Source organism: Gnatocerus cornutus, chromosome 5 (genome assembly GCF_029298725.1).
Source record: "Gnatocerus cornutus isolate USDA-ARS CGAHR chromosome 5, icGnaCorn1.1, whole genome shotgun sequence".
Classification (NCBI taxonomy): Eukaryota; Metazoa; Arthropoda; class Insecta; order Coleoptera; family Tenebrionidae; genus Gnatocerus; species Gnatocerus cornutus.
The window spans coordinates 17234965-17518765 of NC_142237.1; the positions used below are offsets into that span (position 1 = coordinate 17234965).

Sequence of the window (283801 nt, forward strand, 5' to 3'; positions counted from 1 at the left end):
AAAGCCCAAAATTCGATAGTCGATTTTTCGCGAAAAAAAATTGCGACTCAAACGATGAAAATTTTTCATTTTTTTTAATTTTTGGCCATAACTCGCAAACTATTTGTCCTATAGATCTGAAATTTGGCCAGTAGATAGATTATAAGCTCCTCTTTCGACTGATGTATAATTCAATGTTATTAAACGTCATTTTTATTTTGAAAACATTGATTGAAAATCACCCTAAAATGATGTTTTCAAAACAGTTTTTTTTTAATACCTCATTTATTTATTAAGCAAACTCAACAAATTTGGGTCTCATTTTACGCAGAATTTCACGCTGAATCCAAAAATATGATAATTTTTTAAAATTTGTCAATAAATAACCGAGTTATGGCCGTTTGAAATTTTGGGTTGTCGCCAGAGGGTCAAATTTTGGAAGGTTCGAAACAATTCATGCTCGATATCTCGGAAACTATTCCAGATATTGGAATGCGGTTTGCGGCATCGTTTTTCTCGCGATTTTTTACATAAGAAATCGTTTTTAGATTTTCCAATGGTCGAAATTTGCAAATTTTCGCAAGAATTCATGACTAAAACTGTGGCCAAATTTCTCATATCGATATCTCGCTTATTTTTTGGAGTAAACTTGAGTTATTATACATCAGTGAACGCAGAATTTTACGCAGATTCCAAATCTGGGATTTAAATTTAGATCCGACAACAAATAACTGAGTTATGGCCGATCAAAGTTTCGGATAGTTGATTTTCATTTTTTTCTCATTTTTCCCAATTTTCAAAGTTAAATATCTCGGAAACTATTAGAGATATTGAGATGCGGTTTGCGCCATCGTTTTTTTCGGCTCATTTTACGTTAGAAAAAGTACTTAAAAGCCCCAAATTCGATAGTCGATTTTTCGCGAAAAAAAATTGCGACTCAAACGATGAAAATTTTTAATTTTTTTTAATTTTTGGCCATAACTCGCAAACTATTTGTCCTATAGATCTGAAATTTGGCCAGTAGATAGATTTTAAGCTCCTCTTTCGATTGATGTATAATTCAATGCTATTAAACGTCATTTTTATTTTGAAAACATGATTGAAAATCACCCTAAAATGATGTTTTCAAAACAGTTTTTTTTTAATACCTCATTTATTTATTAAGCAAACTCAACAAATTTGGGTCTCATTTTACGCAGAATTTCACGCTGAATCCAAAAATATGATAATTTTTTAAAATTTGTCAATAAATAACCGAGTTATGGCCGTTTGAAATTTTGGGTTGGCGCCAGAGGGTCAAATTTTGGAAGGTTCGAAACAATTCATGCTCGATATCTCGGAAACTATTCCAGATATTGGAATGCGGTTTGCGGCATCGTTTTTCTCGCAATTTTTTACATAAGAAATCGTTTTTAGATTTTCCAATAGTCGAAATTTGCAAATTTTCGCGAAAATTCATGACTAAAACTATGGCCAAATTTCTCATATCGATATCTCGCTTATTTTTTGGAGTAAACTTGAGTTATTATACATCAGTGAACGCAGAATTTTACGCAGATTCCAAATCTGGGATTTAAATTCAGATCCGACAACAAATAACTGAGTTATGGCCGATCAAAGTTTCGGATAGTTGATTTTCATTTTTTCTCATTTTTCCCAATTTTCAAAGTTAAATATCTCGGAAACTATTAGAGATATTGAGATGCGGTTTGCGCCATCGTTTTTCTCGGCTTATTTTACGTTAGAAAAAGTACTTAAAAGCCCAAAATTCGATAGTCGATTTTTCGCGAAAAAAAATTGCGACTCAAACGATGAAAATTTTTAATTTTTTTTAATTTTTGGCCATAACTCGCAAACTATTTGTCCTATAGATCTGAAATTTGGCCAGTAGATAGATTTTAAGCTCCTCTTTCGATTGATGTATAATTCAATGCTATTAAACGTCATTTTTATTTTGAAAACATTGATTGAAAATCACCCTAAAATGATGTTTTCAAAACAGTTTTTTTTTAATACCTCATTTATTTATTAAGCAAACTCAACAAATTTGGGTCTCATTTTACGCAGAATTTCAAGCTGAATCCAAAAATATGATAATTTTTTAAAATTTGTCAATAAATAACCGAGTTATGGCCGTTTGAAATTTTGGGTTGGCGCCAGAGGGTCAAATTTTGGAAGGTTCGAAACAATTCATGCTCGATATCTCGGAAACTATTCCAGATATTGGAATGCGGTTTGCGGCATCGTTTTTCTAGCGATTTTTTACATAAGAAATCGTTTTTAGATTTTCCAATAGTCGAAATTTGCAAATTTTCGCGAAAATTCATGACTAAAACTATGGCCAAATTTCTCATATCGATATCTCGCTTATTTTTTGGAGTAAACTTGAGTTATTATACATCAGTGAACGCAGAATTTTACGCAGATTCCAAATCTGGGATTTAAATTTAGATCCGACAACAAATAACTGAGTTATGGCCGATCAAAGTTTCGGATAGTTGATTTTCATTTTTTTCTCATTTTTCCCAATTTTCAAAGTTAAATATCTCGGAAACTATTGGAGATATTGAGATGCGGTTTGCGCCATCGTTTTTCTCGGCTCATTTTACGTTAGAAAAAGTGCTTAAAAGCCCAAAATTCGATAGTCGATTTTTCGCGAAAAAAAATTGCGACTCAAACGATGAAAATTTTTCATTTTTTTTAATTTTTGGCCATAACTCGCAAACTATTTGTCCTATAGATCTGAAATTTGGCCAGTAGATAGATTATAAGCTCCTCTTTCGACTGATGTATAATTCAATGTTATTAAACGTCATTTTTATTTTGAAAACATTGATTGAAAATCACCCTAAAATGATGTTTTCAAAACAGTTTTTTTTTAATACCTCATTTATTTATTAAGCAAACTCAACAAATTTGGGTCTCATTTTACGCAGAATTTCACGCTGAATCCAAAAATATGATAATTTTTTAAAATTTGTCAATAAATAACCGAGTTATGGCCGTTTGAAATTTTGGGTTGTCGCCAGAGGGTCAAATTTTGGAAGGTTCGAAACAATTCATGCTCGATATCTCGGAAACTATTCCAGATATTGGAATGCGGTTTGCGGCATCGTTTTTCTCGCGATTTTTTACATAAGAAATCGTTTTTAGATTTTCCAATGGTCGAAATTTGCAAATTTTCGCAAGAATTCATGACTAAAACTATGGCCAAATTTCTCATATCGATATCTCGCTTATTTTTTGGAGTAAACTTGAGTTATTTACATCAGTGAACGCAGAATTTTACGCAGATTCCAAATCTGGGATTTAAATTTAGATCCGACAACAAATAACTGAGTTATGGCCGATCAAAATTTCGGATAGTTGATTTTCATTTTTTTCTCATTTTTCCCAATTTTCAAAGTTAAATATCTCGGAAACTATTAGAGATATTGAGATGCGGTTTGCGCCATCGTTTTTCTCGGCTCATTTTACGTTAGAAAAAGTACTTAAAAGCCCAAAATTCGATAGTCGATTTTTCGCGAAAAAAAATTGCGACTCAAACGATGAAAATTTTTAATTTTTTTTAATTTTTGGCCATAACTCGCAAACTATTTGTCCTATAGATCTGAAATTTGGCCAGTAGATAGATTTTAAGCTCCTCTTTCGATTGATGTATAATTCAATGCTATTAAACGTCATTTTTATTTTGAAAACATTGATTGAAAATCACCCTAAAATGATGTTTTCAAAACAGTTTTTTTTTAATACCTCATTTATTTATTAAGCAAACTCAACAAATTTGGGTCTCATTTTACGCAGAATTTCAAGCTGAATCCAAAAATATGATAATTTTTTAAAATTTGTCAATAAATAACCGAGTTATGGCCGTTTGAAATTTTGGGTTGGCGCCAGAGGGTCAAATTTTGGAAGGTTCGAAACAATTCATGCTCGATATCTCGGAAACTATTCCAGATATTGGAATGCGGTTTGCGGCATCGTTTTTCTAGCGATTTTTTACATAAGAAATCGTTTTTAGATTTTCCAATAGTCGAAATTTGCAAATTTTCGCGAAAATTCATGACTAAAACTATGGCCAAATTTCTCATATCGATATCTCGCTTATTTTTTGGAGTAAACTTGAGTTATTATACATCAGTGAACGCAGAATTTTACGCAGATTCCAAATCTGGGATTTAAATTTAGATCCGACAACAAATAACTGAGTTATGGCCGATCAAAGTTTCGGATAGTTGATTTTCATTTTTTTCTCATTTTTCCCAATTTTCAAAGTTAAATATCTCGGAAACTATTGGAGATATTGAGATGCGGTTTGCGCCATCGTTTTTCTCGGCTCATTTTACGTTAGAAAAAGTGCTTAAAAGCCCAAAATTCGATAGTCGATTTTTCGCGAAAAAAAATTGCGACTCAAACGATGAAAATTTTTCATTTTTTTTAATTTTTGGCCATAACTCGCAAACTATTTGTCCTATAGATCTGAAATTTGGCCAGTAGATAGATTATAAGCTCCTCTTTCGACTGATGTATAATTCAATGTTATTAAACGTCATTTTTATTTTGAAAACATTGATTGAAAATCACCCTAAAATGATGTTTTCAAAACAGTTTTTTTTTAATACCTCATTTATTTATTAAGCAAACTCAACAAATTTGGGTCTCATTTTACGCAGAATTTCACGCTGAATCCAAAAATATGATAATTTTTTAAAATTTGTCAATAAATAACCGAGTTATGGCCGTTTGAAATTTTGGGTTGTCGCCAGAGGGTCAAATTTTGGAAGGTTCGAAACAATTCATGCTCGATATCTCGGAAACTATTCCAGATATTGGAATGCGGTTTGCGGCATCGTTTTTCTCGCGATTTTTTACATAAGAAATCGTTTTTAGATTTTCCAATGGTCGAAATTTGCAAATTTTCGCAAGAATTCATGACTAAAACTATGGCCAAATTTCTCATATCGATATCTCGCTTATTTTTTGGAGTAAACTTGAGTTATTTACATCAGTGAACGCAGAATTTTACGCAGATTCCAAATCTGGGATTTAAATTTAGATCCGACAACAAATAACTGAGTTATGGCCGATCAAAATTTCGGATAGTTGATTTTCATTTTTTTCTCATTTTTCCCAATTTTCAAAGTTAAATATCTCGGAAACTATTAGAGATATTGAGATGCGGTTTGCGCCATCGTTTTTCTCGGCTCATTTTACGTTAGAAAAAGTACTTAAAAGCCCAAAATTCGATAGTCGATTTTTCGCGAAAAAAAAATGCGACTCAAACGATGAAAATTTTTCATTTTTTTATTTTTGGCCATAACTCGCGAACTATTTGTCCCGTGGATCTCAAATTTGGCCAGTAGATAGATTTTGAGCTCCTCTTTCGACTGATGTATAATTCAATGCTATTAAACGTCATTTTCATTTTGAAAACATTGATTGAAAATCACCCTAAAATGATGTTTTCAAAACAGTTTTTGGCCAATACCTCGTTTATTTATTAAGCAAACTCAACAAATTTGGCTCTCATTTTACGCAGAATTTCACGCTGAATCCAAACACGTGATAATTTTTTAATATTTGTTAATAAATAACCGAGTTATGGCCGTTTGAAATTTTGGGTTGTCGCCAGAGGGTTAAATTTTCGAAGGTTCGAAACAATTCATGCTCGATATCTCGGAAACTATTTCAGATATTGAAATGCGGTTTGCGCCATTGTTTTGCCCGCGATTTTTTACATTGATTTTGATTTTTCTACAGTTGAAATTTGCAAATTTTCGCAAAAATTCACGACTAAAACTATGGCGGATTTCTGATATCGATATCTCGCTTATTTTTTCGAACACTTTGTGCGTTCCTAGCGTGGTATTTATGAACGCTCAAAGTCGAGTGACAGAAAGCATTGCGCATCTTTATGAACGCTTTTGTGTCACATTTTACACAGAGTGATTTTTATGAACGCAGCCCAGCAGTTGTGCAGTTGTGAACGTGCCCTAATTTTGTTTTGGGGACACGAAACCGCCGGTAAATAAATATAAAAAAATTTGTATCAAATCAACGAACCACCGGTAATGCCACTTGGCATTGGTTACACAGAAAAATTACTTCTGATACATGGTGAGAGTTTTTACTAAATTTGCTACTTTTCATTTATAACAGACATTTGTTTATAGCTGAAGAAAGGTAAGGACGTCATTGACACGCTATTGATATAACAAACAGCGACGTCTTTGCCTACGTAATAGACAATTGACGATGCCACCAAAGAAGAAGCGTGGGGGGCAAAATCAAGGTGGTGCTAAAGCAAACAAAATGTCAACTAGATCTGGTAAGAAACCTGGTGGTGAACAAAATACAGAAGCCCCCACAGTGGTCCCAGTGGAAAAAACTGTTATGAAACCTCCGACAAAAAAGACAAAAGCCCCGAAAGCGAGAGGTAAGAAGAATGCACCTAAAAAAAAGAAAAATGAGGTTAAGTCGGCAGTTTTGGGAAACGACGCCGATATTGAGGAGTTGTTATCAGAATTGGAAAGAGATGACGATGAAACGCCAAAAACTGAGCCGATTGAGCAAGTTTTTCTTAAAATGGATGATGAATACATGGAGACCACAGAAGGGGATAATGGAGAGACCGAGACTTGTGAGATCAGAGAGCAACTTGAGAATTTGAATGTGGAAGAGCCTTTGCCTGAGATTGAAACGACTGTGAATGAAGCTAACACAGAGAACTTGGAGGTACAAGAAGTGGAAATTGACGGTTGTGAAGAATTCGCTGTTGAATACATTGCTGAAGAGTTGGTTCCTGTTGAGAACACTGAAGTTGTTATAGATGACGAAAGTCAAACTAGTCTCGCCCTAGACAAGGAAAAAACCGACGAAAAAGAAGAACCAGAGGAATTAAAAGCAGCCCTAGAACCTGAAGTTGCTGAAGTAAAAGGAGAAATAGACAACAAAGTACCAGAAGAAACAGAACCCAAAATAGAAACCACAAATGAAATCAAACCAGAAGAACCTCAAGAACCTGAACCGCCTGAAGAACCAGACCCTCCACTGGAAGTTAAACCAGAAACTCCAAAAGGCAAAAAGAAACCAACAAAAAAAGAACCCAAAAAGAACCCTGTTAAGAAAAAACAACCAAAGCCCAAACCTCCCAAGAAAGAACCCAACAATAAAACAGAAGAAGTCCGTCGCTCCAGCAGAATTAAATCAATTAGTGACTCAAAACAACGCTCAAAAGGTCACGGTTTAGTGAAAACTGTAAAAATTGTACCAGAACCTGAAATAATAGAAACCAACTTATCAAATCCTGATAACGAAAAATCTTCAGACTCTGTGATGGTTCCTCCAATGGAAACTGAAAACAAACCTGTTAAGGTGAAGTCACGATGGAGACGCTCGTGCGAGTTGGAAATGAACGTGTTAACACCGGCGGCGGTGGTTATGGAAACCTGTGGAGACAGCGAGAAAATCGCTGAAGCTAACAACTTGTTGGAAAATAAGAAAAAAGATGACCAAGAAGTGGAGTCCAGATTGAAGCAGTTTGTGCATTTGAAAGAAAATTTGTACTTAACTGATCGCATGGCGTGTAAAGAAGCAAAGAAGATGACCTGCGACTGCTTTCTCACATCTGAAGACCTAGAAAAGGGCGAATGGGGTTGTGGAGAAGATTGTTTAAATCGCCTTTTGATGATAGAATGGTAAAATATTCTTCAATGCTGACCTGTTGTAACGTTTTTATTGTAGTGGTGCTTTGTGTCCTATTGGTGACAGATGTACCAATAAAAAGTTCCAGAAGACTCAGTTCGCCCCAGTCGAAGTCTTCAAGACTGAGAAGAAAGGATTGGGGTTGAGAGCCGCCGCCAACATACCTTAGTAAGTCTCCTCTAATGTTCGATAAACAACAATAACGCACAATTTCCAGCGGCGAATTCATATTGGAATATGTTGGAGAAGTTTTGGACCATGAAGAATTCGATTCTCGAGTCGACGACTACTCCAACGACAAAAACAGACATTATTATTTTATGTCTTTACGCGCTGACGCCATAATCGACGCCACCAGAAAAGGAAACATCTCGCGATTCATCAACCACTCCTGCGATCCAAACGCAGAAACCCAGAAATGGACAGTCAATGGAGAACTGAGAATAGGTTTCTTCAGTACTAGAACCATTCTAGCTGGTGAAGAGATAACATTTGATTATAGATTCCAGCGCTATGGGTAAAATCGTTTTGTTCAATATCTTGTTTATTTGATCTTTTTAAATTTAGTAAGGAAGCTCAGAAGTGTTACTGCGAAGCTTCGACTTGTCGTGGCTGGTTAGGTGAAGAACCAGACGATGAGGATGACGAAGACGAAGAAGAAGATGAGGAAGAAACTGAAGAAATAGAACCGAAAGAAGCAGTTCCTGAAAAGCCCGAAGCCTCTGAAAAAATGGAGACTGAGATTGAAGAATCTAAAGAAGTGACTGAAGTCCAGAAGCCTCCCGAAAAAGAAAAGAAGAAGCGATCACCACGGAAGAAACCAAGAAAGGACTTATTTGAAGATTTGGATGTTTGTTTATTTTATTTTGTAATGTTATTTTTACCTCACGTTTTCTATTGTAGCAACTGGACGAAGAAATTGACATGTTAATAACGACAGGCTTGAAGAACCAAGCACACACTCTCAAGTTGAGCAGATTGATGGTGAGAGCAAAGGAACCGGCTCAAAGGGCGAAGTTATTGCGGGTTTTGAGACGAGGAGAACTTCCTTGTAGAAGATTATTTCTGGATTACCATGGTTTAAGATTGATGCATGGATACATGACGGATGCACAGGATTTGGCCAAAACTGACAAAAAATACGAATCTTTACCTCTTGAACTGTTGCAAACGTTAGCTACTTTGCCAATTCCCAACAAAACGATGTTGCAAGACAGCAAAGTTTTGCCCACCGTCGAAAAATGGTCGGTTAAATGTGTCGATGTAGACTCTGACAGCTCTTCTCCGCAACCGGAACAAGAAGTACCACCCACAGAGGAAGAAAAGAAAGAAGAAAAAGATACACCTATGGAAACTGAAGTTAAGGTAGAAGAACCCGAAAAAACGGAAGATAGTTCAGAAATCAGAAAATCCACTGGAATGAATCACCAGGGTGATGTTGCCAACAGTGGATTTTCAAACACCCACGGCAAAGAGCTGGCGGATGAGATCTCAGCGACATTCCAAGATGATGAAGGTTCTTCGACTCCAGACACAAAACCAGTGAAGCCCACAGATGCAAAATCTGAAGAAATGAATTACGAGGAAGAAATTACGGCGCTAGCTCTCAAACTCTTGGAAGAATGGTCTAATTTGAAGGAAGTTTTTAAAATCCCCAAAAAAGAAAGGATAGAACAGATGAAAGAACACGAACGCGAGGCCGATCGCGGATATATCGCTGGTTTGGGTTTGGAACAAGACTTGGACAAAAAGAGCGAAAGTCGTTATCGTATTCTCAAACGTTACAGGTCCATTGAAAAAACTGATACTTCCACAAGAAAAACGATAAAACTCGAAGACCGAACTATTGCGAATTTTCCGAAACTTGGAAAATTGGAACGGAGGAAGATGTTTGCTTTGCAAGTTGAACAACGCGAAGAAGAACGACGAAGGAAACAACGAGAAATGTGGAGGCAACACGAACAGCATTGTATTCTTCTAGGAACTGATCCGAGATTAACAGCTCCGTTTGATCCAAATCGGGGCTATCAGTGCATATGGAATCCCCAAATGGGGCAATGGCAGAATTATCCCATTCAGAACCCAAATGTCATTTACAATGCTCAGAATCCCCCCATTTTGAACGTGCAACCTCCAAATAATCCCAATTATCCGTATTTGCAACCGAATTTACACGCTCCTGGGATGATCCCCAATAGCGTTAACTCCATGCATCCGTTACCAACACTGCCATATCAAGAGGAACTGAAGAAAGAAGAGGATTATTCTCAAGTGAAGTTCATGGGACCGATACCACCGCCAGTGAAATTACCACCAAAGTGGAAAACCGCCAAAGATAAATATGGGAGACCTTATTACTACCATATTAAGGTTCGGAAGAGTCAGTGGGAGCCTCCGCTTTTATCGCAGCCTCAAGAGGAAATGGATGACAGTAAGTTCGTTTAGAGACGAGGCTTTCGTTTATTTATTTTTTTTTAGCGAGTGAAACGACATCCAGTTCGGACACCAGCAGTTTGAGCTCCGATTCTAGCTCAGACGAATCCGACAGTGATGACGATGTGGATGACTCCAAACTACTCCAAGAAGTCCGAAAACAGATGGAGAAGCAAGTCAAAATTTCGTTCCCAAAAACAGTGCCACCTCCTGTTAAGGTTGAAGAGCCTGAGCCGAGCCCGGTAGTGGAAGAGACTGAAGAGAAAGATGATAAACTAGAGACAGACAGTCAAGAATGTGAAGTTGATGAATTAATCCCTTCAGTTGACGCAAGACTGAAAGATATCTTAAAAGAAGACAAGGACCAATCGCCCCCTAATAAGAAAAGACGTGCTGGATTAGTCCACGAAATTATAATTAGTGTAAGTTTTGATTAGTCTAATTTGTTTTTACGACATTTATTCCCATTTTAGCCGCGAACGGAAGAGGACAGGTTACAATTCAGAGAGGATTTAAAACGGTATAAATTGAATAAAGAGAAATTGAAAAAAGAAAAGGAGCTGTTGCAACAAGGAAAGAAACATCCTAAAGAAAAACGCCATAAGAGTACAATAAAACTGAAAATGAAAGAAATGGCGGATTCGAATAGTGAACATGCTAAGAAAATCAAAGAATCTTTCAGGTCTAACATGGCGACTGTGGTCGTCAGTGTTCTCAACGCCTACCGAAAACCGGACTGCAAAGAAGGGAGGATTACAAACACGGACGACTTCAAACATTTAGCGAGAAAAGTACAGTCAAATTTTTGGATGATTATCGTCTAACTTTGTTCTTTTAGTTGACTCATTTCGTGATGTTGAAAGAAATGAAACACATTGAAAAAATTGAAGACTTGGTATGCACAGATAACGTCAAAGCTAAAGCCAGGGAATATATCAGGAAGTACATGAGTAAGTTTGGCGAAAATTATCAAAAACGAAACGATGAACCGGACTTTTAATCGTTTTTTTTACAATATTTGTCTGTGATAAGCTGATACGTCATTTGCGATCCATATGTCTCACGATGAAATTTATTTTGTTTGTGTAATGTGTCGTAGTATAATTTATTTAATTTCTTTATAGTTATGTAAGACTTTATTTCTGTTGACTTGTGAGCAACATGGTATACTTTTTATATTGATTTTGTTACGATTCGTACTTGTATATAATGTATTTGTTTTCCAACCAGAAGAAAAAAACCTTTTCTAAAATGTGCTAAACCTCCAGTTCAACTTTATGAAACTTGTGTTCGAAGAAATAAAGAGTATGATGTTTATTTATTAAAATCTGTTGTATTTTAAACCAATACAAGTAATAAGTTACAGTATCAGCCTTCGTCTTTTTTTTAGTGAACGGGGCGATCATCTTCAAGGCACCTCAATTGAAAGAAAACTCATAAAACATGCAACAAGCTAGTTTTTATTTATTAAAATACGCTTTTCTTTTACAATAATAAGTTACACAATTAATAACAAACATAATTAGAGATTAAAACTTACAGTTTTTTGACTATGATTTTTATTCACGTTATGAAGTACCGCCGCTTCGAAGGCTTGTAACGACTTATTAACCCTAGCAAACAACAAATTTAAATTATTATCATTTTCGGGCGGTTGTAAAGCATTCAGCGCCTGATAAATTTGATCCAAAGACGAAAGAACTTCGTTTTTGCTCAGTTTACGGTTATTTTTATGGATCTCTGTCCACGTCAAACTCCGTAGAAAATCGCCGATGCGTTCAAAATTACATAATTTTTTTACGTCCTTTAAAAGTAGAAAAGTTTGTTTTTTATTTACTGCGTCAACTATGGTAATGGTTGACGGTGAACACCGACACTGTAGCTCATTCTGTGAGCACCACTGTAAAATCTTATCAACCGAGTCCTGTTCCCCTTCTTCAGTTAACACGTCTTCTAATTCTTCCAAGAAGTTTGTTTTATACAACGAAATATCAATGTTGGGATCGACGTATTTCATTATTCTGACTTCCGATTCTAATTCCTCTCTGCGCTTCTCAGATTCTGCTAGTTCTTTCAACTGCAACTCTGTGCTTTCTATGAATTTACGCTTCCAGTTGTTCTCTGCTGCGAGGAGTTTGTCTTCTGCGTGCACCAACTTGTTTCTCAACTCATCCAGTTCTTCGTTATTGCTGACGTTCATGGCTGTGGCAGACGAGTTGAGTAATGAGTGCCGTTCGTAGTCTTGTTTTAGAGCTTTGAGTCTTTGGACCTCTGATTTGAGCTCTCTTATTAAGCGGTCGTGAGGGTTTTCGTTGATTCGGGCTCGATTCACGATGGTCCTCGCTTGGCATGCGTATCTTAGTGTGGCCAAAGTCTCGTCCAGATTCGTGTTGGCGGGGGTAATCGTGGCCAACATGCACGTTAAAGAGTTACCCCCCAAACTTTCCTGCAAATTAAACTGTTAGTTACGTGGCTAGGAGTGTTAATTTGGTTTTACCTTCAGTAACCATGTTAAGACAGAGTCTCTGTAAGGGACAAATTGGTTCTTCTTTTGATCTGCTAGTGAAGAAATAACTTTTCCTAAAGTTAGAAGAGATTTGTTGATGCTCACTCCTTGGCGGATTTTTTCGTCACTGTTATGTGAGCTTCCCAATCTCTCGCTTCCTGCTAGATCTACCAAGCTAACTTTGCTTCTTCTACTGGAGTCACTTTCAGTCAACCCATCGGTAAGGCTCAATTCTATTGAGAAAATGCTGTGGGATCTTGAAGACTTGTCATTCATAGTAGTTGCAGCAGTTGCTCTGTTTTTGTTGCCTAGAATTAACCAGTTTCGTAGTTCTTTGTAGGACTTTACAGTGTGCACGCTTAAATCAACGACATAGGGGCCCCATTCAGGGTGCTCTCTTACTTTCAATGGCAGTTTGTTCATAGAGTTTGAGGTGGCAAGCAAATCGTGGATTTTTTCATTGTAAATTTCAAAATAGCTAACTTCTACTGAGACCGTGCATTTGGGGTTTAGGCACGATATTCTGTCAAAGAGGTCCCTACAAAATCGTGGCGTAATTCCAGAAAAGTCCGCAGAGTCTATGTCAGTTATCTCACAACTGCTGGGTCCCATCATACTGAAACTTTTTCCAGAGCCTGTTTGTCCATAGGCGAAAAGACAAGCGTTGTACCCCCGAAACGCACTGTTTAATAAAGGCTTTCCTATGGCTTCAAAGACATCTCTTTGGCTTGAATATAAAGTATTCACCTCGTCACACGACCAAAAAATATGATCGTACTGAAACACATGATTGAGGCTCATCGACGAATTTCCCAAGGGATTTGAACGAATGATCAACTCTTGATTCTGAACAGTTACAACATCAGCTGCCCCCACACAAGCAAGTTCCCTCGCATTCATCGGCCGAATCCGTACAGCAACTGTTAAATTGCTAACTTCGTCAAACTTGTCTTTGCTGCTTCTTCGTTTAGCCAGCAAATTATTGGGAGTTTCAAACGTGACTGTTGTGAAACATTCCGGGGTGCTCACCACGTTTGTTTTGCATAATTTTGGGGTGGCAAAGTGGTTTCTTGGAGGCGTGGGGGACACAAAATGATCGGGATTTTCACCACGAAGAGTTCGAATTCTTTTAGGTGTTATAAAGTTGGTTTTTGGGGTGGTGGGCAGCGGTAATGCCATTTTTGCACTTCACTATTTCTCACAACATTTCCAAGTAATGTTTGAATTTCAAATAAACCGTTTTAAAAAATGACATATAAATGACGGATGACAGATGGGAGGGGAGGCGACCAATGGGAGCAAGAAAAACCAACGTAACCGTAACGTAACGCAACATCAATCAGCGGTGGGGATTGCGGTCATAACCTCAAAACTCATGTAGTTTTTGAAAAAGAAATGGCAAATTTATCTATAACTCTGACGAAGAATTCGGTTAAGTTTTTAGAAGACAGATTATTGGCTCTCACGTAAGTACTTGGCACCACTTTGTAGTTAATACAGGGCTGTCTTGTAGGATCTCTTACTGCCCCTCAAGAAATAAATGGAATTTTCGTTCTAATAAACCAAAACTGCGAAATCCTACTTGGTTTACTCAAAAGCAACGAACTGTAAGACAAAAAATCCTCAATATTTGCTAAAGCGCTAAAATTTCCTTTGTAGTCTGTTGATGACAATGTAACAGTAGATAACAAGACTTTTCTTAAGGAAGTAGTTGAAGATCGGTACATGAATGTTAAACCTGTGACTCCAACTATTTCAACCGATGTTGTGTGGCGTCCCGGCCTTCAAAGAACGGGTGTCATGGCCAGAAAAATCGGAATCTACCCCATGTGGCTAAAAACAGGCAAAAAGATATCAACCACTCTTTTACAAGTTCTTGATAATCACGTTATCAAATATTACCCCCCTGAAACTCATAACCCGCGAATACAACAAGTTGAAAAAATCTACAACAAGAAAGGTTGCCTTCTGTTAGGGGCAGAGGGCGCAGATCCCTCTACCTTCACCAAAGAATATTGTGGACTCTTTAAAGACTCAGGAGTTATTCCTAAGAGACACCTCGCTCGATTTTTCATCAGTCCAGACGCCGTTTTACCCACAGGAACTTTAATAACGGCAAATCATTTTCAAGTCGGCAATTTTGTAGATGTCAGAGGCTTAACGTAGGTCTTTAAAATCAAATAACAACTCTTTGATGACCTCTTTTCAGAATTGACCGCGGTTTTCAAGGTGTGATGAAACGCCACGGATTCAAGGGAATGCCGGCGTCTCATGGAGCCACAAAAACTCATCGTCGTGGTGGTAATATCGGTGGTGGAGGCGAAAAAGGACGGGTATGGCCTGGAACAAAAATGCCCGGTCATATGGGGAATCGGTATCGAGTACTAAGAGGACTTAAGATTTGGAGAATCAACACTAAGTATAATGTTCTTTATGTATCTGGGCAGAATATTGCAGGGGGAACTAATTCTATTGTGTACGTTTATGATACAAAGTTGCCTCTGAGGCAGCCTGCAAATCCTGTTCCGTTTCCTACGTACTTAGAGACTGAGGAGGAACTTCCTGAGAACATTTTTGATAGTGGAATTCATGAATTCAGTGAGCCTAGTATCATGTATAGTGACAAAAACTAAACTGCAATAAAATAGTCTAGCAATAGTTTTGGTCTTTTGAATTATGCTCAAGACAATTTAATATAATTCTAATTTTTAATTATTGATTTGTTTTTCTTTTAAATGAAATTCGACTTAAATAATAACTTTGCTAAAAATGGTGGATGCGCCAGGTCAAAATCTTGCATAGATCTTTTTTATTATTTAGCTGTATTTTGGTTTATCTTATTAGGAACTTGATAAACTTAGAAAACTCAAGAAATCCAAAGACCTCCGAGAATACTAGAAAATCGTAGAGATTCTCAGATAATGCAAGATTTATTAAAGAATTAACGCTTGCCTTTAAAGGAAGTTTGATATTTGAAACAAATATTTATTGAAAACATGTTTATAAAAATAATAATCAGTAACAGTCACTATTAAAAGTAATAATTTACTTATGCTAATACGCAAGACTAAATAGAAACAATCTAACAACCTATCTCGGATGTTTTTTGTTCCCAACTAAAAGTTGAACACATATTATCTAACATTTTATGCGAACAGGAAGGCATTCAATTTATTTCTAATTTTCATCATATTTTGGTTTTCTACATAGGTACAACGACGTTACACTCAGTGGCGGATTTCGACTTTTAAACGTTGCGACTTATTCGATTTAACTCAAGATTTCAATGTAAATCCGCCACTGTACATTTCTTCATTACATCTACTCGATGACTACAGCCTCTACGTAAATACATCACAGGTCGGGTAGCTGAACAGGATCAGCCATTAGTTATCTAAACTTAATAAGCTTTTGCAATAACAGTACAATTTTAAATGAAAATCAGTAATACAAGCACTTTGTTTCCCGTACAAATTTAGTCTGCTAATTGTGCCCATAACTTCGAATTTTGTGGTTTTATTAGCGCCCACAGTGTCTCTCAATGTGACCTCAAACAGCGCATTTCCAGGTACAGTCTCTAAATTAATCATGTAATCCTTTACATCATGTTCATTTAAGATCTCTTCATGATGCGTCATTACTCTAGCAATGGTGATGTTAGCGAGCGACAAAACAGAACATTGTGCGTATCCTTCTAGTTGTTGGTTCATGTGTTCTACCGCGAAATGTGCAGCTTCGATCACCGCACTGTTATTACTTTCTATTTCAACACTTTGTTGGCACGTACACCAATGACTTGCGATACCTGCATCTGTGCAAGTTCGTTCAGGGGCGATTTCATTAAATAAACTATAACCACGCGAACTGTTCTTTGGTCTGGATGTTAAAGCGTCGTCTGCGATCGAGGAAGGGTTCAAGAGGTCCTTCAAAGTCTCGTGTAAGTCGTAAGGTGTGGTAAGACGTCTTGTGTTTTTCACAAGGTTTCTGTAAGCTTGGGGATATTGTCCTTTGAACCATTCTGGTAGCACCATATAAACGAAAGGAAGTCTTTCTTCTAATCGACCCTGGAAGGTCTGTCTAAATTCCCCCCATCTTATTCCGTGGTCGCTCATGAAGATCATCACAGTGTTGTTCAATCTACCGTATTTCACTAATTTGTTGAAAAAATTGAGGTACGCGTTGTCTCCAAAATGAGGAGTGTTTAAATTGTCATGACTTAGACTAGCTCCCCAGAAGAAACCAAAATAGGGGAGTTTTTCCCAGTCCATTTTTAAAGCGAAATTCCTGATGTAGTCCAATAGGACTTGATAGACGAATCTTGCGCCAATGCACTGAGCTTTGACGTTGAGTCCATTGTCGCAGTTCCCGATGTTGTTCTCCGCCTCTTTATCAAAAGGCCCCCACATGTAATGCGTCGGTTGCTTCACAAACCCTTTTCTCATGTAATTGAAAATTCCCATCCAAGTGGCGTCTTCACCAAACGCGGTAGCAAAACCTCGAGCTTTAAAGTCGTTCCAAATAAAAGGACAAGTGTCGAAACGCTCTTGGGTGTTTTCATTCCAACAGCGCTCTTTCAACTGGTCTTCTGATAGACCTGTCAACACTGGCATTAAATTGGGAAAGGTATTGTCACCGACTTTGTTGTAACCCAACAGTTCTATCGCGGAGATGTTCTGCAGATACTCGGCGGTCTTCGGCATCTGTCTGTGAAAGTTAACTCTAGAGACTGCGTCTAAACCAACAATCAACACATTAATTGGTTTAGTCTCTCTGTCGAGTTTTTCGGTATTCTTCCGTGGTATAAACGAAAAATAGTCTATATAAACCACGTCTGTATCTACATGGCACATCACTTTAATAAACTCGTCTGTGATTCTTGCACTAACATTGAACGGAATGCACTTTTTTGTATACTCTACTTTATTGTCATGGTCGTCATTTTGGGGTTCGACTCTATGAAAGCTTATGTAACAGCATCGCAAAGCATTTATACTTTGATTGGTGTATTTAGACACAACAGATTTTCTAAGGTTGATTGAAGTAAGATTAGAAACGAATAAAGCAGGGATGCCTTGGTTACAAACTGGTTTCTCTCCGTATTTAAAATATTTTTTTGCATTCTCTTCAAATGGATCCATCTCTGGTATTCGACATCCTTGGGTTTTTATTAAAAAGCCTCTGAGAGTATCTTGGTCGAAGATTGGTTCTTCGCTCTGAAGTTGCATACGGTTAATGTTATACGTGATAATCATGTTGTAGCAAAATGTGAGAATGGCAAGGAAGATGAGGAACAAAAGAAATGAGACTTTCCATGGACGTTTTCTCTGGATTTCCATGCCATTCGATAATCTGCAAGAATAATAGTTTCGTTAATTGTGGTACCAAAATGGCATCAATTTGACAAAATGTTCGATATTTAAACAGTCTGCCAATGTCATATTTTCCCTAAGCAATTAACTATTGCATATGGAAGGGATTAAATGCTCCTACTATGGACAACCTATTTTTTATCTCTAATCTAATCTTGAGCAAAAATATTATATTTTTGAAATATTTTTATCTTTTCATAACTGAAGAGGTCAAATGAAGTCAAGAGGATGGTGAAAAAAAATACATATGGATTTTCCTATACTGATAACTTTGTGAAAAATACAAGGTTCCATCAACAAACCGCACGATCTTATCAAACCTCATAAATTATAAGACATTTTGATAATTGCCTTTAAGACTGCTAAGACTTTAAGACTTTAAACGATGTGTACTTTGTCAATAAGATTGGATTTGCGAAATTACAGAGAAGTTAAGTGTGTTTGTGCCAAAGTTTTGTAATTTTTATTTATTTTTACACTGTTTCGCAATTTCAGCTGATGTGTTATTTAACTCAAAGCTCCACAAAATTAAAAATTAAGAAAGTTCACTATAATGTAGATATATTAAATTTCAATATTCACGTGTTAAGTTTTTTTAGGCTGATTCATTTTTTTTAATTGCAACAGAGCAGAATAAAAAAATTGTGTTAAATTGCTCTGCTTTTTAAAACTTGAGATGAAAAAATCTAGTATCGTGGCATCAAGGTACCGAAATCGTAACTTTTATAAATATTTTGTCAAAAAGAAATGTGTAAGCTTTTTCATGATTTATGGCTTATGGAAAAATACACTGCTTGATAAAGATGCGCGACGGATGAATTCTAACAAAAAATTCCGGGTAAATTCGTGAATAAAATCAATATAATATGTTTAATGTTTATATTGCGAAATTGTTTAGCAACATTTAGCTTAGCCAAGAAGATTTTCCTATTTACTTTCCTATTTATAAAAATTTGAATTGGGTAATCGACTTTAATTTTTTTGTTTAAATCCATTTAAATTAAAAATGCAGTTTTTATACTTTACCGAATTAATTGAATGCATGTGGTGTACAAAATCCTCACTTTCTTCAAACTTTAAACGAGATACTTATATTGTAATATCTAGAAAAATTTACATAAAACAGGTGAATTTTGACAGCTCGCTTTGAGGGATGGTTCGATAAGGCGTCGCGACGACAAGTCGGTAGCACACGCGCGAAATTTAAATATCAACTTGCACTGAGCAAATTGTAAATCATTTTATTTTTATAACAAGCGCATCTTTGTTTTTTTGGTTTATATATACAAGATAAACAAAAGATATTGATTGCATTGTTTAAATGATAAGCAAATTTCTCAGTAATTACCATTCCACCAGAAATATTAATTTAGCAATTGTTTACTGCTTTAATAAATTACGCTTAATTTGCAGAAAATAATATTAAGTCTTTTGTTTGACCATTATATCAACTTATATCTAGTGGAAACGTCCTTAACTTTGACGAATCAACTGATTCGGTATTGATTGGTTTTTAAATAAATTTAATCGAACTTCATGAATAATGTCCATGTGTCATTGCTTTAGGATAAATAAAATAATTACCTTGTATTTGATTTAGAATGAACAGTAATATAGTGTTAAGCCTAAGTTAAATCTGTGTAATTTATTAATTTAGTAAGAAGCTTACCTGAAATTCTGCGATAAAAAACGTGTTTAATCGGCACCAGTATTTGTCGCACTGATCAAGGGATCGTGTGATTTTATCGATATGTTATAATTAATAGGAGAGCCTTTTCAGAACACCTAGGTATGAACGAAAGATAAGATTATAATTGAAATTTTATCCAATGTTCTATACAAACTTCTCTATGATCTTTTTCAACATTTTTTATTTCTCTCTTTGGGTTTTGGTTGTGATTTTTGCATTATTAAATAATTCCTTTCTATAATCTTTTAAGATGATAAGGAATGAACCTAATTCATTAGCTGGCAATGGAATCACTTTTATTTTTTAATACAAATAGACGAAGTGTTTTGAAATTTAGCTAAGTCTCATGAACCGAAGGCGAATTTTTACATTTTTAATTGAATGTATAAAAACAGTGGAAAGTCATTAAAATATTTGTTTTTTAAATATACCTTAAAATAGAATAAAATTATTAAAATATTTGCTTTTCAAATATACTTTTCAAAACAGGGCAAAATCCTTAAGAAAGTGTATAGAACATTAGATAAAATCTCAATTATAATCTTATCTTTTGTACATACAACAGACTTGGGTGTTAACAAAAATTTCCATTTATAGAAATAATTAAGTTCAATTAAACTCATTTTCTAAATATGTGATTTTTTTGTGCTTGAGCCATTCAACTAAGATTTCACAAATGGTGGATGCGCCAGGGTAAAATTTTTGATTTCAATTTTATTTACATTTTATAGCGATTTTAATAAAAGATAGTTAGTGTCTATTCAAGTTTTTTTGTTCTTCGTACTTGTAGACTGATATACTTGATTTTCACCAGTATTACAAAAAATTCAACCAATTTCTAGGTCTATAAAAAAATAGCTCTATTATTAGTAGCAGCCAAAGTTAATTTTTTTTGTAAGTTGATATCTTTCAAAATCCGTTTACGCTTATTGGAACAATGTAAGGTGTAAAAAGTAACTTGTTTTTCGCTTTAAGAATCATAGACATACAGGTACGAAAAGTGCTCACCTGAATATTACCCTCTCTTTGACCACTTATCCCCAAAATTTGCGCAACACTAACGCTTGTTGAAATCAGCTAAACAAGTGCACATAAACTAAAGCTTTGCAATATGATAACATATTCATGATACTCCCACACATTGACCATATCCTTTACTTTCTTTATCGCCATTCAAATAAATACACTCTATTATAAGTAGCGTGTAGCGCTATTATAGTGTTAATAAAAACTCGTTTGTGTGCAGGACGTGTCCCATAATATTTATAACGTAATAAAAGACGACTGTAACAATTTATTACAAAATCATGCGAGGAACAAGTCGCAAAGAAAAGTTAGTACTGCGGGAACGAAGTGCGTTTTGCTTCAACACAAAAGACAGAATAACTCTTACCACACTTTCACACTTTTGCTTTTGAACTTAAAAACTTGTGATTGCTTTGAAAATGGTGCCAATTCATAGGTTACTAATTCCAGCTGAAATTTTGGATTAAAATTGGTGGATGCGCCAGGTCAAATTATGTTTCAAACTAGGCGTAAACAGTGTTAAATAAAGTAACAAAAAAGGTAAATACAATATATTACAAAATTCTCCTAAACACTTCATAAGTAACTTAACGGAAAATTGTAAATGGCGTACAAAAGAAATGTTAACTTTGGATTTTGTACACCAACTAAAAATGGATAATAAATTACATAATGTCACAAAAACACTCAAGCACACTTCCACATTTTAGTCTTTGTAATTTATATACAAGAATTTGCCTTTAAATTAGTAACCTCTAAGTCCGTTATATACTTTGTTTTTTGAGCTTTGATTTAAAATCTTCTTGATGGCTACAAAAAAAATATTAGTGTTAGCTGTGACAATCATTCAAAGTTACCTTCTTTATCAGACTCTGACAGCTCTTGTTCAGGGAAATGTACATCAAAGGTGATGTACAGTGTCCCATGAAGATTGTTATTGTCATAGTTAGGCATGCCTTCGCCTTTCTTCTGGATTCTAGATTTAGGTCTCGTGATTTTATCTCTTCTTATTGGAACCATGTGGCCATCTAGGTGTTGTAGCTCCATTGAAAACCCTATTAGAGCATCCTAGAAATGAATTTTAAAACAAAACAGCTATTTTTGATACTGTTTAAATTACCTGTAAGCTAATTGTAATGTTGGTATACAAATCATCCCCTTTGCGTTCAAAAACAGGATGTGGTTGTGTCTTAATCTTAAGTATTAGGTCCCCAGGATCCCCGTCAAGATGTGGTTCTCCTTCAGCAGTAAATCTAGTTTCTTGTCCATCAACCATCCCAGGCTCAACTTCCATCTCCAGCGTGCGCTCTTCATTGACTAGTTTAACATTAGGACACTCATCACAAACTGTCTGTTGCATCATTTGGAACCTTCCAGGTCCCAAATTTCTTGTTATCATCTCCTGCCTACAATTGCATTTTCTTGTTCCTTTAGCTGCTTTCATCACTGGTTTATTTCTAGTAATTTCAATAAAAGTGCCCGTGTACAAGTCTTCCAACGTCACTGCCACGTCCATAACCAAGTCAGCACCTCTTGGAGTCTCATGCTTTTGTTCTCCACCCCCAAAGTGAAACCCAAAATCCCCGAAAAAACTAGCAAAAGGATCCATGCTCCCGTCCATCATCCCATCGCGTTGAAGACAATCTTCACCGCATCTGTCGTACTTTTTTCGTTTTTCGTCATCTGAAAGGACTTCATAGGCGGCACCCAAGTCTTGGAATTTCTGTGACGCTTCCTCGTCGTCTTTGTTCTTATCAGGATGTAGTTCTTTAGCTAGTCTACGATATGCCTTTTTGATCTCGTGCAAACTTGCAGATTTTGAAACACCTAAGATTTTATAAAAGTCTCTTCCTGCTAGAACCGTCGTCACCACAATTAAGGACAGGAGGATCAAAATTGGCCAACAATGCACTCTCATTTTTCTGTCAACTCACTTCACATATTACACGGAATTAATAAAATTATAATTTTCTTTTATTGTGAAGCTTGGAAATCCACACGGCCTTCTCAAAACATGTGGATTGCTACGATTGGTTCGATCCACACCAATGGTGGTTACGTAAAATAGGCAACCAACATTACAAAATAAAAAAGATTGTGTAATCTTGTCGTAATCACGCGTTTATTTGCATCGCTATTTTTTTCATTCTGTTTTATAACTAAATGACTTCTTTATTAACACTCTGTTTAGTCATTTGGGGTTGTAATTGGAACATTTAGAGATGATTTTACCCCTCCACGTTGGCTAGCCTTCCGTTGACATAACAGACATCTGTCACCTATCTGTCAGTTGAGTAATCAAAACCTAACTTCACGCTATGATTGTTGACAGTCCTGGCACAAACTAAACAAGTTTTTTAAACGAAATAGCGAAAATGTTTTGTTGTTTGTGCGACGGCGAGATCATGACAGCAGATTTTGATCTGCAAAAAACCTTCACTTCGACATCGAACACGTCTTTATGGATGCTCCTCCAGGGCTGCGTTTCAGAAGACTGTTTTATAACAAACTACTTAATTTGTAAGCTTTGTTACCTTTTATTGAACGAACTGGACAGTATTAAAGTACGAGTAAAAACGATAGAAGATAAATTAAGAAGTTATCTTGTTAAGTATGAACAAAAATATGAGGAATGTACAGTGTGTCTTAAAAAAATCGACAGTAAAAGTTTCAAGTCACACTTAAAAACGCACGAATTAAATGATTTACAGCCAAACTTTGATTTTGATGAGGTTCATTCAATATCGGAAATAAATCCTTCACTGCAATACATAAATTTGGGCGAAGAAAGTGAAAGGAAAAGCGAAAGTGATGAGAAAAAGAAGACGAAAGACAACGCAAATAATGTAAAACCGTATAGCTGTACAATGTGTCCAAAAACGTGGAAAACCGAAGCTGAGCTTAAAAATCACATGTCTGCTCACAGTAATGTGAGGCCTTTTATCTGTGAGATTTGTGGACAATCATATAAGCGTCAACAAGCGTTGACAATACATGTTGGGATGCATAAAGGCATCAACCCATACACGTGTGTTTACTGTAATAAGTCGTTCACACAGAAAGGGGCTCTGGTCAGGCACACTCCCATACACACAGGTAAAATTTACTTGGAATAACAAATATCACAGTTGCTTTGTTGTAGGTGAACTGCCCTTTCAGTGTGATCTATGTGGAAAAAGATTTGTACACCACACTTCTTTTAACATCCATAAATTGAGCCACACTGGTGAAAAATCCCACAAGTGTGAAGTTTGTGGGTTGTTACTGATTTCTGGATCTCATCTTAAAAGACACATGAGGGTGCATACTGGCGAAAAACGATTCACTTGCGGCACTTGTGGCAAGAAATTCGCGGAGAGATACAACTTGGTAGTGCATGAGAAATTACACCTTGGAGTTTCCAAGAGAAAAAAATATCAGTAAGTTTCTTAGGCAAACTTTTTTTGTGTGTACTCCTTATATCTTTTAGGTGCCACATTTGCGATGGATTATACAGCGGGCAGATAAAACTGGAAGAGCACCTATTAAACGTCCACCAAAAAGTACAGAATCCCAACCCACCGGAAATAATGAAATAAAACTTTTTAAGAAAACATTTTATTCAAAGCAGTCTCATTTAGCCTGAACAACTGCCAGTTTTCCGAAACCGTTAAATTTTCCGCGCCTAAACTATTATAGAAATCACTAGCGGGATTCCACGACAGGACATGGAAATCGAGTCTTTTGCTGGGGGCTTCGTGTGCAATCTTCGCGACTGCCATAAAAAGCTGTTTTCCGACACCATTTCGCCGGTATGCCGGTTGGATGTAGATGTCTTCCAAAAATATAGATTTTCCTAGCCACGTCGAATAGCACGTGTAGTACAAAGCATATCCCATGATGTGACCATCAGACAGTTCTGCAACTAGACAGGTAAATGCTGGATTCTCTGTATCAAAACCGTCTTCCATCAGCACAGAGGCGTCTATTTTAACTTGATGCTCGAGTTTTTCGAATTCTGCAAGGTCCTACAAAGGAAGCCGTTTGATTTTCTTAAAAACATACTCAATGAAAAGTTATTTTTACAAGCAACGTCCCCCAAAAAAATTCAGTCGTGACTCTATTTTTGTACATTTTTTCGAATGTTTTGAGTACAAGGACCGTTTTGTCACTTGATATTGTTTGTATCATTATTTTTTTGTTTTGTTTTACCTTTATCAATTTAAAAACTTGGACCATGTCCTCCCTTTTGGCTTTTCTGATGGTGACGTTAATTTCCGAGCACTTTAACATTGTTCTGGAGAATAATGACTACTTTTCAAGGACACAACGATTGTGGGTTTTTAAAAATAAATCACAGTTTCACAACCACCGCATCTAACTGATAAGATATGATAATCTCACAATTATTAAAACATGATGCTGCTTGTCAAGTGACGGTACAATTATAAATTGTAAGTACCTACATCATAGTTAATTTTGGGTGTTATACTTGTCTATGTTATTAACGCGACTGCATGTCGCTCAAAATGACAAAGTTAATTAACAAGATGGGGCCCACCTTGACGAGGATTTTAAAACGATAAAAAGACACAAAAACTAGTCGGAGTTCTTGACCAAAGGTCAACGATTCATCGAACTTTGAACAATACGTCGTAACATTAGTTAAGGGTATAAATTTGAGTGTTTGAATTATCTAATTATTAAGGTTAACAAGTTGTTGACAATTGTGACGTTTGTTTAAAGTTTAATCTCGTAGTACCAAAATAACCCAAACAAAAGCACTAGACTACTAATTTTTCCGCCCGTCTCTTGTCATTTGTCAACTTCTTGTGCGAACGTTTCGGGACAATGGCCACAATGTTGAGGAGTGTTGTTTTAGCAGAAAACATTCTTCTGAAGAATGGAGCAAAGGCAAGTACCTTAAAAGTAGAAACGTAAAGATTACCTCTTTTGCCCTTGAAAGTCATGACACTTTATTTTTAGCAATTAATGTCAACCTAGTTGAAATTATTTATAAATTAAATCATCTGTTATGTAAGCAAATTTAATTCTAGATTTTGGGCTCCGCGACGAGTTGGCAACCACAGAAACAACAACAAAGGAACCTGAATGTCCATGAACACATCAGTTATACTCTTTTGAGGGATGCAGGCATCCAAGTTCCCAAATTTGGGGTTGCAAAGACAAAACAAGAAGCAAAGAAAATTGCGCAAGAGTTGAACACCAAAGATATCGTACTTAAAGCTCAGGTTTTAGCTGGAGGCCGGGGCAAAGGTCATTTTAAGAATGGTCTTAAGGGAGGAGTCAGAATGGTTTATTCGTGAGTACCCCCTTCTGTTTTTCTATGATTAATTGTAATTGTAGCCCCGAGGAAGCTGAAGATATTGCTGGCCAGATGCTTGGGCAATACTTGGTCACCAAACAAACTGGGGAAAAGGGGCGAATTTGTAACGCTGTCATGGTCACTGAAAGGAAGTTCCCCAGGAAGGAGTTTTATTTTGCCATCATGATGGAGCGCGCGTTCTCTGTACGTCTCTTTAAATCCATTGCTTAAAACTAACGTTCTTGTGTAGGGCCCTGTAATAATCGCGTCTTCCCAAGGCGGCGTTAACATTGAAGAAGTCGCCGCAGAAAACCCAGACGCGATCTTGTATGAACCAATTGACATCAGCAAAGGTTTGAGCAAAGAACAAGCAGAGAAAGTAGCTGTTAAAGTCGGGCTCAGCTCCCAGAAAGACAAAACTGCAGACATGCTCCTAAGAATGTATGATCTTTTCTGTAAGAAAGACGCCCTTCTTATTGAAATCAATCCATACGCGGAGGACGCCGGAGAGACTTGTAAGTCCTCACCTTACCAACCCCACAATTTTATTTAAAAGTTTCCAGACTTTTCTCTTGACGCCAAATTCCGTTTTGACGACAACGCCGGTTTCCGGCAGAAAGAGATCTTCAACTTGCGCGATTGGACCCAGGAAGACGAAAAGGAAGTCGCCGCCGCCAAATTTGACCTCAACTATATCGCTTTGGATGGCAATATTGGTTGTCTTGTAAACGGTGCAGGTTTGGCGATGGCCACGATGGACATCATCTCCCTTCATGGAGGTTCCCCAGCGAATTTCCTGGATGTTGGAGGCGGCGCAACCTCTCAAGCTGTTAAAGAAGCCTTCAAAATCATTACAGCGGATCCTAAAGTATTATCAATCCTTGTAAACATTTTCGGAGGTATTATGAGATGCGATGTGATAGCTGAGGGTATTATCGCAGCGGCCAAGGAGTTAAACCTGAAAATGCCCATTATCTGTCGCCTCCAGGGTACAAATGTCGATGATGCTAAAGTCTTGATCGCTAGTTCAGGCTTGAAAATTTTACCTGTGGATAATCTAGACGAAGCTGCACGTCTAGCTGTTAAATTATCTAATATTGTAAGTTTGGCGCGTGATGCTAAATTAGACATTAATTTCGAAATGCCATTGTAAATCACGTAATAAATTCCAAGCTTTTTCTCTTATGCTAGCAAAAGTGTTTAGATGCACTCATCCATGTTTAAAATTGCAGTTCACTGTATATTGTTGTAATATTTATTTATACAATTGTTAATAAATTATTCCATGCTGCATAAATTATTTGAACTGTCCAGGTGATGGGCCAAAGATGCTGTTACCTTGCTTAGACGCGGCTCTTGAGGGGGCAAAACCCAACAACTTTTGAATGTTTTGTCTGATTGACATGGTGCACAAAATATACAAAAATATGAACGAACAGTCGTAATAATCATCACCCGGTAAATTCCGGTGACTCAAACCTTGAATCCACGTTAAAGGCAGAAACGGGAGACGCGCCACTACTCTTCCATCAAAACTAAAAGAAAGTGTGACCATTCATCAAAGTACACGTTTGGCAACTTACATGCTATTAAACATGCTCAATAGGGCAGTAAAGGCAAAACCGATTGCGAACATCGATTTCATTTTCACCAATGAAAGATCGCGGTTATTATTTTTCAATCGCTCTTCCTCCCTTTCAATTTTCTTTTTGTGTTGTTTATCCAAAGAGTCGCCATGGGCTTCCTTGCGCTTTTCGACTACAACACAATCAGTTTTTGTCACAAAAATAACAAGAACTTACGCTTTTTGCTCTGTCTTTCCACTTCCGTTTTTAGTTTTTGGTATTTTTCTGTGCGGTATACCATCAGCCATGTTAGGCCCTCGCCCAAAAGAGCGGTACATATAGAAATGAAGACGATAAGAAGAGTGTCGGCCCACATTGTACTAATTCATGTGAAATTCCTCTTTTCTTTTTTGAGGTTATCTTTAGATCTTGGAAATTTGACACATGACGTGACAACTTTTTAATGCCAACTCTACAGAGTAATACCCACAAACTTCGGTTTTTGGCTCAACACCAAAAAACCTTGCCCAACATTTAATTTTAGTCACCACAATTATACAACGCTGAATTTTAAACAAATGTCCCATCTCCTTGCAAATGAATCCGCTCTTTTTTTTAAATAAATTTCAGATCTGGTTAATTTATATTGGTTGGGTTGGTACCTCGCTTGTATCCTGTATTGACAGCGAAATCAGCTGCTAAAGAATCTCAAACAATGCTGTTATGACGTTTTTAAAATTTGAATAGAAGTTTTATAAAATAATTCACAATGTTACGTATGTCTCGACTCCATTTCGCGTTACTAGTACTTCTCAGTATTTTAAACGTACCTAGTAATGCGGGTGTAATGCACAGCCATTCTAACGATCTGCACAAAGAAAGGGAATCTGATGGGGCGTATAGCCCTCGCGACCATTCTCATTTTTCCGATAGTGGTGAACATCACAATGAGTTTGATCATGAAGCTATCTTAGGCAGCCACAAAGAAGCAGACGAGTATGATCATCTTCCACCAGAAGAGGCAAAGAGGCGTTTGAGGATTCTTTTGAAGAAGATGGACTTGGATGGTGATGAGAAGATTGATAAGAAGGAGCTCAAAGCGTGGATCTTGCGGTCTTTTAAGTGGGTATTTGGCCGGTTTCACGTTCTATTGTTACAACTAAATTCACTGTAGAATGTTATCTGAGGAAGAAGCTAATGAAAGATTGGAAGATGCAGATGAAGACAACAACGGCGTCGTAACGTGGCAAGAATACTTATCTGACGCTTACGGCTTGGACGATGAAGAGAATCTCTCAATTGGGGATGAAAATGAACAAGTTTGTGCAAGTTCACCTTGATGCTCTTGTTTATTTATTTTTTCCAGTTGATAAAAGATGATAAGGAAATGTGGAAAGCAGCAGACGCTAATAATGACGGTGTTCTAGATAAAAAGGAGTGGACTGCATTTTCACACCCTGAAGAACATCCTTCAATGCTGCCAATTATTTTAGAGCAAACTTTAAGAGAGAAAGATACTGATGGTGATAAATTTATTACTTTTCAAGAATATGTAGGTGACAGAGGGTATGAACATGACAAGGAATGGCTACAAGTTGAAAAAGATAAATTTGATCATGATTTAGATAAAGATGGTGATGGCAAACTTTCCAGTAATGAAATTTTATCATGGATTGTCCCTAGCAATGAGTAAATTTATCTGATAAATTCGATTATCAGGAGTGCTATTCGCATTTTTTAGGGAAATCGCAGATGAAGAGGTCCAACACTTGTTTGGCTCCAGTGACGACGATCATGACGATGTACTTAGTTTTGATGAAGTAGTAGAGCATCATGACACTTTTGTAGGTAGTGAAGCCACTGATTATGGAGATCATTTGCATAATATTCATCATTTTGAAGATGAATTGTGATACCTTACCAATATTATAGTAATCTGTGTAAAATTAGTCCTAGAATGTATATGTTTTGGAATTTCATCAATTTTCATAGTAAATTTTATTTATTTGTGAATTATTTTTATATTGTTAACTCATTTAATTCATCTCATATTTATGTGCCATAATTACCAATAAAACTTAAAAATGAAACTTTTTATTAATAATATTCAAGATTACAAAAAATAGAACTCTGGAGAATGGAAAATGAACTAAGGCTGTGGAGTCTTCCTTATGTAATTTTTACCTGATGGTAAAGCAACAATTGTGAGAAGTGGGAATAAAGTCTTGACTTCTTCATCAGAGACAGAGGGCTGCACCATGACATGTTCATTGGGCTTTAAAACAACAATTTAGTACGTATAATTCTCTTAAATGAAAAATTACCTTCCAATCTACAGGAGTAGCGACTCTGTGCTTGTCAGTCAACTGAAGAGAATCAATCACTCTTAAAATTTCACTACAAAGACAAATTACTAAAAAGAACGATCATTAAAACAAGCTTACTCAAAATTCCTGCCTGTTGTGGCGGGATACAAAATAGACAGCCTCATTCTTTTCTTAGAATCAATAATAAACACAGCCCTTGCTGTTAAAGGAATCCCATTAGCATCCTTCTCATCAGGATCAATCATTTGCAACAAAGTAGCCAACTTCCGCTGTTCATCCGCTATAATCGGATACGGAAAACCTTCAGCGGCGCATCCAGCATACACTTTAATATCATTCAACCATTTTTTATGACTCTCCACTGAATCACAAGACAAGGCAATAACTTTGACTCCTCGCTTTTGAAACTCGGAGTGTAAATTCACAACACGGGCCAATTCCGTTGTACAAACTGGGGTAAAATCAGCGGGGTGTGAAAACAGGATGCCCCAACTGGAAAAAGGAGTTGTAAAAATGGAATGTGGATGCGTTGACTTACGAGTCTCCCAACCACTCGTGGAATTTAATGGGGCCCACAGTGGTTTCCGCTTCAAAATTCGGGAAAGTATCACCTAAATTAACCATTTTGAAGCCAAACAAAAAAACGTTAGTTTAGAGGTTATGAAAAAAAAAACACCGGCGTGATGCGTTCAAGTTCCACGTGAGTTATTGACGGCCACATTGACGACAAAGTAACTCTCTGGGGTGTGTTCATAAAATGAGACGTCTGTTGGAGCGTGTGACGTCAGAGTGATGTGAGATTCGCCAGAGTGTTGTTGCGTTTATGAACTGTTTCCGTGGTTATTTAAATGTTCGACAAATAGGTACATCACCTACATACAAAACGCAAAATTCATGACAAAAACTATACCAAACTTCTGATATCGACTTCTCGCTTATTTTTTCGAGTAAACTTAAGTTATTATACATCAGTATTACGCAAATGTATAAAACTATACTTATATTTGGCCAATGCCTCGTTTATTTATTAAGCAAACTTAACAAATTTCGGTCTCATTTTACGCAGAATGTTACGCTGCATTCAAAAACATGAGACTTTGCCATTTTCGTCAACAAATAACTGAGTTATTTTTGGGTTGTCGCCAGAGGGTCAAATTTTTGAAGGTTTGAAACAATTCGTGCTCGATATTTCGGAAACTATTTCAGATATTGAGATGCGGTTTACGCCATCGTTTTTCTCGCAGTTTTTTACATAAGAAATCGTTCTTTGATTTTTCTACAGTCGAAATTTGCATTTTTTCGCAAAAATTCATGACTAAAACTGTGCCAAATTTCTGATATCTCGCTTATTTTTTAGAGTAAACTTAAGTTATTATACATCAGTGTACGCAGAATTTTCGTCAACAAATAACTGAGTTATGGTCGTTTGAATTTTTGCTGAAAAGGACTACTACTAGGAGATATGGCAGTCCTGGCAAAGTTTTCTCAACCCAACAAAGGAAGAATCAGACCTTAGATAGAGAGTTTCCTGATTCAGAAAAAATTGTTTTGTGCCAATTTACTCCAACACATAGGCCATCAACAATACATCATATGTCACCCGGAATCAGCTGTTATGTGTCAAACTTTCAAACTTCAATTGTGCTTTAATAATTAAAATAAAACTCCGAACAAATGCAATAAACTTTTAAAGTCAACGCTTAAGAATACTGCCGGCTTGAAACTTTGTGTCAAAAGCAATAATTATTTACACAATATAAAAATAGTGCTATTATAATTACGATTGTATTAAGATATTATACCCCAAAAAAGAAAAAAAAGTTTACCATTATTGTTGTTATAATTACATAATAATTGTTCATCGCCACACCGTTTACTAAAGGTAAGCACGTCTACTTTCACTTTCTTTGCAATTCTTAACATTAATGCGTTCACCTTGGCCCTGTGCCCTGTCCACTCTCACTAATCAGTGTGATAATGGTGATTCACGTTGACAGGTATTTGATTTCAATTTTCTTTCTCACAAAATAAATAATCCACTTCTTGTTTTACAGACAAATAAAATATCCTCAAGATAACATGTTACCAAGGACCAGAATTGTAAGTAAATTAATCATGCCATGTTCAAAGTCCATATGGTGATAACTTCCAGTTAGCGTCCTATAGAAACTCTATTGAAAAATACCACAAACTCGACCTTCCACGTCTCACAATGGCCACTGCAGCAGCCCCAACAAAGCAGACTTTGCCACAGTTGCCTGTTCCTAAATTAAGCCAAACTTTAGAGAAATACTTGCAATCAGTCCAACCGTTTTTAAATGAGACTGAACTAAACCATACAAAGAAACTACTCGCTCAATTTCAGTCAGAAAGTGGGCTTGGACCTAAACTACAGAAGCTCCTGGTGGAAAAGGCACAAGGAACTGATAACTGGTTAGCTGATTGGTGGCTCAGTGTTGCTTATTTAGGGTACAGAGATCCAGTGGTTGTTTATTCAAGTCCTGGACTTGTTTTTCCTTTTGAGAAATTTGGGAGTGATGCTGAGATGCTTGATTATGCCGCTAAGATGATTGCTGGGGCTCTTAGTTATAAAGCAATGATTGACAGGTTGGTATAAATGGGTTTGGATGAGAGTAAAATTCGGATTTTAGAGAACAAATGCCTGTTGATATGATGGGGAAAGAGGCTTTGGATATGAATCAGTACAAAAAAATTTTTGGTACTTGCAGAATCCCGGGGATTAAGCACGATAACTTGGAGTTCAATCCACAGTCTAAACATGTGGTGATTGTCAGGAATAATAATGTAAACTAACACAAGTCATTATTTCGTCAATTTTAAGTCCTTTTTCCAGTATTTTAAGCTTCAAGTAATCAATGAAAACGGGCAAATGATGAGCATTAAAGAAATTAATTGCGCGTTGTCTGAAATCGTAAACGAATCCAAAGTCCCCGGTCCTCCCATCGGTATTTTAACCACAGAGAACAGAAATAACTGGGGAAAAGCATATCAAGATCTTACTTCAGGTGATTTTTTTCAACGTTACAGCCTTAAAGCTCATATTTTCGTTGTAGATTTTACAAATTTGAAGTCTGTGAGAGAAATCCAGACTTCCCTCTTCTTGCTTTGCTTAGATAACGTCATTGACAGTGGCGAAACTATGCAAAATATTGCGAGTAAGCAACTGATACACGGTGGAGGAAGTACCGCAAATGCGGCAAACCGATGGTACGACAAAACTGTCCAGGTACTAATCAAAATGAGTTCAAGATCCATTCTAAGCGCTGTTTTTTAGTTTATTGTTTCTCGGAATGGAGTTGTAGGCTTAACTTACGAACATTCACCCGCTGAAGGCCAACCAATTGCTGTTATGACCGATTATGTAGTCAATTACATGTAAGATACAACCTGAAATCGTCTCAATTACTAGAAATATTTTTAGCCATCGCAATGGAACAAGTCAAGAAGACTCTAATTTAAGTACAACGGCAATAAAATTATGTTTCAACGTCGACGATGAGCTTAGAAAAGCTCTTGATTGTGCTGCTGTTAACGTTGACAAGTAAGAATAAGATTAGTTAACGATACTCTCGTAACAACAGAATTTCAGACTTGCGGCTAATTTAGATATGGCATCTTTTAAGTTTGATTCCTATGGGAAAGAATTTGTAAAGTCCCAGAAAATGAGCCCAGACAGTTTTCTTCAAATTGCAATGCAATATGCCTTCTACAGGTAAAACTACGTTATTTTAAGATTCTAGTTAAACGTGGAAGTTTCCAGAGTACATGGAGTCCCAGGCGCTCATTACGAATCCGCGGCGACACGAAAATACATCCATGGTCGAACTGAAACAATCAGATCGTGCTCAAACGAATCAATCGCGTTCGCTAAAACAATGTTGGACCGTTCTAAATCGGACATTGAGCGAGTTTCTGCGTTACAACAGGCGGTGAATGCTCACAAGAAGTACTCAATTGAGGTGAAAGGAGTACTGTCTATATAAACTTTCTTATCTACCTTATTTTAGGCTGTAAATGGGTTTGGTGTAGACCGACACCTTCTAGGACTGAAATTAACAGCAATAGAAAACCAACTTCCGGTACCGGAATTGTTTTCTGACCCTTCCTGGACAAGAAGTACTCATATGAGATTATCAACGAGTCAAGTTGCGACGAACTGTGATGGTTTCATGTGTTATGCGCCGTTGGTATCTGATGGTTATGGGTGTTGTTACAATCCCAGGAAAAACGATATTAATTTTGCAGTATCTGCTTTTACTGACCATCCAGAGACAACTGCGTTAAAGTTTCAGACGGCTTTGGCTGACAGTTTGAAAGACATGCACGATATTTTAGCCAAGACTCAAAAAGCAAAGTTGTAACATGGTTTTGGATATTTTTTAATAAATTCATAATTTTATAAATTAACGCTTTATTTAAGTTTGATTATAATTACGACTTTATAAAAAAAATTGTTACTGTGGAACTATAAATTAAGCGCGTCGTGTGTCTGAAAGAACTCTAACAATGCATCCTACACCTCCAACATTATATACTTTCTCATGCCAAATTAACAAGTGCCCACTGCTTCCTTCTGAAGGATATTCAAAACCTCGATAAATGTATTTCATTAGAACGTCTATCAATTCAGGGGGTAAAGAATTGACAGCTTCTTCAATCTGGGAAGGTTTGATGGATAACAAAACCCTCAAAGTCAAGTTTACCGCATTTTCCTGGAAATAAAGGATTGACGTTGAACGAGACATATGTCCCTTACCTTAATTTGCGGGCTCTTGCTTCCTAAGGGTGCGTTACTTAATACCGATTTCAAAGCGTCTATGTATTTTCCTGTATGTATAATTAAGGAAAAACTGATAAAGCAGGTAAATCGTTAGGTTTTTTTTTCAATAAAAGGATATTTTTGTAGTAGATTGTTGACTTCGCCCTCGTCCGGTCCACCGGGACCGCCCTGATCCACCTCATCCTCTTTAAAATTGTCTTCACAGTACTGATCTACGTCTATTTTTCGGAAAGCTGAGCTTGATGTGTTCTTTGCCATTTTCTCTTGAATTTATAATAAATCACAAAAGACACTTATTCATACAAGAACTTCCTCAAAAACACCGCCCGTGGAAATTGATAAACAGAGTTTACCAAGAGTTGACAGATTTGACAGTTGAGGTTAGTCACAGTTTAGGGACTTTAAATTTTTACTGTCGTTACGCGCTACCAACTTAAAAGCACAAAAATTCTTTCAGTTTGTGTTAGCATAAGTGACTATGGTAGGTTTTTAAAACAAGAATTTTCCGAAAATTGGTGCACCATCGGTTGAATTTTCCGTTGTAATTCCAAGCCTTTATTTCTTTGGTGTCGGGTGCTGACATTATTTTTCACCAATATGTTGCATTGGGCTGAAAATTCGAATTTGTGACATTTTAAGGTTAGGTTCTCACACTGTGTTTTTTAGGGGAAGGTAAAGTGCTCCGAGCTGAGGCTCCGTGACAAGAAAGAGCTCACCAAGCAGCTCGATGAGCTCAAAACTGAGCTCACTAGTCTCAGAGTAGCGAAAGTTACCGGAGGGGCTCCCTCGAAACTTTCCAAGATGTGAGTACCCCAATTTGCAATTTCCGATGTTTATATTGTTTTTGCAGTCGTGTCGTGCGTAAAGCTATCGCGCGTGTGTACATTGTGATGCACCAAAAGCAAAAAGAAAATTTGAGGAAGTACTACAAGGATAAGAAGTACAAGCCTTTGGATTTGAGGCCAAAGAAGACGAGGGCTATTCGTCGTGCTCTAACGAAACACGAACAGCGCATTAGGACGCCCAAGGAGCTACACAAGAAATCAGTGTATCCTCAAAGGAAGTTTGCTTTGAAGGCGTAATTTGTATGGTGAAATAAATAAGTTTCATAAAAGTAAACGAGTTTAATTCTGAGTTTCGTCAGGTACAAAAATACTGGGGTCCTCTGAGTTTGGTGATCTTTTTAAGACAAACATATAGACCACATACAACCCTTTAGGGAAGTTTCTTTGTTTGACTTGTCTGTAACAATCTAGCCCCGCCTTTGCGAAAATTGCGCGGTACAGAGACAAGGGTCTTGTGACTGAAGAGTCTTGCTCATCTTTGTCTATATCATCAGAGGAGGAGATATTTTCTTTTATCACAATCACACCATTTGGCTTTAGACCAAATCTGCAATTATAACTTAATTTTAAGCAAACAAATGGGAAGTACTTACTGACAAGATTTTAAAAAATCAATCAGATCTTCATCAGTTAAGTGCCCTAAAACCCACTGGCTCCAAATTAAATCATACTTGTTAGCTTCAGGTTTAAAGTGTTGTAACCCTACAGGAAAACACTCCCCGATTTTGTCCTCCAATTTTGGTCCTACATATTTCCTAACTTGACTTAAGAACTTTGGGTTTTGTTCAACAAGATCAACTTTACTAAAAAACTCTAGAAGAAGGTGCTTTGTTATTCTACCAATTCCAGCTCCACAATCTAGGACATAGTCTCTTCCAGGCGGTTTCTTCGAGTTAAATAACTGTTTAAGTAGTGCTTTCGAATCTCGAATATCTGTCTGTGATATAAAACCGAAACCCCCAAGCATTCCATCGATAGTAGCGGGAATTTCGGACCAATACTGAACGGCATTCGCGTAGAATTTGTCATCGTTTTCAACGTTTTCAATGACTGGTGCCTTGACTTCCATTGTGAGAATTATTTCTACAAATTGTCTTTCAAATTGCTGCAAAAATAAAAATATCCTTACAGTCAAGTCACATGCTGTTAAAAACAATTTTAAACCTAACCTCACCAACGTGCAATTTGACAGATGCATAGATGACTCTGACAGATATTTGACAGGTGACAATAACCAAAGGGATTAGTGTTATCAATTTGTGAATAAAAATTGTGCAAATATAAACAAATCAGTGGCGGTTTTATCAAAATGGAATTTTTCCCGTGGTATTGGCAGCTATTTAATTGAGACACATCCCGTCGGACTACATGTACCTGAATCTTCGCAGATAAAAATATTTAGAAAGCAATAAATCACTTGTAACATTATTATCAGCGTTATCAATAATGTTCGCACCGATAAATGGTTCGTTTAAAAGTAAACATATCACAGAAACTCCGACTGCCTAAGCAGCTAGAAAATAGGGGGTGTGTCAGTATAAATAGCAGTAAAAATGCGGATACTGGTTAGTACAATGAAAGTGAAAAAATTGCTTCTTCTTGCGACTTGTTCTATCTTCTTTATCTTCATACTCTTCACTGTGTCTCGCAATTCACCCATAAATGACGTGGATAGAAAATTCCGACTGTAAGTATGAACTTTTGTCGCCTTCTCATACTACCTTTCTGTGAACGCAGTGAAAAAATCGACGAACTGATACACTCACAAGCGAGCTCTTTAGCTTGCAAACAACCAAAGCTTCCAGTTTTCTCCCCAGAAATGATGAAGTTTGTACATGAACAGCCCCCAATTGACTGTTCTGCTGCTGGTAAAGACTGGGTCAAGTGTGAAGTATATTTGTCCTTTTTTAAAATATTTTTATTAACTGGAAGTACCCCAGGGGAACGAGTGTAGAATTCAGGAGGAAATCAAGGACAGATATGGAAACGTTAAATGTTCTTTTACTGATATAATTAGAGTGAATGACTTTGAGTCAACTCATGGGGAGACTACTGAGTCTGATTCTTACTACAAATTAGAAGCCAGCGATGTCGTAAGTGGGCGCGGGTTATTCTTTTTATTTGCTTATTTTCATCTTTTAATTTTTTTATTTTCATACTTTTTTAATACAGTAATTGATGAATAGAATTTTTATTTGAAGTTTAACCCGCGAGAACGATTTTAGGTGGGCGTCTCTTGTCACGCAGGCAGCAATCAGTGGTCCGCAACTCTGACTGGAATTCGCTTAGACCCCAATGTTTGGAGAAAATCGAACTGGGACAATCTACCCTCAGGCGCTACAAAATTCAACGTCCTAATGTTCGGTTTCGATTCAATTTCCCGAAACTCTTTCATCAGAAAGTTGCCTAAAAGCTACGATTATTTAACGAAGATTTTGCAAGCTGACATTCTCCAAGGGTAGTATTACTTTCCCTTATAACAGTCATGGACACTGTAATTTTAGCTATAATATCATAGGAGACGGCACCCCCCAAGCTTTAATTCCTATACTAACAGGTCAGACCGAGCTGGAACTTCCCGATACTAGAAAACGGTTCGCCAACACGAAATTTGTGAATTCGTACCCGTTTATTTGGAACGACTATAAAAATGCTGGATACGTCACTGGGTTTTTCGAAGATGTTCCCGAGTTGGGCACTTTTACATATCGTCTCAACGGTTTCAATGTACACAGAACAAAAATAAAATTTCTCGTTGAAGAAAAAATGTTGTAGGAAACACCAACGGATCATTACATGCGACCGTACTATTTACACTCTCTGGGAGAGCGACTAAGGTGGCCGAAATGGTGCACCGGTGAAATTCCCCGCCACCAAGTGATGTTCAATCAGATCACCAATGTGAGTCGTTGAAAAATTTGATCTTACTTAATCTGAGTAGTTTTTCACTGTTTATAAGCAAAAACCGAAATTTTTGTTTGGATTCCACGGAGAGTTGTCTCATGACGATTACAATCTTGTGGGGGCGGCTGATGAAGATATGTACAAGTTCTTACAAAATTTAAATGATTCAGGGTTTCTAGACGATACGATTTTGATAATCATGGCAGATCATGGACACAGGTATTTGCGAGGTCTTGAGAACCCCCGATAACTCTTCATTTAAGGTTTGCGGAAATTCGAAACACGTTACAAGGGAAGCAAGAGGAAAGACTCCCGTTCTTTTCATTTACTTTTCCAGCAACTTTTAAGACTCATTTTAAAGAAGCGTACGAGAATTTTCAGAATAATATCGAGAGATTGGCGACCCCGTTTGATATCCACGCAACCCTGAAGAGTATCCTGAATTTAGATGATGTTGGGGAAGCCGATATCAATTACAGAGCAGCGTCGTTATTTACTAAGGTGAATACAAAATGTGAAGACGTTTTTTTAGTAAAGTTTTTTAGATCCCAAGTGAGAGAAGCTGCGCCCACGCCTACATTGAGCCCCATTGGTGCGCTTGTCTCGAGTGGGAAAAAATCCCAATCGATGCTCCAGTCACGCAACGAATAGCAAACACTTTAATCTCAACTTTAAATAATTACACCGACTCACACCGTCACTTATGCGACGTGCTCCACCTATCTCGAGTTGAATGGGTCATGAAAATGATGCCCAATGAAAATTTAATCAAGTACAACAAAAACGCCGATTTAGACGGTTTTGTCGCTGATTTGTCAGCGAAAATGACGATAAAATCGGATTTATACCAAATTAAAGTGGTTCTAATTCCAGGGAATTCCGTCTTTGAGGCTAGTGTCACGTATTTAACCGATCAAGATAAGTTTACCGTTAAAATGAGTGATATTAGTAGAGTAAATATGTATGGAAAACAAGCGAGATGTGTCGAAAATGACTACCCTCATCTTAGAAAATACTGTTATTGTAGGGATTAGTTGAAGTTGAATTTCAAACGTAAATCGAATTCGTTTTAAAAATTGAAAGACTGATTATACGGCCGCAAATTATTTGAACTGAGTTATATTAGTTAATGTATCATCACGTCCGATCATATGTGTTATGTATTTTTTGTCTTTATGAAACACTTTGTGATTATAAGCAACTAGGTTTGGATTTGTTTAATTTGCTCACTGTAAATTTTTAATTAGGCGAAAACTATTGTTTTGCTAATAATATTGTTTATTTTCGTTTTAAGCCGTTGTTGGAATATATCTATTTTTGAACAATAAATACGTTTATTGTACGCAATTTTAATTTTTAGATCAAATTTTCATATTTTTTAAATTTTAGTTGTTCAGGCAACCAACAATACAACATTATTTTTGAATGGTGCGTGCTCTACTTTACCAACAGTTGTTTTGACAACTATTTTATTCCGAAATTTCCAAAATCCTTTAAATTATTGTGTCTCATCATTTCTAAGGACGATAGAACCAAAACACCCAAAAAATGTCTCGAGCTTCGACACGCTTCGACACAAAAAAAGTGGTACGTTTTCCTTCGTTCCCCATTTTGAGGTTATCAAAAATATTTACAGAATTCCGAACTGGTGACCTTAACTTACGGGGCGTTAGTTGCTCAAATGATAAAAGATTTGGATAACACTGAGGATGTGAGTAAACAACTGGAGAGATTAGGCTACAACATGGGAATTAGATTGATTGAAGACTTTCTTGCAAAAACAAGTACTGGACGTTGTTTGGATTTGAAAGACACCGCCGATAAAATTCAGAGCGCTTTTCGAATGTATTTGGGGGTTCAACCGAATGTAGCTAACTGGAGTGCAGCTGGGGACGAGTTTTCGTTTATTTTAGACACCAATCCATTGACTGATTTAGTGGAGTTGCCTGATGAATTGAAAAATTTAAAGTATTGCAATATCATCTGTGGCGTGATAAGGGGGGCTCTAGAAATGGTACAGTTGGATGTCCAGAGTTGGATTGTGCAGGTAAGACTTCAGTCTTCAAAGTGTTGATTTTCTTACTCTTTTTGTAGGATCAATTGAAAGGAGATCAAAACACTGAAATTCGTGTCAAGTTTATACGGCGATTGGAAGATGCCATGCCGGCAGGAGAAGACTAAACTATTATATTTCTATTTATTTTAAATTTCAGTGCAATGTTTAAATTGTACAGCATTTTCTATATACTTTCCCAAGGCTAAAAGCGTTGGTTCACTCAAGTTTCTACCCATGATTTGTAAGCTTATAGGCATTCCTTTATTAGATAATTTGATAGGTAAAGTGATTGCAGGAACACCTGTAATAATTATGTAAATTAAACGTTCTTCAAAAATATTAATTTCACTAACCAGCCATGTTTGCAGGTTGGGTACAATAGTCTTGTAATGCACACTGGTCTCTGTTAGTTTTTTGTACAAAGTCTTTGTAAGAAGGAGCAGTTGTTAGTGTTGTTGGGGTAAGAAGCACTTGAACTTGCTCCCAGACATTATCAAAGTCCTGCATAATCAAGCGACGGACTTTCAGGGCTTGATTAAAATATTTATCATAGTTTCTGTAATACTATTTTCAGGATACGAAATTTTTCATAAAAAGTATACCTTGTGAGAAGGAAGTAGTTTCCTGTCAAAATTCGATTCCTTACAACTTCGTTAAAACCTAGACTTCTGCTCGTTGCGAATAATTTTTCGGTGGAAGTACTTTCATCGGCGCGGAAGCCAAATTCAATTCCATCATATCTGGCCATGTTACTCGCTACCTCACACTGATTTAGTACAGAGTAGCAGACAATACTGTACTCTGTATGTGGCATTGATACCTACAAACCAACCCTTAGCTTAAACTGAGTCAAACTGGATTAAGCTAAATTAGATGTGACTTGACTAGACTAGCACCTGTTTGATTCTAGCTCCACTGTTTTCCAACAAATTCGCGATTTCGTTCCACACCTCTAAAACTTCGCTACTTAAGTGTTCACAGTGATACTCATGAGGAATCCCAATTTTCAGTTTTTTAATGCTCAATTTACTAGCATCTGGTATTCTAAAAAACAAGTTTAGACGACGTACTTCGTTTTTCTCTCCCCAAATACCTGATTTTTTTGTACGGTTTCGTAAGCGACGTTGAATCCTTCTCATCAAACCCAGCAATGCAATTTAACATAGAAACACAATCATCAACACTCCTCGTCAGAATCCCTGGGACATCCATGGAATTAACCAAAGGAATCAACCCATAACGGGAGACCAACCCATATGTTGGTTTCAACCCAACGAGACCACAATACGACGCTGGGTTTCTTGTACTCCCGCCTGTATCAGACCCAATACCACTATTCAACACTCGGTATAATTCTAATATAATTAACTCACGCGAAACATGTCCCTGTAGCGACTGAAATCGCGCTCCCGCCGCTGCTACCACCAGAGATATAAAAATCGTCGTCTTGATAGCCCCAGTGGTTTTTTGCGGGGCCGAAAATTGAATCAACAGTTCCTGAGCCCATTGCAAATTGATCTAAGTTTGTTTTTCCAATGAGTATAGCCCCAGAATTGAGTAAACGGTCGTAAATTGTCGCGTTGTAAGTTGGGGTGAAAGTTTTTAACATGTTGGAAGCACATGTTGTTTTAATATTAGAAGTGCAAAAGTTGTCTTTGATGGCTATAGGGATGCCGTCAAGCTCTGAAAGGGACTTTTTCTGGGCGTAACGATCGGCGGATTCAAGGGCTTTTTCAGAGGCTTGTTTTTCGGTTAGGGTGATAAAAGCGTTGAATTTTTTTAGACGGTGAGCTTTTTCTAAAGACTGTTTTACCAGATCAGGGACTGTTATTTTACCTTCCAGTAGCAACTGAGAGACCTGAAGCCAAAAGGATTTAGCCAAAATAATAGGACAACAAATGTTTAATACCGTTCTAATATTAGAAGACAACATGCTTCAGCCTGATTGTAATTGTTACCGGGCTAAAAATCTGAACTAAATTACATTTTCAAGTAAAATAACAACAAAATTAAACTTAAAAGTCTCAGTATTTATGGGTTAGAATTCATAACCTCTGATAACCTTAAAAAGTCACACGGAGTTGCAAAATTCCACTGAAGATGCGGACAGGCTCCTAATTCCACTGGACTTCCAGTTCTGAGCTCATGCTATTGGTCCACATTTAAAATTTAAAATAGTGGCGCGTAATGCAAGATTTTATACACTATAAAATACATTGATTTGTGCTGAAAGGCCCTTAACACATAGAGTTTTGAGAAGGCGTATCAGTTTTTTTAAAATTCCTGTTAAACTGAAGCACAACCAGTTCGTACGTCACCACAGCACTAGCAATCTACAAAGAAACTAGAAATCGGTCCAAACTCAGCACAGAATTACCTTTAGAATCAAACTTCGTGTGATTCTGAAAAATTTTTTCCCAGTAAGACCAACGTTTATGTATCGTAAACTGTCAATAAAGCGTTCAAACTAAAAGAAATGTGGTTGTTTTTTCACTTTTTTATTTTTCAAATTACCTCTTTATTGGAAATCTTGAAGGAAACAGAGAAAACTATCCCCAACGGTTTTTTACTTTCTTCGTGAATCCAACTTCCAAACAGACACACAGAAGTTAACCGAATCAACAGTAGAGAAAATGAAATAAAAAAATAAACAACCTCCAATGTTGTTGCTCTGTGTAAAGCCACCGTTCCAGACACATGGAAAATAATATAATAAACATTAGTACAGAATGAAAGAAGTATCAATAATGACATCTTTTCATCGAGAAAAGCGCATAAGCAACACAAGCGATTATAATCTGCGCTCACAGCGGCCCAACTTCGTTCAGACTGATCCTTAAACAAACATTATAATTGTTATTAAAAAAAATTGAACACTTTCATGTCTTTTAGAAATCGGAGCTTCCAGTTAACTTGTTGGAATCTCGATGCTAAAGCGCAACTAATTAAAATAATGAAGACATCAATAAAGGTCCAAGAAAACGCCATTCTAGTGTTAACAAACTGAAGATAAATACCCAACCAGGGACTGTAATATGGTTTTATGACTCTGAAAATTTGTGGGAACGACATGTTCACCGAGAAGTGTTCAAAGCCTTTGGAGATGGATCCTCGACATTGTACGGCTACTATTAGTTTGTTAGCTTGAATTGAAATGTGCTCGGCTGAAAGAAACGTTTAAAAACAGAAGTTAGAGTGAAAAACAACCAGCTTCCAGTAGCAAGAAGATCGTTGCTATGGTTTTTAGTTTGCGATTCAAGTCTTTGGGCCATCCGTACGAAGCCATAGCTCTGTCTACTTCCTCCCATTTCAAAACAATGTTTCGCCAGTCTTTGGCTAATTTCATGAAGAAGATGCATGAGAGTGATCCACAAGTGTAGAACATTACACCATCTTAAAGAGACATTAGAAGACGCGTTTGTTAATGGTACAATGGTACAACTCACTCATTTCAAATTGATCGTATCCTGCAACAATCAGTTTGCGGATGTGGCCCAGCGTCACCAACATTCCCGTTAAATAAGTAAGGGTACCCGACAAAACTCCAAAAGAAAACCATGAAAACCCTAAATTCTCTGGATTTGTGGTCAATACTCCTCGGACTGGGAAAAATCCGAAGACCTGAGCGATCACAAGAATAAAGCGCAGCGACTTGTGAATGTTTTCAGTCTCAAACATTTGTTTTTTTAACTTCCAACGAGGGCAGCTTTTAGTCTTCATGACTATAACTATACCGTGTTAATTTAGATAATGCCTTGATTGAACTACGCCAATATGTTTACGCAAGTAGTGCGGAGGATTTTATTAAACGATAAAATGAATGATCGCCCGACAAAAACACTTGTTTTGGAAGTTCATGGTACAAGTTTTTTCGGTTAAAGTAAACATCCTTTGTACAACATGACAAGGTATTTCTTTTCAAAATAAATAGGTGCATATTAAAGAATGTGCAGAGCCGCCGATTTAAAAATGTGATGGATAATTCATTTGTGTTTTGATAAGAGGTTCAATAATAAATAAGAATTTCAATAGAAATTTCTTGGCTAAATGGATGTTTTAATGGACTGCTAACTGCGGTACACAATTCCTCGTATCATACATATAAATAATTGCGTTTGGGTTACCACCACAGGACAAGACCATGACTAAAAAAACAGTGAAGTTCATTGGTACCAGTAGCGTCTTTATTGTGATGCACATAAATCAATGATCAAACTTCACACAAGTAATATTAACAGTCTATAAAAAAAATGATAAAAGTGTACCTTATTCCCATTATGTATCACAAAAATCTTCAACTAATTATCTCTAAGTCGACAATCAAAGGCATGTGATCTGATGGATATACTTCGCTCGGTAGTCCATCGAATTTCGCCAATTCTTCTTCAGTAGGAAACGGCACCATGCTCTCAACCCTCATCTTGTCTTTCTCAATAAAAATATAATCCAAACAGTTTTTGAAATCATCGGTATAATTTGTGTACTTTGGAGTACCACAGGCACTTTCAAACTGAAATCTATGGAACAGTTCAGGCTGATTGCTTGCTAAAAAAGAACACTAAAAACCAAAAAAATTACTACAAGACCTTACTATTTGCAAAAACACTGTGTTTCTTGCTGATGGTTCCTTCCGACAAGTATTCAAACACAGCACTAGTTGGTATACTGTTAAAATCGCCACAAAGGATGACTTTCGCCTCATTATTCTAAAAACAACAGTTGTAACAGAGAAAAAAAACCGCAAGTGATCACCTCAGAGTACTTCTTCTTCAAGGACTCCAGATACGTGGTGGCCATGTTAATTTGTACAATTCTAACTAATTCATGGTCAGGGTGATAAAACAGGTGCGTGTTCCCGATTATAATGCAGTGGTTGTTTTTTGAAGTCTTAAGTTTTAAAACAGTGACATGCAATGAGGTCATTTGTCTCATAAAACACTCTTTCAGGTCAGGATTGTGCTTCAGAAAGTTTGCTAAATACGTAAATAATCTGTCTTTAATCACGTTGCTATAAACAATTTGGTGGTCATCAACTTTCCTATAAAACATTTGTAGTCTTATTACAAAGAAATGTAATTACCTACTTATTTGTAAATCGTGATTTATCGAAAAAACATGCCAAACCTTCAGAGATTTTACCACCTTTCTTGTGGTAAAAACTTATGAAACCTTCTTTTTTGAAGACGTCTCGATAATAATTAATGTACACATTCTGATCAACTTCTTGAAGACAGATTACATCAGCGTGGTAACCTGGTGATAACTAATTAATTCAATGATGTTAATAAAAAATAAAAAGCACCTTTAAGTTCTTTTGATATCAGCTGCTTCCTGTAGTCTATTGACAACGCTTCAGGTGGACAATAAGTGAAGGCATCACCACCCTCAGTGTATCTACTAGATAAAACATTGTAGGAAACCATTCTAAAACTACAAACAATCAGTTAATGAAATTGAATTTTTAACCTACTGACTAGTGTTCTTTAAGTTTTGCAGTTGTAAATTTCTGTCTGTCTTCAAATGGACAAACTGGTAACTCCCCCATTACTACAACCATATTTTCAGAAATTACTTCGGCAGGGACTCCTGTCAAAGTACTGTTACAAGGTACACAGACAAGTTTCAAATAATGTCCAATGTCCTCTTCTAGCAATTTGTATCTAAAACTTTTCGAAATCGGCGTCCACTCCTCTTTATCTTTGGATTTAAACCAAGAAAACTGAGAAACTGAGTGGTCACTAAACAAACAATATACCTTTGGTTGTATAACCGAGTCTGCATATAAAATCAGTGGTATTTTCATCTCCACTACTACTGGTGCATTAATCACGACAAAGTACTCTTGATTAAAAATCTCAAACTCAACATCTCTCATGTTAGACTTGAAAAAATTCTTTAGGATCATTTTTGGGTCGACAGACTTTCGTGTTGAACTGTTTCTTAAAGCTACTTTAATTTCCACGTCATGATTCTCACCAGACTTGTCTTGGAGCACCTTTTTAATCTTGTTTACAATGTGTTGTAGCAATGATTCTACATTGTCTGTGACTCCGCGAACAGCGCGGATTTCCTGGTTAATTAGTCCTACTTGTTCTACTTCTGTCTTTAAAACAAACAACAACTCACATTGGTTAGACTTTTCTAGTTCTCTCAGATATGCTGTTTTCTTGATTGAATCCATGGTCTGCAAGAGGTTATGTTTGAAGAGCATTTACTAAAGAATAATTCAGTCACGCGTCTTACCTTTTCGTGGGCATATTATTTAATTTTATCAATAACTAATAAGTGATAAGGTTTTTTAAAAAAAATCATGGGAATTCCATTTTTCTTTCACAATAACTATGACACACTTTTGACACATGACGTTTGAAGAAATGACAAGTGACAAGACAAGTGTATTTTGTATGGAGAATTTTCACGAGATTACCGACAAGGAGTTGGTAATAAATGGTCGTTAGTTTGGTAGCGTGGCGTCACATTTTGTATTGAAGAGAAATTAATGAAAATTCATTTGTAACTAACGTGATTTGTCATGATCCTAAATACAATGTCCATGTAAAAAGGAGACTAAAAATTTAAATACTAAATCTAGGTCTAACAAGAGGCAACACAGTAACAACACAAGATGTAACAGTAGCATACTATTCTGGTTGTTAGTTATTGAATATTTTTATCTTGATCAAACTTTTCTGAAAAGAACCCAAAAATAAAATTACATACCTTTGAAATTTTAACTTTACTACGTGAATTCTGGTAACAAACTGATATGTATTCTGAAATTGGATAGCGACAGACAAAATAAAAACAATTATATAACACTTTCTTTACATTGTCAGCGATTTTATTGAATAATTGTGTAATTAATTAATTAATCTACTAATATCAACTATTAACTTTTAATGTTTCATTGTATAACAATTATTATCGTTGTACCATGCGTAATATTTAAATTTTTTTTAGTACCTATCTATATAATATATTAGTACTTCATTTCTGAAAATTTCAAATCATATTTTCACAGAATTTTCATCATTTTACCAATGGCACAAAAGCACAGAACAGCTTTCTCAAACTGTCTCCAGCCGCATAGAAACTTAACAATGTTGATGAATAACTTCTATGGCAACAAAGCTCTCAGAAATCAATTTATTCCGTTCAAGAGTTTCCATTTCATCAATCGATCGTTCCTTTGAATTTTATTACATTACAGTTCATTACCGCGTCAACTCTAAATTGTATGCAAAAACCACTCACTGTATATTCAACTCTTCTTAACTGTTTTTGGCTGTTTTTGTCGTTTCCTTTGTGTAATTCGTGTATCTCGTGTCTGGTCTAAATGGGTAGATATTATTACTGGTCATTAACTTGCGACAATTTCCCCAACTACGTCTAATTTCAATGACAGGACCGTACTAAGGTTGATCTAGGTTTCATTATTTTAATACCCACTTATACTAAAAAGTTGTTTTTTTATGTGTTCTGTGGCCGACACTTTAAGGTTTAAATCTCAACGCTTTGTGAATTATTGCAATTTATTTCAATAAATTGCCTCGGGAAAAATGTGGAGTTCTTCTCTGCGTACCTACCAACTGAATAGTTAGTTTTTCGTAAGTTACAAGGCACGTGCACAGTTTTGAATGATTTGCAGATGAAGAGACCTAAAGTCGTAATTTTTGTCGTATTATTTAGTTGAGTCTACTCACTCCCAAATTAATTAATTTCGTCTTTGCGCTCCCATGTTCTTGCAGCTTCTAAAAGAAAGCAATATTAAATTTCTTAAACAGAAAACTTCCATCAAAAGATACATAAAGTAAGATTATCTTTCGTTAAGTGCATCCTGGCCTATCAACCATAAAACTTTCTCTTTTCTCTAACCCTGACTCCAATCGTCTCCAATCAACCCTAAAGCTACATCCATCCACTAACAGGCGACCTTCATATTTTCGGTCTAATTGACCCAAATATCCCGACCCTGTCCCTACAAGAATCCAACTTTTAATCACCTGAAACAAAGTAAGGTGTGTCAAGGTTACAACTCTTCCCGGCATTATTAATTCTGAAATTGGGACACGCATTTTTCCAGGACAAATATTTAATTTGGTCGCAGATTTCCTGTTTTCGATGTAAATATTCAATCCGGGAGCATGTGAGTTGTCATAAACCGGAGCCGAGTTGAATTCTATAAATATTAAAATGAGATGTGTCAGTGATTTATCTATAATTTGAAATATGTTCGTGGCATTTACGCGAACTAGGTTGAGGTTTGTCTGTAGTAATTTCTGCAGTATTTATAGAGAAGTGATACTTTATAAGCACTCATCAATCATTGTAATCCATATAATGAAAACTTTATAGTTTCGAAATTTATTTCAAATACAATGGATCAAATCATAGTTTAAATAAACAAGGTTAGCCCAGTTTCTTGAGTTTTAATGCGAAGTTTAGTAGGATTTTTTTTCTCAGGTTTGTTCACCTTTTGGAACAATAGAGAGGCTGCAGGTTATGAGATAATCTGATTTTGCTTGTTTATTTCCCGAGTATCCAAACAACCGGAAGTCCTACACGTAATAACAAACAAGCAATGCAGTTTATTTCCCTTGTTCGAGTCATAAATGATTTTTATGACAAATTTTTAGCTTGTTGAAAGTCCTGCTTCCAAGGTGATGGTAAAAAACTAATTTCTTTCACTCTCTAAACGTATTCTTAGCCTGTAAATGCAAACAGACGCCCTAGAAAAGCTCCGAATCAAACCTGAAAACTGAACAATTCCCAAGATACAAAAGATCTTATCAACAACACTTCTTCGAATAAGTAAGTAATAATCACACTTGAATTCCCTTCCTTCATAAATGGGCCATCCATCTGTTTGTTATGCGATACATTTCACCAGATTTATCTTTATTGGAATGATCATTTTCAGGGAACATCAGCGGGCGCAGTCTGGAACCAATTTAGGTCAGTCGACTTTTATTGCGTAAATTTGTGACACTGGTAATTGAAACAAGAAACGCGATCATCCATTAAATTAATCGTTAAGGTTCTAAAAAGCAGCTTCCTACGAAAATTTTTAGGAAAAGCGGTTTATTAGCCGCTTATTGCGTGTTATCGTTCTAAACAAACAGCGATTAATCAAATAAAGCATTTTTATCGATTGGCATTTTCAAGAAAACCGTCGATATCATATTCTCCAGTGCAAAGAGGTCAAACTCATTCCGATAATGTGTGAAGTAATTTTCTGATGAGTACTGAAAAATTATTTACGTTTGACGCCCATGGTGGACTGTCCGTGAGGTTTTATGATTAGCACTGTAATTATTGTTATTACGGGAAGAAGATCAAAGAAAAAGCCTTCATGAAGACCCTATTACTTGACAACGGTAAACATGGGAATCCTTGCCATAAAAACGTCTTCTTGGAGTGATTAATTTCGCTAATCGACACGGTTTTCGACGTCTGTATACAACGAGGCATGAACACCTAATTTCCAGAATTACAGATTTTTTGCATCACTTTAGATGATGATGAATGAGGACATGTCTGTGTTTACGTACTTAAACTTTACAAGGAAATACAATCGATTTGGCGCATCCACCATTTTTAAAGCGTCTTTCATTTCATTTTTTGCATACTTAAAAGACAAATAAATTTAAGAATTTGTTGTTATTTAACATTTCAACACTAAAAATGTCTTTTAAAGCACAAGAAATTCTTTTTTTATTAATTGAATGATAAATTATTTTCCGAATATGCCTACTTGCCCCCTTTAGAGATTTTATATTTTTAGCTAAATAGTCTGTGCAGTTTCCACGACTTCTAATTTTAAGAGGCTAAAATATGATCATTAGATTTCACCCCGCATATTTCGTCCATTATTCACCGAGACCTTAAAATTTTCATCGACATATTTGCTTTGTATACATTGAAATAAACAAATACTTCGCCAGAACTCATTATTCTGAAAAAACCACCTCATTAATAAAATAAGGCGTGCCGCAAATAACTCATTCGGAATTATGAAACGTGTAATTTCTTGGCAATAGATCGACTGTACAGAAAAACTATATCAAATTTATAATAGATGGGCTGATATTAAGAGGATTTCAGTCTAATTTTGGTTCTGGGAATTTGCAATGTAACGTTATAACGTATCTCGAAAACTCAAAAAGTTATTGGTGATTTTATGCGGAATTTTACAAATAATCCAAAATTGTAATTTTTTTTTCGGTACGTGAAGAAATAACTGAATTAAAAGTGATAGAAATCTCGGGTAAGCCCCGGAATTTTCGGTTTCCATATCTCCGGAACTGCAACAGAGGTAGACCATTTAGTTGCTTAAAATCCGATCTTACATATACCGAACTTAAAAATTTAATATTCCACTCGTACATACGTGGCAAAAGTCAGAGATAATGAACAATCCTTCTCCTGTTCATATCTGCATACTTATTTAAAATACCCAAAACCTACCCAAGAAATCCTTTAAATTTGTAAAACTTAGAAACCTTCTGAAAATGCAATTTGTGTTTTTGTTTTTATTGTTGTCACTCATAAGTTGGTCTTATTGGGCCGATGGGTTGTTATAATTTTTATGCCGCAGTTGATCATGCTACCGTGTTGTTTTCAATTTTCCGATTATTTTTCGAACGAAATCCTGTCTACGCAGTTTTCTCAATTTATTATTAATCTCATGTCCGACAATGTTAGGCTCGAAAGAAATAAATGGAAAAAATCCTGGAGAGCCGTCACTTTCCTTCGGTCATGACACAAATTTATGATAATCTACCATGTTTTCTAAAGTAACATAATGCATTGACACTGGGAGTCAATAACATTACCTGGTATTGACAGGGCCATCGAAGTCCAGGCCGTTGACTTGTGCACCCCCAAAATACGATTTCGATGATTTATTTATGTAACGAAAGACGTTGGAAAGCTGAATTTAATAAAAGCCAATTTCGTCGAATTTATAGCTTCTAAGCGTAAGAAGGTAAGATTTTTAGAAGAATTGTCCTGAAATAACATTTGTGGCTAATTTTGGCCCGTAGTTTTTTGTTCATAGTGGGAACTCCTGTTGGAATAATATTTGTGGCCAGATTTAAAGACCAAAAGTGCCAATAATAATACGCACATCTGGCACCGACCAAAACACCATAAATATTAATAATAGGAAAATTTGAAGTGACGTTCGCCCATTTTGTGGTTCGTTTTATTTGGTGGAACTCTTTTCTAAAACTATTGTAAAAGCGATATACCTATTTATACAACTTCACTTTGTACATGCCAAACATTTTTTGTCAAGGTTTTTTGAAATGAAAATAAGTTCTCTCATTAATTTGGTTTTATTTCTGTCCAACTTCCGTTTCTTTAGTCAACTCAAGACATGTAAATATCCCCAACTATTTAACTTTGATATTTAGGTTAATTAAATACGTTTTACTGACCTGAAAGCGGAACAAATCTGAAGAAAAAATATTTTGATTCAATGCGAAGTTGGAACTAGGTCTAAATATAATATCATCAAAACTTCGAGATAAATATTTAAATGAAAGGGAGAGTTTGGCCCATTTCTACTACTTAGTCACTGAAAAAATATAGGTTAATACATTTTTGCATCATTTGCAGCTAGTAAAGAATACACTTCAAACGGTTTAATATTGGCATTATTGTTTATACAACGAAAGATTCCAACAATACCAGGTCAAGATCGTTTCTGTCAATACGAAAAAAAAAATTTGCCAAAATTTCGCGACTCGTCAGCTATTTCATCCGGCGCCAAAAATTCGCGTCTCTATTAAAAAATTGAACTATAATTTTTCTACGTCATTTCGACTTGATGAAAATTTTATTCGAAACGTAACTGTTTATTTACTTCTGGGCTCCAGACAAACTCAGATAACTCACAAAATGAAAATCCGACTTGCAATTATTATTGATGCAGTTCATCGAAGTGATTCGAGTAATTTTAAACACACTGGCAACACCCAATAATATTAAGATAGGTCCACGGCTATTTTTAAAAACATCCTGCGGAAAGAAAACGGTTTATTTTGGGTTCCGGTGAATTTTTTCACTCAATCATTAACTTATATGCTGTGTCAACACGATTTGAACGCTGTTTTGATCGGAGGATTCGAAGCACAAGGGGATTGGGGTTGTTTTTTAATAAATCAGAAAAGTTGAGAACATTGACCTACGAATTTGGGAGTGTTGAGTGAAAGATTTACTTGGGAAGTTGCGAGGAGAAAATTACGTAGTTGGAGGAGTCGCGTCTAACTGAAACTCACAGCTTAGTCTCTTAGCCTTACTATTTTTAGAAGACACTGTTGCTGATAATAAAATATTTCGCAAATTATACATGCATTGATGTGTTATAAACATGCATTTTTGGTTAAATTTAGGCGTGCCATACATTCTCCAACTAAATAACCCCAAATTTGTCTCGATATTTTTCCCATCAATATCAGATGTTAGGACGTCTTTCATAAAGTAAATTAGAACGTTTCTAAAACATTTTCATTCTGTATACACATTAAAAAGTGTCCAAGGTTAGAAGAAAAGTAGAATAGCGTAAACTTGTACACGCTTTAATCTCACTTTCTGACAAAAATGTTTAAACTGTGTTGAAACACTGGATCTCTCTACTCCCTCCCACAACTTCCTTTCTAGACAAGATTATTTGGAGGAAAGTCAAAAGTGTACCCGCGTACACATTGCGTCAACTGTTGTTATTTTAGTGCAGCGACCATTTTGAAATCAATTGTAAATACGCCAAGTGGATTAATTAAATTGTTCTTGATAAAGTAACATGCTACACTTAATCACATGAGTGGCTTTTGTTCAGAAACTTTCCCTCCAGACAGTTTGTGGCTGCTTATTCATATCTCCATTAAACTTAATTGCAGTAGAACTAAAATTAAATTGGGAGTTTCTGCACTGGTCGAACTCCCAAAGAAGTGATTTTCCAACCACAAAATGAACAACAAGAAGACGCAATTAACTGAATCCATCCGTAAATTTAAATGGATGTTTAAAATGTCATCAGCAATAACACCACCAATTACCATATTAAGTAATCAAATCCAGAAGTAAATGACGTCGGTAACACTACTGCTCGATATTATTTACGTATTACCTGAAAAACTCCGTCCAATTTAGAAAACAGAAACGATGCGTAAATTCTTCGCAATTGCTGTTAAACTCGATAATTGTTGGAGCGTTTGTCGCCTGAAGAGCCACTGACCTGCAATCAAAGCAACACAACATTTTCGAAAGAAATGTGTATCAATAAATGTATGAAAGTTCAATGCTTTAAAGTTTTCTCCGTTTTGTTGCGCAAATAATGAGGTGTTATTGAACTTGGACGCTTATAAATAAGGGCTCATTTAATTGGAAATAACTTTTATACAACACAAAACAGAGATTTTAAATTGCTTCTGTCTCTGCCGATATCGTGCGCTGATGCCAGCAAGACAAGTTAATTTACAAGAAAATTCGAGTTTTATTACTTTAATCTTGTTTTATCCCGGTCTCGAACACATGACGCATGACGGTCAATATTTCAGATATTTTTTAGGAGTCTCAAATTTATTACAAATTAGTTTCATGCAGATTTTGTACCGAATTTTTGAATTAATTGCATTTCTGTGGAGTCTGTAAAAATAATAAGAAATGAACAATAAATCAAGGATTAAAAATTGGCGGATGCGCCGGTCTCATTTTTCAAGAAAATATAATTTTTGAAAACTTTAAAATGATTAGATTGTTTGTAGAAAAATAAGGAAATTAAAATGAAATTGGCTGCTTGAAACGCTTCAAAGGTAATAGAAAAAAATCTTTCATCTCCACCCTGAGCCGTCAGTCAACATTTTTATGAAGTGCTTGATAAATGTTATAAAGCTCAGGCAAAGTAAACAGATGGTACAAGTTTCCCGGAATTCGCTCTTTAATAAAAACCGTATATGTATCTCACGTAATGGATCTCCCATCTCGGACAATAAAGCCCCAATCTCTCCAGAGACGTTTATCGAAGGTGATGAGACCTACAACTTTTTTATAGCACTTCCGCGTTGCGAAAAGAAGTGAAACGGAAAGGAAAATCAACCCCGGAAATCGGGAGATCAACAGAGTTCAAGAACCTTCCGTTGCATCGGAGATTAAATCCAACTAATGAAATTTCGACATCTTATTATATATTTTCGCTATATAAAACGCCAGGAACATTGTCCCGTTTCTTAATAAAATACCACAAAAGGTGAGTTTATTAACACCCTAAATCACTCATCTTAAAGGGTCAATAACATTGTCGCCAAAATTGAAGTTGAATGATTCCCGAAAGAGAACGTCGATGAAAAATGAATGGACCTAAGAAAGATATTATTTAGGTCTCATTCTTTATACTTTCGACAAGTGGGACTCCGATGTGTGAAATTATTAAAGAGAGTAAATCTGGAAAGAGGTTAATGTTTCTTCGGTTATTAATTGATCCCATTTTACAGCCAAGGATTTTCTGAATTTACATACAAATAATGACTGAAAATTTTCCTATCGACAGTGTTGATGAAAACGTGGAGCCATCAATTATAAAAAGAAAATGTTTCCACTGAAATTCAAATACCTACTTTTCATCATTAATGGATTCAATTATATAACCAATTCTGTAGATTACGTCGTCTACATTTTCCATGTAACGCTAAACCAAACACGTGGACAATAAAACTGACACAGATTTACGACAAAACCTTGCTGGGTAACACGATAATTTAATATCTGGAAATTAGTCCAGAGATAAATTTTGATGAGACAAGTTTTTCCGCGTTTTTACTATTAGACCAACGACCTGCAATTCCCAAAACTCCTATGAAAAGAAAGCAAAAACTCTAATTGTCCTCGTGTCTCTTCTAAAACGCACTGAATTATCATTATCAAATTACAGCATAGCGTGGGCACATTCTCGGGGTGTTTAAATTCCAGTGTCTTATTGGGAAGTTCATTGTACTTAAACCGCACCGAGAAAATCTCCAGAGGGATCAAATAGCAGCGCAATAATAGCCAAAGTACAAAACAGTCATTTTAATTTTACCAGGTACTGTAGATCATAATAAAGAAACTTTAAAAAAGTTATTTGATGGGGATGAGATACAAATCCCTATAAAAACCTCAGGGTGAACGCACTCGGGATAGAAACATGGAAATGGGGGATTTTCTGCTGCGATGCTTTTCGCAAAATGGGGGAAATTTTCCTAGTGAAGGTCGGAAGTAAAATTAAAGTGGTAGTTGTATAATTTATGATAAAAGGTTTAATGGATGATGATTATCCTTCTCGTGTTAATAAACGGGGTCAAGCGTTTAATAAAATCTGGATGTGGGACAAGAAAAAAATTAATTGCTGATCACGTTTTAGCCAGTTAATATTTTATTGCTTTGTCCGACGAGTAAAAAACACGCTTAGTTTTGTAACATGAAGCGAGTTAAAAAAATTTGCACAGAGATTTTTTTTGTAAATTTTTTCCAGTTTTTCTACACTTTCGATTATTTTTAAGACATGTGTTCAGGCTTAAATTGTTTCATAAATAGACAGTTTACGAATTTTTAAGAATTAAAAAAGTTCTGATAAATATAAGTTAAAAAATTGGTGGATGGGCCAGAATGTACATACTAGCATTTTTTAATTGTAATAACCTTACTTCACAAGATGTGTGGATTATTTTTACAACTATAAATTTAATTACACTATTAACTCAAGTTTGAAATAAAAATCAAAGAATCTAAAGTCTGCAAATGTACCAATGTAATTTTTTTAAAATCTTTTTTAAAAAATTTGAGGACTAAATGCCCTTAAGAATTGAGAATGTAAATATTTTAAAAGTAGGAAAAAATTCAAAAAAGATAGAATGATCTGAAAATAAAAATTTGTGAACCTGTATAATAATACACAATCTGAATACCGGAGAACTTGAAAACCTAAAAGATATTAAAAACCCCAGGAGTTTAAACCGAAATTATAAATAAAGAAATCCAACGATTTAAAAATTAAAACACAAAAAAACTAATTGTAAGTGGTTGGAAATCGTTCGATCCTGGAAATTCTGACATTTACATACATACAAAGAAATCTTTGCATATTGTTTAGATGTTCCTATTTTAAGTTAATTTAAATTTCTTTGTTACTCTACTATGAAATAATGGAGCGCAGATTCCATCTTAAGTTTACATCGACGAATAAATTTGTTTAAATCCCGTAGGTTCAATAAACATTTCTATTTACTGCTTAAATTTCAAACTCCAATCGAAAATACGGAATATTTATATTAACTTGAATAATTTTTATAAATTGTATAAAACTGTTAATGAAGCAATGTTATATTGCAAACAAAAGGGAGACTGTTAAAAATAAGATTGTTTTAAATATTCGAATTTCCCAATTTCTTGTCTCTGTTCACACAATTATTCTCCAAATAAGCATAATTTCGTGGTAAATCAGAAGTACTTGTCTTAATGATGATTAAAGAAATACGTGGGGGCGCACTTACGTATAGCAACGTCATTCTATCAGCTATTTTCGCTTATGTAACCACTAATACTATTTTCCCCTTGGAAGTACCCTAAATTGTCGCAATTTCTAATCCAGTTTTAAAATAATAAATCAGATTGCCAACGTCGCAGTTTTGTTCACTGGCTGACTCCTACATGATTTCTTTTCAAAATTTAAACAAAACAGTACGCTTTACAAAAAAATCTGGATTATCTGGAGTTGGATCATTCCCACATCTTGATTTGTTAGTTAGTAAAGCGAATTTTCATAAGACTCAGTGTTGTGTATTATAATTTATAAGATTCTTTTCTTCTACAATCCGCCAATAATCCCCGAAATGTGTCATTTGATTACGCATAACGTTAGCGTCTTTTCCAGAATATTTCTTGATCGATGATGTAATAGACGATTAGACTCTCCCCTAAGGAATTAGGTCAGAATATGTTGAGAGTCAATCAAATGATAAAAATTTAATGTTACCCAACTGAGCTTAAGAGTGAGTTATGATAATCCAAATGAATGTCGAGCTTAAGATTAATGTTTTGCAGTGTTCTTGTTCCCATTAATAATTTTTTAAATCCGAGTGATTCACTAATTTTGGCAAAGAATAGTGGCGGGTACCCCAAAATTGCAACGATATTTCTGTAGATCACGCTGAAAATAGATCCATCACATTGCAGAGGTGCTCGCTCTTGATTCTCTTTATTTATAAATTCTTACCTGTGATGTTATAGGAATGTGAAGTTCCACAGTTTGGTCTGCGGGGCTTCTTTAACATACGCAATTTCTTCGCTTCATTGTTCGGTGTATTTCGATACGATGAAACAAGGTCATATTAGTAACAGAGTGACATGTATTTGTACAAGATGTAGACACGGAGTAAACATCCCCTTAAAAACGATAAGAGTAGGATTACGCCCTGATTTTCAGGTTGATCCACCCTTAAAAAATGCCCTACTTTCTAAGTAGGTTTATTAAAACATTATAACTTTATTAATTTTTCTGGGATATCAAGTAGCGACCTACTAAGAAATTTTCACGTCGTTACCGGCATTTTACACCACCAATTATTACCAGGATCGACTGACAACCTCAAATGTCGGAGGGTTAGGTATATTTATTTTAATTATTTAGTATAACGTGCCGCCCACGACAGGATCATTTTGCATACATTCAGCAGCAGGTATCCTGTCCTACTTTAGATAATTTTATAAGTAGGACACGTCTTAAAACGTATTGAAAAAAAGCGATTGATTTATTAATGAAAACGACGTATTTATGAGCGAAAAATTAACATTCGGCGAAACACAACTTTGCTGCTGGTTTTATTAAATGCTTTCTGGTGTGTTTACTAATAAATGTAGCCGGTAGTAAAAGTGGAGCTTCCCGAGAGCACTACATATTTTTAATTAAAAAGGTGGAAGGTACTCTGCCCACGGCTTTTATGTTTGAATTTCTTTCAATTTTGTACACCGAATTTGAAGAATTTTTAGAGCAACTGAAAATTTTAATTTTCAATTTTATCCAGATTCATGTTTTATTTTACATTGGTTGTAATAATTACGTGGTTCAGATGCATGGTGCATTAGATAAAGGAGCTTTTATATGTTAAAGAATTGAAAATCAAGGAATTTGGGATTTTCAATCTCGAAATATAAAATTAAAATAAACTGAAGGAAACGTTAGAGTCTAAAGGGTTAAAGAAAGTCTTTATTTGAACGAATTAATTTTTTTAAAAACTGTCTGAATTATTTACAATTAAACAACTGAAAAACTATCAACTTAACCAGCCTCGTTGATTCAACAAACTTCATTCTTGACTGCGACATCCTGCCCCAAGTCGTTAGGGCTCATTTCAATATAAAAATCTGAAACTGTAAAATTAAAATTAAAACTTTTAAAACTCAATTTAAGTTAAAGATCTAAAAAAAACTGTTGCCCTCAAAATCTGAGGACAAAATTAATGGATCTTTAGAATCTAAGCATCAAAGTTTAAATTTTTTAAAAATTTTAGTAACCTAAGAAGAATCTAAGATCTCATAGAGACCCTGAGAACATGGAAACCGAAAATCTAGTTCAGGAATATCCTAAAACTTCTGAAATTTTGCTTATTTAATTACATACACTTGTTTTATCGCGGTCATTTCTCGCAGACTGAGATGTCTTCCGCCCCAGCTAAGCTAATTTTATAAATAGGCCACCCCTTATAAATTATTGAAAAAATGTGATTGATTTATTAACCCAAACGACATATTTATGGGTGAAAAATTAGAATTCGCTGAAACACAGCATCGTTGCAGTTTAATTCGGCTAAAAATAATTCGCATCCGTGCAAGTGTGAGTTATGTAAAGAACCGTTAATTGGAAGTAGGGTGGCAATATAGCTTTTTTAAGGTTTTGTTGAGGTTGGATAATGTGTATTGTGCACCAATTGTTGTGAAATGCTTTAAAGGTCAACTCATAATGTCGTTGCGTAAATCTTTCACCCTGTAACGTTTATCTCACAAAATCTTCGAGACGTTGGATAAGCGAGTTTTATCGACAGAATAATTCGCAGTTAATTACAGTTACATTTTTCCAATATTATAACAAAAAGTCAATAATCAGTCTGTTATCAAATAATCACAACTGGATAATCTGCATTTTCGTAAACAATGAGAAGCTCTGGTATCTGAGTGATACCCAATAACAGTTGCGTAAATTGTCAGTTTCAGCAACTACCTATTGATCTACAAATATTGAGATAAGACAGACATAACAATCAAAACTAAGGTCAGGGTTGTTGCCAATGCGGACAGACACATGTAACCAACGGCAAAAAATCAGACGTTAGAATCTACTATTTTTCTCAAGAGAAATCAAACGGATCAATATTTTAATAAGACACGTGAAATTTCTTGCACGTGCTGTTTTTGATGGGATGCATTTACGGAAATAGCAATTTTCCTGATGACCTAAAACTGCTCCTTATTATGACAAGGTAAATAATCACTTGAAAAATATTTTTTCTACGTTTCGCGTCTTTGATCGTTATTATTTTTAAATTATCGATGCTGATGAACTTTGCACAATAAGTGAACGTTAATGTAAGGATTCCAAATTCATTCGTATCAATTTGCGTGACATTGAAAATTCGCGTGTTAAAAGTTTGAAGCCGGTGAAACTTTTAAGAAGCTCGAAAAGGCCACTGGTTAAAGGGAGCGAAAATAAGGATTTACATGGAAAAAGTTAATATTGAGATTTATTGGAAATTGTTGTAGACATTGTACGTAGTCCAAATTCGGAAAGCTGAGAAGGATGTGTGCTCTTGTTTGTAAATGCCAAAGGTTAAAACCCTGGTATGCTGAAAATTCGGGGGACTGGCTTTTTATTTTTAGTCACGGAAGGTATTTGCGCCTAATGATAAATCAATGAATAAAGTTTCATATTAATTTTTCAGTTTTTATTACGTTTTGTTATAATTCAATGAACTTTAGACTTCATTTCGGCAGCGGAAATCTGAAACAGAAACGATCTGTTAATATGGAAACGAACAGGTTTTGTCCCTTGAACCCCAGTGTCGCTGTCGGGGTCAAAAAATTTCTTGATTTGTGATGCGGAGATTCGGTTTCTCTAAGATAAATCCGATGAAATATTTCCGCTAATTTTAAAACGCCACTGGATTTATGGTGGCTTAATTTTGCTGGAAATCAAAAAAATGGATTTTTGAGCCCTGAAAAAATAGGAACTCATAAATTAGTAAAAGGAAAAAATTAAAATTGCATTGTCAAATAAATATGAATTCGCATAAAAGTGACAATTTTACTACAATTTTTAACTTACGGTTGTTAAAAAATGTGGTCAAGAATGCAATAAAAATTAGCATGTTGGCAAAACACCAAACTGAGGCGCTTGCAAATAATCCCGCTTGCGCCGAAAACAAGGAAATTTGTGATGTCTTTCAGTAAAATCAAACTTTTTTGAATCCCCTGGCTTCTAACATTTTGGTTTCCACAATAATATTTTCCATGATTACTTCTGCGAAAATTCAAATTTAATAATCTGACCGGATGCGGTGAATGAATAACCCGAAAAAAATTGAAAACAATTCTCAGCGTCCAGCTGAAATTCGCAATAAGCGATTCACCTCTGAGTCGACATTGCAGCTGAAATGATCAATCTGTTTATCTCCAAGTGCTGAAAACATTCATTTGCAATGTATAAGGATGTGCATTCCACGAGTTAATCCTTTGAATACCATCGAAAGAGGTGGATCTTGGGCATATGTAGAATCCTTGGCACATGCCGACGGCGCGGGACGCTGCACGTTGTCATGACTACCCACAGTTAATATATACGAGCGCGTCGCGACGCCGGTTCATTCAGTGAACGCGACTCGAAGCGTCAAACTGTTTAGAGCTAGTGCAAGTGCGAGACTCTAAGTGAATAAAAAAACTTTTTGAAAATTCTGCTGTGTGCAATTTCGTGGGGCTACGTGTCCGAGCTTATTCAGGTGAGTTTTTGAGAATAAAAAAAAAATAAAAAAGTGTAGCCACAACTTTGCCAAAAGTAAATAAACAAACTTTGGGAAGGTGTGCAAAAGGACAAACTGAAGAAAGGAAAGAGTGTTTATAGTCACAGCTGCAAAAAATAACTATTTTTTTAATTACTTAGGAATTTGTGGTTTTAACTCCCGCAATAATAAATCCACGACTGCATAACCCGAATTAACCACACTGCGTAAGAGTCAAAATTAATTGTCATTGTTTGTCTTAAGACCAAAAAAAATTGTTTGACCCAATTTTCCAATCAAAGCTGCTAATTAAAAATTAAATCTCCAATTACGGTCGACACAGTTTCTCGAATAAAAACAAATATTTAAAAATTCTCTCACTAACGCAATTTAAGCAGAAAAATCCTCGGCATTGTTCTACTAGCAGGAATATTTTCAGAACTCGTGTTTATTTACCGATCATTTCTGTGAGAACGCACGTCGTTGTAATTCTTTATTGATTAATTGCGGTATTACAACTGATCGTTCCCACCTACAAAATGAGCTGTTGTAAATGTTAGAAAAGCATTGTTCAGACCAAATGTCAAAAGTGTTGACCTATAACTTTTACCGCCCACTTGTTTGAGCGGAGTTTCATCCATTTGTCTGTTGGGGTGGAAATATTAGGAATAATTTAAGGAAAAAAACTTGCGGGATATTTTTTTGATGTTGCCGCAACGGTTTGTTTTTACAATTTTTATAATCAAATATTTATATGTTTATAATTATTTGCGTTGAAAGTTTTATTTAGACTGTCTAAAAATAGAGTAAATAGTATCGAAATTTCGAACGGGGCACAAAAGGTGCATTTTGTTGCAAACATTCAAAACCTCATCTAAAAATAAGCCTTGCTCTAGACAGTGAATTTGGTTACATAATTGTTGCATCCATGACAAACAGCAACCTTTGACTTGCAAACTCCCTAAATTGCTAAACTCTGCCATCAACTGCCTTTTGAGGCCTTCTGCTAAAGTGGTAAATAATTAAATTTGGTGGCTGGCAAAGGCACCCTCCGGTTAATCACCCCGTCTGCTTTCCCACGAGCCGTAACGAGTAAATTGGAGCCCTTCATGAAAATTGGTGGATTCGCTTCCGCATCGCCTCCACTTATTTATGTATCACTAGTTTGTTTTCATAGCAAATGGCTTAATCACATATGGAAGCGCTTCCAAGCAGTGGTTTTCTTTTTGCTTGGTCCATGTAACGTGTGATATAGCATCTAGGAATGAAGTGTTGGAATTCCAGTCCGGTTATTTCTGAGCTAAACCGACGGCAGGCGCCGAATGTGGGCGACACGACGCACGACGGTTTGTCGCCCAAAAGATTTACTTTCGGGCATTTTTCACTAGTAATGACAAATGTGGCGATTTTTTCATGCAACACGTGCACTTCTGGAAACTTTTTCGCATCGAGTGTCAATCAAATTGTTAATTAGTTGCAAACAGATTGCGATCGCATAATTGATATGGCTCCGGATAACAAAAAATGACGCAGGGAGATTCCTAGCACCATTTTTGGATCATCAGGGACTCGCAGCGTGATAAATAATCACAGTGCGTGATAAATAATGATAAATATTTACGCGAAAAACCTTTGCTTTGCATTCATTGGCAGTCAAATCCACAAACAAATTCCGGAGGTTATTATTTTGTCACCCAAAATAAAATTTGTTGTCTTTTTTTACAGAAAATGAAAACTGAAGATAAGAACGCTGTGCCGAAAGTCCGATTAGCCGTCATCGGAAAGGCGAACGTTGGGAAATCCGGTAAGTTGTGCCCTGAATTACTCAAAATGGAGTTTTCCAAAACATGAATCAAATTCCGGACTTGTTTGTTTGACGCGGCCAAAAATAACATCGTTAACTCCTTTAACGATCAGTGTTATTGGACGCGAGATAATAATGTCCAGTCGATTCATACTTTGTTGAGTTCAGGAAACTCAAAATTGTCTTGTTTCAGCTCTCACTGTTCGATATTTAACCAGGAGATACATTGGAGAATACAGAAGCAACACAGGTATGTACCTCAGTTATAATTTTAGGTGACAGAGTACCTGCAGTAAAAATAAATTTGCAAAACTCGTAAAGTCTGCTTGTGCAAATAAATGGGAAGTTACATAATCAAGTTTCATAGTGACTTTACAGAAACAATCCTTGTCATACTTTTCATTGATTAGCTTTGAGCGAGTTTATTACGTTATTTTTAGAGGCGGAACAACACCTTGCCTAATAGGAATTTGGAGGTGGAAATTGTAAATGATTGTTTACAAAAATTGTAATAACCGCGCTATTTTAAAATAATGGCAAAAGTCCTCCGTTTGCTAAAGAGAATTATTAAAACCGCTAATATGTCAATGTCGGAACTTAAAAGTTTTAACCATGAAACAGCAGCAAGGATGCTGTATCCTTGACGATCATAATAAAGGTCAAATCAAAGACTGTTCAAATCGTTTATTTATGTTGGAATTTTGTGGCAATAAATCATGTTTTGGCAGACATGTCGACCAAACTTAGTAAATATTTGGCATCCATTTATGGCTAGTTACTAGTATTTAGATTCTAGAACAAGTGTCTATTCACGTCACGCTGACGCAGTCCGAAACAACAGTTATTCACCCATCAGTGATTCCAAACGTCGGCATTACCGAATCGCACATATTTAGCACAAAACAAATCATCCGACTGTTTGCAATTCACTCCATCGTGATCTACCTAATTTTTCAGAATCTATTTCTGGTTTTTGCGAGCAAAAATAGGATTTTTGTACGTATCGAAACAATGTAATTGAAGAGATATTTACCTCAGTTAATAGCGAGCAGTGTGCAAAAATTTTGGCAGTCTAAAAATGACTGACGTTCGTCGGTATAATTATAAAATTTTGTTATTTCAAATGCGTTTTTTCTCAGATCTTTACAACCGCGAGTTTCTTTGCCGCGAGATTAAAGGAGCTTTAATTGCGCCGAGTATGTAATAGCCACGGATTTTGATTTTCTTGAAAATTCGCGATTTGTGGATATCCTTGGCAGCTCAACTAAAAATTTGCGGCCCAGGTTTGAATAAATTTAGATTCAGTCAAAATATATAAATTTGCAACGACGCCAGGTTGGGACAATGTATAATATCGCTCGAAAAGTGTCAGCATCTTCCCCAGAATTTAGGGTCAAGTTAATGAATGTCAGACCGCGTCGCAAATCTAAGTTGAAGTCAACATCTGTGTTACATACCTAAGTCAATTTGGTTCCTTACATAATTCCTGCTCGTCCCACTAACCCAGTCCACTTATCCCATTAAAACGCTCCCTTTCTTCCTGGAAGGCAATCTTGTCAACTCCCTCGTGATTACAAGAAACCACCACAATTAAATCGGAGCTTTCCATGATTGCATCACCTTCCTGACTTGTACGTCCATAAATTCATCTCATGTTGATAATAAAGCCCAAGGCTTTTCCCCTCTCACCTTGATACAGTTTGCGAAAAAGTTCGATGCTTTCCATTACCTGTCATCCGAAATAACCGTGAATCACGCTTCCAATGGTTTATTGTTGAATCAAAGCTCCCCGAAAGAAAGACCTAACTGTAGTTCTGGCATGTAGCAGCTCGGGCTTAAATTAGAGCATTCCATCGCGATGCTACAACAGTTGATTGCTCTCATTATCCAAAGAACTAAATTAGGGCGATGGAAACGCGGAAATTAGCGGATTCATACGGCCTTTCTCCTGAAGGACCACAACCTACACACTTAGTCACCCAGTTCATTGCTTGGACTCGTCCTTTGGCAGGTTCTTGCGATCAGCTGCAATGATGCAACGGTGTGTTTAGACAGAGACGCCAGCGACGCCTTGTCTAAAATATCATTAGGTATTCAGACAGCAGCGTCTGCATAGCTGAGGATCATGTCCCTGGTCTAAAAGATGAACTATTAATAGCGGAGACGAGCAGATTGTCGAAACGATGTTAAATGCCACTTCAACAAACTGTTATAGTTCCGGGTGCCACTACAATGCGGGAAGAAAATCCCACGCCATATTATATAGAACGTCTTTTAATTTAACCTGTTGAACTCTCAATTTCTGCCGTTACCACCACCATTTCCAATCATACTCATCTCATTATCACGAAACTGTAATTAAATTAGACCGGAAGAGATTGACGTGCGTTATAAGGGTACCTTTCCATTTATAGCAGACTTCCCTCGAAACAAAGCGAATCAACCCCCACGAAACCTTGAAAGTTTTCAGGTTCATTGTCCCTATAACTTCTAATTTTTTCCAGATTTACTTTATCGGCAAACTTTAACGGTGAACAACTCAGCTTTGGAAGTGGAAATTGTGGATGTTTGCAGTTGCGATTTGTCTTTATTTCCTGAAGAAGCCATTTATTGGGCCGATGCGTGTGTTGTGGTTTACGATATAACGAATCGATCTTCGATGGCGCATGCTTCGGATCTTCTTCAGCGAGTCCTTCAACTGAGGAGTCAAATGCCTATTGTCCTGCTGGGAAACAAATCAGATCTGGAACATCTTCGACAGGTGAGGCTTTTATTGTAATGAGAACAAGAGAGTAAATCATGTTAATACAACTCGGGCTTATTTATAAAGTGACATTGCTGTCGCAACGTAGATAAGTGTTGTAAACTGTTTTTTGCTGAGAGAGTTATGAGAGTGTTTATGCAGGCGTAATCAGCACGATTGTAGCAAAAACTTTTTGAGACAGTTCACACTTGTGTCCTTAAGGTTAAAACCGTCTAATTTTAGCCGGAAACATTCTCCCATTAATGAACTAGAATGTTTACAAATTGCCAACTTCTGATTGACATCTCAGTGAACGTGCTGTCCTTGATTGCTCAAAATTAGCGCATGACCCCAACACAAACATCCCGCATTCTTCTCCTTTATTTATAGTCGGGTTTGTTTTCAGGTGGACGAAGTGGAAGGCCGCACTTTGGCCATCCAACACAACTCCCAATTCCACGAAGTTTCCGTAGCAGAAAACAGCCCCGCGATTTACACCGCTATAGACGCAGTCCTCAATGAATGTCGCTCTGTGCAAAACACGCAAAAAACCCGTAAATTCTCCGTGTCTAAGATGATCGGGACGTTAATTGGTAACGCGAACGGGAAGGTCGTCCCCAACCCCAACCAAGGAGGAACCGTGGTGGTGTGCCACAAATCTGATTTGTACAAGTCGAGGGTGTTGAGACGAAGACAGAATTTTACAGCGACGGCGTCCCTCTGACTATCGGATAAGGAGGAGCAGGTCGGGACTGCTCGTTGATCAAATTTTCGCTCCATATTTCTCAGTTTTATGAGAAGGGACACGTGCTGTGCAATTGGGATGATCCTTGAGCTAAATGAGTAATAAACTGAAAGGGAAGATCCATTCAAGAAGAAGTGTGCAATAATTTATCTTGGCAGAAAGACTTCCGACAGGGTCAATGCTTGTTCATATCAAGAGGTGCGAAGAGAATTTCGTCAGCTGTGGCGCAAGTTATTTGTGGATTCGGAAGAAGTTATTTTAATAAGTAGACGTAATTTTTATACCCTTTCTTATATTCATGTTGCCAATGCGAAGATATATTCAACTTTCATTACTGCCTATTTTTCAGTCTAATTGTGATTTTTGTTGTGTGTGAGATCGAGAGTTGACTATTTGTTCGCTGTTTATTATAAAACCCCGATGTTTAGGTAATAGAGACCAAATATAATAAGATTGTGTGTGCTATAACGGCTGTGATATTCAATGTCTTTTTGTAATTTAACTAGACATTATTCAAATTCATGTGAATGCATAGATATATTTATGCTAATAAATTTGTACAAACTTTTTCGTCTTCTATCTATTCATAAAAACCATCACCATAACCCTAAATCCTCTATTTATTTGAACACGAATTTATGGAGATGCCACTTTATCATTTAGCGAGAGATCAATTATTTATTTTACGATCAAACAATTGGAGAAGTTACGTAACAATGAAAATTGTCGACAGGAAGGTTAGTATAAAGTTAAGAACTTTGTTTGTAATAAACGCAAAATTATTCAGATTTGATTTAAAGGCTTGAAATAAACTGGAAACTGGAAGATATTAGCCGATGAAAACGGGATTTCAGTCTTGTTTCGTTTTGGGAATTGTAATGTAAAGTTCTAACAAAATATCTCGAGAGGATTTTTTTAAAAGAAAGCTGAAAAAATTCTAGAGGTACAAGAGCCCAATTTTCCAGATTTTCGGTTTTATATCTCCCGAATTAAAAATTTTACTTTTTGGTATTTTGATCGCCACTTGTAAACTATTTGACCTACCGATCTGAGAGTTTACCAGTTCATAGATCTCGAGCTACTCTTTCAATTGATGTATAACAAAAGCATACAATGTCGTTCTGTCCCGAAAATGCTCATTGAAAATGAAAATTTCGGTCAATATATCAAGCAATAACTGAAACAAAAGTTATGTCATAGGTGCTTATTAAACGCAGAATCCAAAACTAAACTAATTTTTCAGGTACGTCAACAAATAATAATAACAAATAATGAATTAGAAGCGATTGAAATTTCGGGTTGTAAATCTATTTTGGCAAATATTTTGCTTATTTGCGGAGCAAACATAAGTTATTGTCCACAAATAACAGAATAAATTAGAAACGATTGAAGTTTTGATTTTTATTTTCGAAATTTTCAATGTTCAATATCTCCGAAACTATGACAGATAGAAAAATGCTGTCTTTAGATTCCGGTCTCATATATCTAAAAAAAAAAACGACTCAAACGATGCAAAAAAATTGAATTGGTGTTTATCTCGAAAACTTGAAAGCAATCGAATTCCAAAAATGTATACACAAGTTAAAAAATTACAAATATACACGCTCGTTTAAATGATCACGTGAAACCAAATCTTCAGGTTTTTAACACAAATTTTAATAGCCTCTTTAGCACTTTTCCAGAATTATACTTTATGTGCCTGAACCACTTTTTCGTGTAAATAAATACAAATTTGTCGTAAATTTAATTGGTGCAAAACTCTTAATATACGCCAAGATTGTTTTTAAGAGAGACGCAATTATTATTCTTTTCGTTATTAGTAAATTGGGCTTGATAAATCCACGGACTCTCAAAACAAATTGATTCACCTTCGGCTAAAAATTGAATAAATAGGATCAACAGTCAATAAAGTTATATAGTTTAAAATCTGTAAACTTGTCGACCTTTATAACTAATAAATTTATTTTATGGATTATAGTGTGTCGAATTCAGAGGTGTTCAAATTTAACCACCGTTGATGTTTTTCAGACAGTTTATGTCTGCCATAAAAATAAGCACAATGCGGCGCAATGAATATTAGTTGTTTTCACATTGGCACAAAGCTTTAATGCATTTCCTCACGATGCGATGTGGTATTTTTGACGCGTTGACTGAGTTTCAAAAACACGCAAACACTCGCTTTGTTTTCTATGAAAGTCATAGCAGAAAATTCAGAATAGAAGAAAATCAAACCATTTTTTTAAATTTATTTTGTTCTCATAAGCACTGGACGTTTTCGGTAGCTTCTTCGAAATCGAAAATTTTTAATTTGAAAGCAGATTTTGCCTTCCATGCGTGTCCATTTTCTTTATTTTTCAACAACGCGAAGTTTTCCAAATAAATATCCAACAATTTTACAAGAGACGTGTACTATATAATTTATCAAAAAACGGATGCAATTACATACCTGTGACATAAGAGCAAAGGTTTGTAAACTCAACGTATTCCCAATGAGACAAACAAATTATTTTCTCACGTTTCCCAACTAATCAGAAAAAAGCTCCGTTTCTAACAACATTTTGTAATACGTGATCTTCTAATTCGCACATTAATGCCATGGAAAATTCAAGCAATTAATTTCATTAGCTAGAGCGCCGTGACGCCATTGAAAATAATATTTTTTGACAGGGGCCACGTGAAGCCTAAATACGATTCCTAATTCGTCTCAAAATTTTAAACTTGTCCCGTGTAGTCCAGTCATCGCCCTTTTGTGGAAACTACTGATTAACTTGTTATTTTACGTAAAATAGCGAGTAGTAAACATAACAATTAGCCAGCACGTGCGACGTTTGTAATACCTTCACCCGCTACAGAAATACAGCGAAACACGTGTTGGAGAGTCTTTCTCAAAACGTTATTACATGATGTTCGATCACATTGCTAATCAGATATGCAAAAGTGTGCACTTGCAGGTGCCAATGTACCTGAATAGTGTCGTCAGTTGTTGAAAATTAATTACGTTGATTTTGTTATCACCACCACTGATAACCTATTAGGAAAAGTCCCTTTCGTTTTTATTGTATGCAATCAGAGCAAGTTATCGATGTCAGTGCCGTTTTTAATAACAGCAAATGTTTGGGAAAATTTTTGCTGTGCTCTAGTAACTCTAGACAGCGGCAGGTCCAGAAAATTATTAGACGTTGACGTAAAGCTTAATATCAGTGTAACTAACATCTGCTTTTTTTTTTTAGTTGGGAGTTTTTGGCACGCCACTAGTGCAAAATTTGAAGGGTTATTAATGTCTAAATAAACGCAATTTGTTATGAGAGGAAGCTGTTTAACTTCAGGAAGTGCTTGTTTAGTGTTTTAATAAATTAGCAGGTTAATCTGATGTATTAATTAATTAATTCCAAGACCGGCGTCAAGTAAAAACAGAAGTTTGAATTTAAAATTAGGATTTTAGGAAAACTACGACTTAGTTTTTAAGGAATCAGATCTAATCATAATACGAACAATTTTATAAATATTAAAAGTTAATGAATTAAAAATTGAAAAAGTTATTTGGGCTTTAGAATTCTACAAATTCACTACAACTTTGTATTTCTAAAGAATGGCTCAATTTTTTGCTAAATTTTATTTGTTGAAACAGAAAACGAAGAGCTTCACAAACGTTCACACAATTTATAAAAATATGAAAAAATGGTGGATGCGCTACTTCTAAGATTTCAAACAAATTTAAATCATTTTATTTTAAGACCTTTTATTTTACAAATTATAGAGTAAAGACAATAAAGACAAAATGTTCATAGTTTTGTAGAATAACGAAAAATTGTGATTTTTGGTGATGTAAAATTCAAACAATTTATTGAATTCGCAAAATGGTTTATTTGATCTTCTTAAATACAAAAACAAGAAATCCTTCAAATATTCACAGAATTTGTGAAATACCTACTAATTCTCCAGTCAATTTTCTATGTCCTGAATCATGAATTTTTCACGAAATACGTAAATTTGGAAAATCGTTCCAAACGGCCATTGACTTGTAAAATGTGCGCGCATTTTAATTTTTTGGCAGAAAATAGGAGCTTTTTTACAATAATATTTTTAATTTTCATTGAAGGTTGCAATATCATAAACTGTGATTTATCCTGTCCAATTCATCTGTCTAGACCAGACACAAAGAACTTTCCAAATATTTACACAATTAATACAAAATAAAATTTTCAAATATATTCAGAAATTAAGAAAAATGCAAATTTCGGATTTCAAAATCACAAACTAAGCATTTCGAGTGTTTACTCCTCCGATAATTTTAACTGTTGCACAACAAGCATAAACACCGATTCTTGAATGTCACCCGTAAACAACGCAATCTTTACTTATGATTGTCACCTGCTAAAATTAATTTTTCGTCTCCACCATTTCTTCCAACAGTTCCAACTTAAAATTAGACAACGACGTCTTAGTAAATCATTCGTTGGTCGCCACAATAAACTATATATTCCTTAATTTTTATGCTTTTAACCTAATTTGTTGGCTCGTGTTAAGTTTCGCACCTACAATTTTATAGTCACTTCATTTTGATTAATGGTGCTTGAGGAGAAATTAGTACAGCTTGTTATTTCAGGAAATAAAAGTCTATTTTGATGATAGACAAACTGGGGTGCTCGGAAGAAGTTTTAACTATTGATCGAAGTGTTTCTTTTCGCGCTTTCGCAAAATATTTACGCTATTCTGGTAGATTTCAAATTTTTAATTATTTTATCAGTGTTTTGTGTACAACTTCACGCTCGTGTTATATTTGATCAGACATTAATATTTCACACGTGAGTGTCAAGGAAGAATGCGCTTTTAAAATAGCGCCTTGATTTTCTCAATTCGCGTTTCAGGAAGCGACAATTCGAATTAATTGGGAACATCTGTCGTAAAATCCAAGTCATTGTTTTTCGATTTTCTTAAAAATAAACCGAATGAAGCAAAAAGTATGGCTGGATTTAGCAAGACGAATTTTATTAGCAAGCACATGTGTGAAATTGCGGCTTAAACCACCTTGAACTTCCACTTTATAGGAGCTTTTAAATTTTCTAGTGCCATAAATATGATTTTTTTTATTTCCATGTTAACAACCCGCGTCTGGTCACTGTTCACGGGAAATGATGCGAATCTCAACTGATTTACAAAGTATTAAATATTTGGCGGAAAGATTTGCGTCATGATAAATAAAAGAACGACGTAACTGTGGATCATTTATTTTGATTCTGGTTGGATCAAACCTACACTTACGGCAATTCGTGACCTAGATAATGTCTCAAGAGACTCCTTTTACTTACATAATTTACTCTGCAAATGTGCGCTCGCGAGCTTTCGTTTAATAAAGATTTAGAAGCAATTAGCAAACACCTGCGTTCTGAGAGTGGTATGCAAAAGTTTAAATACAGACGCCCACATAAACTTACCTTGATTGTAATTAAAATCGGAGCAAATAATTAAAAAAATGTGAAAGATGATCTTAGTTTATGCAATGAATTGAGTTTTCTTGCCATTTTCTTTCATTAGTTTGCTTAGGTTGACCTAGAAAGTGAAGGGTGAAAATTAGGCAATTTTCGCCAGTTTGTGTAACCTCAATTTTATGCAAAGAGGATCCTAATTCGAAATTTCGTGACCAAAGTTCACGTTTTCTAAAAATATCTAAATATGACTTTACATTCAGTTTGTTTTATGATTATCCTGATTTCGCAGATTCATAAGTTTCTTCCATATTTTTTGTCCCCTTAAAAAATTTATTTTAACTTATATCTTTTCTCACATCGAATAGTTTATCGAAAGTTATAGCCACATGGCGCCTAGTTTATTTTCATCCATGGGGTCTTCAAATAATTTTGGCTTCTGTTCTGCCATTTGGCCTTTGAAAAAAATTTAAAGTTACATAAGAGAAAACAGGAATTAGAGTGGTATAAATGGAATTAAAATTATAATGAATTTATACATGGAAATGAGTATTACCACCTTAAAATCGCTAAATCTGACGAGCAACCGCTAAGACTACAAAAAACGTAGGAGCTATTTATTGATTTCTACAAAAAATTTTAATAGTTTTTATTTTTATAAATGATGTTGTTTCATACTCCTATGTTCTAATTACAGGTACCTAACTTTACAACGTAGTTGGAAAACTCTCATTATTTTCTTATTATCTAACAATCTATAACCAAGCGTCTTCAATTTTAATTAAAATGAAGACTTATATAACCCCAAACTTGGTTTAATTTAGCAGTTCTGAAACCCGACAACTTCAATATTTCACTGTAACAAGGAGCAAATTATAAAAACAAAGAGAAACCATAAAATCCTGAGCTTATCATAAAGCTCTCAATAAAATGAGGTTATCAATCAACTCTGAATTGAAGTAAATTTCCACGTGCTTCAGTTCGTTTACACTTTCAGATTAAGGGAAAACGTGGAAAACTCAATAATAGCGGTAAATTACACGTTAGATGCGAAAATGTTTTGTATCTATGAATTATGGTTAATGGTCTGAGACTAAACAGAAAATTTCCTGGAAGTACATAAATTTAAGTGGTGCCACAAAATCTACTGTTAGTAAACTTTTCCTGTCAATGACTTGTTGCTCGCAGTTTCCTCTTGGAACTGGAGCAGTTATAAATGGGTGTCAAGGTGAATTTTCCGCTATTTTGTCGTTTTTGGATCAGTTTGATGGGAAAATAAGGCGCCGAACTCATATTTCTAGGGATTGTGATTTGCTCTTTATTGTTTATTATTAAACACAAAGTGGTGATGGATAAAACTTATTATTTATATCCACGTTTCGTCTTGAAGCTAAAATAATAAATAAGTAGGAAAAGCGGACTTCCGTGATACCGAAAATGCTTTGGACCAGGAAGTCAACACAATATTCCATAGAAGTCGCAGTAAAATTCGTGGAAAACAGAAAGGAATCAGAAAAAAACCTTGAAAAAAATAGTTTATCTATTTAAAATGCATTAATTCAGCGCTTCGAAAATAAATAGATTCGATCGTGATTAATCCACCAAAGCATTTAACCAAAAATAACCGGTAAAGAATGAGTCGATGATTAAGGAGCGAAAAATTCTCTGATGATTTCTGTTATCCCAACCAAAATTTAATTCGAAAAAATGTAATAACTCGAGTGGCAACTTTCAAGAAATGATGTGCGAAAAAGTGTTATGATTACTTAGTCAGTTCATCAAACCAAATTGCATAAACGAAGTTGAATTGTGTGATGACGCAGAAATTGGTTGAAATAACGAAGTGGCTATGTAAGAACTTCGAAAAATCGATTTTATGTTGTGCTAAAATAAAAAAAAATGTGCAAAGACGTTTTTGCGCCAATGAACCTGAGTTCGATCGATTTTAGTTTTTATGGATCCATCAATGAAACGTTTTATTTACGTAAGATACATTAAAGTAGGTCCTTTCAATGTAAAATTTACAAAGAATTAAATCGTTTGAATTTACTAACAAAAAGTAATAAAACAGTGAGAAGTAAAATACGGGTTATTTTGGTTGTTATTACCGGCAATGTTTTGAATTTTTGCCAAAGTGTTATAAACACTTTAAATTTTAACCAACAGTGACATCTACAGCACGATTTCGCGATTCGCTGAAATGAAACCTGTAAGATGAGATAAGAGATAAATTATCTTCGTCCAAATTGTTACAAAACTTGTGATCAATATTGGCGTAAAACGGCCCAATAATAAGGCAGAACGTCGCAAAACGATGTTTACGAATACAATTGATAAGATAACGGTAAATAAACTCACAGAAGAAGTGTGAATGTTATTCACAACTTACTTAAACAAACTTTATTTTATACATCGCATTTACAGTGATTTTTAAATTTAAACATAACTTAACTAAACACTATGAAAAACTATTCACATCAGACTCATACAGCAGTCTAAACAAAAAAGTTTGAATACATCCAACGACTTATGTGCAATTGTCAAATAAAAACATCAAGATGACATGGAATAGAAAAGCGTAAAAAAATAGAATTTAAAACAAATAAACACACAAATTTTATTTTAAAAAAAGAACTCAAAGTCTAAAGTACAAGAAGAGTGGAATTTGCCAGCAATATACGCAACAAAAATCAAACTTTATTGACTCAAAAAAAGGCAATTTGGTATCTGTAGAAATGAATACTATCACGCTTGATATGTTGGAAGCACTAAGACTTAACTTTGCTTGCAATGGCCATACCTACACCAACAATAGCTCCAACAGCTAGGACAACACCACCAGCCATTGCCATTCCAACTAGGCCTTCTTTTTCCATTTTCTTCTTGATGGTTTCTTGTAAACTGATGACTTGTTGATTACCTAAAACCTCCTTTAAACTTTATGCGTCATTTGACCTAAACTAACCTGGCTCAATCAACAGAAATGACCTCACATAATTCAAAGCTTTTGAATATTCCTTCAGTCTCGCACTTCCAATAGCTAAATAATACAAATAGTCCCTCTGTCCTTCCTCATGAGACTTGTACAGATCCTCCAAAAGTATTATCCCTTTGTGAATATCCCCAGGATACTTACTCCTTACAAGACACCAAGCATACTCAAACTGAGCTCTCGGTGTCACGTCGTTCTTGTACAACTGTTCGTGGTAAATCTTCTCGAATTTCTAGAAGTTAGTTTTAATGACTCATCAATCAAATTAGATAAATACAATGATATAGGGATTTTGGACTTACCTTTAGATCAGCCGGCTCCACAGTCTCTGTTAAAATTCCTGCCATCACAATTTGAATCACTTACAGATTTTCACAGAGAAAAACAAAGTGACGTTCAGTGTTCAATGAAAAGCGCATTTAATGACAACGGGAAAACTTCAATATTTACGGTCGCCGCTGTAGCGACCTCTTACGGATTTATCACAAAGTACGTCAACTGTCGAGATAGAAATCTGCATACTTGTCAAACTTGAAACAAAAAAAGAGATTCCTCGAAATTTAGTTAAATATAAAATCTGCGGGTTTTTATTTCATTTTTATATGTGAACAGCGTAAAGTTTAGTAACTTTGAAATGCTATGTAAATGCTGAGTTTAGTTGACAACATTCGGGGTAGATGGCGCATGTCAAGGTCATTTTGTTCAAATTTTTGAGAAAGTTTTGAAAAATTAAACAATCAAAATAATGAAAATAATATTCCAACGGTGTGGTTTTTGAGTTTCCGTTTATTAAAATTTAAAATTTGAAATTTAATTTCGATACATAAAGCACGAAAAGTTGGCAGTCCCATTGCGGACAACGTTAATAAAATTGCTTGATTGAATATTTTTGAGCTCGTGATTTTTGCAGAAATTCCGATGGGTTTCGCACCCTCGTCACAGCCGCAATTTTTTACAGTCACATTCATACATTTCGCTCGCCATCAACTAATTTATTGTGGTGCTCGAGCTGTGCCACATTGTCAAACTGATATCGAAAATTAATGGACATAGTGATAAACGATGTTCTGTTTTATCAGATGTAAAATTCCCTCAGGATTAGTCAAACAATGTTAGAAATGTAATTTCAGACAGAAATGATCTTATTGGAAAGTTTTGATCTCTAGATATAAACTTGCAGCTAGAGGGCTTCAAATCTATTCGCATTATTTTTATACTCACCAAAATTTAAATTTTGCTGCATCCACTTTTCCACATTCACGGATTAAATAGCACACTAATGAACCCAACGAAGAACAATTTCCAACTAAACTATTCACAGTAGGTAACAGTTTTTGTCAACCTTATTTATTAGATTTTCATAGCTATTTTTTATTTATGCAATTAATTTGAAGTAGGTTACTTAATCAGTGACATTCATATGTTTTTTCTCAAACCTTCGTCATAAATTGAACATATCGCCGACTTAAGTCATAAAGTTGCCAAGTCCATTTTGAATTTTTTCAACCGAAATCGAGAAATCTTTATTTTTAACAGATTTCTCAACAAATCTGAGATTTGAAAATTTGGGGAAAGAAAATAAAATGTTTCCTAATTTTGAAATTATAACATATAAAAACATCCAACTCTGTACCTTTCAGTTACCGTTTTTATACAATTGAAAACGCATTTTGTTCAAAAATCAACTTTGCAACTTAACTTAAGCCGACGATATTACTTTAAATTGTTTTGCGACACAGCAAATCAATACTACTTTACGTCACAATTTCCCCAATGACTCGAAAGAAATAATTGACGGAGATGAGCGTGTCACCTTCAAAACAATTAACTACAAATGCGAATTAGCGACTTCCTTAATAAGTACTGACGTAAAACGGTCGTAAAATTGCTACGAAATATGGAAATATCGCTCCGAAAATGGTCAAGCAATATTCACAATCAACATAATTAGTTTCCCAGAAGCGATTGCAGTTGAATATTTTACTGTCTATGAACAATGCAAAAGGTCAATGATTGTAACTCTCGAAGATATTTCTGCGTGCCTCTTTGCGTAGAAGACGTTCTATTTTAACCCTACTTGGTCCTGTTTGTTTTACAAATAACAAGTAGATTCTAATTTTTGAACTAAACAGTTTTAGTTAAGGAACTTCATTTAATTCACATCACGTTCATGTGATTACGGTGCATAACAAAATTACTAAATAGGCCTCGACATTATAACATTAGCAATTAGAATGGAGGTGATAATTTAGCAAGCAAATGTAATAATCTAAAGCCGGCAGCAATGTTTAATAACAATAATTTCGCATGACCAACACAATGATTTTTTCTTAATAGAATTCATACTTTAGAGTTTCCCTCTTTTGTAATCCTCTCCAGGCCAAGAATGTCTGAACAGAGATGAGCTCCGTTAAATATTTATCAGACTATTCAAAAGTATAAATATGAATCTCGAACTAAATATGAAGTTTTAAACAAGTTGGAATAACTCTCATGGGACGGGTTGAAAAGTAATCAGAATGTTCTTAAACGAGTTGGAGAAAAATTTGGGGTAAAGATCTGAAATAGTTTATTTATTGTAAATATTGATAGTTAAGGTTAGAGTCAATATGTACAAAACACTATGTTTATTTACAATATAAAATGCACTTTGTTTTTACACACAAAATTACAAAAAACATTCACTCTCTGTCTAGGTTTAATAATTTAACTATGACTAGTTCAAGAATTGTGTTCAGCACTACACAATTTTGTATACAAAACCTGGAAATGTACGTTAAGAGAATTGGAAATTACTGGTTTTAACACAAACGGTCACAATCACTCAAAATAATTCTCTTGGAATGCAATATTTCTGTTCCGTAATCGATCACCCAATAAAAAATTAATAAATACTCTCCTACGTTCTAAAAATTTAGAATATATACAAAATATATAGAAATATTGCATGGTACATCTATGTACATCGACTTAAATATTTTCAAGTAAGTTGAAAATATCAAATCTACGTGTTATTTCTATGACCGCAACATTTGTCAAAGTTGAGAACGTGCTGGAAATGTAGTGGTCTTGAACACAATAAAGGAATTAAAATCTACCACCGAGTTCTCCCTTCGGCGAAAACGTTAGCAGTCATCAAATATCACATTTTCTTTTAGATTTGTATAATATGATAAACATCACTCTCTTGGTTTCATCATAATTCACGTGTCCAGACACTGGGATAACTTCGCACACTGGAATTACAATGTGAATGTAGCGGATGGACATACAAATATTGAACACGACAACTGGTCACCTCGTAATTGATTTGTATGTCCATGGATGTGGTATAAACCTGCTTTATGAGTCCTCCAAATCTGCAACGTTATGGTCCCTCGTAAAACAGGTTGCGACATGTCAGACATCGAGAAAAATATACTTAAAACCTACTGTACAGTCTATGTATTTCGTAAATCACATTTTGGAATGGATTCATTTATTGCTGAAAAATTGTAAAAACACGCTCGGCTAATGTTGGTAGACGTCCCGGTGACATCGTGGGAATCCGTTCCTGTCAGAATTCAGGGTTCTCAAAGTATGAGCCCTGCACGAGTCGCCGGTTATGTAAGTAAAACCAGTGACGGGAAGAGTGCCCCCCGGTCCACGTGGAGCTCTAGCACGCCTGCCTTCGTCCAAACAAAATACCCCCGAGGGCGGCGCGCTCAGCTCTAGCTACAACTCCGTCACCGGAATCGGCTTAATCCCCTGCTGAGCTGATCGGACGATGTAATCGTCATCAGAGAAGGTTTTCTGGTATTCGTGCTCTTTCCTGCTGATGGCGCGTTTGTTCCATTTGTAGTCTTTTAGGGCTTCGCGCACTCTTTGGCGGTATCTAAAGAGCAACAAGCCCAAACCGCCTAATAACACAACGGCACTTACACATAGTGTCACGAGGATGGCTTGTTGGCGAGGATCGCGGAAAGAACACCCTAAATCGTCGGGACTAAGAGTCCTCAAAGGTCGCTCGCGCAAATCTGGAGGCATTGAACACTGCACGTTACTTAGATTCTTCACAGTCATGAGGTTACTCAACCAGAGTAAGTGGCAGTCGCAGACAATGGGGTTGTCAGTCATTTCCAGGGATCTTAGCTCGTTCCACGAGACCATGGACTCGGAGAGCGCTTTAAAGGAATTGTCCTTCAGCACCAAGTGCTTTAAGTTGGGTAAACCCACTAAAGCACCTTCCTCTAGATCGACCAACTTCTTGTTGCTGGCCAACACGATAGACTCTAGGTTTAAGTTGTCACTAAAAGCACCCTTTTCTATTTTTTGTAAATTAGGAGCGCCAGTTATGTCTAGTTTCCTCAAGTTACTCAATCCTTTGAAAGAGTTTTTTTCCACGGCCGTGAAATCGTTCTGACCAAGAGATAGTTCCTCCAACCGTGAAAGATGACTCAACTGAGCCGTCGGAATACGCTGCAGTTTGTTATCGACCAAATTCAGATTCCTTAAGCCTGTCAACCCTTTAAAAGCGTGTGAGCTGATGTTAGAAAGTCCAGCACTGCTTAAGTCCAACACTGATAGCTTCCCGAGTCCTTTAAAAGCATCGTCTGGTAAGAAAGAAAAGGCATTGAGCCCCACGTGTAGCTCCGCCAGACTTCCCAGCACCGAAAACGACGGCGTTGGCACCGCACTTAACACGTTATCATCTAGATAAAGAACACGCAGCGCCATTAAGCCATCGAACGCCAATGTATCGATCTTGGATATTCTATTTTGGCCAAGATTCAGTTCCTCCAATTTCGGCATTATAGAGAAAAGCCCCTGTGGCAAATCTTCCAAGAAATTCTCTCGTAAATTCAACACCGTCAGCGACTTCAATCCTTGAAACGTCTTATTGTTAATCGACGACAACTTGTTCTTGTTCAAATGGAGTTCCTGCAGTTTCTCTTGATAGATAAAACTCTTCGTCGGAATATTCACCAAATGATTATTGGACAAGTCGACGTATTGCAAGTCTTTGTAGAACTGGAATGCGGCGTCCACTGTTTTGATTTTATTGTTCCTCAACACGAGTCTTTGGATGGCTGGATTTAATGTGATTGGGAGAACATCGAGTTTATTCCTTTCGCAGAGGACGACGTAGGTTTCGTCGTTGCAGACGCATCCCAGAGGACACCCAACGCTCATTGCGGTAATTGGTGTTACGAGGAGCCCCAAGACCAGTAGGTGGAAAACCAAAAGCTGCAAACAAAGAAGAAAATTAATTTGTGAAAGACAGTTTGACGATTATTTTTTTCGGAGACGTAGCATGCGTTTAATGACGCTTTGAAATTTCGGAAGCAAAATAAACGCTAAATTATTAAAGGACACGCCAAGGAAATTGTGCAACAATTTTCTCAAGTTTTATATGCACGCGCACGCCATGTTTTCTGTTGAGACAGCAAGAAACGGAAGGAAACAAGAATTTTTCAGCGAGAAAAAATTCTTACATGTGGCACCAAAATCTAAAACCAAAAATTCAAACAAAAAATGCTTTGGAAAGTTAAAGGTAGAAATGAAAATTCCCGAACTGTTTTTAAGATGGGTAGAAATCAAAGCAAAGCATTCCACTTCTGTCAAGCGTAATCGATCAAACATTCCTCGTGTTAAGACATGTAAATCAACAAAGATCATTTATTGTCTTGACGGTAATAATTTCATTGCCTTAACGACAAGATTAATTATTTCTTTGGAACAATAACTAAAACTGACAGATGATTTGTAAATAATGATGGGAGTAAAATTCAATTGTCGTTAATAAATCTTGTTGAAAGAAATGCCCTAGTTTGTGGACAGCTATTGGGCGTTGAACCGATGTACACCACAACCCGATCAATGTTCGTGATTGTTTCCTCTATTATTTTTAATTCCAAAAGCGGTTCTAATTTATATTCCTGTTTTAACCAACAAGAAACTCGAGCTGGTAACTTATACTGTACAAATTGTGTGGGATTTGGGCAAAAAAAGCAAAATCCGCAACAAAACTCCTTGCATGTCCACATTTCCAATAATAAATTCCATTAGGGAAAGACCGCAGTCGCATTTTTGCAGATTAACGAATGTCGGTGATTCTGAGGCATGTCTCGTTTCGTTCCGGCCTCCCCTAATTGCGTGCTTTGTGGCTGGTGCTCCTTTTATTATTGTTATTATAAACAATATAAAAATTCCTGCAGCGCTTTATGAAATACCGCAGGAGCATTTATCAGTCGTGGACTCTTCGCAATGGTTTTCTCTCGCTGTTATTGTTCTGTTTTTCGTATGTATTTATACAAGGACTACGCCGGATCGGTTTTTAGCCACTTGCAAAGAGATATATGAAGTCTTTTTGTGTACACCACCTCACTTCCATCTGAATTTATATCTCAGCTTTATTTTTCATATTACTTGTATTTTTCGTGGCTTTAAGCGTACACAGAATACGTTATATCCTGCCGAGTAAATTGTGTGTTACAAATACTGATTAGATGCGCTCCCGAAGCCTACGAGGAAAAAAGCCTAATCTAAACGGTCTTCAAGAATCATTACGTCGTCGTCAGACGAGAACGGCGATAAGATCTCTTTTGTAGGTGGCACAGTATTGCCCCTATCCCTCGACATGTTTCCTTTTATTTATGACTGTCTGGTCAGGGAATTAATTTCGCCTCCGATTATTTTTTCCATCGGCGTCTCACACATGTTCTTCGTGTTACTGACTGCAATTAGTGCAATTAACAGAACGCCGCTGTCAGGCCAGACTGCTTTAATTCAATTTTCCAATTTACACTGTCATGATGCCATACAAGCGGACGTTTTGAGGCGAAACATTCTAAAGCCGGACTCGCCGATAAGATCCATCCCGATAATTTAAACACCCGTATCTCCAATTATATTCGTTATTTCCAATTGTTACTAACGAGCCATTTGTACCTCGCGACCATTTTGGATATCTGATCTAAAATTTGAATAATTTGCGACAAATCGCGCCGACACCGTTTGGTCGAGCGAAAACCGCAAATGTGTCCGCGTGGTGGCGAGATTCTTCAAGATGCGGGTGAAATTAAAACGAAATTCACACCTACGGAGTTTCGTCGCTGATTAGATTTGTTTTCGTCTTTGCCGTTGGCACCACTGAATAAACTGTCCTCAAAGTGCCGCCCATGTTGACATAGAGGAATAGAGTGCTTCTCGAAATTCATTTAGAGTCCAGAGTTGGCCTCGGGGAGCGGCTCATGCAAATGTCACCACGGACCGTTTGTAAAAGTAAAAATATAGGTCTGTATCATGGGAAATCTAGAACAGCCCCCGGATGTATGAATACGTTATGGAGGCGTCAAGGATCACGTTTAAGTGCAGATTTTTTATGGTCTGGTTGAGTTTCGGAGAAGAAAAATTGTCGTTATGCCATAGTGCGTACAATAAAAAATCATTGTAATGGTGCAAACACGTCTCGTATTGTGTTATCAGACCAAAATGTGAGCTGAATTTCACTGTACGAACTGTGCTGGCTTCATTTTTATTCAGAAATTGTACATCCTCGAAAAGAGGAACACCGACATTTACATTTTGGTCGATAACTTCTTAACCGCTATACAAATCTCGATTTACCAACAAACGCAACGTGGTAATCTCGGTGTAGAAAATAAAAAGCGTGGGTCGTCTCACTTTTAGCGTCATTTACATTTTTTAATAACGGATTTGTATTTCGCTGTTCATTCTTGGGGGGCTTTCACGTAACCGAGCTCTACCCTCAAGAAATTAAAATTATTATGGCAGGTTTTGCCCGGCCGTAAATTATTTCGAATCCCTTTTAATGTAGTGTATTGTTTCGTCCGCAAAATAATTCATGAATATAAATTAGGATAATTTTTAAAATTAAATTCGTTTATCAAAATTCACGTTTCATTTACCGTCCAGTCGCTCGGAAATCACAAAATAAAGTTACCTAGCCATGCATTCGAGCGAAGTGAAACCGTGAATTATTCAATTTAGCAAACAAAATCAAAAATTTAATTAAATTATATAAGGTCATTGCGGTATTGTTGCCTGGAATCAGTCAACTTTCAATGACATGTCGACATATCTCACTGTTTACCTAGCTCTCACTTAAGTGATTATGATTTATTCGATAATCAAAATACATAATGTATTACGAAGCCAGAGGCGGCACCAGAATAAATGTTGCTTGATTCATATGGATGACGTGATGATTTCACAGCGAATGTCGAAACGTAACACATCAAACATCAAATTTCAGGTGGTCACAAAACCCATAAAAATTATGTAAATCATGGTTGAGAAAACATGATTTGATTATTTGATCAGAACTGAAATAATTTCCATTTAACTGATTCTTTGTGAATTAGACTCAGGAAAAAATGCATGGAAATGTGAGGATCATCCCTGCAGACTAAAGATTCCCAAACTCAACACTTAATTCAATTCCAGAAACACACTCACGTTCGCGGAATTAGAAATAAAGTAAACGATTTCTAAATGAGTTCCTGCTTCGTTCAAAGCTCTCCTCAGGAAATAACGGATTCTCAAGTGATTTACATTATCAAAATGTGAGGTTGTTACGATCTTGGAATCGTTATGGAGTCGTTACTTCGAATATATAAATGTTTCTAATGTATATCTTTCATAGTAACGCCAACGAATTTCCGCTTTTCTCAGTTAATTAATGAATAGCAGAGTTGACGAACGAGGTCTTATTTATCTTCGGGGAACAATAACGGACATCCTGAAAGAAATCCGGCTAACAATAACTATCCTGTCACTCTTCCAGGAGCTTTTCTGCCTCAAAGATGAAATTCCGGATTAAAGTCTGGTTGCCCGGAGCGCTAATTTCTGAACGCTACATGGTCTTTCGTGTTCCACAAATGGAAAGAAATACTCCTTGAAGAGCGATTGCTTTATTTTTGCCCGCATTTAAATTCCGCACGATATTGGCACTTGGAAGTTGCAAACCGCCCCAAGGTTATAAACTCGAAGTTTTAACGGAAACGGCCTCGGGGTGGTTTTTACAAAGAGTTAAAACACAATCATGGCGGATTTTTCCGATAAGACCTGCTCCCATGCGACACGATAACGTTTTGCAACACCCCTGTCCACGGGTCTTCAAAGTTTGAGCATCTTTATCAGAGACAATTAATACAGAATTTTATCATTGAGGCAAAACAAACTTTCAACAGTGGCAAAAACTTTCCCAACAGGGGACACATTCAAATAGCACTAAACGCTCGAGGATGGAGGAGAAAAATAATAGTGGAGATGTGCGGCGGTCCCGGGCCAATCATCGTGGTGGCGGCGGCGTAAGCTGCTTACCGTCCCATTGGGGGACATTACACAGATTGCTGGCAGACACGCACCGCGAACGTAAAGGAAAACGCGAATTATAATGATTTTTAGGAGGTAAGAATTGGACGTCGTTAAAACGACGCCTCGACCGAATAACGGATATTTATGATAATCCTAATTATCTTGGTCCTCCCACAGAATCCGATTATTTCCCACATTTTTTGCGACGCTTTCACCACCAAATGCGGAGAGGTGGACTTTGGAAAACTTACAGTTATGCAATTACGACGCCCAGAAAGCGCTAAATAAATAATAAATCAGGCGCTGAAGTGGATACAGGTGGAATTTTATTAGGTGTAAAATTTTTATGAGTTTACCTAATGGATTTATGATAATATAGGATAGTAAATGATAGTTTGATGGCATTCATGATTGAAGCTCCGCCGTTCTACCAATTTGTGTTAATTTTCGTTAATTTTATGGCTCGGCCTCTGCACACGCTGCAGTTTACTACATTTCATGTTTGATTTGTATCGACTGGTTCAAACAAATTGGATTTTGCTCTGATTTGCCATTGAGCCGCGGCCGAATTTTGGTCATTTCGGCTCTATGTTTGAACGCTGTTTTTTCTATTTAGGGTTCCCTTAATGAGCTGCGGTTAAAGCTGCAAATTTCCAAAAAAAAAATTTTGTTTGCTTTGAAAAACCACCGAAACCAACGCCACAGTGGCGTCTGCAGCGAAGCCGAAAACAGTCAAAGTGCTTAGCTCGGTCGAAAGATTAACGACGCGAGACATTCGCTTAGGTTGGCACTACCTCATCCCGTTTGTTGACTTTGTTGCTTGCAACATCCCCAAAAATTTGTTTATGCTGGTAAAAGTATTGTTACATCATTAATTGACTCCGAAGCCGAATACAATGTAAATATCACTTTGGCATGTCAACAACTTCCTATTTTTCGAAGCGGGTGAAAAACAAATTTTTAATAAACAAACCCCTTCAAAAAAAAAGAGTTTCCCGAAGACGCATTCCCACGTAATTAATCACCGCGTCGTAAATATCGGTGCTTCCGTACCAGGAGCTTTCCCGTCTATTTATCACGATCTGCAAAGTTTGTTGGTCGATATTTAGGATATTATTATCTATGTGTACATTATATTTGCCACGAAAGCTGTGCCAAACATCGAAACTTTAGCGAGGAAAGTTTATGGGGAGCTTCACTTATCATTAACCCAAAAATTGAATCTTTTGGAGAGGCTAGTCACATTTTTGCTTATTGAGTTAGTGCATCTAAAGTACGTGGTTTTATGAAGATTGCTGAGGAAATGTAGTCTAAATTTAACTTTACTGCCTGTTTCATTTTAGATGGAACTAACAGACGCATAAAACCGTCGGAAAAGTCACATTTGTGTAAAATTTCTTATGACCGGTTGTAAAATCTGAAGGCTAAAAATCACGTCGAATATTTCCTTTGATTCTTTACGTTTCGCTTATCCAGGGCCGGCTCGAGACAGGAAGTCGTGTGGAGTTGCTTCGGGGCGCTAGATCAAAGATTCTGGGAACTTCAGTTATGATAAAACTACACAAATATAAGAAATAATTAGCTGAAATCCTGCTGCATAAATCGTCCAAAGAGGTGCAGGTTTTGAATTATTGAATGAACTGTTGTGGACTTTATGTTATGACTATTTTTGATCTGAAAGTCGACGGATATGACAGTGCAAGATCTCGTAAAAGCCACCCTTTGTTTTCCAACATTAGCATACTACAAACGATTTATTTACGATCTCGGACTATGCGGTTTAATTCTGTAAGCGCTTTATAATAATACATAATAAATTATGCATCACCGTCTTTACTGTAATGTAGGAAGCAACGTCTACAAATGTTTATACATGCGGCAAATTACATGGGCTTCGCCTACGGCCAAAAGCTATTCAAGTCGTACCAACTACTTCATTACAATTACAATTTCAGTCTAGCTAACATCCTGAACACTACACTTGACATATTTCAGTGATCGCTAATTACTCCACAACAGATTCGCACCCGTTCGCTAAAATGGAAGCGTTGCTTAAAAGCTTTCGAGTGCTCTTGCGGCAAAAATGGAAACTGTTCAATCTATTTAATGCATTGGATTAAAACTAGCGGAAAATATAGTTGGAAATTTTTGAGAGTCGGTTGAAGGTTCGCATAAAAACAAACAATGTGGGCGAAGAGACAGGTTTTTATTATCTAATTGTTGCTGACTCAATTCCAGAAAGGTTAGACGCGACTTCTTTTTAGTCTGATCTGTGGGAAAGTATTTCCTGCGGTTTCTCCCTCCATAAATCGCAAAACCGAACAATAAATCCTGTTAGTTGTAACCGCTCGTTACGAGGAATCAAATGCTTATAAATTGCACTTTGCACATAACTCTTTGATCATCTCGGCCTTGGTTCGGCATACCTGCTGCTATGTGTTCTGCGTGGCAACACAGCTTTTCCTTTAGCTCTAGGTTATTAGGGGAAACTTTACAAAAATTAGACGGAGGAGTTTCCCCTCACATAAAACCCCAACACTCATCTCCTTCAAATGGAGCTAATTTATATTTCATGCAAAACAAAATCAAAGGTTTTCAAGCATTTGCATTAGTTATTCATATCTGTATGTGGTCTGAGTTAGTTTTCCGGTGCAAATTTATTCAAATTCTCCAATAAAAATACGCATTATGAATGCATGCGACTTTGAAGTCATGTTTATAAATAGCCCAGGTACACGTAGGTGCACCTGCGGATTCCGGGGGAACGAGGAGAGTAGTACAATACGGAAGGCACTAAGCAATTACAATTATCGCTAGTTACGGTCACGCAGATCTCGTTGTTATCGGCAGTTCGCGACATTGCACGACGGTTTCCAACGCAATAAAACCACTGTTGCTCCAAGTGTTCGAGTTATTGTGAATGATCTCAGGACCCTCGCAATTATCCTTGACAATGGAACAAGCCCGGAATTGCTCCGGTGATGTCTTCGGCGCAGGATGCGAGTTATGCCAGATGGGAGGGAAAATAGTTGCCACTTTTCATCGGTATTTGGCTCGGAGACTTTATAAAAATTCACCAAGTCGTGGGGTTCTTTTCCAAACCCATTTTACCTCCTTTGTAACGAAAATTCGCTGATAACAAGTTTCATACTTCGAAAGATCAATTTATGAAAGTTTGAACTTGCAAGAAATGCACATCTAAAAGTGAAACTCGTGTTTGAAAAGTTTTATCAATGAGCGCCAATGAAATATTACAGTGAACTCAACCATTTCTGATATTTTTCATGACTTTAGACCCCGCTGATGTAAAGTTCAAATTTTAAAAGGTAACAGATTAACCCCGATATGTTCCTTCATAATGAAGTGCTCAAGTCGTAAAAGTTTTATTCGCCTTATTATCTCAAGACGTTGCAGAAGTGGCACACGCTAATGGAGCGTATCTCAATATGTGTAATTCCACTGTCCTGACCCCTGATAATGTTATGCTTTTACACTTAAAATGTAATTATTTCTGTAATGAAATTCAAGCACATCTTGGAATATGTGGTGTAATTTACTCCTTCCTGTCAAGAACAATGATACAGTGTCAACGGCTATTAACCGCCTTAAAAAGACATTAATTTCAATCCTCGCCGTTGGGAGGTAAAAAACTCCGTTTCTGGAATATGCGGGATAACAGCGCGTTCGATCAAAAATGCGCTCTAGCTACCGTTTACGTGCCGGTAAATCGAGATCATGCAAGATAAGGCGTTAATTTCGGTGGGATTAATGAACTTACTCACCCAGCCATGTTTCCTATTTACGTATTCCAACTAATTCTATTTAAATCAGCGTGATACCGATGTATCTACATAAAAAAATGATTTGTAATTTAGCTGCGCGTTGGAAATGTAACGCATCCAATCTGGAAGTCATCTTCAGCTCAAGATGATACCATGCTTGGAATAAATACGCTTCAACTCGGTTTATGCATGAAAATTTTCTTGTTGCGCCTTCGCTAAAAATTCCTTTCAGGTCATACATTTTTCATGTGGAATAAATCAAGCCGCCAAAAGCGAGCGCCGCTCTTACCTCATACGTGGTTTGTTTTAATTGTTTATTATCTTCAATTTAATTAAATTATCACGCCTCACTCGTTCTTTCGTATTCTCACAGCGTCGGAGTTCTTGAACTGATGAGCAGAAAAAGTGCTCCAAAAACCTTGAGCTGGCCAATTAATTTTTCCGTGTACAAAACTGATCTGCATGCTCAAAAATAACCCGCCGTGGTTCCGTTAAATTGGCTGATCTAATTCGAAAGCATGTAAACGTGACGTGGTGTTTGAAAGACCGTTTTTGTCCATGTGTTTACCTGTGTTATCACAAACATGGGGTGTATGTAGTCGACCGGTTGATAAACTGGATGACGTAAGCCGACCGTGAGCCGCTTTCGTAAACACTGCAAAGCTCTGTGTTGGTCACATTAGCACATGTCAGATTCATATATTCCAGGCTTTTCCGTTTTTCATTCACGCTGCAAAAGTTATGGAAATTGACGCCACTGAATGAAAGCCAGACTCAAAAATGTTGGTTATGCTCGATTGACTTTTTCGTTTAAGTGGAACGGTGGTAACTGACACCAAGAGCGAACCAGTCTCTTAGAAAACTCATATTAATTTATTGGATGTAATTGAAAACTCGCAGTACTAGTCATGACTACAAGTTCATGTTGCTTGGATTGATTAGTTACGTTATCCTTTCTTGGAGCCAAGGCCACGAAGCGGAATCATAAAGCAAGAAAAATTTTACTTTCCTACGTTTTTGCGGTGCGAATAAAAAGGTCAGTGTAGGAAGGAAAACGTTATGTCTCCAAGATTCTTCGATAAACTTCAAGAGGTGTAGCACGTGGGCTGTCATTGCGATAACAAGTGTTAACAATAAATGAACTAGAATCACTCACAATGGATCTCATGACCGTCTCGCTTCGTTGAATTGCAGGCTGGTTCCTTTCTTAGGAAGTTGAAAGAGTGTGGAATTGTAACTGTCTAGTAGAAAAATTTAAAACCACTAATAACCGCCGCGCTGGAATCTGCTTTCAGTATGTGATATCTCCACATCAGATACAATGTCAAAAGTCAATGTAGAAATCGCGGCGAAGAGAAACGAAAACAAGTAGTGCAAGTAGTGCCAAGTTTCATTCAACCAACTTTCAAAACTAAGTCGTAATTAAACTAATTTAATCAATAACTTTACTGATACTGCGGATAAAAACAATTAATTACAACAAGTAATAAAACTAATGGCACAGTTTTTCGTTGATAAACATTGAGGTCATCAACGATCATTAGTGGAAGCAACAGAATTTCGCATAATTCGTCTTTGGTTAGAACCTACCAAATTACAAACTCTACTGATGCTAAATTAATTCCACTGCATCGAATCAATAACTGAGTTGCTTTCAAAACAATTAGCGATGGACAGGCAATTTTAAAGTTGATATTTAGTTTACTGGTAGTGGGGAGTAACTAACTTCTGGTGGAGATGTTGGTGTAATTGGAATTCGCTGTATTGGAGCCTGTGGATCCCAGCTAATTTATATTGCAGAGCCGAAATAGCCATGGTTCAATTATAGACGAGATTTTGACGAGACAAAAATGTTAATTTTTCCACAAATTTCTTCGATAAATTAAAGCAGATCTTGTCTCGCCATCGCTTAGCTAACTTTTTCCATTTTGAAAGTTGGGTCTAAGTGGTATCTTGTTGCGAATGTTAAGCATCCCACGCACTAAAATTGTTGCTCAGTAGCAAAACGTTCCATGGTTTCAGATTAAACAGATAACTTGAACATGAATGTTTATATTTAAATTATGTGAAAGGTGAAGATACGTAATTTCAACACACAGCCTCTATTAACGCGGACTTCAATAACACTGTAATTGAATATACACAGGTAAACATAACATTACATCCTTTGATAAAAAATCCCTCATGTCGGAGCTGCCGGGTTTCCATTTGATCGACCACTTTTCGTTGCAACTCCCAATATAACGGTGGCATAATCCGTGAAATTATCCAACAGACGCACTCCTTGCCGTCGATAATACATCAAACTAATTGAATTTTTCCATTAATCACGACCCTGTCATTCATTATAGTAACACCGCCGTGTTTTAAAAGGAGCTTTATGGTGTAAAAACTCGAGAAGAGAGCTGCGTTAACGCTCCATTAGCTCACAAGGGCGTCGCCCGGCAATTTGCTTATTAAATCAAACGTAAAAACTCCCCATTCGCGAGACAACTAACTGAAAAATCGCCATTAAGGCTCGGTCACACCGGCGTGCGTGACATTGCCACGCGTTTTCTTAAGCACGCACGTGTGCTTATGTCGAGGGTGAGTCGAACGAAAGCCGAATTAATGTGACAAGTAATTTCCTGCACTATTTTTCGTCGGACCTATAAAGGCGGATTTTTCGGACGAGCTTTTCTCTTTCAATTAGGGCGGACTTCCAGGATTATAACGGGCCGTGAGAGTTGCGGAAGCTGAAGGAAAATTTCTGAGCCGGCACCGTAATCCCGTCGAGCACATTACAATTTTTGCAGTTTGGTTAATATTCCCAGCAAAAAGCTTCCTCTTAAATTTCTAAAGCATGTGCGCAAAGTTGTTTTAAATGTGCTTCCACTTCCACATGTTTTTGCAGATGTTAAAATCATATGCAGTGCTGCACAAATTGTCGGCTGCCGGTAGTGTAAAATGAAATTACATGAGCTAATTGCAAAACGTGGTATGGAAAAGAGTCATCTTTTAAAGACTTAAAAGCGATGTGGATTTTTTTTTCTGTTTATTACGTAGTTTGAATATGAAATAGAGCGGAAAGAAGTCTGGAACTGCTCCTGTGGCAAAAAGTAGTTTTCATCGTGGTTAGGAAAACATCAATATGTAAATATTCCGGGAATCGGGAATAAAAAACTTCAGGCAAAACATACATCCTGTTTATTTCGAAAATGAGCGCCTGAAGTAAATCCTGCTAATCAGTGGGTTTGCTGGGAAAGATAGACGGTAGCTTTGAGACTTCGTCTCTTTTGAATAGTACCTTTTCAGCTACTTTTTAAGAAAGATAAGTAAACATGCTAATGAGCTTAGCGCTGTAATCTTTTAACAGGATTAGTTGTAATAGCTTTATTTAAAGGCATAGAAATCGGTTTGTTTTAGGTATAGAAAACGCTTTGCTGCATGTGATGAGGCGTAAAGGTTTTCTTTATGACTTGAAGTGGCTCGGAAAGAATTAATCAGGCATGATGATGGCGGCATTTTCGTCTACAACAAGAAAAATTAAATGGAGTAATTTAACTCCGGTTTTATCGCACGTCTCGTTAAACGTCGGCATTGTAGTAATAAAGTGGAAGCAACAAAAAGGACGATAAAAATAAAATGCATTCCTCGCGAATCAAGCCCGATAGTAGCGATGTTCTCGGACAATGGTCTTCGGACACTATAAATTCCTTGCGTGGATATTCCATCCAGGAGAATTCTCGGACCCTTGAAGCAGGCCGAATATACATAAACCTGTGTCCCGTTCGGCAGTTTCGGGAGTTTACGGTCACTTAATCCAAAATAAAATTGTCTTAAGTCGTAAACTTGCTGTAATATGGTCGTACGTCATAATAAAATGAACAGTTTGTTGTGTCAACATGCGGAATCCACCCTCCGATGGTACTTAACATATCCGTAATGCATGCCACTAAAAAAATGTATCGCCTATTTAAGGGTCATTATTCGACGAAATTACCCGCATAACGGACGATACCGTGATTATACCGAGTAAGTGAGCCGTTTATCGTCGCCTTGGAATGTGCCCAACAGACAATTCAATTTATTTACCGAAAACCGAATGCCATCAATCCATATTTACCTAATCTTCAAAAACGGCGATAAGATGCGTTATAAATCCACGGCGTTTATGCCGAATGTCGAGAGCAAATCGATTTATTTGTGTCGTTTATTTTATTTATAGTTTCTGTACACTCCCATTTGCAGTTACGTCTACACCCATCCCTGTCAGGATGGAACTATCCAAAGCTCAAACTGTATCCGCTATAAATAACAAAAAGAATCGACGGTCACAATAATTACATTGCTTGGGGGAAGCTACGAAGGGGCTAATAGAAGTGGTGTGGGGGCACAATAGCCCCTTTCCTAGGGGTGTTGTTAGTGCAGATGGTTATCGGAGCTGCGTGCTACAAGACCTAGGAAATGACTCCATATTTTACCGTTAATCTCGGCGAGCAGAATGTGTAAACACTCGGGAAGTCGCACAGGCGATGGCGACGCGGCGACAATTAACCGCGACGATTTTTCCACCGTACAAAGTCCGATAGCTTCCTCGCAAAAAATTGAGATCCCGACTAGTTTATTTGTTGATTGATTGAGAGTAAAATGGTCAAACGCTCCCGTATAAAACGACTGACATACATCTACAACTTGTCTCTGTCACTCGATACACAACAGCTTCAAGAAAGCTTGAAGAATCTCCAATAAATGGTTATTTGAAACTTGCAGCGATAAGATAGATTGTGAAATGCAAAAGAAAAAGTTGAGCGCATTTCAACGTTTTCCGCCTTTCAACCAATTTTCGTGTTATACCGACATATACCACGAAAGCGCGACTCATTAATGGCATAATTACGTTAATTGTTTGATTATTCGTCACACACTCCTTCCGGTTAAGCAATCCTGACATTATAGAATTTAACTGTCATAACATAAACCAGGGATTATCGGTGAGGAATCCGGAAACCTCACTCAGCGCATTTACCGTTATCAAATAATCATAATAATGCGTTTTTATTACGTTGCTTCTCCTGCGGTGTCATCTTTATTTAACTGGAAATCTAAGCAAATATGCACCACTGAAATTAGCGGACTTTTGGAGCGATAAAGGCGCGCTGCCGCTTGCCAAGGCAGAATAACATAATTCGTTCCGGGCGGACGGCCAGTGAACTTTGCCAGAAAATGCAACACATCGGTAAAGGTGGAATCGCTTTTTCCGGGGATTTCGGCGTAGCATTTCACAAGTCGTTTGCAATGATAAAAATACAGGTCAGCAGTTTTAAGCTTGGCATCATGCAAATGCTAAACAGCTCCGTGAACTTAGCTTATGTTGGTTTATCCAATAAATGTCGCGTACAGTATTCCCGTCACGACGTGCCACAATGAATCTATTGTTCTTATTCAAATTGGCTCATTCCCTCCACAATCGAAAAGGGATGCTGGAGTTTGTCTAGGCTTTCCGTATTATTGCACTTGTATTATTGCGTTTATGAATATACATAAGGTGTCACGCTGCGAAACACGCAAAAACGCCGCAGATCCGATGTTAGCTTGCAGGAATGAATAACCCCAAGGTTTAAAAACCAAGCAGGTTCGACGGTGGTGAGAGCTTAGTGAAATTTTATACATTATCGTGTCGCGTCGTTTTGAAATTTTACTGGCTCGTCCTGCTCGCAAAATATGGCCAATAACCATCATCTCTTGGTGCAATAACCGCTAAATTAAAAATGCAAATCTCGCTCTTGCATTCCGAAGAGCATCTTCGATCCTTCCACTCTCGCTCCAGCCTGCCAAGTCCCTTGAACTTGAGCACTTATGATGAATCACTCTACCGAAGAGATTTGCTCTAGGAAGTAACAATTCGGCACGCGATCTCAACTTTTCAACGCTCTAGAAAGCGAAAATTGGAGGTCGTGTTCGCGGTGTGGGTTCGCAGGAAAAAGAACTGGCCTTCTAGTAGGAGTGTTATGTGCGGTTGCAGACTACCCACGGTCTCAGTCACCTGCGTGGTCGATTACTCAACATCGGTCAGTCACAATGTCGCAACAAAATGAGAATGTAAGATGCACGCTCGACTGAGGAAGCTCTCATTGCATGATTTATCACGGTAATTAACCTTTACACTGCTCGGCCCGGAAAAATCCGCAAAATAATAATTCGCTCAAACTGCTCCGAGCGGATATATTCGCATTGATTAACAAGTGGTCAACTGCTCAAAACGTAATTTTTTGAAGACGCAAGTATGGTTATCTACCTCAGAGGAATACATAGTCACAATGGCTTTAATTTTTTTAAATACATTTTTTTTACCGTTCCCTGCTCAGAGCGTATATATCCGTCTACGACTAAAATTCATTTGAAATCTATTCCATGCATCTTTTTATCCACGCAGTTTAAAAGTAGATACGAACTAAGGGCCAGGTAATATTACCATAATAATCAGCTCTCATCTCAATGTTACCTTGTTTAATATATTGACGTTATGGAAAATTAAAATCTCTATGAACATTTGTAAAACTAGTTAATCGGCCAAGTGCTCAAGACGTTAATATGCGCTAAGGCAGATCACCGATCAACTGCTCGGAACGTATATTGTCGCAGGAGCTAACAAACCGCGCAGAGTTACAAAATTTTCCAAAAAACATTGCGCAGTGAAAAGGTTAAAGTATCAAGGCACAGGATGTTGTTAATAACCTTGGATTTTTAACTCACCATTTTGTCCAAGTTTTGGCGAATGTTTCTCATGGTGTGAACGTTCGGAGTGTGGGGAAAAGTCGTCTGGAACAAGAAAATGCAAGTTTGTAATTCGTAATTTAATAACGTGGTCTCGTTGGGCGTCATTTCCTGCAATAATACAAACATTGCTTATCCGGAGAATGAATCACGGCTATTGTGCATAAATAGTCGTTACCCGTTATGGATCAGCATTTTAAAAATGTCTGCTGGAAAAATCAGACAAATCCCACGTACTGAATTGATCCAGATATCGCAGTTTCTGCAAACATCGAATGTTTGTAAGATATTCCATTATCGTACATACAATCATTCTCAGAACTGGAATATTTATTTTAAACATCAGAGCTCCCTAAATAATCCAATTTCTTCAGACACGAAGCGCATTTCCAGATAAAACCTCCGCTCAATCAGTTGAAATCCGACATTACTCCTCGTGTATGTCGTAATCCTGCTCCGGACAGTGGCTTCATTTCCAAAGCCAGAATGTCACCTGCGATCATTTCACACCGGATAGAACACAGCGCAGTGCACAACAATGGAAACAATGACTAAGTAACCCGTTAAGCTGCACGAAAACGAGGCATTAAAGCCATCATGATAAGGCAAAGTTTTTCCTGCCCTTTGGGGGGAGATAAATCACGTGGCTGTAACACACGTAAAGCGGTCATGCATAGCACAACCGTATACTTAAGTGAAGGTACAGAAGATTTATTAAAAAGATTATGAATTGCTTGTTGCATACCGAGAGAATTGAGTTGTATCGTGAAATATGAAACGTGCTGTAACACCTAATTGTATAATTCCCGAGGGGTCAAAAATCTTGGCTTTCTTGGCTCGTGTTAAACGAAGAAACAATATTGACATGGCTTTGTCATCGCCAAACTTCACTGTTGTTCTAACGAATGACCTTTAAGTTTTATTTGGTAACTTGACGCTAACTCGAGTTTTCCTTTGGAAAAATAATATTTGGGCTGCCACTTAGACCGTTTCCTCAAATTCGGAGAGGAAATTTCTCCAAGACGTGAGCGCTGGATGTGTTAATTGGTTCGTCAATAGGCAGTCGACCAAGGAGAGGCTCGTAAACTTTATGGTGCCGTTGTTGATAAAAATACGTCATTAACTTGCAAGAGTTCCCAGCCAATCAAGATATGCTAATAATAAAGAAATTAAAGAATTACGAAAAATCAGTATTGTCGGCACCATCCCTCCGGCACTCGTCGATGCTATCGCTGAAAATAGAGGGGTATAAAATACATATTAATCATATTTTAGTCATGGTGGATTACTGGGCGAATGACGCGATAAGATACGGCTTTTCTAAGTTGGCCGTGGGGGAGTAAAAGCTTGTAAGCTTGGGGGAGATTGAAAGTGGCATACGCTTGATCGATGTCCGCATGTTCCAAACTACTCCCAAGCTCATGTTACAATCTCCTGCAATGATCGTTATCGAATTACCCGAATTACTCTTCCGATTCCTACAAAACAACAGTGATGGGATACATTTTTCCTTGTACCGCCACGAATTAATTACCTCGCCAATTCAGATTTAGGGGAATACAAATCGAGAGTGGGTCGATATTTATAGTTCCAGTAAATCAATGGCTATTGAAATTAATTCATAGTGACCCAAACCTGTGAAAAGGTGAGGCAATACATGGGCGGACCGGCCTGAAATCTCGTCCTCGATTAAACCGTTTCTACTTAACAAATTAAATTTTTATCGGGTTGTGGTAGCTGATTTTTTTGTAATTAGTCTTCGCAGCTAGGCGCTCTGTGAACAAACCGACGAGGCTCGGAGATTTTGAAATTTTTAAACGGGCGGTGCAGTAATTTAGAGCCGGTTCTCGATACCTATAATTAAGGAGTATCGGGAAGACGATTGTACGAAAATTGGGGACAGCAACTGAATTATAATACACGGAAAAATAGCCGAAATTAGCATAACATGCTTGTAACAAAAATTGTTTTCTTCGTACTAGAAGGTGCTAAAAACGGCAGAAAAATTTATGCAAGATATGACATACAATAAAAGTAGTAGTTCTTGTAAATTACATAACCAGTTTTACTTTCAAATCCTAAAAAATCCGCACTTTACTGCTCAAATCTTCGCTCTACGCTAATTAAAAAGATAATCACCAACTACCAATTAACCACTTGAAGAACACACTACGGCCATTAGAAGATGCTTAGATATTTATTATAATTAACATAACGATGTCCCACGAATTAGCAGGCCATAAACACAATCTGCGTTTACACAACTGATGAGCTAATTGAGTCTATCAGTTTATAATATCTCAAAAGTCGAAGAACGTTAACCTCGTCAGCGGTGGCTCTGATAAAGGCCCGATTTGCTTACTATTGATCGTGTGAAAACTGAGCTTTTCCCTATCACTGTCATAATGATTATCTAAATATAAACAAAGGGAGTGTTTGAACCGAAGGATAATAAACAATCGACCAACGTGACGATCTTGACGTTGGCATACGGCTTCTTTGCTTGTAATGAGGATAAAATTACCCGGCGCTATCCATCTACTTCTGTTTCGAAAGGGTAAAAGCGGTCAACGTAATTGGACTTTGACTGTAGACGTTCTCATCATGGACAAATGTGCTTTTAGTCCCTCTTAAATTTTGTTGGGTATTAACGATTGTACTGTTGTAAAAAATTAATTGAACTGTTTGTAACGGTTAAGCATAAATGGGAGTTTAACTGCAAGTCCTCCAATTTTTCTTCAGTTACGGAAATTTATTACAAGCATATTTCATTGTTTGTCGTTGGATAATAATAATGCTTGGAGTCGTTCGTGATTTACTTTTTCCACTATAGCTTTTTAATGATAGTTTACGTCCAAGCCTATTCGTGCTGTTTTTCATTCTCGGTTCCTCAATGGATTCTTCATGTCTACAAAAATGCGCGAACAATTCCAAGGTGCGACTAACGTTATTTGGTACGCACAAGCTCGTCACCACCTTGCTGTGTAACTTCTTAACGTGTCAGAAAGCACTTCCCAAAGCTTAAAAGTAATTTCGTTCATTTCGTCACATAAATTTCTGATGGTACTTTTCGTGATGCCGACGTCACACGCGCTATTATTCGATTTGAATTATAGAAGCTCAGACCGAAATGGTTTAAGTTTCCAGAAACTTGTTACCCAACTTTGATTAGTTTTATCATCTACATGTCTAGGTACGTGACGATAAAATAAGAAAAACTCGACACCAATTAAAGAGGAATTAATCTTGACGAAATAAATACTGATCTGAACCCGACCCTTCCGAGATAAGCCTTGATTCATAAAATAATCGCCTTACGTACCAATAAATTGTTCTCATTTACAGCCCAGTAGACAAATAAGACACTTGACGTTTCGGTCTGCCTCAATGGGAGTTTTGTGAGTCTAAATTAAAATTCGAGACTGCTAACCGGGGCCAAGTTGTAAAACAATGGTTATTCTTGTTCGAATGAAATGTTGATGGATTGTTATGGCTGCTAAAAACAACGGAGGAAACTCATTGTTTAATCTAATGGGTTGACTCGAATTTCTTCGTGAGTAATGAGAAAAGCGACCGGTGGCCGCCACAATAACGGCCCACGACAAGATTTACGACGAATTTATTACATTTTATTGATCCAGTGTTGACGATTTGAGTTCTTACTATAACAAGATAAAATTCCGTGCACTTGCACAAGTGTCTCGTCGGAAAATAAATTGTTCAACTCTAGCTGCCCATTTTTCATGTCGAAATCACGGATTTAGTAATCATAATAATTATTGTCATTAACCTCTGAACTTTCCACGATATTTATTGCCAATTTTATGGTTGTTACCTCATTCCAGTTGTCTGTCAGGACACCCGCGTTTAATCCATCAATGGCTCTGTTTATGACACTTTTATCTCTACATGTGTCAGTCATATTATTATCAACGTTTTAAGAGAAAACTCATGTAAATTATAGTGTTAGTACCCATCATTTCAAAGTTCGATCCGACATCTCAAAAACGGTAATCTCCTTAATCGAGGTGAATCAACCCCAACTTTCACCGGCATCGGTTCTGTTATGATCCCACCGATGATTCATGGACCCATCACTGATCATTATGGCTAATTATGTATGCTTTGCATGACGAAGGTCCATGGGTCTAAGTGATAACAGAACCTATATAATTGTACCCCCAACAGTATTCAAAATCATTCAGTATTCAGCATTCCATATTCCATATTCAGTAATCAGTAGTTAGTAGTTAGTCGATCACGAAGTTAGTCTGTAGAATTAAAGAATATATATATATACCATCTAAAGTTTGTGTCAATCCTCTTCAAAAATTCGACCGGCCCAAAAAGGAGATAAAAAGAACCATCACAAACTGGCGCAGTCGTTAAGGATTTCCAACCGGGAGCAGAAAAACTTGTGAAAAAGGGAAGATACGGTCAACTTTGTTGAAAATCCGCAACCTGATTTCAAGTCTACTGGTCGAAAACGAAAAGGAAGAAACAAACTTCTAGATCCGAGTCATCTTCACGGTAAGTGGAATTATTCTTTTGACCACGAATTTCTAACTTATCTATACGATGGTCGATACACGATCCAACCAAAACCAAAACCAAAATCAAAATCAAAACCAAAATCAAAATCAAAATCAAAATCAAAATCAAAATCCAAATGAAAGTTCTGTCCAAACTTTCAATCTATCTGATATAAGAGCAATCATTTCTGACGACTTTGATGGAAATCGAGAAAAACTCTATGATTTTGTTCAAGATTGTACACAAGCTTGGTCATTATGCAATGATCAACAGAAGCAATTACTACTTCCTTACATTGAATCGAAACTAAAAGGTTCAGCTCGTGCTCAAACAAGAAACAGACGATTCAAAGACTTGCAAGAATTAAATCTCTATTTACTTCAATTATTCGGTGATCGTCGCGATTTATCACAAATTTTAGAAGAACTAAATTTAATTAAACAAAATAAAAATGAGTCAGTTCAAAATTATTTTAATCGTATTGAAAATCTACAAACTATCGCCCTAAACACATCAGCTTTACAGGATGCAATCCAAAATCCAGGTAGAACAGCTATGATAATGGAAATTGCACTTCAACGATTTATTTTACATTCAAATGATGCTATTTCGAATTGTTTACGTAGATCAAAACCGCAAACACTAAATGATGCGTTACGCGAAGCATTATCAGAAGAAAAATATCTCTTAGCCCGAAATCCACATTGCAACGGTAACACTTCTACATTATTTTGTTCCTACTGTAAGAAAAAAGGTCATAAAACTCAAGAATGTCGAAACCCTTCTCGTGATCAATCTAAGTTCCATTATTCAAACTCACAAAGACAAACTAACTCTAATTCTAACTCTAATTCTCATAGTACGACTAACTCTAATCGCCAAAATCAAAATACAAATCAAAACTCAAAATTCTGCAACTATTGCAAACATAAAGGACATATGATTTCAGAATGTCGAAAACGACAATATAATAATAACAAAAATCAATCAAGTTCACACAATTTACCTTCCACATCATCCTCATCAAATTCGGTAAATTTAAACGCCAAAATGTCCGCAATCAGTGTCGCGTTGTTGGACATCCCACATTACTAAAAAGCGATACGCATTCAAGAAATCATAATTTCAAAAAATCAAATCAAATTCATATGCAGAATATCGACAAAGAATTTTTAAATAAACAATCCTCTTATCATATTGATTTATCCAAGTCAAATCTTACATTTGTAAATCTTCCTCATTTCAACAATCAAAAACAAATAATCAATTTCAAATTTCTTGTTGACACTGGTGCAAATGTCTCTCTGATAAAAACCGATAAGTTGAAGACAACATCATTAAATTATAATCCTAACGATACCACCATGATAACTGGTATTGACTCTAATAATGCAATTTTAACTGCAGGCAGTGTTTCCTTAGAACCTCATTTCGAGAATCACGATTTAAAGATCAAATTCCAAATTGTCCAAGGTGATAACGCTATTCCTTACGATGGTATTATCGGTAACGATTTCCTAACCGAACAAGAAGCAGTAATTGATTTGAGTAATTCTGAATTAAAATTAAAATCTTTGCCATTCCCACTAAAACTGTATCCGCATTGTTCCTATTCGATCAACTCTTCCGTACCAACAATTTTAAAACCGCGTTCTGAAACTGTTATTGAAGTCAATATAGTTAACGAAGGAAATTTAAATGTTGGACTCTCACCGGAAATTAAAGTTCACGATGGTGTTTTTTTGGCAAAAGCTATCCTATTTGTAAACAAAGACAAGAAAGCTTTAACAACAATAGTTAACACTACAGACAAATTTGTAAAAATAAATCATATAAATTTACTTCTGGAAGAATTCAGTGAGGACCGCAGTAACATTTTTCTTAACACATCCGAGTCAAATATCACGAATCAAAAACAATACATTAAAACAAGATTGGAAACTCTTGATGCCAATCTTCGACTTGACCACTTAAACGGCGATGAAAAACAATCTGTAATTAGAATTTGTCGCAACTATAACGATATTTTTCAACTACCAGGAGATCATTTAACGCACACAGATGCAATTCGTCATAAAATCATTACAACAAATTCAGAACCAATCAGTTCAAAAATCTATCGCTTTCCAAAAGTACATCAAGTAGAATTATCTAACCAAATTGATAAAATGCTCGATCAAAAGATTATAGAACCCTCAACTTCACCATTCAACGCACCACTATGGATCGTCCCCAAAAAAGTTGATAGCTCTGGTAAACCAAAGTGGCGCATTGTTGTGGATTATCGCAAATTAAATTCAGTTACAGTCGGTGATTCATTTCCAATTCCTAACATCGAAGAAATTTTGGATCAATTAGGTCATTCATGTTATTTTTCAACTCTTGATTTAGCTAATGGGTTTCATCAGATCAAAATGGATGAAAACGATGCCTATAAGACAGCATTCTCGACACACACTGGACATTATCAATTCACTCGTATGCCATTCGGTTTGAAAAATGCTCCATCAACATTCCAAAGAATGATGAATACAGTTTTAACCGGATTACAAGGCTCACAGTGTTTTGTGTACCTTGATGATATTGTCATTTATGCTTCATCAATTGAACAGCACGAACAAAAACTAAAGGCTATATTCAAGAGACTTCGCGAAAATAATTTAAAGCTTCAACCCGACAAATGCGAGTTCATGAAAAAAGAAATAACATATCTAGGACATATTATATCTGCAGAAGGTGTGAAACCTGACCCTATGAAAATTCAAGCTGTTACTAAATTTCCCATTCCGACCAAAGTTCAAAATGTTAAACAATTTCTGGGCCTAGCAGGTTATTATCGGAAATTTATTAAAAATTTCGCAAAAATTGCTAAACCACTCACAAACCTTTTAAAGAAAAATCATCCATTTGAATGGAAAGAAGAACAACAAAAATCATTCGATCAATTGAAACAAATACTAACAACAGAACCCATACTTCAGTATCCAGACTTTGAGAAAACTTTCATCGTAACAACCGACAGTTCAAATTTTGCAATTGGTGCTATTTTATCTCAAGGCGAAATAGGCAAAGACTTAGCTATCTCTTATGCTTCACGCACATTGAATCAATCAGAAATCAACTATTCAACAACTGAAAAAGAACTTCTCGCTATTTTATTTGCTGTCAAGCGATATCGTCCGTACTTATATGGTCAAAAATTCAGAATAATCACAGACCACCGTCCTCTCCAATGGTTATTCAATTGTTCAGATCAATCATCTAGACTTTTAAGATGGAAATTAAAACTCAGTGAATTTGATTATGAAATTGTGTACAAGCCTGGTCGTCTAAACGCAAATGCTGACGCACTGTCACGAAATCCAGTTTTACCCATAACCACTGACGACAGACAGTATTCGAAATTTCTCGAATATCACTACAAAAACGACAAAACAATTGAATTTTCCTCAATAAAAGAAAATATCTTTAACGTAAGTCCTAATGTCTTATTTATAGCCAAAGATCTACATCCAGACAACAAAAATTACGAAACTCTAAATGAAAAATACGATCTAAATGTATTGAATGCAGATAATATTAATCTTCACGATGTTATTGTTTTACAAAACAACAGTTCTAAAACTTACATATTAATCACACATTTAAATCATTTTGATCAACCCACCTACCAAGACATTTACTATTCTCTTATCAACCTCTACGATAAAGCTAATTTAGAAAAGGAAAGGCAACTCTTCATCAAAGATCCTTCCTACTACAATACAAAAATTAAAATGACAAACTTTAACAGCATGCTCTCGTTCATCTTTAGCGATGTAGTCAAAATTACGATAATTCAATCCGAAAAACTAACGCCAACATCTGAAAACGAGAAAATCAAAATTTTAACCGAAAACCACTCAACTTCAATTTCAGGACATACCGGGTTTAGCAAAACTTACAAACGAATAAAAGAACACTACAAGTGGAACGGTATGAAACACGACATCAAAAAATTCATAAAAAATTGCAGAAATTGCCAGATAAACAAAATTAATAGACATCCCACTAAAGCCCCAATGCAAATTACTACGACTTCATCCAGACCATTCGAAAAGCTATTTCTGGATATAGTAGGACCTTTACCAATAACGGAAAACGGAAATAAATTTATTCTCACCTTACAAGATGATTTAACAAAATTTTCTTATGCATACCCATTACCGAACCATGAATCTAAAACAATCGCGGATAAATTTTGTGAATTTATACTAATATTTGGAACACCCGAGAGTATAGTAACCGACAATGGAACCGAATTCACATCAAATTTAATTAAAGAGATCAATAAACTTTTCAAAATAAAACATATTACGACAAGTCCTTACCATCCTCAAAGTAACGGTGCCTTAGAAAGATCACACGCTACTCTTAAAGACTACCTCAAACATTTCGTCAACAAAGAACAGAATAACTGGGATCAATTCATACAAACAGCTATGTTTTCATACAATTGTCAAATTCATTCAACTACACATTTTTCTCCTTACGAATTGTTATTCGGACACAAACCACTACTACCAAATTCAATCACCCGTACACCAGAATTTCGTTACACATATGAAGACTACCATAAACAATTACAACTGAGACTCAACAAATCATTCGAGACCGCTAAATTAAATGCAAATCACTCTAAAGAAACATCTAAAATCCGTTATGACAAAAGAACAAACGACTATAAATTCAAAATCGGTGACTATGCTTACTTAAAAAGCAAATCAACAACTCCAGGAACTTCTCAAAAACTCTCACCACATTATAAAGGACCATTTAAAATAATCAGAGTAAACGCTAACGAAACCGTAGTCCTAAAAATCAAAAATAGAGAACAAACGTACCACAAAAATTTATTAAAACCAACCATTGTTTCAGATGATACGAATCCAAATAATACTACTCCTTGCACTCGCAAAGACATCACCGTCTCTTCCGACGAATAACTTCGAAATAACGCCGATAGAACAAAAGTCAGGACTTTTTTATCAAGATTTAGGCCAAATTCGCATAAGCAACGACCATTTCACTCTTCTCACTTTCAAAAACATTTCGTTTCTCTCTAACAAACTCGCTTATATCCATTTAATTTTTAACAACTCTCAAAATCTATGCGAAACAATCACATCGATCAAATTCCCTTCAGCTTACTGTGTTAACTCAATTCGAATTATGAAAAATCAAATCAAACATTTGCTAGAAAAATCAGATACAATCAGACATCTAGTCGGACACACTCTAACGAATAAATTTAATAGACAACGCCGTGGATTAATTAACGGAGCATCAACAGTTTTAAAATTTCTTTTTGGTACCCCCGATGCAACGGATGCTCAAAGATATGATAATGCTATAAAGTCACTAGCAAACAACGAAAAACAAACAGCGATTCTCATGCAACAACAAATTCGAATCATGTCTTCCACAATCGACAATTATAATAAATCAGTTACTACCCTCAAAGCAAACGAAGAAAACATTAATAATAATTTTAGAAAATTTCAACAATTTTCAAATAATGTCTTAGATCGAGTTACTCAGTTAGAACAACTAGACTCTATCACAAAACATTTCGATCTCTTAAACGAAATCATAGTAGAACTTAGTAATGAGTACGATTCCCTCATAACGTCAATAATGTTTGCTAAACTAAACATCATATACCCAAAGGTAATCAATCCTCAAGACCTATGGTCAGAACTTTCAACTATAAAAATTAGTACAGATTTTATTTTTCCAGTCACTTTGAATGACTATAGTGATATCTACAAACTATATTCACTGTGTAAACTTAATGCAATTTATAACAACGAATTATTAATCTTTTCTCTCAAAATTCCATTAGTTGATCATAAAAATTATAATCTTTTTAAAGTCATCCCTCTACCTATTCAACATTACAACTCTAACATATATTCCTTTATAACGCCTTCCTATCCTTACTTGACTATCAGCATAGATAAAGACGAATTCGCTGGATTGAAAGATCTTTCCAACTGCCAACCACTGGAAGAAAGGATAACACTATGTTCTGATGTTATGACATACGCCACTACCTCAAATCCAAGTTGTGAAGTTACACCTAAAGTAGAACATTCGAATGAAGTACCAACAAATTGTCATCTCAACGTAATTAAAGCACAGTTCGAAGTTTATCACAAAATTGGACCCAACGAATGGTTGTATATTGTTTCGAAGCCAACGAGCCTCACCATCAATTGCAAATTCGATAAACAGGACTCTACGGACAAAACCATAGAAAACGTCGGAATCATTCGATTAAGCACAGGTTGTGTGGGTCGCACTATGTCTTCATCCCTTAAACCAAGTTATAACCAAACCGTCATCGTTCATCACTACATCCCTAATTTCGACATAACGAGAAATGTCAAATACCCAGGGAAAATCAAGGAGTTAAGCAGGATGGAAACCAAACCCGTGATGTTCCGAACCGTCGATTTAGACCAACTCCATGATGCCAAACATCAACTCCAGATGTTTTCAGATGTACTACAGGACCAAATCAACAAACCTATCCTAGGAACTTACGTCGACCACTCCGTGATAATATTTTCGTCGCTCATTTTCGTAATCTTTGGTGCCATGATCACTTTCATCTACAGAAACAAATTGGTGCCGAAGTGTTCAAAACGCAAAAGTGAAGTGTCAAGTTTGCAGAATACCCAAACTGTGCAGCAGACTGTTCCACAAAGTGAATTTTTGATTGAAATACCTCAACAAACTAGTAACGAAACTCATAATGTAAATTTCAGAAGCATTTATTAAGTAGTTCTCCCCTTTTTATATCTCCATGTTATCTTTATTGTTTTTTTTACGTTTTTATATATTTGTATTCACACATATATCAAAAAACTTAGGAGGGAGGAGAAGTGTTATGATCCCACCGATGATTCATGGACCCATCACTGATCATTATGGCTAATTATGTATGCTTTGCATGACGAAGGTCCATGGGTCTAAGTGATAACAGAACCTATATAATTGTACCCCCAACAGTATTCAAAATCATTCAGTATTCAGCATTCCATATTCCATATTCAGTAATCAGTAGTTAGTAGTTAGTCGATCACGAAGTTAGTCTGTAGAATTAAAGAATATATATATATACCATCTAAAGTTTGTGTCAATCCTCTTCAAAAATTCGACCGGCCCAAAAAGGAGATAAAAAGAACCATCACAGTTCTTTAAAGTGTAGCTTTACATCGCGTGTGCTTACTTTGAAAATAAACTGAAAAGATGTGCTCTGAACTTGAAGCTTTACATCGTTATACTTTACTCCAACTTCGTACGATTTTTCGTCGACTGGAACTGTCATTTTTCCTCAACAAATATTAATTTACACCACGAAATTCTCGTCCGGTCTTTTATTAAGTTTTAATAATAGGACGATGAAAAGCAGCAAAGAGAGCGAACGCTCGTCCATCACTGTGAGGTAATTAAGTTCAAATATCAGCCCCGATTTATTGGGCTGTAATCTAATAATAACGTCATGTCCAAGACCAAGACGCGGCCTTTGAAAAGATTTTTTCCTGTTTGTTGACGTTCGACCAGTCTTGCTATAAAAGAGTGCAAATGATTTTCCATTATGCCCACACGGAATGGGCGCAAATTGCGAATCCTGATAGCAACAATTAAACTTGTTTTAGTGTCCAGTTTAGGTTACACTTTTAATTAATAACATTAGATGGTCGTTAGATTGCTTAAAAGGGATTAATTGAGGCGGAAGACACGTTTTATGCATTGATCAGACGAGCTGCGTCATGAGGGTAATCGGCTTCACAGATGTCGTAGGCAAAAATCCGCACTGTCTACTTCCAGAATTGAATTGAATTCAATATAGTTATTCATTTTCGGCTTTCTATGTGGCATTTTAATATCCGAACAGCTCCACCTGCCTCGCCAACAACCGTATTATTTTAATACACCATACATTTAGAGTGTTATAATACCATCATAATTCATCGAGATTTATAGCCTCACAGTTTCAAAAATACTGTTACATAAAGTCAAAACAACACCACTAATTTGGAAACCTATAAATCCCGGTCATGCTAATCAAGAATTTCTAAAAAAAAAAGAAACGAGTGGGTGAAATTAGATTCGTTGGAACTAAAAAATCTTTGGTTTATACTGTTTTTTTGGAACTATTACGACAAATTCCTCCATAAATTCCGATCACGATTGAAATTCTTTGAATCTTTGATATGTACTGTTTTAAAGTTAACGAAGACCGATTTGAGTGCTTAGAGTGTTCAATTAGGAGGTCTATAATTGAATTTTAGTACGCGAATCTCGTACTATTTTGCCCATTCTTAGAACCGAAGAGTAAGTAGTCTAATTACACAGCATCTGCTCCCGAATCATTTCGATTTATTCTCTTCATGTGCTGGAAGAAATTTCCATTTACCGCTGAAAATATTTATAGAAACCATTAACACGTCTTTATCACTGGCGAAGGTTAAAACCGAGGCGTCATTAAAGAAACACTGGCATCATTGCAAGCGAATATAATCCTTAGAATTTCGATCTTGTACAGCATAAGGAAACCATTAAATTTCATGATTGCACGTTACTTAACGTCATTAAACAAGATAAGGTGGAATTTTTGCGACCTGGTTTGCAGAATGCATAAAATTTTGTCGGACTCTTTCAATTACGACAAACAAAACCTTGTGCAATCCAACTCAAAGGTGTTTGCTTTTCAAAAGGGGAAAGACTAGTGAATAATCGTAAAATCTCAACAATCAGCCTGCAAACAAAGCTGCCAGACATGTTTCCTCCACATACACATGGCGAGTGTTGAAAGCTTGCAGCAGGAGAACGCATACATTTCTCGGGGGTCACGACGTCGTTTTCTTTCTTCTTCGTGTGCGTATTAACAGTCACGTTTTATCATGAAGAACAAATATTGTAGCTATCGAGGTCGACGAGCGATAACACTTTATCACAAACTCTTTACATGGTGTCTTTCAGGTAATGACACACCGCTCAAAAATTTATAGCGCGGTTATAGTTTTGTCGTGCAGCTGTTGGCACCCTCGGTATCGATCATGATTAACTGTGCAATTTCCAGGACCAATTACGCAAACACCAATTTCCAATGCTCATGGATAATTCATTGGCGCAACAATAAAAAGCACCGCTCATTGCAGCCTTGAAGACTCAATTAGTCCTAAATAATTCTCTTCAGAAAATATTCATACTTGACATTTCGATGTAATAGTAAAGCTGTTTAATAAATAAAGGGGTTTTTCACCCTTCAATAATCGAAACGGATTGCTCACTATTGATTTCGCTGAATTCCGTGAAAGCTATGGATTTTCGTGTTAATTCAATTAAGGCCGATTCCAATAAACAAATCAATTATAGATTAATAACGACAAACATCACAGCAAATGAAACGTAGATTATCGTAAAACAACACTGTGAAGTCCAAGGTCCCACAGAGAAAACATTTCTATAGTTTCGTCGAAAGAGGTGAGTGCTTGCAAGGTGTGCGAGTTCTATTAATAAATCGATTACTTAAACGGGAATTTTTCAACACTTCGCTCTTAATCATGGATTCAGCTCACACTTTGCTGTCGGTTAAATCTACATCCATCATGAAATCAACTGTCAAAATGTAGTTAAACGCCGTTGAAAAAACGAGATTAAGTCATCTCGGTTTCACAAGTGTCAGGTTTCCTTGACTTGAAGCCATTTCTTGGACCAACTTGGAGCGCACAAATAGGTACAGGAAATTTAAATTTTAAATTAAATCGCAATTAAAATCGTATGGGAAGGTCGTCGGAATAATTTGTGAAGAATGTAGATGTAGGTTGTCTAAAAATATTCGTGGATGCTTTGTTGAACTTACCAAAGTTAATAGACTCTAAAAATTTTGTTTGTTTATGTCGGATTTTTGTTGCTAAATCTTCCGAGATTTTTCATCCTTGAAATGGAAAATGTAGCGTTATCGAACTCGCAGTCATAAATTTAGTTCTTGTTTTTCCAGTCAAATCCAAGTCTTAATTCCGGGATTAGAAAACGTGATTTTTCCGTTCTTTGCTCCGACTAAACAGACATTTCAATTCCAAACAATGGTTCTGGAATTCCATCAAGATTTTCATTAGGAAAGGTAATAATACAGATAGCTTGAAGTTTGTAACATTTGCTTCTTGTTTTATTCCCGGCATGACCAAGTGCATGACCAAATATCGTGGCTACTTAAGCATTCTCCTCTTGTTTATAAATTAATCAAAATGAGGAGCATGTTGGTCTACGAAGACTCCAGGTATGTCTAAATGCAGGTGCTCACCTTTGTGACCTCCACCTGAATGGAAGAGAAGCAATACGCGACTCCCCCGTCATAGTTCGACAATAAAACGTTTATTTTATTGTAAACTAAGTATTCTTCTACTCATAAATGTCGTGTAAAATAACTTGAGATATGAAACATAGTTGTGACGGCATTGATATTCAATAGATTGTTTTTATTGGTCACCTCTTCTCGCTTTGTTTGCAGACATATAAAGAGCAGCTACTAAACACTGCTTAAATACAAAATTATTTACACTGTCCTCGATGTATTCCCCAGTCAGCTCTCTTTAATCCATCGTCAAACAACAGCTGCTACTTGTTCATGATTAAAGATGCTTAAAATTGATAAACATTATGTAGATTCTCGCTTATAAATAATGAAGTTGTAGTCACCTGAGATTAGTGAAAATGTAATGTGCTCTTTTGAATGTTTAAACTCTTTAAACTCATTAACTGATTGCATTAGCTCGAAGTTGTAGGAAAGTCGGGATAATTATCACGTTCGTGCCCCTTTTTTCCACAAATGGTAAACACGGAAAGTTAATTTTTATGTCGATAAATATTCAACAATAGCGTGTAGAGTTAATTAATGACGGTGTCCACAAAAATGGGCGTGATTGCAATGTGATATGTGTGCTTTTTTGAAATGTAACTACGGCAATTCTTCCCATTGCAGATGCATTCGGGAATGCAGTCCGGTATACTCCGGATATCATATCTAAATGAGCGCGATCGAAGAAATTCCAGACGTGTCTGATGCACTTTCCGAAGGTAACCTGAATATCAGGTCAACTGTAAAACCAAAAAATCGCACCACGTAGCTGTTACAAATAATAATGAAACGACTTTTCGCCATCTGATACGGTTAAAAATCTACTTACTTTGCTGTTTCCCGATTTTCTGCGAATCTTGTATAGAAGCAATCCGTTTGTATCCATTGTAGCGTTCACAGAAATTAAACGTTAACACCGAAATCAAAAACAAAGCGGAAAAACTGCACACAACGCTAACGTTAAATCATTTTTCACAGGTTTTGATGTTGGCAAAGAACGAATTCGAGCGCAGTCTCTACACAAACGCATATGAACTAGACGAGCGCTGGAAACGAACTGAAGTCTGAAATTCACGAACTGATCAACGGAATTGCTTGCTGTTGCGCGAGACGCCACCACGGTTAAGAACGGAACTAAAACACGAAGGGGAATTTACCCTCGTTTCTATTCAATGCTTCAAGTTTGGGGATGCAATTTCGAAACCTGACTGAACTGCCGGACGATTGTTGGAATGGGAGCAAGACGTTCTTCAAGTTTGACGGGCAAGGAAAAAATGAAGGGGCCGCGAGCTTTCCGGGCTCGGGGGCAAAGCACTCCAATATACTGATTTAGTTCAATAACCGCATACACCGGGTGTTTCATTATTATTATTTTGACATACATTTTCTCTCCTCTTGTTCACATTCCGATCAACCCTCGATAAGTTTGTTTTGCGGCCACGTATACCCAGAAGAGCAATTTCGCGACAGAAATAGAACGACAGAAATGCCATAAATAGCCATTTCGTTATAGCAAGCGATCACTAAGTTTTACGAATGCCCATAGGCCATTAGCACCCAAAGTAACCTCACAGCTATTTTTATGTTTCAAACTTTTGCTTTCATTTTATATTCATAATTAATTCATGATTGAAAGTGGAAATGCCGGTACAAAGTAAAATATTGACAGGATAAAATCGTAACAAATCGATAATTGCACAACATGGTAATCGTAGTGTCGGAGGACCTTTATGGTGTAATCCGAGCATAATCTACAAAGATTGAATTCTTTAAGATACGTCCACATAGGTCACGGACTTGCAGCGTACCCCACATCGATAATTCCGCAGATTCATGAATTATGTAATCCGAAAATACCAACAAATGTCAAATGTTGGTGATATCGATCATCTTGTTAATTTTCAAAGGTATTTTGAACACTCGCTTCTTTTACTAAAAATATATTTATATTTATAGGTCAGAATTCAGACTTTGCCACGAGGGTTACAATTACATAAATAGCTCGTAATTGCTAGGTGCAGGTGTTCAAGTACGTTTTATTTTAACTCAACTGTAAGTACTAAACGCACTCCGTTACGATAATATTCTTAATACGATTTGCAAAATGATGCAACCATTCGATAATGACACCTGTGACATCGTTTTGACGATCAATAACGACGTGTACACTGTCTGAAAATGAACTCACGGCGAGCACTTACGTGGAAATTCTGTATGTGTTAAGTCAACGTTTACTATTATTAGTTGGATGCGAAAAACTCTTTGATGGGGTATAAACGTACCCTAAAATAAAGCTAGACATAAAACGCAGCATAAAGGTTAAAACGGAAAAGTGCACCTGATCGGAAACGAAAAAAACGTTAGATTTCAGGCCGAAAGCTCCCCCTAGAAACCAAAGCTTTTACCTTATGACTGAAATAAATTTTTCAAAGAATTTTTTAATATGCAGAATGAGCTTTTGATAAGAACGTTACAACAGAAAGTCTAGGCGTTGTCAGGGGCATAAAAAGCGAATAAAACACCTAAAACTTTACATAAATATCGGTGTTTGTTAAAGGAAAAGTGGTAAATATCAAACCCTAGCGGCGGCAGTGTAAATGTATGCATTACTTTATTCCCTCAAGCACTCTTAATTAAAACAGAAATGTGAAATCACATTAAAGGTTAATGCCACGTCTTTTATTATATCAAAAGTTTCATTTTTCCGTGTTCTACGCTATTATAATTTTATGGACGTGATTGTTAAGAGCTTAGCAATAAATAAAGTCCGCAATTGTTCAGGTCATGTTCACATGTTATAAAGCCTCAGTAATATTTTCAACCACACCTTTTCAACTGATTTACGATGGTATCAACTCTTTTGCTATAAAGCTTTAGTAATGTTTTTTTCTAAGACGGTGAGATATGACTTGTGGTGAAATTTATTTATGAGTTAGAATATAAAAACACTAGACTGGGGGTCATGAATTATTAAAGATTCTGCACGGATCTTGCAATTCGGAAACAAATTTTGACGGGCTTTTTATGCACGGTCATGAAATTACGATTTGATGAAAGTATTGTTGATTCGGTTGATTAATTATGCAAGGAAAATATGGATCCATCAGTGATGTATCGACGTGTTCTGTAAAATTTATGCGAAATATTTATTTAGCGCTAGCGATAACAAAAAGGTTTTGAACGTTTTGCGAGCTTAAAAAGCTCCATTGTGAGGGAAGGATGAAAGGAAAGAAGTAGAGCTGCACCACCTCTAGTCGGCACCTTTCATACGTTTAATTCGATATCGACCCTGTAAATTGAGCCTTCAAAATCATTCGCCAAAAATGCCACAGAGCTTCAGCTCGAAACCGAAAGAAGGAACCGAATTACGGAATGCCACTGATGAAATTCTATTGTTTGTAAATAAACAAAATGATTAGCGTGCCACCAAAGTTGAACTTCGCAAACTGTTCACCTGCAACGGAGCTCTCCCTAGCCGCAGGGCCGTATTTAGTATGAATTGTACGTTCTACTTGCGGAGGAAGGGTTATAACAGACAAAGTCTGATAAAGGGTGCGAGCGCCCCATTGGAAATACATTACAACTATGTGGAGGTTCCGTATAACCCCATATCGGATACATTTTACACCCTCGGGAATGTGATATTGACTAGACTGCGGCAAATACAAATCGCGTTATACAACTACTCCTGATGGAAACTGATGTTTGTCTACTTCAATGTTGTAATCAGTTATGTTTGATATTCCTTTGTTGCATGTGGTGGCGACTCCTAGCCGATTGTTTTACAAGGGGAGCATGCACGATGGTGGTAGGTACGCGTTTATTAATTCTTCATACGACAGATGGCAGAAAAGGGGAAAGGATGATTGAAAAACAACATGTTTGTATGCTCGTTCGGGCGAAATTTTGGAAACGACAAATTGCCCCAACACTTCAGGGAACTATTTATAATTCACGCTTTAAAACCAAAAATTTGTTGACACAATTTAATCATGCATGCTAGGAAATCGCGTAAACAGATGAGGCACCAAACGAGAATAATTAAAGAAATTTTAACCTTTTAAATGGCTCAACGGAAGAAACTTTCAAACGATTTTTCTCATGCAACACTTTTCAAACAGTCGCAATTAGACGGCTATTTCAATCCCCGTCTTTCCATTTCCATGAATAACGTAAAGCATAATAACAGCGAGACTCTATGTTATCGCAATTATTATGGATAATACAACGACGGAGACAGGTTATTTATACTGGTTATCCTTAATTCCGCATTGTTTCTCCTTTGAAATATTCAATGGAATGTCTGGAGAATCAGAGAAATACATCGACGTCGTAGTTTAGAATCTAATTATATCTTCTTCCGGTAATAGTCGGTGAAAAAGATAGTTTACCGAATGGAAACCCGCTAATGTCACACCTACGGCTAGAAGATGTGCAGACTTTTCTCGATCGATAAACCAATTTTCTAGTTACGATGACATTATTTTATTGGAACCTTTGGCAAATTGGTCATAAAGATTACGATTTATTTAATAGGTATGACAGCATTTCGGTTTCCTTTTAATAAAATTAGCTCCGTTGTGGAGGTATCATATGGACACCATTTTTCTACCATCATGGATTAAAACTACCTCCGTAATGAGAATTCAGGATAATTCAATAATTTCCTGAGCAAAGCTCGTTTTCTCTGTGATAATCCGAATTGTAAAGAGCCATCGAGCCGTGCATGCCTCGTCGCATCTTTCCTACCTGAGGGGCACGTTTTTTATGTTTTTTTTATGGTCCTAATCGTGCCAGGATAAATATTTATGGGTTAACGTAGGGTAGTTGGGAACATTTTTAGTGGTTTATTGTAGCAAATAAAATTTATTGTGGTGTTTGGGTTAAGATTTAGCCGCGCGATGTCGATAATGCTAACAAATGTAAAAAATTAGCACTTGAGCAAAATGGTGGGGTTCGAAGCAAACCACACCTGAGTTCTAGTAATAGCATTTCCTGGCTATAAAACAAGCAGCATGCATCTAATTAGACAGCACCATTTAAGAGCTCGCGGTACTAAATCAGTTTTGAACTAGTCTGAAGGCGCCAACAGAGCGAAAGGGAAGAGTTTTAGTTGTTGCGGTGATTTGTAACTTTATGGCTCGAGTTTTTTGTATTGTGGGCTATAAAAATGGGTATTTTTTGGTGTTAATTCTCAGAAGTTGCACGCCCGTCACAGAAATTAAGATTTCAAAGGGCCACCTGGAAGTGTCATCCCATTTATGACCGAAAGCAGGTATAAGCAAGGTGTTTGCATCAGCGAGGGGGTGCGATAATTCTCTGTGGGAATGGGAAATAAATCACCGACGGTCTGGCTGCGAGTTCTTGCAGAAGTGTGATTTCCGACGCTTTTCCAGGTGTTTGGATTACTTTATGGTGGGATCATAAAACTGCAGTTTACATAACGGATTACCTCCGATTTTCTCCCGTGTTTACGTTACAAACGACCTATTTCCCAATAATTCAATGAAGTCGTGAAAATTCATTGACAAAGTTTATCTCGGCGCCCATCAACAATGGATGATCCACCACGTGGATTCTTGGGTCTCCAAAGGTGGATTTACCACACAATGGAATCGGGGTTTGACAAACCGCATATAATTTTTCTTTGCAGGGATCAAGTTTCCGATGAACTGTAAAAATTCTGTTTTGTCCCTTTTGGTTCATTTGAAACACATTAAAAACCACTGAAACCGGCGTTCTTTTTGTGTCATTCCTTCAGCTTTTGTTGCGTATTCCCTCTGACATAAATTTGAGAGGAACAATAGGGGTTGTAATGATTCTGCGTTATCGGTTTAAGAGAAGCAGTGGCCGTCGATAATTCGCAAACAAATCAGTTTTGCCAACCCTCACGACACAGGAAGAATCGGAGAGCAATTACAAGAAGAAAGAAGTGTTGCAGTTGACAAAGACGAGTCTGGAAGGTCCGACGACGGTCACGACCTCGTCATTTTAGATATCGGGGTCGGACGTAAATTACAGTAACTATAATTTATTGACCAGGGCTTTTCAAACTATTTCAACGATATAATAACACATTCGTTACAACCCCTATGTGTAATCATGAACTAGGAACCTCTCTATAATCAATAAGCAATATCTGATAATAGAGAAAAATTACATCTTTGGGTACCAATTTGACTGGGAAAAAGAATGTTTGTTCATTGCGCCAGAGCAGTTTGAAAAATATCTCACATTTTTTAGTCCCCTTATAAATATTTTACAACCTCTATAAAGGATGAACTAACCGCTCCTCCACAATCTAAATTTGGTAGCAACAAGTTACACATTTTATGTAGGTAGTTATAAAACTGTAGAGGCTACCATCATGTAAATATACTGCAAACTAAGTTAAGTTGATAGTGAGGAAGCGCTTCCACAACGTTTTAAATTTAAATTACGACCATGTGTGACAATTATGTCACAAAATGTAAAATCCGCTTTACTTATTTACCTGTACGCCCTTCATTGTCTGCTTTCATTATCTTTGTTCCTTTGTTATTTCATTACCCTCGTAGCGCTTATTTGTTTTCAGACAATTTGATTTAATGTTAATTTCGCAGTTGATATTGAATTCCAAAGGAATAAAATGATAAAAAATACTTCGATGGGAAACCACGTCTGTGGCTGGATCTAACGCATAAATAACGACTTTATGCACCAGATGATCTAATAAATCTTAAATGATGGTCGATTCTGGAAGTTTTAAGTACTTTGGTGATTGACTGCAGTACATCAGATATCACAAATGTGGCATTAAAACAGAGCAATAAAAATTGTGGGAATTTATTTCAAACCACATCGCGGGTTTCAAATAGGTAGTTTTTATATTAGTGTTTATTTAAAAGTGTTCACGGTGATTGTTTATACATTTTTTGCCCGGTTTCAATTTCAGTTAATATGAGTATTGTTGTGTCAGTTATCAAAGTGATGAAATGGAGTCTAGAGGTTCGATGTACTCAAATTAATGCGTCAGAATGATTGCAGTTTAAACCTCTATAATTAATTCACAATATACATCACATTTTGCGAGGCTTCTCGTTCATCACAATATTAATTAAGAGCAAAATGTGGAAAGTTGGAGAACTAAAATAGGATTAAGTTAAATATATATTCAGATGCCTTTAGGCAAATACATTAAAACACGTGAAAGAGTAGAATTTTAGTGGGCAGAGAAAAAGTAAGAATTGCATTATGAACATTCTCATAAATAATAAACATTAATGTTAAAGTGGAACTAAACAAATATACGAGTTCAAACATTGTTCTTATCTGCTGAGGATTTCAGCCGGATTTTGCTTTTATGGAAATTACATTGCAAAGCTATAACAAAATATATCCAGAACCAAGTGGAGTTATTTTTGTAAATAAAATCTGTAAATATGTATCTAAGTAAATGTTTCAGATTTTGTCTTTTTTGTTATTATTTTTATAGAATTTTCGATTTTCTAGAAAACTGGGTCTCTGTAGAGTATTTTAAGCAAACTGCATTTATACAGAATATCATTTTTTCATTTTATTTAAAAATTGGGAACCTAACAAAGTTTAGACGAAAATTTTAAACTAAATAAACGATACTATTTTCTCAATAATCCTCAATAATATTAATCATCGTTTTTTTTTGCATTTTTGTTGTTAGGAATCAAATAACTGAATTAGAAACGACTAATGCTTCGGATAATCTTAATTTTTCAGTTTCAATTTTTTTTATTTTTTTTTGTATATCTTCAAAACTACAACAGATTGAAAAATACGGATTTTGCGATTGCTTTTCTCAAGCGTTTTCTGATAAGAATCTTACGTATTCCGGATTAAAAAATTCTTCAATGTTTATCAGTTTGTAAATTAGAACATCACAAAGTACGGCGCGATCTTTTGCAAACTTTGTGTGAATTTAGAAGCCCCGTAAAATTCCTAATTATAACATTATTTTCCTACGTGCTTGTAATAAACGTTTTCCGGTTACTTACCAGAACTTCATTACCACACACGTTACAACACAAAAATGGCAATTTATCCTCATTTTTATTCCATTCCACTCAACCGCAGTAAAACCTCCATTAAAATTTATCGATATTACAAGTTTAATTGCACACACTGTTCTAACTCAACTATAATGTATGCAATTTTCTCCGCCCAAACATCGACTTTTTTCCTTTAATTATGATTTTCAATTATAAAACAGCCCATCTCGTAATTAATACATGACTCTGATTGATTAAATACTCAAACTACCCAATAATTGGATCTAAATAGCAAGCTGGCTCGGCTCGTTCAGGAAGCGGAATAATTTATGAAGATTTTCTTCAAATTCTCTTCCTGGGAGTCATTAATTAATTACACGTTCCTTTGATTGCGATTGGAATTAAAATAGTCAGTATTTTATTGCTGCTGGAGGTACATAATCAGAAACTAATTTCAATGAGTTATAGTTGGGACAAGCCGCAGACCAGCCCATATTATTTAAAAGACCTTGAAACTAGGTTCAGGTAAGCAGGTGGTACTTTCGATGTGGACATTTCCCCTTCTAAAATCACCCCTGTAGATCGAAAAAAAACTAATCCAGAACATGTAACATTTCCGTTCTCCAGTTGTTAGGTGACGTGACATTTATATTACGAAATTAAGTCTTAAAAGTCATTCTCTTAATTAGCAGGAAATTAATTAATCAATGATTAAGTTGGGGTACGTGGCGTGACGATAAAATTACGTCCATCATAGCTGCAATTCTAGTAAAGATGCTTGGAAAAATTAAGGGCGGTAAACAATTGTGTCAGATATGAATTTTGTACAACGATTGCCTTCATTATAACTACGCATTGGTTAAAGTCGACTCCATCATTTATTAATAAACTGGAACAGGAAATGTGAAGTAAATTCGTTGAATTTGATGGTATTATTAAAAGAATAATCATCAATAAAGTAAGGTACTGAACATTAAATCGAAATTATCATCATTACGGTCGATGTGTATCTATTATTAAAGCTCTGCCAACTCCTACCGTTTAATGTAAATCATTCGCGATGAATATTGGAAAATACGTCATTAAACTCTCCGTTATACATGAGTGGTTTAGAACCTTTTTTGCGATCGAAGTGGGCAGGTGTCCCTGGACTGAAAGCTCGAGACGTCCGTTTTAGACCACAAAGGAAGGAGGGCCCCAAACAATCAAATTGTAAAGCAAGACGTGCGAGTAATGCTTTTGGGATTGCTTTTACATAGTAGACGCTTCATCTATCATTTACATCGACAATACGAGCAACGGGGCTTAAGGTGACCACCATTTCGCTATTGAGAGGACAATAGCCAATTTTAGAAGTATTTACTTCGCCAATGTCAGTCGTTATGGCAGTGAAAAATTGAAAGAGGCCTAGAACATGTTTATTTCCGTGAAGGCGGCGCGTAGAGGAGAGTGGGAAAAGATAATAATCAGTACAACAAATCAAAAGAAAAATTGTGCATAGAACTCGACCATCAACTGAAATATTTTTTCGTCGAGCCTGCCGAATTGGAAAAAGTTAAATCGCTTTAGTTTTTCCCAAAGTTCTTTGAAATTGGAAACTTAACGTTGAAAAAAGTATAATAGACATTGTATCAAGCGAGGATAAAAATAGGACTACATCTATCGCTGGTGAATTATGGCGGCTATTAATCAATCTCCAAACATTGACGTTTACTCATCCTATAACAATTCATCATGTTTCTGAAACAATGTGAACCACTCACATACGACGACACAAACGCTAAATAAATCGAATCGTGATAAAGCCCTTATCTCTACTAAAAAATGCAGGCAAATCTACCTGTTGTAGAAATCCCTGGACCTTCCGCTAATCGAGTTGTGGTGTACTTTGTATGAATCTCCTCATAACCATAACCGCTTGTGTTTACTCTGGAATGTTTATGGATAACATGTTAATCAGTTTTGCCGTTTACAAATTAAACAAAGCCTAGTTCTAATTTTAAAACAAACAGTCGGTCTGCTGCATGACGAAATTAGAATAATTGCATAATTTTTGTAATTGCTTTTGGCCAAACTCGATTATTTTGATTCAAATGCAAATGTGTAATTGCAAAACTTGTTAATTTTCCTGTGTCCGTTACAGTGAGTTTACATGGACGAAGCGCAAAAAAATTCATAAACGAGTTTCGCCTCGAAAGGTCCAATCACTGTTTTTTCTCCAATATCGTCGCAAATTCACTTATTATACTTTCAATATTGTTCCGCGGAATAATGGCATTTAATAAATCTGACGATAGTGGCTCTGTGAATAATTTCGCCGTTCATCATATGAGGGCCAAGTAGAACATAAGTTTACCACCATAACCGTAAAAAATATGTATGGTAATCTCCCAGCTTCTCCGGGATCCCGTAAATCTTAATAATTAATAAAAAATATGCGGTTCAAGTAAACCACATTCCGTATTATCAGAGAATTATCACTATAGTTCGACTATATTTTTAATCCAATTTTCAAGATACTGAAAGCATTCTCCTGGCAATTAAAATTTAAATTAAATCCCACCAGATCTTCTGAATAATTCATTAATAACTCTCTTGTAAAAAATCACAAAGAACTTCAAAAACCCACATTTCTTTGTTATTAAAACATAATATTTCTCTTTTAAAACCGTCGCAAAGTCGGGGACGAAAAGACAAATTATTTGAGTCCGGCCAAGAGTATTTTATTGTTACGGTCGACTAACCAAATCTCACTCATCATTGTCGGAACCTCGCTCCATCAGATTATTACCTGTTTAAGAACCATTTTAAAGACGTTCACAGAATCCATTTGTTTCGGGTTATGGCGTGGAAGGCGAAAAAAAAATCGAAAGAAGTTTTCCGTTTTTGAAATTGGGAGTAATGTAGTCTGATCCGCAAAGTTGTAAGGGCATGCAGCAAAGGAAATTTAATAAATTTGCGTTGTTTGCTCTTTGAATTTGATAAAACCGCCGTTTTTTCACTAGTTTGTTGGCAACAGTGCGATTTTAATTACATTCCGTCTGTGGCGAGGTGACTTTGTCGTGGAACTGTTATTGTCGGAAGCTAGAGAATCATAAAAATATTTAATTAGCAAAGACGCGTAAACACATTCTCTAGAACGATATTACGCGAATTAACTTTTATTCCTGTTATACCGCAGCACACAAATTCGCATTCCCGAATTACTTTATTAGCTATCCTGTGGGAGATTTTAGCGACTTTCCTGGAGGTTTTTAGCAGAAATTAATGAATCTCCTCTTTGAAAAGGCATTTTCGATGTGGCATTGATAAACCGTTGGCACAAAGCCAGAGCGCGATAAAATGCAACAAAATGAAAATTAAATAACTCTTCTAGAATCCGACGTAAATGAATAATACAAAAACTAATGAATTATATTCGCGATAACAAGTGGAGCACAATAGCCTGTCAAACGCTGTTATTTACACAATAAAACGTAATTTCGTTATTTATAATGGTTACGTTTCACAAAAACAAAAAGCTCGCCCTGCAACAAAATCATATCACTGTCAAAATTGGCCGAGTATCAATATCCATCAATCCCGCCAACATTTTTGGACGAACAAAAAAGTGATTTGTCACGTCCTAATTTCAAACAAGTCTCCATTCATGGGAATGATTGATAGAAGATTTAAGGATGCAGACAAGAGGAGATTTTTTTACCGCCATCACCGCGTGAACACCTTACACAGAAAGACACTAAAGTCTGGAGAAGTAAAATTTATGGACCATTGTTAGACACTCGACTGATTTCCAACGAAATTAAGTTGTAACATTCACCTGCTTAGGTAAAAAATACAAACTCTGGCCCGATTTAACGACTTGGACATAATTTAGCCACAACGAGAACCGAAGACTTTCATGGGGTGCATGAATAAAAGACCTAATAACCGATGCGGTGGTGGGAACGTATTCAAAGACCACAAAAATTCACCAGGTTATAATTTCAAATCATCTGACAAATTAACGAGTTTTTTCCAACGAGAGGTTTCGTTAACAGAGCAATTTCAAAGTTTATATTTACCAAAGTCCGGAAAATACTTTTAAATTGGTGGCTACACAACAGAAAAAGCCTTTCAAAAGTGGATTTTATCCGCAGTAATCCCACAAAATGTTCTCATCTTTAATTATTGCTGAATCAATAAATGGGTAAAAAGACAGCGCTGAAAGTTTGTATCGATTTCATCGGTTTACATATTCTGGGAAAAATTGCACTGGAGAAGCAGGATTTAGAGAATTTTCTGCATAAAAATTTCCTCGTGTATATTAACTCCATCTCCGCGGCGAAGTGTGTTTACCCTAGGGAATTAGACACCATGTAATTCTGTTAGCAAAATTCTTCAAACACCATGAGACAAGAGAGATAACGTTTGGAGAAAGGTTAAGTTGTCAAATATCACAAAAGGCGTCCATTGTAGGCCTACGTTCCCGGAGTTAGTAAATAGCGTTAACTAAAAGACATTTGACAGAGATAAGTTGGTTGTAAACCCAGCATGAAATACCAACGTAATCATACATACAAATACAAGTTGGTTGGAAGTTTTACTAAATTTGCATATTTGCTTATAGTAATCCTGTAGCGCTTGGAGGAACCTCTCTGTGTTTTCACTTTGGCAAGCGTTTAGCACCAGAAAAATTTAATTAAAGCTGGTAATATTCCGTTTAGACCCCGACAATTTTAAAACGATTACAAACATCAAACAACTTAATCAATACCCGGTTCTGTTCTCCGGTAATTTTCACATTATAGACGAGACCTGCAAGTAAGTGGCAATTATTCAAAACTTAATTTGTTCTCTTTCCGCTGCCCACAGAGAGTAAATTAGGTCGTTTTACTGCCCTTTACATCGCCATTGTCCTCAAACTATCATTAAATAAACCAAGTAGGTGTGAAATCAGGTGCCTTGAACTCTAAAACGTACTCTGATTGGATCGATCATCTATTACATGCCTTGCTCGTTTTAAATGTAATTTTGTTAATGTTAATGCACTAGGATTAGTGTTCCAAAGATGGGATTAATGGAGTTCGGTCCATTAAATGGCTTAATTATACGTTTTCTCCTATTGCCGAAGTTTTGGGTATATAACATTGAGATCGAAGAGTGATATGACCAATAACGATTTAGATTAAGACTCGATTGTGTGTATGGGCCACGCTGTAGGGTTGTTTGGGAATTCGTGCAACTGCGAAATAGTCGCATTAATAATGCACAACCCGCAACACAGGATTACAAAAACGCATTTTTCCCACGGAAGTTGGGGTGGATTTACACATGAAACGAAAAGCGGGACTCCCCGTTTCTTTTTTATTGCCTTAGTAAATTCATGGATGTTAACAACTTATAGCCGTAAGCTTCAAACAGTTGTTTGGATATAGTTGCATTTACTGAAATGACTAAAGCACACTCGAAAGTTCCCTGAAAAGTTCTGTTCAATGGAAGCTTTAGCGAAAAGTTTAGTGCATTTAAAGGTAACGAAACTAGCTTAATGGATTAAATACTAATTTTCCATTTGCTACTTGTTTATTGTCGGAGTAATTATCTCCATTAAATAAGCGAGAAACATAAAGGATCTGAGACCCACCTACTTGTTTGCAAATTGATTTTCTAAAAATACTCACTTCACCATCAAATGCTGTGTATTTTTCTCAGGGCACGAAAGAAAATGAAAAAACGAACGTAAATAAATAACTAAATTATTTCAGTATTACCGGAGGTAATTTTTTTATCGATTCCTTATTTTTTTCTCCGCATTATCGCCCACAGCGACAGACCAAATACCAGAGTGGAGACCCCAAAATTGTTCATCAAAGTCAACATTTATTAAAAAACTGGTTATATTCCCCTTTTTATAACTGCAACCCAAGCTGGTATATTACTCATCATTGTCGGCGCAGGTGTGATTAAATTCCTCCCGAATAGAAGCCAAATTACATTAGCCTAAGGTCAAAGATTATTTTGATACTGAGAAAAAACATTCGTTTGTGATGGTAGGCATTATGGAAATTGCCAGGCGTGTGCGAAAATTTTAATACACAATCGCACGCCATTTAAGGTAAACATTTTTTAATATTCTTTTACTGTAGAATTGAAATAAAACAAGAAGCAAGAACCTAAAATAATTTAACCGAGAATCTGAATTTATTTCGTATTGCAATAATCCCATGTTGGTACGCAAATACAAATTAATAACAACCACGTTAGTGTGTTTGAGATTTTTTCTCTTTAAGCTTTTTCAGTCCCTGAAAAATTCAATTTTCTTTATTTGCGGATCAAAGGAGATTACGGTGTTCGGAGAATGTTTGTTAAAAGAAAATTTCCATTAATTTAAAAAAGTTATTTATTTTAAAGCACGTCTTCACCGGAGATGATTTGTAATTATTCCTTTCAGAGCTGTAGGCTCATTACGGCATAATGGCTACATTTTGATTCTTAAGCTCTGACACCTTTTTATATTGAAATTTTCTTGTTAACGAATTGGTCTTTACGTCACTTTGTTTAGAGTTTCACCATTATTGTAACTTCAACAGCTCCACACATACATAATCAGTTTTAGTGGTTATCGATTCAACTTTCCCTGCTGATAGCCACGGTAAATAATAGATCCGTTCTCTTTGTTATTACTAATGAAAGCAGGTATTGCCGGTATCTCACATGTCAAAAATTCATAAACCCGTTTAGGAAACTAATCACAAATTTATCTCGCTAAATACATAAAGTGGAATCTACATTAATTCAAGATTTTTTCATTTTCCTCATATTGAAACAGAATTCCAGGGTAGCCAGGCTTGATTTCAAGCTTTATCCCAATTTCGTGCGTAAAATTCCATATTCTTCTGCACCTTTCGACTAATAATGTTAAATTTTGACATGAGGCAGCTGCAACAGCCCCGCATTCGCCTAACTATGACGTCTCAGTGTGAAGAGAACTCCCCGCAGCCATTATTATGGCCCATTGTATTCAGTTAGACCCATTACACATAAAATACCTATTTAATTACTGCCATTTCGTGTAGCGCTAGACAAAATGAGGGTGAAATTGGAGAATTTCAACAATTCCGATGTTCGCTTCCATGTGACTCACATCGGCCTTTTACATCTCTACTATTATTTCGATTTCCTTCATTCCCCTTAATGCAAAGAGACATTGAAATTGACGCACAATGAACCCATAGAACTCCCTTAATGTGTAATGTTGTTAATTTTTTTTAATTGGGGCTTGGGGGTAAGCTAGCACCCTTTGTCAGAAAATCCAATTTGGAAATTTGTACAGTTGTTCAAAATTATGAAAAACCTAGTTTGCTGTGTTAGCGTCCATCGAAGTTCGGCATTTTAAATATTCAGCAATAAACTGTAGATGGACTTTTGTTGTACCAAAACAGGATCATCGAATTTGACAGCTTTATCAAAATTTGTAACAATGAGAATTATGTAATAATCCATTTATTATTTCAGTGTTTTATTTATGCGCGAACGAACCAACAAGCATAATTTGATTCTGACGACAAAGGACTTAATTTAATGACTACCACATGTTGAATAACAAAGCAACTTTACAAGAACAACTCTGAAGTGATGAAAAGTACATCTTGACATGCAGAAAGGTCACGTGTGAAACAATTAAAAGCTAATTTCGAAAAATCCCGACCTACTCGAAGTTACCTTGTAAAATGCAAGTTCGTGTGACATAAAAAGCATACAATTGCAGGTGTGTCATGCAAAAACAACAGTCATCAGGCTACACCTAAATAATTATGTAAAAATAAGCGGATGAAGACACACCAAGACAAGGCCACGCAGGGAATTTTCTCGTTATGGAAACTGGCTTCGTAGACAAGTAATAAATCCATAAATCAAAGAGCATTGTGTATTTTTAACTCACGTCCTCTACAAGAAGATTTGGATTGGTGCCTATAAATCTGGGCTTTTGTAACTAGTGGGTTTGATATTAAATATCGTGAAGCAATGGAATGGACAGCTAATACAAGATTTTGTGTGGTCGAATTTTATTTGGACAGAGTTGAAATTCGAGCTACAGAAATAAATACAAATTAGTTATTGTAGCAGATATTATACTACACAAACACGACTCGGAAGTTGTGTTTATACCGACGTACAGGGAGTTGTAAATTATCACGTGGAGAAAAACTTCATATTAAGATAACAATAAAAATGAATATCTCGTTGTAATTTAAGAAAGTTCCATTCCCCATCGACAACTTTATGAACCTTGTTGAAAACTTTCCATCATGATATGTAGAAAATAAACTTTTTCCCTTCGGTAAATGTTTTCTCCTCAAGCATTTTATGCACCCCACAGCTCTCAAATTGGTTCCTTAATAATTTCGGCGAAATTTCCAGACCACTTGAAACCCCAAAGCCAATTTTTTAACTGATTATCCTTGGAAGTGACACTAGAGTACAACCATCTGTAACCTCGTTCCGAAATCGTAAAAACTAAACGAAAAGAAGAGGGTTTCTGTATAATAATGTTGACTATCCATAAAACGCCCGTCGAAAATAGGAAGTGGAAGCAACAAAATATGAGAAACTTCCCCATTTCAATTTTAAGATATCATTTTCGTCCATTACGGAGTAAACATTACTTTGGTTACGCTGAATTTAAGAAGTTTCGATGTTCCGTGGTGGCCACATTTGGTCAGTCAATAACAATTTGGCCGCTGACCAAGTCTGTCCAATGAAAATGAAACGGCAACCGACTTACGACATGAAAATGTTTGATGAGCAAATATAAATAGAACAAAGCTTCGAGGTCACGGGTTAATTTTAAGAAAATGGATTTTAAGGCAGGGCCCTTTATTGAATTGACGTCGCTCCCAAGGTGTTATGAGAATGGAGTTCTTGTTCTACCATTAGTCTATTCTTCGGCAAATGGAGTGACATGCACGGTAAATTAATTACACGAGGCATCATTACGGGGAGAAAAATAGACGAAGAAGTGAGGCACCCAAAAACCCTAATGGAATAGGGGAGTTTTCGATATTAGACGACTATTTATTAGTGTCAATTGGACGCAGGTGGTGACAATGATAGGTCACCATGATTTCTCCCCTCAACTAGGAGTGATCAGATTAAGAATTACCATTTTTCAGCTGCGGAGAAAGAGCCTTTAATTAAATGTATAAATCGCAATTATACCTTGTTAAGTTTCTCCATAATAGTAGACACCTCATTATTTGATGCAAGTTATGAAGAAAGCTCAGAATTATTATTACATCCCAAGTATAGTCAGCACGAAGGTCGTATTAAGACGTAAATAATAAATCCTAAGAAGTGCAACTGGGATTAGCATGCGATGGTCGCATCTCCGTCCACAGACTTGGCTTCTGCCAACGAAATCACTCCAGAGGGAGAGAATAATGCAACGAGTCTGATAGGGGTGCATTTTTTATTTCTCTCATAAAAAGACGGGTAAATATTGTTTCAGTGGAGTGCATTTTTCACTTTAGTGGTTACTCGCATGCTGAATTAAGAAGATCCATTCGTGGAAACTTAATTTTGCGGACTCCCCAAACGCAATATTTTTATTTGTTCTTCTAATGGCAGATAACTTTTCTCAGAAAAAGGCAGAAAGGAGGAATTATATAAAAGTACCATTTATACGAACGTCAAAGAAGCATCAACACAGTCATGGAATGGAGGGAACAGCAATAAAAAAGAATATTGCACACGGGGAGAGGGTGTTGCCAGTTAAATTACATCATCACGGTATTTTAGTGGGCAACAACACTAAACTGATCAAAACATTTTTTCTCGCTGAATTTACATAGTGACTAATACTAACTTCAACCCTACAAACTGCTCCTAAGTGATAAAACAAGGTAGTTGTCAAGTTTCGCGTGTTTTTTACTTTTAATTAAGCTCCTGTAATCAACGCCACAACTTTATGCAAAAAAGCACTGATAACAAGCCAGTCATGCAATATGTGTATTAACTCGACTCATGTATAAAATAGACTCCCTTTGTAGCCGATAAAACGGAAGATTTCATTTCGATAAACTTTTTGTGAGTCAGATTGATTGAAACTGAGTTCTAGTTTGAGTTGTAATAAATCACAAATGCTTGGTGCAACAGAAGTTTTATATAATGACACTTGTGATGAGGGTTTGAAAAATGAGCACTTATTTAGGTAAAGTGGAAATTTTCTCAAAGAATCTTAATCGTTGTACCGGCGGCTTTGGCTTACATAACATCATTAAATTTTGTTGTTGAAACCGTACAAAAGCCGCAGCTATTTTCTAGCAAATTAATTAATGAAAGTTATCACACAAAGTTGTTCGAAAACTTGTGGAAGCTCTAATGCCAGTATAATGAAATCTATTAGAAACTACGATTTTAGCTCGAAACTACATTTTATAGTCCATATTTCTATAGAGATCAATATGTTGCTAAATTCAAACATTCGAATTTGTAATTTTGAACTTGAAAATAAATCTTTTCTCTTCAGTGAGGTACGTAAAAAATTGCAACTGTTGCTGCTTCTCTTGCGATTTTATAATCTAAAAGAATTTCTGCTTGAACAATAGATTTATATTTAAAATTAAGTACTTGACGTTTTCTTTCTGAATCGCTGAACCGTGAAAGAATTTATAGATTTTTTTGCTCATGTATGAGATTTATGAGTTTCAGATAAGTTGCTTGTTTCCCGTGCTCCATTAAAGTTGGCGAAGAGGAAATTGTTGTTATTAAGATTATTGAACAGCGAGTTTGTTGTATGGTGAAAATGTCAATACCAGAACAATGTCAATAGTAGTTTGAATCCTGGAGCAATAACATTGCACGACAATCGCATAACAAATACACGAGAAAACCATTGAGATCGTCGTCCATCCAATAATTTAAAAGGAAATAAACAGTTTGGAAAGCGAATCGACAATAAAAGGAGTTATAGCATCCGAACTTTACAACAATTCGTACGTTTAGTGGCACCGTTTCTATTGAAATATGCATCCAAGTCAGTTTATAAAATGCTTTGACAGTTCCAACGTGCATGCTATAAACTACTATAATTTCCTTGGTGGGTGAAGGCGAATATGAAATTTTCTCCTTCCCCTTGACAAGAGGATTTCCTTTATGGTTAGCGTCAGATTAATTTTTCTATGACGGGGGTGAAATCAATACCAGGGGTGATGCGCCTTCAAGCCACGAACTTTTATTGCGTTAATAAATAAACAATTCCGTTGAACGGAAACTTTATAGTTCAGGGGTGACTTAGTATGAAATTTGAATTCTTGGCTTGACAGCTTCATTTCCTCACAATCACGAATAAAGTTTTTTTGTTCAGATGCCGAACGCTTTAAGGCGGCGATTTACCCAGAGCATTCTAGGTTTGCTGTGTCGTTTCTCTGCTGTAATCTTATAGTGTTACACACACATCCATCCCTTCGACGAAATTCAAGGACAGGGTGATGCTTTCGGACACACCGGCAGTACACTAACCATTTCAGACTCGGCAAACGAAGCGTTTTTAGCATAGCATTTTATTAGTTGAACTACAGCTCAGAAAGAGTAGACATTGAAGACAGCGATATAGCAAAAATAATGATAAAACATAATGCATAATATAAAAATAAAAACAAAAAATATAAAAGCAACAACAAACCAATTATTTAATAAAACAAAAAACAAACAAACATAAAATTAGCCGAAATTATTAAAACCAAGGCATTCCTTTGTCGCAACGCGAATTCACAAGCTCGGGTACCAAATTTGTTCAAATTTGATGCAAACTACAGTGAAACCTGTATAAAAAGGAATTGCAATCCGATGTTTACGATGTTTATATAACCTAAAACCTCAGCTGAAGTACAATACGAGGTAAACAATATAAACAAGACAGTCGGCGTGTAACTTGTTTTCTAAACAATTCCCAATTGTTTCTAAGAAAATTTAAAAGAGTAAACAAAAAATTTCACTTTTAAATATGCAATAGTCCGTTTTTTGGCTTCCGTGTTTGCGTAAATTCTGCTGTTTTTTTAAAGGTTTCAGGTCTTTAAAATAGTCAATTTTGTAAAAATCCAAACAGTTTTAGAATAAATATTTAAAATTCTAAAATTAAGTTATAGTAAATACAGACTTAACATAGAGACCGATCTAAGAGCCAAAAATTTGAAAAATTAGATAATGTAATAAATTAATTCTAAATAATATCGTCCATATTTGATAAAAAAAACTTTCAATCCTTTAATAAATTAAAATTGCAAGGCAAGAAATATGTTACGAATACCGGAAAGAAGGTAAAAGAAGAAAAACTAAGTGGAATGTGCGATGTATTTGTCAAGAGCTGTATGCCTTCGTTCTAAAGAATCCAATCTGTAAATAAAAATTTGCTTCTTATCTAACTGGACTGTGAATGAACCGAACAACAAACAGAAAAACTTGATGTTGTCTAAATTCGTAGTAAATCATAAATAAAGCCAAGACACAAATCATTTTTGTTGTTCCTGACACTATGGCCAATGGTCAACCTTCAACAAAGACATTTTTAGTAAGTAATCTCTTCAAATTTTAACACAACGTGAAAGTTATCCTATCACATCTGTTTTAATTTATTCTAATTGTTAAAAGTGTTATAGGTGTATTGTAAATGTGCGCTAGCATTAGCACAATTGAATATAAACAACCAATAAAAATGCAAGCAAAATAACAATCTTCAGCAGATTTTACCATTTATTAAACCTGCCAACAAAGAGTTTTATAAATAAACTTTTAAAAAATTAGTTATTATTTTTACGTTTTTTTAATAAAATTTAATAAAATCATTGACTAATTTGTATTGGTGAATATCTCATTATTTTTAATTAATATCATGGCGCTTAGAACAGTTTTTGAATTTCAACGTCAATAATTTTTTTCTCATTTGTCAAGACGACAATATTTAAGAACTCTCAATATCAAATTGCAAGTTTATTAACAAAGCTTAATAATATAGTTTTTGCAGTCAGGTTAATGTGACAATGTCTACTCGTAGTTTAAATAATTTCTCAAAATATGTGACTTGCCGCTGAGCCCGTTATTTAGGTATGTCAAGTCTTTAAATTTGAATGGACATCGAGTCGATTTCGAGACGAAATGGGCAAAGAAAAGAAAGTTAGTCGTTTATTATCGTACAATTTCGTTCAGCTCACTTCTCGGACACATGTTATTTTTTCCCTCACCATCATGGTCACAGAGGGTTGGTTTCAACCTAAGATGTACGCAATTTATCCACAATTTGGGCGATGCAGGCTTCATGTAAATTTGATCCTACATGATTATAAAAGAATTAACAGTGGAACGAACATGATATTCTTCTTGTCAAAGAATGGTTCTGTGTCGGGACGAAGAGCTTTTTACAAAAAGAATGTTATTTCCTGAGATATTTAGTTCTAAACTTGGCCAAATTTAACGATTTTCAACATTTTTTTTATCATACTGTCATTACTTTTTTTCAAAAAAACTCAACGTCCCGACATTAATTACTATCTTAACTGCAGTTTCACAAAATTTGAACTGATTTTTTTCACAGACAACGGAGTAATATCGAATTTTGTGAGGCCTGAAAACATACATTTTTCTGGAGGTAAATCGCCGCCTTAAATGGTTTCTACCATATTATAGAATTCCTAACTGCTTAGCACAAAAGGCACATGCGAGTCAATACTACCCGGACATAAAACACGAATGGAAAAGTGCCGCTGAAAGAATAAAAGCACTTTTAAATGCATTCGAAGCGGATGCAACCAGAAAAACCAACGGAAATGGGTGAAGCGTCAAAGGTACTTTGTTTAATCTATTTCTGACGAAAATGTAGATTATCCTGAATAAAGAGGAACTCTCAAGGAGGTGTTTTTGCTATATTCATTTCAATCAGACTTTGGTTGATACTTTATTATTCTCCAGCCAAATGGACGATGTTCCCAAGGAACACTTTTCTGACTTTTCTGAAGGCAATTTAAATGCCTATAATACCGATAAATCATGCCCTCGCTCGCAGCGCGTATTTCCATAGAAAAATTTCCAACTTCTATCCCTAGCCAATTGTATGACGTTTAAATGAAGCGGAACCGGAAGATCATGGTCTAGTCAGCACGAAAAGACACGAGCACTCTTTCAGCCGGCTTCCAAAACTTCAAATATATGAGATTACTTTTAAAAATCTGAACTTTAACAAACTCCTCAATTAAGTGATTTTTTCCCAATATTTCATCCTTCCGGGGAAAAATTAACAGATGGTCCATTAAACCCGTCGAAATTTTCACCCGGAAATGTGATTAGTTCATATGAAAATGTCCACTCTCGGAATGGACGTGTTATATTCAAGTCTTGGGGGCGCGAAAACGGCGACGTCTTGCAAGCACGTAATAGACAGGGAGGGAATAATCAATATTTCAAGAAGGGCCCCAGGCTTGCTTCGCCCCTGTCTCCAGAGACCACTGCGTTTGGAATACCGAACACTTTTTAATATTGATATAATGTATCCAGTTTCTATCACGTGCTGCAGTTTTAAGAAAAATAACGAATTTAGCGCCGCGTCATTCACTGGGTGGTGCTCTTTTACAGCGGTGTTAATAATTAATCTCTAAAGGCTTTACGCAACCACCGCTTTTATCAAATGGGTTATCTAAATTAAAAGCGACGGATTAAAACACAATGCCATTACAAAACGAATGTAATGTTGAGGAGTTTAGACGCCGTTGAAGAGGTTTGACCCCGTTTTTGTCTAAGTATTAATAATGACCACAACGCCTCTTCAGTAAACAAAAATTCAGCCATGCTTTCAAATTAGAAGTGCTTTGCTAGACATACGACTGATCTAGAGAACCGCAAAGGCTAACCCATTAAAACTGCATTTGCGCTAATTGCAAAACATATTTGAGCGTTTGATGTTTAAGGAAATTCCGTCTTGACGTTTGACATCCTGAAGCAATTTTTAATATACAGAAGCTTTTCCGCTTTGTTTGTAATCTTGGTTTCTTAAAGACGTCACTCCGGAATTCCTTAAAAACAAATGGACGTGTTCCAGCATGTTGTAAGAGCAACGGTGAAGCCGGTAATCTTCGAGATGCAAAACTTGTAATGAAACTGCGAAAAATTCCGGAAGATGGATAGGCCAATCTTTAGACGCCACGTCAGAAGCGGAGGCGGTACAGTCGGTCATACATCATACCACACATATAAGAACCAGAGCATTTCCTCAATATAAGTTATTTATATCTGCAAGTTAAGAAGACTGGGTCGGCATGTGTTCGTGATGGTTCCGCAATTCGCATTCTTTCGCTCACCACTAATTACTTATTCATCCTTGTTTCCGCAAACTGTTTAATTTTTCCGTGAGCCCTTAATGAAGTCATCAAGTCTGCGAAATGGGGTGTTAATCAGCCACCGCGAATACCGGGGAGGCATGGACCATATATTTGTGTACCTGGTGGTGGCACACATGTGCCATCCCAACAAGGTAGGGCACTGTCGTAATTGAATAATTGTGGCCTAGCCATAATTCACAGTTAATAGGAACGGGGGCATGAAATATGCATGTGCGGAATATGTTGGGGCGACACCCTTCACCGAAAGGGTAGGAAGTGACAATGTTTTATACATCTGGTGAGAGCTTACGCATCTAGGACGCCTTTAATCAGATGCGACGCGTGAAATTTGTCTGAAAAACTAAGCACAAAATTTTCGTTTTTCTATTATAAATTCTGTTCATCTTGACGTGTATAAATAATTGTAAGCTCTGATCCCCGTACTAATTCATAAGCTTTTACGAATCCTCGACTTAAATAAATATGTGCGAAACTTCCACTGAAAGCTCGAGCTTTGCCTGCATTTCCATGAGCTCCGTTTGATAGAAACTCATAAAAAATTGTTGCCCATATACTAAGTCGTTACAATTCTAGCCGATAGGAGCATTGTTCGGAAACGTTAATTTTTTATAAGGCGCTTTTTAGCGTTGTCTTTTATCCCATCCGGAGCTTAATTTATGTATGTTGACGTTAGTACGAGTAGCTTTGACAGGATCTCGTTCATCATATTTATCATTTCTTGAGCACTTTTTGTTGATATAAATAGTTGAAACAAATGTATTTCTTTAGTTTCAAGAGAAAATACCTGTCATATTTCAACAGAGATATTTTCATTAAATTCTAGACATTTCTAAGATTTATAAATGCAACGGGGCAAAAGTTACAAAGCGTTTTTACTGAAACAACGCTGAAAAACAAATAAAAATTTCTCTTTGCTCAACTAACTGTTAGATGAAAGAACATGTACCTGATACACTTTGTTACATTATTGAGGAAATAATTACTTGGTCATATTTGACTCACTGGATTTTTAGAGAAACTGTACTTCTAGTTTGAGATGAGTGCAGTTAAAGCTGTCTGAAGCTCCGATGTATGAGTAAAATATATTATAGAGGGGAAGCAGAGAAAAAATAATTTATAGCAGCCACAGCTAAACGAATTAGCTTGTGTCAAAACTGGTATACTGCGTGCGTTGACAAGGTAATCAAACAGAATATTAAGCTCTACATGAATTAAAAGCTTTTTAAAAGTTAACTCGTGTTTGCGCGAACCCTTTTAAAAACGCTATCTTGTGCTCGCACAATACATATGGTCCCCTCAGTCAATCCCCATCTGTCTGAGACGCTCCAGAGTGCAGACAGACACGAACCCCCTTTTAACTTCTTTGTGACATGAGATCTGATAATTAAAAAACGCCGGGAAAGCGAGAGGTATTCATTCAAAATTTAACAAATAAGGGAAGGCAGCGTCGAATGCCTAAAGCACTTCACCAAAACGAGAAAAAATGAAATAATTGTATACTCACATTCATGATGGCGTGCTCAAAGCTGTATCATCCCAGGATCTGGAAAAGAGAAATTTCATTTAAACTCTGAATTATATGGTGCTACAAAAGACGGTTTCAACCTGGACCAGACCTCACGCCTTTTGTGTGGAAACTTGGAAATTACATGCTACGACCAAACGGACCATTATTCGGAACTTCCAGATATGTATTTAATAGACGACCATACGAGTTTTTGTGACGCCATCTGTCGAGGGCCGACGCATTTACATAATGTCCAAATGCCATGCCAAGTTTAGTTTGCCTGGATTATGCACGACACTTGATGCTGATTGAGATTGTATTACGCTACATTTAAATAACATGCGGGACAGAAGCTACGCTATGCCTAGTTCTGAATATTTAAATTAGACCGACATATAAATTAGCTTTTGTTAGATTCGAAAGTGATAAGGAAACTTTGGTAACATGGGGATTTTTACATAATATCTTGTACATCCGTCATCTGACTGCACCAGAACTGTTTTCACTAAAAATACGCTTAAGGCGGCGATTTACCTCCAGAAAAATGTATGTTTTCACACCTCACAAAATTCGATATTACTCCGTTGTCTGTGAAAAAAATCAGTTCAAATTTTGGGAAACTGCAGTTAAGATAGTATGAAAAAAAAATGTTGAAAATGGTTAAATTTGGCCAAGTTTAGAACTAAATATCTCAGGAAATAACATTCCTTTTGTAAAAAGCTCTTCGTCCTGACACAGAACCATTCTTTAACAAAAAGAATATCATGTTCGTTCCACTGTTAATTCTTTTATAATCATGTAGGATCTAATTTACATGAAGCCTGCATCGCCCACATTGTGGATAAATTGCGTACATCTTAGGTTGAAACCAACCCTCTGTGACCATGATGGTGGGGAAAAAAAAACATGTGTCCGAGAAGTGAGAAATTGTACGATAATAAACGACTAACTTTCTTTTCTTTGCCCATTTGGTCTCGAGATCGACTCGATGTCCATTCAAATTTAAAGAGTTGACATACCTAAATAACGGGCTCAGCAAGTCACATATTTTGAGAAATTATTTAAACTAGACATTGTCACATTAACCTGACTGCAAAAACTATATTATTAAGCTTTGTTAATAAACTTGCAGTTTGATATTGAGAGCTCTTAAATATTGTCTTTTTGACAAATGAGAAAAAAATTATTGACGTTGAAATTCAAAAATCGTTCTAAGCGCCATGATATTAATTATAAATAATGAGATATTCACCAATACAAATTAATCAATAATTTTATTAAATTTTATTAAAAAATCGTAAAAATAATAACTAATTTTTTAAAAGTTTATTTATAAAACTCTTTGTTGGCGAGTTTAAAAAATGGTAAAATCTGCTGAAGATTGTTATTTTGCTTGCATTTTTATTGGTTGTTCATATTCAATTGTGCCAATGCTAGCGCACATTTACAGTACACCTATAACACTTTTATCAATTATAATAAATTAAAATAGATGTGACAGGATAACTTTCACGTTGTGTCAAAATTTGAAGAGATTACTTGATGTAAAAATGTCTTTGTTGAAGGTTGACCATTGGCCAAAGTGTCAGGAACAACAAAAACGATTTGTGTCTTGGCTTTATTTATGATTTACTATGAATTTAGACAACATCAAGTTTTTCTGTTTGTTGTTCGGTTCATTCACAGTCCAGTTAGATAAGAAGCAAATTTTTATTTACAGATTGGATTCTTTAGAACGAAGGCATACAGCACTTGACAAATACATCGCACATTCCACTTAGTTTTTCTTCTTTTACCTTCTTTCGGGTCTTCGTTACATATTTCTTGCCTTGCAATTTTAATTTATTAAGGGATTTAAAGTTTTTTTATCAAATATGAGCAATATTATTTAGAATTATTTTATTACATTATCTAATATTTCAAATTTTTGGCTCTTAGATCGGTTTCTATGTTAAGTCTGTATTTACTATAACTTATTTTATAATTTTAAATATTTATTGTAAAAACTGTTTGGATTTTTACAAAATTGACTATTTTAAAGACCTAAAACCTTTAAAAAAACAGCAAAATTTACGCAAACACGGAAGCCAAAAAACGGACTATTGCATATTTAAAAGGGAAATTTTTTGTTTAGGTACTCTTTTAAATTTTCTTAGAAACAATTTGGGAATTGTTTAGAAAACAAGTCACACGCCGACTGTCTTGTTTATATTGTTTACCTTGTATTGGACTTCAGCTGAGGTTTTAGGTTATATTTTTTTTTATTATATAGCTAACAAGAATTTTACTTCCAAATAAAAATTTACATATTGAGAATTCAGGGCAATGAATGGATGGACGAAAAACATGTTCACTTTAAAAGAATAAATAGAGTTACACCGAGTTCAAGAATGTGATAAAGAAAGTGTTTAACAATTAATAACTCAATTTAAATATGAAAAAAAAAATAAAAATTAGTTTAACGAAAAATTATTTCGGAAAATTTGTGTTACCAAGAACGAAGAAGTAATTAAACTAGTTATATGTATCAGGTCTACTTTTATAATCGCAAACCAAATGTATCGCCGAACGTTTTGAACATCAAAATTTGAAAGCTTCAAATTGTTGGCTGGAAATTTTTTGCGGAAGACATGTCAATGCTTTCAAAAAAAATTGTATAAAAAGGAAAACTGCTTAAATGTAAACATCGGATTGCAATTCCTTTTTATACAGGTTTCACTGTAATTTGGAACATTACTTGAACAAATTTGGTACCCGAGCTTGTAAATTCGCATTGCGACAAAGGAATGCCTTGGTTTTAATAATTTTGGTTAATTTTATGTTTGTTTGTTTTTTGTTTTATTAAATAATTGGTTTGTTGTTGCTTTTATATTTTTTGTTTTTATTTTTATATTATTATTTTTTCTATATCGCTGTCTCCAATGTCTACTCTTTCTGAGCTGTAGTCCAACTAATAAAATGCTATGCTAAAAACGCTTCGTTTGCCGAGTCTGAAATGGTTAGTGTACTGCCGATGTGTCCGAAAGCATCACTCTGTCCTTGAATATCGTGGAAGGGATGGATGTGTGTGTAACACTATAAGATTACAGCAGAGAAACGACACAGCAAACCTAGAATGCTCTGGGTAAATCGCCGCCTTAAAAAAGTAGCTTATCTCACTTTGGCTTGCTGATGTCGTAAATTAAAGTTAATACAATTTTTACGATTTTTAACATAACTCCCTTAAAAAATATTACAATTTTGTAATGAAGTTGGGGTGCTTTTATCTGAAGGAACAGCAAGAGGTCTTAATATTGGGGCATAAATTCTGGGGTCATAAATGGAACAGGTTTCATCGAATGTAATATAGCTAAATATAAAGGGAGGATTTTATGAAAAAAGCATATACGTTAACTTTTGTATATCTATCAGTCTCTTTATTTTACATTTTTTGGATCTTATTCTTTACATTCTTCCATCTTCCGCTCTTTGTATGTAAGTGCCTCATATTTGAAAAGAAAGAACTCTCATTTTTTTATTAGAACATCTCATAAATTTAAGTCTCGCTTTAATTTTACTGTTATTGCAACTGGTGTTAAAACTCCGTCGCAACTATGCACCCCGAAAGAAATAATCAAAAATTTTATCAAGCTTGTAGAGCCCGATTACTTTGGAAACAAACGAAAATGAGCCTTTTAACTGCGATTTTATTGTGCCGTTCCCGTTGAACACGAGTGTATTTCGCAGCAAATTGCATCTTAAAATTCCATATCAGCTCACTTTGCATATGTCGGCAAATATATATATGCAATTGAGTGTACTAAGACCCTCGGCGTAACCGCAACCTTATGTTATTTCAGACTCAATCTCCGAGTCGCCGTTAATTTATACGAAAAATTTATCGACTTTGTGCAAAAGCTTTGAAGTTGGCTACAAAGACGAGAGGTCCGCATCAATTTTCCGTCACTCTATTGTCATTCGCCGAAGAAATTGTTTTGGTGAAACGAGCGAGCAATTTCAAGACCTGGGTTTGAGAGATGATCCTTTCTAAGCAAAAGCGGAAATCTGCATACATCCGTGTTCTAATTTGTAGAAAGTGCACACAATGTGACACAGTCTGGCCAAATCGACCGAGTTGCACACAACGTCACGTTAGTCCTGCTAATTTTCCTGGGAAGGAAAGCTCTTATACCATAAAAGTAAATTGAAGCTCACACAGTATGCGAGTAGTAGCTGAAATCTGGAAAGCTGTAATCCGAAAGAGATTTTAATTTAGGAAAGTCGCCGTGAAAGATAATAAAATCTACTTACATAGCCATAGCGGGGGTTATAAAATGAGGATGTCATAACAAAAACGGCCATTTCAATTTCGACGAATAAAGAAGACTATGGGTGGGAAGATCGTTAGCAACAATTTCGGAGGTTGCTAAGAATATTTTGGAAGTTTCTACATGCATTAATAATTACTTTGTGCGATAATGAAAGACACCACTTCTCCTCAAGTCTTTTGTTATCTTACCAGTAACTTTTGTCACACAAAAGAAATCACCACAAAGAATTTTCATTGGAGTGAAAGTTGTTTTTTGTGCTCATTGAAATATTTTTATCTCTACTCAAATCAAAACTGTACATATTTCACACTCACTCTATATTTTCATTGAACGTCATAATAATTTATGGAAACTGCTTTGAGAATCTAGAGAACAGCTTCAACCCAAACGTTGGCAGCAGCTATCTAATATACCAAGGATATTTAAGCTTTAATAGGAATAATTAATCGTTGCTGTCTTCCGTATTAATACGAACTGGGAAATGTCATTTACAACACATTACCTGAAGGGAGAACTTTCCGCTTTCATTATACGCACTTTTACACGAGATTTACTAGAAACGTGGCTGCACTAATGCACTTTTCGTGTAGACATAATCTCATTAGCGATTTAGTGTAGGTAACTTATGTGGTGTTGAAAGAAAATTACTTTTTAAGCGGAGTCAATAATAAACTAGGTACAAGAGTTCTTGAGCTAGACAATTAGCTTTGTTGATAGGTGCAATATAAATAAATTGATCGCGATTTTTTAAGCCGCTCCTCGACAACACCTCAAGGAATTTCATCTAAGCGTGTTAAAGAATTGAAACAATACAATAACAGCTCAACAGGTTGTGTTGTTTAAACAAAAAATAGAAGCAGAAATAAAAATTTTAATTTACGAGAAAGCGCATCCACCATTTTTGCATGTCTAATTTTTACAAGATCTAAAAAATCTAACAAACTCGAAGAATTTAAAAAGCTCAAATAATTGACAATAAACTTTAAGTATTAGCGAATAATTGAAGAATTTAAAGAACTGAAAATGAAAATCTGTTGCCGAAAGTTCTAAAGAATTGAGTGGAATTTTGAAAAATGGAACAAATATGAAAACAATTTGAGTGGCTCACAGAAGGCAAAGAATCCCATAAAAACCTCTTGCAATAGTTTGCTGCATATTTGTAAGTAAGATTGACGGCCCTAATCGATATTTCATTTCATAATTCCGTATTTTGTTCGAGGGTATTATTGGTGATCTACAATTTCAATTACTTGGCCTGGAGCTTTCAGACAATCTACGAAGTTGAAAGTTCAATCGAGCTACAACAAGAGCATCGATTTTCTGTTGTAAAAGTGCACAATCCCTATATTTAAGTTCCAATGAAGTAACATTATTATCAACGTTGATAACGATGTTATTGTTTCTGAAATAGACGTTTCCATCACGGAAATGCCAAGGTAGACCGAAATGTCATAGTTGGATGTCGGAAATAAATTGCATCGAGCAAAACAGATTACATCATTAATTCCGGAGTACAATGCAATTTAGCGGCTACACATTACAGAGCACATCTAGGCGTAGGCAGAGCCTTTTACCACGTTCGTTAATTATAACCGAAAGAATGTCAACTCGCTCCCATCTCAAGACGAAACTATCCCAAAAGTGAATTATACAACAAGTTAAATTATCGACAGCACCTGAAAGTTCGACTAACTCGATTATGGAAAGTCACATATAATTAAAGCGGTGTGTGTCTTCACGACGTTACATTGTTTAGTGGGATGAGTCGTAAGGGGTATACTCGGTATACCGAGCTAAATTAGGACTGGACTGTTGTTTGAAACGGGGTAACAAGGCAAGCACTGTTGCGAAACTTGGGCTGTGCTGTGTTCTAATTGCGATGCTTATACATACGGCGTTAGCTCATGCATAAACAAAGAGATAAGTGGGAGACGGTGCTGCGATGGGGTTTCCATTAGGCCTAATCAGGGTTGGACACATTCAGATGCCAAATATAAATTTCGTGCTTTTCTAGAATCTGGAACGACCAAATAAATCCAACTTTTTTTTAACCATCGATTTTCGAGTGCAACTACATTACTCGGATTAAAAACCAGTTTTTGGTTTTCATTTTCTGCATCGGCAAATCAGATCAAGCTGGGCTCGTTCGGAGGCTTTCATTATCTAGATTTGATAAATTAAAGAGATACTGGGAGGAGAACCATAAAACAAATGTTGCAACGCTTTAAAGAATAAAAATGATAAAAATCACATTCAGCAAATTTGCATTTCGGTGAAATATGCAGAAGTGAATTTGCATTTAGAAAGAGTCAGGTTTATTGACAGCGGTCACTGGAGAGTACATACAACTTAAATTAGATTACACAATCATACATAGATATAAGATAAAGCAAACTAGGTCAGGAAAAACATTATGTCACAATGTATTCTTCGTGACTTTTTTTCTTAAATTAGTCGAAGGGTCACACAATGATTCTTGATTTTCTCAGAGTTATAAATACTTGCAACTTTATTATCATTGTTATAAATAGCCGCCTCTTCTTAGTATCACAAATCTTAATAAACTCCTTCTTTACTAGCGTCAAGTTTATAGACACCCGAGCTTGAAAGTCATCAACTGTTTGCTAGTAAAATGAGCTAACTTAATAATCACTTTTTATCCTCAGATTCATCAAAAATAAAACATAAAGTTAACAAACTAATTCGTTTCCTTTTGACGAGGCGTCGAAAATTAAAGGAGTAACGTTCCATCGACTTGAAAGAATAATGACTTCCCATAAAACACGTCGTACTATGAAAAATAATTATGAAAATGAATCATGTGAAGTACACACAACACGTACATTATATGGTTTTCTATCTTGCTGGGCGGAATGGTCTAGTTTATGGCACAAAAATAGAATAACATAAAAGTGCTAGTTTTCTGTAATATGCAAAAACATAGAGTGCTATTTATATTCCCTTTGTGGCGCAAGAGTAAACGAAATTATAGTTTGTATAAAATATCCACAACAAAGTGTGCCCATTTTTCTCTGCCCAAAGCTGAAAATGCACATAAAATTTGCATTCGTGTCGAAAACTGAGATCAAAATTGTGCTCAAAAATGCACTTGTTCCGATGGTCGTTAAAAGTGCAGCGCGAACTGTTTATTCTTGTCTTTTCCTATTATTTGGCACGACATAATTTAAAGCAAATGAAAAATGTCTGAGGGATTTATTAGTTTATCTTTCTTTTGTATTACGCCTTTTCGTAATGGACTCATTCATAACGACTTATTCTTTTCTTTCATCCATTCACGAGATATTAAATGAAATTTCGATTGGTATAGGAAACTTTTCGAGTTATCGAAAGCTACGTGAACGAGAAAATGCGAACTGGAACGCTGCTGCCATTAAACACAGTGTGATGTTTAAATAGCGGAACTGCAGAATACACAATAAATATTATCCAAGAACAATAGCTAATAAATATGGCCTTAGTCTGCAAATTATGACCGGGTAAACGTTGCACAAGGGAAGATCGCGAAATTTAAATAAGTGTTCGTTATCGTAAAATAAATTTGAAGTAATTTTATGGGAAGTTTCGATTTGGCGTTAAGACGCCGGATAAATTGGGGTAATTTTTTCCCGACAAGTATGACGATATCATTTTTTTCTGGTACGGCTCTGAGATTAAACTTTTTGCTTTCTGCAAGTTCCGGTGATTGATGACAGGATCTGTTGAGGATCCATCTCACTAACTTATGTTTCACTTCGATATGTGGCGGTGATTTTAGCAATTGATGGCTCTAGACATTAACTGTTGAGATTTCATCTGGAAACTAATAAAAATTGAATTTGTCCCGGCGCGAATAAATATCCATTTAAAAGTGTCTAGAGTGCCGCTTTAAATATGATTAATGCCGGAAAGTAGTGAAGACTCGACCAAGACATAGATCTTCATTTAAACTTTACATTTAAATAGGAAACCCCGTGCGCTCTGGATAATCGGGCGATATACACCTTCACAGTTTTAATGCATTTCTCCGCGGGGTGCAGCCATATTTTATAAAGTCCGCCAGTAATTTAAAGTTTGGCAGGAGAAAATTTTAAAAATTTATAATAAAGTTCATAAAGTTTGAATTTTATTAGGGACGTACGAAGACCGGAATCAATATAAAAGGCTTGGGTGAAATTTACGGTCACGGGCCTGTTTAATTATTCCAAATTTCAATAAGAAAGTACCCTAATCATTCAAAAATGTCTCCCAACATCTTCCGGCAGCGAGCTGACTAATTGTAATGGCAACCCTTACACAACTTTACATAGAGGAAGTTGTCGTTTTTGTTTCATGACGAGAATAGCTTCCAGCTTTTTACACGTCTCCTGAGAATTCAGAAGCAATCAAAATCATTGTTTTAGAACTTTCAGAAGTTACTGCAGAGCTGGGGTAGAATAATTTACTTTAAATCTGCTAAATACCACGAGGATTGTCTGGAAAATCTTCAGTGGCATAGATTAAAGATTACATCGGAAAAAAATCCACGAATAATACCTTCATGTGGCTCTAAATTTCAGTTGCAGAAATTTTCCCTAAACTTCGAGTCCGCAATCCCCGTGACCGCCACCCGGTAATTATTTAGACGAATCCGGGTATTTTATGTGCAAGTTCGCTCTGGTTGTTGCACAATTACTCTCCTTTGTCTAAGTTAGCAATGACAGTTTAACAGACTCGCTACAAGAGGAAACCGTTAAAGTAATCAAATAGTAATGAACGGACTCGCAAACAGCAACAAATACAGACCATTGCAAATGACGGGCCAAGGGAACTTAATGTGGTTTTAGGTCGAAGTTTCAGCACGGCTATGTATTGTACTTTAACGTTCGCAAAATTCTGTCTTTCACGACTCGTCTTCGCCACCAGCAGTATTAACTTCGAACTTAATCTAGACACGACGGACACGTACTTAGATGCATTCTGACGCCGCCGCAATCTTAATTTATGCAAAGCAAACACCGGAAATTCTTCAGCTACATACTCACGAACACGGTGATAAGTGGTAAGCTTTGCGAAATACTTTCGCGTTATGGAGACGGTGTACCAGACATGCTAATATCCTTGCGGATGATGCAGGAAATTTGGTATTTTATGGCCATGCGAAACTCATCTAAAATGCATTTTTCGTAAATTCTTCAACGACGGATTTATCGCCCGCAAACTCGCAAGACAATTTTGATAACAGAGACGCGTCGTAAATTTGGGAGAAAACTAATTGGAGTCCAAGAATTTCAAGAATCAAAGGTTGCGAAATAAATCAAACAGATACTTACACGCAGATTATTTATTACCATTCAAATCTAATAATAATAATTATGATTAAGTACCCATACAAACGCATCCTTGGCAGATGTTTTCCGTCTAGCGAGCAATTCATACTGAGAGCTCTTGCAGTGTGGAACATTTGTAAAACTCTCTGTAACATATTTTGCAGATACATACTTAATTAAATTTCCGAGAATTACTCATCTAGTTGATAGAGCTTTCGCTGTAGGCAGATTCAAAGCTTGTTCCACATTCAAAGTTCTGCATCCGAAACATGTCTGCACTGTAATATTTTTAACGAGTACGTAATTAAAGCCATGGTTGTGACAATTAACTGGAATTACTAATTACTCGTCTATTTGGTAGCGTGATTAACCCAAAACCCGATTATTGTTGCAAATCCTATTAATAACGTTACTTGATGCACACTCTGCATCGCTAATAAAGTGAACTGAATTATCAACTTGATACTGGACGCTGGGAGTTCATGTTAATGATTTTCATCGTTTTTGCAAATGGTTTCAAAGGCGGCCGCTTTCTTTCGGAAAAAATCAATAAGGGACGTCACACCCCAATTATTTTGTTCCACCCTTGGCGCCTGTTGTTACCAATAAGGTCATCATATGGGAGTATCGGATATCGACCTACACGGTCGGTTTCTTGAAGTACATCCAAAACGAGATAAATTTTTCGAACTGGGGTGGTAAATAGTAGGTTATTATTATAATGAAATGGCTCGAGCGTTGTTCTTTTAGAGAACCAGTCATTAGGAAAAACCAGCCCTTAAGGTGCTCTACCTGGTACAGCCCTAATGGGGACACAACTAGTGTTTAGTTCAAATATCCGAGGACTGCTTTTGTCATCTTGGAATTTGGAAGAGAGATAATAAGTAGGCCGTTGATACCTGAAGAAATAATTTATATTTAGCTGTGGAGACCTGTAATATTGGGCGATTTTATAAATGTTAAGAAAAATAAAGTGGAGGGAAAAAAGACGTTGCTCTTTAGATTCTTTTACATATTTTTCGTTATAATTCTTGGGCGAACATGTTTTAAACTCGTATAAAAATGTTGCATTTTCAAATGCGATCTTATTTGCATTTCCGCAAAATTTCGCCCATAACTCTCCCAACTTCTCTTGGGGGGCTCATCCAGCGCGGTCCTTGCACTCCCCAAAATTCAGATGACGACTTGAGGGATTATTTCAGTCGATTGAGTAGGAGTGGGTCTTTTTTCGAAGTCGCTGTTCCAAGCTACATGCTTCAGCTTTTAACGTGTCACCGCAATTTTTCGCTGTTATAAAAGAACAAAATAGACTTTCTCCCTCTGGCAAGTTGTTAACATTGGGATTTAACTCGATTACTCGGCACTGTAGCGAGTGCTTATCTTTTGTCTTTGGATTAAGGAAATTGCTGGCCTGGGATGCCCCCGGTAACATCTTCGGGCAGGTGCGTGTGTGGCAGGTGCACCTTCGCGCGTCCCATTGATTAAGCCACTTATTTTTTACTCTAGAGGATTGAATTACGGGTTCGGAGATCTCTATCTATATTTATACCATCGTTCACGAACGAGGTATTTTGCCCTAGGCGCCTACACCAATTACATGTTTTGGGTACACGAAAATAAGAGACATGCTGGGAAATTATGTGTGGCTGAGGGCAGATACACGAACATAAAAATAAAAATTTGAAAAATTTTACGGTGGAGGAAACGTTGTAAACATTTACACATAACTGACACTTAATTAATTCTTTTCAGACGTTACTACTTTTTCTTGTAATTACAACTGCCACTTTACTGGAGATATTTTTTACGACTAATCCTAAGTAGTTTTTCTTGAAAGCCTTTTAAAATTTTCAACCAGGAGTTATGACAAAGATACGCCTCTAATAATAAAATTAATTAAAATTTTTTAACGTACCATTACTGGGAGCATAAAAATGTCCAAGTACAAGAGAAAGTAAATCTTAATTACCGGTTTTGTTTTATAGTTGGTTCTATAGCTGATACGTGACTTTGTTGTTGAAATATTATTTATCACATCTGTAAAGAGACACGAAAAATGTAAAAAATTTTAAGGCCTTGTTAGTTTTCTGGGTATGAGTAATATCCAAGCTTTGGTAATTAATTTATGTAGTGAAGCAATCCTAGTTTTAAAAAGTCCCGGTTCATTACCCATAATAATAATTCTTACCAAAGAATCTGAAACCAAAAAAAACACGATTGAATTGACAGCTCCTAGACAATAATTGCCGATGTCGCATTCTTTTGATGTTTGCGTATGTACGTTGTAATAGAAAACTGTGTTTGTTTTACCTAAAGAAAAATAACTAACAAACAAATAACAGTTCATAAAGATGTTCCGTTATCTGACGCCGTCGTTGTAAGTACTCGCCCACAAAAGCGCCATTGTTCCATTGTTTGAAAATGTTTGATTAGTGCTTCCAATATTGTAATCAATCACCCACATTTGTTAATTAATTAATCGAAGTAGAAAATAATTATCGCATCCCCGGTAAATGCACTTTTAATTAGTTTACGATAAAATTCACGATGCATGGTTTCTGAAAAATGTCACTAATTTTAAAATTTCCGTGTTGAAAGCCACGAGTCGTTCAGGCTTGGTCGGCACTACAGAAATTCTGAGAATTTTCAACTTTCCGATTTGGTGTTTTAAAGCTTGAGTAATGTTGACTGATCATATTCGTGCTTGTTTGACAATCGTCTTTATTTGATCAAAATAATGAAAGTAAACACGTTTTTGAAATTAGAGACGTGATTTAGCCGAAGGTGGTTTTACCTTCCCTATTTTTCTATTGTATGTACATACATCTCGTAGGATGACCCCATTCAAGGGAATCAAGAGATAAGTTTACTTCCCCTTCTAATCATTTCATTGCTTATCGCTGAAATTGTAAACATAAGGGTAGCATCCTGAAATTTAAGTTTAAGGTGAAATGTTTCCTTTAAACTTTCAGAATCTCATTCCGAAACTGCGTTCATATCTAGTCTTGAAATAAATGCTCGAAACGCTGAAAGGGATTACGTTCTTATCAAGAAATATTGCGTGTGTGATAATAATAACATTTACAGTGTTTGGTGAAGACAAATATTACACATTACCCGTATCAACGTCAACATATTAATTATTAGGTCGAGTACAATGGCAGGATAACTTTGCATAACGACATTAGTCTTGTAACTAAAAAATTTATTTCTAACACAATGAACATCGCAGTGGTTTTTATGAATACATTTCCACTTTTGTTGTGTTCCTCGTTGTAAACTTTTCCTTGATATAGTGCGAGGGGAATGAAGCGTAAAATAAGTAATTAAATTAAAAGTTTCCCAGACACGTTAGGCTGTTTTCCCTATACAGTTGCAAGTGCTAACTGAATTATCAGGAGACGTTGCACCTCACACATCCCACGTGTCTGTCACAGGCTTCATTAGCGAATTTCCGTTTGTTTTTTTACATAGAAATTATAAGTTTGCTAGGTGGTTTTATCTGTCTGAAATTCTCTTTCTGAAAAGTTAGGCTGAAAGGAATCGTGCAAAACATTTAGCCGAATAATGAATGTCCGGGAACATGTGACAGGCCGGCAAGTGGCAGCAGATGTCGCTACCGGAATTCTGAGATATTCCAGCGTCGGAATGTGCCGGATACCGGAGGAAGCTCCGGGATACCGGAGACGCCCCACGTCGCTGAAAGCCCAGATAACTGGCATCGTTTTTGTTAAGCCAAATCAAAAACGTCACACTTTTCAATTACGCCCTCCAAAATATATAAATTTAACGTCACAACAATCCGATTATCGTCTTGCGCTACCGAATTATTTCTCGCTCTCCGGAATGAAACCGCAGGAAATGAAACGCTCCTGCTAGTACCGGAAATGACCTCAAAACTCGCTGTTTCGACCTTTATCATTTTGTCTTCCATTTTTCCGCGATAGGTTTTGTTGGCTTTTTATGTTTCGACTTAATTAATGGTTGCGCCCGCAGGAAATTCGCTACAATTCGCGACGTCAAAGTTAATGCTTAATCCCACAAAGGTGAAGCTAAAATTTTAAATAAGTTTTAGGCGACTTTAAAGTTAAATAGCTGTGTGTAAACTCTAATATGATTTGTGAGTAGAATGGCGGACTGCGTCGCCATACTGGCGAAGTGTAAATCTAAAAAAGTCTAGCGTCGAGACGCCTTCATATAACCCCGGGTCGGGTGAATGCGGTTGTCTGCGATACTTACGTCAATCTACTATGAGCTTTATGCTTTTTTGCTTCCAGCTGTAATGTTATTACGGTTTTTGTGCATTCAGTTGCGAATTCACATGCGTGACGCGTCGATAGGCCAAATACCCCAAGAAATTTCATTACTGTTAATAAACAGATCCAATATATTTCACCTAATACCACTTTGCTATAGATTCTGCACTAACTCTGCGCAGCCATTAAATTACATCCCTATAGATTAGGTCGGCAACATTATCATAAAAAAAGAAACAACTGCGCTTGTTCTCTGCTATGCCATTACCTTCGTCAAGTCTCCTTTTCGCTAGTGTCATTTTTCGGCCCAGATATTTTTGGTTTCCGTGTTTGTCTGTCACTTTTTTCGACTTCCACCGCCTTTCAGCTGTTGTTTACACTACGCCAAAGCTAACAGTGTGGTTGAAAACTTTCGAGACTGCAAAGTAATTACAAAGGCCGGGCTAGCTTATTTTCGAGCCTTTGTATCAAAACAGTGGAGTGACTTTTCGTCGCATTACAATATTTTGTAACTTTCCAGATAAACAGGACGTAGTTTTTAATTTTTGTTTTATAAATGTTCCAGGTAGATGAAATATATCCGAAGCTTTTATGCGTCGGTAAATCATTGTGAAGCAGGAAAAATTGACCCAGTTTCTGAAAGTTGTCTATTTTTTCATAAATGAAAACGCGCCTTTTTATGCGGGTTGTTTTCGCCAATACCCCGAAAAAGAACGGAATCGAAGGTAATATAATGTTTCTTCCATTGTGGGAAGATATAAAAGGCGCTGCTGTCTGAATTAAAACTACTTCCGCCTATTTATTATTTTTCAGGAAGCTTGAGGAGGGCGGATGCGTCGTTTCGCATGGAAATGGCGTGAAATAAAAACTACCATTTGTATATTTCTCTGAATTTATTATGTCTAGACCATTTGCAGCTACTTTATTATCAATTAGCGCGGGCGTTAAAATTTTCAATTTAGCATTTAGTAAGGGCATCCCTTTATTAACGCAGCGGCTTTGGTCTAATTTCGCAATTAAAATGTTTATAGCATCCAGGTAATCCCCAATTAAAATTCGCAACCGGCGAATTAATTGAATTAACCTTTATAATAATCTCTTTCATCTCGCGATATTCGAAGCATCCGAATTAATTACGTTTGATTCGTTTTAGGTTCGATCAAGTTGTAACGTCGAATCGCTCTTTTCTTTCGTTCTTTTGAAGTTTATGGGTGACGCGGCACCTTTCAAAGGTCTGTGAGGTTATTGTTATTTACTCAGCTTCACGCACCGGAAACCCGGACTCTGACGTATCGACCGGAGCGCTAGTTCTGCTTTCGTTCGTCGACAATTTGTTATACGTGCCTTATCGATACGGCCTACATATACTTAGTTTGGAACGACGCAGCTAACCGGGAACGGAACGCCAATCGGACATTATTTACCGGAGGAACGCTTTCAGTTCCTGCTATTTTTCTCGCAAGGAAACGCATGCCGAACGAAAATACAAGAGCCGCAGAAAGAATACAGAGGCAAACCCATATTTTCCTTCATCCCTCACTGTATTATATTATAATATACAACTCGCACACGCAGTGCCTGTTGATCTCCCGATTTTTCTGACCATATTTCCGGAAAGAAAATGCAAGAAAAAAATCAGCCCCATATTAGACTGCTAACTTTGATTTAACACCGAATTCGAAATGAATGAATGACACAAATTGATATATTCTAATGAAGACTTGCCGGTAATGACATGTTCGTTCAAATTTGAAATCCTAGCTGACATGATTTTAATTATGAATTAACGTGATGAACAGTAAATAACATTATTCGGATGAAATTTTCCAAAAATCTGCACAGAGGTATCGTAAAGCACTGATTTGCCTGAAGACGCGATGTGCTTATAAATTGGTGAAGAATTTTATCGTGTTAACTTTATATGATAATCCTTTTTTATATTCATATCAAATTTTGACTTGTACAGAATTTATTATTAAGCTGGGGATGGGAAATGCAAATTTATAGGCCAAAAATGTGAATGGCAAAGATTGCGAATTACAATATAAATACTTTCGCAATAGTTTAAAATTAAAAACGAAATAATTCAGATCGTTAAACCCAATTAACAATTCCTGTATTAATTTTAAATGACCATCAAAAAACAGTCTAGACAATTCTGAATTCTCGTACCATTTTATCTTTTATTGTACCAGTTCACGCCTGATAATGTAGTTTGTCTGGATTTTTTTTCAAAACTTCTACACCACACGTGTTAAATGAACAAATCGCAGTCATAAATTCCAATCTAAAGTGTTCACAACTATCGCAACTGACCTGAACTTCCCAATATTATGCGACCTATAATTACAGTTCATATTGGTTTGAATTGGCCATTAAATGTAAACGATTTCCTCCCATTGCTATCGTTTGCATTCGCCCGTTTAGTTCCTAAACTCCGTATTTTGTATTGAACAACAATTTCTTGTGTCGCGCTGATTATAAAATCGATGCTCTTTTTTGGTCATCCTTCCAAGTCGTTTGGATTATCTTTTTGAACGTAATGTTGTGCACATTTCCTGTTCTTTCTGCACCGTCCGCCTTCCTAATGATAAATTACGGTTTACCTTTCAAAAGGTGGCGCAAAAGGAATTCCAGCTGTGAATTCTAAAAGTCGTCTAAACTGTTTATAATACATCCGTTGTGCAATTCACAAAGCGGTCGAGTTTGTACGCTTGGACGCGTCCATCCTCGTACTTCCTGACAATTATCGCTTCATTTTTGTGTGTAATTAACACTGAAACGACAAGCGTTCGATAACTTTTAGTTAATGGATATATTTTTAATAGGTACTGGTGGTTGTTGTGGAAGTGACAGCAGGTTGAGTAAATATGGAAATTCAATTAAACGTTTATTGACAAACGACATTATTTTAAACAACAAACAAAATTTATTACTTTCAATTATGCATTTTAATTGTGAAAGCAAATCGTTCACTTTATATGCTAATGCAATTTGGTGGAGGTGGTTTAATTAATTTTTTACGTATTACCTATTTCTAAATTGCTCTTCTGTTGACGCTTTTTCCCGATCTAACTGCAAAGTAAATTCTAGCACGAACAGGTGCGCTAACCAATTTTTTAATTTAAAACAAACCATTTCATGGAGATAGAGCGCAAATTTACTTTGTGGTTGGTACAGCGAAGAACTGCAGTACGGACGTATTTACTCTAATGAAAAATTGTGCTCCAAACCGGAGAATTTCAATTTATAGGACACGGTGCAATCAACTTTACAAACAATTAGTTTACAAATAAATAATAGCCACATTACATAATGCAGCTTTGAGGCAGGAAATGTAGTGTTAACTGAAAACATATTCATGCACAGATTTGTTAATTGTACATTTACCTCCTGCAGGTAATTTAGAGCTTGAAGCGTTGCTTTATTTGTCTATTGAGAACGCTAACAATTTGCTAGTTTGAGGTTATTGCTCGAAGTCAATTTACATTTGCAATTGCATTTTTATTTCTTTTCACAGGTGATTATCTCTAATGAAGATAGCTCAATGACGGTTTATAAAATTTACAGTCATTTTTAATTTAAATTGCCAATTATACGTCGACAATGCATTTAATTATAATTACAACTGCTCCATCTCCTGTTCAGTAAAATCTTCCTGCATAAATAATTAATTATCCCGCCTTTTGTGGCGCGACATAAATTGAACCATTTTCATGACACGTTTGCCAAGAAATTGTCGGCCAGAGAAGGATCACCTCGTTAAAAATGTCTGGACAAATTAAAATTCAATCTCCATTTCTCTGTTGCTCTTTACTCAGGCACATAAATCACACAATTTTTACGTCCTTATTGTAACAACCTTTTGAAAGTTAAAGTGCAGGAGCAATAACTCAAACAAACCAACAGTATATTGATGTAGAAGAAAATGGTGCTACTGTAACCGTCAATTTATTTCGACACATATGAAAATTTATATTTATGACGATACCGTGTAATGTGCGTTCTCGAATTTCTGATTTGAATTTCAGTTCGTGTTTTGGTGGAGCGAAATGTTTTGGTCCATTTTGGGGCACATTTAGTGGACTGTCTTGATTTCCTCGTTCGTGTCAAAACTCTTTAAAAAACGAGCAAAAAACTGCCGCGTTGGCATCCAGCTCGTTGGCTTTAGTGGACTGTTTTGCTGGCAAATCGGATTGTTCGTAAACAAATAGTTCTCTGCGGACGAGTGAATTTGTGATCAACATCGCTTTTAATTATTCGAAACAATCCCAGCGTCCATAAATTCAAAATCAATCGGCGAGTGAAGCATCAGTTTCACAATTAACGGTATTATAGTGATATTAAGATTGATTGCAGCTTACCAAGTTTGAGCGGCTCTAACGCTGTCGAAATTAATTTGAATCAGTAAGTGTTAATTCCGACATTTATACCAATTTTAATTCCAAATAAGTTATGATTGCCCTAAATTCGGATTCGGTACTGGATTTATTGCGCCGATTCCCAGCGATGATTTCTCATGTTTCAAAGGCGCTTAAATACTTAAGCTGTGGAATGATAAATACTTCCACGTCGCATTGAATGGTCAGGAACATGTGTTTCCAAGCTGACACTTTATAAATATATGGGAATGCACTACCGTTTCCCCTTGCAATCGGAAACCTGTGGAATTTCACCCGAGCTTTTTCGAGGGATAAAATTGCACCAATTTAAATAGTTGGGGATTGGCTGCTTCAGAGCTCGGATCGTCATGCAAAACGAATGTTTCCAAAACGATCCTCTGTTTAGATGTGTGGTTGCATAAAAATGTTGCATGCATACAACGGGAGCTTTTGCCATAACCTTGTGGCGTTTGTCTGAAAGATTATCTTCCGACTTGTTGTCACCCGAAGACGAACCGACGTCTCAGTTATGTTAATTACGACGTTCTTGAATCAGACACTTTGAAATATGATGTCCTTCAATCCTTCAATCTAATTAGGAAAATACCAGGGTGTTAATTGACTGCAATGGAAACTTTTAATTGAGTTAGCGACTTTTTAAGTCTGAAACCAGATGAAAAATCTTGTAAACAAGACAAGCAGAGGTGCGTATCAATTGGTAATTTAAATCAAAACATTTCATTTAAATTTGGAGTAAATTCACCGGAATCGGGGCGTATAGATTATATATAAATTTCAGCCACTCCCGCATTCGAATTTATCACCGGTTTTAATAACACGTGTGGCTTTTTATGAATACGTGAAAACCAATAAAATGTTTTACGATCAATTCGAGTGTGTCTACATCGGTATTAACTCCTTTGATCACATGCAGAAACTGTTGGTGAATTGAACACAATTTCAAACCCAGTTATCGATTGTGGTCGTTTCTGGGTTATCTAATTACTGTTTTCGTATAATTGTGCGGCATTTACGGTTATTACGACTCAAGACCGCGAGGACAACAAAAGAAGAAAATTTACTTTGGTTAACAAACAAAAATTACCAGTGCGCTTCTCCCGGTCTATAATTTTATTGAGTCGTACTTGTATTGAAACATAATAAGATGTAATTTCGTTTCAATTATCTGTTTGCGCTGTTTTCATAACGACATTTCTTGGGTTTTTTTACTCTGTAATTCTCCGGTGACTATTGTGTTTATTATTCCGTTTAATCAGAGACGATCGATTTCTAGTTAGTGCAATTTGCTGAAATTGGACAATCGGAGACAGTCCAAGCTTTGAAGCCGCGATATAACACAGTTGTCTGTAATTCCCTACAATGGATACATTTTTGTTGCACGAACGTAGATTACCACCCAGAAGTGTAATTTACACGCTTAATCCATCTGTTTTGTTAATGTAAACACCATTCGTGCAACTTAAAATAATCCCCAATTAATGAACGGAATCCGAGCGTGCCGTCGAATTTAAAAGCTTTAGATTACGTTACATATCGACATTTCTATTTGAAGCAAAAAATTGTGTTAACAGTCCCCGGCGCGGTCTTGCATTTTTAACGAGCTCGATGCAGCATTTCTATTTTAATCAAGCAATGTGTACCTTTGGCTAAATTAAAATAAAACGCGCAGCCGGTAATAAAAGCGTAAGGATTGAAATTGACCCGTGCCCCAAGGTTTACTTTATGTCTAATAAAATGTTTAGTATCCGGCATCTTGCATCAGCAGCAGGAATGTTTACGACGCCAAAAGATATTCCCATTCATCCCGTGATGTTTTCTACTCATCTAGGTGCTTCCGAATAATAAGACTTATCGCCAGTTCGGTGTTTATGTGGACGGACCCATCGAACTGATTCAGTATAGAATTTTTAGTTTGGTCGACTTTATCGCCGTTTCACCCGCATCTGGTCTGTTTTTCCGCAAAGTTGATCAAGTTGGTGCGAAATGCTCTGGTCCGAGCAAGTTTGGAAACAGGGCAATTTGCAGGATTACACACAGGAGGCGACATAAATCAACTGGGCCATTCTACACCAAAACCAACACTTTAGAATTGGGTGCTGATTCTCTATTATGTGTGAGTCAACATAATATCTTCTAATAGCCTGTAGAACAGCCACTATCAGCAATTAAGGCCATCTTTCATGAGCCCTCGCAAAATTGCCCTGCAACCCACGCGCCGATTAACAACTCATTTAATTTGACAGTGATTACGAATTATAACCCCATAAAACACGACGGGATCTCGCAAATTCGCGCATAAACTTTTATCCGAGTCGAACGTCCGGAAATATTACGAATATTTATAAACAAAGTTGAGAACAAACAAGCTGACGCCCTGGAAAGCGAAGATGCACAGATGTTTCGATTAAAAAGTAAACAGAGCATTACGGAAAACATGTTAACACATCGAAGACGGTTGTTTATTCGAATATAAAGTTTTAACAAGACTGTCTCCACCGTTTTGCGAAATTGGGGCAGAATTTCCCGTTGAGAGAAACTGGGACAATCAGCATATACTATCACTGTTGAAAATTCGATTACGTGAAATCAAAGAAGTTTTCTTTAAGACATGTTTACCATCTGAGACTCCCCTCGGTTTAAAATCTCTTCAAATGAAATTTATAAGCAATCTGAATACTCCTTAATACACAGCGAGCAATAAAATCCGCATGAATTTTTCCTTTTCCTTTTCGTTCCAACTTGTTGTTGGGCAAGATTGAGCAAGGGCGCTTTTGACGCAAAATTAGTTTAGGGGAGAGCTAATGACTTGCCAAGGAGTCATTCGAACCTGTCTCGTCTTAGCACGAAGTGAAATTATCCAATGGAGGGTTGACGGTTTCCGATGCACAACAACAAGGAAAAAATTCATTTAGTTTTGATAGGAATGTCACCTAGTCACTTCCGGTACGACGCATTCTGATTGGACAAAGCTCATCCGCCAGTAAAATTGCCAACACGACGTATCGGCCCAAGCGATGCAATGAGAAAATCCAATTTCAAATTGCATCCTGAAATCTATTTCACGATCTCTTACGTTGCAGCCGCCGACGGGTAACGAAGAACTTTTTATGGCCACCAGCGACATGCACGTATGCAAAAAGCTGACAATTGCATTAGAACGGGGTGACACATGGAACGGCGGTAAATGAGTCGTAAAGCGCGTTAAATGCACTGAAAATGGGGTTGCATAAAATTGGAATGGTTTCGGCGCGGATTATAAAAGGGGAAGAAATAGTGCGATGATCTAAAAACCTGTTTATGTAAATGCAACTTTGGCCGTGATGGGTCTCTGATCTCGGCATGAATAGAAAATAGCAGCTTGTTGTAATGGGGGCAATAGAACAGAGGTAAACCCGAATTAGTTAAACTGGCATACTGGGAGAAAACGAGGAGAAAGCATTATAATAATCAACTAGGGAATTTGAAGCATTAAAGGTCGGTATCCATTATTATACCAAACACGGGCATTTATCCATTTGCTTTAGACTAGCAATTTCGTCTTTTACTACCAAAGTGGTCTAATTTACGATAGTGATGGAGCTTCAATTATTTAAGGTCAAAGCAAGAGAAACTTAAAAAATTTCAACTATTTATCTCAGTTCTGAGAACCAGATGTTTACTTCCAACCTTACACTGTTAATGAGCATCGCGGCGAATAAAAGACACCCGATAAAATTTTATTAACACCCTCCGTCCAAGTCATGTGTGAAACAGTTAACACATCGCTCGTTCTTGATCATTACTTCGGTTTTATGTGTGTGTATTTAAGAGGTAAAGGCGTTAACAGCGCGTTTAAGCCATCCGACCGCCATCACTGTTAATTTCCTTTTATTTAAACACCGCTCAAAGTGTGAAAAATTTCTTGTGCACTTCCCTCGTATCCGTCAATGTTCCTGACAGTTTTCACTTCATTAATGGATTTAGTGAGTGTACGCCGCATTTCAAAGGAGGGTTGAACAAGAACAAGTGACCACTAATGATGCAAGTTGCGAGTTTTAATTCGTAAAATCAGACAGTGCCATGTCTCCCGAAGAATTACCGCCGCGGTTGTTCTCTATTTAACCAGAAATTTATAGCAGAAAATTAAATGTGTGTTGTGTTGAATTCGGACCGAATTCAATGGCATGCTGCAGGATAATTTACGAGCTTGCGCCAGCGATGGTCGAAAAAATAAATAGTCGATACCGAAATTAAAAAGCTCCGGGGTAATGTCCCCGGAATATTTTATCGAGGTTACACTTGTCCAATCTACCATTAATCCTCCTTGAATTATTCACCCACAGTTGGAACGGTTAATAATGATTCCTCCCTCGGCTAAAGACGTTTTTGTTAAGCACGAGATAACGAAGTGTAATAATCATGTCTATTTAAAGAGAAAAATCTTGGGAAAGCGAAACAAGCTCGGAATGGGTATTGTAAGGCGCTCGGGAACATTGTGTACTTTTACCTTTGATCCTTTTTGTAGCCGATTATAATCTCTTCTCCACCTTTAGAAAACTTGAAAACATCAAAGATTCTCTTAACAACAACTCTGTTTCAACACTCAATGACTGGCGATGACGGCGCACGATTTAAGTTTAATTTATCAGGATTTGTTGAAAATTGAACGCCCTGTGTATGCAACATTTTTGTTGATACAGGCAGGGCGACATTTGGCAATTTATCACGCTATGTAGGTTACATTTTCGAGTACAAATTTTTCTACTCGGAGGAACATGTCGCGAAACTGTGGCATGATTTATTAGATTCGTCGACAAAACTGAACATGCGGGACCTTTTTAATTCGGGCTGGGTTAAAGAGGATAAATTCCTAAAGGTCAGTCCCTGCCGTGTCTCGCGTAAACCCTCAAGTTTATGAAAATTCCCTCGATGTAGAATTTCTTGCATAAAACTTTTTATGGTGACACAAAACAAATTTTAATAAAAGACGTTTTCCCAGAAGCCGCAATAATAATATAAAATATCCCTGAGGTCTTTGTCGCAAACTTCTAGGGCTCCGATGTATACGTTCTTGATTAATATACTGCCCCTTCGTTCAGGAAATCCAAAGGGCCAGATGTCCGTACGATTTATGGGATCCCCGGAGCGATCCCAGGACCGGAGTCAAGATTTTCGGCCGCCGTTAAACCGCTTTAATCCTAAATTAATTACGATAAACTAACCTTCGCTATCCACTTATTTATCTCACTAATAGAGGCGCATCAATTCCGACGGCCAAGGACAAAAATCGTTCGCTTTTAATCGCTAAATTGCCTGGATATCTCATCCATCAGAGCTTTCATTATCGCTAATGTGCACTAAAATTGAATGATAGTAAAACTGGGATTTACTATTTGAACAGTAAACAGAATTTGAGGCCGTTTTGCTCGCATGATTTTATTACTCACTTTAATGGCGCCACATTGAATCTTTTTCTTTGCCGATGCCGTATCGGTTTTATATTCCAATCTGTACGTCACATTCGTCAAAAACTTGTTCAGATCCTCTGGCGTTCATATATTCGAAGGATCATTTGATTAAATTTTGAATATCATAACACGAGAGTCCTTTCACATTTTTTCATAACAGCCTGTCAGATAAGCAAAGAAACGAGGCTCTGCGAAGGGCGCATCCACCATTTTTTAACACGCTAGCTAAGTTATTTCTCTTTACAAATTTATTTAACTTATTCTTGTTTTATCCCGGATTAGAAATTATCGACCCGGCGCATCCACCATTTCTCGTTTTTTGTTGTTGGATTTTTCATTTAAAGTTTATCCACGCGCGGTGACAAAAATTTGCGAGTTGATATTCGATTTGGGTAGAACAATGTCGAAATTAATTTATCGTGGTCGTAACTATTCCGATAAATTCCGGTCAAGTCTTTAACTATTCAGCAAATATTAATGTCCCCCATAATCACACCCAAACAACGTTTTCCTCCAAACTTTAAAGTAATTGCTTTTGAACCCATCAAAACTTTAATATGGCAACTTGAAAACAAGCCTTTAAGTAACACTATGTAATTTAAAGCTTATTAAAAGCATTTATTTCCTTCAAACAAAGCATATTGTCAGCACTTCTCCTTTCAGAAGTGCTCATTAAACATGTTGCATCAAACCACGAAAGTAAAATTGTAATTAAATGTGTCCACACTTCGTTATGCACTTTGTACGAAATCTGTGAACCATTCAAAAACGAACGTATCTCATTAAGATTTTAATTGGTATTATTACTGTTATTGCTCATTCGTGTTATTAACTTCAACAAAGTATATGTTTTGTATATCAGTTTGTGTAAAGAGACGTTAATTAATTTATGTCGCAAACACATCTTTGTACAACCACAGAGATGTGAAGCGTGGATAATGTTCGTAATTGTTCATATAAATGTGTTTTCAGGTAAGAAAAGTTAGAACAACTGTAAAATGTGTGCTTATATTCGTTAAATGATGCTGTTCTGCCTCGTAAATGAAATTAAAATTGGAGAGAAGAGGAATAAAAAGCGCTATTAAACTGAAATCTTGGAATTGTTTCGAATGGGTGAAATCTAGAGGAAATTATGTGCAAGAGCATTCTGTCACGTTCTATTATGAAAACTTTTGGAACATCTTCCATTCTGAAGGTGTAGAGGATTTCAAAGATTTTCCGTGTGTTTGAAGTGGCAATTTATCTAAAACTTTAATTTTAAATAAGTCTGTTAACATCGCAACAATAAAACTCAAATGTCTTTTATTTGGATTCAGGAACATCACGAACAAACGGTAAATATCTTCAACATTTTCCCTGAAGAAACATCTCGACTTGTTATTATTGTGAGTGAAATAGTTGCTCAACTATGATTGGATAAGCTTTCATTCCCGTCGATATCTTGGCGGCAACGTCATATTATGTTTGCGGATCATGTCGAAATTATTTTAACATCTGACCAAGGATCGATCCCCACTCGGCTGAAAGATATTTCCGATATGAGCACCCTCCTAATGCGAAATTCCGCCGCAGAAAAACCGGCCTCGGGTCAAATGATACATTTGGAGTTTCGCCGAGTTTATTCTTTTTGAGGATTTTACTTCGGGCTTTAATATTCATAAAGAGTTCAAAATAAACGTTTATTTTCTGCCAACATGTATCTAATTTGTCGACTTTGGTCTCCGGCACGTGCTATTTTTTTTTTATTCAATCACTCGCAACAAGAATTAGTTAGTCGGAGTTTTTAGATGTGCTCGGGATTTATGTTTTGAAAAGTTTCATCGAGCGACGGTTACTTCTTTAACTCTTCGAAACAAGAAGCGCAGCAAAAACTCACATTAAAGGTCTTTGAAGAATTGAATATAGTCCTACTTTTCAGCCATAGACAATGCTCTCTGACAACTTTTAAACCGCTGGAGTAAACTCGTTTAAAGTTGTTGTAACATTTTCCCAGTTACAGATAAATGCTCTCTGCGACTAACCACTACGGAGTTAATACTGTTCCAATTAAAAGGAGCATTTACAGCTCAACCGATGTTGCAATGGAAGGTAAAAAACAAATCATGTTTTTTTCAGTTTTATGCGGGTTTAACGAGGATGTACTGCGAGTAAATACCGAAATAAGTGATACGAAATTCAAGTTCTTTAACTTGAAAGTTGGTAGTGCTTTGGAACTTTTCATCTAACTGCAATTTTAACGGAAACTTTTAATATGAAATTATTACCAATTAGAACTCTGTGTGGCAGTTTTAAAATTTTTTGTTTGCTCGTTTTCCGTGCCAAACTCACCACGTTCCGCCAAGATTATCTCAGTTGGTAAAAACAGGAGTCTTCTTGTGGTAATATTTCACAGCCATTCAAAGACAAAAGGAGATATACAGTGCGGAGCTTAATCTAATTTACGTAATTACTTTGTGAATGATTAATAATGTTCGACTGTCCATTCCGGAAGTGGCCGCTTTTCCGATTTCCGTATGTCATCGTGTGGGGTGTGCGCAATTTAAAAATGATTCATGTCCTGACCCTCTTAAATGGAGTTGGCATTAAAATTCTACAACCCCGTTAGGGTTGGCGTGTTTATTCATTTTTGGCAGCAAGAGGGTGCAGTTTGCCGTCGATATTACAATATTTTCCGGTAATTAAACTTTAAAACTGTTTGATCTGGATATCCAAATATTGATTTTAACAAAGAAGGCAGATGCAAGAAGCTGAATAATGTCAGGTCGTATTAGGTTCGATGTTGAACGGCTCAATGGGGACTGAGGGTCTTACCTGAGGAGCGAAACAATAAGACCGCGGAATAAGAAAGCAAACAGTCTATTCTTGCTTTTATATTTGCGTTCAACCGCACCTGGTGTGGCTGTTTCGGCTGTTTTATAGATGTGTAATGATCGAGCTAACGTGCTGTGGATAGCACCCGCTGCTGGAATTGATGAAATTGCAATTATATCCTCAGAAATTTCAGAGAAGGTGATGAGCACGTTTCCTCGTTCAAAATTTATTTGCGCTAACGCGCTTTGTGCCAACTTTTTCGGAAAATGATGGAGGTTGACTGTAAAACGTAAAAATTATTCATAATTGGAAAAGTTTGTAATATTTTGATGGCTTTTAAAAGAAAGCTCTAAGAAGCTCATTGGGAGCTTATTCGACGGATCATTGAAAGTTCTTTCTTTCTCAGCGGGCTTAAACGCCGATTTAAATAAAACTCCAAGATTACGATGACGAGGATTACGAGTTCGATCGGTCGATATTTGCAGAAGCGCATTTTTACTGGCTAGAAACACATTGGAAATTGGAAAAGGAAACTTCGCGTTGCTTTCAATTTGTTCTTTTTCTTAGGAACGGGTTTTAACATTATCAACTTTTTTTTAAATACTTTTAACGACACGTCCTGTTATCTGGGGCAAAATTCAGTTTTGGACCCCACTGAAGGCGTTCATACTGCCGCACTGTTCAACAAGACATAAAATACCGCGTCTCTTCATATATTCTAACTTTTATGTGTAGTTTTTCACTTTATTGCAGAGAAAGCGTCATTTGCTCTTCAGGGAGTTCTGAAACACGACTGTTATCTATTGTTATAGCTCCCAGACAGATGTATACAATTGTAGTTTTTATAGACGCATTCTTCATTCATTTAAAAACCACTACAATCAGAGAATTTAACCATTTTCTTTATGCACCGTGTTCGAGAATAAAAATAAAGCTCCATGCTGTAGTAAGTGAGATTCGTATGCAAAACATCTCGCCTTGCAATATCTGTCGAGAAGAAGCGAACACACATTATTTGTATCCGGAACACAATCATGTAGGCAGGTACAAACTCGACTGTGTTCACAGTGCAAGATTTGTCTGTTTGTATGTCAAAACTGTCGGTATTGTGGATATGATCGGCAATTTCCTGTGCCATTGTGTGACAGTAAAAACAGCATAATGCAATATTTCTGTGCATTGAAATTCGGTGCATCTGTATGAAAGCGCTGTGACATTCTATTTTTTACACGTTTAAGAACCATGTAGTGGCTTGTTAGAGTAAATGTTTCCCTCGGCAGATTTGTGCAAAGATGCTTTCAATGTAAATAAATTTTCATAATTAAATATCTAGCCAAATTTACGAAAATGTGACCGTATTTACATTGGAACGAATTTATAAGGATTGGGAAATGATTTAAATCCGCTTCCTCCTTCAGGAGTAATCTAAAAAATTCCCAGTTTTTTTTAATAAAATTTTATTGCCGAAAGCACTTACAACCAATCAAGCCGTGAATTTGCTCTCTGAGAAAGACCTTGAAACATCCAAGGGCGTACAATAAAATACTTCGGTCCATTAGACGGTAGAAGAATTGAGATAAATCAATGGATAAAACGTAACAAAAGAGAAAGGGGTGGATCATTGTTTTGGCCATCAAGACAGTCAAACAATGAAACTTTTAATAATTCTTTCGATGAGTTATCTTAACGAAACCTACGCTCGGTTTAATTTAAATCCCAACAATAGAGAAAACTGTTTTTAGCAGAATTTTTAATAAAATATCAGGGAGTCTGAACTCCGCCTGAACTTGACAGAATGAAGCCAATATTAACGACAGACGCTTCCCACAAAGTATTTACGTAGCGAGTGTATAGATGAGCGTTGCAGTATTTATTTCATTGTTCTGTGGAAACCTTTAAGATAGTGTAAAGCTCTTTCGTGACGGAAAAAATACAGAGCGCGATGCGTTATGAATGGAAGCTCTTCATTTATGTTACTTATTTGAATATCAACATCGAGCATCTAGCCATAAATCCACTCTTATTGTCTCAGTTTCCACTGCAATCTCTTTGAAGCGAAAGCTCCTGCTGCTTTTAAGCCTCAAACTCAACACATATCAAACTGGAAATAACTGTTCTCATGCATTTACGTTTATTTATTGCCGAGATATTACTGTAATTGCATTTTGTAAATTTACAACACACAAGGCGAGCCATCCATCAAACGCTTATTGCACAAAGGACCAGCGCCTGCAATGTTCTTGTTAACATTATGGCTCTAATTAAATTTCAACATCGATATCGAACGAAATGTAATTGACGCCCAAACAAACCTGAAAGCTCTGAAAAATGAGATTTAATATTTGTAAAAAAATCTCATTGCACTTTCTAGAGTCGACTGCGATTCCAACAGAGTAAAGCGTCCGATTTTCCGGATTTTTCCGGCAAAACATCCTAGTCCTCTTGTTCGTCGGTGCGATAAGCGGCTTAAGGAAGGATGACAACGCTGTCATCACGTGTAACGCAATTTGGAATGTCACTGAACTTAAATAAATCAACAGCTCGTTACTTATAGTAACATAACGCTTCCTCAGTGTGAATTCTGTCAGTCAATCCAGCACGCTCCTCAACAATTCAATTATCCTTCGACCTTCTTTTGTTGGTCCCGACGGCGCGCGCGATGACGTCACTAATGGCGAATGCGTCACGACGCTGCAATTCCGCGAGCAACTATAACATAATTCACAAATCGCAAGGGACCGCCCGAAATTCAGTCAGCCATGTCCTGAAAGAATCAATTTAGCTTTACGCAGCCATGGACAAGGGCAGTCGAAGAAAATTCCTGCCAAGATACGCTATTCGACGCCACGAAACAATAACGGAATCACTTTACAGGATAACGCATCAATCAGGATAACGCAAATTTAATATTAGTCAAATGTAGAGACGATTAGGGAAAAGCGCGCGAGAGAAAATACAATAAAAAGCTTGACGAGCGGGAACTCGTTACATAAATCTAGTGGAATTAACAATTTTACACTAGTGCGAGCACGGTTTAATGAAAATTTTTTTGTTCAGATTGCTGCTAGCGACATTTTGCTTTGCGAATTATGGCTTGTTAAACATTTCGAGTGGTTTTTTACGGTCTTTCGTGCGCATTTTATCTTTTTGGATTTACGTTATCCGCTAAAATTAAAAACTTTGTATTGTCAAGTTCCAAACACTGCGGAAGATAAAATATCAGCAAAAACAGTTTTCTTGGCAAACTTGACAAATTGTAAACTAATTAAAATGACGCCACATCCTAAGTTATAATAATTAAATAAAACGTGGCTTCCGACACAATATTTCATAAACTTTAATTAAAATTGGCGGGCACGTATAAACTTATTAAAGCCAAAACTAACGAGGTTTATTAATTCTTGTTGCAAATAACAAGACAATGTAAATTTTTATTAAAATAATTTCGTCGTACCTTATTTTTTAAATAAAAAGCAAACATTGCAAGAGATGGAATTTAATAACACAAGCCGCGTTTTTTGTTTTCAAATAAATTTATTCTTTTATTCTGTTGCTAGTTCTGAAGGCACCAAAAGGGGAAAGTTTGAAAAGAAGTAAAATACTGCCAGGATTGTTTACGTTTATGCCCCGCAACCGTTGGAAATTCTCACTATTTGTCTCTTCCCGTGTTTCATCATTTTCCATCTAAACTTTAATAATCGCAATAACGCTGTCTCGCATAAATCCAAAACTATTTGCAACCCTGGCGACATTTCTACCGGAAGTCGGCCATGTTTGTGTTGAGTTATAAGAGTTGGGCCTCGGCAATCATTCTTTGAAAGGTCGTGAAAGTTTTATTAAGAATAAGTTGCATGAAATATAGAAAAACCCACTCATGTCCGGAAGTTTTTTATATTCTTCAGGCACTTTAAAATATATGCGCGCAGGTAAAAGCTCTTAGAGATTGCTTCAACGATAAACGCAAGTTATTAAAGCTCCTGTTTTAAGCTTCAGGATATGAGGCTTTTCAGGCAACTAATTTCAGACACGTCACGTGTACAGTAGGCTGCAAATCAAATGAGAACGAAATCGCCTCGCCATCTTCATTATCACTTTCATTATTATTCATAGAATATTCCGATTCGGACGTGCACAAAATTTGGAAAACCGCTTAAAAATTGACACTTCGTTTAATCATACTGTACACACGTATTTCGTGAAAATTAGTTTGAGCTAATGACTCTTATCGGTGCAACCGAAGCACGCACCTTCATCGTAAAACACGGAAATTAGGTAAATACAATCGAAGGATTACTTCCGCATTTGCTTAATTCAAAACTCGACCCTATTTAAAGGGTTTTACCCGATAAATAATGCATTTCGTTAATAAAGCTTCGGCCACACAACAAACGCAAATCAGGGATAACATTTAAAGCTGTCAACACTGAAAATTAGGATCGAAAATCACTCACCTGGGGTTTGGTGCGATGTGACAAGGGAGATCAAAGACCGGCTCAACTGGTCCACTATAGGGTAACCTGTCAGACAAACCACAGTGTCAGATTCACATCAAATTCAGATTTACGGAAATAAACACTTTGCTATTTACGGGAAGGCTAATGGGTTCGATTAATTTTACCCCGTAACAACAATATTGATACAAGCATGATTCAAAATTTTATGCAGAAGCAATTTGAATATTAAAAAGGCAACAATCAACAAAATCTACTGAAGCGAAAGCGAAATAATAAACTCCCAATTTTAAAGGTCAAAACAATAACTAAAAGTTCTAAAATTGAAGAACATAAATAGCCCATTTAGTTTTTGAATCGATGCACGTTTTTGTATCGGCTGAATAAAAACGCAATTTGCAAGGTGAATTTCGCGTTCGCCTCAGTAGAGCCATTTTCTCAACAAGTGCACACTTCTGGCGAACACCGAAGAAAGAACTGATTTAAAACTGTCTAGTTTTTCATCCATTGTTATTAAATAAGTGTGAAGCGGAGTGAAAATAATCGGAACAGTCTGTTCTAACTTCTAAAAAATAAAACTTCAGAAAGTGTCTGCTAACTGCATCGTTTAATAGGAAAATTTAAATAAGTTGGTGCACTAGATGCTTCTGATATTTGACTTGATCACGAGTTGTAAAGAAACGGCGTTCGTGCTCTGACGATTTAAAAGAATACGGAGCTTGCCAAATTTTTAATTCGTTGAGACGCCGTCAGCGCCACTGTTCCGGAAACTCCAGCATCTGCTGTTCGGTTGGCTGCCCTGATACAATCATCACCGCAACTTGTACCAACTTAGATATTTCCTTCGTGTTAAATTCGAAAGTTGAAATAAAAAGAATTCATTCTTCTTTGTGCCAAATTAAGTCCACCCCACGTTGAAATCGGTAATTTTTGATGAAATCTGGGGAGCAGCGCCCCGCATAATAATTATATTAGACGCGTCTACATAATCTGGTAAACACTTTGAAAGATGCAAATACCCCCTGTTATAAACGAGCCGTCATTTTTCCTCCCCAACGTATTATGGACGAGTATTAGTTAGAAAATTGCAGCGCTGATGGATTTGGCTCGGTTTAATTAAATTCTACCACTTCCGCCTTTCAAAAAACTTTCCGAAGGTGGTGGCAACACTGCGGAACTCATTATGGAAATAACTCGCGGTGAACCGAGCGAGAAAAAAAGATGCGCGAAAACACGGAGGTCCTCATTAGGTCGTATTAAAAGCGAGTTATGGTGACTTTTTGCCACCGGTTTGTGAATCCACGTTCATCCGAGATCATTGCGGAATTTGAACGGATTTTTTAATGAGTGACATCCTTCAATTATTGAGGGGATGCTTGGAACGAATTTTATGAGAGATGTATTCCGCTCCGGCAAATTATTAGAAGCGGTAATAACTTTTTAATCGTTTTAAATAAATTTACTGACGGACTTTTATTGCTAATCATTTATGCAGTCGGGTTTAAACAGTTTTGTTGGCTTGTAGCGGAAAATCATGTGCTTTTAGCAAAACCATTTATTTGAGTAGAGTGAGGACGTAAAATGGTTTATTCCCTCTTTTAAGCGGAAATATTTCCTTTAAAATAGGGAGATTATTACAATTTAACTGATAAACGCTTAAAATATTGAAATTGTTACACGAGGCGCATCCACCAATTTTAGTTGGTTCAGTTAAAATGTATTTACGCTTTTATTTCATTCTTATAATAACAAATGTGCAATCTAAAAATCTCTTTTATAAATTAAAGATTTAAAAATCCACCAGTAAAGTATCAAGCACTTCAGGAACCTGAAAAGCCTGAAAGACCTGAATCTATAAAATATAAGGTTTGCAGATTCTAAAAAATTATTATGATTTAAAGTTTTTTGAGAATATGACTAGAAAATTTGAAAAGATAAACTTAGCGCATTCACTAATTTTATTTGTTTGAGAACTAGACGATATTAACAGAAGGTTGCATTTTCATATTTCAAATTGAGCAAAATTGTTAGAGAGCATAAGGTATTAAAAGTTTTGTATAATTTAGCTGTAAAATTCTTGCAAACCTGCTTGTACTCGAAGGAAATAAAATTCTGAAAAATGGAGCAGTTTAAGTGTAACTTTGTACTTAATTTAACTACTGCTGAAGACATTTATTTTAATTTGTATTAGAACTGAAAGCTGCGTAAAAAGCTTGGAACGCTTGTTGCGCCTCGTCGGACCACGACAGGTTTCTTTATTGATTATGATTGATCGCATTTAATTAGTCGGCTTCGTATTTTATTACATTACAGAAATTTGTTTTCGTTTCTGGGCAATTCGTTATAATTAAGTTCACTAGCGTTGGAATTTTTAATTAGAGATTATTATGAAAGCGGAAACTGTTTAAATAGACGATTTAGGAAACCTGCAAGAGGACTAACTAACGTAAGAGTTGAATTACAACGCGAGCTTGTTTAAAGTCGATTTACATCGACGTAATACACATGTCGAAGTCCGGATATCTTTGTAATAACATTTATCAAAGTTGAGATGGGAAAAGTGCAAAAACTAGTCTAGCAGTGCCGGCAACCTTCGGAGTTGAGATGGCAAAACAATCACAACCAGGTGGTCATGAAATATAAGGATCGCCGTCGCACGTGTGACACACACAAAAAAACTGAATAAACTTTGTTTTACTGCCGGGAAAGTCGGTTAAAATTTACCCAAGTAAGGAAAAGTTTTATGTTGTGGTACGATGGGTCGCATTTTTTGGGTTTATAGTAGCCTTTCATAAATTTCCGCATCGAACCGTCAATATTATAACACGGTTTCTCACATGGGAAAAGCTCTGCAGGTACGTCCTGAATTTGTGACAAAAGACAGACAAAAAACGACTCCTCCTTCGTAGTTACATTCAAAGCTTTTAGCCAGAGGATTAATGCACAGCTTTTCTGCAGATACGCAAAACGTCTTAATCTAAAATAACCGCATTAAATAATTTATAATGGCAGGTAACGTGCTCCTCGTGATATCCCGGGAAAATTCGCACGAAGGATTTATAGTCGGATAGATTAATTTTAATAGCGGTGCTTCCCAAATTCCTTCTCCTAATTTTTATGAGTTACTGCGGATTCTCGAGCCACCTACAAAATATTATAAATTAAATATGCCGGATCTTCGAACTAGGAAAGTTAAAACGAAAACGCGGTAAGGCAGTTTCCTTTGCGAGCTTTCAATTTATCGCGAGATTCCAAGCTTTCAGCGGAAAAATCACACTATATTGTTTCCCATTTCCTATCGAATATTTTCTAAGAAAATATATTAAACATCTCAGTTTTGTATAGATCTGAAACTAGTTCAAATTTGCTGCCACTTTTTCACAAAACGACAAAACTGTGCATTTATCTTTCGTAATTTTTTTAAAGTTATGCGTTCTTGTATCAGTTTAAGTTGGTAACATTGTTTAGGATGATTACTCCAGTGTTGTATTTCTGCTCTTGAACGTGTTTCTCTGCTATTATTAGAAATTCTTGGAAGTAAACTAGGAACTCGCTCGCTGTAAATAATTTTGCAAGAATTTTTCAAGCGGATTCGTGTTTTACTAAAAAAAATCGGACAGATTAAAACGGGGTTTTAAAATTAAGTCAAAGTTGTAAAATTATATGGTCCTTTTTATTTTGGCAATTCAAACTAAAAATGTTTGTAAAAAAGCGTGGAAGTGTTTCTAAAAAAAAAATGGCAAGATAACATAATAAGCAGCTTATTTTTAAGAAATTACCACAAATTGTAACTCATTATTTCATTTCTATAAAAAACAACGTTACAAATTTCTACTAAGTAAGTATGTAATATGGGAATAAAAAAACCTCACATGTTGAAATATTCAGTAAGAAAATGATATCTTGGATAGTACTTGACGTTAGGAATTATGAGTATTGATTCATTGTAAAATTATTATAAATCCGCTGCTTGATTACACCTTACAAGCGGTCGGCATCTGTAATTTTCGATCGAAAGAAATCTCCAGTTTCCTTGACATAAAATAACAATTTCACGAATATCAAATCAAACATAGCCGATAAAGTCAACGAGCTTGGAATTAATTTCACCTATGCGTGTTTATAAGAACATTGTAACAGCACTACTTAGATTTACGGTGTTATTTGTACAGTCGTCGCGTCTTTATGTTGTCGTAAATTAAGACACGAAGTCGTGTAATGTTAACTGTTATTGTCAATAAATAAGGCCACAAAGTACAAACTTGTTTATTCAACGTCGACAGTATTGATGCGGATTTGAAAACGAAACTGTCATCCAAAACGCATTAACGATCCAGCTTTGTAAGCTCTCCAAATCTGAGCAATTTAATCTGGACTATTTCCGATTGTCGCCGCCTACTTTACACAACATTCATTTTTATTCTAATCCAGTAAAATCCGGTAACTCGTTCCAGATCTGTCTTATCCTGACACTAACCTAATGGCGTTGCCTCTATATGCAATTATATTGATTTTGTATTAACTGAAAACGTGTGGAAACGACACCAATGCAGTTGCGCTTGGGAATTTGCAACGGAGACGTTCGTGCGGATTTTATTGCAAGACATCCGCATTTTTCTTTGAAAGAAAGAAACGTAATTTGGAATTTTACAAGGGTTTTAATTACTTTTGATTCATTATATCAAAGAAATAAAATTACCCCTATAGCTTACAGCCAATAAAAAAGGCCGCCCCTTCTCGGATTAATCCGGATTACTTAATTATGAATGGCGTTTCTTTTGTTATCCTGTTTTCTTTTAGGTGTTTAAAGTGGGGTTATCAAAGTCGCCTTTACAACACGTTTAACATTATTAACAATTTCATTTTATAAATGAAAATTTATTGAAATTACAATTACAGGCTGTTGGCAGAACTCGACAAAAAATTAAATTTCATCAAGTTTCCAGCCGCCAATAACTTTTCATAAAAGCCATAATGAAATTGAATATTTCCCATCAGTAAATTACCCTAGGGCATTTCGCCGTCGAAGGAAAAAATTCAGCATCCTGATGTATCAATTAACTCTTTCTGTTCTGTTATACCCGCTTTTGTTCTCGACGTTATAGAAAAATTCGTGCCCATGACAAATTTCCCTTGGTATTTGAATACATTAAATACAAATTTTATGCGTTCATTTCACCATACGAAACGCCAAATTATCAGTAACAATGGGGGTAAAACAGTATTTTCATTTTTTTTGTTCTTTTAAACGACCCATTAAACCCATGCGGCGTTTGTATTAAAAACGACTTTCTCCCTTTTGGTGACGATACTGCCTTGTTTTAAAGACATATTTTAAAAGTACCTGACATTAAAAAGGGTGTGTTTTTTAAATTGTTGTAAAATGTGAGTAATCCTCTTTGCAATAAAGCGCTGCGAGAGGAAATCGCTTCAACCAAAACGTGTCTTATTTTTTGCAAAAACTAGCACGACTTATCAGAAAAAGAAAAACCGGATTAACTCTAACATAACTAGTCGAAAATTGCGGCGTTTGAGCTACGCAGATATTTAATATTCTCTTTCTGCGTTCTTTGATTCGCACAAAACCAAGTTTTTAGAAGCACCAAAGAGATTTTATAATTTAAAACTTGATTTCATTTTGTTGTAAAGTTGCGGTTATGTCCTGTTTGCACATTTAGAGTAATGAACGAAATAATTCATTAAAAATGTAAAGTTAAAACTCTTTAAGCCAATATTCAAAACATGCAATTCACATTTGCAATTGCAAAGTTCAGATATTATATGAAAGCTGCCGTGGTTATTGCAAAAGGTGATATCAATTTTCTCCAGACTCTCATAACAATTCGTAATCGGGCTAATGGAATGCTGGCATCCACTTTAAAAGTCGCCAATTGATCTGAGTGGTGACGCTTGTCGCCAGTCATGGGCGACCTGGTATACTACTCTGGATTAATTCTGAGCACCCTTAGCGGCGCTGAGTATCATTTCCTGAGGTCTCGGTTACAAACTATCGAGAAAATCGATGGGATAATGTGGTGTTGTTGTACCTAATGATGCATATTTTACATTAAATTTGCGTATTTTAAGCATCTCAAAATGTGGATTTATAAAAATTAATTAAGTTTACTTTACATTATCAAATAAAATTGACGTTTCGGAAAAGATTTGCAGGCGATAAAAAAATTAAAGAAAATGTTAAAAATGGTGGATGCGCCGGGGGTTAATATTTATTTTTAGTTTACATTTTGAAGAGACATCTAAAATCTGCTTTTACATACTAACAATTTAAGACGTACAATTCCTTAATAAGTAGCGTTATTTTTACAAAACTGTGACAGCGGGAGTCTTTCGAGTAAAACATGAAAATTGTCCTTATATGTATCAATTAGTGTTTAAAAACAAATACAATAAAATTCATACTGTAATCCAAATATGACATAACTGCGTGCAATAAATTAATAAATTTTATACAGTTATTGTCTCTAACAATAGCCGCACCACAAATTATAAATCTATTATGAATAAATTTATGAACATATATTTCTACATTAGACTCGCAGGCATAGCAAATTGCAACGAACTATTAATAATATGATTTGTTATTTTAGCCACAAACTCAACAAATTCAGATCAAAATACTATACCAAACACTCGATTTAATTAAACTGCAACCGCTAAAGTAATTATCGTCAGTTGAAAACGTCAGCGATGCAATCCTGATTCCACCATGAAGCGTTCCAATTTTAAGAATTTAATTACATTACAACTAAGCCTTTTCGTTCGATAGCGTGAAATAGTGCTGTACTTTTGAAAAATCCCTTGTTTTCAACACGTAATTAAGTGTCCCCGAGCCTGAGTAGGTTATAAATCTGTCCCAGTGACTTCATTAAACAAAGAGTGTGCTTGAGGAAACTTCATTACGGCGTTGTCGGCTTGAGGTTTCAATTAATATCGATTCGCAGTCGTCGAGATGCGGATTGTTTAGACGTCAGAAAACTAGCTTAAACTGAAGTAACACAGGATGTTGCACGTTACACAGTGTTTTGTGATTACAAAACAATCTACTTGCAAGTTTTTGGCATTACAAGCGGAATTACAAGTAGTTTTAAGTCGGTTTTGAACAATAAAATTTATTTTTGAAATTTTAATCACTACTTTGAACGTGTTATGTGAGAAAAAGGCCATAAAACGGTTTAATCAGAGCTTGCAAACGTTCATAAATATTCAGAGTTATTAACTATTTATGACCAAATGCTCGTGTTGCTGTGTTTATGCAATATAATTAGTGCAATCATCAGTTATTTTCATTCCAAACGTATTTCTGTTGGTGCGATTGGTGTATTTAAGCGTTGGAACAAAATTGGATCGAGTAATGAGAATTGTCGAAATGACTCGTCAATCGCTTGGTCCCAAGAGACAACTTTTGCTTGTTAAAGGACAGTAAAACAAATGCGTGGGCTCAAAATGCACCGACTCTATTTTTAAGTTACAAAAGCTCTGTAGATTTGTAGATATATCTCTAAATTATTGAACTTCAGTGATTCCAAATCGTATGATATTTCACTGCACAGGGAAGTGCATTTATGCATGTAAAATGCTGCAGACGTTCTCGCTATATTTTATTTGTTTATTTATTTATTTATTTCTTAAGTGGATTATTATCCATATAATTTTCATCAAACCATCATAGAAAATTTTACATTTAATTAATTTTATTTGCACGTTTGTTATTATAGGCGTCTATTTAAATGATAAAGGTAACTAACAAAATCTGATACGTAGCAACAATAAAATTATTTAAAATATTGACAATTTAAAACAATTTATTGGATAAAATGGTTTAATTTATTTAATCTGCGCTCTGTTTCATCAAACAAACTATTTTAATTTAAATGTTGAGGCGTAGTTCTGTTGAAATCTTTTTGACTGAACGTATTAAGAGTTAATTCTTCTGTTTGCTTTGGGTCTTTTATAATTCCGCCGGCCAAAGATCAGCCACGTAATTCTGCACCATCAGTGTCCATTAAAAGCTTTGTTTTGGCACCACACTAAACATGTGCACTTAGCAGAACCTATAAATTGGAGCTGCTGTTTGATTTCCTAATGAAACAAACATACCCGGAATACTTCCGGTCGGTAGTTTGGTAGCAGAACAGCGTTTTGCTGGCACTGTTTACAAGTTCCTCTTCGTGTGCTAAAGTTAAGATTGCAGTAACGACTGATCTTGATTGCACGGCAGTTGTAACGAGACAAGTTGGAATTATAAGATACTGTTTATTTCTCGGCGGTTTCTGATTACGCGATTTACGGTAAATTAAGTTTGGAGTTGATTGCTGCATAACAAGTGACGAAAAAGTTTTTACACTTAAGCCAAATTGTGATTATTTAGCTTCGTTTTATGTCCGAGGGTCGGTCTTAAACGTAAAGTTTATTGAAATTTTTATGAGCGTGCCTATCTATCTGACAAATATAACGATCAAGTGAATTCGGTAATTAGCCGCGACCCTCACAAGCTTCCGACTTACAGATGCAATAAGTGCGAAAGGAAATTTAGAGGTAATAAAAATTTTACGATCAATTCGAGACCTCCTCGAATTAATGTTGTGTGGAGTGTAATATTGAGAAATCCCACTTGAAGGCGTCCCTTCAAATTGACTTTTTGCGACCATCTCGCTTTATAATTACCATAACAATATCTGTAGCGCGCGAAATCCAGGGACGGGTTATTTGCAACACTGCTGGAACATGTTTACAATTAATCACACCCCTAGCACGCGTTATCTGTGCGTCCTGGCTGTGTTTCAGAGATATCACATGCGACCTTATTCATCTACTAACGTACACCGTTAAGCCCCTGTAACAAGCGGCGGCGGCTCGACCCATATTCGCGACTAATTACAACCAAGCACATTTGCATCTGTGCAGTGGTGGATAGTTATGGGACTTATGGGACAACAAAGAAATTAAAAATGTTAATAAACAACGCAAAGCGCTCGTGGAGAAAAGAATCACCCGGCGCCTCCACCATTTTTATCCAACACCAAACCTTTTTTGTTTATGTAAAATTTTGAACTTCTAACATTACTACTGTCTGGGATTTATTTCTGTCGTCGTTTTTGCTACTTTAGATATCAAAATGTAACGTATCAACCAGAATTTAAAGTGGCACATTGTCTCTTTGATGGTGGCGTGGGTCTACACGGACTCGACACGTCAAAACACAGCTTGTCACATTTAAATTTTATTTTAAAAGAGATTTGATTTAGAGAGAAGATTGTTAAGCTTAAGGATGCATAAACAGGTCGAGAGAACAAATTGGACTGACATTTTATTCAATTTATTCCTTTGATTTGTTGTCAAAGTTCAACATTTGCTAAATAATCCATGAATACATATTAACTGTCTAAACTGAAATTTACATTGCAAAGGTGGTCAAAATGTTTATTTCTGTCAAAAATACATACTGGTTGACGCAAAATCGGAGCTATAAACATATTTGAAATCGTACAAGTAGCTGTTTGAATAAAAATTTCTAATATCGATTAAAATGTAATAAACATAAACTAGTTCTCTTTATGCATTATTCGAATATTGCAAAACATTGTTTATTAATTATAAGCAGACATTAGCTCAATATGTAATCACATCTAATCAATATTACATATTTGTTATTATTAAATATTTATGGTAGATTACATGGACTTCCATATGATATTATAAAGTGCAGAAATGGAAGCAATACACTAACAAGAGAATTAGAAAAACAGACTTTTTAATCTCGGGAAAAACAAGAAGATGGCAAATATTTACCTCCTACGACCGCGTAGGTGTGACAAACATTCAATCCATTCGCCTGTGAAGTTCACTCGTTTTTAATGAAGAAATTCGACACTAAGTACAAGTTTTAATGGAATGAAAGACCGGAAAATGTGTGGGCGACTTAATTCCGCACGGGTAGTCAGTCAGATTAATTCACCTTAGGTCACCGACTTTTCATTAACAAACAAGAATAAGGCTCTTTCGGAAAGCGGTCGTAAATCTACCGAAAATGAAACCAGAAGCCCTTCTGTACGTTCTAGTTCCACGGGCGATAAATTTTATTGCCTTATGATAGTTGTATCTGATTTTTATGGGGCAAAAACTTGCGATCACAACAATCCATTATCGATGGAATTAATTCTTCTTTGTGATGACTAAGGGTGAATACAACGACCCCACACAGGATAATAAAATTCAGATCGCCACTAAACATATCAATAAATCACCTGATAAAAACAGTATATAACCACGGAGGCAAAGACAGTTTAGTGTCATCGTTCAGCTAAACTCTTGCTGAACCGTCATAACAGTTTACCGTCATGATTGATGATTGTTCGCGTCGTCTGATACCGTTCCATCGAGCTTTCTGTGTCAAAACGACGTCGCCTGTCTCTCTCCGACGACTTGTTATCGTGGTTTCAGGAGCGCGTTTAACGTTCATTTAATCTGCAAACCATTATATCGACTCTAGGATATTGTACTTACGCATCGGTTACGATAATAATACTGGCGCGACAGTTATTGTCATGCTAAATAACTGTGAATTATGTGTGAATGGTTTTATGTGACTGTTGCGTATTTCATGCAAAGACAGGAAATTAACGGCCCACGCTTAAATGAGGGTTAGAACGATCACTCAATCAAAAAGAGTTTGGGTTAATAAAGTGACGAGGTTCGTGACCGGAATGCAAAGTTTCTCGTCAAAGTGGTAAAAAAAGACAGTTTGTTTATTTTCAAAAATAGCTATTAGTCGTAATCGGTGGATGCTTTCAGGCAATGTACGAACGGAACTTTTCAAAGTTTAAATAAGCAATGGGCTATAAAATTTTAGCTTCAAGTAGCAATAAATCCTCCAGACGACAGTAATTTATGTATTAAACATTGATGCGAAACGGAAATATTATTTCAAATTCAAGTTTATAGACCGACCACGTACAGTTGTGTTCATAAGAATCGGTCACTTAAATATAAAGTTCCATAAAGTTGGTATCTTGAGGTCATGATACTTCAAGTACCTAAGCAACAAACTCATTCGAATAAATTAACACTGCTGCTTCCATTTAATTCTCGTCCCGCTTTATTAGACATTCTGGTGCCAAGTGAGACGAAAATGACAATGAGTGGAAAACAATGAAACCAAACCCCATTGAATTTCTCTTTCTTCGTAACATCTCTAAATATGAAACTTAAATGAACAAAAACAGACAAAGTCGTTGCCATTGTCGACAGTACACCGAATCCTCCTGAATGCTGCATCAGTTCGTCTTTTCTCAACTTCTAACCAATTCGCTCCAAAGGACTCCGCACAAATAACAAAGCGAGCCTCATAATCATAATGTATTTCACAAGTGTAAAATCCAGGCGTCTGTAAGCTCTTACAACCATTACCGAGTCATTACCAAGCGACAAAACACTACCACGGTGTGATGACGCACAAGCGTCATTAGCAGACTTGCACGAGTGGGGGTGTGGAGGCGGCGCCCTGTAATGAGACTCATCTATGAGTGACACTTTTATATCTTGTTTCTTTGCGGAGGAAACTAGCCAGTCTAATTACTGGTGAGCCCTTGGGGAAAGCGTGTTCAATATTTCCAGACGCTTTTTCATTTAGTCATAAAAACGCACTTTGATCATCCTCTATTTCTTGTCAAGAAAAACTTTACAGCCATGAGCATTTATCCTTGCTAATAATACCAAATGTAGGGCACGCATGCACTAAAAAAATGAAGCTTTGCCAACAAAACTCAACGATTGATTAAAAAACGCTTTGACAAAGAAACAAGTAAAGTTCTGCTCTCAGTCCCTAGATTAAAGCCCTCTCGGGTGCTTTACCACTGCACGTAAACCCTCGGTAACACATAGCAAGAATCTCTTTCGATCGCCCAGTCAGCGAGTCTTCAGCTGAGATACCGAGGAGTCATGAGCCGTGTACATTAGCTTTATCCTTTCGAGTTACGATTTCCCGGTGAACTTGCACTTAGTTAAGCAGCCCAGTGATTTCTTCCTCCGATCATCCTAAGTATCCCTGATGTTTTACGGCGCCATTCCTTTTGATGACTGTAGTTGGAACTAAACGTCGGTCATTTAACCCCTCTGGCGTGAATTAGAGGAACTAAATCGCTGTTTGGATGCGAACGCGTACGTTGCTTGTCCTAATCTTTCGAAATCGGCTGAAGGCCCGAGAAAGATAGCGAAATAATTACTGTAGTGGCCTACAAGAACATATAAACTCACGCCTAGTAAAATACCGTTTTTATTGCTTCGGTCTGGCACAAATTGCCCAATTTCATTATAAGCTTTTTATCCGGGGAAAGCGGTGGTTTTTCAACCGACGAACGTTCTGCCAAATTATACCTCACGGTGACGGTTGAAGATGTTGAAGCAGAAACGCGAGCGTCTAATATCAATTCTATTGAAACATTTATATGGTGGTCGTTACAGATTTGACCACAGTGGCAAAACGCCAAGAAAAGCAACTTATTTTTCTAGAACTACTCTGCACCAAACTCCTTCAGTATATAAAGGGTTACACTTAATTTGGTTACAACTCCCCTACAACAGGCTCTATTGTAAGACATCGTAAGGCTTTCAATTATCCCCGACTTTCTAAATAAAAGAAAGAAATTGCGAAGAGCGCCGCAAAAAGTCTTTCCTTGCTAAGCAGACAATTTAAATTTTATCGCAAGCTGCCATCGCCGCTTACGAATAACCATAACATTTGTAATTACTCCCTTGGTCAGGAAGTGGACAGAATGATTGTCCGACCAGTGTTAAATTAAATCCGGACCTATATTGCGATTGGGGATTAGAAAAGTTGAAATGAACATTAAATGCAACAGAGTAAAGGGAATCCGAGGCTGTATAAATTTACAATTTAGACGAATAGAGTTCGGTTGTAGCGAGATAATGTAATTAGCCGTATCCTCCGTAACACATCCCCAGTTGTTAAGTTAACGGAGTACAGGGTCCGGGAGGGTAATGAGCCCGGACCGCAGTGGCGGCCCGGTCCTCTGAGGACAAGAGCGTGAAGACCTAGCTGAGAGCAATTAGCATACAATACCTAGAGACCTTCTACAGGGCACAGTCACAGATATGGCGAAGGGACGCGATACTAATTGAGTTACGTGTTGTTGCTCATTCTGGGAAAGTCCCGAAGCAATCTTAATATTGAGCACATGTTCAGCCTTACTCCGGGCTCAATTCAAAGCAGAGGGAATTTGTTTAATTGGGGTCACATTTTGCAGGAAATAAAAAATATGTGCTGGATGATTTGCAATCTAAATACATTCTTCGACGTATGCGCTCTCGCTTTTGATTGAAACTTTCTAAATCTTTTGAAAAGAGTCCAACCTTGAAGCGTATCAATTTCGGCGTGGAAATGCGATAAAGAGACGTTATGTTTGTTCTGTATAAAACCGATCGTAGTTCGGAGAACCTCTGGATTTATTTCTATAATAAAACCGAGTTTACTAAAAAGACATGCTCCACCGAAACCGTCATAGATCACCGTGAATCTCATGTGAAGAGCCCATAAATTATAGAAGTAATATGAGTTTTATTTGTGGAGGAGAGAGTAAGATATTCGGGGGCGGCATCACACCTCACAGAGATTGATATGACGTCACGGCATGCACGGCACACTCAGATCAATCAAGCACACGGCCAGGAGCGTGTTCGGAAAGCACAACTTTGTGCGTGTCTTCGGTTCGTGATGGCCAACTCTGCTTAGCGTGCCATCGGACTTTTAATCCTTCTTACTTATAAACTACATTAGCACCAGCGAGGGAACTTGCTTGAAAATGGCTATGTAATTGATTTAATTGCATGGGTTTTTTGGGGTTTTTCGAGCGGTCGCGTGTGCCATCCTGCTGAGATTGGCAGGAAATCATTTTTCAGACTTCCCCGAAAGCTCATTTATATTAAGGATTTGTGCGTATCTTTCAGCGGTTGCACGTAAATTGCTTTTTTGGATTCTTATTGCGTTCAGGTGATTAATTACCAATGAGATTTTACACGCTTTAACGGCTCCTGTGTGACTCATCCTTTCATTGTATAATTTTACATTTTAAAATCGTTACTCTTCTCAGACTCTCTAAATCCGTGTCTTTGGTGTTATATTAGAATTTAAAATCTAACCAAACTGCAGCTTGGTTGATATCAGATTTTCTCATCATGTTTGAGTTTTTTTAACGCGGTTTTCTTTGCATCACATTGTACTATTCACTGTCCCGCTCTAGCTGGCTACAAGAGCAATAAATTTCTCGTGATTTGTGGTTTTATTTCGTGTCCAGACATGCGACCTTTTATATTCGTACTTTTTTCTTTGCGGCGTTCATTCAATTTTTCTCTAGACTCTTCACCACACACAAGTTTGACAAAGTCTTATTTATTCTATCAATACACACGTCTTGGATGCATCCATCAATTGTAGAAAATATTCCGACTTCAAGTTCAGGCTAGGTAAGCTGAGACCGAAAATAAAACGTATAATGGCAAAATAAACCCAAAGTGTCTGGAACAAAGTTTAGAAAAGATCGCATTGTTGTTTATTTAAAAGAGGATCAGCATCGATTTACGTAAAACTCGTGCCGGCGCAAATGCGGTAAACAAAGTGAATCATGAAGTCTGAAATCCAACAATAAGATATTTGAGTTAGAGACAGTGTCGATAATAAAGATTTGCGCTAAGCGAGGGTGGATTCGATTCCCTTTGGGCGCCTGATCGGAATTTACGGCTGAATCGTACTCGAAATATGGTCCTACCTAGTTTGAATCTTTAAAATAAAATTGCTACGGTCGGTTTCAGATCGAGGTTATTGGCTGCATAATGTAGTTCGCCGAGCTTACCTTGCAAATTTTTCGGCTTTAAAAGGGATCCAGAGAAGTTTTAATTTTATTGCAATTTCCAGAGAAATTTATAGTCTTCATTACGCAGGGGATTTCCCGAACTTTTTTAATCATGCGGCGATAAGGGCACAATCAAAACAACAATAGGGCAGATAATTGAATGTACCTCAATTAAAACAACAAGAAATGGCGTGTTCTTAGATAGTGATTGGACGGAGATGGCAGCAGTCTTCAACATTTCTTTCGACGTGTTTTGTACCTTTTAAAGTGAGCTGTCACTACCTCTCCAAAATGTGATAAATGATGCCAAAATTTAGTTACCATACAATGAGCTCCTCCCTTGTTTATAGAGTGAAGTTTATAATCCAGTTCGTCCATCGGCAAAGTTGTTTGGAACCGCTGCGTGCCCTGTCGTAAGGGCGTTGTTTCAATTAACTCAGATAAACCACCACACTTCTCCACCCGCTGAATCTGGGTTGAGCTTCCTGAAGTCAGCTTAAAGCTTTTCTTCCGGTTTCTTATCAGCATCGCTGCTTGCTCCGTATTTAATCAAAAAATGACACAACATGATTTTAGATAAAACATGTTTCAGGTCATTTACTAAAGTTTTACAGCGACTCGAAGTTAACGATGCAATCAAAATTGTAAATAGTTTGAAACGTCTGCTGCTGATTTTCCTGCGATTTATAACAACGAACCGGAGTCGTATCCAATTAGAAAGATCTTGGGAAAATTTTTGTTTATGACGACTTGAGCGCCGGCCGTAATTGATGTAAGGAAAAGCGTTTCCTTCCACGGCAGGAATTTATTTCCATTTATTTAAGGTTTTTCTCAGTTGGAGTAATCGCGGGATTATAATCACTAGGTTTAAAGGAGGAAGGATAAAATGATTTATGGGGGGCTTTAGTTGCAATTGCCCTAATTATACGCGGAGGAAATTAAAGAGGATAACACATGATACGTTCTAAATCATCAAAGATTCTTCCATTTGCAAAGGGCGCCAAGTCGTCCCATTATTTTCAATCAAAGTCCGTCTGAATTCTGAAATAAACAGATTGCACGCGTATATTGAAATAGATGTCTTTCAAGGCCAAAGTCGAGGGGATTTCAAAGTTTCAATTAGAAGTAAATCTACTGCATTCACCTGAAGTCTGAAAGGAAACGCCTCAGGCCATTCGAGAAAATCATGGACAGGTCGCGTGCTGATTAGTTGAGCTGTCGCACACAAGATGGATTACCAGGATAACGTATACTTGCTTATCATTACCAACGAAGGAACGACCATGTAATTATCGTCGGTGAAGCAGAAAAATTAGAGCAAAAAGTCTGAGCGGCAGGCGGATTATCTGATTGAAAAGTAAAATTCTCCTCTTATCTCACGACTCACCTATAGCGAGCACCACGAATAATTGCGTGAGCCAATTTACACAAGAATGGAATTGGTTTCAGTATAATCATATTCACACCTACCAATTTAAATTACTTCATCATTCCTTTTCACTGATTCACCCTCGTTTATATTGTATAGCGCGGAAGATCACTGCTCCCTTAATGTATCTTTGGCGTGTTTTCATTTACCGATTATGATAATACTTGCTTTTACCGACTCGACAACAGGTTAAATAAAACTAATAACGGGGGTGGAAAAGCTCTTCGCCAACGTACGCAAGATTTTACCTCTCGTGCTTGAAAAATCATTGAGACTTATTATTAATAAATAAAGGTCCCAGAGGCAGCGAAAAGCCTAAAAGCCCTCCCAACGCCACTTCTCATCTAATTAAATTCCTTCGGTGCTTCAGTTCGATTGTCCGAACTTCATATCCTCCAAATCAAACAATAATGGCCATCACTTATTTGATTACCAACCGCATTTCACATTACGCACTTCAATGGGCGTACATCAGCACAAGACTCGTTAACCTCGATGAGCAATTCCATCAGTGGTCTGCATAGTTGCTGCACCTGGCGGATTCATCAATGACTCTCTGCAGGGTCTAGACGAAGGTAACAAGTTCAGAACTTCTTGTTTTGATTTGAGCAGGTGAAAGAATGACTGGTCCAGTGGATCGGACAGGTGAATCACGAGAGTGATACAAGCACCTGCTTTAATCACGGCAAAGACGATGCTGGAGTTAATGATGACTGCGGTGTTTCACCTGCTCGCTCGAATTCTTCCAAGAGGAAAAAAAGGCGAGTTGGTCCAGCGGTTGGAGATTTCACCTGCTAGGAGCGGCGAACAAGTGATCCGGTTCGGAAATACTGAAATTATTTCGGAATTTCGTCGGTAAACCGTCGTGTCGCCTGTATGGAAATTAATTTATTGTGCCTAGAGTGATAACCTCCAGGGGTTTATTGTTATGAGCGACTTTACGACCCATCGGTAAATAATGTAATAATTTCGGGTACCATAACTATATTTCCGGAGGTAAGACATCGCAGCCTATAAATTTAACAGTATCTAAAGTAGTAAAACCCTCCACAAACTGAGTCATTATCATTATCTCTTTGCTGTAAACATGTAAACTATGTCAAAAATAAACGAAAAGCGAGTCCCAAAATAATTTTATTCAAACGAGCGGTTATTTCAGTTCGTATCCCATCCCCTGTAACAAGAAAACAAAAATACCGCAATGCAAACCAAAGTGAGAAATGTCAGAAGCCAAACAACAATTTGTCATCTTTAAGAAACAACAACAAACCTATGTTTATTTTCAATTTTGCAAATGAAATGTATATTCCTTGCACCGACCGAGCTGTTTGTATTGAAGGTTTCATCCTGGGGCGTCGCCTTTGAAATGAGATAACACGATGTATTCGACTTGGGAATGCTTTCTATTTTCGTATCCAAAAATTGAAATATCTCGAACCTTGTTATTTTAGTGCTTATTTCTTATTTTCTTATTTTTGCTCTCGATACGTACGTTCGGGATATCAGTGCAAACAGGAGTAAGTAACGGAGTAAGCAACATTATCTACAGACGCTCAACTGAAAAATATTCCAACTCAATTCGACGAAATTTGCATACTTATGACAAGACCGCAGCAAATTGGTTTTTTACACCACTGCCACCACTTGCCAAAAAAATAATCTTCTAATTTAAATAATGTGATGGGGAATAATTAATTTAGATGCGCTGTGTTTCTGGAAATCTACCACAAAATGCAGCAGCTTCAAGGGTTTTTGCTGACATGCAACGGCAGTCCTAAAATTTCTATTTTACTATGAAACGTGAGGGTATTTTTAGCATCTTGCCCTCTTGCTTTATGGAGTAAATGCCAAACTTGCCGTCAAATCAGTTTCACTGAACATAATTTGGTGTCAACGGGATAACATTCGATTAATCATAGCTGAGGTTGGGTAAGCTAATTGGTGGTTAGTTAAGGTTGAACAGTGTTGACCTGCTCTCGACTTTATTAACCGCAGAAATGTGTTCGGGCCAAACAAGTTGGCCCCAGTTGATTTTTATTGAAATTGAGGTTTTCATTTAACAGATATTAAAACTGAAATCAGGGCCGCGAAAGTCCTAAGAATGAACGTAATTAACACTCGAGAAAATTTTGAATTGTAGATCCGTCCTGCATGAATAATTCATAATTAATTATCATTTGACAGGATATTCAAATAAATTTAACTTAAATAATTTGTATACCAACAAGATACCAATTTACATATTCGAGTGAGATATCTACCTTTGGGGGTGCCACCCAATTTACATTATTAATAAAAATTTTATCCGCATCGACGAAATTCCATATCCATAGAGGCACGCACGCAAAGTAGTCTCCTGTGTCGCAAGGATATAAACTGACAAGCCCCCTACAGGGGACGTGTTCCTCATATTGCTTATTTCCACGTAATGGGGGAAAGTTATAAAAAATTTTACTCTAGCTCCACGTTATTGCGTGCATAACTTGACAACCTCGCGTTTGGAAAAGACAGACCCCATTGTTGTTTTATTGAAAAGAGTGTCAGTATGATAATTTTATTGATTTTATAGGGCCATCAAACCTAAAAAAATAAAAGAAGTACGTAATTGCAAAGAATGAAATTTCTGAAACCACTGCACTTAATCCAGTCAGTACCAAGAGCAAGATTTATGAAGTGAGGCTGTGGAAACCAGTTATTAATCAAGATGTTAATGGAGTATTTGATTCAAATTAGAACCCATAATAAACTGGGCGGAAATTTTAATCAACGATGCAAGACAAAAACAAACAGACCTGCCATCAGTCGTTCGATAAAGCGTTTTTTCTCCACTCGCATTAAAAATTATCTCTCGAAAAGCGAAAAACTAACCGTAAAATCCCATCCAAATAATCTTGACACAAAATTCGCAAAGTTCAACTGGTCTTTAGGTGCTTTCATCCAACGTATTAGCTTAACCTAAAGTAAGATTAAATTTATAGAATGTTTGAGACCAGTATCCAGCGTTATTGTGCTGTGTTGTTTGTTGTTTTAATAACGTGAAAGCTGCAGAGCACCGGGCCAGGATAAGAACACAATGAAACTATTTAAGTTGAGCTTATGAAGTCGTTTTCGTTTAATCCATTTTATACCATGGGAGGACTTTACTCGTATTAAAATTTATAGAAGTTAAAAATGTTATGTAAATAGTCCAAAAGTTCTACAGCGATGCTGTTATCATGAAATTTATGGGGTGAAAAAACAAAACGACGCTTTTTGTTCAATTGGTAATAAAAGAACTTTTATTGCAAATCCATAATTTGGCGCGAGTGCTGCGATCAGCTGATCCGACATTAAACGTCGTTTTCGTCCCGAAAAAGCTTCTTGAAAATGACCTAAACATCACCGAAAATCTATTTTGCTCCATATCTAGCTTATTTGTGAGGCAAATTTAATTTATATGTGTTCGTTTTACGCAGAACTTACTGAGGAATCAAAAACTGCTTTGTTTTTTTCTCGTACAACAACAAATAACTAAATTAGATGCGTTCGAAATTTGGAGTTGTCGCCGGAAGACCAAAATTTTGAAGCGCCGGAAATATCGAGCCTCGTATCTCTGGAATTACCACTCACAGAAAGATACGATTTTTGCCATCGTTTTTTTCCCGCTTTTATTTCTAATAGTCTAACTTATTATGTAATTGGAACTCATTTTACGCATAAATAATTTCTTTAAAAACTTTATTAAACGTATTTCAAACTGCGAATGTAATTATAAGTTTATAAAATTTGTAAACATGCAAAATAGACTTAAAACTTCAATGTTTTCCTAAATGGGAAAGTGAGATTTGTTTTTGTTGTTGATGTTCGATGAGCTGATCGTAGAGCTCGCGGCTACTGGAGAGTATTTATGCAACCACCTACACTTTTGCATTTAATGTGTGGTAGCTATAAGATGCAGTTTGAATTATTGGATTGTCGCCAGAGGGCCAAATTTTTGAAGGTTCGAAACAATTCGTGCTCGATATCTCGGAAACTATTTCAGATATTGAGATGCGGTTTGCGCCATCGTTTTTCTCGCAATTTTTTACATAAGAAACAGTTCTTTGATTTTTCTACAGTCGAAATTTGCAAATTTTTACAAATATTCATGACTAAAACTATGGCCAAATTTCTGATATCGATATCTCGCTTATTTTTTAGAGCAAACTTAAGCTATTATACATCAGTGTATGCAGAATTTTCCGCAGATTCCAAATCTAGGATTTAAATTTAGATCCGACAACAAATAACTGAGGTATGGCCGATCAAAGTTTCGGAAAGTTGATTTTCATTTTTCCTCATTTTTTCTAATTTTTAAAGTTAAATATCTCGGAAACTGTTTGAGATATTGAGATGCGGTTTGCGCCATTCGTTTTCTCGGCTCATTTTACGTTAGAAAATGTTATCAAAAGCCCAAAATTCGATAGTAGATTTTTCGCGAAAAAAAATTTCGACTCAAACGATGAAAATTTTTCATTTTTTTTTATTTTTAGCCATAGCGTGTAAACTATTAGTCAGATCGATCTCAAATTTAGCCAGTAGATTGACTTCGAGCTCCTCTTTCGACTGATGTATATTTCAAACCTATTAAACGTCGTTTTTATTTTGGAAACATTGATTGAAAATCACCCTAAAATGACGTTTTCAAAACAGTTTTTGGCCAATGCCTCGTTTATTTATTAAGCAAACTCAACAAATTTGGGTCTCATTTTACGCAGAATTTTACGCTGAATTCAAAAACATCATAATTTTTTAAGTTTTGTCAACAAATAACCGAGTTATGGTCGTTTGAAATTTTGGGTTGTCGCCAGAGGAGCAAATTTTTGAAGGTTCAAAACAATTCGTGCTCGATATTTCGGAAATTATTTCAGATATTGAGATGCGGTTTGCGCCATCGTTTTTCTCGCAATTTTTTACATAAGAAACAGTGCTTTGATTTTTCTACAGTCAAAATTTGCTAGTTTTCGCAAAAATTCACGACTAAAACTATGCCAACTTTCTGACATCGATATCTCGCTAATTTTTTAGAGTAAACTTAAGTTATTATACATCAGTGAACGATATCCTGGTTCTATAATTTCATTCGTTTCCGGTTCTTTTCCTTTCAAATGTGTTTCCGCCACAGATAAGACCATTTCTCCATTATCAAACGAAACCCATGAACTGTTTAAGCTTCCCTTGAAAATAAAAATAATAGATTCGGGAATAAAAGGACGCAAACGTCTTTCATAAAAAGTCTAGACGAGCGGACAAAAAGCATTGTGGTCTGAAGAGTGTCGCATGTATTCGATTCCTTTGTGAAGAGTCAGTCAAAGTCGCTTCGGCTATATTGACACTGTGAAATCAAACCAATAACATGGAAAATAGATGGACACGGGTCCTATCCGAGAATGCAATCACGCATCAAAGGAGATGTTGAAAGAAAACTCTATACACACTTACTCGAACTGAAGAATTCCGCACGCCTAAACGGCTTTGTGACTGATACTGGATATTGTTTTCTCTACGCTTTTAATTTTTTCTTCTATGATATAATCGGACGTTTGGAAAAATGCCAAAATCGTGATGCGTAATTGACAGCGTTTCGCCAAGTTTTTCAATGCCTTGTCGTTGTTTCTTTCTGTTGTTTTGAGAACGGTAAGCATCAAAGTTTATCTTTTATGCAAAGTACGCCTTTCATAACATTACGCTCTAAGTAACATGTCATAAACACTCACATGGCTCCATCAATGCATCTAATTAATTCCCGCACATTAGCAGAGCCGTACCTGAAATTGTCGCCTCGCGGCAGAAATCTGCATGATAAAGTCCTATTAGTTCCGAAATTTAAATCCGGATCTGAAACGCTCTGCAGCGTGTTTGTTCAATCATAATTTACGATGCATCGTTGCATCGATTCTCTAAAACTCCATTCTTTTATAAGCTCGTTCGTCAGAAAAATATGGAAATGTATTCTGCCGCAACTGAAATTACTTCTATTTTGTACCTACTTCGGATGGGGAAAATGTTTTCCGGTCAGTTTGTTGAAATTAACAGGATGCCTTTCTCTTGGCTGCGCTTTGGCAAACATCTTCTGAATTTCATAGATAGGGTCCGTAATAAATTTCAGCTCCAAGACTGGAGGTTACATGAAAAGTCTTTCAGAATTTACGGCATTTGTTGGTCCATCTGGAAAAGAGTTTGATCCTGCCGTGACCTCTCCAGGACTGTGATGACAATCGGATTTCCTCTGCGGTTTTAATTCGCTGTCACAAGGGGTTAAGAAGTCAGGAGCGTCAGCACAAATAAAACATTAAAGAAATACATCAAAAGGGACAACGGAGCAATTTATATAATATTTCACGATCTCCGGATGGCACAATGTTGAATAAAACAGTAAAGTTTGCCATTGTGTTGGACGTATAAATTGTAATGAAAATGGTTGTACGAGGCTTTGTTGTGTTAGAAGAAGTAGGTCGAAATGTCAGCACTCCGAGTCGCTGAGTTTTTTGGTCTAAGAAAAGAAATTAAAAATGTGTTCTCTAACTTGCATCAAAAAGCTTCATCAGGATCATTTATCATTTAAATTAACATGTGAAATCTTTAAATATCTAAAAATACAGGGTGAACCCGAATAAAGTAGAGAGCTGTTAACCAAACCGTCAGCTAACATTGTAGATTACACAGTCTAACAAAATTTAACTTTTCTATTTTTTCCGAAGAAGTTTCAACGGTTCTTCATAATTTAGACCTCATTATGTAACAATCTGTCGACAGATTTATCACATCAGCTCTGTTTTTTTAATTTTCAATTGTTTTTCCAAATTTTGAAGAAGCGATTTTGGCAACAAGAAAATGAAAATCAAAAGTCTGACTGTTCAATTTAGACTTAAATTATAAAATTTTACATGTTTCTTGAGACCAATTTTTGCGTTTTTGACAATTGTTACTGCATTGTTTGTAGAGTAATATCGATTTTGAATGAATTTGAAAACTTTTTCAAAAAAAACTTAAGAAATACAGTATTTTTTTACAGCTGGTTTAGCCTGAAATTTGACATTAAAGTTGCGCTTTGGTCGAAAACTAGAGCTGATCTTGAAAAACCGATTACTATTTCGTAATTAGAACGCCCTGTATATCCAGAAACCCCATTTACATTTTTGGAAAAAAAGTACTGATGCGCAGTGTTATGACTCTGCAAAATAATTCAAAATTCTGATGGAGCAAACAGCCTCCGATTTCAGTCATTTGTTTATCAGGATTTTTACTCCCTACTGGCTTATCTAATAATTTAATGGTGCACGGCGAAAATTATTTTAACCGCAAAATTGGTCACCACTTTCGGCTTTGTATTTTATTCGGGTTCACACTGTATTTTCAACTTGATGTCATTTGAAAGCGTCTAATTATACCTCGACCGGTTTTTTCATCGCCCCGGTTTGAAAAAGGTAGACCCTGCATCAAATAAGGGTTGAATGGTCGTTCTGTAATAGGATGGACGTGATCTTCGGTCGACATTTGATCCGACTCGGGCGTAACGATATCCAAAAAAGCCAAATCTCGATAAAGCATACAATTCCGAGTCAAGAAAACAATACATTACTGCATCGTGTAAAAGGTGGTTGTCTCTTTTGACCTTTACACTCCTTGGGCTATTTGTGACCCATGTCGTTAAGCTGGGACTTTCAATGTAGTGGAAGTAAAGTCCGCTTGGAGGAAACAGAACGCAAAGATATCCCGACTTAAACCTTTTAATATTATTTGTCAGCGACTTAGTGAGCGAGAAAAAGCCAATTAATTTATAATGAATTGTCTTTTGCGGAACACAAATCCTTGATTTAACACCGCCGGTGATGGTCGTGATAAAACTTTAATTATTTGGCTATCGAGGTTTCAGACAGGAAGTTTTTTATATGCGGTAATTTTCTCCTTAGTATTCCGGGGTAAAAATAGAGTCGATCCCGGGAGAGTCTCTTCGGAAAAACTGAAAAATACGATGGAACAGGCGAGGAAATTATAGGAGGTGTGAAGTTGGAAACGTGATTCTGATCCCGGTCGACTTTAAACTATAAAAGTGGATCCTGTAACGGGGCGGTAAATAGTGGAACAGTCTCAAACGCTGCAACTCACCCTCAAGACCCGAGCTGAATCCTGAAACACTGCCGCCGCTTCGGGACACTAACTGGCCATCCAGACTTACTTACTTTTATGGAGCGCCGGTTTAATGAAAATATTATGACTCTGGTGCATGACTTCATAAACAGAGACTGGATTCGAACCGAAATATTTTCAGCCATTTTCGCTAAAATGATTGAGTTCAGGTTTGGACTTGGCTCCATTTCCTTCAGACGCTTTTATCAATAAAACCTCGCCAGCAGATTCCCGCTTTAGTTTCGCATTGACATTTTTTGATACTTACTGCAAAATGGAACAAGCTGGATCTCTCTCATTTATACTTTAAAATATTGCGCTCTATCCAATGCCATCCGAAACTCGGCAAATAGTACTGGTATTAAATATTGCAAACGTCAATAAGAAACAGCTTGCAGTAGAAACAATAAAATCAAGAAATGGCAGTTTTTTTCCGTTTCAACCTCAAATTTCCGAAGAATCCTAATGAACCCTCTTTATTGCAACATGCCAACATACTTGGCATGCACTTGCATCTTTATGCAGTTACTTTGACAGTTTATGGTTATTAGAAATCTCAAGTTCGTGGGTAATTAATCCAAGATTTCACAGACCATTTTCCTCAGCGATTCAGAAAATTTATGTGGACGCAAGTTGCAACTGGCACGCGGTGCAGCATTAAAACCTCCCAATTCTTATTTTGCGCTAATGAGTGAAAACTCGAACACATGTTGTTGGGGTGCGGTCGTAGTTTACCGCCCCCAGGGTGACACCACCGGCCGTCACGTGCACAAGTTTCCCCTGACAAATGGTGCTGTGGACAAGCAGTTCATGGCACTTTACTCCTAACTGGATGTTGCCCTCTTGCTGGAAAAACTCGCCGTTTTAAGCGGAGACGAGGAGTCATCAATTAAGTAATTGAATTATCTAGAACGGTCTTGAGCAGGGAAAACTTATGTGCTCTACTTACGATGTTCATATGTTAGTGGAAAGAAAATTTTGAAAAAGGTACTCAATCTAAGGCTGAAACTGACCTGAGTTCCGGTTTTTTATTGCGGGCTATTTATTTTGCTGTTTGGTAGATTACATCGCAAATAATTACGCTCTTTCTGGAGATATCGTTATTGATAGCGCATGAGGTATTATAGAATTATGACGTTATCCATTTTCGCATCGCTTAGTTTGTAATAATCTTCATGGTACTTGACGTGAGCAAATTAGACGGAGCCCTTTGGTTCCTTTCAGCCTCAGGTAAGAATGAGCTACATGTGAAAGCATTTCCTGATTTAGGTGCGCTCCGACTTTGCACAAATTAATTAAATTCAATTAAAAGTGATATAAATAGAATTTTCGTAGTTGCATCGTTAACAGAACGCGCATGTATAATATCATTACTGAGTCTCATTATGCCATTATCGCCCTGGAGAAATTTTACAGTAAACCAAGTCTACTAAGGCGAATTATTCATGGCGGCTTTCCCACGAGTTGATTGGAAACTTGGAAGTCTTCTAACTACCTGTCTTACATAATTTATTATATTCTCCAGGATGTATTAAGTTAAGACTCATGACAAAAACTACTTCAAACACGGTTTTACCGCAGGTCTCCCAATTTTTTTATTATTTACAAAACCTATAAACACGTCCCGAACATTCAAAGTTTCTCGGCTTTAATCAATTTTCTTTGATCTTATTCCATACACACACTATTATCACGAACCAATTTGCTGCTACGCCTCCGTTAATTGAGGAAAATGTGGATCAAAGCCCTTCACTTAAATCTGGTTTTCGGCTCATCTCAAGTTTACAATACCTTCTTGACTTTTGGAGACTGTTTCGTTGGGATGCAAGCGCGTTTGTCAATTCTTCGGTAAACATACAAAAGACAAGAGAAAACAAACGAGAAGGTCGGCAAGAGCCAACATAATAAAAATGCAAATGACGACCCTAGTTAGTGCGAGTCAAATATGAATTTTTCATTGTATTTGGCTTTCGTAGAGCCGTTGAATTCGCGCGTCCTGACTTTCATAAGTTGAAAATGTCTGAACGGTTTTTCGTGTCGGAAAATTAGAGGTTCCAGTTTTTTATTGCGATTTTATTCATTTAGCACTCTTGGAGTTCTTGCTTTTTCTCTTCGTAATTTGCCTTCTGGAAAATTTAATTTAAAGTGAACAATCGTTTAGAGGGAATTGAACAGATCGGGGATTACTCAGACATTTCGGAAAAAGGAACAACGCATAATAAATTTTATCTATTCTACTGTTAAGTATTTTCTTCACTTTTTTATTCTTTAAAGTGCATTTCAAAGATTATCATACAAAGGAAGAGTACAACCTTAAAATCGCCGTCTGAAAGCGCAAGAGTCTCTCTGTTGCTACTTAAAGCCCGTTTATAAACAGCAACGTCTCTGGATTTTTCTTATAAGCGCAAGCAGCATGTGCAAAATTGGAAGCTGTGCATGTAGACATAGAAGATGTCTGGGTCAAAATCCCGGTTCCTGAATATTGTAAACATTAGAGTGGGAATTTAGATTGAACAAGTAAAAATGAAGCTGTTAACTTAATCAACGTCACTTTAAAATGCAAATTCTCAACCGAAAAACTAGGATTTGCTGGTGAAAGTAATGCGGAATTTTGTTTCGCGTCAGTCATCAGCTAAATGTCACTCGGAGAGGAAAATTAGGTCGCTGCGGAAAGGCTTAAGTTGGGAGTTAGTGGCATATTTCTGGCGTAAGATGGAGGGGTTAAGTTTAATTGAGTAGAAGCTAAATTGATACTTATTGTGTACCTTGAGTGAATTTTGTCGAGTAAGCGATATTTAGTTCATGTTTAAGTTGTTGAGATGATAAGACCTCTTCTTTCACTGCACCCCATTGTTTAGTTTTATAAAAGATTCTCCCCGAGTGATATTATATACAGTAAACGAGGAAATACTGTCATTGTTTCCTCTTAAAAGGTTTTAGCGATTTTAAATTACTTGTTTTAAAGTTTTATGAGCTCCATTCAGTGCTCTTTTGCAGATATTTTTAAGCATGTTTACAAAATGTTTCGGTCTAGAATGAAGGACAGTGTGGAGACGAAACTTGGCCTAAATTATCTTTACTCCTGCTTACGGTGAATTTACCGAACCAACAGCTCTTTAAAATTTAACTCGCTTTGTGAATTTTCCTATAATCGTGCGGAATATCAAGCCCATCTGGAGCAGGAAACTGTAATGTGGGTGGATCGTCCTTCGAACTAACGGCTAACTTCAAAGGATTAATTCAATTAGTAGATCCTTCATTAATTAACTGGTTTGCACATTTTGATTACTATGCAAGTTCATAAATATTCAAGCAATCCGAATAATATTGTCACAATTTACAATTTAACTAATGAACTGAACACCGCGTTTGCTCTATTTACATTCGTTTCATTCTCTCCGACACGTTATGTTAGCCTATAAATTTTGCAGCAAATGGAATTAATCGACGCCTTTCAAGACGATGACGAAATTATCGCAATAATCCACAGATGCTCAGAGTTGTACTCACCGATAGAAGGATTCTGCGTCCCCGTATCTGAAATCAAAAAAAGTCACAATGAGTCGCCACTTTTTGGAAAATAAAACAGTGCCCTAGTTTATCGAAACAATGCATCATTAATGCAGAAATTCGTCCTAATTAGCTTTTATTTATTCTGGAATTAATAATTTATGATGCGACCCCGCATGTGCTGAACACGCGAATAAACTGGGTAATTCCGTAATTAATGGTAACTAATTTGTTTGCATCAAAGTTGTTATTATAGCGGCTTTACAGTTGAAATATCGGCGGTAATAGATCGAGAGCGTATATTATTATTTTAATATCATTAAAGTTACCAACTTTGGGTCTAAACAATGAGGCGCATATTGTACCACAAGCTCACAAAACAGTTTTATTGATGAGGTGAAATTATCAACTAAGCGCTCTTGGAAACTACATTCATTTCTCTTGTTTGGGAAACGAGCAATGCAATAAAACGAGAATGAAGAATTTTCTTGGGGTGATAAAGAAGTTACATTAAAAATTCAACGCGACAGTTTTTTACAGTAAGCTCTTCTTGAATGGGAAAAGTGAATTCTCAACAATTGAGGTTTTTCGGATTGGAAGCACTTGTTACACTAAAACGCTCAGTCAACATGTTATTAGAGTGACATTGTAGTACACAAACTAATTTGTTTACGAACAAATAATACCACAAAAAGGAAATTACATGCGATCAAGTACAAAATCGTTCCGTGTTTTATTTATTTCCTGAATTTGACACGTGAATTTGATAAAATAACAGTTTGTATTTGCATAAAAAAGTAATAGTTCTCGGTGTTTATTTATTTGACTTTTAGTGGGTTAATGGAAAAGTGTCCAGGAAGCGAGTCTATAGTTTCTGCACAGCACTAATTAAAACTCAAAGTGTATTTCCGGCGGCTAACAACTTGTAACAGAAGCACCAAATTAAAATTCACTTTTTGCGATAGTCGCTCGAGACGGAGTTGTGGCAAAAACCAACTCAAAAAAACCGTAAACTCCAAATGGAAAAAGCATTTATCTGGTCTCTATGGTGATTACAAACCATTTCCATTCTTTTAAAACAAGTCCGGTCCATATCTGCATATGTAAATGTACAATCGCAGTACTTTTCCTCGGCTGGTATGATAGCATGTCCCTAGGCACACTTTTAAATCCGCTATTCAAAAATTCTCCGTCATATCACGCTGACTTTTTATGACGGACCGGAATGATTCTTCCGCGTGGTGGCAGCCTATTGTGACTGGTCTCGATCACCCTCAGGCCATCAGAATCATTCCAGGACCGGCTTAATAGGACGACGGAACACTTTCGACTCAAAGCCGTCATTGCCATGCATGGAAATATTGCGGAAAAATGTATGATATATTCCGAGATGATCGACTCAAAGCTTGCTCGGTAACGAGATATCCGAGTTATGCTGTTTTCCAAACGGAAATGACATGACTGGAAATCATAAATATATAACGAAAAGGGCTTTATCTAAACTGTCATCAGTCTGGATTAATTTCAAAGTTTACAAACGAGAATATTGTTGCTCGATTTATTGGATGTAATAATTGTCATTGGATATCACTTGTTTTGTATTTTATCTTACTGGCACTACACACGTCATTTTATAAAACAGATATGTACTGCCAATCAAAACACTTTTTATCTAGTTTAAATCCACATTGTCGCATATTTTTAAACACCAACAATTTATTGTTGACTCTTTTAAAATTTTCAGTTTTTGCCGTAACAATATGTACCCACCAACTTTATTAGAGCGCCATCATATTTCAACTCATTAAAAATTTAAGCGTGTTTACAGAAGGTTTTCATTAGCCTTGTTTAAATAATTTTAATTAGTAAAGTGCTCAAACAGTGGATAAAATGATACAATACACTGGATTTTCAAAAGTGTCTTTTACTACTAAAGTTTTTTAAATCGAAAAAGTCCAAAACTCTAAGAACCTATAAAACCAAACACATCTAAAGTTTTAAAAAGTCTGAAGAAGAAATATGTTTAATGAAGGAATCGAAAAATTTATTAAAAGATTTAAAATGAAACAATTTAAGAGAAGGAAAAAAACAAAATTGTAAGGAGTCTAAAAACAAATTTTAAAAATTTAGAAAAATTCGAAAATTTAAAAGGCAGACCGAAAAGACCGGTTTGACTGAATTCAGAGTGTTTCAGAATTAGCTCTCTATTTATTTCATAGCTGCTGCCAGTTTTATCAACATTTTTTAATTTTAGTAGTTTAAATTAAAATGAGTATTAAGCCGCTTATTTATGTACCTACTTTTATGAACAATATTAATATAAATTTTTTCAATTTGCGACATTTTGGCTGCAATTTTTCCGATCAAAGTAAATTTGTATGCATTTTCCCTTACAGTGTATTAATTAATATTCCCCAATTTTTGTGGCGGATATTAATTAAAATAAATTTAAACAACCTTCGAGGTAAAGGTTTGTTTGTCGTCGGCAGTCGCTAAATATAAAATTATACGCTACATTTTACCTTGTGTTGGGTAAACAGTAATTTATCTCAAAGCAGTCTGAAATTATTTACAATAAAAAATGTAAATTTGCTCCCTCAAGTGACTTTTAATTTATCACTGAAACACACATCAAACAAAAAAATTTCTGTCGATTTAACCCCTTTTCGGCGGTACTTGACCCGGTGCTGGTTACTCCTTTGTTGCAATAAACTTTTGAATTGTTCTAATTATTCCCACAATATTAATTACGGACACGAACCCAAAGTCACATGATTAAACCTTCCGTCGCACAGTGCGATTAGGTTTCTGGTGCCCATAGGAATCTGATAATGAGAGGATCTTGGAGAAGGTGACTGTAGAGCCCGGTTAAGTCTCCTGAAACTCCCGTAGGCTTCGACGGGGTGGTCCTTGTGGCTCGCTTGATATCCACTCTAATTAATAGCTATTAATCATAGCGTCGCCTAAGGGGCGAGTTTTTGGGGCTGTGCACGCTGCTGGTTCGGTGTCGCATTATTATCAACTAATATCTTGGAACGATTGTGCCAGTCGTTAATTACTAGACTTGCTAATTTATGACAGGTAACTAATGCATCTCCGAGTTTATATCAAAGAAACGACACTTTGTTCCTCTTGTCAAGGACTAATTTTCTCATTATAGTACCGGGGAAGTTCTGTATTCCTTTGAAATAGAAGGGGGCTTTGTTGCACGTTTCAGAACAAGATTGTACTTTAGACATTTCGCATTAATTACACTCGGCATGGATAGAGACAACAGTCGCGGTCCACTAAAAAAATTGTGTGTTCACTTAAAGAGTACGAAACTGGCAAGAGAAGTTATTTATTTATTTTTATTTTATTTTTAAGTCGTCAAATATCAATTGGAGCTTTTACTCTCTCCCATCAGCAAACAAATCCAAATGAAAAATTATCCAAACAAGCTTGTTTTCTCGAAGCCCCAACTCCGCGCATAAGAGTAATGAATACTGATGCCGAACTTCCGCGAAATTTTATTGCGTCTTCGAAAGAAGTCAGAGACGTCTGGAAATATGGGATTTGGAGTCAATTTCTGATTATTGCAGCTTTCAAGAATGAAACTGGTGCGCTTGATAGTAGAGTTATATTTAAAGCAGACTAATTGAGTTTCTCTATTCAAAATTACCTGTACTTTGTTGTAAAGAGGTAGCCCGTTGAAGGTTCAATTACACCCTCGTAAAGCTTAGTTTTCATGCACCTTTTTACGGCGCTATAACTTTGGTAGGGCTTTAATTAGGCGTGATAATACATGGATGTTCCTGGAGGTGTGTTAATGACGTTGTTTCGTTTCTTCGCGATGCAATGTTTTAATGGGAAAACGTAAATGGATCGAGGCTTTATTTGCATTATATCTACAGCTTGTAGAAGCAAATCGATGCAATTGTTGCGTACAATTCTGTAATTTTACAGTCGTTATAGTTTAAGTGCCAGGGGATTCAAGCTTCCCGGTTGTAGAAGCTGTTAGATATTCACATTCGTATTCATTAATCGGGAGGTTTTGTGAATAAAATTTTTATGTCACTTCAAAGTAATAAAAACTTTATTGCGTAACCAACAACGGCAATTTTTATTGTCGAATTAACGATTAGATTTACGGAGGTACGATTTATATTTGTAACAAATTCTCTGCTTCTCGCTTATTATTTTAAAACAATTTTTAATTAAAACTTTGATACCATAAATTCGGAACTTCCACTCTTGGCTATTTCCATGCATTTTAAAAATAATCTATTGCTCTTCTCAAGTTTCAAATCTGCTCCCAACTATACATGCATTCGTAGCCTTGGGAATTTTATGCTTCTACTGTTTAAAATTTTCTTTTTTTTTCATAAAATATGCATTAAATTAATCTTTCATGTTGAATTCTCAAGAGATTTACAACGGAGCCTTTTCATCTCCGATGCAAATCCTTTCGTGATTCAAAAATAAAGCGACGTAATACATATTTTTCTCATGATTATTAATATTTAATCGACCATTACAGAATCAAAGAAAAGAAACCAAATAATTTCGTTATTAAGTTGGCAGCTGACGACATCAAAGAAAAAACACTTCAGTCGATTTATATGGAAAAATGAGAATTTTAAGGGGGAACGAACCAAAAGGACTAAACCTTAAAAGTGGAACAAGTAGGAACACGAGCTTTATGCAGAAAAGTTGCATATGTGCTGTCATTTTTTAAGGAAGCGTGACTTTTCCGGTTCAAAATTTAACAGTCATCTGTTAGATTCGAAATGATGTCGCTCCAAGACCGATAAAACTGCTAAAGATTTTCCACAAGGATGAGCTTGCTACAGTGTATTCTCATCTAGATAAGTCCTTTACCGCGACTTCTGATACCATCACCAACCAAAACGATTTTCTTGGCCCATTTTATTACTGTCATTTCTTTACTTTAGCACCGACCTAGAAACGGAATCTTAAACCTACACAACGTATCCGAGTCTATTTTCGAACCTTTATTACAATTTTACGTGGCAAATATTGAAAATGTCCGTTTCGCTTGATCGGTTTTATCTCAGCCCGCGGGAAATATGAAATTTCTCAGCCCTTTTACGTTCTGTTCCAATTCAAGGCAAATCAAACACAATTGCACGGCAGAATTCAGAGTTAATCAGTTTTAGAGATTTCAAACACTGCCGGCGAGAAATTCACTTTAGAAGGTAATCTATCGATTCTGAACGTGTTTATTTCTTCAGCGAAAACAAATCATTCCACCAATCTAGAAGAGAGGATTTTTCCCCAGGTGATTTAGCTAAAACGGAAGAAATAATAGGGGAATTCAGAAGATGATGCTTTTACATTCAAATTTCGTTATTTTATCCCAACCAATTATCGGGATCACCGAGCTAATCTGCACTTAAAAATAGTCCTCTAGAAAGGGTAAGTTGTTAGATCATTAAGCTTTTAATGACGGTTGCTAGCCACTTAATAAGTAATGGATTTTTATTGTGCCTGTCAAATTTGAGCTGGAGACAAAACCGGAGCAAAAGCACCGAAATAACCGTAAACTGGGAATTATGCACCTTCACTGACAACAAAAGAAAAGCGCGGGGATAATTCTAAAAAGATTTTTCGCGAATAAAAGTTAAAACGTGTACTCAGATTAAATTAAAAATAATACAGGTACGATTACTTCGGTTCAGAAAACCTGAAGATTTAACGCTGAAATTAATTTTTTTTCTCTAAAAACAAAAAATTTGAGCCGCTTTTTTCCTCAGCGTAAACATTTCTCCGCTATTTGTAAAAATGCTAACAAAACACATTAGCCTCCATCTCCGACACACATAAATATGGATTCAATTTACTCTGCGTAAATGTGTTTCGCATTTTACTCTGATACTGCGGTGTATAATAAGGAATAAATAATACTTATCTCTGAAAACGAAATTCAATTTCAGGTCCGGCGACCGCGGTTGTTAGCAGCTAAACCTAATTGTTGAAATTCCTGCAACTTTTTCCGTTTTTGAAGCCTTCCCGGTCCATAAACTTAGTTTTCAGGATAGTTTCAGCGATAAGGATTAGGGTCTGAAACCTGCTTTTTATTTCAGAACCGTCCGGAAATGAAGGCTCGCTCTGCTTACTTTCGGCATTGCAGTCATACAATTTTAATTTCTTTTTAAAACTTTGTTGTTTTGAGGCCACACTTATAAATAAAACATTCCTGCTGTATGTATATCGGAGCATAATTGAAAAACTTGGAATAAAAAAATAAATATTTTAGTCCGAAATACGCGGCAACTTCGAAAAACTACAGGCGAAGAAATTTCAGGATTTTCAGTAGAGACGAAAAACTTACTTCAATCGAGAGCTGGGAGCGTCTATCAACTTTTTGCAAACTTAACAACACACTCTAACAGTGATTTATCGGAATAGTTTGCGAGTTTTAACGAAAACAAATTGCTTTTGAATAATATCACCTCAAAAACGCACAACTTTAACTAATTGGCGCACAAATACACGAGAAAATAAAGTGTAACAAGTATTTTCTCGGTTATCATGCAAAACTAAATTTAACTTGGTGATTAAATAAAACTACAAAGTTTCCAGCAACTTGCTACTTACGTTTAAAATTAACAACTCAAACAGTGGCCCTGGAACAAATGCGTACTTTTAGGCGCATTTTTCAGGAACAATTAATTTTAGAGCATCTTTCAGAAGAGACTTAAAATTTCTAAAGCGGATAATGACTCAAAGTGTTAAAGTTTTATGCACAAAAATAAGTTGTAAAAGAAGTTATTGTAGAAAACTTAACAAATTAACGGATCAAATTTTCAATTGTGTTACATAGACAATTGCCCGATTAATTAGGAACTTACAATTAGAAATAATAGTAATTGAAAAAAAACAAACAATTGAAAAATTAGAGTAACCAGAAAATTTTCGAATAAAATCACTGCGAATACTGATATTAGAATAATAACGTTTTTACAATTAAAAAAGAGGATGAAATTGTAACTGACACAAACAGTACTTTTATCATTATCCATTTTGGTCCAATTAGTTCTGTTCCATTTTAATCAAAAAGTATTAATTATCTAGATCAAAACAATTAGTGTTTTTATTTCGTCAAAATTATAATAAAAACAAAACAATTATTTAATTAAAGCCGAAAACTCAATTAAGCCCGTAATTTGGTAAACATAATTTCATCTTCAAATTTAATTTCCATTATTGCCCACATTTTACCATTACCAATTTGAATCATAATAATAATAATTTAACCTAGCATTGAATAATTTTAGCATTTATCTCGTAAGAAAAACTTTGGAGATTTGAATAATTAGAGCGCAAAAAACACGTCTGGAAGTAATTCCACCTTTTTACAATTGCGCAACTTTTATTTTTCACCATAACAATAAGCAGATCCGCCATGAGTAAGGTAAAACGGGCATTACTTTTTATGTCACATTTACTTTCATTGCACTCAGTTATGCATGGAGCTCTCACCTTGGCGATAAAGTTCTCTGCTTAAGTCCTAGAGGAATTTTAATTGCAAGAAAGCTGCAGTTTTGGTTTTAACGCTAATCATGAATGTTAGTACTGTTTTTTACACTCTGACATTTAAATTGTTATTACGTTATCTTTACAGTAACTTCGTGTAACTGCTGTTTTGTTATGGACGCGATAAAAGGTCGGTAAACGTGTTTGTAATCTTCTCAGGAAATTGTCTATTTCTTTATTCTGGTAGCATGAATATTTTATTTTATTTATACAGGTAGTACCAACCGCATTGCGATATCAATAATTAAAAATGCTAAAGTAATAACAGAGTTTTCATATTCTGATGTTGATTTTGATGATTTGTAAAAACATAGTCAACATAATAAAGTTGGGGCTTTTAAATTGAAATTTCATTATTTGCAAAGCAAAACATGCAACTGTACTGCGGTTGTCGAGTGGATTTTTTGATGAGACACCAGGTAGCGTCTTTTCGCATTATTCACAACACATTACTCACAACCCTAAACGCTTTCACATATTGTGCTCAAACGAAAGACATGAATATTTGATATTCGTTCAAGACTGCCGTGATGCGCTGCTGAAGAGGTCTAGCAGTTTATGTAAAGTTTACAACCGTGACTTTATCGGTCGGAAATACGATTACATAAGTGTTACAAAATAGCGCCCGGAATACCTAAATAATTTTAATGCAATAACAGCACGACACGAGCTTTAAAATTTTATTGCATACACCGCGCGGAAATGCACATATTTCACGGTCTAAAATGTAGACGTTAAATTTTAGTCGTCTGAAATGTGGCCGCGGTTGTGCTTTTCGGAATGCGAGCTTTTTTTAATAATTTGCGTCGAGGCGACATGAAAAACGGGAGCTTTCTCGCTGTTGTTGTTGCATTTATCTAATGCGAAAGGTTTTTATAATCCAGGAAACTATAAACAACGCACGGATATCCATCACTGCCGCTGCTTTTTGTTCTTGATGGATCTCCCAATTAGCTTAGTAGTGTTATTAAAAAAATCGACACTTTCGAAAACCCAATTTATATTTCAAACACTACAAATCACATTTTCAATTAAAAGTCTTGAAATTCCGACTGAAATGTTTGAATTAAAACTGAGGTAAAAGTTGGAGCGTTGGAAGGAACAATTACATGTCACTGAACGTGGCACCAGACAAAACAGGTGAAAGAAAAATGCGTTTTAGCGCTGATAAATCCTGCAATTATTGTGGCGTAAAAATGCAAGTTTTATGAATCATTTCGTCTAGGACTTTTTTTATGGTAATTATATGGTAGGAATTGTAATTTTCATAGTGTTATCGTTTTGTAACCAGTGTGAGCCATAAAGGTTTTTATTGTCTTTTCTCTCACAGTTAGTGCTAGGATTTTACGAGGATGCGCATAAGTTACGAGTGCTACTACGACAGTAAAAAAATGCTAAAAACTAAAAATGAGAACAACAGTTGTACATATTTTTAAGATAACTTCCCGGCGCATCCACCATTTACCAGAAATAATGTTCAGCTTAAAATCCGTTTGGCTTTCATTTATGGATTCGTTTGGGGTTAAAGCAAAGGATAAAATCACACTAATGCTTACTTGCCAAATATCTTCGTTTTGTATGTATAAAATTTCATGACCTTATTTCAATATTTGAACACCGGAATTTCTAGCTAACGTGAACTAGGAATATGAGATTACCACCGAGACCCCAGACTTTAACATCACAAACCTAGATTCAAAGCCATAATATTAAGCTCAAGTATTTTATGGAAAGTTTTATATTAGAGTTGTAAAGACCCGTTTGAGTGACAAAATGCAATACATGTCTACCTTTAAATGTGATAGTTTTGAAGTGTAAGTGCTTTGCTTTGAAGCGATAACGATTTAGAAAAATTGTACCAAAAATTGTTGTCAAGCCACAAAACTTCCGAGAATGTTATTATTACAGATTGTTTCCTCGGCATGTCGACGCCCGCGAAATTTTCATTTCCACTCATAAAATTTGCCGTTCTAACCGAGAATAACAAGTTAAAAATAAAAAATGATGAAATCCCATGTAGTTTCCCGGTATAGCAAAACAGACAACTTAATAAACAATCTCAAGAAAGACTCGTTTATCATAAAAGCACTTATACACTCCGTCTTTTTCACAACGAAATAGAAATTCGCTGCGATTACCCTCCTGCAGCATACACAAACACGTAATACATTTTGTTTTACTATTATTCCTGAAATAAAGAACGACTGTTTCCAAGAACTCCATAATCTTGCAATATTAAAACCAGCACGCTGTAGTCACCCTTTAAACATTGTAGATTCTAGTAAAAATGTGCTCGCTTTCGTACAATCGCACAGCGAAATTACCAGAGCTTTAGCCGGAATTTCAATAGGGTTCAGGTGAAAACCGTTTTCGTTAAGTGTGTCTATACGATAAGTACAACATTTTTATTGATCGGCTTCAATGATCTCGGTTAATGGCGGTAATATTCAGTAAAGAGCCGATAAGTGCCGTTGTGAACTAGCTTAGTTTGGTGTTAAACTTGCAAAAACTTAATTTGGTCAGTGGTGTTTGGCGTGTAATCAGTGTACATTGTGTGTTGTACGATTAGCTTGGATCGTTGCGAGCAATTTCAGTCAAGGATAAAATTTGCAGCTGCTTTCAGTCTTAGCTTGTGAGTTTTATGTTTAGAGCTCCTTGGGTGGATTCTGCTAATTAAGTTAAATTAACTAAGCTGCATTCAATTTGTAAATAAGTTTGACAGAGCCGAGATACTCTCAAGGAGTCACGGTTTAAATACCAAGTAAAAGTAATTTGAATATTTCCGTTTTTACCAATCAAACGCCGTTGTAAAAGTTTCCCAAACAATAACTAAAACTTGATGTATTTGTTTTTGGAAATGTAGTTTTACTGAAGTTTTTCACTTTTATTACTCGAACTGAAAACGACTTCCGTGCTTCTACTTCAAAAGTGATAATTGTGTCATGATATACGGCGAACGTGCATTTTCCGTTTATAAAAATCTGCAAATCACACGAAATAATTTAAACCGATTTCCAACGCCCCCAACATTTTTCAATTAAGCAACCCGTGTAATTGTAGAATCAAAAATAACGTTAACCGGATTCGTTGAAACTTTCCATTGTTACCGAGTTTACATTCAATTCCGCATTTCCCCTCGTTTTAAAAAGTGTATTTTATATGTGTCCTGATAAAAAATGGCGCTAACCGCAATTGTTGGGAATATTTAAAAATGAAGTGAGTTATTCACAACGTGTATTGATTGATAACGTCTAAACAATGACCTTTTGTAATGTTGACCCGGTATTTAATTATCTCATGGAATTTTCACACCTACAAACATGAAAACTCAATCGAAAATTTAATTAAAAGGGAGCTTAATCACTATCTTCCACACAACAGAGCTATTGTTGCACAAAAACTTGATTTTTAAGGTAAAGAATCATTAACTGAGGGAATTGTCTTTATAATAGCGGAACTTTAATAAAATGGATTTCAGCTTTGTACTCCTCGTAACCTATTTATCATGTAAACTCATTTTAAGTAAATAAATTTTATGTGATCAAAGCTTGAAAATGTTAAATTAATGTTACAACCGGTTAATTTGACTGTGACCAACGTTGCGAGATGTAAGCCGTGGCCTAGTCCTGTGGGGTCAGATTTAACCTAATTTATATCGATTTAATACAGTATGATGCAAATTAAATTCCGAAGCTGCTGATGATATCTGTAAGATATCCTGAAACTTGGTTTAGTTTACATTACGGATTCATATAGATATCGATTCCATGTGTACAGTTCTCGAGATATATTACTTTATCGATGAATCAAATAAAGAAACAGCAATTTGTGAAGCGCATTCACCATTTTTATTAGCGCAACCAGTAAATGGTAAACCAATAAGGAGTTTTTTAATAAAACAAACTAACCAAGCATAATACAATGCTAAAGTAGTTTATTAATGTAAACATTATTCCCAATATTGTTGTACAAATTGTGTACTTTGAATTCTAGTGGGTGCTAAATTAATAATAACTTTATACAACATCATACAAACGATAATATTAATTTTCTATTTGATTATAACCTCAAACTGAGCTAAATATAATTGCAACTTGGAATATTCAAGCACATACGAAATCAATAAACAGGATTTGTTGCAGTCGAAAAATTGTCTTCGAATAATTGTTTGCTAAATGCACAGTAACGATGACTCGATTAGTCGTTTATCGTATTAAATATTAACCGCTAAATGAAAAGTTACTTTTGAACTTTAACTATTGATTGCATGATTCAGGCGTCTAACTATTATTAGCAAGTATTTTGCAAATCGATATCGAACTTTTGAAAGTTCAAAGTATGCTGAAACATAAAAAGTGTACATGAAGTCAAGTTTTGCGTTTTAATAAATTATGTCGAATAAGTTCGATTCTTAAATGTCAATCAGAGTCTTCCGCAATAGATAATAAATGAGGTTCACAGGATAATTTTTTATGAACTTTGCGTGACATTTCATGCTTAATAACGGACAATTAGATACCAATAGTTTAAAGTTGAAACGTTAAAGGCGACACTTTGAAAATACAATTAAAATAAGCAGAGCAAACAGAGCTGAAATTATTTTCTCGAATCTTTCCATTAGTGCTGTTTACTCCTCGGTTATAACTCATTCACGCAGGCTTTAAATTGAAAATATTGATGTTTATCCGTATAAGCATCAATTTTTGCGGATATATTTTTCCTTAGAAAGTCTAAAGGGGGGAAAATCGGAGTGAAGAACGTATTATTCGCACCGGATATGGAGTTCCTTATAAGCAAGGATCAAATTGGACGAGTCGCAGTTCATTTCAATTTCAAAAATTAAGGACTCAATTTTCCGCAGAATTTCACACAAAGTTTGAGTTTTTCAATTAATTAATTTTGTGGTAACTCGTACATTAATCAGGTGAAAAGTATCACAGGCGGTGGCTTTCAAATTTACAAACATGTGAATAGCCGAAGTTTGGTAAACTGGGGTGACTAATGAGTGGTTAGTGAATTCATAAATGGTAGTTGTGCTTGAAAATTAACAGTGAGAGTAGTTTTGTGGGTTCATTAAAAATTAACACACCTAACAAAACATTGAGGATTTTCGGTGATTAGATGTAATTTTCATCTAAAATTTACATTATTGTCGGGAAAACTCAAAATAAAAAAGTGTTTCCATTACATTTTTTATAAGAGCGTATTGATCTGTGTGTTGGCATTGAAAATATCGTTTGAATTTATCATCAACAGACATGTTCTTTCGTACCAATTTTCCTAAAATCAGAAGTTGTTCGTCACAGATGAGCAAATCCAGTGTATTAATTTTATTTACGCTTCCAAATGTATGAGTCGTGTTATAAACGCGATTTCCAATAATTGGAATTTCATGGCGCCGCGGCGCGCCGTTATTAATTATTTATAAAGACTTTTGGGAAATAAACATTTGGTAGCATCTTGTGGTGTGTCGATGATCATCCACCACGCTTTTAACAAGAATTGCAAGTGTTTGGTGCTCGTGTTGTGTTATCCTTGTGATTGTACTTACATAGAAGTCTTCGTTGGTAGAAAACTTTAAAGCTTTCAACAGTTTAGAAAAAGTTTGGTGCACTCCACATAAACTCCACAGAGGTCCTAATTAACATAGAGTTCGAAAGTGGCCAGTGGTGAGTGCTTCGCAAAAGTTTGTTAAATGAATGTTATCACGTGTTTGGGTGAGTTATATCCCAACAAAGTTTAGTTACATTTTCAGAACTGTGGTGTTGAGAAGAAAAATTTGGTGTAACATAAAGTCGCAATGTTTACGTCATACGAAAGTCAGCGAGACTAGACAAGAGGCGATTTGAGCCTCTCGTAAGCAGCTGAAACACTGGTGTGTTATCAGGATTCGTGGTCCTTTGAACAGGACAAACGTACGCTTGCGCTGCTGCTTTCCCGACGAAATCCTCCGACCGGAATCGATACCCTCCATATATCCAGAACGATATCCGTCAACCAAAGGACAATTTAAACGCGTCTCGGAGCGGTTCTAAGTGGTTCACTTTTCCTAAATTCTTTCCCAAAACATATTAATTTAATTGAAGTCAGTGACGGGAAATTGTTCCAATTATGTCGCAGCTTTGGGCACAAATTTAAACTTTTATTAAAAGTGTATGGAAAGATATTATGACAACGCACCGGAGCAAAGAAATTGGGTCACGTTCTTCGAGGATCTAATGGGCTTTTTAGCCGCGGGGACACCAAGTTATTGTTGTCATTGCTAAACTGCAGTACATTGTTATGGGTTCATAATGCGCACTATTAGAAGCTGAGGTGAAATAAAAGGAAGACAGTTTTACACGCAACGATGAGTCCGAATGGTTTCTTTTTCTGCAGATATTTTGCCTGAGCTTCATTAATGTTTATGAGGCGTTTTCCATTTTGCTTGACAAATCGGTTAAAAAGAGGCTCTATAAACAAGCACCTTACCGAGCTCTAATTGGACGTGTCGTTATTGAGGAAATTTATTTTACAAGGAACGTTATTATCAAAATTGGACGGCGGGAACATCCATCTACACAGAAATTGTTTGTTACATTTCTGTCATGATGCCTGTTTGTGTATTTTTAGACGCTCGGAAAGCAACGAAAATACTGCAAAAAATTTACATGATTAGACTTGGCAGTTGTACAATTACAATTAGTTTTGAGTTTTACAAATTGCCATACACAATTTTTTTAAACATATCTACTTTATTTACTTAATGTTGCTTGATACGTAAAAAGCTGATTTGATGGAAAATGCGGCAATTTACCATTTTTGTGATTATTTTAATTTGTAAATCAGATTAAATATGACTTTTACCTCTGATTTTTTTTGCATACACAGGATAATTGGAGTTTTGGTTTAAAAAAAAAATTATAAACATTCCAAAAAAAAAAAATCTAAAGGCTTGAAAGTTATAATAATATAAAGAGTTTAACAAAAATGAGTTTATTAATTTTAACTGGTCGTAAATCTCGATATAACTAACAATTTTTTTCTTTGCGGTATTTTAAAATTCTTGAACATTTTTTGGAAAATTTATGAAGTTTTAGTCTTTCTCGTTTGCATACTTATTGAACCTTGTCGACAAAAACGAAATTCGAAAAACATATCTGTTGAATTCACTAAAAAAAACTTTTCTAAACAAGTAAAAAATAATCATTTAAATTTGACTTAAATAAGCAAGACATTCTGCCCTTTTCGTATTGATAAAACTTAATCGATCTAAAAATAAAATTGGAGATTAGAGAACATGTTCAAAGTAAACATCTGGCAACAAAGGCACTTTTACTGTCCTAAAAACAATTCCGGAACCGGCAAAATTACGACTAAATTTAACAGAATCATATAATTGAAATTAACAAAAGCGTTATCGGCCGATTTTTTGCTTGATCGTGATTTGCCGACTAGTGGCAATGTTTATGTTTTTTGTGCACTATAAGTTGAGCTTGAATTTTGACAAAACGCAAAAAAAAAGTTATTGTTTTATCAAATCTACCACACCAGTTAAAATTAATAAACTCATTTTTGTTACACTCTGTATATAACTTACAAATAATTTGAAGAACCTATTTCAATGATTTGTAAAATTACAAATACATGTGTGAAAAATTCAATGTGTTAAAAATCTACAAAGTCAAAATACATTAAACTCTACAAATTGTAAAAATGAATGATTGTGGTTAAAAAAATTCAAATATTTTACGCACAATGATAAATCGATAGGTCTGATTTCTGCTATTGAAAATTTGATAAATCTGAGACAAGATTTTAAGACCCAAAAATATTTTTGAAATAATTTAATAATGTAATTTTAAAAACTAGTTCAATTCACCTATTTCCTAAGAGTCTTACACATCACATCATAGATTCAAATTTTTTTTTTTATTAAATAAAGTTTTTAAAGCTACAAATCTTCAGAACTACGACAGATTCGTAGTTACATATCACAGATTCAACCATTTTTTTTTTCAATTTACAAGTTTTATTTTAGTTTTTCTCAGAAGAGACTAAAATTTCAAATTCGCATAGGTCTGAAACAAAAATTGTTCTTTTGAGTTTCTATTATAAAGATATTGAAAGCAAGTTGGAGTTTTTTAAACGTGTTTACACGTTCTTCCATACTAATGCGATGAATACACATTTTGTAATCGAATTTCAGTCTGGAACTATCCCACGCCTCTATTGCTTCGGAAAAATGCCTGCTATGAGCTGATAGTGGCAATAACTCTGTCTATTGTGTCCTCCTACAACACATAGCTGTCACTACCACATCTCCGTGATTGATTTTCGACACATGCTAAATCCCAGCTTCTCGGAGTGTACTTTGATCAATCACACGCATCGAAACTTAATTTGTAAATTTTCCATTTGTTCTCAAAACGTTGCGTTAATAAAATATTCAGAAAACTCTCAATCATTATTGACTGAGTTTGATGCGCAACTGAACAAACAACTCCGTAACGTGTGCTGCATATTTATATGAGATATCTGGAAATATAGAACCCGGAACGAATCCGGGCGAGGGAGACGACTTGAGAGAATGCATCTGATGTCATGCACTTGTGTCAATAACCCGCTTGCTTATTTCACGCGTACACGAATGGACTGTTAACAGGAATGTCGACCACACGGGATGACCATGTTGGCCAGCTGACGGGATTCATGTATCAGTTTCGACAATGTCTAATTGATTTACCCAACCCGATTCACGCTGCTGAAATCTGTAATTCGAATATTAATGCATGGAGAAGCGAATTATTCGTCCATTCACCTGTAATACCTCAAAATTTTTGTGACCACACATTAGCACATTTTTCATCTAGAAAAATTTCAAGTAAGGCTTAGTTTGCAACGAAGTTATATTCCGAACGTGAGTACAATTTCATGCACGTGAGCGGTAATGACATCCGTAGTCTAGACTTCACGTCTTCTTCATATACAAAAGTTCTATTCACTGTGGTATTCTGCGATCCATGTGACACTTTAAACTTTAAAATTCTCCATACTTGGATTCCCCGCTCGTGCTATAATTTTTAAAAGTCGATCTCTGGTCGCAAAAGACTTGAAAATGTATTTTTCATTGAAACCTGAATCGAGGGAGTAACTAATTGTGGCAGTGAGAAGGCGGCAGCAGTCATGTTGACAACGCAAGACTCAAATTAACAAAGTTTGCCAACTAATTAAGAAAGTAGGATAGTGACCTCCAGAGACTCTCTCAGAATACTGCAACCCCTCCACCAGCAACTATGGATTTGATAGAGTGTAAGAAACAGGGCCATCCGGGATTGATGCTCCTCAAGCTAAACTAGATTAGCCACTAATCCCAGTTCTACCAACTACTGACAAATTCAAATTTAATCTGAGCCCCACTATTTTTGCGAAGCACGAAATTAAACGATTCGTTTTGTGATATTTAGTCTTTTCCATCACTCGCAGTGACCGTTGTGTCAGAATGGTTTATCATATCAGCGATTCATCACCGGAACTGTCTAGAAACCGGAGTAAAGCGTCCAGGATATTTTAAGCGCGCCCTCACAAATGATTTGTAAATACACATGCCGTTCTAGAGTGCGTCGCTTGACTTTGTAATAGAGGCCATTGTTCCATTTACATGCGTATTTGCCTACGGAATATTGTTGTTGCGGGCTTTACTAGAACAACGGAACACCGCCATTGAGTTATTTTGTTCATTTGATCGCAGAAACAAGCTGAGGCTTTCTTGAAAAGGCAAACTGGAATAAATTCTAATTCTTCCAATTAACTTAGGAATCGATTTGTTTCAACGTATTTAGAGCCTGTGATACTATCAAAGTGTGTACATACCCCAAACCCTTACAATTAACGCAGACCTTTGGATGCACATTCCTCTCTGTATTGATTAAATGCACGCACGTCTCTGGGGGCTGTTAAGACCCATTGGAACAGACAGGGTGGGGCTGTCGGCGTCTCGAGAGTGCCTGCTATCACCATCATTCACCGGAATATGGGAGTAGTCGGGTGCATGTAGCTCGAGTTCTGTTCGTGTTGTTTGCACAGAACGTGTGCAATTCATTATTCATGCTTTGATAATTATCAGTGAAAGAACGTGCGGTGAGATTACCACAGTCCTGTGTACAGTAACACTCAGGAGGGACGAGTAACGCCCGCTTTTCATGAATAATTTTCAGCTAAATCGATTTTTTTAAGGAAAACTTTCGCCCAAATTTTAAGTATTTATAATAAAATGAGTGAGGGTTATCCTCACATTTAAAAGCTTGCCGAGCTTTTTAAGCTTTAATGTTCCGTAAAAACGGATAAATAATGGAGAAATGCTTTACCATTATTCTTTCATTTCGCTTAATTATCGGAACGCGGCGGTGGATTAGGCGCTGTAATTACAATGGTGTAATGTGGTCCAGCAATTGGACCGTTGCTAAAACGGTAATACATAGGCATCCAAATACACATTACTGCTGTTATTACATAAGTGGGCAAAGTATAACACTATTACTTACATTACTGAAAGTAAATGTCCATGGAATTGAAGATTTGAGCCAGTTTTTGAAATAGTCTAAAAATAGGAAAAAAATTGCACTAAAGAATATGCACTTCTCAGGTAGTTTTTAGCAAACATTTATCGTGCAACAAAACATTAACGATCTGTAATACATATGCATGTTTTAACAGCAAATATACATTTTTAGATGCATGGGATATTTAACAAATGTACAACGAACTGTAACACAATACTTTACAGTGCCAAATTGTCACCCATTATTTGTTTAGTTCCATTAGCGTTTTAAAAACATCAATATTTAATAACCATCACATTACTTATAAATGGTTGTACTTTCGCATTGATTTTGGAAATCCCACCTACAAATATTTTGATTTATTATAACAGTATCGCTAACCAAATTGAAAAAGTACATAAAACCTTTTCCCGAATTACATTTTGTTGAAATTATTGCACGCGTTTCTAACAATGTAATTTTTCAACAATAGCCGTGGTAGATACGTGTCAAATAAAAATAGTTATTGCATATCCTGCAACCACCGGACATTGACACAGTGTAAATGAAATTTGATGGTTTATCTTCACATCAGATTTAACAAACGTGTTTAATTCATGAAATCCCGTGCACCGATGGTATTTCCCCATCTGGTTTATTTATGTTTGCCATCACTAGTTGTAATGTTCATTGACTCGATGATAATTGTACCTTTGTGTATCTAATGATATAACACAATTGTTTAAAAACTTCACACGGAAACGCAACTTCAAAGTTTCAAAGCTTTCCCCATCTACACTACTGTGTTAATAATTCAATTGAAATTCTAATTAAATAGCAGTCCTGAGTATCTCTGATATCAGGTGTCCTTTGATCCGGGATTAAAGTATTTACAATACGGGCCACAAGCTTGTAGGGATTCGGAGTTAAATAACTTGACCCAGTAGCTTGATATCGTTTTACCTAGTCAAATTTAAACACCTTTAGATATATTACCCATTATTGTATATTAAGCGAAGAACATGGATTTGCACCAAGAGAAGAGCCGATGTCAGAAAGCTTACAAAGCCGTACCGAAGACTAATCTCAACTGCATTAGATGCTCCCGATTTTAATCCTCGAATTCATTACTGTTATTAACGCGATGCCTTGTTAGCCAAATGCGCGGTGGTTATAATTACTCAAGAAAAAAACTTGTTCGACTTGGCACTCAGCTTCATCGATTCATTTCTCTTCGGAATATATTATGGTAATGTAATTTCACCCTCAATGAACCATCTGTACCAGAAGTCGGATGGAAATTATTTCGTTTACAATTGGTTCGGAGGGCGGATAGTAACAAGCCCCTTTGTGATTAATATGATAAAGGATGATTTGCTCGACGACGAGCTCTAAAAAGTAAAATGATGTCGCGTCATTTCTCAGAAGAGCGCGGAAATTACGCTTAATAAATTGCATAATGCATTATTTCTATCATTTCGCAATGGTGCGAGTTTCGACAACTCGTGATGAATGGACAAAGTTGCTGGAAAACCATAAATAATAACAAATCAGCAGTTTTTAAAACGTGACAATAATAATGAAAATTTATGTTTGCGGACATTGCAAATCCATCTTTCTTTCTAATCAATAATGAGCAACCACATTTACCCAAATTTCAACAGCCCCTAATGGATCTTTAAATTTATTCTTGGAATTTTCTTTGATTTTACGAACGTTTTACACCCTCTTAAACTTCGGATTTTGGAGTCTTAGGATCATCTAAATATTTCCCCTGAATTTTCCAGATTTCCACAATTGATTTCTTTTGATTGACTGCAGCATACTTAAAGTTGCAAATCCATAATTATTGAGACATTTTCGAGAAGGGAAGCTAAAATTAGATTTGTCTAAGAATCCCCAACTTCATGTAAATCTGACGTTAAGGGTCCATCGCAGCGCAATAAGGGCCGGCCCTCATCAGTTATTCTGTTGTCCAGTAACTAGCTAATACTTCCAATACCAGGTTAGAGAACAATGTAATAATGGAAGTGTTTGCTTAGGGTGTTTGCGGTAAGCAGACCGTATCTGTGATGGGATCTTCATACGGGTCATGTCAGGTCGAGGGCGCTGTTGACGAACTCAAATCAAGGTCCTGATCCTGATCCGCGGGATTATAAGGGTCAAATTGAAACAAATTTTAAGGGTTCTAAGCTTACACTGTTATCATTTCTACAAAAAATACGACGCGTGTGATGATATTAGAGCGCATATTGGAAAATCGGTTTAAGTTAATCCCTTCAGCTTTTGTCAATTTCTTATCATACACAAGCAGAATGTTATGCTGTACCGGTTTTAATTTCACGTTTGTTTTTTCTGTTCGAACCCCTCTTTGAAACAAAGTGAAGCAATTACCAGAACAGTCAGCTCCATTGCTATTCCGTTTTAGTTATTAGCGCTAAAATAATTACTTTGGAATATTCAAGAAATTCGCCTTTTTTTCAACGACTTCTTTGAAGAAGTGGAGCTTGTGATGTAATTGTATACTTTTGAGCAAAGCCTTGTTCGGAAAGCATAAAAGAGGAATAATTCATAAACTTACTATTCATAACAACATTAAACAGACCAATTTTACGTTCCCGACTTGGTAGCGCGAGGTAACTTTCTGACACGGAGCGAAACTGAAGCAACAAAAAAAGAGTATCCAGGAAACTTCTTGAAATAAAATTATAACATGCACATTAGCACTGTTGTCTCTGAAAGAGGAGCTTCTTCCAGTAATGACGTCAGACGCGATGCGGCAGACTGTGTTAAGTTATCTTCAAGACGTCTCCAGGCGTTACCGTCAACGAACAATAGGGTAAAAACATGACGAGTGAAACCTCTTATCCTTCAAGTTTTTGTTATGTACACACCGCTTCCAAAGAATTATATTTTTCAAATTACGAAACTGCTTGACATGGACGATTTATGTCAAAAGTACACCACGTAGAGAGATTCTGTTAACGTAAAAATTTATATTGCAACACATAAAGCAACGAGATGGTTGTCTTATATGGTGTAAAGAAAAATTAAGACGACGTTAAAAATGGTGGATGCGCCAGGTTTAATTTTTTAAGTCTTTTATAATGCTGTGAAATATGACTACCGAAACGCTCATTTCTCCTGTAATTTATAGTGTTCCAATATAAGCCGATTTTAGTATTTACATGTGTGGATATAAATTATACCCACTAATACGTTTTTAAAATTTATGTATCTCTTCCGTTTTATTCTGATATGCACTTAACTTTGTACACTTGTAAGTCTGGTAAAATCTTCAAAATATTTAAATATTCATATACACAAAGTGACTCCTCTTCATTACGACGCAATTAATAATGTATTTCTACCCTTAGGTACTAATAACGATCAAAGACAAGCTAATTACCGCACACCACTTTTCAATTTAAGATGCAAATATCCGCGAGTAGTGTATAGTAATAAAACCCCAATTTCCACATCTCGTCTACATTTTTGGAATAGTAACAACGTCCAGCCCTGTGTGTCTAATCAAATTTTCGTACCGACGTTTCAAACACTCTCTTTAAATATACACCTATTTTGAATAATTGTATTTGGAAGACATAGTGGCTCGGCGCTTTTGCCGTAAAAGCTTGCATTACACGTTCTTCCACTAATGCGTTTACATATTCATACTTGACACATCTGCAATTCACAAACGCATATTTTTGAAATTAATAGAAATTCGTATATAAACACAAATTTGGAGAGAGAAAGAGGATGGGCAGTTGGTGGTAAATCGCAACATGTTGCATTAATGCTCAATCTCCTATCACCAACAAGAGAAGTGTGCATAACAGGGTCTAATTTAAATATTTCACGGTCCCGTGGGCCGCCATACACACATCTCTCGAATTTTGCATTGTTCCAACAAACGGGAGAAAGAACCCCTACGGTTCTTGCTACAACAGATGGGGTGCACGAGAGTTTTGTGGGCAATTTTGAGACATGTAACTAATTATTGCTTTTTTAGCGACCCTCGATACAAACAGTGGTAAATTTATGACTAAATTATCCAACTAATACAAATTGGATTTGGAAAATTAATTTTGCATTTTAGATCGCAATAAATGCATTATATTTACATTAATTTTAGGATTTGTTTAAATTTGTATAACATTGCTGCTAAATTAAACATAAAAACAAAATTATGTTAACAATATTCAAATTACACTATATTTTTATTGCAATGTCAATAAACATTCGAGTTTGCGCGTATGCGTTTGAAACTGTTTTAAGAAGAAGGTTGCATGCTAAACCGCTATTAATATTCACTTTGAGAAAACATCACCGCCATTATCGATTTCGGGTATAAATTAATTCAGAGTCAAACGTTTTAAAATTCCCTTCCTGATGTTTTTAAATTTCAAAGTATTAACTAGATTGAGTATAATTTCCATAAAGCGTTTATCGACTGTTTAAAATTGAAGAATTTTTAGCAAGACGACGGAGAAGTCGTAAAATATTGTATCCGGGACGCATTTAAACTGTATCTAAAGCTCGAATAAAATGTTTAATCCATCCACAAAGGACAATGTCTGATTAAAATTCTAGCATCATGGTTCTTAATTTTTCAATGGGTTTTTCCAACAGCTTTCATTTTGCAGTGAACGGGCTTATAATTAGAACGAGTGAATTTCTAGTGGTTTTCCACATTGTTATTAAAGCCAGAGCAGCGCGTGTCTCGGAATCGTAATATTTCAAATCTGTATGCATCCCTCGACCTTTCCCAATTGGCCGTGAATGAAGAACGCTATCAATGCCTGAATTTTGAACTCCGCTATAAAAGTTTCTCTTTCATCCACACTACCAAACTGCTTTCCGTTTCCGTTCAGTTTTGATAAGGGAAACACTTTAAGAGGGGCAAAATTACGCTGCGAGGTGGTTGGAACTCATCCCAATCATCGCGGTTTAAAATATGTTTACTTGCAACTAAGTCTGAAGCTCAAAGATAACAAAACTCATCTCAGACGTCATGAAGAAGTTTAAACTTTTTTGCTGGCTTCAACATCTAATTATGACGTTATTTTGTATCAGTGCTTGCCTGCAACACGCAGGGCGTGACACTATCATAGTTTTTCTCCCCTATAACAACCCCATTTTGTCGATTTGGGATGTTTGCGTTTTTTCCAAAGGCTGTTAACGATCAAAGTCCCTTAACGTGCGCAATGTATTTGTCTGATAGGACTGTTCCACTATTTTTCCCAGCTGACAGCTACCATTACAGGGTTATTTTCATGTGCACGCAATACACGTCAACACAAACAAATATGTCATACCATAAAAATTATTACGTTGTCGAAGCTTCACTGGTTTGTATGGATAAAAATTGCACGCCGCTAAATTTTGTACAATGTAATATATGTAGACAGATTATCGCGAAACTAAAGCTCTGCTAGCCGCTTTAGAGCTTTTTGTTTAGCGGAAAAATCTCGTTCTAATCTCTCAAGTATGAAATGCTCGAAGCACAATGAAAATGAGATTAGATCCTAATTATGTTACATCGTTTCGCAATTTTTGCTGCCACGTTAGTGCTGGTGTGTGGTTGAAACCTTATTAAATATTTCAGAAAGCTAATTTTAGAGCTGTGTGAATATGATTAAAATGGCAGAATCGCAAATATTTATTTTATTATAATTGCGTGACGAGAGAATGAATTTGTTTATTTGTTTGAGCATAAAAATGGTAGGGCTGTTTGGCAAAGTAATGAAATGGAATCAAATGTTCAATTAGAGAAATTGCCGCCTTCAAACAAAATTTTTCATTTTCACCTACACCACGAGAGTAATCTATAGAATCGATTTGACGAATTCCGAAATAAAGTCATATATTACCACATTGAATTGTTAAAGTGGAGTTGAGCCTTACAAGTGGCAATAAGAACGCTCGGAAGAAATATTCATTCGTCCTGCACTAAATCTCACTAAATATATTCCAGCTGTAAAGCTCTCAAGTTTTAGCTCAAGTTCTTTATATCTTAATACGCTACTTTAGATCCGGCTACAACCTGAACACGTTACACGTTTCAGGCCTTTTTCCGCCCCAAATATTTATCGCTCGTTATTAATCCCCAACAAGACCAATTTAAAATCTTCAGCTCGGCCTCGACTTCTAGAAAGCGAAGACAATAATCTAGTATAAGGCGAATCCCATCTCTGGAGACCCTGCGAGTATCTTTTGTGTCCTTAACCAAGCACGACCGGCTGTCACCAACAGCTGACCGTTTAACTCGTTTCTTTCTTGTAAACGTGACGGGAAACTCTAAGCCCTCCACGAAAAATGATAGCCATTTTTTATTCACCGTTGTTTACGTTCTGTGTTATATTTCTGTTTTCAACATTTTTTGTGAGATACTCAATTGTACCGCAGAGCTCTTTTATGTCCGTATATTAGGTTTCGAATTCCGCACGCCATTTTGATGCCCAAGCATCGATTGCAACCGTATAAACCAGCGCAGATTTATAAATGAAAAATGTGCATATAAGAGCGACGCAGTTAATTCCTCCCACAGAAAAATAGGTTTTTATGACCGCGAGTTTAAGGATTTACAGATTTCTAAAATTGTTAAAAGGATTTACAAAGTGTCAGAACCCCTAAATAAAGTAAGGTGAAGTGCATTTATTACGCCTTTCATGAGATGCATAATATCCTGACATTAATGCACAGGTGCAGGCAAATAAAAATGTTTGTAATAAAGCACATAGTAAAAATCTGATGTGTCCGCATTAACCGTAAATGCTGGAATATCCTGGCATATTTTTATTTTTATATTTAAAATGAGAGCAGGAAACAGATAAAAACAGACTTAAAAGTTAAATAACACATCTAAAGCGAATAAAGCAGCACAGCAATAGAGAATTACTGCGGAAAAATAAATTCATAGTTCAAACCGTGCCGGATTTGTTAAAAAAGATTGAAGATGAAAGATCCGTTTAATGAAATTAAATTTAACAATGATGTAGCCTGATGAGTGATGCTGCAAAGCCCAATTAATCCACACTTATAATCGATTCGGGGTGGTTCTGGAAATTAAAATGGAGTAAGCTTCAGCGTCCCCTGAACCACCCCTCAGTCGTTTCATCTGTAATAAATTTGTCAATTCAATCCATTTAACTTTGTTTTAGATCTTGTAATGTGGATTTATGCGTTCGAAAACGACAAGTTCTATGGACCCCCATGATGCATAAAAGCTTAATGGGTTATTAAAACTTGTCTGCAGATCAACAAACCGCAACCCTAACTTATTCTAATTAAACTGGCCTTAATGACCGCAATAACATTATCAAATCCATTATGCGATCTCGGCGAGCTGCCTCCTACATTTTAAGTGTCATAACTCAAGACGCTCCACAATCTCCTGATATCGAGATAATGAAACTCGATGAATATCCGTGTCTTTTATTTCGGAATTTTTATACCGTTTCGATAATAAAAGAGTAATATTCCCGTAAAAACACTGGCTATAAACTATGGCATTTTGCTAGCGAAAACCTTAATAAAATGGAAGTAAAATCGCCAGGGCACCGATGCTGCAATCATATATTGAAATTTAATCTGATATTAAACCTTATAAACCCTTCCGATATAATGGCATTACGTCTCTTTGTGCGGAACTGAACTGAGGGGTTATAAGCCGAAATTTTAACAACACTACAATTGAGAATTAAACGGTGTAATTGGACATTGCCGCTGTCAATTGAACCGTGCACGGAAAGCGACCGGAGAGAAGCGCACGACTTGGGCTTAAAATTGATAAATGTTTAGCACAGTATAGCACGTAAACCCAAAAGGGTTGGACTGTTCTTCCTAATTCCCCTCGAGCCCTAACCCTTCTAAATCAGCGCCGTCTACCGGGTAGGTAAACAGTACCAGAAACAATAATATAACAATCACGGAAGCAATTGTAATAATCTCTTCGCGAAGCCCCAAGGGAAAAATAATCCGCACAACAAAGAATTAAAAAAAAAATACTTACCACACGTCACATATGGTCATTCTCATTACATTTTAGGACCCACCAATATGTAAAACTCCTACATGTAAACACGGATAATTATTCAAAGATTTGAATTAAGAGCGGCGTTTGGACTTGTTTGAGTTCCCCAAGATCTAATCGGCGATCAAATCGTAAATTATAGTGTTTTTTCTTTTTACAAAGTCATAAATCTTCATTAATTGTTATCGAACACAACACGCTGTAAAGACCTAGGATAGTTTCTTGTACTAGAAACACGATGATTCCTTGTACGAGATAATCTGAGATAAGACGGAGAATTGGTAATCCGGAGGATTGTCGTGGGTGACAAATGGGGCAATAGATAGCTCTATGATTTTGAAACTCAACACATGGGAATTGGGTTTATAATGGCTATAGATAAGGATCAAATTTTTCTTGCTGACGGCTTGTATGGTATGCAGCCAAACTTGCAGGAATGCATTCACATACATGTTTTCGTCCAAAATCCTGTTTTCTAATTAGTTGTACAAATACTTTATTTACGCTATAATTTATGATATGTTAAACGAACCAGCTACAAAGTTAACCGGTAATGAAAAAAAATCTTGAAAATGTCGTGTTACTTCAGAAAGACATTAAAAACTGAATTTTAGCACACATAAAACATACTATCAACTCGAGTGCAATATTTGCATTCCTAACGTGTCACATGCAACGTTCGTAATCACGCCCTATGCAGTGCAATTTATTATTTTCCGCTTTTTGACATACTACACTTTATATTAAGATATTTTCTCTAATTAACCATGCAGAACACCACCATAAAGTTGTTTTTTATTATGTAATAAAATGCAATAACTGGCCACGTTTTTAGATAACGCTACACCTCAATCCTGCATTATTTATCCAATTACCAAAACAGAAAAGAGTTTCGTCGAAAAAAGTGTAAGAAAAAGCTATAAAGGCTCGATTACTGTCCATATCGGTTTTACAACCCTTTAAATCTAATAAAAGCGTACGTTTTATACCAACCGCAAGCCTACGGACGTCGCAGTATCTAGGATAACAATCTGACAAATTTACGCTATGCCCGTTCCTTAAACTTAGATAAAGTACATTCCTGGGATACTTTTGTAAGTGCAGGGAGCGCAAAACACCTCAGATAAATCAACAGTGTGCCAAGATACCAGGCGGACACAAACTCACACCTACCGAAGGTTGGAATAAGTGCTTTGTGATTTATACACTTTTGAAGGTACGAAAAACAAAAGGAAATTTGCTTTTGTTGCTTTATGAGGTCATTTCGGAAAGGGAAGAAGGGTTTTATGAAAGTAATGAAGTGAAAGTACCCGACGTGCGCCATACAGCCAACCGGAATTTACTAGGATTTTATTGAATTTAGCTATAGGATGGATTCCCGGAAATAACACGACTGAAACACAGTGTAATCAGGCCAAATGTGACAACAGATTTTCGAGTTATTTGATTCCGTCACATTTTAAATTGAAGGGAAAAAAACAGTTTTGAAATAAATCTGTATCCAATTCTTTATCTTTAATGAATCTCCCGTGCAATAAATTCAGTTCTAAGTATGCCTGTTTGGCCAATAGAATATGTAATGACTTACTTTGAATGCTGTGGGGTACGGAGATAGCTGCAGGCTTCAAAGCTATTGGAGAATATACAGGAGGGTACAGAATTTATTGTCAAAATACGAATACTGTAATTACATTAGCCAACGGACGTTTTAGATTCAAGAAAAAATTAAGTTAGAGACACGGTTTAGAGTATTTTGTAACAACTCCCTCAAGGCCGACAAAAATAAATTTGTTCAGAACGTCATATTCATAGAAGTGTAAAATAAGTAAATATAATTATAATTAACTTGATTCAACACTTATATAAGTTTTTTATACTTAAGTACACAATTACGTGACAGAGAATAATCGCACATTTCTGTGCTTACACATTGTTGCACCATTTTAATAATATACTAGAACTCATTTTTTATTTACCCTCGGTTTACCCCAATTTGTCGCATTTAACAATTTTTCATCAAACTTCAAACAAACACGCCTCCTTTGCATACAATTTACTGCAACAATCGATCATGTGAAATCTTTTGGTAAACTTAAAAATCGGTTCATTAAAGCGTCACAAGCCATTTGTAAGCAGTGTCATTTTTTTGAAAAGCTCGTGTTGACAGCACTTGTCTACTTTGTAATCAATTTTGTTTGATTTATCGAGCAATGTTCGGCACACAACAAGGATATTAGGACATTTCTGTAATGGTATCCTGCCGCTTCGAAACGAAGGATCAACACTCGTTGCCCCATTTATTATATTATACACATAATCGATAGGTATTCATAGAAACTTTTATTTCTGTTTGATGCTTCTCATGTCATGACATGATGCAACAAAATGAGTTTGCACAAAAGCAGTGTTATTGTATTTCGATGCTTCGGGTACGAGGAATTATTTGGAGTTGATGGATGTTCTGATAGATTTTTATTAAAAACTTCTATAACAAATATTCGGTTACCAAGAACGAAAGCTCGTTCGCTTCAGCTGCAGCCTCAAAGATCAGAACTTTTAATTTTGGAGCAGTGATGAATGTTTGAAATTTCAATTCAATACTGGGTCACTCATATCGATCATTCTACTTGTTAACAATTAAGGTTGTTCACTTCACCCCACTAACATGACCTACACCTTCACCAAGAGTCAAGTTCACGGCCAAGCAACTGTTAAAAAAATTGGCATATTATACGAGCATTATCCAATCTCTAATTTAATCTCTGCCGCCACCACTACGATCCATCAGTTCGACAATCGTGTCTAATTATGACAAACATGATCATGTAAATAAAGTTGCCGGTGTTACCGTGACGCAGCGATTATTTTTAAAACGTTCCATCAAGTACCGTTAATTCTCATCTAGATAGAAAAATTAACATATCTATGACGACTCTTCGGTTTATCATGTGGGTATTAAAACTGCCATAAATGTTGAAAGTGTTCGGGGTTTGTAACGCTAGCTTGCACCCGCAGAGAGGTGATACTATGAAGTGTTACATAGGGGTCAAACTTGCTAACGGTTTGGAAATTATGTCTTTGTGGTGGTCTTGTAATTACTTGTAATCACGATGAGTTAATGTATTGACCATGTTCATGGGTTTAATTACATTTTTAGTGTTACAGTTCTTGTCCGAGATGATAAAAAGGCAATGTTCTATTGTCTCGAGACTATAAAAGTGATATCTAATGGGGCTTTCAGAGCAAATACTTCGATAAAAGTTCTTTTGTACAACATCGTTCGAGTTTTTGATCACCTCTTGACAATTTTTTAATACTAAAATGGTTTCATTTTAGTTTAAAGTACGGACGTCTCACGTTATTAATAAGACTGCCGTTTATAGCAAAGATTTCAGCTGGTTCTATCCGACAACTCTATCTTAAAACGGAAACAACCCAATTTGTCCTAAAGCTAAGATCGAGTTAATTTTAATATAAAATAATTTTGAGTAAAAAAATCAATTCATACGCTTTACTGTCATTTATAATTGAGCTTTGAAATAATTCCAATGCGAGGCGTTTCAATTAAGTTAAAATTTAAATACGTCAAATGAGGTAATGCGGAAAAAGCTCTAAATTAATTAATTTTGTTTTGCGACTCCACCTGTCAAATTAAATTGTTTCAAGCTTTTAAACAAAAATTGGCTAAAATCCCCCCGACCTGCTCATTACATTTTTTTCTTTTCCCGCTGCCACTGCTATATAAACGCCGCCGAGATGATCGCTCTTCAGTGGTAATAAACTAGCACGGCCATGAATAAGCAAATCGTAGCCGTTACTCTTCTTATAACCATTGCCGTCATTACCACAGCTTACGAGTTTAACGATCCTGTATTTAGTAAGTAAAATTCCATTACCAAAGTGTGTACTTAACTATTCCATTAAAACTCTAGATCAAATTCTCGCTGATGAGTTAGAAGAGTTCAACTCTTTTGACTACCAACTGCAGCACCCGAGAAGCCGTCGAGATGAAGAGGCGGTCAATCAGGATAAGTGTAAGCCGCCTTTTAGAAGGAAGAAGTTTTGCTGCGCTGAAGAAACGTTCGAGGAGCATCACGAGAAGTTGAAGGAGTTGAAGAAGGAATGTTTCAAGAAGGTGGCCCACAAAGATGGGAAAGTTGAAGGCGAAGGACGGGATGGAAGAGGAGAGTTTGATCCTTTCAGGTGCGACAAAGTTGAAAAACATCGGAGGGAGATGACGGTGAGTGGACTTATTTTATATATGAGAAAACATTTTACGTGTTACGGGAAGATTTAATTACATTTTTGTAATGTCATATCGGAAATGTCATTCAGTAGTGACACGAGACACGACCAATAAAGAAGCGCACATGTGACTCAACTTAAGCAAACTATTTGAATGTAAATTTAGGAATGAATGTTTATTAATTTATTTTCTTTTCCAGTGTGTGGCCCAATGCGTCGGTCAGAAGAAAAACATGGTAAGTACAAGTCAAGGTCTAATTCTAGTGAAACTAAATCAGTTATATCCTGTCCATTATAAAAACCGCAATTGCGTTGTACAAAATCTCATTTTCACAACAGAAAATAATCCCGAAAACACAAACCGCATAATCCAACACGCAGTAAATATCCCTGCACTAATCACGTCATTATTTAACAGTTGGACGAGGATGGTAACCCGAAAGAGGCCGAATTTACGGCTTTCGTGAAAGAGACCATGTCGAAGGAATCCTGGTTTGCCTCGATCCAGGACAAAGTGATTCCTGCATGCTTGGCTGAAGCCAGGAATGCCACAGCTAACCGCGATACCTCCGATACTGAATCTTGTAATCCTGCCGGCGTTAAACTTGTGCACTGCTTGTTTAGGGAAATTCAGCTGGCTTGCCCTGCTGAGCAGATAAAAGACCAGAAAGCCTGCAATAGGGTCAGGGATAAGATCAAACGGCATAACGACTTCTTCCCGCCGCCACCGCCGCATTACCTACATGACGAGTAAAAGATGCCGCCAACGAAGTTTTAATATTATTATCGAAGTTCCAATATTGTTTAATAGATGTTTTATAAACTTACTTAATAAACACGTAGATAAGAGACGACAGTGGGGAAATTGTTGTTTAAATATTTCTGGAGTTGGGATATTGTCTACTCCAAGTGGAGGATATAATTTGTTGTTTCTAGATACTTTATCATTAAAGTTGCGAATGAATGCAGACATGAAGTTAGTTTATAACTTTCATGTCTGTCAAATATAATCTCTGTGGATAATTCTGAGATAGTCTAACTTTACCAATTATATTTTTTGCGGTTGCAGTGTAGAAATAATAGATCAAAGAGAGTGATGGAATTGTAAGATAAATTAAACCACATTCCAAATGAGGGAGGTAATCAATTAAAACTGAGACAAGAATACGAGGGCGAGGTCTCAATAACATAAATAAAGCACTTGAGAAATCCGTTGAATTACATTCTTTCTATCGATATGAAAGAACTTTGAGCGGAAATAAATAACCTATTGAATTTTCATAAAAATTCCCAGCAGTATTTACGCTCACCGCTCGATTAAATTAAGCTTAAAAATACCATTTGTAAGATATCTCGTTGTATATTTCTTAAGTACGCTTTGAAAAATATATACCTACACAGGACAAGATTCAGAAATCTGATTTAATTTTTCATGGAGTGAATAAAACATTCGCACAAAGCTTTCGTGAACTAATTTGAGAGGCATTATGTAAGAACGGTGGAATTTCACAAAATTTGAATAAACATTACGTTATAATACTTGCAAATTTTAGAAAGACTCGACAGACCTCTATTAAGTTCTGAACACATTCCCGCTTAAAAGGAAGAAGTTATTTCCGGCTTTCGTGAAGTTCTTAAACGTCACGTCCGGTTATTCGGGGACTGTGTTAACTAAGCCATCTACTGATGTTCTTAATAAACCAAGCAATGAATATTGTATACAGCAGACTCGCTACAAGAATAATAGCAGATCTTTGAAGGAAGAGAGCGAGGTTCCGGACGGCTTCGAGGAATAAGTTGATTGTTTGGCGGAAAGAACGGGAGAAGGATTTTGATTCTTAGTGTAACAAACGGGAAAACATCTTGATTTCTTTTTAGTTTCAACGCAAACATGACTCTGCTTCAATTTTTCACCGCCCCTGGGTCATATTAATAATAGAAAGAACCGTATAATGGATGGACGCTTTTAAAAGAGAGGTACATAAATCTCCCGCTATAGCTACGACACCGAACAAGTTAATTGCAAAAATAACCGAAAGGGCAAAAATTCAAAAAATTCGTCGACACTAATCGCTATTTATGTGCTTTGTTGTTAGCTTAACATAAATCCACTCAGGCAATATTGGCAGGTGTCGGAGGTATCCCAGTAGGCCAGTCTTAATTAGCGGTTCCTAGTTCATTATTCACAGGCGCCGCGGCGCTGGCCACCGTCGCTTTGTCCGACGCTTCTGTCGATTGCCTTGAAATATTTATAGGGTCTCCCTGAACCCCGATGTTTTGTCTCGCTTCCTACAGGACTTGTATATGCCGGACGCAATATCAAGTTAAACGCCGTTGATGAATTGAAATCCTTAATTTATGACTCTTCTTTTTGTGTTAATGAAGAATAGACGACGTTTTTAATGGAATTGGGCGGACTAGAGGATAAAGAGAGTCGAGCATTCTTGAAAAGTGTCCGCATCACTCGAAACTTTCAGTTTAAAAAGATACTTTAGATGAAATATTGCATCTTCCGCGTTTCTTATTGACAAGTTTGAATAACATTATTGATTGGTGCTTTCACTGCTGGAAGTTTCAGGTACGTACTTGACAAATTGGCTGTAATGAAAAGAACGATCGGAAAAAAATAAGAACTTTTATAACTGGGGAAAAAATAAAAGCGCTATAAATGTTGGAAAATAATCTGATTGAGGAACTTCGCGTAAAGGCGCGGGCGTCCTTTCAACAATTATTCTTTCCAACACAAGAAGTATGTTATCTATTTTTAATTTTCCAAGAAACAAAATTCGATAATCAATTACGAGCGCACTGAGTAGATAAATTATGTATCCACAAAGTATATCTTTCAAAAGCTTTATTTCAAGTATTGATGATACACAATTGTGACGATGTCTCAAACTAAAATAGCTAAATTACAGTATTTTGTTCACTGAAACAAATGTAAAGATATGTCTGCCGGAAGACATTTTTATAGGCATAAGTAATTAATTATTAATCAGTCTCTGGTACGTTAAATAATCGAATGAAGTTTGATTGGACTAATCATGAAATTTAATAATTTTGTACAAAAGGATGATTACCACGTCGTGTTAAATACCCCAACTTTGTATTTGCTTGATATGGTTTGTGAAAGCTTGATTATACACTTGATAATTGCATCCTAGAATCCAGAGTATCCTGTACCTGTACGTAAGTATACGTGGTTTGTCGTCAAGCTTCGAGTTTGAATTAACGACTTGACGGAGATGCAAATAATTATACTGATTTCAAAGTGTCAAACTTAGTTATGTGCGAACTTGGTGTTAAATTACAAGATATAATGCATTCACGATCTTTTTAGACCAGAGTAGGCCATGTTTTTTTTTCTTTTTGTTGGCTACAATAACTGACAGAGGTAGTTTTTTTACTGTTACATCTGACATGTGTCTTTCATTCATGCAAGTTTGCCACTTTTCTGATACCGGAAAAATCGTGTGTTTCCTTTTAATCGTGAAAGTAACAGTTTAAAGGCATTATCTTCAAAATATTCCAATAAAATGCTTAAAGTGATTTCGTTTTCGAACAAAAAATGTGCTATTTGCAGTTTCGAAAAGATCGGCTTGATTTAAGACTAGAACAAATGATCTGAGGTGTTACAAATATATTCTTTGAAAGGTACAAAGTCCCGTAGACGTTTATTTTCAAAATATTTTTAGGTGCGGCGTGCAACCGTTTCCAAAGTTCTGGACACCAAAGATGAAAACTTTTGGCTGATAAGCGGCAACAATTAGAATTTTATGCCGAGAAATCAACACTTTTCAAAATTATTAAGTCTATGAGTTACAAACAGAGAAGTGAACGATCACAAGACTTTATGTAAACAAAAACAATTCAAATTCTAAATTGCTGCACTTTTTAGTTAACGAAATTCGCCAAAGTTTGCTTTTAGTGTGAGATTCCATAACATAAAACCCTGGGTCAAATGCTAATTAGATCAAATAAACTACTAAAGGTTTTATGACTAGAATCAAGACCTGGCAGAAGTGCTTCTTGAGAATGGTAAACTTTTTGCCATTGGAATATACCAGCAGTAATGTCTTCCATTATTATTAATATTATTTGTTGAAAAATAATTTCAAAATTTTAGAAAAAAATTCAATAAAATTATCAAGTTCTGAATGTTCGGTTCAAACTGGCAACAGAGGAAAGGTTTCAGATACAATTCATAACCAAAAAAAGGTGACAACTCCAATCGACAGAACGAATGTCAATCATTTTCAGGAAACTTTAGCTCACAAAGGTTGACTACCAACCAAGTTACTAGATTTCCATGGCTTGCCGCGGTCTAGAAAGATCGTGAATGCATTATACAAAAGTTTAATATTTGATAGTAATTTTTATGCCTCATATAAAATAAATATTTAATATTACCTTTAATAAACTTTTGAACATTGACAGCCGTCAATGGTTTTAAAACAATAATTGAGCGTATGAATAATTTAAAGTATGATGAAATTTTTCCAATTGAAATAGCTTTTGTAACAGAAATGTCAATATTTTTTAATTGTGTCGTTAGTTGTAATGGGAATCATAGTCGAGTATTTTAATAACGAGTGTTAATTTTCCACTTTGATGTGGACATGACGATGACAAAAGAAAAATAAACATGAACACGGTAACAGGAGAAACATTTCAATTTGTTTCAAGCTTCAAAGTTGAAGTGTGTCAGCAACGTCGGCCGACTTCATAGTAAAGCTTTATACAAACCTTGTTCAAATAAAACCGAGTTTACAGTCGTTTGAAGTGTTTTAAGTGGACACAGTTTCGAATGTCCAACCTATAGCTTCCTGTCCGACATCCGGTCCAGGGTCAACCCTATGTCAAAGGATTAATTGAAAGCAGGTTTTACAACGCCATCAATCGACCATTATTTGTTTGCGCGTCACTATAATCGATCGTAACGTTTAATTTTCATGGCCATTATTATGTGACTAATCATGAAACGTTTAATTTAATAAAGAGAAAAAAGATAATAATGCAGCGAATTGAAACATCGTTAATTTTCGTGATAAATGGAGCGAGAGCCGACTATCCAACTGACGTCCCCCTTCATCCCAATTATAAAGACTGAAATCCTGAAATTTAAATTAGGAGACTCCCCAACATACATCGACAATAGACTTCCATTAACAAAAACAGCTCCCTGTAGTATTCTCCGGATATTTTTTTTCGATTAGTTCCTCATCCTCTACAATTCAGGCACATAATTCATTTTCGATTCCCCATATGCTTCGACGCCGCAAAAACAATTACTGAGCCAATTACAACACACAGCATTAAAACCAGAAATCAAAGCCGAGAGATGCAATGATTAAGATAATACCATTACTGTTATCTATCTCATAATCCATTAGCGGGCTTTGTGTGGAGCGGACGTGTAAGCGTGACCACGTTTGTTATTCTCATTTCTCCCCCAAACCCCAACACTGGCGCATTTAAAGCACAAGGGGCTCAAACTTTGTAGTGAAAGATCAAAGCTAGCCACAGTGCAATGACAAATTTTAGTTGACGCACCAGTTTATTCATATTTGTGGCCACAAACGATAATGGAAATAAAACTGACATATTCAACAGACAAAAAGACTAAATATGATCTTTTTTTTTGTAATCTCGAGTGTTAGAGTCTTGAAACTTTAGCGAAATTTAAATTTTGTCACAAAATCCCCAGATATAACTTATAGTCGGCGTGCATCTTCGCAAACCTGCTGATGGTAATATAATTCCTGCAGACATATCATCTTACAGATGCACCAAGCCTGCTATTAGAAGCAGTAAAAACGATCAAAACCAGGAGTGAAACTGTAAGTAGTAACGAAATTAAGGCAGTAGTAAACCGGTAGCCAACTTATTCAAGTCTGTTAGGGGCCCATCACCGTAAATCCGTAACTGTCTCAGCGCGCTCAACGATGTCGTTACACTTTACGATGGATGGATTATGGACGTTGGGGGTAGATACGTTAGACCCTTATAAACTGTTACAGAATTAAGGACTTTACATTATTTCTATATTTAAGATTTATCGGCGAGCGTTTGGTGAAATTCTCCCACAGGACAAAGAGTGGGAACATACTTAAAATTCCAGGTTTTGTACTAGTCGTTTATTTCAGTCAATCACGAACTAGAGCTCGGGGTGAATTTTAAGAATCGGCCAGGAATAAATAAATAAATAACATAAAAAGCTGGGTTGGTGCGTTTTTGTTATGTTTTCATGAATAAAATCGCAAATGGGAACACCCAAAATCCGAAAAAAAATATATGTGCAATATTATAGCATTACCAGCCTCATAAGTGGTGCGTTAAAACCTGGATGTGGCCATACTTCATTTTATATCTGTCTAAAGAAACGTTCGCGATGAATATTTTAGATTCTTGCATGAAATCGAGTTGGGAGATTTTTAGTATCAGACGTGCAAAAAAAGCTGCTTTCCAAACTTATCAGGAGAACCCAAATTTTACATAATCTGCCTAAAAAACATAATAATATTCCAAACTTCTAAATTATGTATGAGCAGACACTTTGCAGTTTAGAAGAAATACATTATTTTGTTGGTATGTCTATGCACTTTGTCTTCTTATCAGATTACGTCGCCAATAAAATTCGCAAAGAGCGGGGTCATGCATTGTGGGGTATAACATAACATTTCAACCCAATTTTTCACAACTACAAAGACGAAATGTAAAGCACATTGTGAGACTGTGGGATCGTTAATGGAATATAAATCTAAAAAGATTTTAGAAAATGAAAATCTTTACAACAATAATTCAAAGAAATTACAGAACTTGTTGAGACATGGGAAATTTATATTGTCCGAATCGCCAATATTAAAGTTTAAACACTTCAAAGTTGAGAATAAACATCCCTGATCTTGCGCGTGATTTTTAACCCTTCGAAAGCCTGCATTGATCTTTGCTAATATTATTGTAAACTCCGAAAGTTCGTGACTTCGGTAGTCAAGTCATTAGAATCGTTGCATCTTGTTATAATGCAGTTTACAAAGTCATGTAGCAGTTACCAGATAAGAACTTTGAAAACTAATATTTCGTGCATAATTTATTGAATACATCGTGAATAATTTTGAATATGTTAAGCTCGTGTCTTCCCAAAGTCAACAAAAACTTTTCATTGGATTTTACACGTGTTAGCGACTCTGAAAAGGGCGCAAATTTTTCATTTATCGCAAAGTGCTCTCCAATAGCTCAAACTCGTCGATTATTTCGGCAATTTGGATGTGTTAACGACCCTAAGATCGTTAAATGGAGAGTTGTAGCATAATATTGACGCATGAAAATTTAATTTGCGCTTGAGATCGACAACCGCAAAGGTAAAACGAGGATCGTTAAGATGTTCCTGTCAAATACACAAAGCAAAAAATTGTCTGGATTTTTTCCGAAGAATAATCCCCTGCGACGGTGAGGGATCAGATGAGTGGACGGAGACACAAACCATCTTAGGCGACTCTGTTACAGCCAAATCCATTATAGATGAGCGCACATTTCCCTGGACATTCCAGACTGGACACGGCATGAATTATAACAATTCCCTTCAATCACTACATGTACTTCCAGTCACATGACTTATTCAGCACATCGGAAGCGATTTGCGTGTTGTTTGTTCGATTCGATTTTGATTTCGACTACCCTTAATTACAGGCGAAATCCCCGTCACTACTGACCGCTAATACTTGGGTTACAGCTCAATTCTGCACGAAATCACAACAAAAAAATCTACAGAACGAGATTTTCTAGTGGTGATCGTAACATTTGAGCACTTGTTGACAATCTACAAGTCCTTTTTTTTATTTATCTGTTTATCCTTGGACAACAAAGCTAAAAAACTAACTTTAGAAATTACAATTCTAACATTATGTCCCCCTGAATGCTACCCCAACAACTTTATCTGATGAAAGTCACCACTCGTTAAAGTTTATCTGTCTTTTATGAGAACGAGCGAGCTCCACAGTGTTTTATAATGAATTTTTAGCTATGAAAAACGCCGAGTCGTCTCGAACATACAATTTAAATATTTTTTGCCTACGAAGAAGAGTTTTTCCATTCACCGAAGAAATTAAAATGCAAATTAAGGTAAATCTACTATTCAATCTGTCGCATTCGTTTCCGAGTCAATTTCCGAAACATTTGGCCATCACAGCGCGGTAATAGCTTTACGACACCCTTTCGCTATCCCTGATTGATTCCAGAGGGAAGGGAGAACTCATTATGATTATTCATTGAAGCATTGATTTGGAAGGCACTGCAATTAAATATGAAACCATAAATAACGCAAATAGAAACATTTGGAGTTGTTTAAGTTGGTTTTTACATACAAAATCGTAGAAATTGGAAATTTTTAGGAAAGAAAATTTTGTTAACTCACTTCTAGATTATATTAAAGTTTTCCTCCATTTTTACAATTTCGTGTCTCAAATTTATTATTGTCGTGAGTTCTAAATCATTTCAACTAAGTATTTGAATTATTTTAATTCTTATATTGCATGTAACTTAAAAATGGTGGATGCGCCGGTTTTCTTTCTTGCTATAATTATCATTTTTTCTAGCAATTACTTATATTTTTTTAATTCATTTTACTTATATCATAAATTAAAAAAAAAATTATATTTTTGTTTTTTAGTCTTGAAAAATCACCAATTTTATAAATAAAATTAAAATAAATACATCGTGGTTCAAAATGATTTTTATCTAGTTATTTTTGGAATGTAATTCCTTTTGTGCCACTTACATTGTTTGAATTAGATCTGTCATTTTTGACTTCTGTCAATGGTGTTATTTGTAAACGTTAAAATCGCGAATAGGGAAAGAATTTAAACAACAAACAGAAAAATAAAGAAGAGGTTGAGTCAATTTTATTCCAACGGCGATGCAGTGTCGAATTTTTGATAGTATTTAGAGGGTAAGAAACCAAAGTTTCCAATTGTTTTCTTAGAAAAGCGGCATTTTTTTAATTTGTACCGAAAATCATAGGCGACTAAATAAAAATCTTTTTGAAACACTGTGTATTGTACTTCATTATTCTAAAAATTTGCAAAAATTCTGAATTCATGAAAATAATTTTTTTTAGATGAACTCAAATTCTACAGTATGTCCCCGGATTGAGTTCACAAGAAGGAAAAAAAGTTTATTTTCCATTTTACAAAAAAATGACAAAAAAATAACATTTTTTGCTTATTTCAAAACAGATAAATCTGCAATTATAATTTCAAAATTATTAGTTTGTAGACTTAAAATTAATTTTTTCATTATTTTTATTTATTAAATTTTGTGATGGTATTTAAATAATAGCAGGCTGTGGATTCACAATATCAAATAGTGCGTTAAAGATTAAAGAAAAATTTACCCAATAATGTGTAAGTATTAAAAAAGTGGAAAAGAAATGCAATTGCATCCTTAAAAATAATTGAGAAAATTCAAAAGTGTTAAAGAATTACGAGTTAGAATTGAATTATGTGCTAAAACAGGTAATGGGTTAATCAAATGGTGGAAATTGGTTTGAGTTAAGGAACAATTTTCATCCCTTTGACATTTTTTGCAAAATTAAAAATAAAAAGTTCTTCGTTATTTTTTGTTTTTTTTTCAATTTTGAGAACACAGCTTGATAATATTAAAAGAATTTGAAGATTAAAAATAATGTGAGATTAAAAAATTATACAGAATCTCAAGAACCTAAAGAATGAAGCATTAAAGAAGCTGAAGAATCAAAGAATATTTCGCGCTCCTTAGTTATTAATTTTGATGTGTTAATGACTGCAAAGGATTTCCGCAGATATTTAATTTTCTCTTCACACAAAGTTCTGTTAATTCCAGCGTCGCATTGCAATTATCTCGTCGAGTGTATTAAAGAAATATAGAAGAAGAAATAGCGCATTCCCGGGTCTAAAAGCTTGTTGATGTAGAGAGCTGAAACGTATCGTATGTGCTTCGGCCCATTTAACTTCCGTATAAAACCGCCTCTGCCTTTAAGAACCATGAAATAACCCGTCTGTTTGTTTGATAGATTCGGTGACATGTCAGCTTGATAAATTACACCTTGACGTTTAATCTAGTCGCCGCCTTAAGCCATTTGAGTCGGATTTCTCGTAATTACAGTAAATCCGAAAAAAACGTTTTCTTCTGTAAACTTTGCACGTCCTTTCTATTGTTTGTCAACAAGCTAGGAGTAAATTAAAAAGTTTCGAATTATTCGAAATTACAAATGCATCATTCAAGTTGCTCTGTAATGAGTGGTGCTACTGTGAAAACGAAATCCAATTTCCAATATTACGTAATTACTGGGGAATTCAAGTCCTGATTGATCGGAAAAGTAAATTTATTCGTGCATTCAAATGTAATTCATTTAGCATTGATTCACATCGAACGCGTGTCTTCCGTTGGACATTTCATTATTTATTATGCTCGACGAAATCGGAGGATGTATTAGAACTGTGTTGAGTTGAGTCTTTCGGAAGGAAAACAATTTCCGATTGTATACGAGCTATATTTTATATGCGAATATCTTTTTCAATCGAGATCCTTCGTTGGGATGAGTATACCCGGATCATATTTTTGCTTTCTCTTTCATCTGCCATCTTTCTATTATGATCAATTCCGGTGTTTTCTATATTTTATTCTAACTTTTTAGTAAACACACTTCATTGAGACGTTTGGATGGAAAAGAGTCGTTTCCACACATCCCGATTTTATCGTGCTCTTTACATTATTTGTTTGTAAATTTAATCCAAATTATCTCAATATGACAAAAAACACTTTTATGAAATTCGCTTTAAATGCAAATTTCAGGAACCAACTTCGTTAAATTTAATGCATGTGAATGCATCCCGGACGGTGTTAGTTTTAAAATGCAAGAAAACCACAGCTTTATTTAAATATTGTTGCAAACTTTGAATTTTATCGAACTTTATTCTATAATAAGGAACTGTTATGACAGCGTATTGTATTCTGCTTTCAAAACTTTTGCAAAGAGAACCTGTAATTGCGTTCCTCGGGGATGTTCTTTAATTTAACTTCAACATTCTGTTTTGCAGTGTCTTTTTTACATTGCTATTTATACGTAAAAATTCTCTTTAAAAGAATATCTACTACACCAAATGAATACTATTTTGAAACCGTATTTATTCAAGTCGAATTTATGCAGCGCGGCATTCTTCATTTATGTTTGTGTCGTACCCTGCAACACCGAAAACAATTCGCCAATTATGCTTACTCTCCAAATCAAGCCGCGAAACTGCATTACACACTTGAATAATCGTATGCAAAAATTAATAAACAGCGTTAATAATATCGTGTTTATTCAAAATCAGCGTATTCGTTTTGCATGTAATTTGCTTAGAGCGCTGGGATTTATGCCCCCGAAGGCATTAATAATACCCACCCGATGGTAAAATTGCTTTTAAACAGATGCGTCCTTTCGTGTGTTCAAAATAAAACGGTCTCTGCCACAAGCTTTTATCAACAATAAACTTTTTGTCTCTTTGATTTTTGACGGGTGTCACAACGCACATTTTGTTGGTTGTCTGATGGCTAATGTGGTGTTTTATGAATTATTAACGCAAAATAAACCAAGGCTTTTAGGCTCGGACAATTCTTTGTGAATTTTAAATTAAGTGTCAACGCGAATATTATAGAGACTGATGGTGGATGCAAAATATGATGAAAAGGGACTTTATTTTAAACAAATGGTATTCAATGGACCACAAAATCGAGAATTAAAAATCATATTTTACTTCAGCTAAAACTATAAGCTAGAAGAGTAAAAAATGAACAAACTTTTTACCAATTATTAGCAAAAATGGTGGATGCGCCGGTATCATTTTCCTCAGAAATGAATTGTTCTCATCTGGTATATTTAAATTTCTGTAAAAATCTGACTAAAAGAGAAGACCATGAATTTAATAGATAATTCAAACACGAATAGGCTCTAGCCAAATTGATGGTTAACTGTAGTGTTTATTTGAATCGATCATAACAACATTTTGTGTTTGTTTTGAGTTATCGGACAGAAGGAAAATATTGTTTTTGTAAATAGCTTTAGTCTGTAAACAAATGATTTGTGAAATTTGATAGTCAAGTAACAGAATTCAATATTCGTAATAATTCGTGGTGTAGATTTCATTGAACTGTAACAATATTTTGTGTAAGAAACGAAAAAGCTGGAGTTTCGTTAATAGAATGAAATTAGGCAAAACACGCATTGAAATAATGACAGTGAGAAAAATATAAAGTTAATTAATTTCCCGCTGTAAAAAAGTCGTGACAATTTAGAATCGAGTTGAAGATTAGTGAGATCCTTAAGGATTAAATTAATAACCTCATCAAGAAAGTATAAATGTTTAGATAACTCCAAGAAATGCGCAGTAAAACGTCCCGTCGTTTAATAATTAAAGTAGAAATTTTGAATATTAAGTTTGGTATTTTATGTAGGAAGCATCTGAGGAGATCGATGCGATTCTTCTTTACCTTTGTCTTTGTGAAGTTAATTTCATTACCTTAATTTTCAGATTCAGCAAAAGCAGTTCGCTGGAGATTTCAAACAAGGTCCTAGTTATGAGCAGGTATGCCCTGAATAATAATAACAATAAAAACATTCTCTCCTATAAAACTTTGTTTATTCAGTCGTCTTTTAAGGGACGATGATAATTCCGAGCTTCCCCCTAATTCGTGTTTATTGTCTGTCACGATCAAATATTGTCTTTGAGCCGGTCAAAGATTAACAAAATCAGCAATCATCGAGGAAACTTTGTCACTGATTGAAACGACCCCTGTCCATTCAGCAAGAAGTTAGCCGTTCGGATTTAGCAGGAGACGATGAGTCACTTGACGAAATTTATGACCTCTCTTAACTGATCGCGCCTCCATTGGATTTCATAGGAAGACACGTTCGAGGTCAGCGCATCTGACAATCTTTACTGGTTAGTTAAGTCTTTTGTTCCCTCATAAAGATAAATGAAGGGATTTGTGCTTATTTTATAGGCGACGTGACTTTGACAACTTCTAGGTTACACTTGTTTAGCTAAAAAACAAGGGCGCAGCTCCACCCACTCTACTTCTTCAGTTAATTTATGGGCATACGAGACAGCTTTAAGCGCGTTAATAGTTAAATTGGGGAAGAATCGGTTACACTGTACTTTAAAGCACCCCGTAAAATATGTCTCCATTAAATATTCCAGCGGGATAGAATGTGACAAATAGTTCTTGCCAACACAAGTTGTTAAATAAAAAAAGCACATATCTTATGCATGCTGTGGTTGGAAAGTACTCCAGAGTTGAGTAAGGTAATATTCTCGTCTCCGGACATCGGATTTTAAAGCTTACTCGCTCTTGGATTCAAGTTTCCTTCAAGCTTTGCAACTGAATGTGGAGTTTTAACGGTGCGCGAAAAATATGGATACTCGTTTCTCAACAGTTTTTTGATTAAATAAATTAGTTATTTTTAACGGACTGCAAAGTGAAATAAAACTTTTGAAAACTAAACTTATGCACTTAGGTTAAACTAGTTTGCTTAATTACGTGGGAAGCAATTTCCGAAGCCGTAACTTGAGTTGCGCTAGTTAAGTTGAAAATTATTTTGCATATAAATTGACATTTTGAATGTCTGTCAGTAGAACTTTAAACGTGCTTTTTCCGAATATTAAAAAACTTAGTTCTACATGAGAATCACAACATTTCACCACGTTCCGACAGAAAGAACAGTGTCCTGCTCTCTTTACGAATCGTCACATCTTTATTTTATGACAACAATAAATTAAGTAACGTAGCCTATCCAGTCCGCATCTGCAACTATAAAAAGTCCTCATGATGTCTGACACGGAATTAAACTACGACCTCTTTTCGAATTTACGCCGAGCTCGTCCTAATTCCGTTAAAGTCTGCGGCGAGGACCCAACGCAATAACTTGGAATTCGGCAAGAGGTAAAGTATTTTTTCAGATCCCTGGGGTGTGCTAGTTGTATTTGTATAGCGTAGTTGGCGCCCCTTACACTGCAGCTTGGGCCATTATACAGTTCTGCTGGATCCTGCAGTGAATCACTCTCCTACTGCCTTCCATAATAGTATGTGCCACTTTCGGCCTACATATGAAGTCTTGTTCTTGAAACGTGACCAAGCTTCGGCGATAATAACGTACATTCCGCAGTGTGTTTTATACAGAGTGATTCTTATTAATGCTTTGCAAATTTTTAGGTAGGGCGTAGTACAATTCGCTACTAGTTAAACGTGTTACACATAAGCGTAGAATTGACGGGGGTTAGGGTGCATGTATTAATTAATTATTTTTCGGCAATATTGATCATTAAACTACTGCTACTTGTTATGCACCATTAATACGAACTGAAATGATGAAAATCTAGTGTAGTCCAAGCACATTTTGGACAATTAAAATGAATTTGTTTTACCACGAAATGTTACCATATGATACGCCTTTGGGCTCCAACTTCGCTGTCACTAATCGGTCATCTGTCAAGTCAGGTAGGTGTAAGTGTTAGATTTGCGGATTGCGGTTGTTACAAAACGCATGAACACATTTTGTGAGCTTGTTTCATTGTTCTGTGTGGTGGCAAATAACAAAATGACATTCACCGGTGCTAAACACGCAATTTCTTCTTATTTGAGCAAAATCGTATGGAGAATATTAATAAGAATCACCCTGTATTCGAGAAATTTCTCTATTCATCAGCTTAACTTTCTTCGTAAATAATCCAGATAAAGTACAAAACCGGTGGAAACAAGTAATTACCTGTATTTTCCTGGCGGTAATTTTTTTTGCCTGAAAAATCTGATGTTAGTGAAGAATTATGGCAGCGCTGTGAGCATAATTTATATACATGATGATAAGCCCGCTTTCGAAATTCGATAATAACAGTTAGATAAATTATAGGCTATGTGAAAAAGTGCACGTACAGCTAGGAAAATCTGCATGCGAGCTAGTTTCGTGTCAACTTGCACGAACTTCAAATGCAGGCGTTGTTTGACATGGAAGAATTATGAAAGCATTGGAAAAAAGCAAATACACAAAACTGGTATTTCCTTTGCGCTGGGAGTTAAAATGCTGGTGGGCTTCGAATCCAACTGCACAACGTGCGTGTCGACGAGAAATGCATGGATAAAAAGCAGTACTGGTCAATAATTTAACGACTTTCCTAACCAATCGAACGTTTCTTGAAAAATCGCTGATCAATTTAGTCGTTTCACCGAAGGCACGTTTCAATTTTCCAGAGCCCGTCTCCGGCAACGATAACTAATTACGTTGTCCTAAAGACGTTGCAATTACGTCTCACTTCTCAGTCAAAAGACCCAACGTTCAGCGGACAAATACAATTATCCGGTAGTACAAAGTAAACAGACCACTTTGACGTCAGACTTCTGTTCAGTTTCTTCTGTGGTCTTTATTCGTAATGTTACTCCTCATTGAATTCGTTACGAGCAACCTTTGTCCATTTGCTATACTCAACCACCCTGAAAAAGTGAAATTTTGCAAAGTCTTCTTGATGGAGTGCCTACGCAAACACTCGACCACTTTCGATAAAAAATTCACCCAAGGCTAGCCTCCGAATAGCTCAACAAAGAAACACGGTTAATTATAGGTCCAAGACGAGTATTAGCGTTTCTGCGAACAGGACGATTGTGTTTGTTTAAGGAAGTAATTAAAGAAGTTGGTAGATGTTGTGTGCATTGCACTTCTGCACGTAACCGGAGCTGCAATTTTGTTTCGGTCGCATGCTGACTTCTAAGTGGCACGCTATTAACTAATTAATTTAGTGACGAGAAAAAATGAGAGGTATTTCGAAGGAGCAGGGAAAAAATAGTCATGCGAGGTGTAGTATTACCGTAATTGTTTTGAAAAGTACGGAAGAGGCGAGGGGTTTTAGCTCCATTCTGAGCACGTAGCTTGCTGTTATTTACACCAGAACTAAAGTATTGCTGCTGTTCTTTAGAAAAACGAAAATATGTATTGTGGCAGATGGGAATTGTGTAAGTCGGGTTTATTTACGAGGTAAAGTAGAGCTGGTTATTTATATTCTAATTCAAAAAAAAAGGTGCACATGCTTCGATTTCGTACGAAATTCAAAGATTATTTAAGTACCGAAATTGCAAGTAGCTGACATGTTTCCTCCCACGCATGCAAACGACTATTTTATTTCACTTCTCTATTATGCTAAAGTCTAGTTTGACTCCATATATTCCAAACTGGCAATGAAAATGTCAAATTTGCCTGTAAATGCGCAGACATAGAAAGTTTCCCCTCAGCTCTCAGTCGCGTGCCTCCATCATCTTCTCCTAGATAAGCTCCATATAAACACAAGGGGGTGAAAACTGTCTGACAGCATAATAAGAAATCAGCCGGATGTGCAGCAGTAGTAAGATTATCCAAAGAAAAGTTCCGTAACTGGATAGCATTACAGTTGCACAACACGAACATATCATCAAGGGCTCGTTGGAGCGGAAGCTCGAGGGTGAAACAATTCTCCCTCTAATGTCTTTGCTTGCTGGTATGATAAAACACATAGACGACGGACAGTGACAATGTCTCCCAACTAACTCTCAAAGCCGATAATCACGGACGGACTTCAAGTTGCATTGGAGCAGACATTTCTGATATCAGTGGATTTCGATTGTTGCCTTTCACGCTTGGGTACAAACAAAGGGTTTACAATTAGAGAATTGGTGAGATTATAGCTGCAATTAAAAACTGTACAACTTGCTATTGGAGTTTTAGAACGAGTGCAGCTGCAACATCTTGCAAGTATTGATCAAGTCGAAATTCGGACAATCGTTGGAAAAAAATTACGCTTGTAAATCTCAGCACTTTCTTTGTGATGCACACGTTGCTGAAAATATGCAATATAAATCTCACGTGTAGATAAAATAAACAAGTGTAATAGAGCAATATTTTATGCAAATTTCCTGCTACCTTCATGCTAATAACAGCAGTATTTTCCATGTGCACGTTCGGCAAGAGGTGTATTTTCGATATATTAGCTAGTGTTTATCCAGCACATTATTTTGCTAAGGTTCTCAGCTTCTTTATGTGCAGCAGTAAAGCCGAGCTTACCATCCCCTAGAGGCGCCGCAGGATTAATACGTGTGTAAGTGCAACCGATTGCATCGGCCCAGCAGTTGGAAGATAGAGTCGGCTAAATAATGTAGCTATAAATCAGAGTGGTTATGTCGGTATCCCGGTTTTTGCGAGCATGTTGCTGTCTCCAGTAAACATGAGTGTTGATTCACGGGCTTTTGGGCCGAACAGACTTCTACCGTAGATCATTCTATTGTCAACAAAGGCGAGAAGGGTCGTTAAGAAGTGTTAATAAATCAGGAAATGGACCACAGGTGTTGGATAAACGCCCTGTTTGCCACTCTCTCCATACACCTGCAATTCAACAACGTAAATATTTAAGAAGTTACATTTAGCTACAGGAAGGCTTACATAGAGTCGGCGTTAAAGATGCATGCCCGAAGAGAGTACCGCAATTTGCCACTTAAATAGCCACCCTAAATTTTACCAGAAAAATTCAGTTAACTTTTTTTGTCACTAAAAACAAAGTTAGCTTTTTACAGAAAATAATCACTTTTCAACAATACAACTGGGAGTCAGCAGAGTAGAATTTAAAAACAATTTATTAATATCAAAACAACTTGGTTAACAAAATATGTAGTTTATTATATTTTCGAGTAAACTGAATAGCTCATTTATTTGCTTTCAACATTTCTAGTGCGGTGTGTTGCAAACATTCCAATAAAACGCTGTAAACAATAGATATTTAAAGCGGTAATAAAATAAACCAACTACGGTTATTCAACAAATATTTGTACTTTAAAAATGAAAGAGTAGAATTGGTTGAAACAAAATTTAATTTTTCTAGAAAACGCAACAAAAGGTTCATTGCAGTAATTGAGGGATTCAAATTTTGACAAACAATAAAATTATAACTTATTTTTAGTCGTAATTAAAAGCAAAAACAAAATGCAAAAACTTTAATTAAAACTGTTTTTACATTTTTCACACTTAAATTAGCAGAATTAAGGCCAGTTTACAGAAGCTAAGTTTTATTAAGTAATTATTGTGTAAACCGGCCCTAAAAAATTTGAAAATTAAAACAAACAACATAGGTAAATTAACTGTAAATTGTAAGATTGAAATTTTTATTAACAATCCTTAAAAAGCTCATTTTCACACTCTAAATCCAACATTCATAGAATCTTCGTACTTTAAACATCATGTAAAATGAGAAACTGTAAATAAACAAAACACAAATAGTAATTGCAAATTGGGTCATCCATCAAAGTTTACAAATAAATTAGGTATTCGCAAACATTTCTGAGCTCTTAGAGCTTATTATTTAGTAATAGAAGCGACACAAAGTTAATTCAAGTTGATGTGTGACTGACTAACATAATGACAAAAAACTTACCATACTTTAAATGACAGTAATTTACGTTTTAATAAAAACAATAATTGCTAACTCATAAATTTGTGAACGTGACACATTCTAATTAGTCAAACTATTACAATTACGTGCGAATTTTACATTAACCAAGTCACGTTTAAAATTTGTTTTATGCCACAACAAGCAGTTCCACTTTTTTCTAACGCTAAAGAAAAATGTTAAAACAGTTCTCACTAATAATAATTTTAGTGCTTTTATGTTTCTCGTTTAGTGTTACTCAAAGGAATAATGTTTGCAACAGCCTCTCAGGCTATCTGGACATGGATAACGATGACGACTGTTGGTACGACCCTGACGTCTGCAGCTCTCCTGTACCACAAATGCCAACAACATTCTTGTATAATATCAGTAGAATTCTAGGAACAAATCATTAAACGAAAAGGTTACAACTTCGAAATCCACAGAGTGGTAGCTGAAGATGGTTACCAAAATGTGTTATATCGGGTTCCAAACAATGTTACAGGATGGCCCATTTTGTTGCTCGGTGGCATCGCTGGAAGTTCCTTAACTTTTTTGGAAAGCGGAGACCGCTCCATAGGTACCAATTTTGGTTCAGTTCGAAACAGTATCACTCTGTATAGTATTTTTTCTGGCAAATAACGGATTTGACGTATGGTTAGCCAACAGACGAGGATCTTTTGAAGAAAATCAAAATAAGACATTCTGGGACTTTAGTTTTCACGAAACTGGGTATTACGACGTCATGGCTCAAGTTGACTTCATCCGAAATTTCACTAATTTCCGTAAAAAAGTGATTCTTCTTGGTTTTTCTATGGGAACAACTGAAAGTTACGTGTACGCAATACTAAGAAGAAGACACGCCAAGAAAAACTTGTCTGGGATTATTTCAATAGCACCAGTAGCATTCATGGGTCATTTTACAGGTCTCCTGTCCAAGTTGGCACCCTTTGCTCGCCTTATTGAAGTAAGTACGCCACTGGTTTCCAGTTGATACAAAAATAAATTAAGTGTAGTTTATTTTGAGGATAAACAACATTCACGTTTTGAAAAAGAAAAATACTACCGAGAGAATAACTTTTGGTAAAATTATTTTTCGAAGACGCCTCATGTTTGCAATCGCTGGTCCAGATTCCGGTCAAATTAACACTGTAAGCTGTGGAATAAACTAAGCTGTTCCTCAGTGTTGTTTTTCAGGCCGAACTACCAAATCACTTTTGTGAGGCTATGACTATCACAGTTCAGACTCTTCTTCACTATGCGCAAGAAATCAATTCAGGTGGTAAATTCCAACACTATGACTATGGCCATTGTGGCAATAAAATAGTATATGACTGGCCCACACCTCCAGGTTATAACATATCAAAAATAAGAGTCCCTGTCCATCTTTTTCACGGGGAGGGAGATTTTTTATCAACTCCTGAAGTATAGAAATAGAATTTCAACTTCTTTCACTACTTTCATTTACAGGATGTGATGAAACTCTACAAGACTCTAGCAGTGAAAAACAAATCTTTAACATCAATTTCCACCGACGGCAAGATAAAATTCAACCACGTCGATTTTATGTTAGGTAAAAACATCACCACATTGTTCCACGAAGTGCTTCTAAAGACAATTAAAAAGAAACTGCGAGCCTGAGATGGCGCTTCTTCCCAGTGTCCCTCTTTTTGTCCCAGATAATAAAAAATATAAATAAGTTTGTCTTCTGTAAAAAGCAAAGAACAGACATTATTAATTTATTTTCGGTATAGAATTTGGCCGTCAGAGTGTAATCATCAATCTTCCAGGTCGTTTGTCTCTTGTCGTTGACCGGTGGCGCAGGCCTCTGTGGTCTTTCCGCTGCTGACAACTTGGGTTTTCTTTCCGACAAAAACACAAGAAAATGCTTAATTTATCACAAATTAATTACACGTGAATAATGAACCGCCTTATACCGGCTAACAGCCATAAAAAATTTAATGTAATCATGACCCGGGCAAAAATCAATTTAAAGTTTAAAGGTCTTGGCAAATATTAGACTCCTGATAAATATTAATTGGCTTTTGCATATAAAGTTAATGTTAATTTTCATGGGTCCAAAGAATGTCGAAACCGAATCCGTCCAATCAGCGGTAATTCGATTTGGTTGCGACGCGACGTTGCGCTTGTGGAGAGTTTTAAAAAGTTTTGTCTTAACTTCTTTCTTCTTGTAATAAGTTGGCGATATCAAAGAGTAAATTTAAGAAAATATTGGTTCGAGGATTATTATTGTTTGAGTTTCGAGTCAATCAAGTTACGGACATTTTGTTAAGTGCAATTCTTGAACTTTAAATCAGCTTCATTTTTGTAGGTAAATCTAGGGAAACTCCAGATTCATTTAATGTCAGCTCGTTTTGATTAATTTCAGAAACGTATAAACTGTTTGACGTAAATTTTTATCGAGGGAGCGTAATTCGTCTCGGATTTATTGAAAGTTTCGACGCTGGAGATTTCTGGGTGTGTCAAAGTGTCAAATAAAAGTGAGGAATACTGAGGGTATTGAAAACATTTCCTGATAGGTTTTGCTTTATTTGTTTTCTACAGAACGGTGGTCATAAAAAGTGTAGAATTATTTTGAATTGTAAATCATACCGCTTAATAAAATCAACCGCATGCAGAATTAGACGAAATTAATTTGGGTGTAGTAGTTTATCTAGTACCAATCCGAGTAGGTTATAAATTATTTAGTATTAATAAATTATTGTAATGGGCGTAATAATATAGGAATATGTATACTAATTACTGCTCATAACGTGCAACAATTTGGTTCATATTATGTGTCCATTTTCATGAATATACAATTAAGTAAATTATCATTGTTACCAATATACTAAAACTGTTGTTTGCTTTATCTCACGCAACGAAAAATTACTTAAAAGTGCCGCGACTTTATGTTTAATTTGTAATAATTTTTCTGAATGAAAACGAAATTCAGACAAAACTCTATTTATTCCATCTAAAGAATTTTTTCCTAAAAGAAAATTTAAATATGTTAATATCCCGCTCAACACGCAAAAACTTTGCTTTCATCTATTTAATTAACGTTATCTAAATCTAAATCCAAGTGATTAAAGCGAAACTTACTACATTCATGTTAACACGTTTTGTTGGTTTCTGTTTTGTTTATTTACAAAGCAACAACACACCGTAAATAATCTATTTTAGTTGTAAAGGTTTACGGACAAAATAATTTACTTATGGATATTTTCAAGCGATAACGAAGCTTTTAGCTAATGCTTTCACAGAAGAGTATTGTTTTTGAACCGGATGTAACGTCCATAGGAGCTTTCATAAATATCGCATAAAAGTAAAAAAAACTTGGTCTATTATTAACAATAAATAAATAAAACTTTTTAAAAATTTAGTTAGCGAGAATTTATGACTGCTACTTTTTAACGAGCCATCATGAAACTAAATAAGACATAGAATTACGTTGGAAGTTTTAACAATGAGCGGCGTCGGTGTGGAAAAAGAAAAACACGAAACGAAATAAACTAGAGTAGTGCATTTGTGATGAAAGATATTAATTACTAGAAGGATAGAATTTATTTAAAGAGTGTGCATGAGAAATTGTTAAAGAGAAAGACAGATAAGGGTTTCAGGAGTTGATATTTTAGTTTAGTGAGTAGTTTGGAATGAAGTTTACATATTCAACTCGCGTTTATTTCTCCAGTGCCCCTCAAAGAAGTAATTACAATTCTTGTATCAGAGTTTAACAACACCAAGTGTAAAGTATAGTTTAAGTGAATTAGAAAATTGCAGCAGCTGACGCAAAGCAATTTTCTAGTTGAGAATCCACAATTGTAAATAAAAATAGCGCGGAAAAGAAGATTTAATGGTAAAAACTGTTGGGGTAAAGGAAACGATTTATCACGAAAATAATTCTTTTAACGCTGCAATAACGAGAAAGCAGCAAAAAAAGAATCCACAAAAATGCTCATCACATCACATAATGGGAACGATATAAAAAGAATCCAACTAAACCCGAATGTTGAAATGATAAGTTGCAAGAAGTGACACATTCGCCAAATACTTATGATGAAAAGTGCCCCACATTGCTGCCAACTGTGCCGAAACAAACACGCGTGGATATAATGGGACAACTCATTAGAGACAGAATACGAATTATACGTATCGTACGCACTTATCGTCATCTTTGACATTGCATCACGCTAACAACAAAAACAAATTTAATTAAGCGGAAAAATTCTCACCAGGAAATGCGGGAGGACGAGAAAATCGGTCTTGAGCTGAAAGCGCCAGGAAATGACATGATAAAAACACGACGAAAATACAAGCTAGAAAAAGTATTTTTGTGCATACGAAAATCATTTCAACTGATAAACGCAAAAGCCGATTCAGCTCTTATAATACGTTTAATGACAGCGTCCGAAGTTCATATCTCAAAGCCGTTAAATTGCTTTTGTATCCTTTCGGGAAACATTTTCATGTTCCAACTTCTACTCTGGCGTAATGGTCGCAGCTCTTCCGTTTCCTTCGCAACAATAAACATTCCTCATCATTCGAAGAAATAACGGAAGCCCATGGAGCATTCCATCAGAAGAGCAAAAATTTTAATAACATTCTGGTACGTGATATTAAAACCGCTAAACTCATAAAAAGTAATCCGACTTTTAGAAAAAGCATGTCTCTATGCGTTGTAGAAAATATCGCACTAAAATGCAGTCATTGCATACTCATCAAAGACGAGATTCATTCTTGAAAGTCAAAGGATTCAATTCAAGGTTGCAATTTGGTGGGCATGCAGTTTGCATTTAATTCTCAAATTCTTTAATCAAGTCTACATGACTACATGCATTAATTTACCAGTTGCCTTTATGTAAAGTTAGTTTAAAATTTGCAAAGTTAACTTCTTTAGATATCTTAACCAGAAAGTAAACTAGATTTAAGTTTCCAACAACTTTAGGAACAACTACAAAATCTATCCTAGCGCATCCACCATTTTTGTTTAATAAATAACAAAGTTTTTTGCAATTAGCTATACCGCAATGTCGGTATTAATAAAGTGAAATATTAAAGCAAAATTGTTCAACGCTTACATAAATTTTTATTACAGCTCCGTTGGAATCAAAAACGCACAAACCATTAACTTTTTTCTTGACTTCTAACAAAATTTCTCATTAGTTTTTAGATCCAGAAAGCAAAAAGTTAAAACCGTCCAAACATACAGTTTTAAATTACAATTTGCCACAAAAGCTCAAGTAAAAGGGCTTAATGGCAGCTATCTTTCAGCCATGACCCCCTAAAGCACATAGTTGGCTGGTCCTTTTGTAAGTCCGCCCATTAGCGTTACACTTGTCGCTGCTTAATTACTTTAATAAACCAAAACCATCCTGTTCCCTTTCGCATTACTAAAATATCGAAACAATCTAACTCGACCCAACTAAAAAACTCACTTCACACAGCAAAGGTCTCTACATTAATTAAAATTTAATCAGCATTTTAAATAGCTTCCAGATGACTGGATAAAAGTGGATGGAAAGTAAGAAAGACTAACTTGATAAGAACGTAATTTTAAGTTTGCATGCAGAGGCGTTGCATAACACGAGAAAGGACAATAGCGCCTCTGTGGCCCAGAATTGAATCAGCGGCTGTTTGATTAAAAACTTCCGCGAACTTTAGAACTTCATTGCATAGACCGCTTTAATTGCATCGTATTCATTGTGATTTATTATGCATTTGCGAAGATTCCGTGGTTGACGGTTTATTTTTCGCAAGACAAAACAGCGAAAGTCGGCACCAATTTAAAGGTTACTCGGTGTAATTAATTTTGTGATAACGAGGAACAGAACGAAAGCAACAACTTGTTTAATGCTGTTTTGCCTTCGGAATGAAATAAATTAACAGGAGCCGAATTTCTTCGCAATTGAGTTTTCATTTCAGCAAATACACGAAGTGATAAAGAATCAGAGAGCTGGTTTAAAAATAAGAGTCAGAATTACAGCGACTGGAATAATTTGAAACAAATTTAGAAATTATTTGGCCTGGCGCATCCACCATTTTTATAGTTGTATTTATATGAAACTAGTCAGTTGTGCGACTTATTTTTGAAACATCTAACAAAGGTTTTTAAAGAGACTTTCTTTTGAGACAGCAATAAGAAACAAGAACAAAGCGGCAAACAACTACAAAAATACATACCTCCGACGAGCGAAATTAAAGCAATGTCGAAGTTTTTTAATATAACTGAATTAAAATGCTTTCGGGTGTAGTAGGAATGCTCTTTCGTCAACTTGGTCTAATGACTTTTCTTGAATTACAAAGAAATTAAATCTGCACTGGTAGAAAAACTCGTTTAAAGCGATTAGACGATTTTTTGCAAATTAAATTAATAAGTCAAAGCTGTTCAAACACTCACCCGGAAATTTTGTTAAACCAAAATCTGGAGACATGCTTTATCTTCGTTCAACGAATTCACAGCGCGCACCGTCCTGGAATAAAAATAAAATCGTTAAAAATTAAGTAATGGGAAGAGCGGCAAATAAAATTATATTTATTTTGGGGTTCGAGTTTAAATTAATTTCGTCCCGCGCCAATAAAATAAGCACTAAAAAAATATTTACTCACTTAGGGCTTTCCGTCTAAGAAGACAGTGTCAATATTGGTTGTCTGAATAATCCTCCCAACACAACGAAAGACACTGATTCTAGTCGATAAGCAATTTAAAAGGGATATTTATGAAAATGAAAGTAGGTGTTCGGGATAACAGGCTTTGATATTCCAAGCACGTCAGCAGGGATCCGGGTGGTCCCCGGATTCGCAGATACAAACTGTGCCACTCGATATATTCTCGCTATTTGTGAACCTCGTTCATGGAAATCAGATCTTTCGGACCATTCCAGCTGAATCAGTTAAATTGTTCTGTTTAGAAACGCTGCCTTGCAAGGTCCCGAAAACATCCCCTAACTGTGCCGTTATATTATTTTCTCCCAGCATCTCGTCTGGATTATATTATTACGCAGTATGAGGTGGCTACGTTTCTTGAATACCTTCCACTCCAGAAATGCCTTCTTTCAAGAAATTAATAAACGGATCCAGATTAGAAAACTTTTATGCAACCTTCAACGACGTAATTAATATCAATTGTTTCGCTTGTTTATTATTTGTTCGTCTCGAAACACGAATGAATTTCTGCAAGTTTAAAGTAGTTTGGTTTCTGTTAGACACAACTTTTAACTTTACCGGGAATCGTAACTCGAAAGTGAAAAACTTTGTCTTAGCGATTTTTTTAGAAATTCACCACTGGACACACGGATCCGTCCAAATCTGTTTTTTATGGTTTTGTGGTCGTATATTTGTTTTTTTAGGCTACGTTAGGCATTATTTATACAGAGACACGTTCATCTGTAAACTATTGGAATTGAAATTGATGAAGCGCTAAAAGCTAAATTACAGAATGCTATAATGAACTGACAATAACACTTCTGGATATAATACACCCTAATGAATTTCAAAATCGATATTAATTTCACGTTCTAAAATAAAGAAACGTCACTGATCACAAAGGGTGTTTATTAAATCTATCGATTGCTTTCATGAAAACCTGAATTTTCAGAAAGCCGCCCGTTAAAATCCGGAAATTAACATTTTGCGCTTTATGCTTCTGATTGTTCGCCCGTCTTCTGCTTTTTTGGGGCTACTTTAAGTGATATAATGGCATTCAGAGAAACTTTGTTAAGTCCAGCATCTGCGATTAGAGCCCTAAAGTGGCCGTTGATACGTAACCACATTAATAAAAACAGGAATTATTTGGGTCCCCTAAACTCGGCCATTTTTCGAGTGCGCTCCTCGAAGATGTCAAGTCAGGAATCCGACCACCGTAAAACTGTAATCCTTTTAGTTTTTGTGGGTTTTGAAGTTCCGCTATACGCATTAATGTAATAAATTCAGCACTATTATAAGGGTGGCTTTCTAAAGGAAATCTATATAGGTAGAGGATAGACGGCGGCCATAGGGTATCAGATTAAGGGATTATGGCATTGTCAAATGGCATTAGCTTGGATAACAAAGATTGGGAACCGCGCACCGCCGACTTCAGACTGACAGCTCGATCTAGATCCCTAAAACGAATGGCAATTCTGTTAAAAATCCAGAATTGCAAGTCGAAACGCATGCGTTTACCAAACAGTGCTCAAATCGTTGAAAAAAAGTGAGATTTATGCAGGGATTATTATCATAAAATCCGGCGGCTTCAGAGACGTGTTCCGGAAAGAAAACACAAAACACGGCCAGCTCGTTATATATCCACTAATTAAAATATCATGGTAGGCCGAACTTGCTGAATGCTCACCGCATTTTCTGATTGCATGAATACTGAGAGCTCGGATTTTAATTCCATTGTCGGCTGCTTTGTTAAAGTGTATTTAATTTATTAACCCCGGAACGGAAACACACACGACGGAAATTAACTGTCCCTATTAAATGTTACTAAAACAGACATATATTTTAATTTTCAAAGATGTTATTAATTCACCGCATCGCTTTCCGCAATTATCTGCGAAAACGACTTTCTTTCTCCACTTTTCTCTGTCCTGCATCAGTTCGAACAATAAACTCACAAGATTTTATAACAGAATCTCTGAAAGCTCCTGAAAAAATTTAAGCAATCTTTCTGTCAAAATCCAACAAGATCGTAAACAATGTGATGCCAGAAAGCTTACATGAATTACCACACACGGTGTTAACTTTAAAACTTCAGGGATATTGACGTTTCTGAAGATGCGACACACTGTGGTTTTATAGCACAGACGCAATGGAGACACGTTTGAAATCTACGCACTAAACACAGGTTTAAAACACACCGGAGAATATAAAACAGAACAAAAACTATTTCGGAGTGGTTATTTTTGTGTTCTTGCTCGTAAAATTCCTTTCTTTGGAAACATTATTCTTTTGTGATGTATAAAGAAATAAATTAAAGGATTCATGGCTTGTAGTGACCTAGAATCGTCGCTCTTCTATAATTAAAATAATGCTTTTTATTTAAACATGTTATTATGATGGAGACCACAACATGTGAGCTGACAGAATGTACATTCTGATTTACAGAGGAAAACCGATTAATAATTTTTTGTTATAAATTCAAACACGACCATGACAGAATCCAAATGAAATAATATTTGTTTAGATTTAGCCTCGATTATAGTCATATCTGGTCATAAATCAGAATAATGCATAAACGTTATTTATGCAACTCAGATAAACCTATTTTAGTCGGTCATATCAAAATATTACAGCAATTAATAAATGTAGCTGTGTAGAAAAAAGCTGCATCCTTTGGGCGTTTTCCCCTGATATTTATGATACACTATAAATTAACTCGTTAAAACCATAGATTAAAATCGCATCCTCTAATTGTTAAATGAACAATGATTGGTTCTTTCCCTCAGGATGATGGATCATCACTATTACAGGGACACTAACATGGCCGGGAATAATAGCAGAGCGGATGGTCTTCTGCCGTCGATTATTAATGACGATGGTAGACATGTTTACAGCATTTGGCATTTGGACGATATTGACTTGACAATAAATCCACACTGGAGCGGAGCAACCCTATACGTTTCTTGTTTTCTATCAGTTACAGGGAGCTATAATTCAGCCAAAACACATTTGCTATTGCAAAAATAACACAGAAAGGATTGTGTTCAAGCGAGTGTACACGACAGAGGTTCTTACTTCGTTTTGTCACAACAAAATGGAAAAACTATCCCGGCGCATCCACCATTGAACGTGTCAAAGTTATTAAGCACCTACAGATTATCACCCTCCTGAAGTGTATTTCCGTTCCACACTGCAATAATAACGATAATTACAGTCGAAAGCCGTTCCACTCTCGTAGTGTTAATGCATCAGTTTGGGCATTGTGGTCATACGAGACTCTGGGAATACATTACAACGTCAGCATTCACTATATGCATAATTGAAGTCATAAGTGATCTAAAGGATATAATCTAGCAATATACATACATAACTAAGGGACAATATACCAAGCTAGTTATCCTGTGGTATATTGCAGCAATTTACCATTCCACCCTCTCATCGCACTCGCTGCGAATTTTGATGTAGTCACTCCGCCCAACGCAGATATATCGCAATTCCATAACTCCTCTTTTAATTTCCCATGATAATCTTATATTCCCGAGATATTTTTTATGACAGCTTTCGTGATTTTTTCGAGCCCTGTAACCTAATTTCCTAACCTTCATTTTTCAATCAAGAAGAATGACGTCTTTTCTTCCGGACAACGGCTTGGCACGTCAGCGTCAGTGATTAATTCAGACGTGTTTTTAATAAAGTGCGTTTCGGAAAGAGTGTGAAATATCATCTGAGAGTTAATTAAATGTGGGCACGTCGCCTTTTTGCCGGAGTGTTTATGAAATATTCGAATGCTGGGCGCATTCTACAACTTTATATCACAACGTAGTAGATATTTATGTCGGATGTGACGATGTCACTCAAAAACGTGCTCAGTGTGTTGATATTTACCTCGTTTCTAATGAGCGCCCATCTTTGACTCCACTATTAGTCTGATTATGTTCATAATGACGCTATTATTTCCTGCGATATTCTGGGAGTAACAGCACGCAAATTTATCGATCCAGTCTTTATCGATTTCGCCGGGAAATTCAAGCTTCACTTTTGGTGGATCATTTTGAATTTACCAGTAAATTTAGACAGAATCTCTAATAAAAGCGTAGATAAACAGCCCAGCAAAGATTTAGTGTTTTCCATCGGTTTAAGAGATTAAGTCGTGGTCTTAAGATTCCAGTTCAGCCAAATCAGCCGGGATTTGGTAAAAGCTTCTTTTTGTTTAATGATAAATCGCAACTAAAAGCCGTATATAATAAAATTGGCCCAACAAAGATTTTATTTTTGTTTAAACCGAATAGAGCGTGAAAGCCATTAGCGATAATGTTTAAAAATAAAAACATAAACACGCTTTTTCAGCGCAACAGCACGTAATGTGCGTAATGTTGTATACAAGACCACTAAACAGGGTCGCAATGAAGATTTATTATTACTCTCAATTAGCAGTAGAAAGCTCATGTGTAACATTTGGAGTGTAATAACACACGTCGAGAGAGATGATGTTTTAGTGTAAGGTAGATGACACCATCTGCCTCGGTTATGGAAACTGATTAGTATGGAAAGATGGAGGTCATAAAAGGGGATAGACAGTGATTGACTCCAATTTAATCTACCAGTTGATACCATCTTCACATTACAAATTCACGTTTTCCTGCGATTTCCTTAAAACTGAGGCATATCATGGCAAGCTGTGGAAACTAGCATTTGTCATCTCGCAGCCTACTCTGCTGTCTCCAATCAGCATTTTACGAGCGCCACAGCACACTAGAGCACCATAAACCGATTTCAGCTCACTCGTTTTCTTTCAGCGTTATATAAAACTCAGAGATTTATGCCGGATTTCGCTTACCTTTATCAAGGAAGAAGAATAAACAAGGGGTTAACTAGCCCTCTTTCATCGCAGATAATTTTTTGCCATTTGAACCTAGACGGGCGCCATTTGTCTGATTTCTTCATCGCAATTCTCTAACAGTGACCTCAGATAGGCAGCAGCGTGTGGTTGGAATTTTAAGTCGCCTTGTGACACAATAAAAAAGCTCTAAATCTTGCGCTTTTTGTAAAAGTAATTTTTACTTGTCTTCAATGAACGCGGAAAGACACATAAATCTTGAATATATACGCACTTTTTCTCGACTTCCCTAAATAAATATTCAAACGGAAACAACAACCATCAAAATCGCCCCTGATCCTCCTAGCATTCTTTCTTCGGTGTTAATTGCAGCGGCTAGCTAGTATTTATCAAGATCGAGCAGGTTTTTACAATCTCTACTCTTCTTTACTTGTCTTAAGAGGGATCTGCAGGAAATTGGCTTCGGACAGAGAAATATAAGTTTGTTTTAGGCAGATAACGCTGAGATTATACGAAACTTTTCAGGTCGACCTTTTCCAGCTCTCAAGATACAAGATGTTACGGCGAACTTTCACATGTAAAAAATTTCAAACAACACTCTTGAATTTAAAGCAAGCACGATGGCACTGTTGAAAAGTTACTTTAAATGCAACTACAACTGAAAACGATTTTGTTCCAAGAAATTTCTATTTTAATTGGAGATGAAAGCTTAGTGAAATATACGTTTCTAGTGTATCTAGTAAAATGAGTCTTTGAGAAGAAAATCGGGTTCTTCTCGCAGTCCCTTTGACAGTAGAAATTAAAAGATAAAAACTGAAAAAGTTTAATACTTCTTACATTTACAATTAACATGTGGGTTGGATAAAAACTATTCTACAATTTAAAATTGCATTTGAAACCATCACGACTCGGAACGAGTTTGTTTTAATTGGGAATTGAGCACTTTAGTTTGGAAAATGTTTGTTTACAGAATTCTATAAAAATAAGGTCTGCGTAAGCTGTCTTTTTATAGATTTTTAAAAGTAGCTACCGTTCATAAAATGGTGGATGCGCCATGATTGCGAAAACAGATTTGTAGTGGTTGGTGCCCCCTCTTTAACGCGCCTATTATTCCGATTATCTTGATAATGGCTCGTATTCAGGTAGAGACTATAGAGAGGCGCAAATATTCCAATCTCTTCATTAATCATGTGGATTTATCAGGGGGTTCCTCTTGCTCATATTTCACAGTGATAGACAAGAGCGATAGCGCAAACGTAATTACGCGCCATTTAGATTTAATGCGGCTTTTAATATTTACATGGATACCTCATACGGTAGGGCCAAATTTGAATTCCGTATAACTAACGAATTCATTCATAATTGTATGCACAAATAAAGTGGACATACGGCCATATTTGGTAATTTGGATAAACGTGTTGATTTGGTTGGAGAATTCTATTATTCGATTGTAAATTCGCGTCCTAGTTGTTTAGTCAAAGAAGATATGACAACTGTGGATTTACATGCGATTTACGTCGAACAAACCGCTAAAATTAAATTAATTACGAATCTGTGGATTTGAATGTTAAGTGCACTGACAAATCTAATAGTATCAAGGGTCGTTTCAATAAACTCGGACGCTGTTGCAGTTGCATCGGTCTAACTGATTTCTATTCCAATATCTATAAATTACTCGGCGCACTCGAGGTGCAACAGGGCGCACCTGCCTTTCTCGATGTTCAATTTACTACACTGTGGCGGAGTTAGTTGGTAGGAAAAATGCAGCTTCAAAAACTAAAACTCAAATGTCAGTAGTCCAACAACAATTTCGTTTAAATTAAACAAAATCATTAGTAAAATTTAATATTTTAGAAATCTCATATAATGCGGATTTACATTATAGAAACGTTTATTGTTGTTGATTTAAGATTCAACAAGTTTACAAAACATTTATCTATTCATAAAATATAAAGTCAGTTTATACAATATTTTGGCAAAAACGCTCTGGTTCTGAAGCCTAAATATGCAAAATACTAATAATTTAGTGTTTATTATACGTGCATCATAATCCTAAATTAAAACACGCATAAGTATGCAAAAAAGAGTCTTTAAAACACTAAAGCTTTAAAGTAGTCTAGGTAACAAAAAATAGTGAAATGTCAGGACCAATCTTTATTTATAATATAAATAAACATGAAAATTACAATTACTATTGTTTGAAATTTCAAAGCCCGCCGCTTTAAGCTGGGTTCTATTGTTTCTTGCTTCTAATTTATAACTAGTTTTCATTCTTCTGCTGGACGTCCATAGCTCTTGATGAAGTTGATTTAGCAACCGATATGTTCAGAACACCAGCAATGCGTTTGGAAACAACTATTTTGTTTGAAGTGGATTCTTTAATATAGCCACTAGCCACACTCGATTCACAAACGATTCACAAACAACCTTTGATAATTTTATTGTGTAAATTCACATTTTTTTAATGCGCCTAAAGGATTGTAAATATGTAGGTATAATAAAAAATAGCATATAACACTCGTTTATAAGCGCCTTTAAAACACTTACGACATTAAAAGCACTCCGCTGATGCTGAGGCTTGCTTATAAGCTTGTATTATAATATACTATTAAATCGTATTTGTTTATAATTCTACCCAACGCAAATAAAAGACAAACGATTTATGTTTATGCAAAAATTAACCAAGTTCATGTATTTTCATAAAATCCGCTCTTTATTTCTCAGGAGCGATAAAGACGAATCTAACCAGAAAATCAATCTGAATGAAGACAGAAACTGCAATAAAAATAATATTATCCAACACTTCAATCTGAAAAGTTACGAGAGTATTCCATATTAGAATGTCTGATGTCATAAGTTTTACGACACTTTCAGTTAAATATGTAGCACTTATTACTTGGATTCTACACCTAGGAAAAATAACTTCACTGACTATAAAAAGGAACATCGATTTTATCTTTGGAAGATCTCCAAATGATTCGTCGGAAGTGGTTGCATACGGGTAACGTGCCTCAATGGTAAAAGCTAGCAAGTGACCAATCTTTGTGGGTTTTAGAGTAGTAGTAATTAGGCACATTTCCCCTACCTGAAGTAACCTCCGTTCCATAGCCGGCACCTGGAGCTGTTTACCGGAACAGAGATCACCAATATCTATCACTGGCCTCCGGCAGTTGATTCATGGAACAAACGTGATTGCACCCGATCATCTCTATTAATTATTCAGGATGTGTGATTTATTCGGTCTGTTCTCTCCGTTATTCGAACGTAAGTTGATTGCAATCTGCAATTATTTCATGATGACCCTGCTTGAACACGTTTCGTATAAACACTTGGCGAACCGTGGAATTACACCAAATCGGATTATTCCCGTTTGTATGTAATCAACGACATAATAATGTCGTATTAGCTTCCAAAAATTGAAAAACACACAGTCAATCGGCTTTGTGTGCTGGAATTGACGGGTTTCCCTGTTTATTGACAATTACAAGAGATTTTCCAGCGGAAAAACGATGTTTTCTTTTAGGGACAGGTTTAAGCTAGTTGTTAATTTGTTTATTTGTGCTGTTATCGCACAATGACCCTTATAATCAATGCAACTTGGTCAATACATTTTGAAATAATCATTTGCATATAAAACCAAAAATTAAAATTACAATACTGTTTTATAAACCCCTGTATTATTAATACTACAATCAGTTTCAACATAAAATATTACCCATTTAAACAATGCAAGCATATTTAATTTTATGCATGCTGAATTAGATAGTGATTGTAATAAAAACTGAAATATATCCTATTAAATAATTTCGAAACTAAAAGGGCTTTGACTTTGGCAGATTATTTTTGGAGTTAGAACTCCTGGCGCCACCTATACAAAAAACTAGAGGATAAATACAGCTGGTCTAAAAATCAATAACATGTCTGCAGAGTACTGTTTACTGTTCAAGAGCATGTTATAATTTTCTACACTTTTTGACAAAAATTCTTATCTACCTGAACAACCCCTATAATAAAATGTAAATAATCTGCATTCGAAATTATAAGTCAAAAAAAACTTTTGAACAAAATGTTATCTGTAGCATCGAGAGTTGCAATATGCAGTTTGGAGCAGAACTACCTTCCCAATACTTTAGCTCTCATCTACTAGAGAGCAGCACATGAAATAAACGTAATCAAATGTTAATCTTAATTTACAAAATTAAAATAAGTTTTTTCCAATCGTACTAATAAAATAATTAAAAAACTCTTTGCATAAACGTCGGATTTAAGCTAAAAATTAAGAAAATGACAGAAATTCGACCGCGACAGGACTCGAACCTGCAATCTTCGGATCCGAAGTCCGACGCCTTATCCATTAGGCCACACGGTCTGCACCCCCGAGTTTCCCTGCTAGTTTTCTAAAATGGAAAGGGACATAAGGGCTTAGTAGTTTCACTTGACTGATTGAAAAAGAAATTGAATTTTTACAAAAGAAATTCCATAGGAATGGGAAACCAGAATCCAAAATGAGTCTAGATCAAACGATTACTTCTTGCATTTTTAACTAACTTTACTTGAAATGAAAAAATGGGGAAAATCCAGACGTATTAATTTCAAACAAATTGATATAATAATTATAAATGAATGACTGGCTGCCTGAATGTAACGAGCTTTTCTTCTTTGCACCAAGTTTCGTCGCAACTCCTCCGCCACCCCCTATCAAATTTTTTCCGGTAGAATTACGTATTTAACGAGACCGTTGAAAATGAAGTTTGACATTTTCAGTGTTTTGTAGACGCATTACAAACACCTGAGCGAGATGAGATCGGATGTTGGTCGTGCGCAAGAGGGTTGAAAACGGCGAGCAGACTCGTTGCTTTGTGAGCGAATAAAACAATTATTGTGGCGGAAAGCATTTTCCCTTCCTGGATTGGCCACGGTTCTCGCACAATCACAAATGACGCTCTCTCTTTCTAAAGCTCATATATGAAATATCTTGTTTAGTTCCTTTGATATTAAATGCGATATGGAATTTAATATATGTTTAAGAGTAAGTGCTTAGAGACGGTCGGTTTTTCATTGTCAACCAATTTTAATGGGTGGACGGGTCTGTCATCCATGGTATTGTTGGTATGTCATTACAAGTGTCCAACGGAGATACCACGAGGACTTCTTTTAGAGACGAAAATTTTTATCGATCTATTGATTTTTGCTTGAGTAAGTTGCTTTGTTATGAGTTATGAGCAGAAGTATGGATTAGAGGACAATACAATTATGGATCTTTTATCCTCTTGCGACACGACGTGGAGGCCAAGAAAATTATTCAATTTCTGCTGCAGATTTTGCAAAAATGAAGTTGCTAATCCGAAGGTGGTTTGAGATAAATTTGTGTGAGCTTGAGAAAAGTGTGAGCCCCCGTCGCCATCATTCGCGTTGTCGCCCCCATCCACACCGTGATTATATTATTGTCCATTCGACTGTGAGAACTGCGGCGGATTTCACACCGACTTCACTCGCTAATTACCAATTTAGAGTATCGCAGGTGCACGGTGAATACACGGTATTCATTACAGAATTGCATTGTTGCATATATTCTAGTTAATAACTTAGTTGTCGGTTTTGTACGTCGCCAGTTTATAATATGGCAACGTGAAAGAATACAAGCCCGTAAAGGCACATTCACACAATCATCCGATCATTTCCATCGATTCCAGGAACAACTCAACCTAAATACAGTCTTGCACACCTAGATGGCGATCGATTTCTCCAACACAAATAGGTTTAATATGCAGCAGGAACAGAGTCTCCGGGGAATTTTCTTATCACGCCCCAACAGACACGTGACACCCCATATAATACCCATCTAGACGAGATAAACCGATCACAATACTTCTGTTTACGTCTGCCGGTGACTTTTTTAATTATCGCGATGTGTAATGGGTTTTGTTAATTAAAGCTTTGTTCAGACACCATTTTTTTACTATTGTTTCCAGCGCAGTCCCCTTTTTGCATTCGGAAAATAATCGAACAATTATCACCGCATCGTAAAACACCAAGTCACTAATGACAGTTTATTTAAATATTCACACTATGATGTTACAGGGGTGGAAAATAGACAGGAAGTGAATTTGTGGCTAAATCGTGATAAGCGTAAATTGAAGCAGCTCGGAGAAGAGCTCGATGATGGACACTTTCGGACAATGTCGTGTATGATGGTAGAGTTGGTTGAAAATTTGACTTTTCTGGTTCCTGAGGCCTTCCAGCAAACGATGGGTACGGTAATCGTACACTTATGGGTTCCGGTAGATCCATAGATGGTAGCGCCAGAGATGGTTGGTAATTAGAGTCATACTCCGTTACGGATCTTAAAGAAAATGTGGGCTTTTGGTCCATCATTTGAGCTGATATTACCGATAACGACGTTTGATCAGATTCTGAAAACTTTTTTTATAAATCTTTGATTATGATTTTAAAATTCGGAAGTGCTAAGTTTAAATAAAAAAGAAATTAATACTAAGTGAAGACAAGACGAACAGAGAAAAAATGCAATTGTAGACGTGGTTTCCTCACCATTTAGGACATTCTGGTTATAAAACGCTTTAGTAAAAGCCTGCTGTAAAGGGTCCGCCATCTGGTGCAACCTTTGGGTAAACATCCTGTCTTTTCCTTCAATCTTCGGCTTCCTCCTGGGTCTATATTTATAGTCAGGGTGATCAACCATATGCTGATTTCTAAGTCTTTTAGCCTCATCAATAAACGGTCTTTTTTCCGCTTCTGGTAACACTTTCCACTCAGCCCCTAAGAGCTTGGAAATCTCTGAGTTATGAAGTCTGGGATAATCATTTGAGATGTGTTTTCTTCTTATTCTGGACCACACCATGAAAGCGTTCATCGGTCTTTTAATATGAACGTTATCACTGTCAGCCATGGTTAGTGTTTATGTGTTTGGCACAAACTGACCGATTGAAAGGATGCAGAGCATGTTTAACGCTGTGTAAACATTGATTTAAATCTCTTTGTCCAATCGACAATATGGTATTGTAAAAGAAGCATTGTCGCGTCACTTAAAAAAAATAGGATGGTTTTGTTAATCGTCAGCTGAATTGGATTTTTTCCAGTGACATTGCATTATAACCCACATTGTATATAATTATTTATTTATTTTTGCATTATTGTTATGTTTTCGAGTAGCCTCGGATAATTGGAGCAATTTTCGCGCTTTACCATCCCGGTAAAATACCACATTGTCAATGTCGCTGTATTGTCGTTAACGGAAACGAATGAAAATTATCGTAATTATGTGTGAAAAATTATAAACGTATTAGTGAAAAATGATGTGCAGATGTAGGCGCAAGCTCGTCAAGAAATAATTCGCGTCGAGTCTTTGAATGTATGATCCACCTATTAACGTCATAACGCAATTTCGAGGTGTTGTGCCAATTCATCACAATCCCATTATGATAACAAGCGACCCGAAGAGTAAACGGCCCAAAAATAAATAATCTCGATCGAGTACTGAGCTGGGTCGACTTGGGCGCACGTCACAAATCTTAATACGTGCATTAATATGTCACCAGAAACGCGAAATCAATTTATTTTCACCTTTCAGAACTAAAATCGTATTATCATTTCGAGTTCTAGTGGGGAATTTATCATGCAAATGAATGCGCGTGACGTACACGCTGTTAGAATTATGTTGGTATAGGTGGATGCTGAATGGATACCGTCATAATATACGTCTCTGTAATGAATTTAGAACGCGACGGGAGAATTGAAATTCAGGCAAAAATATAAAGCGAAGAAGAACGCCTTCGGACTTTGTGCTAACTAGAGCTCCGTGTGCAAGAAATCAGGAATGGAAATGATAAAGTCGGAGCATTTAAATTTCTCTTGTCAACAGGTTTAATTTTTAAAATTAATAGTTTTACAGACACATTCTTGAAAACAAAAAAAGTTGTTTTATTATTTTCATTTTTCTTTTTTTGAAATAGCATATTACGCAACAAGAATGATAAGTGCTCGATATCTCGGAAACTATTTCTGACATTGAGATGCGGTTTACGCCATCGTTTTTCTCGCGATTTTCTACATACGAAATATTTTTTTTATTTTTCTGCAGTCAAAATTTGCAAAATTTTTCCAAAAATTCACGACTAAAACTATGCCAAACTTCTGATACCGATATCTCCCTTATTTTTTGGAGTAAATTCAAGTTATTATACATCAGTGTACGCAGAATTTTCCGCAGATTCCAAATCTGGAATTTAAATTCAGATCCGACAACAAATAACTGAGGTATGGGCGATCAAAGTTTCGAAAAGTTGATTTTCATTTTTTCTCATTTTTCGTAATTTTTAAAATTAAATATCTCGGAAACTATTTGAGATATTGAGATGCAGATTGCGCCATTCTTTTTCTCGGCTCATTTTACGTTAGAAAATGTTCTCAAAAGCCCAAAATTCGATAGTCGATTTTTCGCTAAAAAAAAATCCGACTCAAACGATGAAAATTTTTCATTTTTTTTATTTTTGGCCATAGCTTGTAAACGATTTGTCCGATCAATCTCAAATTTAGCCAGTAGATAGATTTCGAGCTTCTTTTTCGACTCATGTATAATTCAAAGCTATTAAACGTTGTTTTCATTTTGAAAACATTAATTCAAAATCACCCTAAAATGACGTCTTTAAAACAGTTTTTGGCCAATTCTTCGTTTATTTATCAAGCAAACTCAACAAATTTGGGTTTCATTTTACGCAAAATGTCACGCTGAATCCAAAAACATGAGATTTTTCAATTTTCGTCAACAACTAACTGAGTTATGGTCGTTTGAATTTTTGAGTTGTTGCCAGAGGGCCAAATTTTTAAAGGTTCGAAACAATTCGTGATCGATATCACGGAAACTATTTCAGATATTGAGATGCGGTTTACGCCATCGTTTTTCTCGCGATTTTTTACATAAGAAATAGTTCTTTGATTTGTCTACAGTAGAAATTTGCAAATTCTCGCACGACTAAAACTATGCCAAATTTCTGATATCGATATCTCGCAAATTTTTTAGAGTAAACTTAAGTTATTATACATCAGTGTACGCAGAATTTTCCGCAGATTCCAAATCTGGGATTTAAATTCAGATACGACAACAAATAACTGAGTTATGGGCGATCAAAGTTTCGAAAAGTTGATTTTCATTTTTTCTCATTTTTCGTAATTTTTAAAATTAAATATCTCGGAAACTATTTGAGATATTGAGATGCAGATTGCGCCATTCTTTTTCTCGGCTCATTTTACGTTAGAAAATGTTCTCAAAAGCCCAAAATTCGATAGTCGATTTTTCGCTAAAAAAAAATCCGACTCAAACGATGAAAATTTTTCATTTTTTTTATTTTTGGCCATAGCTTGTAAACGATTTGTCCGATCAATCTCAAATTTAGCCAGTAGATAGATTTCGAGCTTCTTTTTCGACTGATGTATAATTCAAAGCTATTAAACGTTGTTTTCATTTTGAAAACATTAATTCAAAATCACCCTAAAATGACGTCTTTAAAACAGTTTTTGGCCAATTCTTCGTTTATTTATCAAGCAAACTCAACAAATTTGGGTTTCATTTTACGCAAAATGTCACGCTGAATCCAAAAACATGAGATTTTTCAATTTTCGTCAACAACTAACTGAGTTATGGTCGTTTGAATTTTTGAGTTGTTGCCAGAGGGCCAAATTTTTGAAGGTTCGAAACAATTCGTGTTCGATATCACGGAAACTATTTCAGATATTGAGATGCGGTTTACGCCATCGTTTTTCTCGCGATTTTTTACATAAGAAATAGTTCTTTGATTTGTCTACAGTAGAAATTTGCAAACTTTCGCAAAAATTCGTACGACTAAAACTATGCCAAATTTCTGATATCGATATCTCGCTAATTTTTTAGAGTAAACTTAAGTTATTATACATCAGTGTACGCAGAATTTTCCGCAGATTCCAAATCTGGAATTTAAATTCAGATCCGACAACAAATAACTGAGGTATGGCCGATCAAAGTTTCGGAATGTTGATTTTCATTTTTCCTCATTTTTCGTAATTTTTAAGGTTAAATATGTCGGAAACTATTTGAGATATTAAGATGCGGTTTGCGCCATTCTTTTTCTCGGCTCATTTTACATTAGAAAATGTTCTCAAAAGCCCAAAATTTGATAGTCGATTTTTCGCGAAAAAAAAATCCGACTCAAACGATGAAAATTTTTCATTTTTTTTATTTTTGGCCATAGCTTGTAAACGATTTGTCCGATCAATCTCAAATTTAGCCAGTAGATAGATTTCGAGCTTCTTTTTCGACTGATGTATAACTCATAGCTATTAAACGTCGTTTTCATTTTGAAAACCTTGATTCAAAATCACCCTAAAATTACGTTTTCAAAACAGTTTTTGGCCAATTCCTCGTTTATTTATCAAGCAAACTCAACAAATTTGGGTCTCATTTTACGCAGAATGTCACGATGAATCCAAAAACATAAGAATTTTCAATTTTCGTCAACAAATAACTGAGTTATGGTCGATTGAATTTTTGGGTTGTCGCCAGAGGGCCAAATTTTTGAAGGTTCGAAACAATTTGTGCTCGATATCTCGGAAAGTATTTCAGATATTGAGATGCGGTTTACGCCATCGTTTTTCTCGCGATTTTTTAAATAAGAAATAATTCTTTGATTTGTCTACAGTAGAAATTTGCAAATTTTTGCAAAAGATCATGACTAAAACTATGCCAAACTTTTGATATCGATTTCTTTTTTCTATCTTTCTTCTTTTGATTCTGCAAAATCAAAAAAAATTAACAAATAAAATAAAATTAATGAGAAATACAAAATTTGAAGAATTTTATACGTAAAAACCTGACCTAAAAAGTAATTTCTTCAGTTCTTGGAATTCACAAATCTTACAAAAAATTTACACAATCTTCGCCTAGAACATAAATCCATAAAAACAAGTCTAACAAGCAGACTCTCCTGGGAGCATGAATTTAGCTACATTGTAAGATGTAAAGAGGTCGTAACATTTGCATTTACTAGATAAACCTCTTCAATTATACTTTTATTACTCAGCAATGCATTACTTTGATTACGTCCATGTAAAGTTGAACTTCCGTGCTATTTCCAGTCTAGTAAATTTTTAAGACAAAAGTAAAATATAATATTTTTTTCTTAAGGGTTAGGTTTGGGCATGATTATGTCCTAGGAGCGAGTCTGCAAAACAAACGTTAAATCTGATTTATTTAATACAAACTCCATTTATATTCATAATAGCTCTTAACATAGTTGAAGATTTAAATTTATTCATCCGTCTGAATGAGACGCGAGCACGCACTGCTCAAATTAATTAAGACTTAGCTGGGAGTTTTTAAGCCCATAAAGTTGACATTAGAGTCACGCGACATAATTTACACAAATATTCTGTCTCTGAAAGCAAGAACTGGCGCAAAAGACATGAAAAAAGATGGTAAGTTGTATCTTAATTGCATAAGTGTATCCGGCCGTAAAAATCGGCCATAAATTTATCATATCTCGTCTAATCAGTGGACAAATATGTCCTCTTGATCAGATATTTAACGCGTTGTTTGTTTAACACGCCACACAATCCTAGCCACAATAAAACATAATGGCTTTTCATTAAGATATTAAACTCGCAAGAATTTTATTGTTGGCATAAAATGGGGTTTTGTGCAAATTTCCCTCAGCACATAAATCGATACACGACAACATCGTCTGGAAACGACAATTAATCCCTTCAACAAAATTAAAACTCCAAGTTTCAATTTCTGGGACAAATCGGAAACCTTTCAGGTAATCACCGTTACGACAGATCAAACGATACAGATTAAATCTAGCTGTTGGTTCTAAAGAAGTGATTTCGTTTTATAATTGCGGAAGCCTTACAGATTTGCTTCGACATTAGCTTACGTAAAAGTATTGGATTTTTAATCTTGAGCGAAATTTTCACCTGCTGTAATGTTATACCGGTATTCGATATTTCGATCTGCCTGCTGTGCCATTTCCTGCAGCAGGTTGTCATTTCCCTTCATTGTTATAGATAGATGGCACGACCAACAATGCATACAATTGCATGTGTGGCAGCTTTGTTTGCTATTGTGTCTATTGGGTTACGCACAATCGAACTATTGATACACTCGGGGTGTAACAACTATAGATTAACTATTCAGTAAACGATACACCCATTACCTATGTAAATTGATTGTTATTAGCAATTGCAGGAGAGACTCGGCTTGTTACGTAAACGCGTGGCCCAAATTTTGCAACACTTTTCTTAAATTAAGTATGGCAGATGAGATGTGTTAAGTAGTTAGCTTAAGCCCCTCATCACGGCTAAGATAATTAAGAGGGTGCACAGCCGTCTCTAATTTCTCCCAATCAAATGTTTTCTCCCCCGCTAACCGACTGTTTTCATTGGAAACGATTCAATTTACCGAAGCGAATTGTGTTTGAAATTCATCATTTGCATTAACGGTATTTTTACAAGTAAGAGAGCGCTATCGTCAACCAGATATATTTTCTCGCAACACAATACCAACTCCTGTGCATTTCAATCAACACAATTTCCCTGGCTCAGGTTTATTTGTCATTGTGTGAAGTTTTATACTGCACTCACAGATGGCCTTGCCTCCATTAAACCAACACAATGAAGCTTTCATCTGGATTAGCGCGTCTCTCCAGAGACGAGCTTTATTTATTTTAACGTACCATCGTCCATCAAATTGAAATTCCAAGAAAAAGTTTAATTAACACCCTCAAACTGCAATTGAAACGATGAGCTTGATACTCGAAGAATTCTTAAGAGACACAACATGATTTCAATAGGACCACGGCATAAAACAACTATTATTGTCATCTGTATCGAAACTGAATAACGTAAAAGCTTCTGGAATAAGCTTTGTTCTTTCCAGCTATAGGAAGAAATGTAAAAGTCATACAACAGCGAGCTTTCGATAGAAAAGCTTCATTGTTAAGAGCGCGCGTTCTCTAGAGATTCAAAATAAGAAAGCACTGTGGCTGCTATTTTCTCAAAAGAATGTTGACGCATTCATGACGACTATTTGTCGCCATTTTTATAGAAAATTATCTCAAAATAATAGAGCTTCTGGAGAATCAGCGACACATTTTTGCTTTGCGTTTAGTTTGTAAAATAGATTTCTAAGAATTGCGACTGAATCTTGAAAATGGTCCTTTACTAAAAAAATTAAAAAATTGGTTCATTGTAAAAAGTAAATTTTTCTATTTTATAAATTTTGAATTTGGCATAGCCAACTCATTAAGTTCAAAATATTTATTTTAATTAAAAATTTCAGAATGGTGCTATACCTACTAACCTAAGTAAAAAAAACAAAAAGACATCCTAAAAACCTAATTCTTCTGTCAATATCTAGTTTATACAGGCACAATATCAGACACTGCTGTAGATAATAATTCTGCAAAAAAAAATCGAAATTAAAATGGGGCAAAACCTCCCCGAATTATCCGTTGTTCGACGCTTATGACTGAATTTAATCACTGTTTCCCATAGACTGCAAAAATAGTTTACGGTCGCTCTTATCGGATGTTTTTAACTTTCACTTAATTACAGGTTTTAAGAGCAGGAAACAATTTAAAAATTTAGCAAAAAAAATTAATTTGCTTCAAATAAATGAGACCCTCAAAAGAGCCAATTTTTATCTCGATTGGTTCGTAAGGTGAGTTTTTCCGACTCGCCTTGTGGACCAAACTGAAGAAGTTTCACCCGTAAACAAAGCACTCTTTATAACATGAAGTTCATCACAAGACTTTTGAAATAACTACTGGTAAAGAATAAAAAAAAATCTAACTCAAAATAATTTAAATTTGAACAATTGGGCACTTTTAAACCTACATTTATCTACCCCAATTTTGCTAAACTGAAGGAAGCTCCAATAAAGTCATTTTTTGCCACTTGTTTATTACCGTTTTTATTCCCATAGTTTCGATAGCCTGGCCTGACAGTGAAGTTGAATGAGAGTCTTCTGCACCAATTTCTGCAGAAGACTTTAATAATTTTTTCTGAAAACTCTGACGTTTTGGAACGCAAAATTTAGTCATTATGTCAAATTGCGCTATCTGATATTGGGGTAAAATTTTTTGCACTTTATTCAGGTTCATCCTGTATGTGTAGCAAATTTATTGAGGTTCAAAACTGTTTGTAAGATGCGATTTTCGCCATTTTTTTTCGGGAAGAATTTGCTCTTATATTTACCGAATCGCATAATTTAATTTTTTCGAAAAAATATGATTAAAACTAAGTAAACTTCCTTAGATCAATTTCTTGCTTATTTTTGAAGCATACCTAAGTTAAAGGCTTCGCAATTTTACGCAGATTTCAAATCACAGCTCAAAATCCACGTATAACTAATAACTGAGTTGTAGCCGATTAATTTCGGAGAGTTGGTTTTTACTTTTGAAATTTTTAATAGTCAATATCTCCGAAATAACGACAACTGGCCATCGTATTTTTTTAATTTAAAAATCCGGTCTTTAATATCCTGAGTTCTAAATTGAAATTTTACAATAATTTTGATAAAATTAAAAAATGATGAAAAATTTTACTCCACTGCCTGTATACTCATTTAGAATAGCCAAATCCTAGCAACAATCTCTTCAAATCTGTGAAAAATAAAAACTTTTTAGAAATCCAAGTTGGGTTTTAGTTTATACTTACTTCTTTATGGTGTTGTCACTCAAACACGGGTCTTATTGGTTCCAGAGGTTGGTATAAATTTTATACTTCAGTTGACCATGCTACTTCGACCGAAATTTGTGCTATTTTACATTTAAACGTTATTCTTTGATCAAAATCCCTTTAACCTCAAACTGTCAAAGACAGACAATGTGACAAACATTTTTCTAAAACATTTTTCTAAATTTCTTGAGCTATTTTTTTGGCTTGATATTTCTGCATAAATGTTAGAAAGTAATGTTGCATTGCAACGGTGGAATTTGTATTGTTGCAATTTTTACAAATACTTCGCTCTATGATTATGTGGTTTTGAAGTGGAAAATATGAAATAAAAAATCTAAATAACTCAGATAAGAAATGTGTAAACAATTTTTTGAAATGTTGAAAATCGATGTGAATTATTAAGAGTAAGACTTTTGTTAAAAGTTATTGTGAATCAGATCAAGTTTGAGAGAGTGAGTGACGCAACAAAAGCCGTGTCGGGGGCGCAGCCCCAATTCCTAACGCCTACTATGGTTTAATCGAAGATTTAACCCTTATGCGTGGGGAGCGCTAAGTGGTATTGTAGTGTTTGATAAAAGGTAGAAAAATGACAATAGCAACTACTGCTTGCAGTTTCGTTGATTTCTAAAGGAATAAAAGATGTAATCATCCCTCATAATTAAAATATTCGTGAGCGTTAAAATTAGTTTTGAGATGGTCTCGAACATTGGAGAAGCTGTGTGTGTTTTGGACCGAAGAGAGCGTTTAGAAACTCACGGATCGAACTTTAATTGATTCCATTGTCAACCTGACATTGCATTTAACACAGTGTATCTCCAATTTATCGAATAATAAGGTGTGACAAAGACACAAGTAGCATGGGATGTGACCGTTAAATTACATTCTTATTCAAAAATTGAAACAAGAATGAAAAAAGAAACCAACTCAAACATATTAAATGGACGCGTCAATCATGCGCCAATTACAAAAGCTGGAAAGTCTCACTCAATTTCGCGTCCAATATACTGGAATAAAACAAAAAACCGACAAAAATGTATGCGGTTTTTTAGAAAAAAATTGCATAGTCGTGCTGCAAATCTGTTTGTGAGAGCACAATATCGTCTGAATGACGTTTAATTCCACATATCAGACAGAAGAGGGTACCCTTGATTAAAATCACGAATCTATACGCCAACAATGGACCTCCTTTCCCCTGCTACGGCCCTGCGAGAAGCAGGTCCGTCTAATCAGGAATGTTCTTTGTCAATAGATGTATTTGTGATTGATTGAATCTAAAATTGGTTTTGCTTTTTTCTCTATTTGATCGATTCCGATACGGTTGCTTGCTCGGATTATCCAACCGGATATTAAATTTGAAAATTTTTGGTATAAACGAGTGTGTTTGTAGTGGGAAGCTCACATACTATCCGCATTCTTTTTTAAAATCTGTCAGACGCACGGCAACCGGAGCTTTTGTTGGAGTGTCTCGCCGGAACCATTGTTGACGTCACGGCGCACAGTTTTCATTATGTAAGTTGGCGTTGGAGGAGCTCCAGAAATAATGCAGATATTGGTAATGGATTTTTCTCGCTTTCAACTTTTGTGATTTTAAATGCAATGGCTTTCAAATTTGACAACGCGCTGTTGTATTGATTGTCTGCCGAGCGAAAGACTTGCCCAATATTGCTCTGGAAACGTCCTGACGAAGGCTCCGGAACTTCCGGAACAAACCAAATTGCTCCGCGACATGCGAGCTCCGATCGTAAAAAACAACATTTGCATAAATTAACATTTGCTAACTGCCAATCTAACAAAGCCAAATCACTGCTTGACTACACACATTTTATCTTTGCACCGTAAAATATCATTCTACTTCACCAGGAATAATTACCATACCTACGTAGAAATATAAGTATTAGATAAAGACGTTTGCTGATCACTGCGCGAAATCTCAGCTTATTTACTTGTTGATGGCCGGATTAACCACTTTATTAAAAAAAAGCTTGTAAAGCTGTTGATACTATTGTGAGTTGCTCACATTTGCCCAAACCCTGTAATAACCCGTCAACACCTCCCGACAGCATACGTCATATTTCCTTTTTCTCTGAATGGTGTCCGAAGAGATGATAATGATGATGATGAGTGGGTTTGAACGACAATGCATCGGAAGAATCTGTGAGCCGACTCCGCCTTCTGCGCCATCTTGCGGCCAGCAAACACATCAATCTAATTGATAAAGATCATTACTCATTGGGAGCATCTGCCCGTTCCTCTTCAATAGTCAATCAGAGGAGGAAACGAACGCTAATGGTGGCCCCGATTGTAAAAATTACGGCCCTAAACGTGAATGCACGGACTTGATTATTGTGGTGCGCTGCGTGTTTGCCAACACCTCAATGATAATTATATGTCGAGGTTTTGTTTGAAATGTGTTGAATGGTTATTTTCTATTATTTGTCGATGTTATCAGGTATGATTGCAGGGCCGGGTACTGTTTGATTGATGTAATGAGAAAATAAATTAGTTTGTCCATTGAGATGGACGTGTTTGTTTATATAAATCAATTCGAGTACGCCTATGTGGCCCAAAGTGGACAGAGCCGGATCGACATATTTTTTGCGCGAAACGATAAGCAACAAACAACTTAGTGCTACATAATGGACATTATATTCGCTCCACTGCAAATCCACTTAGGGGTTCCTTTTATAAAAATCGAACATTTGACCGACACACAAACAAATCGGCGAACGTCCCGCCCTTTTATAATACGGCTAATAGCCGCCGGAAACGGGTGGCGCTGCTGGAATATGGAGCGGGAGCACAACGCAGCGGCCATTTAGAAAAGTTCCGGAGGTACCGGAAACATTAGCCATTTGTTGTAAGGTTATGTCGGCCCATTAATCATATCTTGTTCTCCACCATAAAGCTCTTTTGTTGCCAATATTATTATTGATATTCTTGTTTGCTATTTCGGTCCCATTTTCGTGTTATAAATGATATTTGTTGGCACGAAATAAAGATATGTTTCTTCCAGCCTTTTGTTAAATCATAACTGCTCTAAAAGTTTGACAATAATAGCATTCTGTTTTTGGAGTATAATGACGCCACGACCGACTAAGCGGGGGCAAGTATCTACAGCTGACGGGGGTGACATTATGAAATTCACAAAATTAAATAACATTCAAAAAGGAAAATTTGTTCCAACACAGGTAAATAAATGATAATGCAGAATAAGTTTTAATAAGCCTCTATGGGCATTGTCCTTTTTTCGGTACGATATATTCTTTGATTGAAGAGCGAAGGGTAAGCTGGGACCATCAAGGTCTATTGAACATTGGCGCCAACAATCAGCCCCTGACACTACGCCATCAGGGTCCTATTCAGGAACAATTTAATTGATTAAAAAAGGATTACGAAAGTTGTAAAAATAATTAATCATTAACCCTTGACAAAAATGTCTCGAGATTTCGTCTCGCATGTACACAATGTAATCTAATGATTCGTACAGACCACAATGATGATAGAGAATGCAAACTAACGATCCGTTTCATCGCTTAAAATATCGTAAGAACAGTGGCGGCGCAAAGGGTTCTTTCAAACAAGTACACTACATTCAGATAAATACAATTTTAAAAAATGGGCGAAAGGTGTGGGTACTTGGATCATTTGTTTTTCAAGTTAAAATTTGTTTTTATTTAAGAGACTACATTAAAAAGAAACTTAAAATTTTCTTATTATGCCTCTACGCCTATGCCCTCCGCCGTGAGACCCTTTTTTACCGCCCAGGATGAGTAGCAAAAGGATAATGGAAAGTGTCATCACTTGAAAATGTCGCATAGTAATTTATCTTATTAGCTTTCATTACTCACACTCAGTTTCCATCTTATTCTTGTGACATGAATGGCGCATTATTTGATAAAATTAAAGAAAGATTCTCACCGCACAAACAACCTTCGTTCTATTATCGTAATTGTTGATGGAACCTCTTGTTCTCTAACACGACCAATGGCAGCTATAATGATTTTTATTTATCCGTTTCGCAGAATTTCGGTTCTTGTAATTAGAATTTAATTCTTTTTGTTTAGTGGTTTGTGGTTTTTGTGTTGGTGAGACCAGTGGGGTTCCCACGTCCACTCAAGTCGAGAGCCTCTTTTAAAGCCCAGTTACCATTGTTAATTCAGCGTAAGTCGAGCTTTCGTCGCTTACACTTGCGTCAATAACGGCGATTTTAATGGGCATGATATATTTCATTAAGTTCTTTGTGGTTTGGAAATGAGAACACAACTTGTAAAATTTGTCTCCCTCTCGCATTACCACCTTGTCATTAATATTAATCTTGGAGCAATTTGTAAAAACCTACGTTTCACGTTTCGGGGTGTGAGTATGAATTCGCACACCTAATTTAAATTTCAATAAGCAGAGAAAGCGACAATGGGCCGTGAGTGATATACACAGTGCGTGGAGTGAACGAGAAAGAGAGAGAGCGAGGGCGTATCACAATGGGCGCTTTTGTGGACATCTCAATCTACGCCCGTGGTGGAAGTGTGTCTAGTTACAATGATACACATCTGCATTTGAAAGAGTGTCAGCCAGCGACGAGTTGGAAATGATATGGAAATTGATTTGTGTCGACAGTTTGCATAAGATACGAGGAGGCGGTGTTTTCACAGATAATCATCCAAGAGGAAAAACATATTTTCCAATCGAGCCGTACCTGCGTCGAGCATCACACTATTTTTGACGAAAAAATGATTTGCAAGAGGAGGATCCACTTCCGGGAAAACTTGTCAGAGACAAGTTGTATTGTTGGCTGCATAAACATTAAAACAATTTGACAGAAAAAATTACCGATGTGATCTCTGATGTTAATTTGTCAGAATCTTGTCAGAAATTCGTGTATAATTAACTTCTTATCTGCATAACTTAACCGCAATATCAGTCCATAAGTAGAGAATTGTCCCTGTTATGTAACTGAGGCCCATTGTAATTCCGGCCCTGTTTACAATAAACCCGAACTGTGCGAAAACAAAAGGGTATTGTGACCGTTACAGTTAACAATGTAATAGGCACATTGGGGTCACAAAAGTCCTGTGTCCTTGCTACATCAACCGTCCACTGAATTCACTATAAGAGCTGACGTTTCCATCAAGGGGTGTGAAACAATTTTTTCGGCTTCGTGTCCCAAATTATAGACAGTGGTAATGAAGGGGTGGTATTTGCGGTCAACGGGTGGCCAAATTAGATCGGTGGGAGTGTACAGTATGTGTCGGTGACATTCTTTAGGGAGGAAGTGATTTTATCGGGAAACGCCGAGGGACTATTTTCTATAAATGTTTTACTTGGTTTTTCCAGTTGTCCATTATTAGTTTAACAAACCGGAACTCCTTGTTCCTGTGGCGCTTTCGCGATTGGATTTAGTTCGGTGTAACTGAATGATTTTTCCCATAGAGAAAATCTTTAATCCAACAAATGTAACCCATTTCCCCGGCATAAGGAACGTGGACTGCTACAAATAAAATACACAAATGGTGCATTGTGTGGTCTGAATTTACAAAGCAATTGAAAAGATTTCAATATATCCACTGTGGGCGCTTGTATGTTGCAGATATTTGTGTACAGAATTCGATTGAAAAGCCGGCGATTCACTATTATGATGAAAATTTACACTTGTGCACTCCAAGGCACATTCGCTTGTGTGTTAGAAAATGTTTTGTCGAACGAGAGTTGGAAAGTTTACGTTTTCGGTTGAATTTAATTCGTTTTTAGTTCATGGCATCAGGAACGACATCGATTTATTCAAATTGTATATTGGAACCGGTTTACAAGCGCATCAATCGCAAAAAATGTTACATTCGACACACAATGATTCTAATCAAAGGTCTTTGCCAGCTTTTGATGCAAGTAGCCGAAATAAATCTAGAATGGCTGACAATCGAATAAATTAGATACACTTTGCTTTATCGGAAAGATACGGATCTTAAAAGAAATGAAATTATTGACGTCATAAACTGTCGCTACGGATACTGTCATAAATTAATGTCAATACCTGCGACAGTCACGAGAGAAAGTGGTTATTGAGACTGGCGAAAAAAAGCGAAAAGATTTTAATTCTAAAACTATAAGTTCTAGCTTTGCATGGAAAATTTAAAAGTAGTTGAAGATTTTCAATCAAATGTTCTACATAAAAAACGTCAATTTTATTTAAACACCAATCATTAATAAAAAAGTTCAAAATAATGTGTAAAAAAATGTGTAAAGAAAATGTAGTATGTAGGTAATATTAAATACAGTAAAACCTCGATTATCCGGGTACTGATTATCCGTGCAAAATGCTCCATTAACCGTGCCTCGAAAACAAAACTGAAAAATCAAGTGAGAAAAAATTTAAAAAAAAAACAAATAAAAGTAACAGATTTTTAGTACAAAATAATTGTATTCAATTTCATTCAATCTTTAGAATTGTTATTGCTAAGATATTTATGACTTCTGTTAAAGTTTTCATATCTATACCTATTTTAATTAAATAAATGCTCCAAATAAGCCTCTTGCTTTAAACGTATTTTTTTCTAATCATTTTTGATTATTCGTGTTTTTCCCGGTTCCAAGAAGAACAGATAATTGAAGTTGTACTGTATTTTGTAAATTGTAATACATACAGTAGAACGTCGATTATCCGGGTGCGGATTATCCGTGCATTACAAAAAAACAAACAAATCGAAGACCAATAATTACTTCGTATTTTTGCTTCCAATGTTAGAAAACTTAAAATTTGGAATTTTACGAGTAACAGTTGGTGTAGTTTAATAAGATTTAAGTCAGTACAGAGAGCAAAAACAAAATTATGACTTAACACTTTTGTCTTTGAATAGTAGTGTTTGCAAACATTTAGGAAAGTGCTTAAAATCAATTCTTTTGAAATGAAATTCTTCATAATTAAAGAAACTAAACATTCAAGTGGCAGAGAAAATTTTGGGACCCAAAAAAAATGAATACCAGATTTTTTTACATTTGTGTAATATGTCCGAAAAGAGTTCATTGTTTCAATTTCTTTCAATATTTAAAATTGTAATTGTTAAGATGTTGATGCATTTTGTTAAAGTTTTTATATATTTTGTATTAAAAAAACGTTCCATATAATTCTGTTGCCTTAAAACATTTGTTGAACAACTCGATTATCCGTGCAGGCTTCGATCCCGAGAAGCACGGATAATCGAGGTCGTACTGTATTCTAATATATAAAAATAATTAATTAAAAAAAATTGCAGTCTTCAAAATAAAATTTAAATATTTAAAAACAGAAAACTTTAGTTTTTTAATTCCACAATCCGAATTATACCAAGCAATTATTAAAAATGTCATTCTGTATGTAGGTATGTGATTTTTGAAAAGCATCTTCTTTTATTATTTATTATGTTTATGCCGCCACCGCAACCCTTCATCCATTATCATTTCAAGACGCAAATGCATAACAAATCTGAAAATAAGTAAACAAATCCTGTGTAAGAGTACAGTGAGCTACACGAAAAAGTAGAAAGCAAAACAAAGAAATAATGAAGTGTGGTTTTACCTCGTAGAATAGTGGGGTGACGACAGCCAATAGAGAAAAAAGCAGGCGGGGTTTCCCCTTTCCTGATTCTCTTATCCTTAAACTCCGCCTTCCTGTGAAACACAACTACCTTTTAACAACCTCACCCAACACCAGTTGTTCAGCAACATCCAAGTAGTTTACGTGCGTTTGTGATGTCTAATTTATACCCTTTTAACGGAATGATGGAAGACTACAGTAACACCCAACCACCAACGACACAAGCAGATGGTCATATTAAGCGACCCATGAACGCTTTCATGGTCTGGTCACGAATCCAACGTCGAAAAATCGCCTTGGAAAACCCGAAGATGCACAATTCGGAAATCTCGAAAAGGTTAGGTGCAGAGTGGAAACTTCTCTCCGATGTTGATAAACGTCCTTTTATCGACGAAGCTAAGAGGTTAAGAGCGCTTCACATGAAGCAACATCCTGATTACAAGTATCGACCCAGGAGGAAACCCAAGGGTCCGCTACCGACGGCTTTGAAAACCGGTGTTGGATTCCCGAATTTACAACTCCAATATTTTTCACCCATGGAAGCTCTGACTTCGCCGTATCCTTATTTCAACCATACGTTTGACATGTCGCGGATGGGACATGCGGAGAAAGCACAGACTCATCATCATCAACCAGCTGTGGTACCATCGTTGCATTCGACTCTACATTCGTCGCTGTATTCTTCGCTGTATCCCACCACGCCAAAACCGTTTCCACCGACTTCAATGGGGATGTTCTCTACCATCCCCACGTCACCAATGATGTATTCGGCTGCTTCGAGCCCCGCGTCCAGCCCGGCAACCTCGGAATTGGACATCCGCAGGCCGGTACCTGTTATGTATTAGTAAGTGCAGTGGAAATAATGTAGATACTGTAAATAATAGGTGCTATATTAGGTTTGTTAATTTATTATGTTCTGTGATTGTAAATTACGACTGATTTTGTAAATAGTAGGTATACCTGATGAACGTAACATTTCGGGCCTTACTCTCATTGTGTTCGCAATTCGACCAAGAAATTTAGTTTGTAACAATTCAGGATGTATTGATCTCCTTCTGTTTACTCTGGATCGTTGTTAATTTGTTTGCAATTTGTACATGTATGTATATTGATTGAAATAAACGACAGTTAAGAATCTCCTTTTTACGTTAATTGTAAAGCTTCGGAAGAAAGCTTGAAAAGTTACCCAAGTTCTGCTCCAAAACACTACAATTGTCCCGATAGAAAACAATGTCCTCTCTCTACCCTTTTATTTCAGTTTCTTTGCTCTTTGTATAATGAATTTGCTCCCCATTGGACAAGAGTAATTGAAAAATTAATTGAATGAATACTGTGGCTTTCGACTTCGGCCATTGTACGAAGCTATATTAAGTCTTAAAAGGACGTCGGAATGGTTATATTCAAACCTTAAGTGCCGTTGGTACTTACTAAAACAAAGCCCTTTCAAACTGATTGTAAATCAACGCAAATAAAAATTATTTCAGGAGGCAAATTTCCGTTATGTGTAACTAAATTCAATCTTTACTTGATATAGGGCTTATAGGTAACGTTATCAAGTAATGAACCCATGTTATCGGACATACGATCGATTGTCCATTATATTCGCCCCAATCCGAAGGATACAAGCTTTTGTGATTCCAACTGCTTAAGGGAAGCTAAACTAGGGTGTTTTTCTGTATCTCTACAAATATCTAATCCATTCTTTGTTGAAAAATAGACCGATTTCGACAGGTGGACATTATCACGATCAGTGATTGGGAATTGGAACCATCAGATCAGATTTCGGGGGACGAAACCGGTTTTGCAGTATGCAAATTATAACGAGGAAGGTTTTGAGGTGGTGAACCACAATCTTCCTGCTATGTCTAATTTTCAATTTTTGGTACAACAGTGAGCAAAGGAATAACCATGAAATCATTCATCAAATTATAAAAATATTTCAGGTGCAGTTTGATTTGTACCAAACCACAAAAAAATCATGCAATAATACGAGTTATCAGAGTTTTATTGATTTGTACCCACTTATCACTAAAAATACGAGTCAATCCATGCCCTCTATTAAAATAAATATTGTTTTTGAGCAAAATCTAATTACCTTTGTATGTAATAGGTACGTTTCTGTAAACCCAAAAGTACGGAAATATGGACTTTTGAATATTTTCAAATTTTTTTTTATTAAATTTTAGAAATTGTTTTAAGGCTGTGACACGATCACATTTTTCTCAAATTTTTTCGAATAAAAATTGCAAAATTTATTTTCAAACAAATATTCTCGTGGAAAACAGCAAAATGGGAAAAAATATTTTTGCAAAAACAATTCTGTGCAGTAGCAAAGCGCCAAATTAAGAGAATAAACCCCCAAACCGCTGATTTCGGATGTTAGTAAGAAGGGAACATGATTTTGTGACAAATCTTGAACGCCAATTTGACAGAAAAATTCTCAAATTTTTATTTTTTTCATAAAAATTTGAGAAAAAAATGTATCCGTGTCAAACCGCTTTTAGAAATATCTAATATTCTTATGTTTTACCATTTTTTAATTTTAATTCAAAATGAGACCAAATTTACTAAATCTAAAAATGTGGAAATTTAAATTTTAGAATGTGAGAATTTAAGAATCAAAAAACAAAAAACATTTGAGAATCCAAAAATTTTAAGAGTTAAAAATTTTAGAATTGAATGAGAACACATTCTAGAAAGTTTGGACATATCGTAAAAATTATTCACGGATGCATTAGAGTTAAAATCTTATCAAATGAAACAGAACCGAATTAGTAAAAAAACGTGAAAAAAACGAATAAAAAAGAAACGGTGTGACACTATAGCTAAAAGAAGAAACACCAAAGGACTGTCAAAAAACGAAGAAATCTGTAGAAAGTCCAGAGAAACAAAATAATACGGCTCTTTCCTCACTACTTAGAACCAGATTTAAAAAGTCATATTATTATCACCTATTATGTATTATTTAATTTCGAGAATCTTATTCCCACCCCTTCATTAAAACTGGAAAGCGAATTGTGCAAATTATATAAATTAATAATTATCGTCGCCAAATAAGGCAACCATGTTCTTGTTAGCGAAGATTTACGCTCATTGTATTTCGAAATCTTTCCCAATAATAACATGTATTTAACTGGATATCAATGAACAATTGTGACACCCACAGAATTTGTTCACGTAATTTACAATAGTGCCATAATATTGAAGCTTCAAATTACAATTAATTTGGGGTTTTTCTACGTCTAATTGGCTAGAGGTGACAGTACAATTCATAAAAATTATTAACAAAGCTCTCGTAAACTTATGCAAATGAATGCAAATTACTTGAAAAAACTGATCCAAGGATTTTAGTTCTGCTATTGTTGATGACACAATGGAAGAATTGGTCGAACGAAAGAATATTTCTGTCAATAATTTTTCAGGTTCTACTCGAGATTATGTTATTGCGATTAAATTACGTTAATAAATGAGAAATACGGTTAGGAGGTTTGAACTCATTACTATTGGTTAAATGGTTATTGAAATGATTGTGGAGAGAATATGGTTTGTCATTGGCGAATTAAACAATCTTTCCTGGCTTTTGTGCGCATATCTTATAATTATGAAATTCCTTGTCAATGGAAATTACATGATTTGCCGATTCATTGGCTGCAAATGTGTTCGTGTAAGGAGGGCTCTTTCAAAACATGCTAATAACAGTTAGGGTGTATAATAAATGTAATTAATGTACTTAGAGATTGTCACAATGTAATTAGAAAGTTAATATTGATCCAACCATTCACAAATTTTTGCGTCTTGTTGTTAATTGAAATTGAAATTTCGGAGGCGATTAAAAGAGTGGTAAAGTTCAGAGAGATGCAGATGAAAGGAGGAAGACTCTCCATAAAAAAAGAATTTAACCCATAGATCAATCAACAAATACACAAAATTTTCTCCGATTAATTATGGCATTTTTATTAATGATTCCTTACATCATTGTCAAATTGTCGCTTGTGAATAAAGCGACGTTTCTCGTATGAGTTTCAGACACACTCTCCATAATTCAGTTTATGCGAATGTATGCTTTCAATTTCAATATAATAACATTCTGTCATCTTTGTGTAGATAATTGTATGTTAGCGAGAGATAAATTCGGTAACAAAACAAGTTGGGGCACAATGTGAATCTCGAGTGAAATAATAAGATGTTGCTTATAAAGGCGCTAACTTGTCAGCTCGAGACTGAGAAAACAAACCGTTTTGATGCTGCTGTGTCTCTTATAATGTATTACGTTAATCCCAGTTTTGTCTCTCATGACTAATTCTCGCGGCTTTCCTGATCATTTATTCACGATTCACATCAAACAAATCCGCCAAGACAGCTCAACCGGAGCTGCACTGGCGATTTTTCCAACAAAAACGTTTTGTTATTGCGGCATCTTAAGAAGTTGCGTAAAAATGGACTTTTTCTTTTCGGTGACATTACTTTCCAATTGATTACCTTTTATTGTTGCAAAGATTTCATCGTTACGCAGTCTTAGTTCTTCTTGGAAAACTGAGCTATCCAGATCTACGTCTCGCAAAGCTGATTTGAAAAAGAACAAGACAAATGGCTTCAGTAGACGATTACTAAATGTTATTACAAGATTTTTACAGCCACGGATGAAATATCTTTGACAGGCTGTAACCTTTAGGATTTTTAGTGTGCACTACCACCCACACGACCATACATCCTTTTGTCTTGATGAAAATCTGCATAAATTTAAGATCTGCTCGTAATAGCCGACGAAAATTTATGAATACAATAAATTGCAACCATATCTATTAAATTAATTTCTTTTATGCTAACAGGATTTTCACTTCAACACATAAATTATGGCAGAAAAACCTGATTCTGAACAGACTAGAGAAAGTTTTGTTTCCAAAATATTGATACTAATTTTGGAATTTCTGACCGTGCGGCGTCTTCAAGCAGATCAGCTTATGAGATTACCAGATAAGAAAAGTTAAAATCTGGAGTTACCGGCGTCTGACTCCAAGATGTCTTTACCTCTGTTATCTTAAGAAGATTGTTTAAATTTTAAGCTTTCGGATTTGTCTTTATGCAAAGTGTCGGCAGTGGTTTTAAAAGCAGAATTAGTGTCTTTAAAAGATCTGGCGTCTATTTAATAGAGTGGGGACTAACTTTTTCTGGTAACAAAGCAAAAACATACATAACATCTAATAGGGGTTAAGTTGTTAAGTTGCTAACTCCATGTTTGGATCAAATGCGTTTTCCATTTTGTAAAAACGAAAACCAAAATATTTAGTGTTTAATTCTTTTATGATATGATGATAATTTCAGAATAAAGAAACATTCACTTTTCAGTTTACAAGTTTTCAGATCTCAGATTGGAGGACAAATATGTGAAAAATTGAGATTTATCGACCTCCGTCAAAAAAATTCACAATTGACTTAGCAACTTAACGACGTAAGCCGACGATATTCTGAAATTTAGAAAATATACAAAGTGATGAAAAAACAAAATTGTTGCTTTTTTAACATAGATTGAAGCTTTCTTTTATCAATGATCAAACTCTATTTGGATAAACTTTTTCTAACAATTTCATTGTTAAACATCACATTTTTTACAGTTAATAATATTCTGTATCAAAAAACCAACAAAAGTGATTTAAGCCAAGTTTCCTAAATATGAAAAAGTATCATTTCTTGGCTTTGTAGAAAATTTTTCGATGTTTCAACATTGTAAAGCTCTTAATATTAGTTGCTTGGTTACGGAGACTGCCGAATGAAATCTGGGACTTTTACATCGATTTTTTTTCAATATTGATTTTGCCAAAAAAAAACCATCGATTTTTAATACATAGGTATACAGCCGCGGACACAAAATCTTAGACGTCATTTTTCTGACGTTTAAAAAATTTGAGTGTAGCCCGTGCTTTACTGTCATTGCGATTACTGACGTTTAAAACATCAAAGTATTGACAAGTTGACAATTAGGAATTATCAAGATTGAAACGAATAAAATTAGAATAGTATCTTTAGTACAGAGTGGTATGATCTACAGTCAGTTCCTTGCAATATTGAAAACACCGAAAATTTTGAAATTAAAAAATTATAACTCAAAATTGACAGTACAAAAAAATAAAGTTACAAATTCAAAGTGGGGTTTTACACGATGCGACAATTAAATGACATTGAAGATTTTTTGTCCGCGGCTGTATTTTTATTTTCGATGTATTATTAAAAATTGATAATTGCGGTTTCGATGTGTGTATTTTATTTTACACTCTTGATTTTGGTGATATTTATAAAGAAGACTGAAATTTAATTTACGGGAGTTATATTTTAGAATTTTGTTTATTCTTATTAATCTCGAATTTGTTTTTTTTTTATAATTTATTTACTACTTGTTTATTTTTGTTTTTCTCGTATTTGCTTATTATTTTGTTGTTTTATTAAGAATTTTGTTTATTTTTATTTTTCACAATAAACTATGCTATATTGAGTGTTTTATTTACTATTTTTCAAATGCGATGTTTTTTCCGATGTATTGGAGATCGAAGTAATTGTGCTCTTGTTGAAATTGAGTTCAACATCGATTTTTTTATTCAATGTTCCCAGATTTTTTATGCCGAATGTAAAATTTTATTAGAGAGGGTTAGCAGCATTGCCAAGTTTTTCCTTTTAAAAAAATATATTATAATGAGGAATAAGCTTAGACGAATTTTGAGTTGATTTCTGAGATGGTTTAACTGAAACGAACGGAGTTATTTTATTCATCATCCTGTTTATGAAGCAGAATTTCAATATCCACTTACAAAAATCTTTAATTTTGTCTAGAAGTAAAGTGAAGAAAGATGACCCAATGTGATTTCCAAGATAGGAGTTCTAAGATCTAGGAACCATTATTTAAAAAAAAATTATAATGAGTATCTAAAATAAGTAGAACATTTATTTTTTTATCACATTTTTTGTTCCAACCTGGTTGAGTCTTTATCTCGTCTTAGAAGTAAAATGTGCTGCTCTTTGTCAAAGGCTGCTCTTGGACAGTTCCAATAATCCGCCAAAGAATACAAAGCATCAAGTAGTGTTATAAAAACCTGGTAATCATTAAACGGAATCTAAAAAACCAATCTATCGCTTGTCACTTGTCACCGGTTGTTTCGGTGTGTTGTACGTGTGTTTAAACCGAAAACCCAACAAAACACCACATTGATGTCGTGCAAAGATTAATGACGTGATTGTCCGCGAGGAGCGCGCTGCCAGGAAATTAGCTCTGCAAACTGTTCCCCTCGACCCCCTTCACCACCCTTCCAGAAGCATCCGTGAATTGCAATTTTGACTTTCTAATCTCTCCAAGAACAATGATTGTCAT

General features: G+C 35.9%; 28 protein-coding genes and 1 non-coding gene across 38 annotated transcripts; 14 read left to right on the forward strand and 15 right to left on the reverse strand.

Moving 5' to 3' along the window:
* Positions 1–5786: 5786 nt before the first annotated feature.
* Positions 5787–11487, forward strand: Set2 (SET domain containing 2). The gene is made up of 9 exons (XM_088037633.1): positions 5787–6096; positions 6153–7676; positions 7723–7851; positions 7901–8200; positions 8251–8533; positions 8587–10114; positions 10162–10538; positions 10590–10907; positions 10955–11487. Exons 2-9 carry the CDS (start codon positions 6235–6237, stop codon positions 11114–11116), a joined length of 4539 nt encoding a protein of 1512 aa, XP_087893759.1. The 5' UTR covers positions 5787–6096; positions 6153–6234; the 3' UTR covers positions 11117–11487.
* Positions 11488–11536: 49 nt separating this feature from the next.
* On the reverse strand, positions 11537–13895 carry neb (kinesin family member nebbish). Its single transcript, XM_088037634.1, has 2 exons — positions 12614–13895; positions 11537–12562 (listed from the first exon to the last, which is right to left on the reverse strand). The coding sequence occupies exons 1-2, from the start codon at positions 13799–13801 to the stop codon at positions 11639–11641; spliced, it is 2112 nt and encodes a 703-aa protein (XP_087893760.1). The 5' UTR covers positions 13802–13895; the 3' UTR covers positions 11537–11638.
* A 35-nt stretch (positions 13896–13930) lies between these two features.
* On the forward strand, positions 13931–15280 carry mRpL3 (mitochondrial ribosomal protein L3). The gene is made up of 4 exons (XM_088037646.1): positions 13931–14088; positions 14136–14229; positions 14282–14784; positions 14832–15280. Exons 1-4 carry the CDS (start codon positions 14018–14020, stop codon positions 15253–15255), a joined length of 1092 nt encoding a protein of 363 aa, XP_087893772.1. The 5' UTR covers positions 13931–14017; the 3' UTR covers positions 15256–15280.
* A 306-nt stretch (positions 15281–15586) lies between these two features.
* LOC148175215 (uncharacterized) lies at positions 15587–21157 on the reverse strand. Of its 3 annotated transcripts, none has more exons than XM_088037640.1 (2): positions 20690–21157; positions 15587–17971 (listed from the first exon to the last, which is right to left on the reverse strand). In XM_088037640.1, exon 2 carries the CDS (start codon positions 17956–17958, stop codon positions 16009–16011), a length of 1950 nt encoding a protein of 649 aa, XP_087893766.1. In that variant the 5' UTR covers positions 17959–17971; positions 20690–21157; the 3' UTR covers positions 15587–16008. The 3 variants fall into 3 exon arrangements, with proteins under 3 accessions (XP_087893766.1, XP_087893764.1, XP_087893765.1); XM_088037638.1 differs by lacking the exon at positions 20690–21157 and adding an exon at positions 19661–19757; XM_088037639.1 differs by lacking the exon at positions 20690–21157 and adding an exon at positions 19018–19201.
* An 86-nt stretch (positions 21158–21243) lies between these two features.
* Positions 21244–22775, reverse strand: shv (DnaJ heat shock protein family member shriveled). The gene is made up of 3 exons (XM_088037647.1): positions 21828–22775; positions 21565–21775; positions 21244–21517 (listed from the first exon to the last, which is right to left on the reverse strand). The coding sequence occupies exons 1-3, from the start codon at positions 22623–22625 to the stop codon at positions 21453–21455; spliced, it is 1074 nt and encodes a 357-aa protein (XP_087893773.1). The 5' UTR covers positions 22626–22775; the 3' UTR covers positions 21244–21452.
* A 64-nt stretch (positions 22776–22839) lies between these two features.
* LOC148175217 (uncharacterized) lies at positions 22840–24307 on the forward strand. Its single transcript, XM_088037645.1, has 3 exons — positions 22840–23803; positions 23850–24126; positions 24177–24307. The coding sequence occupies exons 1-3, from the start codon at positions 23083–23085 to the stop codon at positions 24283–24285; spliced, it is 1107 nt and encodes a 368-aa protein (XP_087893771.1). The 5' UTR covers positions 22840–23082; the 3' UTR covers positions 24286–24307.
* LOC148175218 (thialysine N-epsilon-acetyltransferase) lies at positions 24289–24984 on the reverse strand. The gene is made up of 2 exons (XM_088037654.1): positions 24899–24984; positions 24289–24714 (listed from the first exon to the last, which is right to left on the reverse strand). Exons 1-2 carry the CDS (start codon positions 24977–24979, stop codon positions 24292–24294), a joined length of 504 nt encoding a protein of 167 aa, XP_087893780.1. The 5' UTR covers positions 24980–24984; the 3' UTR covers positions 24289–24291.
* Positions 24985–25514: 530 nt separating this feature from the next.
* Positions 25515–27309, forward strand: ScsbetaA (Succinyl-coenzyme A synthetase beta subunit, ADP-forming). The gene is made up of 5 exons (XM_088037644.1): positions 25515–25600; positions 25744–26009; positions 26054–26216; positions 26263–26527; positions 26576–27309. Exons 1-5 carry the CDS (start codon positions 25538–25540, stop codon positions 27163–27165), a joined length of 1347 nt encoding a protein of 448 aa, XP_087893770.1. The 5' UTR covers positions 25515–25537; the 3' UTR covers positions 27166–27309.
* LOC148175220 (calcium load-activated calcium channel) lies at positions 27245–28068 on the reverse strand. The gene is made up of 3 exons (XM_088037653.1): positions 27815–28068; positions 27596–27770; positions 27245–27547 (listed from the first exon to the last, which is right to left on the reverse strand). Exons 1-3 carry the CDS (start codon positions 27951–27953, stop codon positions 27310–27312), a joined length of 552 nt encoding a protein of 183 aa, XP_087893779.1. The 5' UTR covers positions 27954–28068; the 3' UTR covers positions 27245–27309.
* Positions 28069–28237: 169 nt separating this feature from the next.
* LOC148175221 (reticulocalbin-2) lies at positions 28238–29583 on the forward strand. The gene is made up of 4 exons (XM_088037648.1): positions 28238–28699; positions 28752–28896; positions 28944–29266; positions 29319–29583. The coding sequence occupies exons 1-4, from the start codon at positions 28347–28349 to the stop codon at positions 29488–29490; spliced, it is 993 nt and encodes a 330-aa protein (XP_087893774.1). The 5' UTR covers positions 28238–28346; the 3' UTR covers positions 29491–29583.
* A 72-nt stretch (positions 29584–29655) lies between these two features.
* Prx6a (Peroxiredoxin 6a) lies at positions 29656–31827 on the reverse strand. 2 transcript variants are annotated; one of them, XM_088037649.1, is made up of 5 exons: positions 31731–31827; positions 30443–30515; positions 30022–30396; positions 29902–29974; positions 29656–29852 (listed from the first exon to the last, which is right to left on the reverse strand). In XM_088037649.1, the coding sequence occupies exons 1-5, from the start codon at positions 31825–31827 to the stop codon at positions 29727–29729; spliced, it is 744 nt and encodes a 247-aa protein (XP_087893775.1). In that variant the 3' UTR covers positions 29656–29726. The 2 variants fall into 2 exon arrangements, with proteins under 2 accessions (XP_087893775.1, XP_087893776.1); XM_088037650.1 differs by lacking the exon at positions 31731–31827 and having other exon boundaries at positions 30443–30776.
* LOC148175223 (carnitine O-acetyltransferase-like) lies at positions 31696–34332 on the forward strand. 3 transcript variants are annotated; one of them, XM_088037635.1, is made up of 11 exons: positions 31696–31786; positions 31875–31901; positions 31959–32004; positions 32057–32511; positions 32556–32709; positions 32759–33151; positions 33200–33300; positions 33347–33466; positions 33515–33637; positions 33686–33884; positions 33933–34332. In XM_088037635.1, the coding sequence occupies exons 2-11, from the start codon at positions 31882–31884 to the stop codon at positions 34284–34286; spliced, it is 1965 nt and encodes a 654-aa protein (XP_087893761.1). In that variant the 5' UTR covers positions 31696–31786; positions 31875–31881; the 3' UTR covers positions 34287–34332. The 3 variants fall into 3 exon arrangements, with proteins under 3 accessions (XP_087893761.1, XP_087893762.1, XP_087893763.1); XM_088037637.1 differs by lacking the exon at positions 31696–31786 and having other exon boundaries at positions 31813–31901; positions 32759–32930; positions 32979–33151; XM_088037636.1 differs by lacking the exon at positions 31875–31901.
* Arpc5 (Actin-related protein 2/3 complex, subunit 5) lies at positions 34320–34996 on the reverse strand. Its single transcript, XM_088037656.1, has 3 exons — positions 34823–34996; positions 34682–34753; positions 34320–34637 (listed from the first exon to the last, which is right to left on the reverse strand). Exons 1-3 carry the CDS (start codon positions 34961–34963, stop codon positions 34398–34400), a joined length of 453 nt encoding a protein of 150 aa, XP_087893782.1. The 5' UTR covers positions 34964–34996; the 3' UTR covers positions 34320–34397.
* Positions 34997–35096: 100 nt separating this feature from the next.
* On the forward strand, positions 35097–36163 carry RpL35 (Ribosomal protein L35). 2 transcript variants are annotated; one of them, XM_088037658.1, is made up of 4 exons: positions 35097–35186; positions 35372–35508; positions 35556–35795; positions 35850–36163. In XM_088037658.1, exons 1-3 carry the CDS (start codon positions 35184–35186, stop codon positions 35785–35787), a joined length of 372 nt encoding a protein of 123 aa, XP_087893784.1. In that variant the 5' UTR covers positions 35097–35183; the 3' UTR covers positions 35788–35795; positions 35850–36163. The 2 variants fall into 2 exon arrangements, with proteins under 2 accessions (XP_087893784.1, XP_087893783.1); XM_088037657.1 differs by lacking the exon at positions 35850–36163 and having other exon boundaries at positions 35556–35824.
* On the reverse strand, positions 35818–36804 carry Ntmt (N-terminal methyltransferase). Of its 2 annotated transcripts, none has more exons than XM_088037652.1 (3): positions 36720–36804; positions 36144–36655; positions 35818–36097 (listed from the first exon to the last, which is right to left on the reverse strand). In XM_088037652.1, exons 2-3 carry the CDS (start codon positions 36617–36619, stop codon positions 35830–35832), a joined length of 744 nt encoding a protein of 247 aa, XP_087893778.1. In that variant the 5' UTR covers positions 36620–36655; positions 36720–36804; the 3' UTR covers positions 35818–35829. The 2 variants fall into 2 exon arrangements, with proteins under 2 accessions (XP_087893778.1, XP_087893777.1); XM_088037651.1 differs by having other exon boundaries at positions 36144–36633; positions 36680–36753.
* Positions 36805–36997: 193 nt separating this feature from the next.
* Positions 36998–39796, forward strand: LOC148175227 (uncharacterized). The gene is made up of 9 exons (XM_088037641.1): positions 36998–37237; positions 37288–37441; positions 37491–37643; positions 37776–38008; positions 38055–38277; positions 38326–38451; positions 38492–38673; positions 38718–38955; positions 39000–39796. Exons 1-9 carry the CDS (start codon positions 37104–37106, stop codon positions 39486–39488), a joined length of 1932 nt encoding a protein of 643 aa, XP_087893767.1. The 5' UTR covers positions 36998–37103; the 3' UTR covers positions 39489–39796.
* An 82-nt stretch (positions 39797–39878) lies between these two features.
* Positions 39879–40847, forward strand: Bet3 (blocked early in transport 3). Its single transcript, XM_088036702.1, has 3 exons — positions 39879–40041; positions 40091–40501; positions 40549–40847. Exons 1-3 carry the CDS (start codon positions 40003–40005, stop codon positions 40633–40635), a joined length of 537 nt encoding a protein of 178 aa, XP_087892828.1. The 5' UTR covers positions 39879–40002; the 3' UTR covers positions 40636–40847.
* GatA (glutamyl-tRNA(Gln) amidotransferase subunit A, mitochondrial) lies at positions 40633–42571 on the reverse strand. Its single transcript, XM_088036701.1, has 7 exons — positions 42420–42571; positions 41884–42368; positions 41604–41843; positions 41407–41554; positions 41113–41330; positions 40864–41066; positions 40633–40811 (listed from the first exon to the last, which is right to left on the reverse strand). The coding sequence occupies exons 1-7, from the start codon at positions 42441–42443 to the stop codon at positions 40657–40659; spliced, it is 1473 nt and encodes a 490-aa protein (XP_087892827.1). The 5' UTR covers positions 42444–42571; the 3' UTR covers positions 40633–40656.
* Positions 42572–42695: 124 nt separating this feature from the next.
* On the reverse strand, positions 42696–44217 carry LOC148175230 (gustatory receptor for sugar taste 64e-like). The gene is made up of 6 exons (XM_088036703.1): positions 43957–44217; positions 43718–43903; positions 43388–43674; positions 43025–43345; positions 42888–42977; positions 42696–42843 (listed from the first exon to the last, which is right to left on the reverse strand). The coding sequence occupies exons 1-6, from the start codon at positions 44186–44188 to the stop codon at positions 42748–42750; spliced, it is 1212 nt and encodes a 403-aa protein (XP_087892829.1). The 5' UTR covers positions 44189–44217; the 3' UTR covers positions 42696–42747.
* Positions 44218–44672: 455 nt separating this feature from the next.
* Positions 44673–46916, reverse strand: LOC148175231 (2',5'-phosphodiesterase 12-like). The gene is made up of 7 exons (XM_088037458.1): positions 46754–46916; positions 45985–46694; positions 45813–45940; positions 45595–45763; positions 45263–45548; positions 45102–45216; positions 44673–45055 (listed from the first exon to the last, which is right to left on the reverse strand). Exons 2-7 carry the CDS (start codon positions 46689–46691, stop codon positions 44805–44807), a joined length of 1656 nt encoding a protein of 551 aa, XP_087893584.1. The 5' UTR covers positions 46692–46694; positions 46754–46916; the 3' UTR covers positions 44673–44804.
* Positions 46917–61383: 14467 nt separating this feature from the next.
* LOC148175232 (ras-related and estrogen-regulated growth inhibitor-like protein A) lies at positions 61384–67393 on the forward strand. The gene is made up of 5 exons (XM_088037412.1): positions 61384–61533; positions 63259–63337; positions 63531–63587; positions 65842–66098; positions 66487–67393. The coding sequence occupies exons 2-5, from the start codon at positions 63262–63264 to the stop codon at positions 66802–66804; spliced, it is 708 nt and encodes a 235-aa protein (XP_087893538.1). The 5' UTR covers positions 61384–61533; positions 63259–63261; the 3' UTR covers positions 66805–67393.
* A 7243-nt stretch (positions 67394–74636) lies between these two features.
* Fis1 (Mitochondrial fission 1 protein) lies at positions 74637–75733 on the reverse strand. The gene is made up of 3 exons (XM_088036149.1): positions 75546–75733; positions 75217–75475; positions 74637–75171 (listed from the first exon to the last, which is right to left on the reverse strand). Exons 1-3 carry the CDS (start codon positions 75588–75590, stop codon positions 75020–75022), a joined length of 456 nt encoding a protein of 151 aa, XP_087892275.1. The 5' UTR covers positions 75591–75733; the 3' UTR covers positions 74637–75019.
* Positions 75734–77795: 2062 nt separating this feature from the next.
* On the reverse strand, positions 77796–207284 carry LOC148175234 (uncharacterized). 3 transcript variants are annotated; one of them, XM_088036730.1, is made up of 6 exons: positions 206968–207284; positions 193878–193904; positions 165906–165971; positions 134919–134957; positions 95082–95147; positions 77796–80469 (listed from the first exon to the last, which is right to left on the reverse strand). In XM_088036730.1, exons 4-6 carry the CDS (start codon positions 134922–134924, stop codon positions 78958–78960), a joined length of 1584 nt encoding a protein of 527 aa, XP_087892856.1. In that variant the 5' UTR covers positions 134925–134957; positions 165906–165971; positions 193878–193904; positions 206968–207284; the 3' UTR covers positions 77796–78957. The 3 variants fall into 3 exon arrangements, with proteins under 3 accessions (XP_087892856.1, XP_087892857.1, XP_087892855.1); XM_088036731.1 differs by lacking the exon at positions 193878–193904; XM_088036729.1 differs by lacking the exons at positions 134919–134957; positions 165906–165971; positions 193878–193904; positions 206968–207284 and adding an exon at positions 110876–111133.
* LOC148175235 (uncharacterized) lies at positions 99438–106501 on the forward strand. Its single transcript, XM_088035837.1, has 2 exons — positions 99438–99632; positions 104553–106501. Exon 2 carries the CDS (start codon positions 104553–104555, stop codon positions 106458–106460), a length of 1908 nt encoding a protein of 635 aa, XP_087891963.1. The 5' UTR covers positions 99438–99632; the 3' UTR covers positions 106461–106501.
* A 16437-nt stretch (positions 207285–223721) lies between the features above and the next one.
* On the forward strand, positions 223722–225084 carry LOC148175236 (uncharacterized). The gene is made up of 4 exons (XM_088035660.1): positions 223722–223851; positions 223907–224214; positions 224420–224455; positions 224638–225084. The coding sequence occupies exons 1-4, from the start codon at positions 223767–223769 to the stop codon at positions 224971–224973; spliced, it is 765 nt and encodes a 254-aa protein (XP_087891786.1). The 5' UTR covers positions 223722–223766; the 3' UTR covers positions 224974–225084.
* Positions 225085–242824: 17740 nt separating this feature from the next.
* LOC148175237 (gastric triacylglycerol lipase-like) lies at positions 242825–244312 on the forward strand. Its single transcript, XM_088036966.1, has 7 exons — positions 242825–242870; positions 242903–243024; positions 243074–243251; positions 243295–243638; positions 243688–243822; positions 243869–244096; positions 244142–244312. The coding sequence occupies exons 1-7, from the start codon at positions 242825–242827 to the stop codon at positions 244310–244312; spliced, it is 1224 nt and encodes a 407-aa protein (XP_087893092.1).
* Positions 244313–258449: 14137 nt separating this feature from the next.
* On the reverse strand, positions 258450–258522 carry TRNAR-UCG (transfer RNA arginine (anticodon UCG)). The gene has a single exon. It is a non-coding gene; the product is annotated as a tRNA-Arg (tRNA).
* A 1706-nt stretch (positions 258523–260228) lies between these two features.
* On the reverse strand, positions 260229–261074 carry LOC148175239 (uncharacterized). Its single transcript, XM_088037207.1, has 2 exons — positions 260703–261074; positions 260229–260566 (listed from the first exon to the last, which is right to left on the reverse strand). Exons 1-2 carry the CDS (start codon positions 261058–261060, stop codon positions 260229–260231), a joined length of 696 nt encoding a protein of 231 aa, XP_087893333.1. The 5' UTR covers positions 261061–261074.
* A 15446-nt stretch (positions 261075–276520) lies between these two features.
* Positions 276521–277581, forward strand: LOC148175240 (transcription factor sox-2-like). The gene has a single exon (XM_088036291.1). The coding sequence runs from the start codon at positions 276600–276602 to the stop codon at positions 277287–277289; it is 690 nt and encodes a 229-aa protein (XP_087892417.1). The 5' UTR covers positions 276521–276599; the 3' UTR covers positions 277290–277581.
* The last annotated feature ends 6220 nt before the right edge of the window (positions 277582–283801 follow it).

What these genes read in the sequence shown, in the direction of transcription:
- neb (XM_088037634.1), bottom strand. Translation starts at nt 13,801, where the DNA reads ATGGCATTACCGCTGCCCACCACCCCAAAAACCAACTTTATAACACCT. An exon ending in TCTTAACATGGTTACTGAAG is followed by an intron (nt 12,563 to 12,613) that starts GTAAAACCAAAT and finishes TTTAATTTGCAG; the next exon opens with GAAAGTTTGGGGGGTAACTC.
- Ntmt (XM_088037652.1), bottom strand. Translation starts at nt 36,619, where the DNA reads ATGGAAGTCAAGGCACCAGTCATTGAAAACGTTGAAAACGATGACAAA. An exon ending in GATTTTTTAAAATCTTGTCA is followed by an intron (nt 36,098 to 36,143) that starts GTAAGTACTTCC and finishes TTATAATTGCAG; the next exon opens with ATTTGGTCTAAAGCCAAATG.
- shv (XM_088037647.1), bottom strand. Translation starts at nt 22,625, where the DNA reads ATGAGAGTGCATTGTTGGCCAATTTTGATCCTCCTGTCCTTAATTGTG. An exon ending in ACATTACAATTAGCTTACAG is followed by an intron (nt 21,776 to 21,827) that starts GTAATTTAAACA and finishes ATTCATTTCTAG; the next exon opens with GATGCTCTAATAGGGTTTTC. An exon ending in GTCAGAGTCTGATAAAGAAG is followed by an intron (nt 21,518 to 21,564) that starts GTAACTTTGAAT and finishes TTTTTTTTGTAG; the next exon opens with CCATCAAGAAGATTTTAAAT.
- LOC148175231 (XM_088037458.1), bottom strand. Translation starts at nt 46,691, where the DNA reads ATGGATTCAATCAAGAAAACAGCATATCTGAGAGAACTAGAAAAGTCT. An exon ending in GATATCAAAAGAACTTAAAG is followed by an intron (nt 45,764 to 45,812) that starts GTGCTTTTTATT and finishes AGTTATCACCAG; the next exon opens with GTTACCACGCTGATGTAATC. An exon ending in TGAAGAAGAAGTACTCTGAG is followed by an intron (nt 45,217 to 45,262) that starts GTGATCACTTGC and finishes TGTTGTTTTTAG; the next exon opens with AATAATGAGGCGAAAGTCAT.
- Arpc5 (XM_088037656.1), bottom strand. Translation starts at nt 34,963, where the DNA reads ATGGCAAAGAACACATCAAGCTCAGCTTTCCGAAAAATAGACGTAGAT. An exon ending in TCAACAATCTACTACAAAAA is followed by an intron (nt 34,754 to 34,822) that starts TATCCTTTTATT and finishes ATTATACATACA; the next exon opens with GGAAAATACATAGACGCTTT. An exon ending in GCAAGAGCCCGCAAATTAAG is followed by an intron (nt 34,638 to 34,681) that starts GTAAGGGACATA and finishes CTTTATTTCCAG; the next exon opens with GAAAATGCGGTAAACTTGAC.
- LOC148175217 (XM_088037645.1), top strand. Translation starts at nt 23,083, where the DNA reads ATGTTTTGTTGTTTGTGCGACGGCGAGATCATGACAGCAGATTTTGAT. An exon ending in GCACACTCCCATACACACAG is followed by an intron (nt 23,804 to 23,849) that starts GTAAAATTTACT and finishes GCTTTGTTGTAG; the next exon opens with GTGAACTGCCCTTTCAGTGT. An exon ending in TCCAAGAGAAAAAAATATCA is followed by an intron (nt 24,127 to 24,176) that starts GTAAGTTTCTTA and finishes TATATCTTTTAG; the next exon opens with GTGCCACATTTGCGATGGAT.
- LOC148175221 (XM_088037648.1), top strand. Translation starts at nt 28,347, where the DNA reads ATGTTACGTATGTCTCGACTCCATTTCGCGTTACTAGTACTTCTCAGT. An exon ending in TGGATCTTGCGGTCTTTTAA is followed by an intron (nt 28,700 to 28,751) that starts GTGGGTATTTGG and finishes AATTCACTGTAG; the next exon opens with AATGTTATCTGAGGAAGAAG. An exon ending in TGGATTGTCCCTAGCAATGA is followed by an intron (nt 29,267 to 29,318) that starts GTAAATTTATCT and finishes CGCATTTTTTAG; the next exon opens with GGAAATCGCAGATGAAGAGG.
- LOC148175223 (XM_088037635.1), top strand. Translation starts at nt 31,882, where the DNA reads ATGGTGATTCACGTTGACAG. An exon ending in TGTTACCAAGGACCAGAATT is followed by an intron (nt 32,005 to 32,056) that starts GTAAGTAAATTA and finishes GATAACTTCCAG; the next exon opens with TTAGCGTCCTATAGAAACTC. An exon ending in TGATTGTCAGGAATAATAAT is followed by an intron (nt 32,710 to 32,758) that starts GTAAACTAACAC and finishes TCCTTTTTCCAG; the next exon opens with TATTTTAAGCTTCAAGTAAT.
- LOC148175218 (XM_088037654.1), bottom strand. Translation starts at nt 24,979, where the DNA reads ATGTTAAAGTGCTCGGAAATTAACGTCACCATCAGAAAAGCCAAAAGG. An exon ending in AAGTTTTTAAATTGATAAAG is followed by an intron (nt 24,715 to 24,898) that starts GTAAAACAAAAC and finishes CTTCCTTTGTAG; the next exon opens with GACCTTGCAGAATTCGAAAA.
- LOC148175236 (XM_088035660.1), top strand. Translation starts at nt 223,767, where the DNA reads ATGAATAAGCAAATCGTAGCCGTTACTCTTCTTATAACCATTGCCGTC. An exon ending in GTTTAACGATCCTGTATTTA is followed by an intron (nt 223,852 to 223,906) that starts GTAAGTAAAATT and finishes TTAAAACTCTAG; the next exon opens with ATCAAATTCTCGCTGATGAG. An exon ending in AACATCGGAGGGAGATGACG is followed by an intron (nt 224,215 to 224,419) that starts GTGAGTGGACTT and finishes TTTCTTTTCCAG; the next exon opens with TGTGTGGCCCAATGCGTCGG.
- LOC148175230 (XM_088036703.1), bottom strand. Translation starts at nt 44,188, where the DNA reads ATGTTTGAGACTGAAAACATTCACAAGTCGCTGCGCTTTATTCTTGTG. An exon ending in ATACGATCAATTTGAAATGA is followed by an intron (nt 43,904 to 43,956) that starts GTGAGTTGTACC and finishes TGTCTCTTTAAG; the next exon opens with ATGGTGTAATGTTCTACACT. An exon ending in CACGAAGTTTGATTCTAAAG is followed by an intron (nt 42,844 to 42,887) that starts GTAATTCTGTGC and finishes GTTTCTTTGTAG; the next exon opens with ATTGCTAGTGCTGTGGTGAC.
- LOC148175220 (XM_088037653.1), bottom strand. Translation starts at nt 27,953, where the DNA reads ATGTGGGCCGACACTCTTCTTATCGTCTTCATTTCTATATGTACCGCT. An exon ending in GGAAAGACAGAGCAAAAAGC is followed by an intron (nt 27,771 to 27,814) that starts GTAAGTTCTTGT and finishes ATTGTGTTGTAG; the next exon opens with TCGAAAAGCGCAAGGAAGCC. An exon ending in TTGAGCATGTTTAATAGCAT is followed by an intron (nt 27,548 to 27,595) that starts GTAAGTTGCCAA and finishes ACTTTCTTTTAG; the next exon opens with TTTTGATGGAAGAGTAGTGG.
- LOC148175237 (XM_088036966.1), top strand. Translation starts at nt 242,825, where the DNA reads ATGCCACAACAAGCAGTTCCACTTTTTTCTAACGCTAAAGAAAAAT. An exon ending in ATTCCGGTCAAATTAACACT is followed by an intron (nt 243,823 to 243,868) that starts GTAAGCTGTGGA and finishes GTTGTTTTTCAG; the next exon opens with GCCGAACTACCAAATCACTT. An exon ending in ATTTTTTATCAACTCCTGAA is followed by an intron (nt 244,097 to 244,141) that starts GTATAGAAATAG and finishes TTTCATTTACAG; the next exon opens with GATGTGATGAAACTCTACAA.
- RpL35 (XM_088037658.1), top strand. An exon ending in CCCTCGAAACTTTCCAAGAT is followed by an intron (nt 35,509 to 35,555) that starts GTGAGTACCCCA and finishes TTGTTTTTGCAG; the next exon opens with TCGTGTCGTGCGTAAAGCTA.
- ScsbetaA (XM_088037644.1), top strand. Translation starts at nt 25,538, where the DNA reads ATGGCCACAATGTTGAGGAGTGTTGTTTTAGCAGAAAACATTCTTCTG. An exon ending in GGAGTCAGAATGGTTTATTC is followed by an intron (nt 26,010 to 26,053) that starts GTGAGTACCCCC and finishes TTGTAATTGTAG; the next exon opens with CCCCGAGGAAGCTGAAGATA. An exon ending in GGAGGACGCCGGAGAGACTT is followed by an intron (nt 26,528 to 26,575) that starts GTAAGTCCTCAC and finishes AAAAGTTTCCAG; the next exon opens with ACTTTTCTCTTGACGCCAAA.
- Set2 (XM_088037633.1), top strand. Translation starts at nt 6,235, where the DNA reads ATGCCACCAAAGAAGAAGCGTGGGGGGCAAAATCAAGGTGGTGCTAAA. An exon ending in TATAGATTCCAGCGCTATGG is followed by an intron (nt 8,201 to 8,250) that starts GTAAAATCGTTT and finishes TTTTAAATTTAG; the next exon opens with TAAGGAAGCTCAGAAGTGTT. An exon ending in ACTTATTTGAAGATTTGGAT is followed by an intron (nt 8,534 to 8,586) that starts GTTTGTTTATTT and finishes TTTCTATTGTAG; the next exon opens with CAACTGGACGAAGAAATTGA.
- GatA (XM_088036701.1), bottom strand. Translation starts at nt 42,443, where the DNA reads ATGTTGTCTTCTAATATTAGAACG. An exon ending in GTGGAGCTAGAATCAAACAG is followed by an intron (nt 41,331 to 41,406) that starts GTGCTAGTCTAG and finishes GTTGGTTTGTAG; the next exon opens with GTATCAATGCCACATACAGA. An exon ending in CCAACCTGCAAACATGGCTG is followed by an intron (nt 40,812 to 40,863) that starts GTTAGTGAAATT and finishes TAATTATTACAG; the next exon opens with GTGTTCCTGCAATCACTTTA.
- LOC148175235 (XM_088035837.1), top strand. Translation starts at nt 104,553, where the DNA reads ATGATACGAATCCAAATAATACTACTCCTTGCACTCGCAAAGACATCA.
- Bet3 (XM_088036702.1), top strand. Translation starts at nt 40,003, where the DNA reads ATGTCTCGAGCTTCGACACGCTTCGACACAAAAAAAGTG. An exon ending in GCTTCGACACAAAAAAAGTG is followed by an intron (nt 40,042 to 40,090) that starts GTACGTTTTCCT and finishes AAATATTTACAG; the next exon opens with AATTCCGAACTGGTGACCTT. An exon ending in TCCAGAGTTGGATTGTGCAG is followed by an intron (nt 40,502 to 40,548) that starts GTAAGACTTCAG and finishes CTCTTTTTGTAG; the next exon opens with GATCAATTGAAAGGAGATCA.
- LOC148175227 (XM_088037641.1), top strand. Translation starts at nt 37,104, where the DNA reads ATGCGGATACTGGTTAGTACAATGAAAGTGAAAAAATTGCTTCTTCTT. An exon ending in AAGACTGGGTCAAGTGTGAA is followed by an intron (nt 37,442 to 37,490) that starts GTATATTTGTCC and finishes GAAGTACCCCAG; the next exon opens with GGGAACGAGTGTAGAATTCA. An exon ending in CAAGCTGACATTCTCCAAGG is followed by an intron (nt 38,009 to 38,054) that starts GTAGTATTACTT and finishes CTGTAATTTTAG; the next exon opens with CTATAATATCATAGGAGACG.
- Fis1 (XM_088036149.1), bottom strand. Translation starts at nt 75,590, where the DNA reads ATGGCAGGAATTTTAACAGAGACTGTGGAGCCGGCTGATCTAAAG. An exon ending in TGGAGCCGGCTGATCTAAAG is followed by an intron (nt 75,476 to 75,545) that starts GTAAGTCCAAAA and finishes ACTAACTTCTAG; the next exon opens with AAATTCGAGAAGATTTACCA. An exon ending in ATTTCTGTTGATTGAGCCAG is followed by an intron (nt 75,172 to 75,216) that starts GTTAGTTTAGGT and finishes AGGAGGTTTTAG; the next exon opens with GTAATCAACAAGTCATCAGT.
- LOC148175234 (XM_088036729.1), bottom strand. Translation starts at nt 110,932, where the DNA reads ATGGATACAAACGGATTGCTTCTATACAAGATTCGCAGAAAATCGGGA. An exon ending in GAAAATCGGGAAACAGCAAA is followed by an intron (nt 95,148 to 110,875) that starts GTAAGTAGATTT and finishes TTCTTGTTCCAG; the next exon opens with ACGACTTTTCCCCACACTCC. An exon ending in GCCAAAACTTGGACAAAATG is followed by an intron (nt 80,470 to 95,081) that starts GTGAGTTAAAAA and finishes CTTTGTTTGCAG; the next exon opens with CTTTTGGTTTTCCACCTACT.
- LOC148175240 (XM_088036291.1), top strand. Translation starts at nt 276,600, where the DNA reads ATGTCTAATTTATACCCTTTTAACGGAATGATGGAAGACTACAGTAAC.
- Prx6a (XM_088037649.1), bottom strand. Translation starts at nt 31,827, where the DNA reads ATGTTAAGAATTGCAAAGAAAGTGAAAGTAGACGTGCTTACCTTTAGT. An exon ending in CACGAGTGGTTGGGAGACTC is followed by an intron (nt 30,397 to 30,442) that starts GTAAGTCAACGC and finishes TCCTTTTTCCAG; the next exon opens with TTGGGGCATCCTGTTTTCAC. An exon ending in ACAACAGGCAGGAATTTTGA is followed by an intron (nt 29,975 to 30,021) that starts GTAAGCTTGTTT and finishes TTGTCTTTGTAG; the next exon opens with TGAAATTTTAAGAGTGATTG.
- mRpL3 (XM_088037646.1), top strand. Translation starts at nt 14,018, where the DNA reads ATGGCAAATTTATCTATAACTCTGACGAAGAATTCGGTTAAGTTTTTA. An exon ending in GACAGATTATTGGCTCTCAC is followed by an intron (nt 14,089 to 14,135) that starts GTAAGTACTTGG and finishes GCTGTCTTGTAG; the next exon opens with GATCTCTTACTGCCCCTCAA. An exon ending in GTAGATGTCAGAGGCTTAAC is followed by an intron (nt 14,785 to 14,831) that starts GTAGGTCTTTAA and finishes ACCTCTTTTCAG; the next exon opens with AATTGACCGCGGTTTTCAAG.
- LOC148175239 (XM_088037207.1), bottom strand. Translation starts at nt 261,060, where the DNA reads ATGGCTGACAGTGATAACGTTCATATTAAAAGACCGATGAACGCTTTC. An exon ending in TAACCAGAATGTCCTAAATG is followed by an intron (nt 260,567 to 260,702) that starts GTGAGGAAACCA and finishes AAAAGTTTTCAG; the next exon opens with AATCTGATCAAACGTCGTTA.
- LOC148175215 (XM_088037640.1), bottom strand. Translation starts at nt 17,958, where the DNA reads ATGGAAATCCAGAGAAAACGTCCATGGAAAGTCTCATTTCTTTTGTTC.
- LOC148175232 (XM_088037412.1), top strand. Translation starts at nt 63,262, where the DNA reads ATGAAAACTGAAGATAAGAACGCTGTGCCGAAAGTCCGATTAGCCGTC. An exon ending in AGAATACAGAAGCAACACAG is followed by an intron (nt 63,588 to 65,841) that starts GTATGTACCTCA and finishes AATTTTTTCCAG; the next exon opens with ATTTACTTTATCGGCAAACT. An exon ending in ATCTGGAACATCTTCGACAG is followed by an intron (nt 66,099 to 66,486) that starts GTGAGGCTTTTA and finishes GTTTGTTTTCAG; the next exon opens with GTGGACGAAGTGGAAGGCCG.